Raw genomic sequence first — 288,358 nt, forward strand, 5'->3', positions numbered from 1 at the left:
ATAAAGCTTTATCTGTCTCAAAAAAATGGTAAAAATTCATTTGGGTACAGTGTTGCATGACCGTGCAATTGTCATTCAAAGTGTGATAGCGCTGAAAGCTGAAAATTGCCCTGGACAGGAAGGGGGTAAAAGTGTCCGGTCTGGAAGTGGTTAATGATGACTCACCTTTTGATATAAACAGTATGCCTTTATGGATAAAATATATGGGTCCTATTCAGGTATAAATGATATCCCCCCTAACTCTTGGATAAGGACCATAGAAAGATGTGAATATAGGTGGTTTCTCAGTTTTCTGATATGAGCTGTATTGGGAAGGCTGATTTCCTTTGGAAATATATAACTTACCCAACTCACAAACCATCTTATATTTTATAACTTCATGATCTTCAGTTGAGTGGTACGCAGTACTCAACTTTGTTGCGAGTGGGGCGTGGTTTAGGAATCATGTGACCGCCGTGACGCGTCATCACGGCGGTCACATGATCGGGAAAGGTCCCGATCGAAAGAGTAGACCGGGACCTTTCCATGAGTACCACACGTGTGCTGGGAGCGCGCAGGGCGCGCGCTCTCAGCACATATGTTTTTTTCTACATGAACATAAATGTGCGGCCGCTCGGCGTCTAGGCCCAGAGGCCGGGAGGCCGCACATTTGTGTGCGGCCGGCTCAAAGGGGTTACATTAACGGAGTCTCTTCTTATGCTGTTTTTTTTTACTTTCAAGGAAACCTGTCTTGCAGAAGACCCCCATCCATTGTTGGGTAACTAGGGCAAACAGACTGCACTGGAGTTTAACCTCAGTATTCAGTAGCTGATTGTGATAGTTCAGAGGATTTGTTTGGGGATCACACACCTTCCAAGGTTTTTGGGAGAGCTATAGACAACAAGGTCTTAGTCCCATGATTGTCAGTTATGGTGCTGTGTTTGGTCATCTGCAGAAATACAAATAGTGCTGTTTAATCTTATTGGCTGTTAAACAAGTCTCTTCCACTCATTGGTTATGGTAGCTTCCTGGAAGGTCACTGAAATCAACCATTTAACCCATGACAGTCAGCTTTTCAGATGTACTTTTCGGTAATATCATTTTCCTTAATAAATAGTACAAAAGTCATCACAGCTCTGATAGAATGATCTCAAGAAGGGCTCTGATTGGCTGATCTCACGCTGGACTCTGATTGGCTGATCTCACGCTGGGCTCTGATTGGCTGATCTCATGGAGTGCTCTGATTGGCTGATCTCACGCTGGGCACTGATTGTCAGATCTCACGCTGGGCTCTGATTGGCTGATCTCACGCTGTGCTCTGATTTGCTGATCTCACGCTGGGCACTGATTGGCAGATCTCACGCTGGGCTCTGATTGGCTGAGCTATTTCCTATACTTTCTGCATAGCGCTCATAGTGCCACCAGCGATCTCGCAGAGTGCTTTGATTGGCTGAGGGCTGCATTACACTTGGTGTATTTCCTATGATAGTCGGCTCCATCTAGTGGCTGTATTGATGTACTTTCCTGTTTCTTGTATTTCAGGAGAATTCCGCATTGTGTCCTCTAGATGGGGCTGGGGATCATAATACGCAACAAGTGTAACTCAGCCCTCAGCCAATCAGAGCTTTCTGTAATATCGCTGTTGACACAATGAGCACCATGCAGAAAGTATAGGAAATCCCTCAGCCAATCAGAGCCCAGCGTGAGATCAGCAAACTACAAAACAAGTCCCCACTGTGTAATGGAGGTGAGGAGAGGGGGTCCTAATGTGTGTGACACCGCTGCTGATCCATGGATAGAGTACAGTTCGAGTTGTCACCCGAGGACAGGAAGTGTTTTGCTGGTGGGATCACTGGGTGAAAATGGGAAAAAAAGAAAACTAATGCAGCCGCCACATCTAGGGACTGCGAAGCTGCAATGCCGGACTTCTGGGGTTTAGATAAACTTGAAACGTGTCCAGTCTGTGTATGTCCTGTGATCTCACGCTGCTCTATGATTGGCTGATCTCACGCTGTTCTATTGTTCTGCCCATATTGTTGAATTAAATGTATGTAATATACTGTAATGTTATGTGATGGTGCTGCCATCTAGTGGTTTGAGTTATTATGTCTAGTTATAGCCGGATTTCTAGGAAGTGGTAATTTTCACATACAGTAACCTTCAACCTGGAAGTTCCTGTCCTCCATTCGGTGACTACTTCTAGTTCTAACAAGCAGCATACAGTGAGCTCTGAGCTATTCCTGGACTTATGGTGGAATTGTCCGTGAGTACACTCACTGATGGGATGAAGCTGTACAATGTTTAATGTACTGACACATATGTTTTGTTTGTGCTTATGTTGTAGTTTTACAGAACAAAGAATACATCCAGATCTGATGTCTCGCGTTTCTTGACTTCTGAATTATTGTTAGACTGTCTGACTAGTGTAATACAACAGTTCAATAACACGAAACGGAACATCTCTGATTGGCTGATCTCACGCTGCGCTCTGATTGGCTGATCTCACGCTGCGCTCTGATTGGCTGATCTCACGCTGCGCTCTGATTGACTGATGTCACGCTGGTCTCTGATTGGCTGATCTCACGCTGGGCTCTGATTGGTTGATCTCACACGGGGCTCTGATTGGCTGATCTGAAGCTGAATTCTGATTGGCTGATCTCACGCTAGACTCTGGCTGATCTCATGGTGGGCTCTGATTGGCTGATCTCACGCTGGACTCTGATTGGCTGATCTCATGGTGGGCTCTGATTGGCTGATCTCACGCTGGGTTCTGATTTGCTGATCTCATAGAGTGCTCTGATTGGCTGAACTCACGCTGCGCTCTGATTGGCTGAACTCACGCTGGGCTCTGATTGGCTGAACTCACGCTGCGCTCTGATTGGCCGAACTCACGTTGCTCTATGATTGGCTGATCTCACACTGGACTCTGACTGGCTGATCTCACGCTGGGCTCTGATTGGCTGATCTGATGGAGTGTGCTGATTGGATGATCTCACGCTGCGCTCTGATTGGCTGATCTCACGCTGCTCTCTGATTTTCTGATCTCACGCTGGGCTCTGATTGGCAGATCTCACACTGGGCTCTGATTGGCTGAGGGGTTTCCTATACTTTCTACATAGCGCTTATAGTGCCACCAGCTATCTAGCGGAGTCCTCTGATTGGCTGAGGGCTGCATTACACTTGGTGTGTTTCCTATGATAGTCGGCTCCATCTAGTGGCCGTATTGATGTACTTTCCTGTTTGTTGTACTTCAAGAGAATTCTGCATTGTGTCCTCTACATGGGGCTGGCGATCACAATACACAACAAGTGTAACTCAGCCCTCAGCCAATCATAGCACTCTGCAAGATCGCTGGTGACACAATGAGCACCATGCAGAAAGTATAGGAAATCCCTCAGCCAATCAGAGCCCATTGTGAGATCAGCAAACTACAAAACAAGTCCCCACTGTGTAATGGAGGTGAGGAGAGGGGGTCCTAATCTGGGTGACACCGCTGCTGATCCATGGATAGAGTACAGTTAGAGTTTTCACCCGAGGACAGGAAGTGTGTTGCTGGCGGGATCAGTGGGTGAAAATGGAATAAAAGAAAACTAATGCAGCCGCCACATCTAGGGACTGCGAAGCTTCAATGCCGGACTTCTGGGGTTTAGATAAACTTGAAACGTGTCCAGTCTGTGTATGTCCTGTGATCTCACGCTGCGCTCTGATTGGCTGATCTCAGGCTGGGCTCTGATTGGCTGATCTCACGCTGGACTCTGATTGGCTATACTTTCTGCATGGTGCTCACTGTGTAACCAGCGATCTCGTGGAGTGCTCTGATTGGCTGAGGGCTGCGTTATACTTGGTGTTTTTCCTATGATAGTCGGCTCCATCTAGTGGCCGTATTGATGTACTTTCCTGTTTGTTGTATTTCAGGAGAATTCCGCATTGTGTCCTCTAGATGGGGCTGGCGATCACAATACACAACAAGTGTAACTCAGCCCTCAGCCAATCAGAGCTTTCTGCAAGATCACTGGTGACACAATGAGCACCATGCAGGAAGTATAGGAATTCCCTCAGCCAATCAGAGCCCAGCGTAAGCTCAGCGAACTACAAAACAAGTTCCCACTGTGTTATGGAGGTTAATAGGGGGGGGTCCTAATCTGGGTGACACCGATGCTGATGCATGGATAGAGTACAGTTAGAGTGTTCACCCGAGGACAGGAAGTGTGTTGCTGGTGGGATCACTGGGTGAAAATGGGAAAAAAAAGAAAACTAATGCAGCCGCCACATCTAGGGACTGTGAAGCTGCAATGCCGGACTTCTGGGGTTTAGATAAACTTGAAACGTGTCAGGTCTGTGTATGTCCTGTGATCTCATGCTGGGCTCTGATTGGCTGATCTCAGGCTGGGCTCTGATTGGCTGATCTCAGGCTGGGCTCTGATTGGCTGATCTCAGGCTGGGCTCTGATTGGCTGATCTCAGGCTGGGCTCTGATTGGCTGATCTCACGCTAGGCTCTGATTGGCTGATCTCACGCTGGGCTCTGATTGGCTGATCTCACGCTGGGCTCTGATTGGCTGATCTCACGCTGCGCTCTGATTGGCTGATCACACGCTGCGCTCTGATTGGCTGACCTCACACTGTGCTCTGACCGGCTGATCTGAAACTGGGCTCTGATTGGCTGATCTCACGATTGACTCTGATTGACTGATCTCACGCTGGGCTCCGTTTGGCTGATCTTACACTGGGCTCTTATTGGCTGAGGGATTTCCTTTACGTTCTGCATAGCGCTCATAGTGCCACCAGCGATCTCGTGGAGTGCTCTGAGTGCTCTGATTGGCTGAGGGCTGCGGTACACTTGGTGTGTTTCCTATGATAGTCGGCTCCATCTAGTGGCCGCATTGATGTACTTTCCTGTTTTTATTTCAGGAGAATTCCGCATTGTGTCCTCTAGATGGGGCTGGCGATCACACACAACAAGTGTAACTCAGCCCTCAGCCAATCAGAGCACTCCTCGAGATCGCTGCTGACACAATTAGCACCATGCAGAAAGTATAGAAATCCCTCAGCCAATCAGAGCCCAGTGTGAGATCAGCGAACTACAAAACAAGTCCTCCTGTGTAATGGACGTGATGAAGGGGGGTCCTAATCTGGGTGACACCGCTGCTGATCCATGGATAGAGTACAGTTAGAGTTGCCACCCGAGGACAGGAAGTGTGTTGCTGGCGGGATCACTGGGTGAAAATGGAAAAAAAAAAGAAAACTAATGCAGCCGCCACATCTAGGGACTGAGAAGCTGCAATGGCGGACTTCTGGGGTTTAGATAAACTTGAAACGTGTCCAGTCTGTGTATGTCCTGTGATCTCACGCTGCTCTATGATTGGCTGATCTCAGACTGGGCTCTGATTGGCTGAATTCATGCTGGGCTCTGATTCGCTGATATCTCACTGCGCCCTGATTAGCCACAGCGCAGCTGATGTCACGCTGAACTCTGATTAGCTGATCTCATGCTGGACTCTGATTGGCTGTTCTCACGCTGGACTCTGATTGGCTGTTCTCACACTGAACTCACTGCGCCCTGATTAGCTGATGTCATGCTGGACTCTGATTGGCTGTTCTCACGCTGGACTCTGATTGGCTGATCTCACGCTGCGCTCTGGCTGATATCAAGCTGGGCTTTGATTGGCTGATCTCATGCTGTGCTCTGATTGGCCGATATCAAGTTGGGCTCTGATTGTCTTATCTCATGAAGTGCTCCGATTGACTGATCTCACACTGGGCTCTGATTGGCAGATCTCACACTGGGCTCTGATTGGCAGATCTCACACTGGGCTCTGATTGGCTGATCTCACACTGGGCTCTGATTGGCTGCAGGTTTTCCAATACTTTCTTCCTAGCGCTTATAGTGCCATCAGCGATCTTGCGGAGTGCCAGCGTAAGATCAGCCAATCACAGCGCAGCGTGAGATCACATGACATACACAGATTTGACATGTTTCAAGTTTATCTAAACCCCAGATGTCCGGCATTGCAGCTTCACAGTCCCTAGATGTGGCGGCTGCATTTAGTTTTCTTTTTTTATCCATTTTCACCCAGTGATCCCACCATCAACACTCTTCCTGTCCTCGGGTGGCAACTCTAACTGTACTCTATCCATGGATCAGCAGAGGTCACACCCAGTTTAGGACCCCCCTTCATCACCTCCATTACACAGCGCGGACTTTTTTTGTAGTTTGCTGATTGGCTGAGGTATTTGCTCTACTTTCTGCATGGTGCTCATTGTGTCACCAGCGATCTCGCAGAGTGCTCTGATTGGCTGAGTTACACTTGTTGTGTATTATGTTCGCCAGCCCCATCTAGAGGACACAATGCGGAAATCTCTTGAAATGCAACAAACAGGAAAGTACATCAATATGGTCACTAGATGGAGCCGACTATCATAGGAAACACACCAAGTGTAACGCAGACCTCAGCCAATCAGAGCACTCCGCGAGATTGCTGGTGGGACTATGAGCGCTATGTAGAACGTATAGGAAATCCATAAGCCAATCAGAGCCCAGTGTGAGATCTGCCAATCACAGAGCAGAGTGAGATCTGCCAATCAGTGCCCAGCGTGAGATTTGCCAATAAGAGCCCAGTGTGAGATTAGCAAATCAGAGAGCAGCGTGAGATAAGCCAGTCAGCGCACTAAATGAGATCGGATAATCAATGCCCAGCGTGAGATCAGCCAATCAGAGCACTCCATGAGATCAGCCAATCAGAGCCCAGCTTTGGATCAGCCAATAAGAGCCCACCGTGAGATCAGCCAAAGTTCAGCATGAGATCAGCCAATCAGAGCGCAGTATGAGATCAGCCAATCAGAATCCAGCGTGAGATCAGCCAATCAGAGTCCAGCTTGAGATCAGCCACGCTGGACTCTGGCTGATCTCTCACTGCGCCCTGATTGGCTGATCTCACGCTGGACTCTGTTTGGCTGATCTCACGCTGGACTCTGTTTGGCTGATCTCACGCTGCGCTCTGATTGGCTGATATCAAGCTGGGTTCTGATTGGCTGATCTCACGCTCCACTCTGATTGGCTGATCTCACGCTGCTCTCTGATTTGCTGATCTCACGCTGGGCGCCAGATTGACAGATGTCACGCTGCTCTCTGATTGGCTGATCTCACGCTGGGCTCTGATTGGCCTATCTCATGGAGTCCTCTGGCTGATCTCACACTGCACTCTGATTGGCTGATCTCATGCTGCTCTCTGATTGGCAGATCTCATGCTGGGCTCTGATTGGCAGATCTCAGGTTGGGCTCTGATTGGCTGATCTCAAGTTGGGCTCTGATTGGCTGATCTGATGGTGGGAGCTGATTGGTTGATCTCACACTGGGCTCTAATTGGCTAATCTCACGGTGGACTCTGATTGGCTGATGGCACACTGGACTCTGATTGGCTGATGTCACACTGGACTCTGATTGCTTTATCTCACGCTGGGCTCTGATTGGCTGACCTCACACTGGGCTCTGATTGGCTGATATCACGCTGGACTCTGATTGGCTGTTCTTAAGCTGCGCTCTGATTGGCTGATCTCACTCTGGGCTCTAATTGGCTGATCTCAGACAGGGCTCTGACTGGCTGACCTGAAATTTGGCTCTGATTGGCTGATCTCACACTGCGCTCTAATTAGCTGATCTCTTGCTGGACTCTGGCTGTTCTCACACTGGACTCTGACTTGGCTGATCTCACGCTGCGCTCTGGCTGATATCAAGCTGGGCTTTGATTGGCTGATCTCACGCTGTGCTCTGATTGGCCGATATCAAGCTGGGCTCTGATTGGCTTATCTCATGAAGTGCTCCGATTGACTGATCTCACACTGAACTCACTGCGCCCTGATTAGCTGATGTCACGCTGAATTCTGATTGGCTGATCTCACGCTGGACTCTGATTGGCTGTTCTCACGCTGGACTCTGATTGGCTGTTCTCACGCTGGACTCTGATTGGCTGATCTCACGCTGCAGTCTGGCTGATATCAAGCTGGGCTTTGATTGGCTGATCTCACGCTGAGCTCTGATTGGCCGATATCAAGCTGGGCTCTGATTGTCTTATCTCATGAAGTGCTCCGATTGACTGATCTCACACAGGGCTCTGATTGGCAGATCTCACACTGGGCTCTGATTGGCAGATCTCACACTGGGCTCTGATTGGCTGATCTCACACTGGGCTCTGATTGGCTGCAGGTTTTCCAATACTTTCTTCCTAGCGCTTATAGTGCCATCAGCGATCTTGCGGAGTGCCAGCGTAAGATCAGCCAATCACAGCGCAGCGTGAGATCACAGGACATACACAGATTCGACATGTTTCAAGTTTATCTAAACCCCAGATGTCCGGCATTGCAGCTTCGCAGTCCCTAGATGTGGCGGCTGCATTTAGTTTTCTTTTTTTATCCATTTTCACCCAGTAATCCCACCATCAACACTCTTCCTGTCCTCGGGTGGCAACTCTAACTGTACTCTATCCATGGATCAGCAGAGGTCACACCCAGTTTAGGACCCCCCTTCATCACCTCCATTACACAGCGCGGACTTTTTTTGTAGTTTGCTGATTGGCTGAGGTATTTGCTCTACTTTCTGCATGGTGCTCATTGTGTCACCAGCGATCTCGCAGAGTGCTCTGATTGGCTGAGTTACACTTGTTGTGTATTATGATCGCCAGCCCCATCTAGAGGACACAATGCAGAAATCTCTTGAAATGCAACAAACAGGAAAGTACATCAATATGGTCACTAGATGGAGCCGACTATCATAGGAAACACACCAAGTGTAACGCAGACCTCAGCCAATCAGAGCTCTCTGCGAGATTGCTGGTGGGACTATGAGCGCTATGCAAAAAGTATAGGAAATCCATAAGCCAATCAGAACCCAGTGTGAGATCTGCCAATCACAGAGCAGAGTGAGATCTGCCAATCAGTGCCCAGCGTGAGATTTGCCAATAAGAGCCCAGTGTGAGATTAGCAAATCAGAGAGCAGCGTGAGATAAGCCAGTCAGCGCACTAAATGAGATCAGATAATCAATGCCCAGCGCGAGATCAGCCAATCAGAGCACTCCATGAGATCAGCCAATAAGAGCCCACCGTGAGATCAGCCAAAGTCCAGCATGAGATCAGCCAATCAGAGTCCAGCGTGAGATCAGCCAATCAGAGCGCAGTATGAGATCAGCCAATCAGAATCCAGCGTGAGATCAGCCAATCGGAGTCCAGCTTGAGATCAGCCACGCTGGACTCTGGCTGATCTCTCACTGCGCCCTGATTGGCTGATGTCACGCTGGATTCTGATTGGCTGATCTCACGCTGGACTCTGTTTGGCTGATCTCTCGCTGCGCTCTGATTGGCTGATACCAAGCTGGGTTCTGATTGGCTGATCTCACGCTCCGCTCTGATTGGCTGATCTCACGCTGCTCTCTGATTTGCTGATCTCACGCTGGGCGCCAGATTGACAGATCTCACGCTGCTCTCTGATTGGCTGATCTCACGCTGGGCTCTGATTGGCTGATCTCATGCTGGGCTCTGATTGGCAGAACTCACACTGGGCTCTGATTGGCTGAGTGTTTTCCTATACTTTCTTCCTAGCGCTCTTAGTGCCATCAGCGATCTCGCGGAGTGCTCTGATTGGCTGATGGCTGCATTACATTTGGTGTGTTTCCTATGATAGTCGGCTCCATCTAGTGGCCCTATTGATGTATTTTCCTCTTTGTTGTATTTCATGAGAATTCTGCATTGTGTCCTCTAGATGGGGCTGGCGATCACAATACACAATACTCTGATTGGCTAATCTCAAGCTGGTCTCTGATTGGCTTATCTCACGCTGAACTCTGATTGGCTGATCTTACGCTGCGCTCTGATTGGCTGATCTCCCGCTGGGCTCTGATTGGCTGATCTCACGCTGGACTCTGATTGGCTATTCTCAGACTGGACTCTGATTGGCTGATCTGACACTGGGCTCTGATTGGCTTAACTCACACTGCACTGTGATTGGCTGATCTCACGCTGGACTCTGATTGGCTGATCTCACAGTGGGCTCTCATTGGCTGATCTCACGCTGGGCACTGATTGGCTGACCTCACTGTGGGCTCTCATTGGCTGATCTTACGTTGCACTCTGATTGGCTGATCTCACGCTCCTCTTTGATTGGCATATCTCACGCTGCTCTCTGATTTGCTGATGTCACGCTGGGCTCTGATTGGGTGATCTAATGCTGGACTCTGATTGACTGATCTCACGCTGGGCTCTGATTGGCTGACCTCACGCTGGGCTTTGATTGGCGGACCTCATGCTTGGCACTGATTGGCTCATCTCACGAAGGGCTCTGATTGGCTGATCTCACGCTGCGCTCTGATTGGCTGATCTCACGCTGGGCTCTGATTGGCTGATCTCACAGTGGGCTCTCATTGGCTGATCTCACGCTGGGCACTGATTGGCTGATCTCACGCTGGGCTCTGATTGGCTGAGGGATCTCCTATACTTTCTGCATAGCGCTCATAGTCCCACCAGCAATCTCGCGGAGTGCTGTGATTGGCTGAGGGCTGCGTTACACTTGGTGTGTTTCCTATGATAGTCGGCTCCATCTAGTGGCCGTATTGATGTACTTTCCTGTTTGTTGTATTTCAAGAGAATTCCGCATTGTGTCCTCTAGATGGAGCAGGCGATCACAATACACAACAAGTGTAACTCAGCCCTCAGCCAATCAGAGCTTTCTGCGATATCGCTGGTGACACAATGAGCACCATGCAGAAAGTATAGCAAATACCTCAGCCAATCAGCAAACTACAAAACAAGTCTGTGTAATGGAGGTGATGGTGGGGGTCCGCTGCTGGGTGACACCGCTGCTGATCCATGGATAGCGTACAGTTAGAGTTGTCACCAGAGGACAGGAAGAGTGTTGCTGGCGGGATCACTGGGTGAAAATGGAAAAAAAAAAGAAAACTAATGCAGCCGCCACATCTAGAGAAAGCTGCAATGCCGGACTTCTGGGGTTTAGATAAACTTGAAACGTGTCGAATCTGTGTATGTCCTGTGATCTCACGCTGCACTGTGATTGGCTGATCTTACGCTGCGCTCTGATTGGCTGATCTCCCGCTGGGTTCTGATTGGCTGATCTCACGCTGGACTCTGATTGGCTATTCTCAGACTGGACTCTGATTGGCTGATCTGACACTGGGCTCTGATTGGCTTAACTCACACTGCACTGTGATTGGCTGATCTCACAGTGGGCTCTCATTGGCTGATCTCACGCTGGGCACTGATTGGCTGATCTTACTGTGGGCTCTCATTGGCTGATCTTACGTTGCACTCTGATTGGCTGATCTCACGCTCTTCTTTGATTGGCATATCTCACGCTGCTCTCTGATTTGCTGATGTCACGCTGGGCTCTGGTTGGGTGATCTCATGCTGGACTCTGATTGACTGATCTCATGCTCGGCTCTGATTGGCTGATCTCATGCTGGGCTCTGATTGGCTGATCTCACGCTGGGCTCTGATTGGCTGATCTCACGCTGGGCTCTGATTGGCTGACCTCACGCTGGGCTTCGATTGGCGGACCTCATGCTGGGCTCTGATTGGCTTATCTCACGCTGCGCTCTGATTGGCTGATCTCACGCTGCGCTCTGATTGGCTGATCTCACGCTGCGCTCTGGCTGATATCAAGCTGGATTTTGACTGGCTAATCTCACACTGGGCTCTGATTGGCTGAGGGATCTCCTATACTTTCTGCATAGCGCTCATAGTCCCACCTGCAATCTCGCGGAGTGCTGTGATTGGCTGAGGGCTGCGTTACACTTGGTGTGTTTCCTATGATAGTCGGCTCCATCTAGTGGTCGTATTGATGTACTTTCCTGTTTTTTGTATTTCTGGAGAATTCCGCATTGTGTTCTCTAGATGGGGCTGGCGATCACAATACACAACAAGTGTAACTCAGCCCTCAGCCAATCAGAGCACTCCGCGAGATCGCTGATGACAAATTGAGCACCATGTAGAAAGTATAGGAAATCCCTCAGCCAATGAGATCCCAGCGTGAGATCAGCGAACTACAGAACAAGTCCCCGCTATGTAATGGAGGTGATGAGGGGGGGGGGGTCCTAATGTGGGTGATCCATGGATAGAGTACAGTTAGAGTTATCACCCAAGGATAGGAAGTGTGTTGCTGGCGGGATCAGTGGGTGAAAATGGGGAAAAAAAGAAAACTAATGCAGCCGCCACATCTAGGGACTGCAAAGCTTCAATGCCGGACTTCTGGGGTTTAGATAAACTTGAATTGTGTCCATTCTGTGTATGTCCTGTGATCTCACGCTGCTCTATGATTGGCTGATCTCACGCTGCGCTCTGATTGGCTGATCTCACGCTGCGCTCTGATTGGCTGATCTCACGGTGGGCTCTGATTGACTGATCTCACGCTGGGCTCTGATCTCACACTGCACTCTAATTGGCTGATCTCACGCTGGACTCTGATTGGCTGATCTCACGCTGGACTCTGATTGGCTGATCTCACGGTGGGTTCTGATTGGCTGAACTCACACTGGGCTCTGATTGGCTGATCTCACACTGGGCTCTTATTGGCTGAACTCTGATTGGCTGTTATCACGCTGGGTTCTCTTTGGCTAATCTCAAGCTGTACTCTGGCTGATCATAAGCTGCGCTCTGATTGGCTGACCTTACATTTGGGTCTGATTGGCTGATCTCACACTGCGCTCTATTTGGCTTATCTCACGCTGGACTCTGATTGGCTGATCTCACGCTCGACTCTGGCTGATCTCATGGTGGGAGCTAATTGGCTGATATCACACTGCGCTCTAATTGGCTAATCTCACGGTGGACTCTGATTGGCTGATGTCACACTGGACTCTGATTGGCTGATGTCAGGTTGGGCTCTGATTGGCTGATCTCATGGTGGGAGCTGATTGGTTGATCTCACACTGGGCTCTTATTGGCTAATCTCACACTGGACTCTGATTGGCTGATGTCACACTGGACTCTGATTGCCTTATCTCACGCTGGGCTCTGATTGGCTGACCTCACACTGGGCTCTGATTGGCTGATATCACGCTGGTCTTTATTGGCTGATCTCAAGCTGGACTCTGATTGGCTGATCTCAAGCTGCGCTCTGATTGGCTGATCTCACTCTGGGCTCTAATTGGCTGATCTCAGACTGGGCTCTGACTGGCTGACCTGAAATTTGGCTATGATTGGCTGATCTCACACTGCGCTCTAATTAGCCGATCTCTCGTTGGACTCTGACTTGGCTGATCTCACGCTGCGCTCTGGCTGATATCAAGCTGGGCTTTGATTGGCTGATCTCACGCTGTGCTCTGATTGGCCGATATCAAGTTGGGCTCTGATTGGCTATTCTCAGACTGGACTCTGATTGGCTGATCTCACTGTGGGCTCTCATTGGCTGATCTTACGTTGCACTCTGATTGGCTGATCTCACGCTCCTCTTTGATTGGCATATCTCATGCTGCTCTCTGATTTGCTGATCTCACGCTGGGCTCTGATTGGGTGATCTCATGCTGGACTCTGATTGACTGATCTCACGCTGGGCTCTGATTGGGTGATCTCATGCTGGACTCTGATTGACTGATCTCACGCTGGGCTCTGATTGGCTGATCTCATGCTGGGCTCTGATTGGCTGATCTCACGCTGGGCTCTGATTGGCTGATCTCACGCTGGGCTCTGATTGGCTGACCTCACGCTGGGCTTTGATTGGCGGACCTCATGCTGGGCACTGATTGGCTCATCTCACGAAGGGCTCTTATTGGCTTATCTTACGCTGGGCTCTGATTGGCTGAGGGATCTCCTATACTTTCTGCATAGCGCTCATAGTCCCACCAGCAATCTCGCGGAGTGCTGTGATTGGCTGAGGGCTGCGTTACACTTGGTGTGTTTCCTATGATAGTCGGCTCCATCTAGTGGTCGTATTGATGTACTTTCCTGTTTTTTGTATTTCAGGAGAATTCCGCATTGTGTCCTCTAGATGGGGCTGGCGATCACAATACACAAGTGTAACTCAGCCCTCAGCCAATCAGAGCACTCCGCGAGATCGCTGATGACACATTGAGCACCATGCAGAAAGTATAGGAAATCCCTCAGCCAATCAGATCCCAGCGTGAGATCAGCGAACTACAGAACAAGTCCCCGCTATGTAATGGAGGTGATGAGGGGGGGGGGGGGTCCTAATGTGGGTGATCCATGGATAGAGTACAGTTAGAGTTATCACCCGAGGATAGGAAGTGTGTTGCTGGCGGGATCACTGGGTGAAAATGGGGAAAAAAAGAAAACTAATGCAGCCGCCACATCTAGGGACTGCAAAGCTTCAATGCCGGACTTCTGGGGTTTAGATAAACTTGAAATGTGTCCAGTCTGTGTATGTCCTGTGATCTCACGCTGCTCTATGATTGGCTGATCTCACGCTGCGCTCTGATTGGCTGATCTCACGCTGCGCTCTGATTGGCTGATCTCACGGTGGGCTCTGATTGGCTGATCTCACGCTGTGCTCTGATTGGCTGATCTCACGCTGGACTCTGATTGGCTGATCTCACGCTGGACTCTGATTGGCTGATCTCACGGTGGGCTCTGATTGGCTGAACTCACACTGGGCTCTGATTGGCTGATCTCACACTGGGCTCTTATTGGCTGAACTCTGATTGGCTGTTATCACGCTGGGTTCTGATTGGCTAATCTCAAGCTGTACTCTGGCTGATCATAAGCTACGCTCTGATTGGCTGAACTTAAATTTGGGTCTGATTGGCTGATCTCACACTGCGCTCTATTTGGCTTATCTCACGCTGTACTCTGATTGGCTGATCTCACGCTGGGAGCTAATTGGCTGATCTCACACTGCGCTCTAATTGGCTAATCTCACGGTGGACTCTGATTGGCTGATCTCAAGCTGCGCTCTGATTGGCTGACCTTAAATTTGGCTCTGATTGGCTGATCTCACACTGGACTCTGATTGGCTGATCTCAGGTTGGGCTCTGATTGGCTGATCTCATGGTGGGAGCTGATTGGTTGATCTCACACTGGGCTCTAATTGGCTAATCTCACGGTGGACTCTGATTGCCTTATCTCACGCTGGGCTCTGATTGGCTGACCTCACACTGGGCTCTGATTGGCTGATATCACGCTGGGCTTTATTGGCTGATCTCAAGCTGGACTCTGATTGGCTGATCTCAAGCTGCGCTCTGATTGGCTGATCTCACTCTGGGCTCTAATTGGCTGATCTCAGACTGGGCTCTGACTGGCTGACTTGAAATTTGGCTCTGATTGGCTGATCTCACACTGCGCTCCAATTAGCTGATCTCTCGCTAGACTCTGATTGGCTATTCTCACACTGGACTCTGATTGGCTGATCTCACGCTGCGCTCTGGCTGATATCAAGCTGGGCTTTGATTGGCTGATCTCACGCTGTGCTCTGATTGGCCGATATCAAGCTGGGCTCTGATTGGCTTATCTCATGAAGTGCTCCAATTGACTGATCTCACGCTGAACTCACTGCGCCCTGATTAGCTGATGTCACGCTGAACTCTGATTGGCTGATCTCACGCTGAACTCTGATTGGCTGTTCTCACGCTGAACTCTGATTGGCTGTTCTCACGCTGGACTCTGATTGGCTCTTCTCACGCTGGACTCTGATTGGCTGATCTCACGCTGCGCTCTGGCTGATATCAAGCTGGGCTTTAATTGGCTGATCTCATGCTGTGCTCTGATTGGCCGATATCAAGCTGGGATCTGATTGTCTTATCTCATGAAGTGCTCCGATTGACTGATCTCACACTGGGCTCTGATTGGCTGATCTCACACTGGGCTCTGATTGGCTGATATCAAGCTGGATTCTGATTGGCTGATATCAAGCTGGGTTCTGTTTGGCTGATCTCACGCTCCGCTCTGATTGGCAGATCTCATGCTGCTCTCTGATTGGCTGATCTCACGCTGGGCTCTGATTGGCAGATTTCATGCAGGGCTCTGATTGGCAGATCTCACACTGGGCTCTGATTGGCTGAGTGTTTTCCTATACTTTCTTCCTAGCGCTCATAGTGCCATCAGCGATCTCGCGGAGTGCTCTGATTGGCTGATGGCTGCATTACATTTGGTGTGTTTCCTATGATAGTCGGCTCCATCTAGTGGCCCTATTGATGTATTTTCCTCTTTGTTGTATTTCATGAGAATTCCGCATTGTGTCCTCTAGATGGGGCTGGCGATCACAATACACAATACTTTGATTGGCTGATCTCAAGCTGGTCTCTGATTGGCTTATCTCATGCTGAACTCTGATTGGCTGATCTTACGCTGCGCTCTGATTGGCTGATCTCATGCTGGACTCTGATTGACTGTTCTCATGCTGGACTTTGGCTGATCTCACGCAGGGCTCTTAATTGGCTGATCTCACGGTATGCTGATTGGCTGATCCAAAGCTGGGCTCTGATTGGCTGATCTCACGCTGGGCAATGATTGGCTGGTCTCATTTAGTGTGCTGATTGGCTGATCTCACACTGTTCTCTGATTTGCTAATCTCACGATGGACTCTGACAGACAGATCTCACGCTGGGCTCTAAATGGCAGATATCACAATGAACTCTGATTGGCTGAGGGATTTCCTATACTTTCTGCATAGCGCTCATAGTGCCACCAGCGATCTCTTGCTGCGCTCTGATTGGCTGATCTCACACTGGACTCTGATAAGCTGATCTCACAGTGGGTTCTGATTGGCAGAACTCACGCTAGGCACTGATTGGCAGATCTCACGCTGCTCTCTGATTGCAGATCTCATGCTGCTCTCTGATTTGCTGATCTCACGCTGGGCTCTGATTGGCAGATCTCACGCTATCTTCTGATTGTCAGATATCACACTGGGCTCTGATTGGTTGAATGATTTCCTATACTTTCTGCATAGCGCTCATAGTCCCACCAGCAATCTTGCGGAGTGCTCTGATTGGCTGAGGGCTGCTTTACATTTGGTGTGTTTCCTATGATAGTCGGCTCCATCTAGTGGCCGTATTGATGTATTTTCCTGTTTGTTGTATTTCAAGAGAATTCCGCATTGTGTCCTCTAGATGGAGCTGGCGATCACAATACACAACAAGTGTAACTCAGCCCTCAGCCAATCAGAGCTTTCTGCGATATCGCTGGTGACACAATGAGCACCATGCAGAAAGTATAGCAAATACCTCAGCCAATCAGCAAACTACAAAACAAGTCCCCGCTGTGTAATGGAGGTGATGGTGGGGGTCCGCTGCTGGGTGACACCGCTGCTGATCCATGGATAGCGTACAGTTAGAGTTGTCACCAGAGGACAGGAAAAGTGTTGCTGGCAGGATCACTGGGTGAAAATGGAAAAAAAAAAGAAAACTAATGCAGCCGCCACATCTAGAGAAAGCTGCAATGCCGGACGTCTGGGGTTTAGATAAACTTGAAACGTGTCGAATCTGTGTATGTCCTGTGATCTCACGCTGCACTGTGATTGGCTGATCTTACGCTGCGCTCTGATTGGCTGATCTCCCGCTGGGTTCTGATTGGCTGATCTCACGCTGGACTCTGATTGGCTATTCTCAGACTGGACTCTGATTGGCTGATCTGACACTGGGCTCTGATTGGTTTAACTCACACTGCACTGTGATTGGCTGATCTCACGCTGGACTCTGATTGGCTGATCTCACAGTGGGCTCTCATTGGCTGATGTCACGCTGGGCACTGATTGGGTGATCTAATGCTGGACTCTGATTAACTGATCTCACGCTGGGCTCTGATTGGCTGATCTCACGCTGGGCTCTGATTGGCTGATCTCACAGTGGGCTCTCATTGGCTGATCTTACGTTGCACTCTGATTGGCTGATCTCACGCTCCTCTTTGATTGACATATCTCACGCTGCTGTCTGATTTGCTGATGTCACGCTGGGCTCTGATTGGGTGATCTCACGCTGGACTCTGATTGACTGATCTCACGCTGGGCTCTGATTGGCTGATCTCTTGCTGGGCTCTGATTGGCTGATCTCACGCTGGGCTCTGATTGGCTGATCTCACGCTGGGCTCTGATTGGCTGACCTTACGCTGAGCTTTGATTGGCGGACCTCATGCTGGGCACTGATTGGCTCATCTCACGAAGGGCTCTGATTGGCTTATCTCACGCTGCGCTCTGGCTGATATCAAGCTGGATTTTGATTGGCTAATCTCACGCTGGGCTCTGATTGGCTGAGGGATCTCCTATACTTTCTGCATAGCGCTCATAGTCCCACCAGCAATCTCGCGGAGTGCTGTGATTGGCTGAGGGCTGCGTTACACTTGGTATGTTTCCTATGATAGTCGGCTCCATCTAGTGGCCGTATTGATGTACTTTCCTGTTTTTTGTATTTCAGGAGAATTCCGCATTGTGTCCTCTAGATGGAGCTGGCGATCACAATACAAAACAAGTGTAACTCAGCCCTCAGCCAATCCGAGCTTTCTGCGATATCGCTGGTGACACAATGAGCAGCATGCAGAAAGTATAGGAAATTCCTCAGCCAATCAGAGCCCAGCGTAAGATTAGCAAACTACAAAACAAGTCCCCGCTGTGTAATGGAGGTGGTGGGGAGGTCCTAATCTGGATGACACCGCTGCTGATCAATGGATAGAGTACAGTTAGAGTGTTCACCCGAGGACAGGAAGAGTGTTGCTGGTGGGATGACTGGGTGAAAATGGAAAAAAAAGAAAACTAATGCAGCCGCCACAACTAGGGACTGCGAAGCTGCAATGCTGGACTTCTGGGGTTTAGATAAACTTGAAACGTTTTGAATATGTGTATGTCCTGTGATCTCACGCTGGGCTCTGATTGGCTGATCTCACACTGGACTCTGATTGGCTGATCTCAAGCTGGGCTCTGATTGGCTGATGTCTTGCTGGGCTCTGATTGGCTGATCTCAAGCTGGACACTTTTTGGCTGATCTCACACTAGGCTGTGATTGGTTGATCTCACTCTGGACTCTGATTGGCTGATCTCACTCTGGACTCTGACTGACTGATCTCACAGTGGGCTCTTATTGGCTAATCTCACGCAGTGCTCTGATTGGCTGATCTCAGATTGGGCTCTGATTGGCTGATCTCACGCTGGACTCTGATTGGCTGATCTCACGGTGGGCTCTGATTGGCTGATCTCACGGTGGGACCTTATTGGTTGATCTCACACTGGGCACTGATTGGCAGTTCTCATGCTGGGCATTGATTGGCAGCTCTCACACTGGGCTCTGATTGGCTGAGGGATTTCCTATACTTTCTGCATAGCGCTCACAGGGCCACCAGCGATCTCGCGGAGTGCTCTAATTGGCTGAGGGCTGCTTTACACTTGGTGTGTTTCCTATGATAGTCGGCTCCATCTAGTGGCCGTATTGATGTATTTTCCTGTTTGTTGTATTTCAAGAGAATTCCACATTGTGTCCTCTAGATGGGGCTGGCAATCACAATACACAACAAGTGTAACTCAGCCCTCAGCCAATCAGAGCACACCGCAAGATCAGCGAAATACAAAACAAGTCTCCGCTGTGTAATGGAGGTGATGAGGGGGGGTTCTAATCTGGGTGACACCGCTGCTGATCCATGGATAGAGTACAGTTAGAGTTGCCACCCGAGGACAGGAAGAGTGTTGCTGGCGGGATCACTGGGTGAAAATAGAAAAAAGAAGAAAACTAATGCAGCCGCCAGATCTAGGGACTGCGAAGCTGCAATGCCGGACTTCTGGGGATTAGATAAACTGGTAACGTGTCCAGTCTGTGTATGTCCTGTGATCTCACGCTGCTCTATGATTGGCTGATCTCACGCTGCACTCTGATTGGCTGATCTCACGCTGTGCTCTGATTGGCTGATCTCACGCTGGGCTTTGATTGGCTGATCTCACGCTGTGCTCTGATTGGCTGATCTCATGGAGTTTGCTGATTGGCTGATCTCACGCTGGGCTCTGTTTGGCTGATCTCACGCTGGGCTCTGATTGGCTAATCTCACACTGCGCTCTGATTGGCTAATCTCACACTGCGCTCTGATTGGCTGATCTCACGGTGGGCTCTGATTGGCTGATCTCACTGTGGGCTTAGATTGGCTGACCTCACACTGGGCTCTGATTGGCTGTTCTCACGCTGGGATCTAATAAGCTGATCTCAGGCTGTGCTCTGATTGGCTGATCTCATGCTGGGCTTTGATTGGCTGATCTCACGCTGTGCTCTGATTGGCTGATCTCATGGATTTTGCTGATTGGCTGATCTCACGCTGGGCTCTGATTGGCTAATCTCACACTGCGCTCTCATTGGCTGATATCACGCTGGGCTCTGATTGGTTGATCTCAAGCTGGACTCTGGCTGATCTCAGACTGGGCTCTGATTGGCTGACCTGAAATTTTGCTTTGATTGGCTGACCTGAAAATTTCCTCTGATTGGCTGATCTCACACTGCGCTCTGATTGGCTGATCTCACGCTGGACTCTGATTGGTTGATCTCATGCTGGACTCTGATTGGCTTATATAATGCTGGAATCTGATTGGCTTATCTCATGTTGGGTTCTTATTGGCTGATCTCATGGAGTGCTCTGATTGGCTGATATTATGCTGCGCTCTGATTGGCTGATATTATGCTGCGCTCTGATTGGCTGATCTCACACTGGGCTCTTATTGCAGATCTCATTGAGTGCGCTGATTGGCTGTTCTAATGCTGCGCTTTGATTGGCTGATCTCACGCTGCTCTCTGATTGGTTGATCCCATGCTGCTCTCTGATTGGTTGATCTCATGCGGGGCTCTGATTGGCAGATCTCGCGCTGGGCATTGATTGGCAGATCTCACGCTGGGCTCTGATTTGCAGATCTCACACTGGGCTCTGATTAGCTTAGCGATTTCCTATATTTTCTGCATTGCGCTCATTGTGTCACCAGCGATCTCGCGGAGTGCTCTGATTGGCTGAGGGCTGCGTTACACTTGGTGTGTTTCCTATAATAGTCGGCTCCATCTAGTGGTCGTATTGATGTACTTTCCTGTTTGTTGTATTTCATGAGAATTCCGCATTGTGTCCTCTAGATGGGGCTGGCGATCACAATACACAACAAGTGTAACTCAGCCGTCAGCCAATCAGAGCTGGTGACACAAAGAGCACCATGTAGAAAGTATAGGAAATCCCTCAGCCAATCAGATCCCAGCGTGAGATCAGCAAACTACAAAACAAGTCCCCTCTGTGTAATGGAGGTGATGAGGGGGGGGGGTCCTAATCTGGATGACACCGCTGCTGATCCATGGATAGAGTACAGTTAGCGTTGCCACCCGAGGACAGGAAGTGTGTTACTGGCGAGATCACTGGGTGAAAATGGAAAAAAAAAAGGAAACTAATGCAGCCGCCACATCTAGGGACTGCAAAGCTGCAATGCCAGACTTCTGGGGTTTAGATAAACTTGAAACGTGTCCAGTCTGTGTATGTCCTGTGATCTCACGCTGCGCTCTGATTGGCTGATCTCACGGTGGGCTCTTATTGGCTGATCTCATGCTGGGCTCTGATTGGCTGATTTCAAGCTATGCTCTGATTGACTGATCTCACGCTGCGCCCTGATTGGCTGATCTCAGACTGGGTTCTGATTGGCTGATCTCACACTGGGCTCTGATTGGGTGAGCTCTGATTTGCAGATCTCATGCTAGGCTCTGATTGACAAATCTCACACTGGGCTCTGATTGGCTGAGGGATTTGCTATACTTTCTGCATTGCGCTCATAGTGCCACCAGCTATCTCGTGGAGTGCTCTAGTTGGATGAGGGCTGCGTTACACTTGGTGTATTTCCTATAATAGTCGGCTCCATCTAGTGGCCGTATTGATGTACTTTCCTGTTTGTTGTATTTCAAGAGAATTCCACATTGTGTCATCTAGATGGGGCTGGCGATCACAATACACAACAAGTGTAACTCAGCCCTCAGCCAATCACAGCACACCGCAAGATCAGCGAAATACAAAACAAGTCTCTGCTGTGTAATGGAGGTGATGAAGGGGGGTTCTAATCTGGGTGACACCGCTGCTGATCCATGGATAGAGTACAGTTAGAGTTGCCACCCGAAGACAGGAAGTGTGTTGCTGGTGGGATCACTGGGTGAAAATAGAAAAAAAAAAGAAAACTAATGCAGCCGCCACATCTAGGGACTGCGAAGCTGCAATGCCGGACTTCTGGGGATTAGATAAACTTGAAACGTGTCCAGTCTGTGTATGTCCTGTGATCTCACGCTGCGCTCTGATTGGCTGATCTCGCGGTGGGTTCTTATTGGCTGATCCCATTCTGGGCTCTGATTGGCTGATCTCAAGCTTGACTCTGGCTGATCTTAAACTACGCTCTGATTGACAGATCTCATGTTGGACACTGATTGGCTGAGCTCATGCTGGACTCTGATTGGCTGATCTCATACTGGACTCTGATTGGCTGATCTCATGGAGTGCTCTGATTGGCTGATCTCACGGAGTGCTCTGGTTGGCTGATCTAACGCTGGGCTCTGATTGGCTGATCTCACAGTGGGCTCTGATTGGCTGATCTCATGGAGTGCTCTGATTGGCTGATCTCACGGAGTGCTCTGGTTGGCTGATCTAACGTTGGGCTCTGATTGGCTGATCTCATGGAGTGCTCTGATTGGCTAATCTCAAGCTGGGCTCTGATTGGCTGATCTCACGGGGGGCTCTGATTGGCTGATCTCATGCTGGGCACTGATTGGCTGATCTCATGGAGTGCTCTGATTTGCTGAGGGCTGCGTTACACTTGGTGTGTTTCCTATAATAGTCGGCTCCATCTAGTGGTCGTATTGATGTATTTTCCTGTTTGTTGTATTTCAGGAGAATTCCACATTCTGTCCTCTAGATGGGGCTGGCGATCACAATACACAGCAAATGTAACTCAGCTCTCAGCCAATCAGAGCACTCCGTGAGATCGCTGGTGACACAATGAGCACCATGCAGAAAGTATAGGAAATCCCTCAGCCAATCAGAGCACACCGCGAGATCAGCGAAATACAAAACAAGCCCCCGCTGTGTAATGGAGGTGATGGGGGGGGGGTCCTAATCTGGGTGACACCGCTGCTGATCCATGGATAGAGTACAGTTAGAGTTGCCACCCGAGGACAGGAAGTGTGTTGCTGGCGGGATCACTGGGTGAAAATGGAAAAAAAAAGAAAAGTAATGCAGCCGCCACATCTAGGGACTGTGAAGCTGCAATGCCGGACATCTGGGGTTTAGATAAACTTGAAACGTGTCCAGTCTGTGTATGTCCTGTGATCTAACGCTGCGCTCTGATTGGCTGATCTCACGCTGCGTTCTGATTGGCTGAATCCAAGCTGGGCTCTGATTGGCTAACCTCAAACTTGGCTCTGATTGGCTGATCTCAGGCTTTGCTCTGATTGGCTGATCTCAGACTGGGCTCTGATTGGCTGATCTCACACTGCGCTCTGATTGCCTGATGTCACGCTGGGCTCTGATTGGCTGATGTCACGCTGGGCTGTGACTGGCTGATATCACGCTGGACTCTGATTGGCTGATATCACACTGGGCTCTGATTGGATGATCTCACACTGGACTCTGATTGGCTGACCTCAAACTTGGCTCTGATTTGCTGATTTCACGCTGGGATCTTATTGGCTTATCTCAGGCTGGGCTTTGATTGGCTGATCTCAGGCTTGGCTCTGATTGGCTCATCTCAGACTGGGCTCTGGCTAATCTCACACTGGACTCTTTTTGGCTGATCTCACACTGGGCTGTGATTGGTTGATCTCACACTGGGCTCTAATTGGTTGATGTGCTGCTGGTCTCTGATTGGCAGATCTCACATTGGGCTCTGATTGGTTGATCTGCTGCTGGGCTCTGATTGGCTGATGTCACGCTTGTCTCTGATTGGCAGATCTCACATTGGGCTCTGATTGGCTGAGGGATTTCCTATACTTTCTGCATAGCGCTCATAGTGCCACCAGCAATCTCGCGGAGTGCCCTGATTGGATGAGGGCTGTGTTACAATTGGTGTGTTTCCTATGATAGTCGGCTCCATCTAGTGGCCGTATTGATGTATTTTCTTTTTTGTTGTATTTCAGGAGAATTCCGCATTGTGTCCTCTAGATGGGGCTGGCGATCACAATACACAACAAGTGTAACTCAGCTCTCAGCCAATCAGAGCACTAACGTGAGATCGCTGGTGACAGAATGAGCACCATGCAGAAAGTATAGGAAATCCCTCAGCCAATCAGAGCACACCGCGAGATCAGCGAAATACAAAACAAGCCCCCGCTGTGTATTGGAGGTGATGGGGGGGGTCCTAATCTGGGTGACACCGCTGCTGATCCATGGATAGAGTACAGTTAGAGTTGCCACCCGAGGACAGGAAGTGTGTTGCTGGCGGGATCACTGGGTGAAAATGGAAAAAAAAGAAAAGTAATGCAGCCACCACATCTAGGGACTGAGAAGCTGCAATGCCGGACATCTGGGGTTTAGATAAACTTGAAACGTGTCCAGTCTGTGTATGTTCTGTGATCTAACGCTGCGCTCTGATTGGCTGATCTCACGCTGCGTTCTGATTGGCTGAATCCAAGCTGGGCTCTGATTGGCTAACCTCAAACTTGGCTCTGATTGGCTGATCTCAGGCTTTGCTCTGATTGGCTGATCTCAGACTGGGCTCTGATTGGCTGATCTCACACTGCGCTCTGATTGCCTGATGTCACGCTGGACTCTGATTGGCTGATATCACACTGGGCTCTGATTGGATGATCTCACACTGGACTCTGATTGGCTGACCTCAAACTTGGCTCTGATTTGCTGATTTCACGCTGGGATCTTATTGGCTTATCTCAGGCTGGGCTTTGATTGGCTGATCTCAGGCTTGGCTCTGATTGGCTCATCTCAGACTGGGCTCTGGCTAATCTCACACTGGACTCTTTTTGGCTGATCTCACACTGGGCTGTGATTGGCTTATCTCACACTGAACTGTGATTGGCTTATCTCACACTGGGCTGTGATTGGTTGATCTCACACTGGGCTCTGATTGGTTGATGTGCTGCTGGGCTCTGATTGGCTGATGTCACGCTGGTCTCTGATTGGCAGATCTCACATTGGGCTCTGATTGGTTGATCTGCTGCTGGGCTCTGATTGGCTGATGTCACGCTTGTCTCTGATTGGCAGATCTCACATTGGGCTCTGATTGGCTGAGGGATTTCCTATACTTTCTGCATAGCGCTCATAGTGGCACCAGCAATCTCACGGAGTGCCCTGATTGGATGAGGGCTGTGTTACAATTGGTGTGTTTCCTATGATTGTCGGCTCCATCTAGTGGCCGTATTGATGTATTTTCTTTTTTGTTGTATTTCAGGAGAATTCCGCATTGTGTCCTCTAGATGGGGCTGGCGATCACAATACACAACAAGTGTAACTCAGCCCTCAGCCAATCAGAGCACTCCGCGAGATCGCTGGTGACACAATGAGCACCATGCAGAAAGTATAGAAATCCCTCAGCCAATCAGAGCCCAGCATGTGATCAGCAAACTACAAAACAAGTCCCCACTGTGTAATGGAGGTGATGGGGGGGGGGGAGGTCCTAATCCTGGTGACACCGCTGCTGATCCATGGATAGAGTACAGTTCGAGTTGCCACCCGATGAAAGGAAGTGTGTTGCTGGCGGGATCACTGGGTGAAAATGGAGAAAAAGATAAACTTGATACGTATCCAGTCTGTGTATGTCCTGTAATCTCACGCTGCTCTATGATTTCCTGATCTCACGCTGTGTTCTGATTGGCTGAATTCACGCTGCGCTCTGATTGGTTGATCTCAGACTGGGCTCTGATTTGCTGACCTCAAACTTGGCTATGATTGGCTGATCTCAGGCTAGCCTCTGATTGGCTGATCTCACTCTGGGCTCTGATTGGCTGATCTCACGCTGGACTTTGATTGGCTGATCTCAGACTGGGCTGTGATTGGTTGATCTCACACTGGGCTCTGATTGGCTGATCTCACAATGGACTCTGATTGGCTGATCTCAGACTGGGCTCTGATTGGCTTACCTCAAACTTGGCTCTGATTGCCTGATCTCAGGCTTGGCACTGATTGGCAGATCTCTGACTGGGCTCTGATTGGCTGATCTCACGCTGGACTTTGGCTGATGTCATGCTGGATTCTGGCTGATATCATGCTGGACTCTGAATGGCTGATCTCAGACTGGGCACTGATTGGCTGACCTCAAACTTGGATTTGATTGACTGATCTCACGCTGGGCACTGATTGGCTGACCTCAAACTTGGATTTGATTGACTGATCTCACGCTGGGCTCTGATTGAATTATCTGAGGCTGGGCTTTGATTGGCTGATCTCACGGCGGGCTCTGATTTGCTGATCTCACACTGGGCTCTGATTGGCTGAGGTGTTTCCTATACCTTCTGCATAGCGCTCATAGTGCCACCAGCAATCTCGTGGCTGCGTAACACTTGGTGTGTTTCCTATGATAGTCGGCTCCATCTAGTGGCCGTATTGATGTACTTTTATGTTTGTTGTATTTCAGGAGAATTCCGCATTGTGTCCTCTAGATGGGGCTGGCGATCACAATACACAACAAGTGTAACTCAGCCCTCAGCCAATCAGAGCTTTCTGCGATATTGCTGGTGACACAATGAGCAGCATGCAGAAAGTATAGGAAATCCCTCAGCCAATCAGAGCCCAGCAAGAGATCAGCAAGCTACAAAACAAGTCCCCGCTGTGTAATGGAGGTGATGAGGGGGGGGTCCTAATCTGGGTGACACCGCTGCTGGTCCATGGATAGAGTACAGCTAGAGTTGACACCTGAGGACAGGAAGTGTGTCTGGTGGGATCACTGGGAGAAAATGGGAAAAAAAAGAAAACTAATGCAGCCGCCACATCTAGGGACTGCGAAGCTGCAATGCCGGACTTCTGGGGTTTAGATAAACTTGAAACGTGTCCAGTCTGTGTATGTCTTGTGATCTCACGCTGCGCTCTGATTGGCTGATCTCACGCTGGGCTCTGATTGGCTGAATTCACGCTGGGCTCTGATTGGCTGATCTCAGACTGGGCTCTTATTGGCTGATCTCTCGCTGGAGTCTGATTTGCTGATCTCACACTGCGCTCTGATTGGCTGATGTCATGCTGGGCTCTGATTGGCTGATGTCATGCTGGGCTCTGATTGGCTGATATCACGCTGGACTCTGATTGGCTGATCTCACGCTGAACTCTGATTGGGTGACCTCAAACTTGGTTTTGATTGGCTGATCTCAGACAGGCCTCTGAATGGCTGATCTCACGCTGGGCTCTGAATGGCAGATCTCACGCTGGGCTCTGAATGGCAGATCTCACGCTGGGCTATGATTGGCTGATCTCACGCTGGACTCTGGCTGATCTCACGCTGGGCTTTGATTTGCTGACTGCACGCTGGACTCTGATTGGATGTTGTCACGCTGGACTCTGATTGGCTGATCTCACACTGGGCTCTGATTTTCTGTTCTCACGCTGGGCTCTGAATGGCAGATCTCACGCTGGGCTCTGAATGGCAGATCTCACGCTGGGCTATGATTGGCTGATCTCACGCTGGACTCTGGCTGATCCCACGGTGGGCTCTGATTAGCTTATCTCAGACTGGGCTCTGACTGGCTGGCCTCAAACTTGGTTCTGATTGGCTGATCTCACGCTGGGCTCTGATTGACTTATCTCAGACTGGGCTCTGATTGGCTGATCTCAGCCTGGGCTCTGATTGGCTGATCTCAGCCTGGGCTCTGATTGGCTGATCTCACTCTGGTCTCAGCCTGGGCTCTGATTGGCTGATGTCACGGTGGGCTCTGATTGGCTGATCTCATGGAGAGCTCTGATTGGCTGATCTCATGCTGCGCTCTGATTGGCTAATCTCACGCTCGGCTCAGATTGGCTGATCTCGTAGTGGTCTCTGATTGGCTGATCTCGCGGTGGGCTTTGATTGGCTGATCCCACGCTGGGCTCTGATTGGCTTATCTCATAAAGTGCTCTGATTGGCTTATCTCATAAAGTGCTCTGATTGGCTGATCTCACGCTGGGCACTGTTTGTCAGATCTCATGCTGGGCACTGATTGGCTGATCTCACACTGGGCTCTGATTGGCTGAGGGATTTCCTATACTTTCTGCATAGCGATCACAGTGCCACCAGCGATCTTGCGGAGAGCTCTGATTGGCTGAGGGCTGCGTTACACTTGGTGTGTTTCCTATGATAGTCGGCTCCATCTAGTGGCCGTATTGATGTACTTTCCTGTTTGTTGTATTTCAGGAGAATTCCACATTGTGTCCTCTAGATGGGGCTGGCGATCACAATACACAACAAATGTAACTCAGCCCTCAGCCAATCAGAGCTTTCTGTGATATCGCTGGTGACACAATGAGCACTATGCAGAAAGTATAAGATATCCCTCAGCCAATCAGAGCCCAGCGTGAGATCAGCAAACTACAAAACAAGTCCCCACTGTGTAATGGAGGTGATGAGGGGGGGTCCTAATCTGGGTGACACCGCTGCTGATCCATGGATAGAGTACAGTTAGAGTGTTCACCCGAGGACAGGAAGTGTGTTGCTGGTGGGATCACTGGGTGAAAATTGAAAAAAAAAGAAAACCAATGCAGCCGCCACAACTAGGGACTGCGAAGCAGCAATGCCGGACTTCTGGGGTTTAGATAAACTTGAAACGTGTCCAGTCTGTGTATGTCCTGTGATCTCACACTGCGATCTGATTGGCTGATCTGCTGCTTGGCTCTGATTGGCTGATCTCACACTGGGCTCTGATTGGCTGATCTCAAGCTTGACTCTGATTGGCTGATCTGTAACTGCGCTCTGATTGACAGATCTCACGCTGGACTCTTATTGACTGATCTCATGCTGGACTCTGATTGGCTGATCTCATGCTGGACTCTGATTGGCTGATCTCACGCTGGGCTCTGATTTTTGATCTCATGGAGTTCTCTGATTGGCTGATCTCATGGAGTGCTCTGATTTGCTGATCTCTAGCTGGGCTCTGATTGGCTGATCTTACGGTGGGCTCTGATTGGCTGATCTCATGCTGAACTCTGATTGGCTGATCTCACGCTGTGGTTTGATTGGCTGATCTCATAGAGTGCTCTGATTGGCTTATCTCGCAGAGTGCTCTGATTGGCTGATTTCATGCTGTGCTCTAATTGGCTGATCTCATGCTGCGCTCTGATTGGCTGATCTCATGCTGGGCTCTGATTGGCTGATCTCACGCTGGGCTCTGATTGGCAGATCTCATGCTGGGCTCTGGTTGGCTGAGGGATTTCCTATACTTTCTGCATAGTTCTAACAGTGCCACGAGCGATCTCGCGGGTTGCTCTGATTGGCTGAGGGCTGCGTTACACTTTATATGTTTCCTATGATAGTCGGGTCCATCTAGTGGCCGTATTGATGTGCTTTCCTTTTTGTTGTATTTCAAGAGAATTCCGCATTGTGTCCTCTAGATGGGGGTGGCAATCACAATACACAACAAGTGTAACTCAGCCCTCAGCCAATCAGAGCACTCCGCGAGATCGCTGGTGACACAATGAGCACCATGCAGAAAGTATAGGAAATCCCTCAGCCAATCAGAGCACACCTCGAGATCAGCGAAATACAAAACAAGCCCTTGCTGTGTAATGGAGGTGATGAGGGGGGTCCTTTTTTTTTTTTAAATTTAAATATTTATTAGTTTTTCATGTTATTACAAAATTTCCATAAGAAGAGACACAATACATATAAATAATCAATACATTTCTACCTTGCCCCTTCTAATTTCCTCTTTTCTTTCCCTCCCAACCCACTTTTACCCCCCTTCCCCCCTCCCTCCCCTCTGCAAGATCTCCAGTCTCTCAAGGCCCAATAACTTTTAAATAACTTCCTAGTTTAAAATTTTTTATATTTTTCTTTCAGTCCTGATTTTTCCCATTTTTCCCATCGCAAATAGTATAGTTCCAACCTGTCTTCCTGAATATAGTAAGATTTTTCCATTCTGCTAATCTGGTTTACCCTATTGATCCAATCCTCCTCCGTCGGCACCTCTGTCTTCCACCAAAACTTGGGAATCAACCCTTTTGCAGCACTTAAGTAGTACCATACGCCTGATTCTTTATATTTATTTACTGTTGTCTCGACATTATGTAGGAGACACATGGTTGGGTCTAACCCTATGTCATTTCCAGTTATTCTTTCTATTAATTTAACTATTGTCTTCCAGAAAACCTGAATTTTTGGACATTGCCACCATATGTGTAACACCGTGCTCTCCTCTCCACATCCTCTCCAACACATTTTTGAATTCTCCCCCCTCATCCTGTGCTCAGTGCTCGGTGTAATATGCTATCGTGTCAGACATTTATAGTTAATCTCAACGTCTCTCATACTAACACTCTCGTGAACCAATCTAAATATCTTATTCTGTTGATCTTCATCTATCACCACCTCCTTATCTCTTTCCCAATTTGTTATAAAAATTAACTTTGTGTCTGTGTCTAATTCAGTGAGTATTCTATAAATTTTTGTAACACCGTGTTTCCCATCTCTACGTGTTTCTAATAGCCTTTCAAACATATTCCACTCCTTTTTTAATCTCAAGGGCTTTGGGAGATTTCCAATAAAACATTTTAATTGATGATATTTCCACTCATCTATTTTAGTAAACATATCTCCTCCCCTCTCTTTCAATTCTTTAAATGTTCTCAATTCCCCCTCTACCAATACGTCTCTCAATTGGATATCTTCCTTTTTAAACCATCTCCCTGATATCTCATCTTTTCCTGGAGGGAAAAACTCTGTGTTTGCAAGAGGCATTAATATAGAGTTGAATTCCCATTTCATGTGTTTATGTAAATTATCCCATGTCCTTAAAGCATTTAAAGTGAAAGTGCTTGTGCTTTCTTTAATTCTTCTATAATGTGCTGGAACCCATATCATCTTACTCAAACTAATTCCACTCAGTTCATTTTCTATTTTTACTCAACTTTTCCCCTTATGGTTAAAAGTCCAATCATAAATTCTTGCTAAGATTACTGCTTTGTAATATCTCTTGACATCAGGTAGTCCCATCCCCCCTTTCTCTTTAGTCCTACTTAGTGTTTCATATGATATTCTTGGTTTTTTATTCCTCCATATATATCTTAACATTCTTCTCATTATCTTAAAAACGCCTCTGGGAGTTTGATTGGGATCATTTGAAATCTATAGAGTATTTTAGGTATAATTACCATTTTAATTAGGTTTATACGTCCTAACCATGATGGGTTTCCTCCTTCTAATCTTTTTAGTTCGTCCTTAATCTCATTTATCAGAGAAATATAGTTTAATCTATACAGTTGTTTATATGAGGTAGCAAGTTTTATTCCTAGGTATTTTATATCTTTTTCTCTCCATATAAAGGGGAATTCTTTTTGTAACTTTTCTTTTTCGCTCTTTGGTATGTTGATGTTCAGAATCTCTGTTTTTGTTGGGTTAATTTTTAGATTTGATAGTTCACCATATTCCTTCAGGGTCTTCATTATACTTGGTAGTGTTATTCGGGGGTTGCCTACATAAAACAGTAGGTCGTCCGCAAAGGCCGCTACTTTATGTTCTATATTTTCTATCTGGATTCCCTTTACCGCTCCACTATTCCTTATTATTGATAACAGGGGTTCCAATGTCAAAACGTACAACAAGGGGGACAATGGGCAGCCTTGTCTTGTTCCATTGGACATCCCAATGGATTCCGACCTCTCCTCATTTACCGTGATGATTGCGGTGGGCTCCCTATATAATTTACCTATCCACTCACGCATTCTCTCTCCAATCCCCAACACTTCCAAGTTGTCCATCATAAAGCCCCAGTCCACTCTATCAAACGCCTTTTCGGCATCAATTGACAGGAGCACCACCGGGGCTTTCCCTTTTCTACTTTTCTGAATAAGCATTAAAGTTCTCAACCCATTGTCTCTACCCTCTCTCCCTGGGACAAAGCCCACCTGATCTCCATGGATCCATTCGGGCATTAGATCTTTCAGCCTATTTGCTAGGACCTTTGCGTACAACTTGGTATCAGTGTTTAATAATGAAATTGGTCTGTAGCTAGAGCACTGAGAAGGATCTTTTCCCTCCTTATGAATGAGAACGACATGGGCCTGAAGGGATTCCCTCCTCACCTCCATCCCACCTCCCAATTCATTCATATACTTCTTTAACTTTGGTAACAGTACTTCACAAAATTTTTTATAGTACTTAACTGTATAACCATCCGGGCCTGGGCTTTTCCCTCCCCCTGTACTTCTTAATGCTGCTTCTATTTCTTCCTGGGAAATTTCCGCATCCAAAGAGTTCAATTGTGTTTCACTAGCTTTGGCAATCCCGCATTTTTTAAATATATCATCCTTTTTTTGTTAATACCTTCTCTAATTTCTTTTGGTGAACCTTGGTGACTGATGTTATACAACTTTCTATAATACTCCGTGAATACTTTAATGATTTCTTTAGTTGAGTGGGTTTAGTGGAGTGGAGTTGAGAGAAGAGCCTCATTTAACCTCCATCCTAAGCCTCCCGTCCACCTTCTACCCCATCCTATTTTCATTATGACAGGGGCATGATCCGAGAAAGTTCTTGTCTCTGTTTCTATTTTAACCAGCATTTCAATGAGTTGATGATCTATTAAAATGTAATCCAGTCTCGAGTATATCTCATGTGCATTAGAGAAGAAGGTATAGTCTCTGTCTTTCATATGCATCATTCTCCAGGTGTCCACCAGGTGGTACTCGTGGATCGCCTTCTTCAAAGCTCTCAGAGACCTACCCCCCTCTCTCTGCACAAGGGAGGTTGCATCCTTTTGTGGGTCCATACAGAGATTTAAATCTCCTGCTATTATCAAACGCCCTTTTTTAAAATCTATCAATTTTTTCAGCAAACCCTTCAAAAAGATCTCCGGTTTCTTGTTGGGGCAATATATATTGGCTAGTGTACACTCAATTCCCTGTAGTTTACCTTTCAAAAACAGGAATCTCCCCTCCGGGTCAGTCTTTCTATCTTCCAACTCAAATCTCATATTCTTTGCCAATCCTATTGCCACCCCCTTTGCTCTTTTAATTGGAGAGTCAGCATAATACCATGTTGGATAATATTTGGATTTTAGTTTCACGTTTGATTCTATCTCAAAATGTGTCTCCTGTAAAAATACCACTGACGTTGCCCTGTGATGTAACTCTTTAAACAACTTAAATCTTTTCCCAGGACAATTCAACCCATTCACATTATATGTTATAAACTGTATTTCTTCCATCCTTCTTGATTCTATCTATCTCTCTTCTGATTCGTCTCCTCCTATTAGGCCCGAATATCTTGCAGAATATTTGCCCCGTATCCCCTCCTCCTCCTCCCTCCCGCCCCACCCCCACCCCCACCCCCCCTCTCTTATTTTTCCCCTACCCATTTTGTAGGCTTATAAACTGCCTACAAATCATTTGTGGAACTGTTTCCACGTCTGATTTAAAATATTGGGCGTAAGCTCCGCCCATGGACGGCTCACCTCTCCTCCGACCTCCCCAGCTCCCCTTTCTCTATCAACTGGGTACAGCAATAACCTTTACTTCCCCCCCTTAACCGGAGTTTCCAGAGGGACTTCCACTTCAACAGGGGGGATACAAGGGGGGCGAGGTAAAAAGAGAGAGAAGGAAAAAAGCATATAATTTACTTAATTCTCCCTCCCCTTTCTCCCCAACCCCAGGACCTCCCTTCCCCCCCCCCCATCGACCTGCTGCCAGTCCTCCTTTCTTATATCATCCATATCTCCTTTTTCTTCTTCTTCTTCCCACCCAACTATCTCCATTCTTTGCAAGTCCAGTCTATCACAAAAATCTCTCAATTCCTCCGGGAATCTCAGATATGCTGTAACCCCATTTCTCCAGCCAATTAGAGATGCTGAGGTACCCCATCTATATTGCACGTTCTGTTTTCTCATTTGGTCTAATAGGGGTCTCAGGGATCTCCTTCTCCATAGAGTCTCTGATGTTAAGTCCGCAAAAATTTGAATAGTCAAGTCTCCATACTTCATTAATGATCTTCCCTTGATTTTCTTCCATATCTCATCTTTGACCCCAAATTTCTGGAACTGGACAATTATATCTCTCGATCTTTCCCTCTCAGTAGCTTGTTTGAACTTTCCTATTCTGAACACTCCATCCAGTTCAATCACATCTGTTTCAGGTCTGTCTCTTATGGAGTTTAAGATTTTATTAACTAATTCATATAATGTTTCCCCTTTTGCAGACTCTGGAATTCCTCGCACCCTGAGGTTGCACCTTCTTTCTTTATTTTGCTTGAATTTCCATCCTATAGAGCAATTTTTTCTGGGTTTTCTCCAAATGGATTGTTTTTTTCCTTAAATTATCTATGGTTTGGGCCTGGGTTTTAACTTTCTCCTCTGTTTCTTCCATTCACGAAAGCAAATGTCCTAAGTCGTTTCAAATAACTGCCATTTCATGTTTTATCGTTTTCTCCAAACTTTGAAACATTTCTATCATCTCCTTCTTATTCGGTACTTGTAGTTCACCATCAAGCTCTTTTTTTCCCAAGCCATCCGCTATTTGTTGGCTACAGCTGCTGTTCATACCCAGTGATAATCTAGGACTATTTCCTGAACTAGTGTCCATTTCCCCTTTAGCACTGTCGCCTTGGGCCCTTTCTGGCGTAATATTTCCATATGATGTAAATTTCTTTATCGTGCCTGATTGAGACCCTTTAAGCCCTGCTCCCTTAGGACCTTTATTCTTCATATCCTCTAGATGTCTTTTGTCTTCTATATTCTCTAGATGGGGTTGTACCTCCCCTTTATGGTTTATGATCCAAACCGGTTTGCAGATTTTCCTTATATTTTGCTCTCCTAGGGCACCTGGGCCTCTTCTCTTCTATAGCCAGGGAATCCTCCCCTCTCCTCCTTGACCCCTTGGACCCTCAATGTCACTCAGGAGTCCACAACACAATAAACCACAATAAACCCCCCACAGCTCTCACTCACCCTTCTCTTCTCAGGACGGTGGCTCCAAGCTTGGGTGGAGGGCCTTCACAGCAGCTCTGTCCTGGGGGGGGATTCCTCTGGCTTCTGACGCTGTGCCTCGTTTTTTTCTTATCTCTCTGGGCTTTGTCCCAGGGATGCAGGGTGGGTCCCCTAACACTCCCGGGTCTCCCTGACCCAGGATCGCACAGTCAACTGGCCGGGGGCCGCAGGCAGCAGCAAACCGGGGGCTGCAAACAGTAGAGGGTAGCAGTAAGCCGGGGGTTGTGGACATCAGAGAGCCGGTGACAGTAAGCCGGCGTCTCTCTGTTTCATCATGCGGCCGGCCGGCTTTCTCTTCCCCCAGAGATCCTCCGCGGCTGGTCACATGCCCCCACTACGTCACTTCGCCTCCCAGCTGTCCCGATCTCTCTCACACAAAGCGCCGGAGGGTCCGGCGCGTCACTCCAGCCTACGTCCGGCTCCCCTCTCCGGCTCTCCGGGCTCCATTCCATGGCCCTCCGGACTCCGGTGAGTCGGTTTCTGAGGGTCACGAGGGAGGTCGGGAAGCGGGACCTAGCCGAACGCTAGTGCCTCTCGCTCCCCACAGCCGCCATGTTCAGGCTCCTCCCTTCCTGATGAGGGGGGTCCTAATCTGGGTGACACCGCTGCTGATCCATGGATAGAGTACAGTTAGAGTTATCACCCGAGGACAGGAAGTGTGTTGCTGGCGGGATCACTGGGTGAAAATGGAAATAAAAGAAAACTAATGCAGCCGTCACATCTAGGGACTGCGAAGCTGCAATGCCGGACTTCTGGGGTTTAGATAAACTTGCAACGTTTCGAATCTGTGTATGTCCTGTGATCTCACGCTGCACTCTGATTGGCTGATCTCACGCTGGGCTCTGATTGGCTGATCTCACGCTAGGCTCTGTTTGGCTGATCTCACATTGGGCTCTGATTGGCCGATCTCATGTTTGGCTCTGATTGGCTGATCTCATGGAGTGCGCTGATTGGCTAATCTCACGCTGCGCTCTGATTGGCTGATCTCACGCTGCTCTCTGATTGGCTGATCTCAAGCTGGGCTCTGATTGGCTGATCTCATGCTGGACTCTGTTTGGCTGATCTCACGCTGGACACTGATTGGCTAATCTCACAGTGGGCTCTGATTGGCTGATCTCATGCTGCGCTCTGATTGGCTGATCTCACGCTGCACTCTGATTGGCTAAAGGATTTCCTATACTTTCTGCATAGCGCTCATAGTGCCATCTGCGATTTCGCGGAGAGCTCTGATTGGCTGCATAACACTTGGTGTGTTTCCTATGATAGTCGGCTCCATCTAGTGGCCGTATTGATGTACTTTCCTGTTTTTTGTATTTCAGGAGAATTCCGCATTGTGTCCTCTAGATGGGGCTGGTGATCACAATACACAGCAAGTGTAACTCAGCTCTCAGCCAATCAAAGCTTTTTGCGATATCGCTGGTGACACAATGAGCACAATGCAGAATGTATAGGAAATCCCTCAGCCAATCAGAGCCCAGCGTGAGATCAGCAAACTAAGCAAAACAAGTCCCCGCTGTGTATTAGAGGTGATGAGGGGGGGCCCTAATCTGGGTGACACCGCTGCTGATTCATGGATAGAGTACAGTTAGAGTTATCACCCGAAGACAGGAAGTGTGTTACTGGTGGGATCACTGGGTGAAAATGGAAAAAAAAGAAAAGTAATGCAGCCGCCACATCTAGGGACTTAGAAGCTGCAATGCCGGACATCTGGGGTTTAGATAAACTTGAAACGTGTCGAATCTGTGTATATCCTCTGATCTCACGCTGGGCTCTGATTGGCTGATTTCACGCTGGGCTCTGATTGGCTGATCTCACGCTGGGCTCTGATTGGCTGATCTCACGCTGGAATCCGATTGGCTGATCTCATGCTGGACTCTGATTGGCTTATCTCATGGAGTGCTCTGATTGGCTGATCTCACGCTGGGCTCTTATTGGCAGATCTCACACTGGGCACTGATTGGCAGATTTCACGCTGAGTACTGATTGGCAGATCTCATGGTGGGCTCTGATTGGCTGATCTCACAGTGGGCTCTAATTTGCTGATCTCACATTGGGCACATTGGGGTATAGAGCAGTAGCGGTGTCACCTAGATTAGGACCCCCCCTTCACCTCCATTACACAGCGGGGACTTGTTTTGTAGTTCGCTGATCCAACGCTGGGCTCTGATTGGCTGAGGGATTTCTTATACTTTCTGCATGGTGCTCATTGTGTCATTGAGATCTTGTGGAGTGCTCTGATTGGCTGAGGGCTGAGTTACACTTGTTGTGTATTGTGATCACCAGCCCCATCTAGAGGACACAATGCGGAATTCTCCTGAAACACAACAAACAGGAAAGTACATCAATATGGCCACTAGATGGAGCCAACTATCATAGGAAACACACCAAGTGTAACACAGCCCTCAGCCAATCAGAGCCTCCGCGAGATCGCTGGAGGCACTATGAGCGCTATGCAGAAAGTATAGGAAATCCCTCAGCCAATCAGAGCCCAATGTGAGATCTGTTAATCAGAGCCAAGCGTCAGATCTGCCTATCAGAGCGCAGCATGAGATCAGCCAATCAGAGCACTCCATGAGATCAGTCAATCAGAGTCCAGAGTGAGATTAGCCAATCAGAGCGCAGCGTGACATCAGCCAATCAGAGCGCAGCGTGAGATCACATGGCATACACAGACTGGACACATTTCAAGTTCATCTAAACTCCAGAAACCGGCATTGCAGCTTCACAGTCTTTAGATGTGGGGGCTGCATTCGTTTTCTTTTTTTCTCCATTTTCAACCAGTGATCCCGCCAGCAACACACTTTCTTTGGTCACATGACATTTAAACCCACAAAGGAAATGCTGGATGACTTTTCTCTACTTGATGCTGTGATCATAGGTATAAATGGGAGCAGGTAGCTGCATAATGCACAACATGTGTCAATTGATTGCCGGCCCTGCTATAATCAATGTCCTAGCGCAGCCTTTTTCAGCTAGGGTGCCCTGGCATCCTGGGGTGCCTTCAGGTTTCTTCAGGGGTGCCTTGGCAAAACTCCTAAAAATTGCCCCAAAATTGTATACATGACATTGAGTGGATCAAGCCCAGCTCCTCTCCATCAGCAGTGGGGTCACAAGGGAAAAAACATTGCAAGGAGTAGTTACTTTGGAAGATTAAGTCACCTCCAATGTTGGGTGCCCTACATGTGTGGCTGTCGCTGCATTATGTAATACTTTTGATTTTGTTTTTTAAATTTTATAATGAAGTGCCTCAAGATTGTGCATACTTTTTACAGGGTGCCTTGACTCAAAAAAGGCTGAGAAACACTGTCCTAGTGGTAAAGTATCTCCAGTCAGGGCTATCACCTAGATCACATGGTCTCTGGCAACCAATCCTTACAACATTGCCTTGTACTGCACTGAATCTCTGTGTTGAAGAAGCCATCTTGGTAGGGGCAGGGCTTTGCTTCCACATGGCAGAGCCTCCAGCAAGGAGAACAGTGAGCACCACTGTAGTGGCATCACTTCAAATCTCTTGAGACCAGCAGAGGCAGCAGATCTCACACTGCAGATATACAGCTATAAGACCGTAGGGTCTGGAGTTCCAAGACTGGCAGGGAACTGCTTCGGCACAATTGAAATGTATAGATGTTCCCTATAACATAGCAAATCTTTACTTTTGAGTTCAGGTCTTTAATACAACATCAGTTCATCCAGCTGCATTGGAATCAGGGCCCAGCAGACTTCTTGTAGGACTTACAGATGGATATGAGATAGCAAACCAAGACCTCCTGGTTATATAGACCAAAATGGCAGTCCTAAACTGAAAAATACTGTTTGCCTTCTATGTTCCTGAAACGGGAAGGATGAGTGTTTGCACCGCACATTCTCCATTTGTTCTGTGTCCTGTAAAGACGGGAGAAATGTATACTTTATTAGAGATACTATAGCTAGTTCCATTCTACACAGATACAAATACAATGCTCTCTATAAAAGGTAACTTATGAAATATGAGTCTACCTGGAGCTCTCTACCAGTCATAGTTCCAGAACTAAAACCAAAAGCTGAAAAGGTGATTGCAATAAGGTGAGTGGCCAGACCTGATCTAGTAGCTCTCCGGTTGGTGTCTGTCTGCCCCATGTTGGTATTGTGTCCACTGTAGCATTTGAATTTTGCAGAACACGTTAGGGATTGGCCATAGAGGGATTGCTCTGATGCAGTTGGCCAACTTAAACATGTATTGCAATATATGAGAGCTATAAATCCCTGTCCTATATTGTGTAGTACCCTCCAGTGTGCTACTAGTGTTAGTGGAGGTACATTTATGGTGGTGTGACTCATGCTGTGTGAGTCTGTAATATATATATATATATTATGCTGTGTATAGCAAGTAGACTACCCTGTGACAGTACCCGGGTAGCAGCCAATCTCTGGTTCTACATGCTACATATACCTGATACTATTTCACATACCTGAGAATTTCTTCCATAGGATGAGTCCAAGAACACCAATAAATACCGCAGCAACAACAAGCCCGACAATGAGGCCAATATTAGGATAGCTGTCACCATGAGAGCCGTGATCCTTATGTACTTTGTACCCTACGGAAAATGCAAAATAACAGGACATATGATTGAAGAGTACCCGAAGGGGTTTTGCATTTTTCCAAACAAAAAGAGTGAAACATCCTTAAGCCTCTGGACGGAGGCAGGAGGAATAGAATGACATTTTCAGAATGGGGAAAATCACTTTATTAGAAATGTCTCCATCAACAGGGGTATCACAATGCACCTAAGTACTTGCATTTGTGTTTTTAAGGGCCAGTCTTCCTATAGAGCACAGGTGTCGAACACAAGGCCCGCGGGCTGAATCCGGCCCTCCAGGGCATTTCATGTGGCCCTCGTACCTCTCCTGTAGCTGTGGCATCCCCATCATTTCCACCCTCACCTTGTCTCAGTAGTCGGAGGCAGAGAGGGGTACAAAACTCCTTCTACAGAACCTGAACCTCTCTGTGCAACCACAGAACCCCCTCATCCCTGCCTCCCCTGGTCTCAGCATTTAGCAAACTCTGGCAGCTGACTCCAGTCCTCCTCTGGTCCTCCTCCAGACCCTGCATTTTCTGCTTCTCAGCTTCACCCCCAGCTTCTTCCCAGCTGCAGAAACAGGTAAGGGAGGGTGGGGACTTTTGATGGAGGGGGGGGGGTGTTCTTGACATCTGCTTATAATTATTATGAGAATACTACAACTCTATGCCTGTTGAAAAGGACGCACACCATGGGTGTCATCCACAAGAAGCTTTATTAGAGACAACTCAGACAGAACACCATAGCAGAACCATTTTCTGTCTCTGCAATCTCCAATAAACTTCCTTGTAGATGACACCAGCGGTGTGCGACCCTCCTTTTCAGACTGGCATCATCTGCTACAGGACCGGGAGTGGGAGTGGGCTCCATGCTGGTCTGCACCCGCCTCCTTCACAGCTCAAGTCTGAAGTCATTACTATAACCAATAATAATGGAATGAAGAGGAAAGTATTTATTATGGTAAAGAAGAGACACATTTATATAGTCTCATAGAAACAACCGGCCCTTTGAGGGCAACCATAATGCTGATGCGGCCGGCGATAAAAAAAATGGAGTTTGACACCCCTGCTATAAAGGAATGCGCCTGTGTATTAAACAGAGGAGCTCCATATAGACAGGAGGAATTGTCATTCCAAATATTCCACTGAATCCGCTTCAGTAAAAGTCTGGTTTACTCAGAGGACCAAGAAATGCTTAGAACAGGCTTGTCCAACCTACAGCCCAAGGGCCCCATGCGGTCCAAGATGGCTATGAATGCGGTCCAATACAAAATCATAAACTTACTTACAAATGTTGATTTTTTTTTTAAAGAATTCTTTGTAAAAATGCATTTACACTTCGTAAACACATGTGGCCGAAGAAACATTTGACAGTGTCAATCCCCCTAAAATTCTCCCAGTCCTCACAATCACGCCTCATTCATGTCATCAGTGTTCAGCAGCACCGATATTTGTGAGCAACTCTCTTCAAGGATGAAGCACACGAAGGGCAAAAGTAGAACCAAAATATCTGATGAGCACCTTGAGAATTCATTGACAATTGCCACTACATCCATCCAACCAGATATTGATGCGTTCAACATAAAACAGTGCCATATTATTGACACCCGCTTTGATAAACGTTCTTTTACTTTTATCCAGCTGCCCTCCAGAGGATTTCCCCCCTTCTTGACCAGACTATTTTTGGCGTTGCATTACTTTAATGGACAATTGCGCGGTCATGCAACGCTGCACCCAAATGAAATTTACGTCTTTTTTCCCCCCACAAATAGAGCTTTCTTTCAGTGGTATTTGATCGCCTGTGCGTTTTTTTATTTTAAAAAAAAAATTAAGACCGACAATTTTGAGGAAAAAAAAAAACAATATTTTTGATTTTTGCTATTAAACATGTCCGGTAACAAAATTTTTAAATCTAATTTCGCCATAAATTTAGGGCAAAATGTATTCTGCTCCATGTCTTTGCTAAAAAGAAAATCCCAATACATGTAAATTAATTGGTTTACTTGAAAGTTATAGCATTTACAAATGGCGGTATATATACTGGGATTTTTTTAACTTTTACTTGTAATGGCGGTGATCAGCGACTTATAGCGGGACTGCGGTGGGCATTCTGACACTGGGAGGAACTGACTTGGTGTCGCTGACAACCCCAGTGACACCAATACAGTGATCAGTGCTTAAAAAAAACACTGACACTGTACTAATGGCACTGGGCAGGAAGGGGTTAACATGTGGGTCAATCAAAGGGTTAACTGTGTGCTGGGAGTGTTTTACTAGGAAGCGGTGTGTGTTGGCTTCACTGTAATCACATTTGCATCCATGTCTTGGCCGCAAGAAGAGGCATCGGATAGTGCGGCATCGCTTCTGGGTCGTCGCCAAAAGATGAGAGGAGAGAGCAGTGCAGGCAGAGTGCGTTCCGGGAAGAAGCGGTGCTTTGGCATGGATATGTACTCCCCTTCTCCACCCTGCTGGAATCTGTTCTCTGCACAGGCGCACTGCAGCGAGAGGCGTGGCCACGGCTGGCCGATGTGATGGTCAGATAACTGGCCCGTGCCATATTAAAAAATCTAAAGATGCCAATACAATTGTGCCTCCATTCTGCAGGGCACAGGAAGACTTCAATATAGAGTCAGCGGCAGCGGACGTAGCGGCGGCGATGGCAGAAATGGAGGCGACATATGAATGTGATGATCTGGGACCTGGTCGTCCCCAATCGGTAACGGACACGCGGCACATCCCTGTGCTCGTTTCTGAGACACAGGTGACACCATGGGAACATCTGATACAGGTGAGCTACAAAATGTAACGGTCCTAATCAGGGGTGGACTGACAACTCATGGGGCCCTTGGGCAATAGGGGATCATGGGGTCCTGTGTCCTTGCCCACATTCAAACAACACCCAAAAAAGACTATGAAAAAGGTACCAGGGGCGTCTCATGGGGCCCCCTACTGACCCTGGGCCCTCAGGCACTGCCCAAGTTCCCAAATGGTCAGTCCGCCCCTGGTCCTAATGGACATTACTGCTACATTCGGTTCTTTCTCTGAATATGTGCTCGGCACGTAACGCGTAAGGAGGAGCCTACGCACGCCTTGACGTCACGCCGTCGGAGCATCGTGGAGCTCCGGCGGCCACTACATCTTACAGGACGGTTAGTCCTGTCTGTTTTTTTGTGCACTAGCTTTTGCCATTTTACTGGATACATCCTGCCTTTCTTATTGAATAAATACTTTTTAAACTCTACTTCACTATGGGCATTTTTTTGTTGATCCCTTGTGGGGAGCATCTTTTTTCTTAGATATCGTTGGTGTACAGTGGAGGAGCAGTGTTTTCTTTGGTGGAGCCGTGATCATTTTCTGCCATCTAGTGGATTTCTTCTGCCTAGCTCTGTATCATCGTGTGGACCTTCGTTGATCAAGGGTATACATCTACCCTCTGCATGCTGATGACTACTTTATGAACTCCATCCTTACTACACTGCACTATTTATGTGCACTTCTGGTCAGTGTGCATTGTTACCCTAGGTCACCATAATTGGGACTTTTTTTGATCATTTTTATTGTGTCACATTTTATTTTCTAGCGCTGCACTTTTAATTTTATTACTGCTACATTGGTTGGCTACTTCAGGGTTCAACTAAACAGTCAAATGTTAATCATGTAGATAATGCTAATAGGAATATTGCTGATACTGCTGCAGGTGTTTGGTCGCCATCTAGTGGATCTTTTGCTAATGACGGTTGTACTATTGATCACACTGCAACTGTATCAGTTTTTCCCAAACCTAATGTACCTGAATCTTGTTTAAAAGAATCTTTGCCATGATTTATTTCATTGCTTGGTTTTCATCTAACTAGTGGAGTTAAAGACAAAATATGGCAGGGTGATTTTGTTGATACCCTTTCCCTTCTTCCATGTTCTAAGGTATATCTTAAAAAATGTGAGTTAGGGACCTTAGATTGTACACCCCTTGAGGGTTAGGGACTGATGTGAATGTACAATCAATATGTAAAAGCGCTGCGTAAATTGATGGTGCTATATAAGTACCTGAAATAAATAATAAATAAATCAGAAGAGAAAAAAGAGGACAGATCAGAAGAGTACCGCAGGAGGCTGGTGGCTCATTCTTTTAACAATTGGCTTCAGGCATTTTGCATTTTTTTCTAGTGTGATGTGCGAAAAGTAATCGGATAGGAGTTCTGTTTTTTTTCACCACATTGATATTATTCTGGAAGCATGGATTGGTTTGTGTATGACAAATCTTTTTGACAGAAATTGTCGGTTCACCCTTCCTTGCAGTGTGGTACTAAAGATGTGAGTTTATGGCTTAATCTTTTTCTACCCCAACGATCAACCTTTGCGAAACCACAGCCTACAAACCCCCCGCAACCAATACCCCTTACAGAAAAGGAATTTGTTTTTCCTACAATGATGCAATATTCAAAAGGACAGCTTCATTCAAATATCGACATGAGTGTGCCTTTTGTTACAGAGCACATCCCATTGCCAAATGTTTAAAAAAAACTAGCCAATAATCCACACCAATTGGGAAGGGAAGTCTTTTGTAAAGGCAATGTCCCCGGTGAAACTGGACGCACTCACTGGGGTAGGTTGTACTTTAGTGCCAAATATAAAATCTGTGGACAGTTTGCATAATATTGTACGCAAAAAATTGTTTAAAGAATTGCACAAAGATAGGTTGGCTGGCCAGTTTTCTCCACCTTTTCACGATTTTAGAATATCTCCACTAAGTATTAGCCCAAAAAAGGAACCGAATGAATATAGGTTAATTCACCATCTGTCTTTTCCAAAAGGGTATTCCTTAAATGATCAGATTTGTTCGGAGATTGTTTCAGTGTGTTATGCTTCTTTCCAGAAAACTTTAAAGAAACTTAGGCAATTAGGTCCAGGGGCACTTTTAGCTAAAGCGGACATCAAATCTGCATTTAGATTGTTGCTGGTACACCCTAGTTGTTTTAATTCTTTAATTATTTTCTTTGAAGAATTCTTTTATTTTGATAAATGCCTCCCGATGGGTTGTTCTATCTCCTGTTTTTATTTTGAGGCTTTCTACTTTCTTGGAATGGGTCATATCTCAGGTGTTGGGTTCTGATTCATTGATCCATTAACTTGATGATTTCCTTTTTTTGGGCCCGGCTGGGACTGAAGGCTGCAGTAAATTATTAACTGATTTTCTCTATGTTTGTGACCATTTTAGAATTCCTCTTGAGCATGAAAAAATTTTTTTTTCCATCGTGTTGTTTGGATTTTCTCGGTATCACTATTGATACTTTGCATATGGAATTCAGGCTCCCAGCTGAAAAAATATGGAAAATGAAATATTTACTAATTATCTTGATTCATAAAAAGAAAGTTACCTTGAAAGAAATGCAATCTGTTCTGGGCCTCTTGGCTTTTGCCACAAGGGTTTTGCCTGTCAGGAGAATTTTCTCTCACAGACTTAATCTGGCTGTCAGACACCTCCTAGCAGTATTTCTAGCAACCCACAGCGCGGGGTTCCTCAGGGCGCTGGGTCTAAGTCCCAATCTGCTTATTCACCAGGACCCCTGATGGTGGGGATGGACTTGGAGCAGACTGAGACCTGGTCGCGACCCCTGAGTATGTCCGGCAGTGGTAGAGAGCACCGACAGAGGCGTGTGGGATATAGAGCCTAATGTGAAGAGGCTGGCAGGCCTAGCAGCATGGAATGATCCGTGCGGGACAGATGGACAGTCAGAGTAATGTAAGGTGTAGTCAGGCAGGCCGGGTCAGCAACGTGCGGGCAGCGAGGTACTAGAGGAGCAGACAGAGAATGGTCAGGGTCACGAGCCAGGTTCAACAACTAAGGGCAGGAAGGTACCGGAGGAGCAGGCAGAAGAATGGTCGGGTCAAGCAGGAGACAATCAGCAGGGTCAGGATCAAGCAGAGGTCGGCAACAGGAAGCTTCACAAATCAGATCACAGGAACAGGACAATAAGACCAAACAGCAATGCACATACCTTCTGTCCCGTTTAAATAGCACGCCCTGCGCTGTCATTGGCGCCAGGCGCGTGTCTGCGATCGCGAGTGCGCATAAGGGGCTGCCGCGATCGCCCAAGTCCCGCTGCCCGCTGGCTAGAGCGTATAGGTGTTCTGCGCATGCGCTGCCCGGTGTATCGCGGCAGAACACCCGATCACTGACAGTGGCTATGTCCAGCTTGAAATCTCGTCCTTCCATGTTAGGGTGTCCCATGACATGCGAGAAGACATGTTGGCATGGTATCAATTTTTAGACCACTTTAATGGAAGGACAGTCTGGCAACAAGATTTTGTTTTTGATGCTGACATGCAGCTTTTCACGGATGCTGCTGGGTCTCTTGGTTTTGCAGCCATTTACGCATTGGTGTGCTGAATTCTGGCATTTTACATGGAGATTGACGGGCTAAAGAATATAGTCCTTCTTGAACTTTTCCCTGTTGTTGTTGCGATCAAGTTATTGGGGTCCTTTTTTTAAGAACAGGCATATTTTTCTGAGTTCTGATAATAAGGGCGTTATGTATGCTATAAATTGTCTCTCTTCTAAATCCCCACCAGTTATCGTCTTAATGCGCTATTTAATTTTCAAGTGTCTTAGTTTGAATATTTGGTTAAACGACAAACATGTTGCGGGTAAGAGTAATGTTATGGCGGATTCTTTGTCTCACTTTCAGATGACAGAATTCTTCAAATTATTTCCAGAAGCAGATGCAGTCGGAATAGCTTATCCTCATTTGTGGGATCTCATTTAGCTGGCATTAATAACTATATTAAACATTCATTGGTTCCTTCAACAATGGCTGGATATGGGTCGGCCTGGTTCGGTTGGCTAAGTTTTCTAGATTCGGTTCATGAAAGTAGAGATGCGTTCTCTGAACCATTATTATTGTTTTTTCTTAACAATTTACTACAAAAAGGATACTTATGGACTCATGTTTATAAAACGATTGCGGGCATATTCTTTTTTCTAAAACTGCAGAATTTAACACCCTTTTTAATTTTCTTTTCAGTACGACAGGCTTTAAAAGGTTAGAAGAAACAACATTTTACTGTGGATTCCAGATGGGCTATTACTCCTCAGTTGTTGGAGAGCTTGGGTTACGCTACATCTTCTGTGTGTTTTTCCCATTTTGAATCCATCTTGTTTAAAGCGGTCTTTTCTTTAGCCTTTTTCTCAGCATTAAAAATTTCTGAATTAATTGCGGCAAATAAGAACTGTCATTCTGGGCTTCAGTTTCCAGATATGGTTTTTCACAATACATTTTTACGTATTTTTATTGGTAAATCAAAAACGGATCGGCTTGGCAAAGGTTCTTGGTTAAGGCTTAACGAGTTAAATGGTTCACCAATTTGTCCTGTAGCTCTGATGAAGGATTATTTGCAAATCCGTCTTTCCTCAGGTACTGTATTTTTTATACATGCTGATGGTTCTCCTCTCACAAAATACCAGTTTAATACGGTGTTTAAGAAATGTCTTTATATATTAGAATTGTCTCACATTAAAATATCCTCTCATTCATTCCATATAGGAGCTGCCACAGAGGCTTCTAGCTTGGGTTTAGATGAGACGGTTATTAAAAAGTTGGAAGATGGAAATCGAATTGTTTTAAATCCTATATCAGGCCTGATTTTTACCATTAAATAATTTTAGGTGTCGTTCAGGTAGTCTGGATATTGGAACATTCCTTCATCTATTGGGCGCATGCACAAGCTGCCAACAGAGTATATTCTGAAACTCTAGGCATGAACAATGACCACTTTCAGGTATTTTGGAGTGGACGGTGAGGTATGATTTGGTCAGATTTGTGTTTTGAATTAGGCAGGCTAGGTCATTTCTGGCCAACACCGGACATTTTAATAATTCACCTTGGGGGAAATGACATAGGACAAGTTAAAACATTGGACTCGATCTTTCAAATGAAGGATGATATTCAGCTGTTACACTCCTTTTATCCAAACATGGTATTTGTTTTCTCAGAAATAATTCCACGTTTGCGCTGGCTCGAGACTTCGTCTCTACAACCGTTTGAAAAAATTTGTAATAAAAAAATCAATAGGTCAATTCACGAAGTTATGGGGCTGGTTAATGGGTTCTCATATCGTCATTTGGAATTAGAAGATGGTTTAATTAATATGTATGGAGATGACGCCGTACATTTATATGATATAGCTTTAGATATATTGAATGAGGACCTCTATACTTGTATTGAATTGGCTGCAGTGCTGGTGGTTGTGTGACAGGTGGGGTTTTTGTTTACCCATCCCTCCCCACCCCCCCCCCGATTGTCTATTGGTATGGTTGATAAGTGTTGTGTTAATAAGTATAGCTTGATTCAGTTTTATCCAATTAGGCAGGCCCTTGAACTACACAGTTGAAGGTAAATCTAAAGGAAATTGGGTGAAAATTGGACAGAAAATTGTAGTGTATGGCCAGCCTAAACTGGGGTTTTTGAGTAAGATTGATTTAAGTAAAAATGTTTTACAATTATTAGTAAGCTAATATGTATAAAATAAAGTGTTATTATAAAGAAGGATATTTACACCAATAATAAAATGGCCGCGGCCAAGTAAATACCAAAACAATAAGAGTTGTGGTCTCTATTGTATAGACTAAAGAATACTGCCTGCAGTCCCATAGGAAAAAAAAGGGGGAATAAATAGCCCCCCCCCCTTTGTTATGGGACTGTGGCAGGGAAATAAGGTTTCAAGTCCCCCACTGTAAAAATACAGAGGGGGAACATTCTAGAAGGTCAGAAGGGTTTTTAGCCCCCCCCCACTGGTGTGAGGAGGAGGAGAAAAACGTTAAAGTGTCAAGTTCCCCCATGATATAATAGTATAACGGAGAAGCTTCAAGAAAAAGGGAGTTTTAAGCTCCCCCACTACACCTGTGAAGTTTTAAGCCCCCCCAGGGTATATTATATAATGGGGAAGATTTTAGAATTGGAAGTTTTTAGCCCCCCACAGGGGCGGACTGTCCATTTGGAAACTCGGGCACTGCCCGAGGGCCCGGGGTCAGTAGGGGGCCCCATGAGATGCCCCTGGTACCTTTTTCATAGGCTTTTTTGAGTTTGGGCAAGGACACAGGGGCCCCATGATCCCCTATTGCCCGGGGGCCCCATGAGTTGTCACTCAGCCCCTGGCCCCCCACTACACCTGGACATTCCTGGAAGGAAAAAGTGACCAATAGGAAGAATTGGAGAGAGGAGAGGGCTAAAAAAGGGGGGTCCGTTAACGGAAGATTCAGAAACCTGGGAGGCATCTTTGTGGTGCGACCTCCCACCCGCCCCTTTTCATCGCGGCCAATTGTTATTGGTAAGTATCATATTTGATGATGTTAAAATACATAAATATGTAAATTGAAAAAAGTTGTATTGTTAATGAGTATGGCTGATAAGTGTTGTGTTAATAAGTACAGCTTGAGTCGTAGTGACTAATATGGGGGTTTAAGATTAATTGAAGTAAAAATGTTTTACAATTATTAGTAAGCTAATACGTAAAAAATAAAGTGTTATAAAGAATGATATTTAAACCAATAATAAACCGGCCGCGGCCGAGTTAGCACCAAAACATTAAGAGTTGTGGTCTTTATTGTATAGAATAAAGAATACTGCCTACAGTCCCATAAAAACAGCTAGAAAGTGATGATACATAAACATATATATATAAAACCATATATAAGGTGCAGCGCTATAATAGTAAATGGCATATATAACATATAAAATATATATATACACTAAAGTGCAAATATCAAATCACACTGCGGTGAGGTTAAGTGAGATGAAAAAAGTCCCAAAATAAGTCAAACGTGGGGATCCAATAGATCCTAGTAGGTGCGTGGGATAAGATTCTGTGTAGCACATGGTGAATCACACTCACCAGAAGTGCGTCAAAAAAACGCATGTAAGGTTTATCCTGTGATATCAGATAGCGATCATCAGTTGCCAAGATAGGGATAGAATCCTACACCTTCCAATCGCACCTTGGGTATATACTTCAAATTTCATATGCGTGTCTCAGGCGTGTCACCATCCGGGGTCCCCTTTTAAGGTAGATTCTGCAAGTGGGGACTCTCATAGAAGAGAGCCCAATAAGGGACACCACATAGTGTGATACCGTATAAACTGAGTTTATTTAAAGGTGCAACATGAATAGTGAAGATAAAATGCAAATAAATGTAAATGAAACACTGACCAGATAATAGTTAGGATGACCACCTGCGGTGGTAAGACGTCCAGATACTGCAGCCCCCCTGACGCGTTTCGTGCGGTGCACATTATCAAAGGGTCCTGGGCCACTTGCAGAATCTACCTTAAAAGGGGACCCCGGATGGTGACACGCCTGAGACACGCATATGAAATTTGAAGTATATACCCAAGGTGCGATTGGAAGGTGTAGGATTCTATCCCTATCTTGGCAACTGATGATCGCTATCTGATATCACAGGATAAACCTTACATGCGTTTTTTTTATGCACTTCTGGTGAGTGCGCACTTTTTACCTCAGATTCACCCTGTGCTACACAGAATCTTATCCCACGCACCTACTAGGATCTATTGGATCCCCACGTTTGACTTATTTTGGGACTTTTTTCATCTCACTTAACATCACCGCAGTGTGATTTGATATTTGCACTTTAGTGTATATATATATTTTATATGTTATATATGCCATTTACTATTATAGCGCTGCACCTTATATATGGTTTTATATATATATGTTTATGTACTTTATTGGAAGGTTCTTTCTTGGTTACCTTTTGGTGTTCTAGCCGCTTTGAGATCTCCGGATAGTGCTCGCATATTATCTTTTGCAGAAAGTGATGATGTCACTGGGTCCCAAAAGCGGTGTATTTACATTTTAATTTCTTAAATGTTGATTGGGAACAGGGATAGAGGGAACAAGGGAAGGTATGCATACACTGCACTCAAGTGCAATGGTTTTCCTCTTTAAAATCTCAAATAGAAAGCCTAGAAAGTGAGTGTTCTTCTTTACAGCATCACTTTCCTTTACTGTGCACCTTAAATCTATTAGGTGCATTTTACATGAGACTTTAATTGGGCTTTAAAGCTGAACTCCAGGTATGGATAGTATAGCATAGTTACATTCCTCCACTTTGGATCAATGGACATATATGCCATACCTGTGGGATCCTTGTGGAAGCTGGAAATCTTTAGTGATCACCTTTGTCTTCCGGGTTCCATTCACAGATCTTCACATTCAAACACTGAAAGATGTTACTTGGTTGCAAAAAAAAAACAAAAAACAAACCAAACAACAACATGATTTTGCAGTAGTTTAGGTCTGGATTAAACTCACCCCAGAGAATAATGACTGTCTCCTGCAGGCTGCTGTGATCCACATGACAGGAGTAAGTGTCCGGCTCCCTGATCTGCACATCAGTGCTAACTGTGGTCTGATAGGTGCCATCAGGGTTGGGAAGGATAGGATTGGTCTGATTTCCAATCATTGTATCGATTCCATTCTTTATCCATTTTACAGTCACAGCTTGGGGATAGAATCCATACACCTGACAGTGAAGCTTGGTGACATCACCCAACTTACGTCCTGAGACCTTTACCATTGGTGGGACTGGAAGAATAGGAGAGAAAAACATTAAAACATTGGCTAAATAGTGTCAGATAGAGTGTGAGTACACAATACAGTATCTACCCGAAGTGAGTCCACCCCTCACATTTTTGTAAATATTTTATTCTATCTTTTCATGTGACAACACTGAAGAAATGACACTTTGCTACAATGTGACGTAGTCAGTGTACAGCTTGTATAACATGTAAATTTGCTGTCCCCTCAAAATAACTCAACACACAGCCATTAATGTCTAAACTGCTGGCAACAAAAGTGAGTACACCCCTAAGGCTGGCCATACAATATACAATGTTCTGGAGAATTTTGCTTTAGATTTACCAAAAAATATATGAGGTTAATCCTAAATGACACTTTCAATTGTATCCAATCAGGCAGGCCCTTGCACTACATAGTTGAAAGTAAATCTAAAGGAAATTGGACAGAAAATTGTATAGTGTATGGCCAGCCTTAGTGTCCTAGTGAAAAGGACAAAGAAATAGTAAAGCTTCCCAGTGGGGCTGCATACAGCAATAATCATTTAGCAGCCTGCTCTATCCAGAACTAAAAGATCATTCACTATAGATATTCTGCAAGTGGCAATACTTTGATATGACATCTATTATGTATGTAATGCAGTCACCTGAGCTTTTCATATAAAGTCTCCCAAGTTTGAGGAACGTCTTCAGAGTCTCAATACATTCATTCTCCAGGTATTTCTTGTTCTTGTTTCCTTGACTCTCCTCCGGACTGTTCCATCTCTGTGTAGTGATCTCAGCTGCATACCTGGCCGGGATCCAGATCCCTCTCTGTGTGTCCAGATACATGAAATCTCTGCCATCATATCCGATCTGTTCATACCCCAAGACAGTGCCGTCATCACTCAGCATGCAGCCGTGCATTGACTGGAGGATGTGGATCCCTGTGTACAGAATGGAACATGTTACGTCTTGTACAGGGATGGACTGACCATTTGGAAACTCGGGCACTGCCCAAGGGCCCGGGGTCAGTAGGGGGCCCCATGAGATGCCCTTAGTACCTTTTTCAAAGACTTTTTTGAGTTTGGGCAAGGACACAGGGGCTCCATGATCCCCTATTGCCCGGGGGCCCCAGGAGTTGTCAGTCCGCCCCTGGTCTTGTATGTTTTCTGTGTAAGAGGTTATGATAGGTTTAGCAGGCTGAATAATAGGTCTCGGTTACAAGGTGTGCCTAAAGTCATTCCACCCTGATCTGATACTTCAGTTAAGGCCGGAAGGAAGACCACTAAATCACCCATTTTACTTCTGTCTTTCTGGTCATCCGGGTGCTACATCTCCCCAGGTCTTCTTCTTCTTCGTGGACTCCCAATACCCCAGCCACATTCTTCACACCAGAAAAGGGGAGTCAAAAACAGCAGTGTGAGCTTCTTATAATATGAATAAAAAAATATTAACCAGAGGATTTCCCCCCCTTCCTGACCAGGCCATTTTGGCGATACGGCACTGCGTTACTTTAACCGACAATTGTGCGGTCATGCAACGCTGCATGCAAATTAAATTTACTTCCTTTTTTCCCCATGTATAGAACTTTTTTTTTACAGTGGTAAACAGATCGCCTGTCTGTTTTTTATTTTTTGCGCTATAAACAAAAAAATGGGCCAAAATGTATTCTGCTCCATGTCTTTGCTAAAAAAAAATCCCAATATGTGTAAATTAATTGGTGAAAGTTATAGCGTTTACAAATGGCGGTATATATACACCAGAATTTTTCTTTTCCTTTTTACTAGTAATGGTGGCAATCAGCAACTTTTAGTGGGATTGAGGCGGGCATTTTGACACTGGGGGAAACTGACTTGGTGTCACTGTCCCCAGTGACACCAATACAGTGATCAGTGCTAATAAAAAGCACTGACACTGTACTAATGGCACTGAGCAGAAAGGGGTTAACATGTGGGGAGATCAAAGGGTTAACTGTGTGCTGTTTTACTGTGGGCTGTGTGCAGGGGCGGACTGACAACTCATGGGGCCCCCGGGCAATAGGGGATCATGGGGCCCCTGTGTCCTTGCCCAAACTCAAAAAAGCCTATGAAAAAGGTACCAGGGGCATCTCATGGGGTTCCCTACTGACCCCGGGCCCTCGGGGGGTGCCTGAGTTTCCAAATGGTCAGTCCGCCCCTGGCTGTGTGCATGCTTTCCACTATAAGCACACTGCTTTGTATGGCTCTGCTATGCAGAACCATACAAAACAGTGTACACAAGCTGACAGGGGAGAGATCTGTGTTGTTTATACACAGGTCTCTCCCCCGTTGGTAACACTTGGCGATCACAGGGGAGCGGCGAGGAATCACCGGCCGGGACCTGGTGACTGACAGCCAAGGCTACAAATGGCGGCACGGGTAGGGCGCGCACGCGCCCCCTACCTGGAACTGCGAAATCACGTATATATATGGGATTTTGCGCTGCCCTGTAACAGTATTTCTGCTATAGAGCAATGCAGAAGTGGTTAAAGCAGAACTAAACCTATGGTTTAAGTCAGCTAAATACATGTCAAGTGCCTCAAAACAAAAAGGTGTTCAAAGTCTTACCTGGATTTCATTAGAAAGCAGCCACAGCCTCGGTAGAAAAGCCTGTCGCCTTCCCAGATGCCATAGAGTGGAACCCTTGCCCTTGGTGTGGAAGCAGTGGTGTCTTTGAAGAGGTCTGACACACGTCCTGCTAAGTCAGATGAGTCCCCTTCAATCAGCAGGAGGCATGAGATTTGCTGATTGGAGAGCTGTAGCTCTTATTCAACCATGTTGGACCTCTGCTGAGAGACCACTGCTTCCACACAGAGACCAATGGTCCCACATTGCTGACAGGGGACAGGCTTTTCTACTAAATATGTGCCTGCATTCCAAAGAAAGCAAATTGTAGATGTAGCACCCTTCTAGTTAGACTGCTAGGTACATTTAGTTTTTGGCTCTTTCTGTAATCAGAGGAGCAGTGATGGTTTAGTCTGGTTTGTTCAGGGCTGCACAGACTAGGAGTTTGATTGCTTCCCTCTGCCTCTAGAAGAATATTCTAGAGCAGTGGTTCTCAACCTGTGGGTCGCGATCCCTTTGGGGGTCGAACGACCCTTTCACAGAGGTCGACTAAGACCATCGGAAAACACATATTTCTGATGTGTAAAGAGCAGCTACTGTGTAGAAAGCAGCTGCTGTGTTGAAAGCAGCTACTCTGTTAAAAGCAGCTACTGTGCTGAAAGCAGCAGTGTTGGAGGTAAAACGACACTTCATGAATTATACTTAATGGGTAAACAATTTTATGGCTGGGGGTCACCACAACATGAGGAACTGTATCAAAGGGTCACGGCCTTAGGAAGGTTGAGAACCACTGTTCTAGAGTTTAGGGGAGGTAAAATTCAACTGACCAGCCTAAATGTTGAGTGGAGCCTAGCCAATCCCTGGGGAGGTGTGCCCAGATGGTGGCTGGGATGCTGGTAAATTGTCTGGAACCCTAGAGAGATGGCCTTCTTCCCCTGTGATGGAATGGAGCTTCAGAGGGCTGTTTGCCCCGGGGGCTTCTCTGGACTGGTTGCTGGACTACAAGGAACTGAACCTATGGACTCATCCTGCCTCAGGACTTGTGAGTAGAGCTTTTATTTGTGCTACAAGCTAACTTCATGGTCCCCAGCTGTGAAGCTATAGACCAGGGATGTCAAACTGGCAGCCCTCCAGTTACAAAACTACAAGTCCCATCATGCCTCTGCCTTTGGGAGTCATTCTTGTAACTGTCAATCTTGTCAATGCCTCATGGGACTTGTAGTTTAGCAACAGCTGGAGGGCCACCAGTGTGACACTTGTGCTATAGACTGTTCCAGTCTACCACTGCTTGCCTAGCTCCCTTGCTTCAGCTTCTAGAAGAATTTGCTCTTGCTCATAGGAAGTAAATAAAAAAACAAGACAAAGGAGACCCGCATTATACCATATTGGGTTTTGAATTACTACATCGTTGGCCTTCAAAAGTGAAAATAAAGCCATAGCTGACCTTCGGTCTGATTGAATCTGCTCATTGCTATCTGCACATTTTGCTTGAAGATAGGCTCCTGTTTTTGATTCAGAGTTGTGCCTCTGTCCCAATATTCAGGTTCCAGATTCTTCATCCAGTCAACTTTGGAAAGATACTGACGGGTGTCACTGTTATAATTCTCTATCTCTAGGTCATCCAAGTATCCAACCACAGAGTAAACAGGCAGTCCGGATCCCGGAGCAGAGACTCCAGTGATATAATACTTGAGTGAGTGACTTTCTGAGGGATAAAGAGAAGACATTTTATGATGTGAGATAGAAGGCTATAAAATATGACAATATTAAAAACTACAATTTCTTTGTTCACAAATATGGAGAGAAGTTAATGCTATTTAGGCTCTATGCACACTGGCTTAATAAAGCTCCCAGTGGAGTTTAGTGTTTTGCCTGTAGAAGCAACTCATGTTATCCTATGTGTCCATGCACATTAGGTAGTCTTGAGGCATTTTTTGAGCTCAGCATTTAGAGGGAGAAAAAATATCTTCTATTTTGTGTTTCTGGCAGAATGTTTACATAGGCAAAGCTGTGTTCTGTCACTCTCCTCGTAGATCAATGGGTGCCGGCGCTCATCCATTGGCTGGCACCTGTTGATCAGTTTCTGCTGTGACTAATCACAGCAGAAGCAGCATGTCGGGGGTGAGCGCGTGCCCCCCCCCCCACCAGGAAGTGCAAAATCAGGTTTATATATGTGATTTTGCACATAATGGCTGCCCTGTAGCAGTAAATCTGCTATAGGGCAGTCCTAAACTGGTTATTTATAGCTTTTTTTAATCTTTGGTCGTGAGCAACATGGGTTTTATTTTTAGTCTTTTGAACTTATTGTTTATGGGAATATATTTTGCAGTGTGTTTGCATACGGTAGTTTTGAAGAATTCCCATTTCTGTTCAGTGTTCATTGATGCCGATATTTCCTCCCAGTCTAAGTCTTGGAGAGCAGCTCTCAGCCTTGAAAAATGTGCTCTCTTAATGTTGAGTTTTTATCTTCCCATATGTGCTTGTTGTTTACAGCTAACAATGAATGAAATAATTTTATGGTCACTGCTACTCAGATGTTCTTTTATATGAACATCTTTATATTAGTAATAAGCTCTGCATTGTTTGAGATCACCAGGTCCAGCAGAGCATCATTCCTAGTTGAGGCCTCTAAGAACTGTACCATAAAATTGTCCTGTAGTAGGTTTATACATTTTTGCCCTTTAACTGTTCCTGCAGTACCATTACTCCAGTCAATTTCCAGGTAGTTAAATCCCCCATTATCATCACTGTCCCAGCCCTTGCAGCCCTTTCTATCTGTGCAAGGAGCTGAATCTCCACCTCATTAACACTGGGAGGCCTATAACAAACTCCAGTGATTACCTTTGTAGTACCATTACTCCAGTCAATTTCCGGGTAGTTAAATCCCCCATTATCATCACTGTCCCAGCCCTTGCAGCCCTTTCTATCTGTGCAAGGAGCTGAGTTTCCACCTCCTCATTAACACTGGGAGGCCTATAACAAACTCCAGTGATTACCTTTGTAGTACGCACCCCCGTGTGCAGTTCCATCCATAATGCTTCAGCCTCATCACACTCTCCATCAACTAGGTCCTCTTTCACACTCGCTCTGAGATCACTTTTCACATAGAGACAGACACCACCACCTTTCCTATTTACTCTGTCTCTCACAAAGAGAACATAGCCAGGAATATTAATGGCCCAGTCATGTGAAGAATGAAGCCAAGATTCAGTAATACCAATTAAATCATAGTTCTCTTCATGCACCAAAGCTTTCAATTCACCTATGTTGCTTGGCAGACTTCTGGCATTGGTGAACAAACACTTTAATTTACTGTCACATTTTGCATGCAAATTTTCCTTTTTTTTATTTTAGTACAAATGGTACTAATTCCAATGGTTGTTTGTAACATGGGAACCTTCTTATCACCTTCCATAGCCCTCTGCCCATCTTTCCCCATTCCACCCACCAATAAGTATTGACCCCTGTCTGATCTGTCTACCCCATTATAATCTATTTCTCCCTCCCCCCTCGATCCTAGTTTAAATACTCCTCCAGCCTCCCCATAAACCTCTCCCCCAGCACAGCAGACCCCTAGGTGCAAACCATCTCTAGTATATAGGTTGCACCCCAATGAAAGGTCAGCTCAGTGCTCTATAACCCCAAATCCTTCCCTCTTACACCAGGCCTTCAGCCATGCATTGAGTTCTCTAATTTCCCCCTGTCTTTCCTGAGTTGCGCATGGCACAGGTAATATTTCAGAGAATATCACCTTCCCTTCAACATGCAGCCTAGTTCTTTAAATTGATTCTTAAGGAGCCTCCACCTTCCATGTATTCTGTCATTAGTTCCAACATGGATCAAGACAGCTGGGTCATGCCCAGCCCCTCCCAGTAATTTATCAACCCGGTCCACCACATGCCGAAACCTGACATCAGGGAGACAGCAAACCATTCAGTTGAGGTGATCCTGGCAACAAATTATTCTATCAGTCCTTCTGCTTATAAAATCCCCTACTACCACCGGCTGTCTAGGCCTTCCTGCACTACCCTCACCACCCCTCCCAGATGGTCTGCCCTCCCGGCTGTCAGGGATAGCAGTGACATCCAGGGCTGCCACCCCTGGACTTGCCACCCCCACATCTTCACCCAACTTGGCAAATTTGTTTGGGTGCTGAAACCCAGGGCCAGCCTTCCTTTTCTGTGAGCCCCTACCACTGCCTCTTGTTACAGTAACCCATCTTCCTACCTGATAATCCTGATTAGTCCCTCCGCCCTCCACATCAATCCTATAACTATCTGCTCAGTAAGCAGAAGACCCCTTTCAAGGTTGTCGGTTCTGCCCAGTGTTGCAGCTTGCTCCTCCAGATCTCTAATGTGACCGAGCAAAAGGAGGATGAGCATGCTCAGAATGAGTTCTACAGAAAGTTATATAGTACCTGGAGCACCTGTGAACAATTACCCCCTCTGCTTAATTAGCAGACCATTGTGGTGTGGTAAAAAACACCTCTGTTTTTCCTTGGTTCTTGACAATCCTAAGCTTTCCCACTTCACCCCTTCCTGAGGCCTTCGCCCACTGCTGTGGGAAAGCTTAGGATTGTCAAGAACCAAGGAAAAACAGAGGTGTCTTTTACACTCAATGAAGAGCAGGCCAGCCTTCAGGATATAGGAATCAAACCAGCGCCATCCTTTGTTACTGTGCCAAGGGAGCATCCTTTTCAGTTACAGAGTGTAGGGGGGGGCAGACACTGACAGTATTTACTGAGAGCTTAGCAGAGCCACCAGGGAAGGTAGTTGAGAGGTGATTTAGCTTATCGGATGATCCAAAGGGAACCCCAGATGGACAGAGGTGCCCAGAGGGAAGCCCAGAGATGTTAGACAAGTCCATAAGAGGATTCCATTTGAGACCTTGAGATGTGAATAAGTCTTCTATATGCATATTGGAATTATGCATCTGGTGAGTTTATAATTTGAATATTTGATCACCGGAAGACACACGAAGGATCACTATATCATACATTTAATACATAGACTTTGGCACTTTTTTCTGACACTAACCAGTCACCCATATATGCACTTTTATTATTGTTGTCTTGTTTATCTGATATAATTTATTAAATAGGTTTATGCTCTTATTTATCTTCTTGAATATATTATTTCGGCACTATTTGCTTTTAGCGCTGCGCCTTTTTGATCTATTTGTGGACATCTGACCATCACACAACGGCTGAGTTCCCACACTTTTCTTTTGTGCGTTTTGGGGGGTTTCTGCTTGTTGCACACAGTGCAGCTCTTCTACTTGAATGGGCTGCCCTACGTGTGACAAGTTCCCCAAAGAAGCTCCAAATCTGTTGTTGGAGCAGAGTGGGATGCGTTTTCTTCACTGCACATTTTGCTGCATTTGTAGAATGAACGGCAATTTACAGATGTGAACAGGACCTCAAGCTAGACATACACTGATTGAGATTGGTCTGGTCCCTGCTGAACTGGACCCATGTCGATCGGTTTGTAGGCATCCTAAGCAGAATTCAAACATTCGATCAACCTCTGTCAAAGGGACCTGCTTGAAATCTTTTCATTGATCAGTGGCTGCCTCAGTGGTCCTTCTGTCAGAATACAATGCTCAGGCACGGGGGTTTCCTCCATCTCATTTGTGTGAATGGAGGAAACTGCCAGTTGTTTTTCACTCAGCCCACTAGCTGAACAAAACACTATCAATCTACAGTCAGGTCCATAAATATTGGGACATCGACACAATTCTAAAATTTTTGGCTCTATACACCACCACAATGGATTTGAAATGAAACAAACAAGATGTGCTTTAACTGCAGACTGTCAGCTTTAATTTGAGGGTATTTACATCCAAATCAGGTGAACATTGTAGGAATTACAATAGTTTGCATATGTGCCTCCCACTTGTTAAGGGACCAAAAGCAATGGGACAATTGGCTTCTCAGCTGTTCCATGACCAGGTGTGTGTTATTCCCTCATTATCCCAATTACAATGAGCAGATAAAAGGTCCAGAGTTCATTTCAAGTGTGCTATTTGCATTTGGAATCTGTTGCTGTCAACTCTCAAGATGAGATCCAAAGAGCTGTCACTATCAGTGAAGCAAGCCATCATTAGGCTGAAAAAACAAAACAAACCCATCAGAGAGATAGCAAAAACATTAGGCGTGGCCAAAACAACTGTTTGGAACATTCTTAAAAAGAAGGAACGCACCGGTGAGCTCAGCAACACCAAAAGACCCGGAAGACCACGGAAAACAGCTGTGGTGGATGACTGAAGAATTCTTTCCCTGGTGAAGAAAACACCCTTCACAACAGTTGGCCAGATCAAGAACACTCTCCAGGAGGTAGGTGTATACCTACCAAAGTCAACAATCAAGAGAAGACTTCACCAGAGTCAATACAGAGGGTTCACCACAAGATGTAAACCATTGGTGAGCCTCAAAAACAGGAAGGCCAGATTACAGTTTGCCAAACGACATCTAAAAAAGCCTTCACAGTTCTGGAACATCCTATGGACAGATGAGACCGAAATCAACTTGTACCAGAGTGATGGGAAGAGAAGAGTATGGAGAAGGAAAGGAACTGCTCATGATCCTAAGCATACCACCTCATCAGTGAAGCATGGTGGTGGTAGTGTCATGGCGTGGGCATGTATGGCTGCCAATGGGACTGGTTCTCTTGTATTTATTGATGATGTGACTGCTGACAAAAGCAGCAGGATGAATTCTGAAGTGTTTCGGGAATATTATCTGCTCATATTCAGCCAAATGCTTCAGAACTCATTGGACGCCCCTTCACAGTGCAGATGGACAATGACCCAAAGCATACTGCAAAAGCAACCAAAGAGTTTGTTAAGGGAAAGAAGTGGAATGTTATGCAATGGCCAAGTCAATCACCTGACCTGAATCCGACTGAGCATGCATTTCACTTGCTGAAGACAAAACTGAAGGGAAAATGCCCCAAGAACAAGCAGGAACTGAAGACAGTTGCAGTAGAGGCCTGGCAGAGCATCACCAGGGATGAAACCCAGCGTCTGGTGATGTCTATGCGTTCCAGACTTCAGGCTGTAATTGACTGCAAAGGATTTGCAACCAAGTATTAAAAAGTGAAAGTTTGATTTATGATTATTATTCTGTCCCATTACTTTTGGTCCCTTAACAAGTGGGAGGCACATATGCAAACTGTTGTAATTCCTACACCGTTCACCTGATTTGGATGTAAATACCCTCAAATTAAAGCTGACAGTCTGCAGTTAAAGCACATCTTGTTCATTTCATTTCAAATCCATTGTGGTGGTGTATAGAGCCAAAAATGTTAGAATTGTGTCGATGTCCCAATATTTATGGACCTGACTATATGTCCAGTTTTACTATATCTGGATACCCCTCCAAACTAAGGAGTTGAGTGAAGGCTGCTTGGTAGTGCTGCAGCATGCAAAGACACTATAGACAATTGTCCACTTGTTTGGAGTTCTTTCCTTCATAAGGTGATTTTATAACGTTTGCAGTATTATTATACAGGATTTATTATTATACAGGACAATATATATTATATACCAGATTTAAAGAATAATAATGATTTACACCTGTATAATTTGGTAACCATAATAGATTTTCTGTGACTCAAGTGCAGAATATTACATACAAAAGCTGTTGAGTCACCTTAGGCCCTAGAGGGAATATACACAAATTCCGTGTTGCTGGGCGGTGACCAATAATTATGTTGAATGTAAGACATTTAGCCCCACAACAACAACAAAAAAAACCATCCTAGATACAATTGGGCACTCCCTATCTTGTGACAACAGTTTGGTGGAGGTCCGTTTCTATTCCAGCATGACTATTTTTATATTTGAAGGTTTTATGATGGTATTTAATAAAGATGTATATTAACTTTTAATTTACTGGTGTCGTTAAAGTCCCTTTCTATTGGGGGGTTTCTCCATATATCGCTTTCTATTCCAGCATGAATGTATTCCTGAACTCAGCGGCTAGACTCATCCACCTCACCAACCGCTCCACCTCTGCTACCCCCCTCTGCCCATCCCTCCACTGGCTCCCGATTGCCCAACGCATCAAATTTAAACTTCTAACCCTGACCTACAAAGCCATTCACAACACTGCCCCTGACTACCTCACCAACCTGATCCCCAAGTACCGCCCTACCCATACCCTTCACTCCTCACAGGACCTCCTTCTTTCCTGCTCCCTGGTCTCCTCCTCCCACGTACGACTGCAAGACTTCTCCAGGTCCTCTCCCATCCTCTGGAACTCACTGCCCCAGTCCATCAGACTGTCACCTTCCCTCCTCACATTCAGGCGCTCCCTCAAAACCCATCTCTTCAGGGAAGCCTACCCCACCCTCACCTAACGGCTGTTCTCCCTCATTCCTCCCACCACTCCATTCCCCACAGCCACTTCCTCCTGTACCACTACCCCCTCCCTCCTAGATTGTAAGCTCGAAAGAGTAGGGCCCTGTTACCCCTCATGCGTTGTTTGTTATTGTTGTACTGTGCCATGTATTGTTCCCCCCTCTATTGTACAGCGCTGAGCAAACCCTTTGGCGCTATATAAACTCGATGTAATAATAATAATAATGCAAAACCAGCTCCATAAAGACAAGGTTTGATTACGGAGGTTTGGTATGGAGGAACTCAAGTGGTCTACATGGATCCCTGGCCTCATCCTTACTGAACACCAATGGAATGAACTGGAATATCAGTTGAAAGTCTGGTATTCTTATCCAACATCAGTACCTGATCTTACAAATGTTCTTTTGGCTGAATGGGCACACATTCCCACAGACAAACTCCAAAATCTTGTGGAAATCCTTCCCAGAAGGGAGGAGACTGTTAGGCCTCTTTCACATGAGAGGTTTGATTGGGTCCAGATTTCTGTCTTTTAACAGGACCTGATCGGATTCTCCATTCTCCTCTATGGGGAGTCGGATGTAAATGGACCCGTGTCCTCTGGGTCCAATCCAATGCAGCAAAAACAGGAAGGAGATCTGTTCCCCTCTATGTGGACCGATCGGATCAGATGGTAGTTGGATGTAAACAGACAGCCGGTCTGTTTACATCTGACTGCCCATAGAGCAGAGCGGGCTGTGTCTGTGTCCGCTTTGCATAAGGAGGATAGACAAGGACCCGTCGTCCGGCCACTCCTATCAGCTCAGCAGGGGATCAACGGACGGATCCCCTGCTGAGAAAAAAAACAGATCCGGCCCGTGTGAAAGAGGCTTTTAAGTCTCAAACAGCAACCAACTCCATATTAAAGGCTAAAATTACAATGACATAAAATAACTAACAATGAGGTTCTATAACTTCTTCAGCTACGTGATCTGTCCTTATATTGTTCTTTTTACATTTTATTGAGTTGTTAAAACATTTGAGGCACTCACCAGAACATACAGCTGTCACTTCTAAAATTAGGAGTAGAATCATCTTCATCCTTCTGCAGGGAAGTTCCTGTGTGAACCTTACACAGCGTCCTCAGTGCTTTGAAATCCCCTAATTCCAGGAGGGTCTGATGTAGATATAAAAATCCAACCAAGGCAGGCCCAGCAATACAAGAAGAGCTGTAATTTCTGTGCTTAGCCAGCAATATAACTCATGAAGTGTAAAACAGCCCGATTTTGGAAGTTATTAAAAATGTAAAATAAGCAGTCCCAGTTAATATTCCTAAATTTAAATGCATTGAGTTCTTCTTTTCCAAGATAAATAGTAGAATAATGTCCAAGAACAAATGTTCTTCTCTTTCTCAGTCCTGTCGTATGGCTCAAAAAAACGTCTTTAAAGCAGAAATAGGGAAATGTGTTTTATATTTCAGCACCATGGAACCCGTCTAACTGGAGAAGCAGGAATCAGCTTTACTCAGGGCAGTCATACAGTTCGGTTACTAATTACCTTCACACACAGAAGGGAAATTCTCTGCTGTAGACTATGGACCAATAAATAAATAAAAAGCAGGCCATCATCAGCTGCCAAGCAGGAAATATAAACACTAAGAAGTTTAGGAAAAAGGTGACAGTGACACTTTTTTCCATTAAAAAAAAAATATATCTTAGTATGAATTCACTAAAATTCAACACATACAAAATGCCATTGCTTTGTGTTATTTGTTCAACTGAAATCATTTTTAATTCCTTCCGATGCATTGATCTACATTGGGAAGATTTATTTGACACATGAATTATTATTACGTACATAAATTTAGATCCTGCTTACTGTATATCACCGAACTTGTCATCAATCAGCCCCTTCATAGTAGACTACAATCCTTGCAGCTCTATTGACGCATCCGAGGGAATGTGTAACTTGTTTTGATGCAATGGGGGAGATGTACTAAAACTGGAGAGCACGGAAGTGGGTGCAGCTGCACATCGCAACCAATCAGCTTCCAGGTTTTGTCAGAGCCTAAGGCTGGGTTCACACTGATGCTGTGCAGCACATCGCATGTGATTCGCATTGGAACCGCATCGCATTCCTGTGCAAATCACATGTGAATTCTGTACGGTGTGATTTGAATCGGGTAGAAGGGGCGTGTGCGCCCTTCCCGTGCCACCATTGACAGCCTCAGCTGTTGATCACTGGGTCCCGGCTGGCGCGCGGCGATCGCCGAGTATCACCAGTGGGGGAGAGACCTGTATGTAAACAATACAGATCTCTCCCGTCAGCTCCTGCACATTGCTTTGTATGACTCTGCATTGCAGAGCTATACAAAGCAATGTGCTGACATAGTAAAGCGCACACACAACACACTGTAAAACAGCGCACAGTTAACCCTTTGATCACCCCTCATGTTAACCCCTTCCTGCCCAGTGTCATTAGTACAGTGTCAGTGCTTTTTATTAGCACTGATCACTGTATTAGTGTCACTGGGGATGTCAGTGGCAGTTAGTTCCCCCCCCAGTGTCAGAATGCCTGCCGCAGTCCCGCCATAAGTCACTGATTGCCACCATTACTAGTATAAAAAAAATTCCAGTATATATACCGCTATTTGTAGACTCTATGCCTTTCACGGAAACCAATTAATTTACACGTATTGGAATTTGTTTTTTGCAAAGACATGGAGCCGAATACATTTTGGCCTAAATTTATGACAAAATTAGATTTTTAAAATTTTTTTACTGGACATGTTTAATAGCAAAAAGTCAAAAATATTGTTTTTTTTCTCAAAAAAACCTCACCTTCCCTAATACCATGGCAGACAAGTTCACATGAAGACTCGCAGAGATTTCACACATCGGCCCTTCCACTGCCCCACTATAGAACCCTTCTCAGCACAGACTGACTATACTGGAATGTGATTGGTGGATAGAGATTACTGCATGGCATCCTTTCTCTATGTGGTGCCTTACTGAACAAACCCAGTGAAGTCATTTGTGCCACCAGGGACCCCATCCCACAAATCAGAAAAATATAGAAACTTTGGAAAAGATTTACTGACAGTGCAAATATGTAAAAAGGACATTTGCAATCATCTAAACATATCAATGTATTAAAATACAATTTATCTTGATTACATTACAAAATTCTGTATAGATAACTACCAGATTCACAAAACAGTTTTTTTTTGTTTTTTTGTGCAGGAAAGTAACGATGTTTACAAATAAAAACGGTCAAATTATATTCTCGAAATCTGTACTTGTAACTTGTTCATGCAGATTTGGCAATATATCTGTGAAGGGTGAAATGTATCCAGGTCATGGTATATCTAGCGGGGGTTAGCCTAGGTTCCCACTATGGATCACACAGGGATGCACACTGCATTCTGGACAATTCACATGTGATTCACTGCAGTGCAAGCTGACCAATTCATTTTGAATCCGCTCAAATGGCACCCAAGTTCTGCATGCACCAAGTCTGGAAATGCACTGCAACCAGATCACATGGTCATGTTGTACTCTGCAATCTGGCGCAGGATACGCACTGCATTTGTGACCTGTGTTTGTGGTGTCATTATCATTGCACTAACCCCCCTGCAGATCACAAGGGCAGTGCAGTTAGAATGTGGTGTGGGAAACCCACATGGATCGCGGATTTCCTGCACCGCATTCTAGTGTGAACCGGACCTTAGTCACATGTAACCGGACTTGTTCTGTAATGCTTACATTTCACAGCCATCCAAGCAGCATCTTACGTTGAGCAAAATGTAACTTAAAGAAGAATTTATCACTTTTTTATACTAACGAGTTCCTGATGAGACAAAGTAAATGCAGCATTTCCCCATCTCCTTAGGTGTCCTGTAACACGAGCAGTGATGATGGAAAGGATGCCCCCCCTTGTCTAACGGGTGTCATCATAGAAGAGAAAACCTGCTGAACAATATGAGGGTTTAATATATTCAGGGCAGAAGGATGTTAGGCTGGGGGGATGTACGTCTTTATCCAATCACAATACATATAATGCTGACACATTTTAATATTTGGGGTCTCAAACACCCTGCTATCAGATATGATATAGACTGCTACTTTCAGAGTTCAGGGCAAAGTGACAGGGTCTCTTTAAAGCTCACTCCCCCAACTCATTTACACTTCCTTTTGCAGTGATACCCCACTCTGTTGAAGCCCCCCAAAAATACCTGGGTGTGGGACAGGATGTGACATCCTCCCAGAATGCAGTGCTTGGGGATGAGCGACCAGCCAGAACCCTGAAAAGTGAGAGAGGAGGGTGACATAACTAGCAGTAGGTTGGGTGGCCTTTAAATAGACTGTTACTTTGTTCTGAGCGGGCAAAGTCAGATTCTCTATATAGGGATCCTTTTGGTAATCAAAGTGCTGAAACATGTAGCAGTTCATTAAAGTGACATGTCCTCACCAAGCCTGCTGCTGGATGGATTGCAGGATCAGTACAGATTGAAAGTGGTTGTAAACCCTTCCATATACCCAGTGAAGTGACTGGTCTCAGGTGAAACACAGAGATTAAACAAATCCTCCTACATAAGTTGTACCTGTTTATCTGCAGTCTTCTCTACATCTATTCACAGTTCTGAATTTATAAAGCTTGTCTGAGAGTTCAGAAAACAGAAATTACACACTGCAGAGCTCAGTGACGAGAGTTCTGAGAGTTGAGTGGAGGAAATGGACACCCCCCCCCCCCTCCACACAGCATATAGGTACAGAGCTGAGGCTATCAATCTGATGGAGCTCCCTCCCCATCACCATTTTTCTCTTGGTGTCAGGAAAACTTGTCATGATTACAGCAGAGGAAGGAGGCAGCAGACAGAAATGACACTTAGTGCTATTAACTGAGACAAGTACACACTATAGAGGGATGTGCTTTGTACATATTTCATGTCTGAGGTTTACAACCACTTTAACTATCCACCTTGTATTTTGCAATCTGCACCCCCAGCAAATCCCCCCATACAGTCACATACTGAGCATGATCATTTCCATCTCTCCAGCTCTGGCTGTACATACTCCACTCCAGGTCATCTACATACATTTTTCTCAATTGTTAGTGTCACAGACCTGGGTTCCAAAAGTGCAGCAATGAGGGAGGTCGGCCGACATGCAAGGTATCGCCGTCCATCACACATCTCTGAAAACCAACCAATATGCTGGAAGATTGTTGCAAGAACCTCACTTTCTCCAGTCCAGACAGGAGTGATAGCTGAACAAACACAAGCATGCTCTAATATCCCTCAGCTGACACCAGATGTCAGACACAAGCCTGCTAGGACTAGTAACTGAGGGGAGAACCTTGTTTGTTGTGGGTAGGAATGAGGAATACAGATTTCACAGCCTGTAATATCTTTGGCAACCACTAGAGGAAGACTTTACCAAAATACAATTGTCTGGCTACACGGGGTAGACCCAAATCTTCCATGCAGGGCATTTTCTAACCAGCACCAGTGCTGAGCGAATGACCCCCTGAGGTTAGTACACAGAAGGGAGACACTCAGCACTGGACCCAGAAGACTGCTGATATCACTGTAGTAGCAGCAACAGCAGCTACTACAGCAATTTCCATTGTTATACAGGGAGCGGTGAGGTATGTGATATACATACATACATTGATCTAAGCCAGGCCAATGTAACTGTGCAAGAAAAAGCAAACCTAGTATTCAACTTTAATAATAAAACAGGATTTGTTCATTCTTCCCATCTACTCTGCAATACACAGATCTGATTTCACATATGGCAAGATCAGTTTAACAGAAATACTTTCATTAAACACTTTTTTTATTATAGACATGGTAGGGAAGAGTTGGGACTATAAAATTGTTATTGCTGTGTGTGGACCCTGTCAGGGAAATTTCCCTCCAATTCCTTTCTTTTGAGGAGTGTCAGACAGAACAGGAAGTATGATAAAATCGTTCAATCAGGTAATAGACACCAATAAAAATTCATCCATCCAAAATTAATACAGGAAGGGGAGGTCCTTAAACAGAATGCTAAAAATAAATTTATATCTAAAGGTGATTCTTAAATCCACAAATCTTGAACAAAGTGCTCATTATTCAATAGAAGACGGGTCCACCTGAAAGTAGAGAATAAACGCTAAAACAAGCCGGCAGATTGAAAGCAGAACGGCTCCATATCTTCAGTCTCCTTGTTGATGATCTTCAGACAATTGTCATCCTGTAAAGACAGATTTTTTTTATTTTTGGTTGTACTCCAATGTAAATGTTATAATATAAATGACAGAAGTCTTTGTACGAACCAGGACCTCTGATCTGACACCTTGTCACCTTTCTTGTGATGGGGCCCAATGTCACCAATGTAAAGGAGAATATGTGAGCTTATAGTATTAGTTATTGTAATATTTACATAAATAATTTTATATACCTTTAACATTTCACATTTTCTGTTTGCTGCACCATATTTCCAGCCCTGCAATATACTGTATATTGTACAGTAAGTCCCTGGGTGGCAGGCTTGTAGACGGTGGATACAGTATGTGTCACGTTGGGTTTTTCACCTACACATGGTGAGGGGCTCCAGGATTTGTGTGTAATATGAAGAAAACAAACTGGTTTTCTCAGATCTTAAAATAAGTTCTATTGTCACACATATTCACTCTGCCCTGTTCATAGGCACTGCTGTGTCACACATTTCACAGAGCCTGCCTTCTGAACTGGTTACTGGGAGGAGGAGTCTCAGGAGGCGGAGTCAGTACAAGAATCACTGCTTGCAGGCAGCAAGGTACCATGGGATATGTAGTCCTTAGAAATGGAAAGCAAACAGCAGGGGAGACGCTGCAAAGCATGCTGGGAATCCAGGAAATTGTAGAAATTGAGGGCCCCAGACAGGCAGCACTCATAACAAGAAAGGAGATGTTTGAAGTACACTTATATTGGATTGTGAAGAATAACAGTTGGTTGTATTATTACAATGCTGATGTTATAAAATGAACGTTGTGACTATAGAACTCATCTAGATCTGATGATTCCATTATATTATCTGACATCTTCTATTACAGTATGAGATCCCCCCAAATGGATGTTTCAGTATGAGATATGGGAAGATGTCAAACTACTAATTCCTGATCTGGTGGCATACAGTCAGAGGTGTATTTAGATTTTGTGCTGCCCTAGGCAACACAAAAATCAACAGCTACCGCCCCCCCCCCCCAATTCCCTGCCCAAGTGGTACCGCCCCCTGAAAAATGCTGCCTCGCAGTAAATACGCCCCTGCTCTCCACCAAGTATAGTCCCCCCTCAGCCCACCAATCAGATGTGGGTGGAGTGACCCTTTGGCAGCGATTGATACAATATTTTGCTCCTTCACATGAAAAATGGTATTAGACTCAAATCAAAAAACATGTAACACTAGAGCTAGATTTTATGCATTTTGCTTATTTTGATAGTATTTTGTTTAGTTTAATAGGCAATGCTACACATCACAAATCTTACCACAGACATGAAAATGTACTGAACACGGCACAATTCACTAAGCGGTATCTTACCTCATCCGAGTATGCAGTAAGATACCGCATAGCATTTAAAAAAAAAAAAAACAAAAAACACAAACAAAACCATTTGAATTCACAAAACAAAAAAGGCACTAAAAATACTGCATGAGTTATTTTATCAAGTCAGTTAATGTTTCAGCTGTCAGAGGGGTCCCTCACTAAAAGCTGAATGTAAAAGAAAGAACTGCTGGCAATTGACAAATTAATTTAAAAAACCTGTGTGGGGTCCCCCATCCATACCAAGCCCTTCGGGTCTGGTATGGATTTTGAGGGAAACCCCCGTGACATTTGTGAAAAATGGCATGGGATCCCCCCAAAATCCATACCAGACACTTATCCGAGCATGCAGCCTTGAATGTCAGAATGAAGGAGGGGGGGGGGGGATGACAAGCGAGCGCTCCCTCCCCTCCCCCCTCCTGAACCATACCAGGCCACATGCCCTCAACATGTGATGCCCCCCCAAAGCACCTTGTCACGGGGACAAGGGTCTCTCCCAACAACCCTGCCCAGTGGTTGTGGTGGTCTGCAGGCAGGGGGCTTATCGGAATCTGGAAGCCCCCTTGGGCCCCCAGATCCTGTCCCCCTCCTGCCATGTGAATGAGTATGCAGTACATGGTACCACTACCCATTCACAAAAACAAAAAAAAAAACACTAGAGTGAAAAATGACAGGAGACAGTCTTTGACAAGTCATTTATTATACAAAGAAAAATAAAAGAATGTCCCCTGAAGTAGATTCAATGTCAATCATGATGCCCATGGGAGCTCGCTTGTCCCCCCTTCCTGACCTACATGCTCTGATAACAGTCTGGTATGGGGTCTTTTTGGGGGGGTGGGGGGGGGAGAGAAAGGAGACACCGCACCATTTTTTTTATACCTTTGGCATGGGGGTTCCCCTCAAAATCTATACCTGACCGGAAGGGCTGGGTATGGATGTGGGGGGGGGGGGGGGGGGGGACCCAACTCCGTTTTTTTTAATTTATAATTATTAGTTGCTGGCAATTTTTTTTTTTACATTCAGCTGTCAATGGGGAACCTCGCTGACAGCTGATGACTCTTAGGTTGTTAAGGAATGGGTGGCCATGGAGTCCTTAACATCCCATGACAGTACTGACAGATACCAGTACATACCGCATGCCTGGACCACTACTAAATACTGCATTTAATTTATTTCCTTTTCTGAATTGACTTTAAAGGTCTTTTTATGTGGTATTTAGCGGTACATACCACATACTAGCAATAGTGATTTGACATTTTCAGTATCACATGTGATATGTGGTCATGTGACTGACTTAACTCATGCGACAAGCTTTAGTGAATTGTGCCCACACTGTTTTAAGGATTTTTATGGTATTTTGACTGTTTCATAAAGAATATCATATGGAGTTTTTTCTCCTCAAAATATCACTCAGGTTGGCAATAGATGTGAGTTTCAATGAGATGTCTACTGAGAAGAGCAGGGAGAAAATCTGTTCAAGGTGGTGATAAGGGAACATATGAAATAATATAGGGTGGTAACTAAATAAACAGGTAATGTTCAATTCATGAGGATAAAGAAAGATGTCACAGCAATGTGATAATCAGTGACATAGAATACAAACATGCGTACTACTGTACATAACTAGACAGGAGACAGACTTATAATAGTAATACAAAGCAGACAGCTGGGTAATGACATTCAGGGACTCACATTCAGTTGCTGGAGGAGTTAGAAGCATTCTCTTCATTGTCTGCAGATAGAATGTGTTGGTAACTATGGTTAGTTTCAGCCTACAGATATATGAATGCCTGCCCTCAGACAGCCTCTTGCACACAGATAGTTTGACCCATCAGTACCAATTCCCACAGGAATCCTGTGATCGGGGCATACGTTCACCCGCCACGTCATTTTACCTGCCATAGATCTGACCGGCTGCTGGCAGCAGAGCAGGATGCTGCACCTATGCCTCCCGGGAGTCCAAAAACACAGAAATGTGATACTGGTGGGCCAAAGCACTCGTGTGCATGTAGCCTGACCAAACAGAGAAAATTCTGAAGAAAGCAGGTATGTCATTGATCTCTATCACACCATGTATGTATGAACTGGCAATTAGGAAATATATATTATTTCATAACAGGTGATGGGACGGCATGAAACATTCCCTGTCTTCCCCCACAATGTCTATCTCACCCATCACTCCACCCTTTACAACAGTCATTGTCACTTAATCCGGCCATGGATGGAGTGATTTTCTTTCCCACAAAGAAAGTCGCTTGATTCTGCAGAGGGGAGGAAGGGGGATGGGGGGGTTGCGGGGGAAGCCATCCCTGCCAGAAGAACACAGTGGTTACTGCTATAACAGCCACTAGCAATAACTGCATGTAAAATCCAACAGCCGGGTTGTACTCAGGTTCATCGATCGATCAACTTGGTTACATTCAGCCCGCTCATACATGGTTCAAATCTCGTTAGCAGTTTTACAAAGGACCAGATGAGATTTGAACCGACAATGGTCAGCTTTACTCATAGTATCTTTAAAGATGTCACACCTGCAGAGAAGCCAAGGAAGGCTCGCAGTAACTCTCCTACTACCTGCAGCTTTCCCTGCTTCCTCCTGATGATCACAAACATCACTACTGTATACTGTAATGAGTAGAAGAGGTAAGTGTTCCTTTTCTTTTCTGCAGGTATGGCATTTGTAATCATACTTTGTGCAAACGAAATCCCTTTACCCCCGAGGTGATCAGTCCATCTACATGTATATACCCCCCCACTATGCCCACCCAGCTATTTCTGTACTGCAGCTTATATGAATGAAAAAGATGTATGAATGGAGGGAGCAGAGCATTCAGTCACCAGCCTGTCCTCTATTCACATATCACACTTCATTCATAGAAGCCATAATATGTCTTTTATGAATGGAGGAGGGGGGCATAAAGGATGGGCATAGTCAGCACTCTTCATTAGTATGATAAACCCCGACTGAGTCAGACCTATTAGTCTGCAATCAACAAAGCTTATGTTCCTCTGCTGATTGGAGAGCTCTGGCTGTGACTCAGCAAGTTAGATTCAAACTTACCAGTCATTTAGGTTTTAAAAACCCAACATTTCATATTCCTGATATGCACCTGCTGTACCATGTACTTGTAGGAAAAAGTATCCGGTTCTCTTTGTATTGCTTCCACTGTGTGAAATCCCTGGTGTTTCTGCCAGTCCCTCTGCTTTCCTATAAAAAACTGACCACACTAGGCGTGAGAGTACAAGCGTGGTCAGTTCTATAGCTGTGCTGGGAACTCAGCCTGCTCTCCTCCTATGATCAGACTTGTCCTGACATGCCACCCCCACTGGGAAGTTCAGCGTGTCACTGTTTCTCCTCCCCCAGCTCGCTGAGCTCCTTATGCAGCTGAGAACAGAGAGAATGTGATCACTAAGACCTCTTGCACACAGGACATTAAAAACAAACTCCCCTAGAAGCTGTCCTCCTGGCAGCGTTTTTGCAAAAAAAAAAAAAAAAACACACCTGACGCTTGTAAAAGTATCTAACACCTTTACAAACATCCAGCACTTGGGCATTAATTCATTTCATTGGCCAGAATGATAATTTATTCTGGCCACTGAAATGAATTAACGCTCAAGCGCTAAACGTGATTAGAGTTCAAATGCGTTTATTCACGTCAAGCGTTTTTTCTGCCAAAACGCTGCTGCTCCTGGATACACTGACCCTGTTTTTTTCCCCTGCTGCTAAACGCTACTGCTACTAAAAGCTTCTAAAAGTCTATGTGTGCATGGACACATAGGATAACATGGAGGGCTGTTTTGAAGAAAAATAAAATATAATATCGCCTGACACCCCTAAACGTGACTGTAAAAAAACACTCTGTGTGCATGAGGCCTTATAAAAAAAATAAAAAAATTAAAAAAAGGAAAACAACAAAGAAAAAAAGAAAGCTGTATTTATAATGGTTTTTATATCTATACACAAATGTTTTGTCTTAAATTTATATTTTAAACTCAATGGGTTGTTTTACAAGGGAGGGTTCACATTTACGTTAATGAACTGGAAAATAGATAATCACAGAATGAACCCGCAGCATGCAATCTGTTCCTAGATCATTTTCACTCCTGTCCCCAGTGCGATCTCTGTAAACAATGTTGCCTCAATATCAGATCAATATGCATCACTCTACAGCTCAGCCCCCATAATATAACACTGCAGAGGGGACAGAACACATAATAATGTTACTTACTGGGAGCCGGAACATAAATATTGCGATCAGCAGGCGTCTTTCCTAAAGTAAACCAGAATTTGATACATTAGGAACCAGAAAATTGTTTTTGAAACTCTTCATATATAATAAGTCACACACATATCTTCAATTAATTATCACATTAAAAAGTATACATCTCTATTCTGTATTTGCTGGTACTTTGTTTTTAATGAAGTGGAGACCTTCGGATGGTTTTCACTGATGCTGGTCGGTGAGATTTGATTTCCTGTTCCAAATGACATCAATGGTCTTCCAAAATTGCCCTAAACTTTTGGAGATAATCCTGAACAATATCTGTACAATATCTGTTCCAGCCGTTTGCCTGTGTTACCGGAGCCACCCTGGACTTCACTGTGAGGGACGCGGTTTATGAGGATAATAGCAAGAAGCTGTTCTTGTTGTGAACTGTTTACTGAAGTGATGATTCTCAGCCAGACTTCTAATAGAGACCATACTATACAGCCACATGTTACCATGACTGAGCCACATAGACATTGCTGGGAGGACTCCATGTTAGTGCAGCTTTCTTCATCTATTGTGTATTATTCTGCAGTGTATTCATGCTTTCCCCATTCTGGACCTGTCTTGCATTATAGATTCTAACATTGTACCTGTTTAGGCTGGCCATACATTATACAATTTTCCTTTAGATTTACCAAAACCATATCATATGAGGTCAAAGCTAAACACTTTCAATTTGTATGCAATCAGACAGGCCCTTGCACTACATAGGTGAAGGTAGATCCAAAGGAAATTGAACAAAATTGTATAATGTATGACCAGCTTTAGTGAACTGCAAGTTACAGCCACCGTCTGGCCAATTACCAATTCTGTTACAACTTTAAAATCTAACATATTGAACTAGGGACTGTAATTGGAGAGCTTGCTTTTAGAAATGTTTTATAACAGAACCATATGAAGGCCTTTAAAAGGGATACTAAAAGGTTCTTTGTTTTTTTTGTTTTTTTTATAAAATAACAAACATGTTATACTTACCTGCTGTGTGTAGTGGTTTTGCACAGAGCAACCTGGATCTTCCTCTTCTTGGGTCCCCTGCAAGGGGCTCCTCCTTTCTGTTGGGTGGCTCCATAGCAAGCAGCTTGCTCTGGGGGCACCCAAGCAGGTGTGTTCCCAAGCTGTTGCTTCGTGTGTCCATTCACACATGGAGCCCCCCTCATTGGCTGACTTGCTATGATTGACAGCAGTGGGAGCCAATGGCTCCCGTTTGCTGTCTCAGCCAATGAGGTGGTAGGGACCACGGACAGCCAAGGCTGTTGTGCACATTGATGGCTCTCGATAGGGTTCAGGTAAGCAATGAGGGCGCTGGGGGCACTGCTGCACACAGGTTTTTTCCCTTCATTCATAGAATGCATGAAGGTAAAAAAAACCTTGAGCCTTTACAACCACTATAAATATCCCTCTGTGCTGACATATCATTTTCTTCGCTGTCCATATACAAGGGCTTCCTGCTGATCAGTGTGTAGGACTCATGTCTGGTTCTCCTATATGATGAATAGAGCTCTGGTGTGTAATGTGCAGTAATCTCACCTGAAACGGAGCGTTTCCTGTATATGACGACTCCAATAACGGCCCCGATAATCAGCGCTACAGCAACGACCACAACAACCCCGATAATTATAGGAGTATTGTCCTTAGGAGGATCTGGGGAAACACAGAAGTAACATGATGTGAGATCTACTGACAGTCTTGTGTATTTAGTCCCAGAATCAGCTGATTACAGGTCATAGAAGCACATTGTTCCTGCATTGTTCCATCATATCATTACAAGTGCACATTATAATTCACTAAATGAGATATAATGGTCTATAATGAAGAAACAGACTCACACATGGATGATGTCAGTGCCAGGAGGATGGATTTGAGCACAGCCAGGTCCACAGAGATTTGGGTTTCTGGAATGTGTAGAACAGACCTGACACTTCATAAACATGTGTGCGGTGTTGGGGGGGAACATGAAGGATAACAATCACCAGTCCACCATAAATAACACAGTGCAGTCAGCAGGCATTAGTGTGATCATCGTGGAAGGAACACCACGGGAAGGGTGCAAATTCTTCCAAATCATTTACAAAGAGAAGGTGTGCTAAAAAGGTTCTACAGTGGGGATCGAAAGTTTGGGAACCACAGCTAAAAATTTGTATTAATGTGCATAAAGAAGCCAAGGAAAGATGGAAAAATCTCCAAAAGGCATCAAATTACAGATTAGACATTCTTATAATATGTCAACAAAAGTTAGATTTTATTTCCATCATTTACACTTTCAAAATAACAGAAAACAAAAAAATGGCGTCTGCAAAAGTTTGGGCACCCTGCAGAATTTATAGCATGCACTGCCCCCTTTGCAAAGCTGAGACCTGCCAGTGTCATGGATTGTTCTCAATCATCGTCTGGGAAGACCAGGTGATGTCAATCTCAAAGGTTTTAAATGCCCAGACTCATCTGACCTTGCCCCAACAATCAGCACCATGGGTTTTTCTAAGCAGTTGTCTAGAAAACTGAAACTGAAAATAGTTAACGCTCACAAAGCTGGAGAAGGCTAAAAGAAGATAGCAAAGCGTTTTCAGATGTCAATATCCTCTGTTCGGAATGTAATTAAGAAATGGCAGTCATCAGGAACAGTGGAAGTTAAAGCAAGATCTGGAAGACCAAGAAAAATATCAGACAGAACAGCTCGCAGGATTGTGAGAAAAACAATTCAAAACCCACGTTTGACTGCACGATCCCTCCAGAAAGATCTGGCAGACACTGGAGTTGTGGTACACTATTCCACTATAAAGAGATACTTGTACAAATATGGTCTTCATGGAAGAGTCATCAGAAGAAAACCTCTTCTATGTCCTCACCACAAAAATCATCGTTTGAACTTTGCAAATGAACATATAGACAAGCCTGATGCATTTTGGAAACAGGTTCTGTGGACCGATGAGGTTAAAATTGAACTTTTTGGCCGGAATGAGCAAAGGTACGTTTGGAGAAGAAGGGGCACAGAATTTAATGAAAAGAACCTCTGTCCAACTGTTAAGCATGGGGTTGGATCAATCATGCTTTGGGGTTGTGTTGCAGCCAGTGGCACAGGGAACATCTCACGAGTAGAAGGAAAAATGGATTCAATAAAATTTCAGCAAATTTTGGATGGTAACTTGATGCCATCTGTGAAAAAGCTGAAGTTAAAGAGAGGATGGCTTCTACAAATGGATAATGATCCTAAACACACCTCGAAATCCACGGGGGATTACATCAAGAGGCGTAAACTGAAGGTTTTGCCATGGCCTTCACAATCTCCTGACCTCAACATAATTGAAAATCTATGGATAGACCTTAAAAGAGCCGTGCGTGACAGACAGCCCAGAAATCTCAAAGAACTGGAAGACTTTTGTAAGGAAGAATGGGCAAAGATACCTCAAACAAGAATTGAAAGACTCTTGGCTGGCTACAAAAAGTGTTTACAAGCTGTGATACTTGCCAAAGGGGGCAGTACAAGATATTAACTCTGCAGGGTGCCCAAACGTTTGCAGACGCCATTTTTTTGTTTTCTGTTATTTTGAAAGTGTAAATGATGGAAATAAAATCTAACTTTTGTTGACATATTATAAGAATGTCTAATCTGTAATTTGATGCCTTTTGGAGATTTTTCCATCTTTCCTTGGCTTCTTTATGCACATTAATACAAATTTTTAGCTGGGGTGCCCAAACTTTCGATCCCCACTGTATATACAGAATAATGTTTGTGTACAGCGCAGTGCACTGGTATGGTACAGCAACTAATAGTAGAAGCAGATAACTGGGGCCCATCTCAGTGTAACAGAGCTTTCTGAATCGACCATCAATGCACCTCATTGCACAGAGAAAGTCCTGCCCCATTACTATAAATGTCAAATATATAGACACAGCACCAATAAATTCTATATAAAGCTGCAAACCTAACCAAAGAAAAGGTAAGTGACAAAAAATATATAAAGGAATGTGCTAAATACCAAATCACATGAAAATGCAGATAAATACATAAATAAAATAAAAAATATATTTATAAATGTCCGTAATTCATATATGAGTCCAAACACCAATATAAGTGAAAAAAATCTCTTAAACAAGAAAAAACACAGTGTAGCAAAATCCACCACCGAATGAAATGGGTAAACTCACCAGAGCTATTTGCTGATCAAATTATAAATCAGTTTATATAGCAATTGCTCTGGGAGCGATGATCTGTTGGAGTATCCAGGAGCAATAGCCTGCAGTCAGCCAAATCAGCACACATGGAACAGCCTTAACTGCAAATGGTCATCATGCCTTCATAACTTTGGAAATGCTCGGGGAATCAAAGAAGAGTATCATGCGCGATCACAGCCGACAGTCTCGAGGAGTGTCCTGACGTCCCATCCACTAAGCCCCGCCCTACACGCAAGGGGCGGCATGAAGACGACGGATGGCGAAACGCATAGGGCGGGGCTTAGTGATGGGACATCAGGACACTCCTCGAGACTGTCGGCTGTGATCGCGCATGATACTCTTCTTTGATTCCCCGAGCATTTCCAAAGTTATGAAGGCATGATGACCATTTGCAGTTAAGGCTGTTCCATGTGTGCTGATTTGGCTGACTGCAGGCTATTGCTCCTGGATACTCCAACAGATCATCGCTCCCAGAGCAATTGCTATATAAACTGATTTATAATTTGATCAGCAAATAGCTCTGGTGAGTTTACCCATTTCATTCGGTGGTGGATTTTGCTACACGGTGTTTTTTCTTGTTTAAGAGATTTTTTTCACTTATATTGGTGTTTGGACTTATATATGAATTACGGACATTTATAAATATATTTTTTATTTTATTTATGTATTTATCTGCATTTTCATGTGATTTGGTATTTAGCGCATTCCTTTGTATATTTTTTGCCCATTACTATAAAGCCCAGCTACAGGAGTTAGTCAAAATCTACCCTTGTAGTGGGAGTAGGTCTAGGGAGTAGAATCTAACAATATAATTACCCCTCACCCCCAGTCCAGTGTTGTCCTCTTCTCCACCCAAAGCTCCAGCCTATGTGTGATCCTTTCACTATTAACTCTCCATGGAGGAGGCAAGAGTGCGACCACGGCCATGAGCAGCTTAGCCACTTCTGAAGTTTTGGTGGTTGTACTGGAGTGATTCCTGCAGCTGCAGGCATCACCCCGATACCGTTTTTTTACAGCTGGAGCTCGGCTAACTAGCAGCTCTATTACTTGCACAAGCAGGAGGGGACCCCCCCCCCCATTGCCTTCCACGGATCTCTCGGGACCAGCCAGTGTGTCCGACATTTACTTGGCTGTCATGCTGACCCTCTGGTTTCATTATTTTCTATGTCATTGACCTGGAACAAATATGCAAATCAACTAAGTCAGAGTAAAATTTGGACTCTTTATTTGTATACCTGTTCTAGGTTTGTGAAGCCAAAAGGGTCAGTGTGACAAACAGGCAATTATCAACCAGTCAGCAATGGCAGCCTCTATGACCTCCTTTAAAGTGTTACTAAACCCCGGACCCTGCATTCACTATATCCACTCTCCCCGAACCCTGCATTCACTATATCTGGTCTCCCCGGACCCTGCATTCACTATATCCACTCTCCCGAACCCTGCATTCGCTATATCTTCTCTCCACAGACCCGGCATTCACTATATCTCATCTCCCCGGATCCCGCATTCACTATACCTAGTCTCCCCTGTCCCTGCATTCACTATATCTGGTCTCCCCGGACCCTGCATTCACTATATCTGGTCTCCCACAGTACACACAACATGGAAATGCAATCATTTTAGCAAATATAAACTGCTTAATACCTTTTCTCACCAGCAGTATGCAGCAGTCTTGTGACTTCTATCAGTGTCTGGCCGAGCACTGGCTACTCTTGTAGGAGGAGTTTTCATTCTCCTCTGACTATCCTACAAGGCTGCATAACCCCTGACCCTCTGTCTGGACAGCGCTGATTGGCCCTGTGCTGATCACATGCCCCCTCCCAAAAGAAAAAACAAAAATGAAAAACACACCTATCAATACACAGTAAACAGAGCATGTGTAGACGTGCCACAGTTGCTCTAAGTATGGCTGATGGATTGGGGACAGCAAAAGAAGGGCAGGATCAGAGAAGACAGGATCAAACAGCCTTTTTTACACAAGGCAGAGGATTACCCTCTTAAGTTCCACAGTGAGTATAATAAGTATGATTTACAACATATACAGACTGATTTTACTGTTGTGGGTTTAGTAACACTTTATCTGTAAATTCTCAGTTATGTATGAACTAACCCTTTAAATTCAGAGTTACTGAGGTACAAAAGGAGAACAAATCCCTCCATTGGCAATGTTACAGAACAGAACATGGGAGAAATACTTTTGCTAATGATTAACATATCAAGAACAATCTATCTTATATATGTGACAGTGATCATTGGTACAATATGAAATGATGACATGCCAATGACATGGAGATTCTGGAATTTTCTACAGATAACCATACAAAGGCAGATCTTTCATTGTAAATGGATTTCAAATCTTAACAAATCACCCACCAGCCACAGTGCAGGAAATACTACCCCAGATACTGCTGTGTAGGTCTGAATGCTATTTCTGTATTTCAGTACTTTGTTTTGTTCCTCGGTTGCACTCGTTCTCATTCATTTAGTGACACAAACACAGCCGGCTTATTACAAAGGATGTTTCCATTTTAGCATTACTTGTGATAAACACACAGGGGGAGATTTACTAAAACCGGAGCACTCAGAATCTGGTGCAGCTGTGCATGGGAGCCAATCAGCTTCTAACTTCAGCTTGTTCAGTTAAGCTTTGACAATAAAACCTGGAAGCTGATTGGTTTCTATACAGAGCTGCACCAGATTTTAGTAAATTATTATTATTATACAGTATTTATAAAGCGCCAATAGTTCGCTCAGCGCTGTACATTACAATGGGAGACAGAACATGTGACAGAACAATACCAATACAATGCAAAACATGAGGGGTTTGAGGGCCCTGCTCCTTGGAGCTTACAATCTAGGAGGGAGGGGATGGTGGCACAGGAGGAGATAGCTGTGGGGGATGGAGTGGTAGGAAGAGTGGAGGAGGTCGGCAAGTTAGCAGGGGGTGGGGTAGGCTTCCCTGAAGAGATGGGTTTTCAGGGTGCGCCTAAAGGAGAGGAGAGTAGGTGATAATCTGATGGGATGGGGCAGGGAGTTCCAGAGGATGGGTGACACCCTGGAGAAGTCCTGGAGGCGGGCGTGGGAGGAGGAGACCAGGGAACTAGAGAGAAGGAGGTCTTGTGAGGAGCGGAGTGTGCGTGCTGGGTGGTACTTGGATATTAGGTCAGTGATGTAGTTCGGGGAAGTATGGTGGACGGCTTTGTACGTCAGTGTTAGGATTTTGAATTTGATCCATTGTGCAATTGGAAGCCAGTGGAGGGATTGGCAGAGGGGGGTGGCGGAGATGGAGCGGTTGGAAAGGTGAATGAGTCTGACAGCCGTATTCAGGATTGACTGAAGCGGGGATAGCCAGCGGCGAGGCAGGCCAGTGAGGAGGGAGTTGCAGTAGTCCAGTCGTGATATGATGAGGGAGTGGATGAGCTGTTTAGTGGTTTCTGGGGTTAGGAACGTGCGGATTTTGGCGATGTTGCGGAGGTGGACTTTGCACGAGCTTGTTAAAGATTGGACTTGGGGCTGGAAGGATAGGTTGGAGTCCAGAATGACACCAAGTACTCTGGCCTGCGGGGCGGGTTTGATGGTGGCGTTGTTGGACGTGTTTGAGAAGTCAATGGGGGGTGGTGTCCGGGCTGGGGGGAGGACAAGAAACTCGGTTTTGGAGAGATTCAGTTTAAGGAAGTGGAGTGACATCCAGTCTGATATGTCGCTCAGTAGGTGTGTGATTCGGGCGGAGACCAAGGGGGTGAGGTGGGGGGTTGAGAGATTTGTGTGTCGTCGGCATAGAGGTATAACCCCGTGGTGTATGGACAGATAGCAGAAGTCCTACTCACTCACCCCATTTCACACGGAGAGTCTCATCCCCCAGGCTGCTGTGATCCACATGACAGAAGTAAGTGTCTCCCTCCTTGGTTGGCACTTCCACACTGACTCTGATCTGATAGGTGCCATCAGGATGGGGGAGAATTGGAGTCATTTCATCTGAAGGAACATGGTCCTCCCCATTCCTCATCCACTTCACATCCACAGGTCGGGGGTGAAACCCGTACACCAGGCACTGAAGTCTGGTCACACCATCTGACTGACGGCGGCCCCACACCTTCACCTCTGGACGCACTGAGAGAGAGAAAACAAGGTATGTGATCTACTGACAAATGTAATCCATGTTCTCCTATGAGATGAATGTGGACACATACAGTATGATGATCTCCAGCATAGAATTATCAGGCCACAGTCCCCACCATTCACTCTAATAGAAGGTGAGCTGTCAGTGATGTCAGTGGGGTGTAGATCCATCAACACAGAGCAGTCCTGAGGACATCCCTTCAGAAGACGATCCATCATGCATCTCATTGACAGGAAGCGGCCTGTCTGACTCCCAGGATGGCTCACACTGATCAGAACTTTTGTCTTTTAACCACTTGCCCTCCAGAAGATTTACCCCCCTTCCTGACCGGGCCGTTATTTGCGATACAGCGCTGCGTTACTTTAACTGACAATTGCGCGGTCATGCAACGCTGCATCCAATGACAATTTTGAAAGATTGACACCAATGATGGGGAACTATTCCTCCCACTGGCACCAATGATGGGGCACTATTCCTCCCACTGACACCAATGATGGGGCACTATTCCTCCCACTGACACCAATGATGGGGCACTATTCCTCCCACTGATACCAATGATGGGGCACTATTCCTCCTACTAATACCAATGATGGGCACTATTCCTCCCACTGACACCAATGATGGGGCACTATTCCTCCCACTGATACCAATGATGGGGCACTATTCCTCCCACTGACACCAACAATGGGGCACTATTCCTCCCACTGACACCAATGCTGGGGCACTATTCCTCCCACTAAAGATGTGACATTGTTTACTCCCACTGACACCAGGACATTTCCTACTTCCACTGGCCAAAGTCTGGCCCCCCTGAAGTCTAATCAATCATCTAAGGCAGGCATGTCCAAAGTCCGGCCCGCGGGCCATTTACGGCCCCGGGGGTTGGTTTAATACGGCCCTCCAACAGCCCTCCCTGCTCTGTGTAATGTGGCCCTCCCACGGCCCTCCCTTCTATGGCAGACAGTCTTCTGCTTGAGAGCAGAGGGCAGTGCGCATGCCTGACTGCGGCGCGTTCTCCCTGGTCTGTGTAAATGCGGCTGTCGCACGGCCCTCCCTTCTGTGGCAGACAGTCTTCTGCTTGAGAGCAGTGCGCATGCGTGACTGCGGTGCGCTGGGAGCAACAGAGGGCGGTGACGTCAGGGCCGGGCTTCCAGCGTGAAGTGTGTTTCTCTTCCCCTCCCGGCTGCCGAGCAGAGACTTTAGTTCCAGCTACCTTTTTCACCTTTCACATTAGTGCAGGTAAGTTTTTTTTTTTTTTTTTTTAATTTATTTTCAATACATTGTGAAAACTCAGCTGTCAGTTAATCTTAATGTTATGAAATGAAAAGTATGTCGTTTGCAATTAACTTGGCATAAAATAATTTATTTGCATTTAATTGTAATGGTTCAAAGAATGTTCGGAAAAATGTTCGGCCCTCCACCATGTTCACTTCATCCAATCTGGCCCTCTTTGAAAAAAGTTTGGACACCCCTGATCTAAGGTGATCAAAGGGTTAAGTGTGTACTTAGGTGGTGCTTTTACTAGGGGAGGTGATGGATCGTGTTCTCAGCTCTGCAGAGAGACATGATCAGAGCTGTCTTTAACCTGTTCCCGCCCAGCCAATAAAAGAATGATGGCCCAGCGGAATCTCATCGATCTGGGTGGGCATCATAATGTCGTTCCTGGATTGTGTCGTGCTGTGGCGAAATCTGTCACCGCCTGTGTACCTCCGATCCAGCCGATGACAGATCAGTGTACCAGTCCATTGCCAGTAGCATGTGACTAATCACAGCACATCACATGGATGGCTTCTTTTCATGCCATCCATTGTACACAATTGTGTCACTAGTTGTGATTGGTCACATGTACAGACTGGGCCAATCACAGCCCATCTGTGTCATGTGATTAGCCGTGGCCAATCACAGCTATTCACAACAAAAAAACCTGAATGAATCAATTTAATTCAGTTAAATGCTTGCTTATAGCAAATAAAATTCTTTGCTATAAGCAATCATGTATAAAAAAAAGAAAATACTGATCACCTCTCCAAAGGAGTACAATGATACCAATAATCTGGTTATTGTGTATTATGAAAAAAGTAAATAAATAAAAAATTGAAAAACCATTATTATTTTTTTTTTTGTACTGCCACCACTCAGTGTCCCTGATCACCACTAAACCAGTTATATGATGATGCTGTACTGCTGCATTGGTGACAGTATGTAAACCACCCCCCCCCCCTCCCAAAAAAAAAACATTTGTGAAAAATAATTTTTTCATTTTTCCATTTTCCAAAAAAAATGCCAAAAAAAATACAACTTCAAAAAACTTGCCACACTTCTTACTAAATACCTCCGACTGTCTACTTTAAAAAAAAGGGGGTCTTCTGTACTGTTGACATTTTTGGGCCTCAAGAAATTAGATTGGCCATCAGTACATCAGGATTGATTGATTTTCAGACATAGAACATAGTTTGTGGACTCATCATTTTAGCTTTCCTACAGAATAAATAATTGTAAAGGAAATTTGCAAATTCTGTATAAAAACTGTATTTTATTTTGTGTGCTTTGCCTATGTATTGTACACGGCACTCATTGTGCACACGGCACTAATAATCTTCTCATTACATGTTTGCATTCTTTCAAGCCCTGATTTGAATTTACCTGCCTATGTAATGCCCCTCGTTACTGTAAAATACCGGATTGTCTCAATATTTTGTTAACTTGTATTGTGAGAAAAGTCCAAAATAGAAAGTCCTTCCAGCTCTTGCATAATCAAGATACTGTATATATCCATATACATATGTATTCACATAGACCAGCAATGGGCAAACTACGGCCCGCGGGCCGTATACGGCCCGGCGGACCTTTTAATCCGGCCCGCGGAGCTAGGCTCCCGCTAGGCTCCTCTCACAGTCCGCCCTGAAGACCGGTGTAGCATGAAAATCTGTCTCCTATGAGGATCTGTCCCCCTCGACGTATCTGCGCATGTGCCGGAGATCGCCGATCGGCTGCTAATGCCTGAAACTGGCACATGCGCAGATACGTCGAGGGGGACAGATCCTCATAGGAGACAGATTTTCATGCTACACCGGAACGGCGCGGGAACACGGCGAGAGGAACGCAAGGAGCAAAGGTAAGTGAATTGACACAGGGGGGACTTGGGGGCTTAATATGGGGAATGAATTACTATAGAGGGGATGAATTACTATATGGGGGATGAATTACTATGGGGGATGAATTACTATATGGGGGATGAATTACTATGGGGGATGAATTACTTTGGGGGATGAATTACTATGGGGGATGAATTACTATATGGGGGATGAATTACTATATGGGGGATGAATTACTATGGGGGATGAATTACTATATGGGGGATGAATTACTATATGGGGGATAAATTACTATGGGGGATGAATTACTATATGGGGGATGAATTACTATATGGGGGATAAATTACTATGGGGGATGAATTACTATATGGGGGATTAATTACTATATGGGGGATGAATTACTATGGGGGATGAATTACTATATGGGGGATGAATTACTATAGGGGATTAATTACTATATGGGGGATGAATTACTTTGCGGGATGAATTACTATAGGGGGGATGAATTACTATGGGGGATGAATTACTATGGGGGATGAATTACTATGGGGGATGAATTACTATATGGGGGATGAATTACTATGGGGGATGAATTACTATGGGGGATGAATTACTATATGGGGGATGAATTACTATGGGGGATGAATTACTATATGGGGGATTAATTACTATGCTTACTATGGGGGAATATTACTATACTTACTATGGATGACACATACACATCATTCATCTACTCTTGGTCCGGCCCCCGGGTCCAATATATGAACTCATTGCGGCCCTCAAGTCAAAAAGTTTGCCCACCCCTGACATAGACTAACAATAGTCTGTTTATCTCACTTTTCCCAATCTAGAACAAATAAAAATCTAACAACACAATTATTCTATTAAGATCCAACACATTCATACAAATGTTAGTAATGTTAATAAGCAGATATTAGATATTAGGTTATGGAAAGCTTCTAACAGTTACCATAAAAGTACAATTGTAATATTAATGTGATCCCTACATAATCATGTGTATAAAAATACTTCAAATACAAATAAACAGAACAGTTATTTGGAAAGATGCCGAGTGTATCGTTTTGTGTCTGTTCCCCACTGCAGTATTTATTAACAACCAGCCTACCGGGCACTTTTACCCCCTTCCTGCCCAGGCCAATTTCCAGCTTTCAGTGCTAGCACACTTTGAATGACAATTGCGCGGTCATGCAACACTGTACCAATATGACATTTTTATAATTTTTTGTGACAGATAGAGCTTTCTTTTGGTGGTATTTAATCACCTCTGGGATTTTTATTTTTTCTTAAACAAACCAAAAACCACTGAAAATTTTGAAAAAAAAAAGTTTTTTCTTAGTTTTTGTTATAAAATTTTGTAAACAAGTGATTTTTCTCCTTCACTGATGTGCGCTAATGAGGCTGTGGTGATGGGCACTGACAGGCTGCACTGATGGACACTAATAGGTGGCACTGATGGACACTGATGAGGAGGCACTGGTAGGTAACACTGATGGGCATTGACAGGCATCACTGATGGGCACTGAAAGGCAGCACTCATATATGGCACTGATAGATGGCACTTATATCCGGCACTGACTGGCACTGATAGGCGGCACTGACTGGCACTGTTAGGCGGCACTGATTGGCAGCACTGATACATGACACTGACTGGCATTGATAGGTGGCACTGACTGGCACTGATGGGTGACACTGAAAGGTAGCTCAGATGGGCACTGATATGTGGCATTGATGTGCACTGGTAGGCACTGAAATGTGGCACTGGCAGGTGGCGTGGATGAGCACTGACACATGGCACTGATGGACACTGACAGGTAACACTGCTGTGGCTACACTGATCATCAGGGCACACTGATCATCAATGCCCTGATGATCAGTGTAGATGTCCCCTCTGAGGAATGCCAATTACCGGCTCTCCTCTGTCAGTGTGACAGCTCGTGAGAGGAATGCCAATAACCGGCATTTCCCTGTTTACATGCGATCAGCTGTGACTGGACACAGCTGATCACATAACCGAGCCGACATCTTCGGCTTTTTTCATAGATCGGTGATCCGCTGTGTCCGAGGGACACAGCGCATCGCTGATCGACGCGCGCTCCCAGAGCCACGCATGCGTGGTGAGAATTGGAAGACGTCATATGACGTCCTCCCAGAACGAGAGAACCGCCTCGCGCCCATCATTATACTATATGGCAGGCGGGAGGTGGTTAAATTGGAACCACTAATCAATAGGAGGTTAGGAGTTCCCTATAACATTTTCAGTATTAATGTCCAGAACAATAATAAACACTGATTTGGGTTATTTTCACCAAAAAAATGTAGCAGAATACATCTTGGCCTAAATTTAGGAACAACATTTATTTGAAAAATTTTATAACAGAAACGAAAAAAAAAAAGTTTTTTTACCAAACGTTTGTCTTTTTTAGTTTAGCAAAAAATAAAAAACAAGTGGCGAGTAAATACACCAAAAGAAAGCTCTAGTTGTGTGAACAAAATGATAAAAATTGAATTTAGGTACAGTGTTGCATGACTGCGCAATTCTCATTCATAGTGCCAGAGAGCTGAAAATTGTCCTGGGCAGGAAGGGGGTGACAGTCCCCGGTATTGAAGTGGATAAGTCTGGGCTCTGACCCGGCCATGCAAGGACTGTCACCCATTTCTCTCCCAACCACTGTGGGGTCTTTTTTGCTCTGTGCTTTGGGTCATTGCCATGTTGGACTTTCTGGCAGATGATTTTCCTCAGAATTTTGATGGCATTTTTCCTTCTATCCTGACAAGTTCTCCAGTCCCTGCTGCAGAGAACCCCCCCCATACCAGGATATTCCCCCTCCATGATTTACTGTAGGAATGGTGGGATTTGGATGGTGAGCTGGATTGGATTTCTGTCAGACATTTCATTTAGTGTTGAGGCCAAATCATTCCATTTTAGTCCCATCTGACCAGAACACCTTTTTCCATGTTGCCTCAGAATCTTCAAGGTGTGTTTTGGCAAAGCTCAGTCATGACTATATGTGGCCTTTCTTGAGGAGCGGCTTTTTTCTTGCCACCCTCCTGGTCTTTTTTCATTTACATAATAAAAAATAAATTCAGTGATGATCAAATACCACCAAAATAAAGTTCCAAAAATAAAATTTGTTTTTCATGGCACAATTGTGCAGATTGAGCTTTTCTGTGATCTTAGATTCTTAGGCCTTGTTCACATGGGTGTACTTAGAGTGGTTCTAAAGGCTCAAGGTTTTTTACCTTCATGCATTCTATGCATGAATGTAAAAAAAACCTGTGTGCAGCACCCCCCCAGCCCCCCCCCCCAATACTCACCTAAGCCCCCTCTCGCTTCAGTGATGTGCACTGGAGTCTCGGCTATCCCGGGTCTCCCTCTTCTTATTGGCTGAGACAGAAGCAGGAGCTATTAGCTCCCAATGCTGTCAATCGCAGCCAGTGAGCCAATGAGCAGAGAGGGGGCGGGGCCAAGCCACAGCTCAATGTGCGAATAGAAAAATGGAGTAGTGGGGGCCTCCATAGCAATAGGCTGCTTTCACACTCAGCAGTTTTTGCAGCACTTTTGAGTAAAGAGAGAAAAAAAAAAGGCACAAGAAAAGCTCAAGAATAAAAAAAAAAGAAAAATGCATCCCTTTAAATTCAATGTATGTCTTCACACTGGTCTGTTGCGCTTCCCTTGTGTTGTACTTGGTGTTAAATCCTGCTTGCCGCATTTTGGGCGCACCAAAAATGCACCTCCCCATTGAGGCCTGACCACCATCAATGCATTTTTTTTACGGCTTTTTTTGCAGAAATGCACTACAGTCCATTAAACATGACTTTCTATGGGACACATTCACATCTATGCTTTTTTGAGCTTTTTTGAGCAGCTGCATTTTTGGAAAGGGTCAGGGACTTTTTTTAAATGCAAAACAGTGCGGTTTTGGTGCAACAGAAATCAATAGATGCAAAAAACGCATGTAGTGCGTTTTTGACGCATTTTTACAAGTTTTGCTTTTTAATCTGCCCTGCAACAAATTGGCCAAAAAAAAATAAAAAACCGTAAACCGCATAAAAAAGGTGTCAAAAACGTGCGTGCATAAAACACAATATGAACTGCAAAAAGGACAAAACGCAAACTGCACTGGTGTGAAGCAGGCTGGAAATGCACTGAAAACAGCAAAAATGTGTCAAAAACTCATGTGTTTCGTTTTTGATGCATTTTTAATCTGCCTAGCAACAATTTGACCCCTCCCCAAAAAAAAGCTTTAAAAAGAACATCAAAAACACACCTGAAAAAAAAAATGCGCTGAAAAACAGACAAAACGCAACCTGTATTGGTATGAAACAGCGCTGAAATGCACTGCAAAAATGCATCAAAAACTCATGTGTTTAGTTTTTGATGCATTTTGCGTTTTTAATCTGCCCGGCAACATGTTGACAAAAAAAAAGAAAACAAATTTACAAAACACACAAAAAAAAAGTCAAAAAACGCACATGCAAAACAGACAAAACACAAACTGCTGGTGTGAACCAAGCCTGAAATGCATTGAAAATGCATCAAAAATGCACGTGTTGCATTTTGATGGTTTTTGAATCGCGTGACTATGAAAACCGCACCATAATCGCGGTAAAATCATGACAAAATTGCACATTTTCAGCAGCCATTATCGGCTTCTTTTTTCCTATCGGCAAAGTGCAAACGATATTTTCAGCTGATACATTTTGACCGCTGGTATATTGGTGCATCCCTGGTATACGGTGTATAGTGCGTACACAGTGTGTAAAGGGCGTAGAGTGTATGCAGGGTATATAGGGTGTAGCCTGAAATGCATTGAAAGCATGCCTTTTTTGATGTGTTGCCTTTTTGATGCGTTTTTAATCTGTCCAGCAACAAGTTGGCCAAAAAAACGAAAAAAAAAAAAAAAACACCATACATAAAACATACACCGCATCAAAAAAATGTGTAAAAAACATGCGTGTAAAACAGAAAACGCACTGCAAAAAGGACAAAACCACAAACTGCATTGGTGTGAAACAGGCCATAAATGTACTGAAAGCAGCAAAAATGGAAAACACTCATGTATTTAGTTTTTGATGCATTTTGTGTTTTTAATCTGCCCAGCAACAATTTGGTCAAAATAAATAAATTAAAAAATGCTAAACGCATTTAAAAAAAGTGTAAAAAATGCACATGCAAAACAGACAAAAAGGCAAACTGCTGGTGTGAACCAGGCCTGAAATGCATTGACAATGCACACGTGTTGTATTTTGATGCTTTTTTTGAGTCACATGACTATGCAAAACGCACCCTAATCGCTGTAAAATTGCACGTTTTCAGTGGCCATTATCAGCTCCTTTTTCCCATCAGCAAAACGCTAACAATATTTGCGGCTCATACATTCTGGCCGCTGGTATATTGGTGCATCCCTGGTATAGTGTATAGTGTGTAAATAATGTATATAGGGTGGAGCGTGTACATAGCGTGTATATAGCGTGTATACATTGCGTGTGGATAATAAACATGTATACAGTCACCTCTCCTCTCCAGATCTTCTCTCCCATACTCTATGAATTGCTTGAGCTCCTCCAGACAGATATTCTCCAGATAATTCTTGTTTCTCTCCCCCTCTCTGACCTCCGGACTGTTCCATCTCTGTGTGGTGATCTGAGCCTCATTCATGGTCGGGATCCAGATCCATCTCTGTGTGTCCAGAGAGGAGAATTCTCTCCCATCATATCCGTACTGTTCATACCCCGCAGTGGTGCCGTCATCACTCAGCTCACAGCCGTACATCTTCTGGTAGATATGGATCCCTGCAGAGAGAAGAGGGAGATGTGAGGTGGGATCAGAGGTAGTCATGTGTGTGATATGTAGGAGGTGACGGTATAGGGAGGAGATATGTACAGGGATGGAGGTGTGTGATACGTGATATGTAGGAGGTGACGGTATAGGGAGGAGATATGTACAGGGATGGAGGTGTGTGATACGTGATGATGTAGGAGGTGACAGTATAGGGAGGAGATATGTACGGGGATGGAGGTGTGTGATACGTGATGATGGAGGAGGTGACGGTATAGGGAGGAGATATGTACGGGGATGGAGGTGTGTGATACGTGATGATGGAGGAGGTGACGGTATAGGGAGGAGATATGTACGGGGATGGAGGTGTGTGATATGTGATATGTAGGAGGTGACGGTATAGGGAGGAGATATGTACACGGATGGAGGTGTGTGATATGTGATATGTAGGAGGTGACGGTATAGGGAGGAGATATGTACAGGGATGGAGGTGTGTGATACGTGATGATGTAGGAGGTGACAGTATAGGGAGGAGATATGTACGGGGATGGAGGTGTGTGATACGTGATGATGGAGGAGGTGACGGTATAGGGAGGAGATATGTACGGGGATGGAGGTGTGTGATACGTGATGATGGAGGAGGTGACGGTATAGGGAGGAGATATGTACGGGGATGGAGGTGTGTGATACGTGATGATGTTGGAGGTGACGGTATAGGGAGGAGATATGTACAGGGATGGAGGTGTGTGATACGTGATGATGTAGGAGGTGACGGTATAGGGAGGAGATATGTACGGGGATGGAGGTGTGTGATACGTGATGATGGAGGAGGTGACGGTATAGGGAGGAGATATGTACAGGGATGGAGGTGTGTGATATGTGATGATGGAGGAGGTGACGGTATAGGGAGGAGATATGTACAGGGATGGAGGTGTGTGATATGTGATATGTAGGAGGTGACGGTATAGGGAGGAGATATGTACGGGGATGGAGGTGTGTGATACGTGATGATGTTGGAGGTGACGGTATAGGGAGGAGATATGTACGGGGATGGAGGTGTGTGATACGTGATGATGGAGGAGGTGACGGTATAGGGAGGAGATATGTACGGGGATGGAGGTGTGTGATACGTGATGATGTTGGAGGTGACGGTATAGGGAGGAGATATGTACAGGGATGGAGGTGTGTGATACGTGATGATGTAGGAGGTGACGGTATAGGGAGGAGATATGCACAGGGATGGAGGTGTGTGATACGTGATGATGTAGGAGGTGACGGTATAGGGAGGAGATATGTACGGGGATGGAGGTGTGTGATATGTGATGATGGAGGAGGTGACGGTATAGGGAGGAGATATGTACAGGGATGGAGTGTGTGATACGTGAAGATATAGGAGGTGACGGTATAGGGAGGAGATATGTACAGGGATGGAGGTGTGTGATACGTGATATGGAGGAGGTGACGGTATAGGGAGGAGATATGTACAGGGATGGAGGCGTGTGATACATGATGATGGAGGAGGTGACAGTATAGGGAGGAGATATGTACGGGGATGGAGGTGTGTGATACGTGATGATGGAGGAGGTGACGGTATAGGGAGGAGATATGTACGGGGATGGAGGTGTGTGATACGTGATGATGGAGGAGGTGACGGTATAGGGAGGAGATATGTACGGGGATGGAGGTGTGTTATACGTGATGATGTAGGAGGTGACGGTATAGGGGGGAGATATGTACAGGGATGGAGGTGTGTGATGCGTGATGATGGAGGAGGTGACGGTATAGGGAGGAGATATGTACAGGGATGGAGGTGTGTGATACGTGATGTAGGAGGTGACGGTATAGGGGGGAGATATGTACAGGGATGGAGGTGTGTGATACGTGATGATGGAGGAGGTGACGGTATAGGGAGGAGATATGTACAGGGATGGAGGTGTGTGATATGTGATATGTAGGAGGTGACGGTATAGGGGGGAGATATGTACGGGGATGGAGGTGTGTGATATGTGATATGTAGGAGGTGACGGTATAGGGAGGAGATATGTACAGGGATGGAGGTGTGTGATACGTGATGATGGAGGAGGTGACGGTATAGGGGGGAGATATGTACGGGGATGGAGGTGTGTGATATGTGATATGTAGGAGGTGACGGTATAGGGAGGAGATATGTACGGGGATGGAGGCGCGTGATACGTGATGATGTAGGAGGTGACGGTATAGGGAGGAGATATGTACAGGGATGGAGGTGTGTGATACGTGATGATGTAGGAGGTGACGGTATAGGGAGGAGATATGTACAGGGATGGAGGTGTGTGATATGTGATATGTAGGAGGTGACGGTATAGGGGGGAGATATGTACGGGGATGGAGGTGTGTGATATGTGATATGTAGGAGGTGACGGTATAGGGAGGAGATATGTACGGGGATGGAGGCGCGTGATACGTGATGATGTAGGAGGTGACGGTATAGGGAGGAGATATGTACGGGGATGGAGGTGTGTGATACGTGATGATGTACGAGGTGATGGTATAGGGAGGAGATATGTACAGGGATGGAGGTGTGTGATACGTGATGATGTACGAGGTGATGGTATAGGGAGGAGATATGTACGGGGATGGAGGTGTGTGATACGTGATGATGTAGGAGGTGACGGTATAGGGAGGAGATATGTACAGGGATGGAGGTGTGTGATACGTGATGATGTAGGAGGTGACGGTATAGGGAGGAGATATGTACGGGGATGGAGGTGTGTGATACGTGATGATGTAGGAGGTGACGGTATAGGGAGGAGATATGTACGGGGATGGAGGTGTGTGATATGTGATGATGGAGGAGGTGACGGTATAGGGAGGAGATATGTGCAGGGATGGAGTGTGTGATACGTGAAGATATAGGAGGTGACGGTATAGGGAGGAGATATGTACAGGGATGGAGGTGTGTGATACGTGATATGGAGGAGGTGACGGTATAGGGAGGAGATATGTACAGGGATGGAGGCGTGTGATACATGATGATGGAGGAGGTGACAGTATAGGGGGGAGATATGTACGGGGATGGAGGTGTGTGATATGTGATATGTAGGAGGTGACGGTATAGGGAGGAGATATGTACGGGGATGGAGGCGCGTGATACGTGATGATGTAGGAGGTGACGGTATAGGGAGGAGATATGTACGGGGATGGAGGTGTGTGATACGTGATGATGTAGGAGGTGACGGTATAGGGAGGAGATATGTACAGGGATGGAGGTGTGTGATACGTGATGATGGAGGAGGTGACGGTATAGGGAGGAGATATGTACAGGGATGGAGGTGTGTGATACGTGATGATGTAGGAGGTGACGGTATAGGGAGGAGATATGTACGGGGATGGAGGTGTGTGATACGTGATGATGTAGGAGGTGACGGTATAGGGAGGAGATATGTACAGGGATGGAGGTGTGTGATACGTGATGATGGAGGAGGTGACGGTATAGGGGGGAGATATGTACGGGGATGGAGGTGTGTGATATGTGATATGTAGGAGGTGACGGTATAGGGAGGAGATATGTACGGGGATGGAGGCGCGTGATACGTGATGATGTAGGAGGTGACGGTATAGGGAGGAGATATGTACAGGGATGGAGGTGTGTGATACGTGATGATGTAGGAGGTGACGGTATAGGGAGGAGATATGTACAGGGATGGAGGTGTGTGATATGTGATATGTAGGAGGTGACGGTATAGGGGGGAGATATGTACGGGGATGGAGGTGTGTGATATGTGATATGTAGGAGGTGACGGTATAGGGAGGAGATATGTACGGGGATGGAGGCGCGTGATACGTGATGATGTAGGAGGTGACGGTATAGGGAGGAGATATGTACGGGGATGGAGGTGTGTGATACGTGATGATGTACGAGGTGATGGTATAGGGAGGAGATATGTACAGGGATGGAGGTGTGTGATACGTGATGATGTACGAGGTGATGGTATAGGGAGGAGATATGTACGGGGATGGAGGTGTGTGATACGTGATGATGTAGGAGGTGACGGTATAGGGAGGAGATATGTACAGGGATGGAGGTGTGTGATACGTGATGATGTAGGAGGTGACGGTATAGGGAGGAGATATGTACGGGGATGGAGGTGTGTGATACGTGATGATGTAGGAGGTGACGGTATAGGGAGGAGATATGTACGGGGATGGAGGTGTGTGATATGTGATGATGGAGGAGGTGACGGTATAGGGAGGAGATATGTGCAGGGATGGAGTGTGTGATACGTGAAGATATAGGAGGTGACGGTATAGGGAGGAGATATGTACAGGGATGGAGGTGTGTGATACGTGATATGGAGGAGGTGACGGTATAGGGAGGAGATATGTACAGGGATGGAGGCGTGTGATACATGATGATGGAGGAGGTGACAGTATAGGGGGGAGATATGTACGGGGATGGAGGTGTGTGATATGTGATATGTAGGAGGTGACGGTATAGGGAGGAGATATGTACGGGGATGGAGGCGCGTGATACGTGATGATGTAGGAGGTGACGGTATAGGGAGGAGATATGTACGGGGATGGAGGTGTGTGATACGTGATGATGTAGGAGGTGACGGTATAGGGAGGAGATATGTACAGGGATGGAGGTGTGTGATACGTGATGATGGAGGAGGTGACGGTATAGGGAGGAGATATGTACAGGGATGGAGGTGTGTGATACGTGATGATGTAGGAGGTGACGGTATAGGGAGGAGATATGTACGGGGATGGAGGTGTGTGATACGTGATGATGTAGGAGGTGACGGTATAGGGAGGAGATATGTACAGGGATGGAGGTGTGTGATACGTGATGATGTAGGAGGTGACGGTATAGGGAGGAGATATGTACGGGGATGGAGGTGTGTGATACGTGATGATGTAGGAGGTGACGGTATAGGGAGGAGATATGTACGGGGATGGAGGTGTGTGATACGTGATGATGTAGGAGGTGACGGTATAGGGAGGAGATATGTACGGGGATGGAGGTGTGTGATATGTGATGATGGAGGAGGTGACGGTATAGGGAGGAGATATGTGCAGGGATGGAGTGTGTGATACGTGAAGATATAGGAGGTGACGGTATAGGGAGGAGATATGTACAGGGATGGAGGTGTGTGATACGTGATATGGAGGAGGTGACGGTATAGGGAGGAGATATGTACAGGGATGGAGGTGTGTGATACATGATGATGGAGGAGGTGACAGTATAGGGAGGAGATATGTACGGGGATGGAGGTGTGTGATACGTGATGATGGAGGAGGTGATGGTATAGGGAGGAGATATGTCCAGGGATGGAGGTGTGTGATACGTGATGATGGAGGAGGTGACGGTATAGGGAGGAGATATGTACGGGGATGGAGGTGTGTGATACGTGATGATGGAGGAGGTGACGGTATAGGGAGGAGATATGTACGGGGATGGAGGTGTGTGATACGTGATGATGTAGGAGGTGACGATATAGGGGGGAGATATGTACAGGGATGGAGGTGTGTGATACGTGATGATGGAGGAGGTGACGGTATAGGGGGGAGATATGTACAGGGATGGAGGTGTGTGATACGTGATGATGGAGGAGGTGACGGTATAGGGGGGAGATATGTACAGGGATGGAGGTGTGTGATACGTGATGATGTAGGAGGTGACAGTATGGAGGGGTGGGGGATGTATACATACATATACACACACATTATATATATACATATTAGTATAAAACATGATCTCTATGTGTAATATATGACTCCTGTGCGCTCCTTTCTCTGTCCTATCACCTTCCCTGATGTCTGTCATGTGACCTCAAACCTCCTCCCAGATCAGCAAGAGAGGAAGTCCCAACACCAGCCATACTACAACATAGGACCCATAAAATCCATACAAATGATCCAACACCACATTCCCCGGACAAGCTCCTGAGAAGTGCCCATTCCACCATGACACCCATAACCCATCATCCTCCCCTCCCCCTCTATACACAGTACGCTGGTTGCAGTGTTCCTCTTTATTGTGTAGCACCCGGGGGGGGGGGGGGGGCGAGTGGTGGGTCCATCCACTAAACTGGGCAAAGTACATTTCCTGGACTGACAAAAGCTGAATTTTTCAATCTGTATTTATCAAAGAAGCCACGTGGAGAATTGTTGGCTGAACATCCGTCCATCCTGCATCCAATCAGATGAAGGCATTGTTGGTGTATATTCGGGGCCCCCAGCAGGTGATTCTGGTAGAGAAATCAACCCGAAGGCAGAACTAAAGAGATCTTCACATGTATGGCCAGCTGAGGATAGGAGCCTTGTACTGTGCTCCTCCCTGGATCAGTCCATTGTACACAACTCACCATCATCACTTATAATTGAGAGGATTTCATGGAGTAACTGGCTTTATCCTATATTTATCCACTTGTCCTCCAGAAGATTTACCCCCCCTTCCTGACCAGGCCATGGTTTGCTATTCAGCACTGCACTATTTCAACTGGTAATTGCGCAGTCATGCAACACTGTACCCAAACTAAATTTATGTCCTTTTGTTCCACACAAGCAGAGCTCTCTTTGGTGGTATTTGATCACTGGGTGATCAATGGATTATTTTTTTTGTTTTTTTTTTTAAATCACAAAAAATTACAGAATTTTGGAAGAAAAAAAACCTCACAACGTTTTCTACATTCTGATATGAAAAATATCCAAATAAACTCAAATTTAGTCATAAATTTCTGACAATATGTATTCTGCTACATGTCTTTGGTGGAAAAAAAAATCCCAGTACGTGTATAAAAAAATGGTTTTCTGTGAAAGTTAGTCTACAAACTATGGTATACAGTGGGGCAAAAAAGTCTTTAGTCAGCCACCAATTGTGCAAGTTCTCCCACTTAAAAAGATGAGAGAGGCCTGTAATTGGTATCATAGGTAGACCTCAACTATGAGAGACAAAATGAGAAAACAAATCCAGACAATCACATTGGCTGATTTGGAAAGAATTTATTTGCAAATTATGGTGGAAAATAAGTATTTGGTCACCTACAAAAAAGCAAGATTTCTGGCTCTCACAGACCTGTACCTTCTTCTTTAACAGGCTCCTCTGTCCTGCACTCATTACCTGTATCAATGGCACCTGTTTGAACTTGTTATCAGTATAAAAGACACCTGTCCACAACCTCAAACAGTCACACTCCAAACTCCACTATGGTGAAGACCAAAGAGCTGTCGAAGGACACCAGAAACAAAATTGTAGACCTGCACCAGGCTGGGAAGACTGAATCTGCAATAGGCAAGCAGCTTGGTGTGAACAAATCAACTGTGGGAGCAATAATTAGAAAATGGAAGACATACAAGACCACTGATAATCTCCTTCGATCTGGGGCTCCACGCAAGATCTCACCCCGTGGGGTCAAAACGATCACAAGAACGGTGAGCAAAAATCCCAGGACCACACGGGGGGACCTAGTGAATGACCTGCAGAGAGCTGGGACCAACATAACAAAGGCTACCATCAGTAACACACTACGCCGCCAGGGACTCAGATCCTGCAGTGCCAGACGTGTCCCCCTGCTTAAGCCAGTACATGTCCAGGCCCGTCTGAAGTTTGCTAGAGAGCATTTGGATGATCCAGAAGAGGATTGGGAGAATGTCATATGGTCAGATGAAACCAAAATAGAGCTGTTTGGTAGAAACACAACTCATCGTGTTTGGAGGAGAGAGAATGCTGAGTTGCAACCAAAGAACACCATACCTACTGTGAAGCATGGGGGTGGCAACATCATGCTTTGGGGCTGTTTCTCCGCAAAGGGACCAGGACGACTGATCCAAGTACAGGACAGAATGAATGGGGCCATGTATCGTGAGATTTTGAGTGCAAACCTCCTTCCATCAGCAAGGGCATTGAAGATGAAACGTGGCTGGGTCTTCCAACATGACAATGATCCCAAACATATGGCCCGGGCAACGAAGGAGTGGCTTCGTAAGAAGCATTTCAAGGTCCTGGAGTGGCCTAGTCAGTCTCCAGATCTCAACCCCATAGAAAACCTTTGGAGGGAGTTGAAAGTCCGTGTTGCCCAGAGACAGCCCCAAAACATCACTGCTCTAGAGGAGATCTGCATGGAGGATGGGCCAACATACCAGCAACAGTGTGTGCCAACCTTGTGAAGACTTACAGGAAACGTCTGACCTCTGTCGTTGCCAACAAAGGATATATAACAAAGTATTGAGATGAACTTTTGATATTGACCAAATACTTATTTTCCACCATAATTTGCAAATAAATTCTTTCCAAATCAGCCAATGTGATTATCTGGATTGTTTTTCTCATTTTGTCTCTCATAGTTGAGGTCTACCTATGATGCCAATTACAGGCCTCTCTCATCTTTGTAAGTGGGAGAACTTGCACAATTGGTGGCTGACTAAATACTTTTTTGCCCCACTGTATATACCGAAATTTATGCAGCTTTTACCTTCTGCGTATCACATTTCTTGGAGGTACCAGGGCAGTACAAAACCCCCACAAATGGCCCCTTTTTGGAAAGTAGACACCCCAAGGAATTGCTTGAGAGGCATGTTAAGTCCATGGAAGTTTTTTTTTTTGGTTACAAGTTTTTATATTTTTTTAAATTTGTTTTTACACACAAAGTTGTCACTTACAATGATCTATTGCTCACCTATGCCATGGCTATTTGCGGAATAACACCACAAAACACATTCTGCTACTTCTCCCGAGTTATGGGGATACCACTTCTGAGAGACTTTTTGGCAGCCTACCCACATACAGGCCCCCAAAACCCAATGACCCCCTTCAGGCTTTCAAAGGGCATATTTAATTCCTCACTACCTATCAAAGTTTGAGGCCCTAAAATGCCAGGATAGTACAAACACCACCCCCCCTACAAATGACCCCTTTTTAGAAAGCAGACACCCCAAGGAATTTGATAAGAGGCATGGTGAGTATTTTGCAGATCTCATTTTCTATCACAGGGTTTTGAAACATTTTTGTTTTCTTTCTTCATTTTCCAAAAATACTCACCATGTACCTTAGCAAATACCTTGGACTATCTACTTTTCAAAAAGGGGTCATGGGGGGGATGGCACTTCTACTATCCTGGCATTTCAGGGCCAACATAAAAGCTTATGCCACACGCCACCCACTCCTATAACTACTTGAAGAACAATTTTTTATTTTTACACTGTCCCTTTCTATTTTTTTGTTATTACAGGAAATATAAATATCCCGTTACAGGTATTCTTTTCTGAGAAATCTGGGGTCTATTCGACGTTAGATCTCTCTCACTTTCCCAATTTAAAAATGGCGCTGATAATATCCGGCAAAATGGAAATAATGAAATACTCATACTGTAGCTTCCAGTTTCTTAGACCATAGACATCATTGGAGCCATTCCGGTCTCTGATCAGCTCTATGGTCAGCAGGCAGAACAGCAAACTGAATTCTCGGATCCTCCTGTGGGACGGGAGAGCAAAAAAAAACACTCAAAGTCCAGCAATGTACCTGTACATTGCTGGTCCATGTTGGGCATATATGGAACAGCAGAGAACATGGGCATATGATGAGTGACCACAAATCATTATTTTATGTAATGCCCATGTTGAGGGTTAGGCCCAAAAAAAAGTTTTAAACTCAGAAACTGATAGGTTTCCATCCAAATTGTCTGGCAAGAGCTGAATTTGGGAGGGCGGCGATGTATTGTGCATATAAATTGCTTTAGCCCACAATCCATTGGTACAAATCTTCCATGAAAAACAGCAGAGGGGCTAAACACTAGTGCTTGAAGCGAACGGGGCTCATCCTGCTAACTCTGCGTTTCTGGGGACACTATACAAAGAAGGCACTAGTTTAGCTCTATTAGTGATCAATATATTGATCCGTACAAACACTATACTAGTAATGGCGGTGATCAGCGACCTATAGTGTAAGTGCGATAGTGTGGGGGCAATCTAATGCTAGCTGACTCTAGCTGGGTGGGGCGCTATCTGATCCTGACGCTATCTTATGTCGCTAGTGACAGTAATACAGCGATCACTGAAAAATTCTATATACTGACACTGTACTAATGGCACTGGCTGGGTGACGGGAGTGATTAAAGGGTTAATGTGCTCATCTAACTAAGTTTCCTAAAGCCATTGCAGAAGCGCAGGGAGCTGTTGGGCTTTGGTACAGCGACTCTTCAATGACATCAAGCTCAAGCATTCTTTTCACTTCTTCGGACACTACATTTCTATGGGCTTCTGGGATACAATAGGGCGTTAACCACTTGCCTACTGGGCACTTATACCCCCTTCCTGCCCAGGCCAATTTTCTGCGCTGTTGCACTTTGAATGACAATAGCGCGGTTATGCAACACTGTACCCATATGACATTTTTGTCATTTTTTTCACACAAATTAAGCTTTCTTTTGGTGGTATTTAATTCACAGCTGTTTGTGTTATTTTTTGCGCTATAAACAAAAAAACTGAGCAAAAAAATTTGAAAAAAAAAAAAGTTTGTTTCTATTATAAAATTTTGCAAACAGGTAATTCTTGTCCTTCACTGATGTGCGTTGATGAGGAGGCACTGATAGGCAGCACTGATGAGGCAACACTGATGGGCACAGGTGGGTGACACTGCTGGGCACTGATTCTTCAGGGCACTGATCATCAATGCCCTGATGATCGGTGCCGATCCGTCTTTTGACAAATGCCGGTTATCGGCAATACTTTCCTCACGCTGCGACAGCGTGAGGAAACTGCAGCCGATAACCGGCAACTGCATTGCACACAGCTGATCACGTGGTAAAAGGCTGCTGTGATTGGCCCTAGGACATAGGACACAGCGATCACGGAGATCGCTGGGTGTGCGCCCCCTGGGGCACGTAGGAGGGCGCATTCTGGAAGAACACCATATGACGCCCTCCCAGAACTGGACAACCGCGCTGTAGCCATCATTCAGCTATAGCGCGGTTGGCAAGTGGTTAAACAGATCTTTACATTGGGCTCTGTTACAATGTCATGCTCAGTGACGTTGGGGAGACAGGCAATCCTGAAAACATTTCTCTATTTTTCTGCAAAAACGCTTTTGCTTGGTGGTTTGTGGCCTACACAGGGTACCAGCTACCTCCACCCAATCAACTCCCGCAGGTTCCCCTGAATTGACACTTACACCAGCAAACACCTGTTCTCTATCTCTCCAGAGTTTTAACAAGTTTACATGATACATTTGGTTTGGCTCTCTTTTCCCTGCCGGGTGTACCTTGTAGTTCACATCACCCACATTTTCTACTACATCAAACGGCCCCTGAAAATTGGCAAAAAACTTGCTCTCCACTGTGGGTATCAGAAAAGCCACCCGGTCTCCTATTTGAAACTGTCTGACTTTAGCTGACCGTTTGTACACCCTCCTTTGGGCATCCTGAGCCTTCTGGAGATGTTCCCTCACTAACTGCATCACTCTAGCCGCTCTCTCTTGTATTTGGGGGATATGCTCTACTACTGTTTTGTGTGGTGAGATTTCACTTTCCCTCGTCTCCTTTACTAGATCAAGCAACCCCCCAGGGTCTTCGCCGTACACTGGCTCGAACAGTGAGAATCCCGTGGATGCTAGTGGAACCTCCCAAATGGCAAACAACAGGGCAGGGAGCAACATATTCCAATCCTTCCCATCCTTCTGAATCACTCTTTTTACCATTAATTTCAGGGTTTTAGGGAGCGCGCAGTGTGGCAATCGGCGGTGCGCTGTGTCCCTCGGACACCGCGGATCACCGATCACGGAAAGAGCCGAAGATGTCGGCTCGGTCATGTGATCAGCTGTGTCCAATCACAGCTGATGACATGTAAACAGGGAAATGCCGGTTATCGGCATTTCTCTCTTCTCGAGCTGTCACGCTGACAGCTCGTGAGGAGAGGAGAGCTGGTAATCGGCTTTCCGCGGAGGGGACATCTACACTGATCATCAGGGCACTGATTATCAGTGTGCCCTGATGATCAGTGTAGCCCCAGCAATGCCACCTGTCAGTGTCCATCAGTGCCTTGTATCAGTGCTCATCAATGCCACCTGCCAGTGTCCATCAGTGCCACATCAATGCCACATATCAGTGCCTACCAGTGCACATCAATGCCACATATCAGTGCCCATCTGAGATGCCTTTCAGTGTCACTCATCAGTGTCTGTCAGTGCCACCTATCAATGCCAATCAGTGCCACCTATCAGTGCTGCCAATCAGTGCCACCTATCAGTGCCAGTCAGTGCCGCCTATCAGTGTCAGTCAGTGCCGCCTTTCAGTGCCGGTCGGTGCCATCTAACAGTGCCAGTCAGTGCCGCCTATCAGTGCCATGTATCAGTGCTGCCTTTCAGTGCCCATCAGTGATGCCTGTCAATGCCCATCAGTGCCACCTACCAGTGCCTCCTCATCAGTGCCCATCAGTGCCACCTATCAGTGCCTATCACTGCAGCCTCATTAGCGCACATCAGTGAAGGAGAAAAATCACTTATGTATAAAATTTTATAACAAAAACTAAGAAAAAATGTTTTTTTTCAAACATTTTCAGTGGTTTTTGGTTTGTTTAAGAAAAAATAAAACACCCAGAGGTGATTAAAGGGACTGCTACTGGATACCTAACTGCGTAATCCAGGACTACTAATATATATTGGTATCCCCTTGCTGACTTCACTAAGGGCCCCACAAGATTCATAGCGATCCGTTCAAATGGCACCTCAATTATGGGCAAAGGTACCAGGGGGTATCTGTAGTGTGACACCGGGGCAGGATACACAGTACCTTTTCCCCGAAGTCTTCACCCCTGGCCAGTAAAACCGGTCGGTTATTCTGGCCCGTTTTTTCAGCCCCCAGGTGTCCTCCCAGTGCGTTGTTATAGGCTATATCAAGGAACATCTGCCTATAAGGGTGGGGAACCAGCAATTGCTCTAGTTTCCCCTCGACTTTCAACTACTCGATAAAGCAAGTCCCCATTCAACGCAAAATGAGGAAACCTTTGATCTGCACCAGGCACTTGTGGTACCCCATTAACCGAAATCTACTCTCGAGCATTGACCAAAGTAGGATTGTCACCTATATATAATCAGACTTTGCCACCTTCTTGAAGCTTGAAAGAGGGACGCCAGACATTTCGGCTGCAGGAGACCAGGAGGGCTCCGATCTGTCTGGGAGCTACAAATTATATCAGTAGATCAAAGGAATATGTTTCATCTCTCAGAAAAGCTAAAATATTAGTTGCAGAGAGATGAAAATACTTCCTTCTGATTGGACACTCTGTAGGCTACATCTGCATGTAAAACTGTATTTGTGGCCTATGTGGGGTCCCAGAGAAAGGCAGAAAATGGTTATATTGCACCTGATGGCGACAGCTGAACGATCGGACTGTTGCGCTGGTGTCGGTAATTCACTCCCTAACTTGGTGATTCAAACCGTTCCTGGTCCAATCGACTTTGGGCATTTCAGGACCCAGAGTGTCCTGTGGGCTGGTACAGGAACACCCCCCAGAGTCAACTGGCCAAGGACTAATGTCCAGCCTACTACCATATTCCCATAAATTGAGGACCTGGAATATGAACGTCATAATTCGCATGGAGCCCGTCCTATTGACTGACGGATTGCGGACTTTCTCTGACTTCCTCCAGTCGCAGGATAAATCTTGGTAAAAGTTTTATTTCTGTTTTTTATTCCCTTTTATTTTATAGTGAATAGTCAATTGTGTGTCTTCTTGTAACTTTTTATACTTTGTATATATTTTATGTACTGCCCACTCTCAGATTATTAAAATCATAAAATTAATCAGTGACTTCTAGGTACTTAAGCTCGGGCTCATATCTCCAGAGAGATTAGATGGTATTGTATTTTAGTTTCTTTATATGCTCGGTCTTTGCATGCAATTGCACTGCGTGTTGGCAGATTGTAAGGGTGACAGGTCTGCCAGACGGAGATCTGTGTGTGTGTGTGTGGTATCCCAGCAGACCGTTCTGCGGATTAACTGTTGGGTGGTGGCAAGCTACCGTTTGTGGTGTGTCTGGTGTGGAGGTGTGTGGACAGTGGAAGAGTGATTAACACCGGGGTTATAGCTTGTAGGACAGCTGGTGGAATCCTAGAAGGGTGTGTCGATTGCTAGGCTGCTCCTCAACCCTAATTAGTGCACCAGATTGTATGTAAGATTTGGGTCTACCTGTGTGTGTGGTCAGCTAGCTAGATTGGAGTCTCCCTCTAGTGGTGTCCAGAGGTAGCGCAGGCTGTGAAAGTATATCACAGCCGATCTTATATACATATATATATTCAAGTTAAGTCCCCCTTATTCCCTCTTATCCCAAGTCACGGCCGCACGTCCGCGCCTCGGATAGCTGTGGGCGTGTGCGTTGTATCTGTGACAGTGCTCCTTCCCCTTACTGGCCCAGGGGGTGGAGGTCTACTTATTCAGTCCTCAGTCTGTGGGCTGATTGGTCGGTGGCTGCTCTCAGGCCTTCTAGCTGGGCCACTCCTTCCCAGCTACACAGGTGGTCCTCTCTGGGGGCCGGTGAGGTCCCAAGCTTTTCTCCTTCTAAGCTTGCCTGTCAATGAGCCCCTTCCCATCTGGGCTCCCTCCCAAGCTTCTGCTCTCCAGCCTCACTTCTCCATCTTCCACCCAAACTCTCCATGCTGCGGAGTAGGCTCAAACATTCTTAAGAGCTGTCCTGGCCCCTTGCCAAGCCTCCTGTAGGGGATTAGCCAGGATCCCTTGAGAGTGCAGACCAGCCACCTCGTACTCCCACCCCCTGCTTCTAGAACTTTCTCCAAAATTCTAGAACAGATGGAAGTCACAGACAGCTAGTCTGCAGAGCCTGTCAGCCCTAACTGAAATTTGACCCCTTCTGATTATTAGGCCCCATGTCCACAGGACACGTCTGAACGATAGAAACTGACTGCTGGAAAACGTAGGTTAAAAAACGTCTGTTTAGCCACGTTTATGAGCGTTTGCGTTTAGAAGCGGTTTTTAAAGATAATCTCAAGAGACCTTCCACAATGCCCAGAATGCACTGAAAAATAGTAAAAAATTAACTGTTTCAGACATTTTGAGAGAAATAGAGAGAACAGGAGCAGAGAGAGCAGTATTTGTTGAGATTAGCTGTCTTTTTTTTTTTTTTTTTTAGTGGTGTTTGGATGTGTTCCAGCTCATTTCTGTGCAGAAATGATTGCAGCAATGTCTAACATATTTTCTTTCATGCAAAACTTTAAAGTATGGTGTGCTATGTACATTTGGGTACCGGGAAACGCTTTTCATACATTTTTCATGATGAAAAAAGGCTCAGGACAGCATCTGGAAATGGAAGAGTTAAAAAATTGTTTCAAACGCTTATAAATGCGGTTAGCTGCATTTAGCATTTGAAACGCTTATAAAATCTACTCCTGAACACAAGTTTGGTGCGTTCAAAAAAACAACTGTAAACTCAACTGCCTGTAAACGAAGATGTGTACATGGACACATAGGAAAACATTAGGGAGAGTTCAGCAGCTGCTGAAAAAAACACTGAACAGCTCCTAAACGTGAGTTTATCAGCTGCAGTGTACATGAGCCCTTACACCTGAACTGCTACTCAGTCCATATCTAAAAATAACCTTTAGCTCCCCCTAGCTATCTAGGAGGGTACTACATTAATATATGACTTTCAGTAAAATCTGTTATGCTGTTACACAGTTAATATTTATGTTAATGTACATGAGAATTCATTTAGTTTATTCTTTGTACCATTTCCTATGGATATTTCTATAGTTAGTTATATGCTGCCATCCAGTGGCCTTATTTGGTAATGCACTTGTTTTTATATTACCTCCCTGAGATCTATGACACAATTCCTTTGCATATGAAGCTCCTCCCTTCTTTATGAGTACAGTACTTCCTGAGTCATGGAGGCAGCTAACAGTCCACATGTAACAGGGACACATGTATTCTGCATACTACGCTACAGAAAAGTATCATCTTTTGCCCGCATAATACTGGAAACCATTCATTCTGCTGTATCCTGTTGTCACATGTACAGAATAAAGCAACTTCTGGATGAACACAGTATTGGTGAGTTCAAGCTATCTGATAAGGATTGCCCACAGTGATATCTGCTTATACAGACCAGGCAGAGAGGTCTCACAAGGGATAAATCGCTATCACAACAATCTGAGTCAGAATAGTCAAAAGATACATAGAATCCCTACAGCCTGCTGTGTATATGTGTGTGCCTAATCTGCAATCAAGCTCAGTGCCATCTGCCATCTTGCAAAGCACATGGTCGCACAAGCTTACTGCACTTCATGTGAATGTTGAAAACTGTTCCTCTGCATTGAACTGTGTTACCCCACCTGTCTAAGCTGCTGCTCGTCTTCTTAAAGAGACAGTACCAATTTTTGCAGAACAGTAAAAAATGTCTAGACAAGGCTCTGAACACTCCTTTATGGCCGAACCAACGCAGATACATCATTCCTCTGAACCAGCAGACGTACAGGGAGCAGATTCTGCAGACATTCCCGAACAGAGCGTAAAACCCTACGTACAATAAAACCGACACAGAAACTCAGGGAAAACTATGAAGCCACTAGAGATGAGTTCTCCAGTAATCTGTCAGACCTCTGGGACCCAACTTCACAATGCATGTCAGTTTTGTCACACTTTAATGATCAACCAGCTGAATTAAGAGACTCTATAAATCGCCTATCTGCTGCATATGAACGCTACCAGCGGCTGTCTGTAAAATACTCAGCTTTCTTGCAGGACTCTAATATAGAGGATTCTTCAGCAGAACTGACCAGGACTGATGCACTAAACCAACAAAGGGATCTTGCAGTGTAAAATGCTAAGTTTAAAGCAGAACTCTGCATTACTCAACTGCAGGAGACCAGATCTCACAGATCCACCTCAACCAAGCGCACTGCACTTTCTTCTAGATCCTCTCGCTCCAGAAGTTCGACATTAAGCGATAAGCTAATAGAGGCCCGCGCTGATGCTGAATCGAAAAAGGCGCAAAGCTCTTTTACCAGAAAGCAAGCAGAGGTAGAAGCACGCAAGATAGCTCAGCAAGCAGAGATGATAGCTCAGCAAGCAGAGATGGAAGCTAAAAGCAAAGCTCAACAAGCAGAGATGATGGCTCAGCAAGCAGAGATGATAGCTCAGCAAGCAGAGATGGAAGCTAAAAGCAAAGCTCTCCAAGCACAAATGGCTTCTCAACAAGCAGAGGCAGATTCCCAAATAAAGATTCTGCAGATGGAAGGGGAGGAAGCAGCTTCCCTAGCAAGGCTGAAAGTCCTTGAACAAGCAATGGGACAAAGTACTAATTCAGACTGCCTTATCCCAGCAGAACTGGAAGATCCAGTTGAACGCACCAGTGAATACGTATTAAAGCATAACATGTGCGAAGATACAGAGTCATCTCCTGTACCTCCTACTAACAACACTGTTCTGACTCTCAACACAGAGACCTCTCAGCTCCATATGCCTAAGCCTCTTCAAATCTACAACACAAGTACATCTATGCAGCAAACCACATCAACTCCTGCCAACAACAAGGTGACTTCCAGCGACACGCCGCAGCTCAAGCCACAGCCAGCACAAGCCTTAGAGACTACACCACAGTTAAACGCTCATGCAACATCATTTTACCCGGGTAAACCTCACCCTACATCACCAGAGAACTTTCACACCCAAGGGGTTCCACAAGTTACTTTTGCACCAAAGAGTGAGAGATCAGACTTGAATGACTTTGCCAGATATATGATTCGCCGTGAGCTCATTAACACCAGCCTCTCAAGGTTTGACGACTGTCCAGAGAGCTACAGGGCCTGGAGATCAACCTTCAAGGCTGCTATTGCTGATCTCAACCTTACTACTAAGGAAGAACTTGATTTGCTCATAAAGTGGCTGGGACCAGAATCTGCAGATCGTGTTAAAAGACTGAGAACAGTACATGTTGACCACCCAGACGCAGGTCTTGTTGCTGCATGAGCAAGACTTGAGCAAGCCTATGGTAGCTCTGAAGCCATAGAGAGCGCTCTATTCAAGAGACTGCAAAACTTCCCAAAAATAGGAAACAGAGACTATCGCAAGCTCCAAGATCTAAGTGACCTCCTCATGGAGCTAGAGTTGGCAAAGACAGACCCACGTCTATCTGGACTAAGTTTCCTGGACACCGCTCATGGGGTCAACCCAGTGGTGTCTAAACTGCCATACGGCCTGCAAGAGAAATGGGCACAACAGGGCTCAAGGTACAAAAGAGACTATAACGTATCCTTTCCTCTATTCTCATACTTTTGCAGGTTCATTAGTGATCAAGCCTGGATGAGAAACGATCCCAGCTTCAGTGAACCAAACTTGCCTGCTTCATCCTCATCATCATCAAGGTATGATAACACAGCAGCTAAACGTAGAGACTGTACTAGAGCAATATCTGTTAAAAGGACAAACATCTCACCCTCCACAACCTCACCTACTGACCAAGGCATTGTGGATGCCAGAGATAAAGACCCTAATCGTCAGTGTCCTATTCACAAGAAGCCTCACCCTCTTAAGAAATGTCGTGGGCTTAGGGCAAAGTCTTTACAAGAGTGCAGGGAGATTCTTCAGAAACTTGGAATATGCTACAAGTGCTGTGCTTCTTATAGCCACTTTGCTAAAGACTGTAAAGTTGTCATCAAGTGCACAAAATGCGGTAGCGACAGACATGTTACATCCATGCATCCTACTCCACTTCCAGACAACCCGCAGCAGCTATCTACCTCAACCCCTGTCTCAAATTATGGCGGGGAGCAACAAAGTCATGCTCTAGCCAAAAGTAATGTTTCTTCTTCATGCACAGAAGTCTGTGGAGAGGGACTGGATCACAAATGCTGTGCCAAGATATGCCTAGTCAAGATATACCCAAAGGATTATCCTGAGGAAGCTGCTAGGATGTATGCCATAATAGATGAACAGAGCAACAGATCCCTGGTTAAGCCTAAATTCTTTGACTTAGAAGGTCACGCTACACCATATACTCTCAGAACCTGTTCTGGTCGTGTAGAGACCTTTGGCAGAAGGGTAGATGGATTCATGGTCTCTCATATCAAGGATGGAGAAGGCATACCCCTCCCAACATTAGTTGAGTGTGATCAGATACCAGACGAAAGAGGAGAGATTCCTACTCCAGAAGCTGCATATCATCATCCTCACTTAAGCCACCTTGCTGATGAGATTCCTGAGATGGACAAGAGTGCTGAAATCTTGGTCCTGCTAGGAAGAGACGTTCTCAGAGTACATAAAGTACGCGACCAATGCGATGGACCCGACGATGCCCCTTATGCACAAAGACTTGACCTAGGCTGGGTAATAGTGGGCGATGTATGCCTGGACAGAACGTTATCTGAGATCCACTCCTTCAAAACCTACATGTTGGGAAATGGACGTCCATCCCACTTCAAACAGTGCCCTCACCATTATGAATTAAAGGAGAAGCCTCTTGACATCATCCAAGTACCTGATGTTACTCCTGTTCTTTGTGATGACAACCTAGGTACCATAGTGTTTTGTACTACAAGTGATGACAACAAAATAGCCTTGTCAGTCGAAGATAGAGAGTTCATCAAAATAATGGATGAAAAGATTTCTTCCAGGATGAGTCTAACAGCTGGATCGCACCATTACCTCTTCATGCTGCAAGGGCCACACTCCCAACCAATCCTGAACAGGCTCTATCCAGATTCAACTCACTTCAACGAACACTAAAGAACAGGCCTGAAATGAAGGAACATTTCATTGCTTTTATCAAAAGGATCTTTGACAATGATCACGCCGAACCAGCGCCACCACTTCAAAGACACGATGAGTGCTGGTACCTGCCTTTCTTTGGAGTGTATCATCCACGTAAGCCAAAACAAATCAGGGTAGTATTTGACTCCAGTGCCAAGCATCAAGGCGTATCCCTGAACGATGTTCTTCTCACTGGCCCGAATCTAACCAACAACCTTGTAGGTATACTTATGAGATTTAGACGAGAACCAGTTGCCATAACTGCTGATATTGAGCAAATGTTTCATTGCTTCATTGTACGTGAAGACCATAGGAACCTCCTAAGGTTTCTGTGGCACCGTAACAACAACATGGACAATGAGATCATTGAATACCGCATGAAGGTACATGTTTTTGGAAATAGTCCCTCACCCGCTGTTGCAACATATGGTTTACGAAGGACTGCCCTTGATGGAGAAAAGGAGTATGGTGTGGATGCTCGACACTTCGTTGAGAGAGACTTTTATGTTGACGACGGACTTAAGTCTTTACCTACAGACGTAGAAGCCATAGACCTGCTCTAAAGGACACAAGGTATGCTCACCGAGGCTAACCTCAGACTACACAAGATTGCCTCGAATAGTGTCGCTGTTATGAAAGCCTTTCAACCTGGCGATCATGCCACTGGGTTTAAAGATTTAAATCTTGGGATGGACATGCCACCTGTACAGAGAAGTCTGGGCCTACGGTGGGACTTATTAAAAGATACCTTCGGCTTTCAAGTCGGCTCTGCAGACAAACCATTTACCAAGCGTAGTGTTCTGTCAGTGGTGAACAGTTTATACGATCCATTGGGATTTGTGGCTCCCATCACCATACAAGGTAAAGCCTTACTTAGACAGTTCTCAGAGTCTATTAAAGATTGGGATGCTCCGCTGCCTACAGACAAGCTTCCAAAGTGGGAGTCCTGGAAACAATCTCTACATGCCTTAGATGGAATCAGTATACCACGCTGTTACACCTCAGCTTCCCTTGCTACAAGTCAGAGAAAAGAGCTTCACATCTTCTCAGATGCATCTACTGAGGCCATAGCAGCTGTTGCCTACCTCAAGGTAATAGACTCTAATCAAACCCACATAGGGTTTCTGTTTGGGAAAGCTAAGTTAGCACCTAAGCCTGAGCACACAATTCCTAGGCTTGAACTTTGTGGAACTGTGCTAGCTGTAGAAATTGCCGATTTCATACTGCGCGAGTTGGACACTCAGATAGATGACACCAAATTCTACACAGACACAAAGTTGTTCTGGGCTACATATACAACCAGACTAAACATTTTTATGTGTATGTCAGCAACCGTGTAGAAAGAATCAAGAAATCATATAAACCTGAACAATGGCATTATGTCCCATCTGAAATGAATCCTGCAGATCATGCCACCAGGCCAGTGTCTGCAAGTGTCTTTGCAAATTCTTCGTGGTTAACAGGTCCTGAATTCCTGCTGGATCATCCAGAAGAAACCTCAGCTGATATCTTCAGTGTTCTAGAACCTGACAGAGATCCAGAGATTCGTCCTGAAGTCAAAACCCTTGTCACCAGAACTGAACAAAGACTCGTCTTGGGCTGTCAACGCTTTGAACGTTTTCCTAGTGATGACGGCAAGGTACGCAAGGTGGAGGTGAAAGTTGCAAGACAAGGGACTGTAAAGACTTTCAGCAGACCTATCACTGAACTTGTTCTGCTCTTGCCCTTTGGAGAATGAACTTGCTTGCGTATGCTGCTGGATCCAACCTGTGACTTGAAGAAGGAAGTGTCTTGAACTTTAGTTGATATAACTTGAAGCTTTACGTTATAATTGTTGCACTATATGCATGTTCTCTTTTTTATGTCTTTCAGGTCTTCAAGACATCAAGCAAATTGCACTGTTGTTTATTTGCAATTGTATAACTACCGTTATGGTTTAAATAGTGACATTTACAATGCCAGACGGGGAGTATACTGTTACACAGTTAATATTTATGTTAATGTACATGAGAATTCATATAGTTTATTCTTTGTACCATTTCCTATGGATATTTCTATAGTTAGTTATATGCTGCCATCCAGTGCTTTATTTGGTAATGCACTTGTTTTCATATTACCTCCCTGAGATCTATGACACAATTCCTTTGCATATGAAGCTCCTCCCTTCTTCTTGAGTTCAGCACTTTCTGTGTCATGGATGCAGCTAACAGTCCACATGTAACAGGGACACATGTATTCTGCATAGTACGCTACAGAAAAGTATCATCTTTTGACCGCATAATACTGGAAACCATTCATTCTGCTGTATCCTGTTGTCACATGTACAGAATAAAGCAACTTCTGGATGAACACAGTATTGGTGAGTTCAGCTATCTGATAAGGATTTCCCACAGTGATTATATCCGCTTATACAGGCCAGGCAGAGAGGTCTCACAAGGGATAAATTGCTATCACAACAATCTGAGTCAGAATATCTGTCACAGGAACCAAGTGACTTTATTCAACACAGATTCAATCTTTTACATGATTAGTTCTTTATTTCCTTCTGCATGTACAATACTCTATTAGGCCTCATTCACACGGGTGTACTAAAATACTCTGATCTACGCTGGATCTTTCTGCCAGGAGCTGACAGCATGAAAAATCCTAATTTTGGTGTGTAATTTGTGCACATTTCAGGGATGTTTGATTCCTATCACTGGACACCTGGGACATTTAGTTCCGGGTGCCGCACAGGTATTTTTTTTTCCTCCTCTAGCCCTGCTACAGGCAAGCAGTGGGCTCACCTGACAGGTGAAGCAATCGGCGGCGGCACTGCTGCCAATTGCTTCACAAAGTGTCAGCCTCTCCGTGTCCCCGGCATGAGGTTTCCCGGGCTCCACTTACCTATCTACGGGCCCGGCTTGCCATCAGCTAGAGGGGAAGGAGAAGAGCGGACAAGTCCACTCCCCTCCCCTTCTTGTGCTGACCGGGAAGTGACGTTACAACATATCACTCCCGGGTCCCCGATGGGAGATTGCAATACAATCCCCGGGAAAGAATGTAATATGGTCCAATGTGCACCACATTACATTCAATGGAGCAGAGGGGAGACATGAAGGGTTGTTTAGACCGTGGATGTCTCAAAGAGAACCTGTTACCAAAAAACATCACATAGGGGACTTTGTCCCCTATGTGATGTGAAAAAAAAGATTTTTTGTTTATTTTTATTGTAAAAAATGAAAGTTACACCTAGGCACATACCATCCCCCCCCAAAAAAAAAATATTGAGGTCCTCACCTCCACATATATGTACGTACAAACATAAAAGCACATACTGGGGCACCTACACATGAAACCACTGATTGCGATACTCATGTCACATATCGCCACACACACCAGGATGAGAGCGATAATTCTAGCCCCAGACCTCCTCTGTTTACTATACTGGTGACCTATAAGGAGCCTTAAAAGTGTTCACCTATAGAAAATATAGGGTACTGAAGTTCGTCACCATTTCACGAGCGTGCAGAAATTTAAGGTTTGACAAGTTGGATATCTACTTACTCACTGCAACCTCATCTTTTATATTTAAAAAAAAAAGGGTAATTAATTGCTTGTTTGTGCCCTAAAATTAACTTGCTTGTATTTTTTACTAAATTTCTGTGGTAAAATCATGCGACATAAAAAATTGAAACTACCACTATTTTATTCTCTAGGGCAGTGATAGCGAACCTTTTTGAGCCCGAGTGCCCAAACTGCAACCCAAAACCAACTTATTTCTTTCAAAGTGCCGACACTGCAATGAAACCTGAATATCGAGCTTTTGGTTTAGAAAAAACAACTCGTACAGTAGTGCAAACTAATTAACAGTACAGGGATGACCAGAGACTGCGGACAGTACAGGGATGACCAGAGACTGCGGACACAGTACAGGGATGACCAGAGACTGCGGACAGTACAGGGATGACCAGAGACTGCGGACACAGTACAGGGATGACCAGAGACTGCAGACACAGTACAGGGATGACCAGAGACTGCGGACACAGTACAGGGATGACCAGAGACTGCGGACACAGTACAGGGATGACCAGAGACTGCGGACAGTACAGGGATGACCAGAGACTGCAGACACAGTACAGGGATGACCAGAGACTGCGGACACAGTACAGGGATGACCAGAGACTGCGGACACAGTACAGGGATGACCAGAGACTGCGGACACAGTACAGGGATGACCAGAGACTGCGGACACAGTACAGGGATGACCAGAGACTGCGGACACAGTACAGGGATGACCAGAGACTGCGGAAAGCACAGGGATGACCAGAGACTGCGGACAGTACAGATGACTGCTGACCTTTGGGGAGGGGGGGGGGAGCGGGTACCTGAATTTGACAGGTACCCGCTCTTACGTCCGCAGAGTTTTTTTTTTATCTTACCTGTTCCTTTATCCAGCCGCGCTGTCTTCCCGGATTTTGTAGTGTGGGCGCTCGTCGGACAGCCGGATGCCCAGTGCGCATGCGCGGGAAGTGCTGCGCTTTGTGATTGGTCCGGCGGCTTCTGGGATCTGTCATGTGTCCCAGGTACCGCCTTACCATTCACAAAGAGCACTGCTTCTTGCGCATGCGCACTTGGGACCCGGCTGTCACGCACACTACAGAAGCCGGGAAGACAGCGCGCCGCTGGATAGAGGGACAGGTACGGTCCTACTGCAGAGCTGAGCGGCCGGCCCGGTATTCTGACACGGCGGTGGTGGAAATACCGGACCGGCCGCTCTATATTCGTTCCATAAGACGCACTGACATTTTCCCCCCTTTTTTGGGGGAAAAAAAGTGCGTCTTATGGAGCGAAAAATACGGTATTCTCCTGGCGTGCCCACAGATAAGGCTCGGCGTGCCGGCTGTGGCACGCGTGCCACGGGTTCGCCATCACTGCTCTAGGGTCTCTGCTTTCAGAAAATATATAATATTTGGGGGTTTTATGCAAGCTTCAGGCCTAAAATGATTTTTTAAACGTGTGCAAAAAACGCAAACATGGCTCTGGCAGCGAAAACGCAAAAATTACTCTGGCAGTGAAAGAGATAAAGTATGAGCCCTGACTCCCCCTACCCTCCTGACGAGCAGCCAATTGGTGCTCATTACACTGCAAGGTGTCTCCCCTCTATGCTAATCGCAGGCGCTGTGCTGGTGACAGCTGAGGGGAGGAGGAGATAAACAGCGCAATGTTAATATTACACATTTAAATCGCAATGAAGCCCCTTTTGCTTTTAAAAGCCTAAAATCACCTCCAATTTAAATACAGTTTTGGTTAAAAAAGATTTTTTATAAGGACGAGTAGATTGTCATGAGGGACAAGTAGATTTGGGCCCAGATTTAGTCCCTGGACAAGTAGTTTTTTAAAAAATGTCCACACCCGTGACATTTACAGTCATATGAGGTTTAGAAGTATATTGACCTAAACTCATTCTATCTGCGTTTTTCTGCCCGTGTACATGAGGCCGTACGGTGCTAATAGATATCAGATACTTTTATCAAACAACTATAATAAACGGCTTCATATGTGAGGCTCAGTATTGTACAAATTGTATCTCATGTATATAAGGACAATTAGTAATTAGAGACTATTTTTAACATCTTTGATTTCAGGATACAGAATGTTTGTCCTTTATGTACAGTATTGTCCTTGTAACTTTTATACAGTTAGGTCCATATATATTTGGACACAAGCACAATTTTCATACTTTTGGCCACCTGAATAAATTAAAATGAAACAATCCAAATGAATCTGAAGTGGAGACTTTCAGCTTTAATTCAAGGGGTTGAACATAACGATCAAGTACAAATTTTAGGAACTGCAACCATTTTTATACACAGACCCTTCATTTTCAGGGGCTCAAATGTAATTGGACAAATGAATATAATCACAAATAAAATGTTCATTTTTAATATTTTGTTGAGAATCCTTTACTGGCAATGACTGCCTGAAGTCTGGAACCCATGGACATTACCAAAGACTGGGCTTCCTCCTTGCTGATGCTTTGTCAGGTTCTAACTGCAGCTGTCTTCACTTGTTCTTTGTTTGTGGGTCTTTCTGCCTTTAGTTTTGCATTCAGCAAGTGAAATCCATGCTCCATTTGGTTGAGATCAGGTGATTGACTCGGCCTTTGCAGAATATTCCACTTCTTTTCCTTCAAATGCTTCTGGGTTGCTTTTGCAGTGTGTTTTGGATCATTGTCCATCTGTACTGTGAAGCGCCATCCAATCAACTTTGCTGCATTTGGCTGAATCTGGGCTGACAGTATATCTGTAAACACTGCAGAATTCATCCGGCTGCTTCTGTCACATCATCAATAAACACCAATGACCCAGTGCCACAGGAAGCCATGCATGCCCATGCCATCACACTGCCTCCACCATGTTTTAAAGATGACGTTGTGTGTTTTGGATCATGAGCTGTTCTAAGCCTTCTCCGCACTTTTTTATTCCCGTCATTCTGATACAGATTAATCTTAGTTTCATCCGTCCAAAGAATGCTTTCCCAGAACTGGTCTGGCATTTTTAGATGTTATTTTGGCAAAGTCTAATCTGGCTTTTTTATTCCTCAGGCTTATGAATGGTTTGCACCTTGTGATGAACCCTCTGTATTTGCTCTCGTGAAGTCTTCTCTTGATTGTAGACTTTGACAATGATACCCCCACCTCCTGGAGAGTGTCCTTCACTTGTCTGGATGTTGTGAATGGGTTTTTCTTTACCATAGAGAGGATCCTGCGATCATCCACCACGTTGTCTTCCATGGACGTCCATGCCTTTTTATGTTGCGAGCTCACCAGTACGTTCTTCTTTCCTCAGAATGTAGCAAACTGTTGATTTGGCCACTTCTAATGTTGCTGCTATCTCTCTGATGGATTTGTTTCATTTTTGAAGCCTTACAAATGGCCTGTTTCACTTGCATGGACATCTCCTTTGAACGCATGATGTAGGTTCACAGCAATAGATTTCAAATGCAAATACCACAGTTAGAATCAACTCCAGACATTTTACCTGCTTAACTGATGAAGACATAATAATGGAGTAGCCCACACTTGGCCATGAAACAGCTTTAGATTCAATTGTCCAATTACTTTTTGTCCCTTGAAAACTGGGAATGGCTACTCTTAAGAGCTGCAATTGCTAAACCCTATATTAGTGTATAAAGTCCCAAAATTCTATAAAAGTCCCAAAATAAGAGTCCAAAAATCAAAGTCCAAATAAATCCCAAAGAGAATATATCTTAGTCAGTACTTTCTCAAATCTTCGTGTCTCCAAACCGCCTTTTTGGTATACTCCAAAAACAAATCTTCATATACCTCAAAGAAAAAAACTCAACATAGTGCTTTATCCAAATAATATAAAAAATATAATAAAAGTGCCACACGTGTTACATGCAAAAACACTACCGTGCCACAGCAACCGTGAGATCAGATACCTCTACCTTAAATGTTAATCCACTGCACACAGATAACAGAAGTGAATAATTACCCTCAAGGTAGTAACACAAGCATAGATGAGATTATTTCCAACCTTTTTCCTTCAGCCTTTCCAGCCACTTCCCACAGACCTCATAAACAGACCAGGGATCAGTGTATATAATAAATAATCACAGTACTTTATTATAGCAACTTACATTAAAATAAGAAGAGATCAGCTTCCACACACAAAGCAATTGATTCCACAATCGAACCTCTCCTCAGTGGTGTTGAAATATCCTCACCATACCACTTCAGAGAAGGGATAGGTAATTGGTGATAGGTTCCCCACTAACCATACACCTGTATGGAGGATTCCAGGGCATACACAGCCGCGTGTTCCAGGAACAAAAATGGCCACCACAGCACTTCCGGAAGAGCGTCAGAACGTCACCACGTCCCGTGTCCCTTTTTTATATATTGTCTGAAAGCTTGATTGAAATAGGGTATATAGTAACGTTATGTACTCTAATATAGGGATTTAGGTTTTTTAGTATATTTTATAAAATATGTGTATGTATATTTGGCTGATATTGACTTATCATGCTATTATTTTATGTTTTCTACGATAGGGGGTGGAGTAGGAGTATGGAGGATAAGTCTGATCTCCATCCCTTTTGTGAATGTTAGGGATTTTTCATAATATCTGATGCATGGGGTTACCCTCTGGGAGAAATGGCCAGTACTGAAATATATAGGATTTTGGGGGATGATTTTTTAATTAAATATGTATTGGTATAATTTGAGTGCACAAGGTGGCCAGTATGGGATTGATTTTCCCTGTGTTCTGCTGGTCCAGGTGCAGCTTGTATGTATGGGTAGGGATGTCCGGGCTTCCAGGTTGTAAAATGCCCGTGGCTGTATCCTCACCTCCTTGGTTAGTGGTATTTAAGGAAAGTGAGAAGACACGTCCGTATCCCTGTTGATAAAGTCCGGATGTGACGAAACGCGTCCGAGGCACGTGACGTGGTGACGTTCTGACGCTCTTCCGGAAGTGCTGTGGCGGCCATTTCTGTTCCTGGAACACGCGGCTGTGTATGCCCTGGAATCCTCCATACAGGTGTATGGTTAGTGGGGAACCTATCACCAATTACCTATCCCTTCTCTGAAGTGGTATGGTGAGGATATTTCAACACCACTGAAGAGAGGTTCGATTGTGGAATCAATTGCTTTGTGTGTGGAAGCTGATCTCTTCTTATTTTAATGTAAGTTGCTATAATAAGGTACTGTGATTATTTATTATATACACTGATCCCTGGTCTGTTTATGAGGTCTGTGGGAAGTGGCTGGAAAGGCTGAAGGAAAAAGGTTGGAAATAATCTCATCTATGCTTGTGTTACTACCTTGAGGGTAATTATGCACTTCTGTTATCTGTGTGCAGTGGATTAACATTTAAGGTAGAGGTATCTGATCTCACGGTTGCTGTGGCACGGTAGTGTTTTGCATGTAACACGTGTGGCACTTTTATTATATTTTTTATATTATTTGGATAAAGCACTATGTTGAGTTTTTTTCTTTGAGGTATATGAAGATTTGTTTTTGGAGTATACCAAAAAGGCGGTTTGGAGACACGAAGATTTGAGAAAGTACTGACTAAGATATATTCTCTTTGGGATTTATTTGGACTTTGATTTTTGGACTCTTATTTTGGGACTTTTATAGAGTTTTGGGACTTATTTTGGGACTTTATACACTAATATTGAGTTTTTTGTAACCAAGTGTGCTTAAAGATTGATTGATTTATGTATGTACTTCAGGGGAAGGACGGTTAAAGTGACTTGGTGGGGTATTATAATTAAAGTAGGATAGTGCTGGATATCTAAAATTGCTAAACCCTGCCTCCAATTTGGATGTACATACCCTCAAATTAAACCTGAGAGAGTGTGCACTTCCAGCCCATATCCATTATAGAACTATAGCTTGAATATGTTTTGGTAAATACATAGGCCTAACTGTATATATTTATTTATAGATTACAGATTAAAAAACATTTTTGAATAAAAAAATCCCCTTTGTCTATATCTCTATAGTGCAATTTTTGAGTTGGCGAACAATTTCTTTATTTTGCATCAAGTATTTTGTGTATTTACTATGTACCATTCTGATGCATAAAGATCTGTCTAAGATCTAGAACCCAGTATGTCTTCAGTGTCCTGTCTGAGATGGATTTCACTTTGTTATTGAGATCTTACCTGAACTGCTGGCATAAACCCCACCCCCTTACACTAAGCCCCACCCACTGGCCCTTGATCCATTAACCACTTGCTCTCCAGAGGATTTGCCCCCCTTCCTGTCCAGGCCAATTGCACGCTGCACCCAAGTTTAAATTTACATCCTTTTTTCCCACGAATAGAGCTTTATTTTGGTGGTATTTGATCGCCAGTGCGTCTTTTATTTTTTGCGCGATAAAAAAAAGACTGACAATTTTGAGAAAAATATTTTTGAAAAAGTAAAAAATTTTTAAAATCCCATTTCGTCATACATTTAGGCCAAAATATATTCTGCTAAATAAAATCCCAATATGTGTAAATTAATTTGTTTACATGAAATTTATAGTGTTTATAAATGGTGGTTTATATACACTGGGATTTTTATTAAAATTTTTTAGTAATTAATTAGTAATGGCGGCGATCAGCAACTTATAGCGGGACTGCGGCAGGCATTCTGACACTGGGGGGGGGGGGGAACTGACTTGGTGTCACTGACATCCCCAGTGACACCAATACAGTGATCAGTGCTAAAGAAAAGCAGTGACACTGTACTAATGGCTCTGGGTAGGAAGGGGTTAACATGTGGGGCAATCAAAGGGTCAACTGTCTGTGTTTTACTATGAGGCTGTGTGTTTGTGCACAGCCATGCAAAGAAGTGTGCAGGAGCTGACAGGAGAGAGAGCTGTTTTGTTTACAAACAGTTCTCCTCCACCCCCCCCCCCCCCCCCACACACACACACCCTGGCAGAGATGCTCGTCAATCATCGGGAGCAGGCGAGTAATCACTGGCCTGGACCTGGTGATTGACAGCTGTGGCTGCGAATGGCGACACGGGTAGGTTGTGCGCCCCCCTACCCGGAAATGCAAAATCAAGTATATATATGTGATTTTGCACACCCACGCCGCCCTGTAGCAGTACTTCTGCTATGGGGCAGACAGGAAGCGGTTAAAGAGGAGCTCCAGGCTTCCCCGAAAAAAATGTAAATATTTGACTTTTAATATACAGGACACTTACCTGTCCAGGGATCCAGAGATGTCCTCCCCCGAGCCGATTCTTCTTCCTGCATCTTAAGGGCTTGTTCACATGTGACTAATTTGTAACGGTTGCCAAACGCCCCTATAGCGTTTGAGAATCTTTTTAACGCTCCTCAAACGCCCTATGAGCGTTTTTGAGGCATTTGATAAGCATTAAAACCGCACTGCAAACGCCTATAATGAAGTTTAATGGTATTAATGCTCCACAACCGCCTCGCAAATGCCTGCCAGGCGTTTGAGCATCGACACCATAGACCTGAATGGGAGGCTTCAACTCCTCCTGTTTTCGCCGTGACGCGACGCTAATGCTTTAGTGTGAACAGCATTATGTGCTGCCATGTGTACAATTTTGAGGAGCGTTAAAAACACTTCTGAAATGCCTGCTAACAAAGCTAGTGTGAACTTAGCCTAAGTAAGGGCATCTGCCAGTGAAGCCTTGCACCTTCACAGCCATTTTCTTCCTGAGCTGCACTTTGTGAATGGTCCTGCAGTCTTCTGGGACCTGTGATGTGTCCCAGAAGGCTGCGGGAAAAGGAGGGGCGCAAAATTCTGGCTCAGACCCCTGCGGCACATCGGACCGGAAGTGGGAGCGGGTAATTCTCAAAACCAGGTACCTGCTCCCCCCTCTCGCCTAAAAAGGTGGGGGGGGGTGCAAACAAGCGGAACTTCCCCTTCTGGGTGAAGTTCTGCATAATAAGAGTACCATGAAGCATAGATTACGGCTGAAGTTAGAGATCCTGTTCCCATAATATTAGTATCAGCAACAATCTTCCTATAAGATCACATGTCAGATGACTTTGTTTTGTCTCCCTGTAATGATTGGTGATATTATGACACTGAACAGGCCTGGGACTGCTGCTGGTTGTTGCCATCTTGGATGAGAAGTCAGTATCCCCGGGAAGGCTCAGAGCTGTTCCTCAAATGATGATCTTTAATCCTCCATTGTTCTGATTTATATTTCCGGCTCACTGAACAGCCTCCCATTTGTGTTACGGCAGGGCAGAGTCCTGTGGATGTAGACGGAACATATTGGGGGGAGCTGACCTTTGTCTGTATAGTTGTGCTCATTTTCCATCCCTCACTCACTTCTCATCAACGTTCTGCCGCTTGCCCACAGTGGGTGCGCCTGTCCCTGACACCTCTAAATCAGCCCTTTACCCGCACCTCACTCCTATCTCCCTGACATGTCTGTGAATGATCCCTGTGCCCTGTACTGCCCTAATACCCATCAACACTCTGCTTCCCGTCCACACATTGCACACGTCTCCCCTACATAACGATGAATGAAGTCACAAAGAGGCCCGAGGCAAGGTAGCAGCTTTGTCCTTACCCAGCCCTTCAATTGGCATTGATAAGGATTTCAATAGGTGCAATGAATCCGCACTGTTTGCGTTGTACTGACATGATCCAGTTGCTTACAAGTACATCCTCCCTCAGGCCTCATTCACATGGAAATACTAAAGAGTACTTCTGTGCAGAGGGCTGTGTTTGTCCGCACAGGATACACACGTGTTCCTTCCATACGTATGCAGGCAGTCCCATTCATGAGCAGCTGCATGTCCTCACACTCCCACTGTCTGCATTAGGGGACACGCACCTGCATGGATGTCCAATTGTGAGCCGTGACGGTGTCCATACAGGCATGAACGAGACTGCCTGTATGTAGATGTACATAATACCTGTGCATCCCATGTGGGCAAAAACAGCCCTGCACACGGGTGTACTCTGAAGTCTGACCGTGTGAATGAGGCCTCACCGAGTAGCAGAGAGGTACACAGCTTTGACCATCTGCATTATCCTACTGGTGTTCTGCTGGAGCATGGAGGATGAACAGTAGCTGGGCCCCCTGGAGATACATCGGGTCCCCTGGAGATACATCGGGTCCCAGGCTTCTGCTTAGTGTGACTTGTGGATGCTGACTGGCGAAGTAACTGGGTGGAGTGTTTGGAGTGAGTAAAGATTAAACATTACACTAAACCAATTAATTGATCAAATTTAAAAAGTGCACTTGGGAAGCTTGATAGAGTGAGAACACAGTCGCAGTTTAGTAATTGCCCTTCAAATTTGAGGTGGCTAGAGTGAAGTTTCAATGAATGTCAATAGGCGGCGTGAGTTGCAAATAAATGGTCATATTGTGAAAACTGTCAGGACTATGGCTTAGCCGTGGACATTTTTAGTGGCAGCAGGGATAGCTGAACGTTTTGATATAAGATTTGTGTAGGTGGGCTTGAAAATGAGGGAGTGATGGCAGTTTAGAGCTCATGTCCTGATTTTTCAGCTCCCTCTCTAGTTTTGAACATTCCGCCATTCATTCCTATGGGACCAATTTCACCACAAAAACGCCGATATTTGGTGAACCATTCGGCGAAACGTTCCACAAAGTAATAGCACACCAATCGGGAACAATCCGCACGTTTCGGTATATTACTGTCTATGTAGTGTAAAAACTGTGGGAGGAGTTAGGGTGGTAAATTTGGCTATAATAATAAGAATATATACAGTCAGGTCCATAAATATTGGGACATCGACACAATTCTAACATTTTTGGCTCTATACACCACCACAATGGATTTGAAATGAAACAAACAAGATTTGCTTTAACCTGCAGACTGTCAGCTTTAATTTGAGGGTATTTACATCCAAATCAGGTGAACGGTGTAGGAATTACAACAGTTTGCATATGTGCCTCCCACTTATTAAGGGACCAAAAGTAATGGGACAGAATAATAATTATAAATCAAACTTTCACTTTTTAATACTTGGTTGCAAATCCTTTGCAGTCAATTACAGCCTGAAGTGTGGAACGCATAGACATCACCAGACGCTGGGTTTCATCCCTGGTGATGCTCTGCCAGGCCTCTACTGCAACTGTCTTCAGTTCCTGCTTGTTCTTGGGGCATTTTCCCTTCAGTTTTGTCTTCAGCAAGTGAAATGCATGCTCAATCGGATTCAGGTCAGGTGACTGACTTGGCCATTGCATAACATTCCACTTCTTTCCCTTAAAAAACTCTTTGGTTGCTTTTGCAGTATGTTTTGGGTCATTGTCCATCTGCACTGTGAAGTAGCGTCCAATGAGTTCTGAAGCATTTGGCTGAATATGAGCAGATAATATTCCCGAAACACTTCAGAATTCATCCTGCTTTTGTCAGCAGTCACATCATCAATAAATACAAGAGAACCAGTTCCATTGGCAGCCATACATGCCCACACCATGACACTACCACCACCATGCTTCACTGATGAGGTGGTATGCTTAGGATCATGAGCAGTTCCTTTCCTTCTCCATACTCTTCTCTTCCCATCACTCTGGTACAAGTTGATGTCGGTCTCATCTGTCCATAGGATGTTGTTCCAGAACTGTGAAGGCTTTTTTAGATGTCGTTTGTCAAACTCTAATCTGGCCTTCCTGTTTTTGAGGCTCACCAATGGTTTCCATCTTGTGGTGAACCCTCTGTATTCACTCTGGTGAAGTCTTCTCTTGATTGTTGACTTTGACACACATACACCTACCTCCTGGAGAGTGTTCTTGATCTGGCCAACTGTTGTGAAGGGTGTTTTCTTCACCAGGGAAAGAATTCTTCGGTCATCCACCACAGTTGTTTTCCGTGGTCTTCCGGGTCTTTTGGTGTTGCTGAGCTCACCGGTGCGTTCCTTCTTTTTAAGAATGTTCCAAACAGTTGTTTTGGCCACGCCTAATGTTTTTGCTATCTCTCTGATGGGTTTGTTTTCTTTTTTCAGCCTAATGATGGCTTGCTTCACTGATAGTGACAGCTCTTTGGATCTCATCTTGAGAGTTGACAGCAACAGATTCCAAATGCAATTAGCACACTTGAAATGAACTCTGGACCTTTTATCTGCTCATTGTAATTGGGATAATGAGGGAATAACACACACCTGGCCATGGAACAGCTGAGAAGCTAATTGTCCCATTACTTTTGGTCCCTAAATAAGTGGGAGGCACATATGCAAACTGTTGTAATTCCTACACCGTTCACCTGATTTGGATGTAAATACCCTCAAATTAAAGCTGACAGTCTGCAGTTAAAGCACATCTTGTTTGTTTCATTTCAAATCCATTGTGGTGGTGTATAGAGCCAAAAATTTTAGAATTGTGTCGATGTCCCAATATTTATGGACCTGACTGTATGTGAAATAACAGGAAGTGGTCGCCATGCAAGAACACTTAACAAGGCGACTGATGGCTGTCAGATGGAAGAGATCTGGTGGCTGGGCAGCTGCGTGATCGCTTCCAACCCCCCTTGTAATGGCTGCCCCCCCATGTGAGTGTCCTGGGCAAGTGCTGTCATCTTATTACTGATTACCCAGGAGCGGCGAGTATAAAGTCACTTCTTGGTCCCCCTTTCACTTTCCCTGGCCAGTATGGCTGAAGAAGAATCTAATACAGTGTGATGTGCACTTTACTGGAGGACACACGAGACATCCAGCGTCTTTTAGGCCCTTGGTATCTCATTAAAAAGAACCTACCACAAAAAAAATCACCACATAGGGGACTTTGTCCCCTATCTGATGAAAAAAGTTATGTAAAAAAAAGGTAAAAAATTAAAAAGTTACACCCAAGGATCATAAATTCCCCCTCCAATTTATGAGCCCCCCCCCCCCACATAGACGTGGGCGTTGGGCACCTATGCGCAAAAACATTGACTGCAATACATGTTACAGTACATATCGCCGTGCATGCCGGACTGAGAGAAATCATTTTAGCACTGGAGTTTCTGTTCAACTCTGAACTGATGACCTATAGTGAGTTTTTAAAGCATTGGCTACGGCAAATACAGGGTGCTATAAGGTGTGAGCTAAAATTAACTTTAGTTTTTTGTTTACTGACATTTTGTGCTAATATTGGGTAACATATGGAATTTGAACTACCACTCTTTTATTCTCTAGTGAGTCTGGTTTTAGAAAATATATAATGTTTGGGGTTTTATGCAATGTTCAGGGCTAAAATAATTATTTTAACCGCTTTAGCACCGCCCATAACAGAAATACTGCTACAGGGCGCCAGCGGTGTGCAAAATCATGTGTTTGTGTATATATATATATATATATATATACACTGAAAAAAAGAAAAAAAGGAAAAAACAGCGCAAACATAGACCTCTACATGAAATCAATATTACCAAGTGCAAACATAAGTGAAAAATTGATCAGTGGTAAAGTCCATCAAAATAAACCAAAGTTCAAAAAATATTAGTGCAAAAAAGAAAAAAATAAAAAAATATTTTCAAATTCTTCTTCTAATATAGAGGAACTTCCACCTTCCACCCGTGAAAACCAATATCAAATGCACTCACCAGATAAAGGTGAATAAAACGCCTCTTAGGAATTTTATGGGATCCTACACCCTCTTTCGTATCCACTCTATAGGAATCCTCCTCTCCACCATAGGCTCCACCATCCGACCAGGGAGAAAAAAATCTCAGATAGTGTAATATTGTAAGACACCATTCATAAGTGAAATCAAGGATTAAGGTCACTCACATTCAATTCAATTTAAAAAGGCATATTTATTAGGATCAGCTTCTTCCAGATGAACAGTAGATGCAAGGCAACCTCCCACGAAATCTCACATCACAGCTCCAGGTTACAGCAGAAGCTCTACAGAGACACCGCATATACAGATCCCAAAAGATGGCCGCTGGAACGCACCGCTCAGCGTGCGCTCCACTCACCGGAAGTGACGTCAGACGTACGGAGTACAAACCGGAAATGCGTCAACGCGTTTCGCCCCTCCCATCGGGCGTTCTCAAGACCTTTTTTACAAGCATTGCATACAAGCAATGACCCAAAGCATACAAGTAATTCAACAAAACAATGGCTGCAACAGCACAGAATACGCCTTCTGGAGTGGCCCAGTCAGAGTCCTGACCTCAACCCGATTGAAATGCTGTGGCATGACCTTAAGAGAGCGATTCACACCAGACATCCCAAGAATATTGCTACACTGAAACAGTTTTGTGAAGAGGAGTGGTCCAAAATTACTCCAGATCGTTGTGCAGGTCTGATCTGCAACTACAGGAAACGGTTGGTTGAGGTTATTGCTGCCAAAGGAGGGTCAACAGTTATTAAGTCCAAAGGTTCACATACTTTTTCCTCCCTGCACTGTGAATGTTTACATGTTATGTGCAATTAAACCATGGCAACATCTAATGTTTCTGTAGTATTATGTTCAGCAGACTGTGTTCTTCTATTGTTGTGACTTCAAAGCACATTTTATGCCCAATTCATGCAAAACTCCACGTAATCCCAAGGGGTTCACATACTTTTTGTTGCAACTGTGTATATATATATATATATATATATATATATATATATATGTATATGTATATATATACACACATACATACATACATATATATATATATATATATACAGCTCCTGCACACTGTGAAGCACAAAGTTATTAACAGCACTCAGTTAACCCTTTGATCTCCCCACATGTTAATCCATTCCTGCCCAGTGCCATTAGTACAGTGTCAGAGCTTTTTATTACCACTGATCACTATACTGGTGTCACTGAGGATGTCAGTGACACCAAGTCAGTTCCCCCTAGTGTCAGAATGTCCGCCGCAGTCCCGCTATAAGTCGTTGATCATCGCCATTACTAGTAAAAATTAAAAATAATAATAAAAAAAAAATCACAGTATCTATACCGCCATTTGTAGGTGCTATAACTTTCACATAAACCAATTAATTTACACGTATTGGGATTTTTTGTTAGCAAAGACATGTCGCAGAATACATTTTGGCCTAAATTTATGACAAAATTAGATTTTTAAAATTTTTTTACTGGACATGTTTAATAGCAAATGTCAAAAATATTTTTTTTCTCAAAATTGTAATTTTTTTTTTACAGCGAAAAAATAAAAAAAACACACAGAAGATCAAATAACACTGAAAGAAAGCTCTATTTGTGGGAAAAAAAAGGACGTAAATTTCATATGGGTGCAGCGTTGCATGACCACGCAATTGTCCGTTAAAGTGACGCAGCGCCGTAATACAAAAATGTGGTTAAAGAAGTGTGCAAAAAACAAAACATCTCAGATTGTGAAAGGGTTAAAGAGGTATCAAACCCAAAAGAAAACATTTATTATATTGTAGCATACCAATTCATAAATGTGATGACTGCATTAGTTTTCTTTTTTAGGTTTTCTTTCCTTTATTTTCACCTGGTGATCTGGCCAGTAACTCTCGTTTTTCAAAAAAACAAACTCTCCTGCAGATGTAGCAGTTTAGAGGGTTGAGACAAACCATTTACCACTGGCTGGGATGCTTACAATGATCATCTTTTATTTATGTAAAACCTTTAACCCAAAAGGTAAAAAGCTGTTGCTGTTACTGTTTGGGTATCTAAATCTGCCAGTACATCTAACACTCCCTGCTGCAAGATATTACATTTTTGATTTTGGGTTTAATATCGCTTTAACACCTCCTTTGGTGGAAGAGCGGATATGTGAACTGAACAGGTGTATTGCCTTTGAGAGGCACACTTATTATCTACACAATGCCATGCAGGAATGACAATATTTGGTCTTTTTGGGCCTTTGGGGTTCTAAATTGTTCTATTTAACCGCTTGCTGACTGGTCAGTAGTAATTTTACTGCTGACAGTCGGCTCCCCCGAGCAACACAACGTATGGGTGCGTCATGCCAAACTTTCAGGTTTACAGGTTTGTGCTCGCCTGTGCGGTGTCTCATGTTGTAGTTCATCAGCACACTTGCAGTCAATGATTTTGGCTGTGAACCTGCTCATTGCTGTGGCCAATCACAGCACAGATATGTGTGTTTTAGTAAACACAACACAGATCTGTCTGTTTTTTTTTCTCCCCGATTTCACTTACCGTTCAGAGCTAGAAGAAAAGTCAGCCAGTCTGTGATTAAAAGCATAAAAAATATATAAACATCACAAACAGCGCAAATAATTATTATATTGCTAAATCAATATATAAAAATTATATTAAAAATATAAAATATAGTCCCACTCCAAAATTTGTGAAAAAAATGGTGAGAAAGATATATATATATATAAAAAAATCACAAGTGACAAAAAATAGACAAATCCTTAAATAAACCGAAAGTCCTTGTTCCAAAGAAGTGTACTTCCACCAGAAATTAGTGCTCAAACCAAATTAAACCGCACTCACCGGATTCTGGTGAAATAAACGCCTTTGAGGTATTTTAGGGATCCGAGACCCTTGAGATAAGCCTCCAGAACTCCACTCCACCACAAGAAAACTTTCCTCCAATTTCCAACATCACCAGGCTCCTCTTCCCAGATAGACTCAGGGTATTGTAGGAGAGATAAAATCACATAGCGTAATACTGCAACACCCAGCTTAATCAAATATCAAATCACCAGGCCACTCACATTGTATAAAATATAAAACGGCATCTTTTATTGCCTCCACAGACGTCATAAACTTCAGGATAGTTACTTAGAAATCCCACAATCAGCAGCAGATGACAGTATGACTATTCACCCATGCACAAGATGGCCGCCTGGAACGCAGAGCTCCGGCGTGTGTTCCACTCACCGGAAGTGACGTAGGACGGCAGAACCGGATGAACTTCCGGTTCGGCCATCTTTCGGTTTATTTAAGGATTTTTCTATTTTGTCACTTGTGATTTATATTTCTTTCTCACCATTTTTTTCATGAATTTTGGAGTGGGACTTTATTTTATAATTTTAATATAATTTTTATATATTGATTTAGCAATATAATAATTATTTGCGCAGTTTGTAATGTTTTTATATTTTTTGGTGTAAGTTACACTTATGTACAGCAGCACTTAATTTTGTTTTAGAATTTGTGTATATTTTTTTGGCGCTGGTGATTTATGGTTACATGTGAGTAAAAGCAGCACACATAGACTTGGTAGGCACACAGTTAACCTTTTGATTGTCCTCCTGATCTCCCCTGCCAGTGTCATAAGTAGTACGGTGTTGGTGTACAGTACTATCATTGATCACTGTATTAGTGTCATTAGCAACATCAGATAGTGTCAGTTGCAGTCAATTAGCATCCCTCCCAGCCAGTGTCAGTTAGGGGCAGTCCCTGATTGCCCACCACACTATCACTAGTATAGTGCCTGTACAGATCAGCATCCTGGGCGCAGTCAGAACTATATTAGTGGCTCCAATAGTATAGTGTACCCAAAATTGCAGTGTTAGCAAGATCAGCTTTGCTTATGCCAGCACTTGTGACATGTAGCAGAATACATGTTGGCCTAAACCTATGAAGGAATTTGATTTTATTGGATAATCTTTATAACAGAAAGTAGAAAATATCTTTTTTTCCCCCAAAATCTTCAGTCTTTTTTCTTTTATAGAATACAAAAATCAAAAACCCTGTGTGAAAAAAACAATATACATTGTTGCTTGACCAAGCAACTGCCAGTTAAAGTAGCGCAAAGCTGAATTGCAAAACATGCCCTGGTCATGAAGGGGGCAAAACCTTCCAAAGTGGTTAAAAAACTTCGTAATGACTGATCCGATCTCTAATATCTGAGAGAAATTGTACTTATATTATCAAAACAAGAAGCTCTACCGCTATATTTTCTCTGTTCTTGTTAATAAGGTAATCCTAACCATGCGAGTTTCTGTTTTGTGTGTATGACAAAATGTTTGGAACATGACAAAAATATCTGATTAACACACACAAATAAACAAAAAAATAACAAAAGTTAATGTGAACAAAATTTTTTCACATCAGCCTTTATTAAATAAACATATATATATATTTAGTAAAACTCTACTCTAAAGTGTACCAGATAAAAGGCATACATGTGCTTTACAAATATATAATAAATATTAAGGTAAGCAACGAAGTCACAGAATTATTTCCAGTTACAGACACATAGGGGTTGATGTACTAAAACTGGAGAGTGTAAAATCTGGTGCAGATCTGCACAGAAACCAATCAGCTTCCAGGATTTATTGTCAAAGCTTAACAGAACAAGCTGAAGTTAGACGCCGATTGGTTTCTATGCAGAGCTGCACCAGATTTTGCACTCTCTGGTTTTAGTAAATCACCCCATACTGACACTTATCATGTCTGCCAGAACATCCACACATCAATGATTTCTGGTTACAAACATTTTAAAGCCTAACTGCCACTTTTGTTTTCTCTCTTGAATTTAGCTGAACAGAGAAAGTTCGTACAAACCCAGCAGACACATTGGTGGTTCCCTGTACCCCCCCCCTCCTATACACATCACTTCCCAGCATCCATCCCGGTAGTGAGATGGTCCCCACAGCACACAGACCTCACTGATTGGCTGTAATATCAGTGGTCTCTGTACATTTACCCCTCAGTGAGAAGTCCCGAGCAAATGTGAATTAAAGAACTACATACAAAGCTCTCCTGGCTGTACTCCTCATGTGGATCACAGAAGTGCAGTACGTTCCGCACTCCTGTGACCCGTTTTCAGCTGACAGTGGACTGAAGCCTGTTGTTGGCTGACGTCACTCAGCCGGTCCAGACTGGGGAAAGATGGTGACTTCACAGTCAGGATCCACCCCAGAATCTGGAGCAGCACCTACCTCAGCCTCTCAGCGAAACGCCACGAGCCTCAGCAAGTCACTCCCTCCCCCTCCACAGCACCGCCCTCCAATGAACACTGGGGGGGGGCTGAGCAGAGAGCGGTGACTGACAGTCCAGCTCTCTGCTCAAAGCAGAGAGGAGCTCTCAGTGACAGTGATCATGTGATCGCTGAGTTCTCACCGTTAGAGCCGGCAGAGGACAGATGAAGCATCGGACTGATACTGCATCCACCTAGGTAAGTATAATGGGGGGAAAAATAGCCCCATACTTCTCTTTTCAGCTTTTAGATTTAGTTCACACTTTTGCGCTGGGGTATCACACGCATTGCCACAACTAGTGGACAAACATTTTGCACATTGGAGATCTGTTCTTAAAAGAGAAGTATGTGTCTAGAAAAAAATAAACATTTATACTCACTGGGACTGTCAGTCTCCGGCTCTCTGCTCTCCCCTCCAGCGCTCACTGGAGTGCTGGACTGTGGAGAGGGAGGGAACGGCTGGCTCAGATTCTCAGCAGATCACAGAGAGGCTGAGCTAGCTGCCGGTCCAGGCTTCTGGGCAGATCCTGTCCATATGGTTGAGATCTTTTCAGAGCCAGGACCAGCTCTATGACGTCAGCTGACAGCGGGCTTCAGTCCGGATCACATAAGTGTAGAACTATCTGCACTCCTCTGGTCCACAGAAGTCCAGTCAAAAAAGCTTTGGTTATACTTCTCCTTTAATGGCATCTCAATGCAGTTTGCCAAAGAAGTGCATCAGAACACAACTAATGCACCACCATGCACTGTGCTGTGCTACAAAATCTATGTTACATATAATGTCATAATACAGAACATAAAATAACATGTACACATCTTTGCCATTTGATGCAGAAAGTAGTTGTAACTGAATCGGCTGCTTTCATGTAATGCAGAATAACTCCCAGAATAAGGCACATCAATGATTACTGCAGCACAGCAGCGTGAACCTAGACTCAGTGAGCTGTCCCAAGTGGGCCATTAACTCTGTGTTGTTACGTTTCCACATTGTAGAGTTATAATTATACAGTCAATTGCCATTAAAGCAGAATTAAAATCTCTCAATCAACATTAACTATTTGTAATCTTTATGCTGCTGACATTAGTAAATAGACAGGAAGGTACATTTAAGTTTACTTTTTTAAAGTTAAAGCTTTTTTTTTTTACATTTCATCAGTTGCTTCCTGATTTCTAGCCTAGGTCAAAATGATATCATACATCCAAGGAGTCTTCATGGACTTTTTTTTTATCTGGAGGAGGGGCTCTCTCAGCTAAGCACATTCCTGCCTGCATGTCTAAACTAAGGGCAGACGGATATCAGGAAGTAAATGCTACATGAATCATCTGAGCTTTTTAAGTGACAAAGTGCATAGCGCAGCCTATTCAACTGAATGGGCTACCCTATGCAACACTCAAAATCGCGTGATAATTGCCTGTCAAAATCACATTTCTGCTACACGATGTGAAGAGGGCCTCATACTCTGAGTTCTCTCTAGAATTTCTTAGGTAAGAATGTTTGTCAATAAGGTGTAAATTCTGGAGGATTGGGCCCCATCTGACCCTAGGTTCACACCTAAGCGTTTTTTGCAACATTGTGCAGAAACACAGTACAGTCCATTTAACATGAATTCCTGTGGGACATGTTCACATCTCTGCATTTTCTGGAAAGGGCCGGGGACTTTTTTGAAAGCAAAAAGTTGCGTTTTTTGTTCTATAGACTTCAATCGAAACACTGCAGAAAAGCATGTATTGCGTTTTTAAAATCTGCTTAGCAACAAGAAAATTGAAAAAAAAAACAAAAACGCAAAACGCATAAAAAACACAGGTGCAAAAATACAAAATACAACACAGAAATGGGTCATACACAACCTGCATAGGTGTGAACGTAGCCTTACAAAGGTTCTGCACACTTTCTGTACAGTAGTAATCTTTGTAGTATCCTCTGATTTCATGATCTGAGGTCACATGGAATGTCGGTGTACATACAGAGTACTAGACATGTCCCTGGTAATCCTATAAATACAGGACCAGACTAATCTAGTTTTTGGGGGCCACATACAGGACTCTGGGGGTAACTACTTATCTAGTGACGTTCTCTGACTTCAGATCATTACTGTCTTTATAAAAATAATAAAACGGTGGTGGGTCACAGCTCTCCAGCCCCGAGACAGACAGCATTGCTACAAGACATTTCTCTGGGATCGCTGTTCATGTCATCTCTCCAACTTTAGCTGTTTTGTGAAGTCACAGCAATGGGGTTCATCTACTAAAGGAAAAGACAGATCACAATGCAAAGGGAACATTCACTGAGCTTAGTAATAGGACAGAGCTCTGTTCATTGTATATACCCAATCATGTACAAGGGAGAGGAAAGACAGGATTGTTTGTTTTCACATTGGATTTGATAATTGGAATGAACACAACTTCACCATGTATACCGGGGGGAAGGGGGGGGGTTACTAGGTGGCGTCCTTAAAAAAAACAAAAACCATTACCCTCCCCACAGTGTCCTCTGTCCCCTTTTTACATCCCCCCACTGTAGTGCCCTTTTCCCTCCTTCCCCCACAGTAGTGTTTTGTACCCCCAATGCTGTGTCCTTTGCCCCCCGCAGTAGTGTCCTGTACCCCCCCCCCAATGTAGTGCCCTCTACCCCCTTTACATCACCACCCCCATTGTAGTGCCCTATGCACCCCTCCCCCCACAGTAGTGTTTTGTACCCCACAATGCTGTGTCCTTTGCCCCCCACAGTAGTATCCTGTACCCCCCAAAGCAGTGTCCCCTGCCCCCCTTCACACCACATCCCCCCACCCCACTGTCGTACCCTCTGTCCCCTTCCCCCCAGTAGTGTTCTGTACCTCCCCCCAAACCAGTGTCCTCTGTCCTCCTTCACATCACCCCCCTATACTGTGTAGTGTCCTCTACCCTGCCCCATAGCAGTACCCCCCCCCCCCCCACACACACACATACACACAAAGTGTCCTCTGCAACCACATCCCCCAAAGCAGTGTCCCCTGTCCTTTTCTCATCAAAATTTCCCCCACTGAAGTTTACTGTGTCCCCCCTTCTCACTGTGTCTCTTAAGCCCTCCTACCACAGTATCTCCTGTGTCCCCCCTCCCATAGTGTCTAAGAGCCCCCCCCACAGAGTCTCCTGTGTCCCCCCCTCCCACAGTGTCTCCTGCCCCCTCCCACAGTGTCTCCTAAAAGCCCCCCCAGAGAGTCTCCTGTCCCCCCCCCTCCCACAGTATCTCCTGTGTTCCCCCCTCCCACAGTGTCTCCTGTGTCCCCCCTCCCACAGTGTCTCCTGTGTCCCCCCCTCCCACAGTGTCTCCTAAGCCCCTCCCCCCCCCCAGTGTCTCCTAAGAGCCCTCCCACAGTGTCTCCTGTGCCCCCCCCCCCATCCCACAGTGTCTCCTGTGCTCCCCCTCCCACAGTGTCTCCTGTGTCCCCCCCCCCCAGTGTCTCCTGTGCCCCCCCCCCTCCACAGTGCCTCCTGTGTCCCCCCCTCCCACGGTGCCTCCTGTGCCCCCCCTCCCACGGTGCCTCCTGTGCCCCCCCCCACAGTGTCTCCTGTGCCCCCCCACCCACAGTGTCTCCTGTGCCCCCCCCCACCCACAGTGTCTCCTGTGCCCCCCCCCCACAGTGTCTTCTGTGTCCCCCCCCCTCCCACAGTGTCTCCTGTGCCTCCCCCCTCCCACAGAGTCTCCTAAACCCCCCTTCCTCACACAGTGTCTCCTCTGCCCCCCCACAGAATCTCCTGTGTCTCCCCCACATCACACACGGGTAGCACTGCCTACCTGTCAGCGTGTGTAGAGCAGAGCGAAGATCAGAAGACAACACAGTGCTGGGTGGAAGGCGGGAGCAGGAGCTGCCGGACTTGATAATACCAAGCTGGTGATTGGTTCCTAGGACAGCCTAGCAACCAATCACTGAGCACCTTCTGCTTCTGACCCCGCCTTCTATCCAGCACTATGCTGCCTCCTGCTCTACGCTCTGCTGATAATATGAGAGCGGCGGAGGCTGGGGGGAGGCAGAACTGCGGTCACAATCGACCCTTTGGCTCCCCGTGGTCGATCACAATTGACGGGTTGCGGCCCCGATGTATACCATACTCACTGAGCATTCAGTAAACGGCCCCCAATCTTTTCATACATCAGACACATTTCTGGCACATTTGTATACATTTTATTCCATGTTTGTATTTGGTGTAATAAAGAAATAGAAATGTAAGAATTGTCTCACCTCCAGTCTGGTTGAATCGGTTCATCAAATTCTGTACACTGCGCTTAAACACAGCCTCATTGCCCCGACCTATTTGTGTCTCTCTCTCCCAGTAGTCAGGTTCCAGTTTCTTCATCCATTCAGTCTTGGGAAGGAACTGCCGAGTGTCGCTGTTATAATCCTCTATCTCCTTATCATCCACATATCCGATTTCAGAGTACACAGGGAGCCCGGATCCCGGAGAGGAGACTCCAGTGGCATAAAACTGCATAGAGTGACTGTCTGATAGAGAGACATGGAGGGTATTCAGTAACACAAATATCCAAGTTCTGAATGTAACAATCCATAGTAACCAATCAGATCTCCTCTCAGTCACCTGACAGCTGTAAAGTGAAATCAGATTGGTTGCCATGGGTTACTGCACTTAGCAATAATAAAAGGAATAGACAACTTTCCATTACACAGCACTGTATATATTCAGCCTAGACCGACGTCATCATGGGAGAGGAAATACAAATCCCAACACACATTTCCAAGACATCACCTGCAGGAGTGCTATGAGGATCCGTGTGATCACCCAGCAAACTATCAGACTGAGAAGATTTCCAAACATATGCTGACTGCACTACCTGTACAGCCAATGAATTACAATCAGGGTGGCCCTATACAACCGATCTGACAGGGGCCCTCTTGGGTACTCAGAGGAGAAGAAAAAGGCAGCAAGCATAGTGACAACCAGGTGCCATCCATAGTGCAGGGGTCAGGAGTGTGTCATGTACACAGAGCACACCATGGGATCTAGGCTGCCCAGGCTTTGGGTAAAACAAGGGAGAAGTTTTTTTATTCACAGCTATTTTTTTTGTCACTTCCGTTATAATCCCACCAATGATTGTGATTGTTAAGTTGGGTAACGAGTCTGGAATGATGACAGATGGGAGGTTTTATTTCACAATTTACAATCCTGCTGAGTCCTTATTGGAGAGATTTCTCTGCATCTGTGAAGGTAAAACTCTCCGGACCCGTTCACACCATAGAAACGCAATCCAGATGTGTTCCGGATGCGTTTCTGCCTGCGCATTTTTGATGCATTCCGGCTCATTTTATCCCCTCTTTTTCTTCAATTCAAATAGGGACATGTGTTCCAGTGTGTTTTTGGTGCGCTTCGGTGCGTTTTAGTTCTGTACAGAAAAAATGCAGCCTGTTCTACTTTTTTTTTTTTTTCCTGCAACCAGAACGCACTGGAACTGCAAGCACTGATGTGAACTATGACATCGAAAGCCATATAACCTACTTTCTGCGCATTTTGGATGCAGGAAAAAAAGCAACTGAAATGCATGGAGTGTGAACTGGCCCTCCAACAGGGACCCAGGAAGCAGCAGAGGTCTGACAGATGATCGAACCATTAAAGTGACACTAAACTATCTTTTTCTCCAAAAATAATCCATTTACATCCACTACTTACAAGTCCTGTAATCTATTTGTCATGATTTTTTTTCTGTTATTTTTCCTCCTCTGTATAATGTCCTCTGTGAGCTCCCACACCTCTCCTTTTCCTCCTCACTTCCATTTCATGTTTGGAATGAGCAGTGCATGTTAGTGGCAGTCATGTACACTGCTCTCTGCACACTACAACTTCCATTGTCCATAGTCCCTAGTTCATCTTAGTGCAAGCAAGGATGGGTAGTCCCTACATCCAGTGGGACCATAGATAATAAACATGGCTACCCTCTAACGGGAAGTTGGATCACAGCAGCAAAAAAAGGAATCTGGAGATTTGGAGGAGGCTGAGAGCAAAAGAATGGACTTTTCTGAGGGCCGGTTCACACTATAGAAACACAGTCCAGATGCGTTTCCGCGCATTTTTGATGCTTTCTGGTAAATTTTTTTCCCTTTTTCCCTCTTTTTCTTCAATCTACATAGGGACATGTGCATTCCAGTGCGTTTTTCGTGGGTACAGCATTCTGTCTGTACCTATATGCTGGAGAGTCATGCCCCCCCCCCCCCCGGATACATGCCCAGTGTACATGAGGCCTAAACTGCCCCCTGCCAGGCAGAATAGTCTATGTAAGTGTCGGCAGCAAAGACCTTCCCCGCAGTAACTGTGAGGTCAATGAGGGGGGGCAGCCTAGGCTCAGGATTATTCTTGGCACACCCCTAGAACATTGCCACGTCACAGATCAATATTCTGTATACAAGACAAAGCTGGAGTTCCTGCTATTCACTGCTGGGTGCAAGTAAGATGATGACAAGTCCGAGCTTTACTTGCTGCACTCTTCTGATCACTCAGCCAGCAATGAAGCCTGTGGATGTACATGACAGCCAAGCAACTAGAGTTCTCAGAAGAAATGCCAGTAATGGCAAAGATGCAATTCGTACTGAGTACACGGTGGGGGGGGGATTTACTAAAACTGGAGCACTCAGAATCCGGTGCAGCTGAGCATAGGAGCCAATCAGCTTCTAACTTTAGCTTGTTTAACCCCTCGCCTACTGGCCACTTATACCCCCTTCCTGCCAAGACCAATTTTCAGCTTTCAGCACTGCTGCACCTGACAATTGCGCGGTCATGCAACATTGTACCCATATGAAATTTTTATAATTTTTTTCACACAAATAGAGCTTTCTTTTGGTGGTATTTACCGTATTTTTCGCTGCATAAGACGCACTTTTTTCCCCCCAAAAAGGGGGGGGGAAATGTCAGTGCGTCTTATGGAGTGAATATGGAGCGTCCAGTCCGGTATTTCCGCTGCCGCCACCGTGTCAGAATACTGGGCCGGCAGCTTAGCTCTTCTCTGCAGCAGAACCTTACCTGTTCCTCGGTCTGGCGCTGTACAGTCTTCTCGCGCCGACATCTTTAGTGTGACAGCCGGGTGCCCACTGCGCGTGTGCAAGAAGCGCTGCACCTTGTGAATGGCTTGGCGTCTTCTGGGACACGACAGGTCCCAGAAGACGCAGGGCTATTCACAAAGCGTAGCGCTTCTCACACATGCGCAGTACTGTATAAAAATAATATATTAAGTACTTTGATGTAAAAGTTTTAAAGATATATATCTATGGCAAAAGGGCAATAATAAAAAAAACAGCCAAATAAAATGATAATAATAAAATCAGCAATACCATGATGTGAAAATGAATCATAAAAATCAATAATATATATGAACCCATAAATACTGAATAAGATACTAGAAGCTCTTATAAAAGTGCGGCTAACATTCATATAAAGGACCAAAGGAGAATAATAGACAAGTATTAAAAGTCCATATGACATAAACATAAAATATCCATAAATTGTATATAAAAAATTATATATAAAATTGAATTGTATAATATGGGAAAAATGACTAAAATAAGACAAGCAAGACACATAATCTCATATATGCTGTCATATCAAAGGTGGAGTCAGTATTAGTAAATGAGGGATATATGATGTGCATAAATAATCTCCTATTTCTAGCTGTTTGCGATAAACAGTTTACGTCAATCTCGATATTGTGACCTAGAGGGTGTAGGGTACAAAGATCATATACCCTTCTGGTTTCTGCTTGAGAAACCGCCTGTGTTTTATTCATACCTCTCCAGTGGGGAGTAACAATATCGATTGCTGTGAATTTAAGTGAGGTAGGGTCTTTGTTATGGTGAATTCTGTAGTGGTTCGATAAAGAATGCTCCCTATATCCCTTTTTGATGTTGGAGACATGCTCATGTAGACGATCCCGTAATCTCCTGGTGGTTCGCCCTACATACTGTTTCTGGCAAGGGCATTGAAGTACACAACGTACTTGCTGTAACAGGAAATTAAGCTTTTTATGATGTATGTTTTGCCAGTCACATGCGAAGTAAATGAATCAATCCTGCGTTTCCTGATGTTGTTACATTTGCATATGACACAATTGTTACAGGGATTAAAACCTTTCCGGTCAGGAAACAGTGTAATGTGTTGGGGGGGATCGACTACGTTAGGTGCAAGACTATGTCTCATAGAAGTGGCTCTCCGGAAAACAATTTCTGGTTTATCCGGTAAGATCTTACATAAGACAGGATCGGTTAACAGGATATCCCAATTCTTTTTGATTATTCTACTGATGGATCTATGTTGTAATGAGTAGGTGGTAATAAACGGACAAACTTTTATTCATGTTGGTCTACGATTGTCCTGCAGCATTGTATTTCTGTCTATCTGGGCGACATTATCTATAGTCTTCATTAAAGTAGTGTCATCATATCCTTTTTCTAGGAATCTATTTTTCAGAATCGTAGCTTGAGAGTAATACATATCCAAATCAGTGCAGTTACGTCTAATTCTTGTGAATTGGCCCTTTGGTATATTGGCCAGCCAAGATGGGTGATGACAGCTGTTGATGGGGATGTAACTATTACGATCAGTAACTTTGAAAAATGATTTGGTGATAATCCTTCCATCTATATTCATGAGTGTCAGATCCAGAAAATTGATTTCTAATTTACTGTAAGAATATGTTAAGCTGATATTAAGTGTACTGTTATTTAAAGTACCAAAAAAGTTGACAAGTGATTCCTCATTACCATTCCATAGTAGGAGGACATCATCTACATATCTCTTGTAGAGTAACAATTCCGGCCAGTCTCTGGCATAGATGATGTCCTCCTCCCATCTCGCCATAAAAAGATTAGTGAGGCTGGGGGAAAATTTAGCCCCCATAGCCACTCCCTTGACTTGCAAATAGTAGGTCTTGTTGAACCAGAAGTAATTATATTCCATGGCAAATTCTAATAGGTTCAGAATAAAATCTTTCTGTGCTGAGGGCAGATTACTATAATGTGTCAAGTAAATATTTGCGGCTTCCATGCCATCAGAATGATTGACGTTTGTGTACAGCGAGGCAACATCTGCTGTCACCAGGTAGGTATCTGAAGATATTCTGATATCATTGACCAGGTTCAATACCTGTTTGGTATCTTTAAAATCGATATATTCTCCGATTTTCGAACATAGAGATCCAATTCCACTTATTATTGGACGGCCTGGAAGTCTAACCGGGTCTTTGTGAATTTTTGGTAAAATGTATAAAATAGGGGGTTTAGGTGCAGTTGGGATCAGGAAGGCTTTCTCTTTTTTGTTCAGGATTTTGTTCTCAAAACCACAATTGATAATGTTCTTAAGAGAGCATTTATAACTCACAAGAGGGTCCTTGGTTAATGGGGTGTATGTGTTTCGGTTTACTTAAAATATTTTCAACTTCTGTTATATAATCAGTTTTGTTGAGGACCACTACCCCACCCCCTTTGTCCGCTGGTCTGATCACCAGATCTCTCTTTTCTAGGAGTGATTTCATAGCCATAATATCCCCTGATCCGTCATATGGCCGTTTGATAGATAGATTACCCAATTCTTTGAGAACTTTGTCCTTAAATACATTTACATATGAGTGTGTTTGTGGAGGTGGGTTGTAAGTAGAGGCGTTGCGTAGATTGGAATGCATGTAATTGTCATGTGCCATATTGCTGGCGGTTGGTTTGTTGGCAAGAAATCTTTTAAGGGACAATTGCCTAGCAAATTTATGTATATCTACATAAACTTGAAATTTATTTAATTTGTTGGCAGGGGCATATTAACCTCCCTAGCGGTATTCCCGAGTGTAGCTCGGGGTAAAGTTTCAGTACCAAAAGCGATAACCCCGAGCTACACTCGGGCTTACCATGCAGCGCTGCATAGAGAGTCCCTGCAGAGCTTACCTTGTCCTTCACTCCCACGATGTGTCCCCTGCAGCGTCCCTGGCCATCTCCTCCACCCGATGCCGGCATCCGGCTTCTGTGTTCCTGTCCCTGTGACATTGGGATGTACGGGCGCCGCCGCCGGCGGGAAATTTGAAAATTTTAAAAAATGTCATTTTTTTCCAAACAAATTTTACATAGTAAAACATTGCTGTTTCAACCCATTTCACATACATTTTGTCCCTAGTGCTTTGTCCTGTGCCCTGCCTGCATTTTGTCTGTTCTTTCTGCCTGGAAACTGAGAAACGTCCATGGCGTCCAAAAAGTGTCCCTTTAGGTCAAAAGCGGGTTTAGATCAGCTAGAGAACAGCGATAGTAAATCAGAACCACTTGCAGAATTAAGTGATAATGATTCGTGGGGAAATTCATCATCAGACACTGAAAACGATTCTGCGACTTTGCTCAGCAATGTGCGAACTTGGCGCTCTATTTCAAATTTCAGTGTTTTTGGTTTGATTATATTATTGAATTAAATGTATTATTATTATATTATTATTTTTTATGATTATTTGTTAAATTATAATTTCGTGTTTCAAATTTTATCATACCTGGGATGTTTAATAGACTCTTGTTCGACAGATTTCAGTGAGTTATTTCTAAAAATTACAGCCTACAATAAAAAAACTACATATTTCCATGCAAAATAATTGTACCGCTTTCAGCACCAAAAATCTGAAATAATCATACCGCTAGGGAGGTGAAGTCCCTTATCCAATAATCGTAGTTCCTCTTTAGTCAGATCTACATTACTGAGGTTAAATAACCCTTTTCCCACTATGTCCTCCTTTCTTGTTTGCGTCTGTGTATCCTCCTCCCTCCTCTCTTTCCTCTGTGGTGTTTCAGTTTTCTTACCCTGCCTTCCCCTAAAAAAGGCTGTCGTGAATTAATATCATGATGATAGTTATTCCTTCTAGGGGTAACTGGAGCCGTATCTCGGACATGAGGTTGATAACCTCTTTGTGGCCCCTGCCAATGTTGCCTGTTCCGAGATCGGTATGGCCGTTTGTTGTAATGACGTGGAGATGCATAATTATTATAATAAGCTATTGTATCACCCCGAGGAGTATTGTGGTGCTGAGGTCCATTTTGGAAATTTCTGTGAGGAGTGTTATTGTTAGGGTAGATATTTGAAGCTGCTGGTGCCTCTGGAGTCCCACGGACATCAAGGTGTAGAGTCCCCCAGAGTCTTGCAACTGTGCATAAACCTTCTTTTCGGCCACCTCTAACCAATGCTCACAAGCAGAAACGGCTGCATTGGGCAGAAAAATACATGAAGACTAATTTTCAAACAGTCCTGTTCACTGATGAGTGCCGTGCAACCCTGGATGGTCCAGATGGATGGAGTAGTGGATGGCTGGTGGACGGCCACCCTGTTCCAACAAGGCTGCGACATCAGCAAGGCGGTGGTGGAGTAATGTTTTGGGTCGGAATCATGGGAACAGAGCTGCTCGGCCCCTTTAGGGTCCCTGAAGGTGTAACGATGACCTCTGCAAAGTATGTGGACTTTATGACTGACCACTTTCTTCCCTGGTACAGAAGGAAGAATTATGCTTTCCGTAATAAAATCATCTTCATGCATGACAATGCACCATCTCATGCTGCAAAGAATACCTCTGCATCAATGGCTGCTATGGGGATAAAAGGAGAGAAAGTCATGGTGTGGCCTCCATCCTCCCCTGACCTCAATCCTATTGAGAACCTTTGGAGCATCCTCAAGCAAAAGATCTGAGGGTGGGAGGCAGTTTACATCCAAACAGCAGCTCTAGGAGGCTATTCTGACATCTTGCAAACAAATTCAAGCAGAAACTGTCCAAAAACTCACAAGTTCAATGGATGCAAGACTTGTGAAGCTGCTATCAAATAAGGGGTCCTGTTACAATGTAACGTGACCGGTTCAAATGTTGAAAAAGTTAAAATGTTGTTAAAAGTTTGATTGAAATAGCTTTTGATTTCAGTAAATATGCTGCAAACACAACAAATGACAATTTTCAGTTCTTTACAACCTATAAAGTGTTTTGAAACTTACTGTGTGTAATAATTTGGAACAGTCATTGGAAGTGTTTTATGTTTAAAAAAAATCCTGTTATCATTACGAGGTTTGTTCAATAAAATGTGAATTGTACTCTTAATAGTTGATAACATGAGAATCATGCTGACTGTTATTTACATCAATTATTCAGGCAAATGAGAAAAACATAATTTGCATAATAATTTGGAACACGATGTAAAGGGAGTACATCTCTGCGAAAGTGGGAGCGGGTACCTGTCCAATTCAGGTACCTGCTCCCCCTCCCTCCACAAAGGTCCGCAGTCTCTTGGTCATCCCCTGCACTGTGTCCGCAGTCTCTGGTCATCCCCTGCACTGTGTCCGCAGTCTCTGGTCATCCCCTGTACTATGTCCGCAGTCTCTGGTCATCCCCTGCACTGTGTCCGCAGTCTCTGGTCATCTGTATTGTGTCTGCAGTCTCTGGTCATCCCCTGTACTGTGTCCGCAGTCTCTGGTCATCCCCTGTACTGTGTCTGCAGTCTCTCGTCATCCCCTGTACTGTGTCCGCAGTCTCTGGTCATCTCCTGTACTGTGTCCGCAGTCTCTCGTCATCCCCTGCACTGTGTCCGCAGTCTCTGGTCATCCCCTGTACTGTGTCTGCAGTCTCTCGTCATCCCCTGTACTGTGTCCGCAGTCTCTGGTCATCTCCTGTACTGTGTCCGCAGTCTCTCGTCATCCCCTGTACTGTGTCCGCAGTCTCTGGTCATCCCCTGTACTGTGTCCGCAGTCTCTGGTCATCCCCTGTACTGTGACCGCAGTCTCTGGTCATCCCCTGTACTGTGTCCGCAGTCTCTGGTCATCCCCTGTACTGTGTCCGCAGTCTCTGGTCATCCCCTGTACTGTGTCCGCAGTCTCTGGTCATCCCCTGCACTGTGTCCGCAGTCTCTGGTCATCCCCTGCACTGTGTCCGCAGTCTCTGGTCATCCCCTGCACTGTGTCCGCAGTCTCTGGTCATCCCCTGCACTGTGTCCGCAGTCTCTGGTCATCCCCTGCACTGTGTCCGCAGTCTCTGGTCATCCCCTGCACTGTGTCCGCAGTCTCTGGTCATCCCCTGCACTGTGTCCGCAGTCTCTGGTCATCCCCTGCACTGTGTCCGCAGTCTCTGGTCATCCCCTGCACTGTGTCCGCAGTCTCTGGTCATCCCCTGCACTGTGTCCGCAGTCTCTGGTCATCTGTATTGTGTCTGCAGTCTCTGGTCATCCCCTGTACTGTGTCCGCAGTCTCTGGTCATCCCCTGTACTGTGTCCGCAGTCTCTGGTCATCCCCTGTACTGTGTCCGCAGTCTCTGGTCATCTGTATTGTGTCTGCAGTCTCTGGTCATCCCCTGTACTGTGTCCGCAGTCTCTGGTCATCCCCTGTACTGTGTCCGCAGTCTCTGGTCATCCCCTGTACTGTGTCCGCAGTCTCTGGTCATCCCCTGTACTGTCAAACTAAAAAAATCCCAGCGCCAATCAAAGAAAGTATACAATTATGCAGCTGTGCACCAGTGAAAAACACCAATAATAAATAACACAAAAAACAGCGCAAAAATTAAATAAATAAAAATAATCACAAATAAATAAATGTCCGTGCAAAAATATATATATAATATTTCAAACATAAGTCCTTATTTTCCCAAAAGGATTTTCAAAACAATGTTCCAAAATGTGCTTCCACCTAATCACCACGTGAAAAATAATATTGACCGCACTCACCAGATGGAGGTGAGTAATAAGCCTCACAGGATATAAGGGATCCTATAGCCCCTCAGGAGGAACTCAAATCGCCTTCTTCACCCTGCTTAGATACAGCAATCGACTCCACTCTCCTTCTCCATGGAATCCTCAATAGTGTGCAAGGAAAGAAAGGCTACATAGTGTAATACTGCCACTCAATACCATATAAATCCATAGAATAAGGACACTCACATGTTTCAATAAAATAACAGGCCTTGTTTAATAGCCTCAAAGGCTTCAAAGGAACAAGTTTCCAAATTGTAAATATAGGGATCTCACGCTTTTAGGATCACTGTAGAGGATGACCAGCTTTCCACCTCAAAAATGGCTGCTTGAACCGCAAAAATCGGCGTGCGTTCCAAATACCGGAAGTGACGTAGGCCAAGAAGACAGCAGACCAGAAATGCATCAATGCATTTCGCCCCACCCACAGGGCGTTTTCAAGACACCACCTTCAGTATCTGGCCGTCTTTTATACCCTATAGGGAGAGCTCTCATCCATCTCCTATGCAAATTGATAGAAACTACCTCCCACTACCACACCTGATCATTAAACCATTATAATTACCATACAAAGTACCCACCCTCTGATCTTACCTCATCCTCTATATACTCAGCGTGAGAACCCTTCACAACTTAAATACAAGACAATGATCCGCAATTAAAACAATGAAACAAAATTCCTCATAAATATAAATACAAATCACCATATATTCCAATTATCTTTAATACTCTCTGGGAAATAAAGAATAAAAATGTATTAAAAATTAAAAAAAAAATAGAAAAATAAAAAAATAAAAATAAAGCAAATATAAATAAATATAAAAAAAATAATAATAATATAAAATAAAAAAATATAAAATATAAAATAATAGAAAATAAAAAATAATAAAAAAAGTAAAACAATGAAAAAAATATAAAGCAAATATAAATAAATAAAAAAAACACACAAAAAACAAATGTACATATGTAGATCACAATTCCTTAAAAATCTCTAAAATATTTTGAAGCTATAGCACCACAAAACTCTATTGGATACAACCATTAACTTTCCACTAAGTAGAGTGTCTGAAACCACCCACAACTACACTATTAATGGTCTCAGTCAATCCACTCACCAATTGGATAAGAAACAATTAATGTCAATCTCTGCATTTAAACCTTTGGGGGCCAATGTCCCCATATTATAAATCCACTTAGTTTCATTTTGTGAGATGCCCATCAACATATCTCCCCCTCTCCATGGCGTTTCCACTCTATCTATACCACAGAATTTTAGACAAGTTGGGTCCCTATTGTGACAAACCCTAAAGTGATGTGATAAACTGTGATACTTAAATCCTTTTTTGATGTTTCTGATATGCTCACCTAATCTCACAGATAATTTTCTAGTAGTTCTTCCTATATATTGAAGGTTACAAGAACATTCAAGCACATAAGTAACATGGTTAGTGTCACATGAAATAAACTTCTTAATTTTATAGGATGAACCCTTAGAGCTAGATTTGAAGCTATCAAAATATTTTTTATTATTATCCCCTTTTAAAATTCTACATGCTGAACACCTTCGGCATTTAAAAAAACCCACTCTATCCAAAAAAGTGGTTAATTTCCTCGGTTTATCAGGAACATTTTTTACCAATTTATCCCTTAATACAGGCGGTTTTCTGTAAATGAAACTAGGCCTCTCCGGAAGTAATTTACTCAAAATCTCATCTCTTTTTAGAATCGGCCAGTGCTTCCTTATAATCCTTTCTACTAATTTAAATTGGCGAGAATAACTCGTTATAAAAGCCATTTCTCCTGTGCATCTATCTTTAGATTGTTTGACCAGCAAATCTTCCCTATTCATTCCCTTGACCTGTTCTAGAGCACATTGCAAGGACTGTTCTTTATAACCTTTTTCCCTAAATCTATTCAATAACATATCAGATTGATTTTGAAATACTTTATTATCATCACAGTTGCGTTTTAACCTAATAAGTTGACCTTTCGGAATGGCCTTAAGCCAGTTTCTGTGATGGCAGCTATGGTTCGGAATATACCCATTCCTGACAACATCTTTAAAATGGGTCCTTGTAAGAAACCTGTTACCTTGCCTGTACACCGTCAGGTCCAAAAAATCAATAGCTGTCTCACTCAGGTTATAAGTGAATGATAAGTTAACATCATTATTCCCCATCTTATCAATAAAGTCAACCAGTCCTTCTTTATCTCCTTTCCATATAATGATGATGTCATCTATGAACCTCCTATAAAGTAGCAGTTCTTTCTTCCTATTTTCAAAGATTGCCTTACTTTCCCACCCACTCATGAATAAATTAGCTACTGACGGTGCATACTTAGCACCCATCGCTACACCCATAATCTGTTTATAAAATCTTTTAGAATGCCAGAAATAAATATGTGTCATAGCCAGATCCAGACATTTCATAATAAATTGTATTTGGTCAGAATCAACTCCTGACTTAGTTCCCATTGCTCCTTTAACCGCTGCTAGGGCGTCATGATGTTTTATATTAGTGTATAGCGAATTTACATCTACACTGGCCATGACACAATCCTCACCTTCACTAATAGCTTTGAGTGAGCTAATCAAATCCCCACTATCTCTTAGGTAAGTGGGAAAGGAAGATACCAAGGGTTGCAAAAACGTATCAACATATTCTCCCAGTCTGGAGAACAATGAATCAATCCCATTTATGATCGGTCTTCCTGGAGGTTTTGTCAGATTTTTATGAATTTTAGGTAATTGGTAAATCACTGGTATATTAGGAGCCTTAGGCACTAGATATCTTGTTTCCTTACTATTCAATATTCCCAATTTTTCTCCTTCTTTGACTAGTTTAATTAATTTTGATCTATATTTCCTTGTGGGGTTATTTTTCAATAATTCATATGTGTTAACATCATCCACCAGTCTATTCAGCTCTATATAATAATCTGATTTATTTAAAACCACTACCCCCCCTCCCTTATCTGCTGATCTAATTACAATATTTTCATTCTTTTCTAACTTCCGAATTCCTGAAATTATATCCTGTTTAGATCTCAACTTGGGGATAGATAAATGCTCCAAATCATGCTCTACCATTTTTCTAAAAGTTTCCACACAGTGATTATTTGCTATTTTAGGATTAAAGACTGATTTATTCCTTAATTTAGTATGCAAATAAGGGCCTATAATATCCTTTTGCAAATTCCCAATAGGATATAGACTTGATTTATCACTAACAACACCCTTCTCAATATCATTATTACCACTTTGTTTCTTACTCCAAAATTTCTTTAGATTAATTTTTCTAATATATTTCTGTAAATCTATGTATGCATCCAATTTGTTAAGATCTCTATCTGGTGCAAATTTCAGACCCAAAGATAGCACTTTCAATTCTTCTTCAGTTAAAACATAATCACTTAAGTTAAAAATTCCTTGATTTAGGTCGTCCTTTTTCTTTTTTTCTTGCCCTCCTCTACACCCCCTCCTTCTCCTCCTCCCCAATAGGGATACTGATCCATCCTGGGTGGCCCCCAGGATGGATCAAATACAGGAACCAAATACAATTTATCATGAAATGTCTGGATCTGGCTATGACACATAATTATTTCTGGCATTCTAAAAGATTTTATAAACAGATTATGGGTGTAGCGATGGGTGCTAAGTATGCACCGTCAGTAGCTAATTTATTCATGAGTGGGTGGGAAAGTAAGGCAATCTTTGAAAATAGGAAGAAAGAACTGCTACTTTATAGGAGGTTCATAGATGACATCATCATTATATGGAAAGGAGATAAAGAAGGACTGGTTGACTTTATTGATAAGATGGGGAATAACGATGTGAACTTATCATTCACTTATAACCTGAGTGAGACAGCTATTGATTTTTTGGACCTGACGGTGTATAGGCAAGGTAACAGGTTTCTTACAAAGACCCATTTTAAAGATGTTGACAGGAATGGGTATATTCCGAACCATAGCTGCCATCACAGAAACTGGCTTAAGGCCATTCCGAAAGGTCAACTTATTAGGTTAAAACGCAACTGTGATGATAATAAAGTATTTCAAAATCAATCTGATATGTTATTGAATAGATTTAGGGAAAAAGGTTATAAAGAACAGTCCTTGCAATGTGCTCTAGAACAGGTTAAGGGAATGAATAGGGAAGATCTGCTGGTCAAACAATCTAAAGATAGATGAACAGGAGAAATGGCTTTTATAACGAGTTATTCTCGCCAAATTAAATTAGTAGAAAGGATTATAAGGAAGCACTGGCTGATTCTAAAAAGAGATGAGATTTTGAGTAAATTACTTCCGGAGAGGCCTACCGTATATACTCGAGTATAAGCCGACCCGAATATAAGCCGAGGTACCTAATTTTACCACAAAAAACTGGGAAAAACTATTGACTCGAGTATAAGCCGAGGGTGGGAAATGAGGCACCTACTAGTCAATGTAAAAAATAAAGTGGGAGGACGAGTGCCCCATCATTAGTATCAGTGGGAGGAATAGTGCCCCATCATTGGTATCAGTGGGAGGAATAGTGCCCCATCATTAGTATCAGTGGGAGGAATAGTGTCCCATCATTAGTATCAGTGGGAGGAATAGTGCCCCATCATTGGTATCAGTGGGAGGAATAGTGCCCCATCATTGGTATCAGTGGAGGAATAGTGCCCCATCATTGGTATCAGTGGAGGAATAGTGCCCCATCATTGATATCAGTGGGAGGAATAGTGCCCCATCATTGGTATCAGTGGAGGAATAGTGCCCCATCATTGGTATCAGTGGGAGGAATAGTGTCCCATCATTGGTATCAGTGGGAGGAATAGTGCCCCATCATTGGTGTCAGTGGGAGGAACAGTGCCCCATCGTTGGTGTCAGTGGGAGGAATAGTGCCCCATCATTGGTATCACTGGGAGGAATAGTGCCCCATCGTTGGTGTCAGTGGGAGGAATAATGCCCCATCATTAGTATCAGTAGGAGGAAAAGTGCCCCATCATTGGTGTCAGTGGGAGGAATAGTGCCCCATCGTTGGTGTCAGTGGGAGGAATAATGCCCCATCATTAGTATCAGTGACACCAATGATGCGGCACTATTCCTCCCACTGACACCAATGACACTTGCTGACCCCTGTTGCAGTATGGTGCTGCTGCAGCCAGCATATGTGGTTGCAGCAGCACCTCTGCACTGCACACTTACCGGCTTTTCCCTCACTCGATTTTTGCGGGTCCGCTCGGCTCCGCCTCCTCGCCCGTGATTGGCCGCCTGTGTACCTTTCCTGAGCTACAGTTCTGGCGGCCAATCACCGGTGAGGAGGTGGAGCCGAGCGGCAGGAGTGAGGGAGTGGCCGGAGTAACGGAAGGAGCAGCGCTTCCTGGATGGATCATCGTGGGAGCCAGGTAAGAGACAGCAGCCCTCTGCCCACCCCTGTACGCGCCCCCCTTGACGGAGCCTCGCGCCCCCCTTGGCAGACGTTGACTCGAGTATAAGCCGAGGGGGCTGTTTTTCAGCACAAAAAATGTGCTGAAAAACTCGGCTTATACTAGAGTATATACGGTAGTTTCATTTACAGAAAACCGCCTGTATTAAGGGATAAATTGGTAAAGAATGTTCCTGATAAACCGAGGAAATTAACCACTTTTTTGGATAGAGTGGGTTTTTTTAAATGCGGAAGGTGTTCAGCATGTAGAATTTTAAAAGGGGATAATAATAAAAAATATTTTGATAGCTTCAAATCTAGCTCTAAGGGTTCATCCTATAAAATTAAGAAGTTTATTTCATGTGACACTAACCATGTTACCTATGTGCTTGAATGTTCTTGTAACCTTCAATATATAGGAAGAACTACTAGAAAATTATCTGTGAGATTAGGTGAGCATATCAGAAACAACAAAAAAGGATTTAAGTATCACAGTTTATCACATCACTTTAGGGTTTGTCACAATAGGGACCCAACTTGTCTAAAATTCTGTGGTATAGATAGAGTGGAAACGCCATGGAGAGGGGGAGATATGTTGATAGGCATCTCACAAAATGAAACTAAGTGGATTTATAATATAGGGGCTCCCAAAGGTTTAAATGCAGAGATTGGCATTAATTGTTTCTTATCCAATTGGTGAGTGGATTGACTGAGACCATTAATAGTGTAGTTGTGGGTGGTTTCAGACACTCTACTTAGTGGAAAGTTAATGGTTGTATCCAATACAGTTTTGTGGTACCATAGCTTCAAAATATTTCAGAGATTTTTAAGGAATTGTAATCTACATATGTACATTTGTTTTTTTTTTTTTTTTTTATATATATATATTTTTTTTTTTAATTTATATTTGCTTTATATTTTTTTCATTGTTTTACTTTTCTTATTATTTTTTATTTTATTTTTTATTTATTTATTTTTTTATTTAATATTATTATATATATACAGTTGCAAGAAAAAGTATGTGAACCCCTTGGGATTACGTGGAGTTTTGCATGAATTGGGCATAAAATGTGCTCTGAACATCATCTAAGTCACAACAATAGAAGAACACAGTCTGCTGAACATAATACTACACAAACATTAGATGTTGCCAAGGTTTAATTGCACATAACATGTAAACATTCACAGTGCAGGGAGGAAAAAGTATGTGAGGCCCTAGCTTAATGACTTCTCCCAGAGCTAATTGGAGCCAGGAGTGAGCCAACCTTGACTCCAATCAGTGTGATGATATTGGATGTGTTGCTGACAGCCGTCCTGCCCTTAAAAAACACACACCTGTTTTGGGTTTACTGGTTTCAAGAAGCACTGTCTGATGTGAACCATGCCTCGCAGAAAAGAGCTCTCAGAAGACCTACGATCAAGAATTGTTGACTTGCATGAAGCTGGAAAGGGTTACAAAAGTATCTCCAAAAGCCTTGATGTTCATGTGTCCACGGTAAGACAGACTGTCTACAAATGGAGAAAGTTTAGCACTGTTGCTACTCTCCCTAGGCGTGGTCGTCCTGTAAAAATGACTGCAAGAGCACAGCGCAGAATGCTGCATGAGGTAAAGAAGAATCCCAGAGTGTCAGCTAAAGACCTACAGAAATCTCTGGCACATGCTAACATTTTTGTTGACACATCTACAATAAAGAAAACATTAAACAGGAATGGAGTACATGGGAGGACACCACGGAGGAAGCCATTGCTGTCCAAAAAGAATATTGCAGCACGTTTGAAGTTTGCAAAAGAGCACCTGGATGTTCCACAGCACTACTGGCAAAATATACTGTGGACAGATGAAACCAAGATTGAGTTGTTTGGGAAGAACACACAACACTATGTGTGGAGAAAAAAAGGTACAGCACACCAACATCAAAACCTCATCCCCATTGTAAAACATGGCGGAGGGAGCATCATGGTTTGGGGCTGCTTTGCTGCCTCAGGGCCTGGACGGATTGTTGTCATTGATGGGAAAATGAATTCCAGAGTTTATCAAGACATTTTGCAGGAAAACGTACGGCCATCTGTCCGCCAACTGAAGCTCCGCAGAGGATGGGTGATGCAACAGGACAATGACCCAAAGCATACAAGTCATTCAACAAAACAATGGCTGCAACAGCACAGAATACGCCTTCTGGAGTGGCCCAGTCAGAGTCCTGACCTCAACCCGACTGAAATGCTGTGGCATGACCTTAAGAGAGCGATTCACACCAGACATCCCAAGAATATTGCTACACTGAAACATTTTTGTGAAGAGGAGTGCTCCAAAATGACTCCAGATCGTTGTGCAGGTCTGATCTGCAACTACAGGAAATGTTGGGTTGAGGTTATTGCTGCCAAAGGAGGGTCAACCAGTTATTAAGTCCAAAGGTTCACATACTTTTTCCTCCCTGCACTGTGTATGTTTACATGTTATGTGCAATTAAACCATGGCAACATCTAATGTTTGTGTAGTATTATGTTCAGCAGACTGTATTCTTCTATTGTTGTGACTTATATGACGTTCAGAGCACATTTTATGCCAAATTCATGCAAAAGTCCACGGAATCCCAAGGGGTTCACATACTTTTTCTTGCAACTGTATATATATTTTTTTTTATAATACATTTTTATTTTTATTCTTTCATTATTTCCCAGGGAGTATCAAAGATAATTGGAATATATGGTGATTTGTATTTATATTTATGAGGAATTTTGTTTCATTGTTTTAATTGCGGATCATTGTCTTGTATTTAAGTTGTGAAGGGTTCTCACGCTGAGTATATAGAGGATGAGGTAAGATCAGAGGGTGGGTACTTTGTATGGTAATTATAATGGTTTAATGATCAGGTGTGGTAGTGGGAGGTAGTTTCTATTAATTTGCATAGGAGATGGATGAGAGCTCTCCCTAAGGGGTATAAAAGACGGCCAGATACTGAAGGTGGTGTCTTGAAAACGCCCTGTGGGTGGGGCGAAACGCGTTGACGCACTTCCGGTCTGCCGTCTTCTTGGCCTACGTCACTTCCGGTATTTGGAACGCACGCCGATTTTTGCGGTTCAAGCAGCCATTTTTGAGGTGGAAAGCTGGTCATCCTCTACAGTGATCCTAAAAGCGCGAGATCCCTATATTTACAATTTGGAAACTTGTTCCTTTGAAGCCTTTGAGGCTATTAAACAAGGCCTGTTATTTTATTGAAACATGTGAGTGTCCTTATTCTATGGATTTATATGGTATTGAGTGGCAGTATTACACTATGTAGCCTTTCTTTCCTTGCACATTATTGAGGATTCCATGGAGAAGTAGAGTGGAGTCGATTGCTGTATCTAAGCAGGGTGAAGAAGGCGATTTGAGTTCCTCCTGAGGGGCTATAGGATCCCTTATATCCTATGAGGCTTATTACTCACCTCCATCTGGTGAGTGCGGTCAATATTATTTTTCACGTGGTGATTAGGTGGAAGCACATTTTGGAACATTGTTTTGAAAATCCTTTTGGGAAAATAAGGGCTTATGTTTGAAATATTATATACATATTTTTGCACGGACATTTATTTATTTGTGATTATTTTTATTTATTTAATTTTTGCGCTGTTTTTTTTGTGTTATATACAACCTGGAAGCTGATTGGTTTCTATGCAGAGATGCACCAGATTTTGCACGTTCCAGTTTTAGTAAATCCCCCACATTGTACTCAGCATTCCTAACCTTCTGCACATGCAGCCCTGCTGCCTAACTCACCCCCTCCAGAGAGGAGACTCTTTAACCCCTTGCCCTCCAGAGGATTTCCCCCCCTTCCTGACCAGGTCATTTCTTGCGATATGGCGCTGCGTTACTTTAACTGACTTTAATGGTCATATAATAAATCAAAATCCACACAAATACTCCAACCGAATTATGTACAAAGCAGCAAACACACCAAGAGGATATCCTCTCTAAATCACAAACACAAATAAATCTCTAGTGTTGCGCTAAATAAAAAACAAAAATGAAATAATACAGAAATAGTGTACAATTATTACATAACCAATGATAAACAGGGAAAAAAGTGCTCAATGGTGAACCAATGCCAGAAGTTGTGGTGTGAATAGGGCTGACATATGTGTAACAGTCCCTAGAGGGTCTATAGAACAGTCCCCTTGTTTTGTGATGAATAGCCAAAAATCTTCATTCCAATATAACCACCAATGTGAGTCCTGCACCACCGTGATGACAAATTGGGGGCTTACCAGATCCTCTGACCCTTAACTATAGGGGGGTCAACAAACACCTGTTCTGAATACTTCCATCCAGACTCATATAACTCAAGTCAGACCGCATACATCATCAAAGACTCCTCAGACCGTCCCGATCTCGTAGGGCTGACATGAACTCATGTAAAAATAAAAAAGGTGCCTCTCATAGTGCAAATAACTTAAAAGACCATTTATTGAACAAAAAGAACCGAACTTACAACCATCATGAACTTTACAGCGATCATAAAATCCTCAAACTGCAAGGAATCGTAAAAATTTCAATTCTTACACGATGACATCACAAGGGAGCCTCTCTCTGACGCATTTCTAAAAACTAATCTAAATATTTTTGGGCATTGGCATAACAGGTGGATAAGGTCACTTGGGGGAAGTCCACATTTAGAGCAATTAGGGGAGTCATGTATACCTATCCTGTGAGCAAGAAGTCAGATTGCCGTCCTAATGGATTTCAGACATTTCCCAATATGGCTGTGAAAAGGTGGAGAACCCCTAAATTCTCCAGGAGTGAAACCCTGAAATTTGGTTAATTCTGTAAGGAAGTCATGAGTCCAAATGGTGGTAAACCTTGTATTAAAGAGGATCTTCACTCTCTCAATCAACCAGGGTGGATAAAAATCAATGATGTTTTTAAAAAAAACTGATTTTTTTGATTTAAATCGGATTTTTTTTTATTTAAATCGGATTTTTTTAAATAAAATGCTTTTTGAGGAAAATATATTACCATCCAAAGGTTATTCCATCATGAAATAAAGATTAGTTTTTTAATTATGTAGAATAAGGCTGTATATGTTTAATTGTTTTGGTAAATAAATTCCATGAATCCATTCACAATGTCATGCTCTTCCAGAGGTTTTTGTAGGATTATTGGGCAGTTTCTCTGCCTACAAGATATTATTACAGATGTTGGTTTACTTTTGCAGTTCTCAAAACTGAATTTGACTCAGCGGAGATCACATGCCTCTTCTTCACAGCAAAAATGTTATAACATGAACAGAGTTAAGAAAAAGACCTTAATCCTAACTTCTACAAACCTATGAATACAGAATCAACCCCTTCAGTGCTAAGCTTCAAGAAGTTCAGTGAATAGAATAGAAACAATATTTTTCTGATTGTTTGGAGTGGAATAGATCTGCACAAGAAGAAAGTGAAACTAAGTGTGAGGGGGAGGGGCTGACAGTCTAAGTTTCTTAAAATATATATATTTTGTTTAGCCAAATTAGTTAACAAACATGGATGTTTAAGCAAATCACATATGCTGGAATGTTATTGTTTCAGTTGAATAAATCTATTTAAATTGTTATTATGAAGGTAATGATTATTTTTCTCCTTCCTAAGTACAACAGAAAAGTTGTCCAAATATGAATGATTAACCTATTAAACTGGGGATAAAAAAACTAATATGAAAAGTTGTTATTCTAAAAGTCTTCATCTACTTGTATATTAAAGTTATACCAGCAAGAATTAGTCTTTATGTAGAAAACTAAGATGTATATCAAGCCTTACTGACTAGTGATTTAAATCAAATCCACCCTGCAATCAACATTGATTATATTTCATCCTTACGCTGCCAGCATTAGTAAATAGATAGGAAGGTATATCATATGTACTCCTTGTAAAATTTTTTTTTTTTTTATTTCTTCCGGTACTTCCTGGTTTCCATGCCTAGGCAAATGATGTCATACATCCCAGAAGTCTTCAGGAAGGGAGGAGAGGAGGAGTTTCCTCAGCAAATCACCCTATGCATGCCTGAGTTAAGAGCAGATGGATTTCAGGAAGTATATGCTACATAATTATTTGCCCTTAATCAAAATGGCCACTGGGTTCTAAGTGATTCCTCAGCATATAAAACATGAAGCCATGGAGGGATGGGGGAGCTTGCTCTGAATAATAAAAATGAAGGAAATATTGTGTTTGGTTTGGGTGCTCAGATGCCGTGCAGATCCACTATTGTCACCATCCAATCCAACAACATTACCTCTTTATTAGCAAGAAAACCTGACAGGGGTTCTAATCCTTCACCACTGTATCCATCCCCCTGGATATCACGTCCTGAGATAAATGCCGCACGCCGTGTTTTAGTATTAGGGGGTTTTGTGAATTGCAAAAAAATGAGAAAAACTCTACGAGGTTTTTTATATTAAATTGTAAAGCAGAAAATACGGCTTTGTGAGGATTCCGGCTGAGCGGTAGAATGCTGAGCGAGCGTGTGATATGTCTAGAGGAAAACTGCAGCATTTCCTGGTACAGCATACAGCTGGTCATAGAGGGGGGGCTGTACACCCCTGTACATTTATATCTGTGTGTGACATCACCACTCTCCATATACAGGAGATATCCGTACAGGTGTGACATCACCACTCTCCATATACAGGAGATATCAGTACAGGTGTGACATCACCACTCCCCATATACAGGAGATATCCGTACAGGTGTGACATCACCGCTCCCCATATACAGAAGATATCCGTACAGGTGTGACATCACCGCTCTCCATATACAGGAGATATCCGTACAGGTGTGACATCACCACTCTCCATATACAGGAGATATCAGTACAGGTGTGACATCACCACTCCCCATATACAGGAGATATCCGTACAGGTGTGACATCACCACTCCCCATATACAGGAGATATCTCTACAGGTGTGACATCACCACTCCCCATATACAGGAGATATCCGTACAGGTGTGACATCACCACTCCCCATATACAGGAGATATCTCTACAGGTGTGACATCACCACTCCCCATATACAGGAGATATCTCTACAGGTGTGACATCACCGCTCCCCATATACAGGAGATATCCGTACAGGTGTGACATCACCACTCCCCATATACAGGAGATATCCGTACAGGTGTGACATCACCACTCCCCATATACAGGGGATATCCGTACAGGTGTGACATCACCACTCTCCATATACAGGGGATATCCGTACAGGTGTGACATCACCACTCTCCATATACGGATGATATCCGTACAGGTGTGACATCACCACTCTCCATATACAGGGGATATCCGTACAGGTGTGACATCACCGCTCCCCATATACAGGAGATATCCGTACAGGTGTGACATCACCACTCCCCATATACAGGAGATATCTGTACAGGTGTGACATCACCACTCCCCATATACAGGAGATATCCGTACAGGTGTGACATCACCACTCCCCATATACAGGAGATATCCGTACAGGTGTGACATCACCACTCCCCATATACAGGAGATATCTGTACAGGTGTGACATCACCACTCCCCATATACAGGAGATATCCGTACAGGTGTGACATCACTAATATATAACATTGTCTCTCCTAATATCAGGAAATATATGACATCATATTTATAAATAACAGCCCCTCCCCCCCAGACTCACCTCCATACACCCCGGACACCCCGATAATAATCAGGATGAGGGGGATCATCTTCTTCCTCCTCACAGAGACCCCAAAACTCAGCTCCGTCCACCTCACACAGCCCGGGGAGAGTCACACGATGAGTCAGGACTCTGTGTACAGGAGGGCGGAACTGTGTGCTGATTGGATGATTTTGGCTCTCTGACCAATAGGAAAATTTATTCAGGGCTGATCACCAGTTGCTGGGTAGAGAGAGTGTGCTCAGATTGGCTCAATGCAAAGTATAGAAGGGGAAAGTGAAAGAGAAATGTGATGTACACAAATGTCCAATCTCCTCCCACCAGAGGGCCACCGCCCCGCCCACTGACAGCGCAACCTCACTCAGATGGGCACTGATGAGAAGGCACTGATATGCAGCACTGATGGGCACTGATAGGTGGCACTGACAGGCATCACTGAGGAGGCACTGAAAACCAGCACAGATGGGCACTGAAAGAAGACCACTGCACCATCGCTCTAATGATGCTGCACTGATGGGCACTAATGAGGCGGCACTGATGGGCACTAATGAGGCAGCACTTATGGGCACTGATAGGCTGCACTGATGGGCACTGATAGGCTGCACTGATGGGCACTAATAGGCTGCACTGATGGCATAGTTGTCAACATTTCCAAAACATTTTTAGGGACACTTTTTGTCCCTGTATGTCCAGAAAGGTGGTGTGGGAGGAGTATAATTTAAATTGGGGGTGGGGTATTCAATTGTGGGTGTGGCTCAACATCAATTGTGAAAAATGCGGCGTGCGATGCGATGGATGATGGCGTCAGCAAGCACTGACTGGGACACATTGGGTTTACAATGACACTGTAATTTCTGGCAGTCAGGACAATGCCACATGAATACAGAGACGCCATCTTTGTCGGCACACAGCACTTTGTTCTAACATTGTAGATAGAAGTAGAAGTGTCTCCATTTTCATTGGCCGTGTCCTGACTGGGAGACATTGGACAGTGTAGATCTCACAGTCAGTGCTGCAAGAAATCCGGAGAGATGTGCCCATTGCAGACTTTATTCCCTTCTATAATAGCCCAGCAGGTGTGGAAATTCCCGGCCCCAGCACAGCGCTCACCTCCATTGCTGACACTTCACTAGTAGAATGAAGGGGGGCTGAGGCTGGCTGCACCCCCTCCCCCCAACTGCCACTGCCTGGGGGGTGCTGGAGATGTCGGAGTCCTCACTGTCATCTCCTGGACCCAGCTTCTGGGGAAGAGGTAGGGGGAGGGATGGGTCTCCAACCCCGTTCTGTGTCTCCTCCTGCAGGCAGCTTAGGCAATCCAGTGACAGGTCCTGGCCTCTTCTACATTTCTCCGGCGGAGTGATACAAAAGTAGCCGGGAGTTTATTATTAAAGTGGAGCTCCACGCAAAAGGGGAAATTCCACTTTAAGCCTTTGTCCCCCACTCCCCATTAAGGATTGGCACTTTTGGGGAGTGGGGGGGAGGGGGTACCCGAATATGACAGGTACCAGCTCCCACTTCCGCTGTGATCACCTAGGCGATCGGAAGTGGAAGTTGTCCCCCCCCCCTATAGTCTTTTGGGACACATGACAATTCCTAGAAGACCACAAAGCGCAGCGCTTCTTGCACATGTGCAGTGGGTACCCGGCTGTGAAGCCACAAGCTGTCACAGCCGGGTGCCCACACTGAAGATGCCGGGGAGAGAAGATGGCCAGTGAAACCAGCCATGGTGAGGACACCACCAGACCGAGGAACAGGTAAGTGACTGTATTTTAAGAGTCAGCAGCACAGTTTTTGTAGCTGCTGACTTTTATTTTTCAGCTGGAACTCCGTGTGCAGAGACTGTGCGGGGGGAACCTGCGTGGTGAGCAGCCCATGTTGTCAAGGCAGAAGTCTGTACACCATACTGGCCTGTCATCCTCATTGCTCTGCAATAGACTGAGTGCGGGTTCACATAAATGTGGATTGGATGCGGCTTGAATTGGAGGAGGGCCAAAGGCTTCCCAAACAAGTTCAATTAAAAGGTACATACCCTCACAAGAGTAACAGACCCCAAAGAGACAGCAGGGAATGAATATATATATGTATATATAAATTTTTTTCCCTTTTTCTCCCCCCGCCTCCTCCCCCGCACCTATTTTGTGCGGGAGGGGGAAATGTATTTCAATTTTATTTAATAATGTGTATGTATTTTTTGATTTTTGTTCTTTTCTTCCTCCTTTTTTTGTTGTTCTTTCTCTCTCCCTCTTCATTGAAAGGCAGGACATGGGGGACGGGATAAGTGAATTGGAGAGGCATGCATGGCCAGAGTCCCTCCCTATGGTGAGATTGATGGACCAAAAAAGATTTGTAGGCAAATTAAAAGCCTAAGAGGGGTTAGAGAGGGTCATGGGTGGGGGGAGGGGAGGCGGATGGGTAGGGGGTAGGGGCAAGCTCCACGTTCGGTGAGAAAGATGGTGGTACTCTAGCAAGGAAGACTCCTGGGGAGGAAGTGGAAAAATGTATAAGAAATGGAGGAGGTTAATTTTGTGACCTACAATGTTAAGAGGTTAAACAGTCCAGGGAAAAGGTATAAGATCTTTAGAGGATTACAACAATGATTTATTGCTGTGGCATTTATACAAGAAACCCACTTATTGCAGGAAACAAATGTTAAGCTTTTCTCCAGGTATTATCCAACCTGGTTTTATGCAGATTCACTGATCAAGCGAGCTAAAGAAATGGCAATTGGTATAGCTAAAAATGTAAGGTTTATGAGGAAGAAAAGATGGAGGACCCTGAGGGGTGCTTCCTGTTTTTAAGAGGGAAACTACAGGAAATAGAATGTACATTGGCAAACATTTATTGTCCTAATAGAAAACCTGAGGTTTATTTAAAAAATATCCATAGAAAGCTCCTGGATTTTAAAAAAGGCAAACTAATTGTGGCAGGAGATTTTAATTTTTGTATGGACCCTCAGATTGACATGACATCGCTTGTGCAGAGAGTGGCGAATAAGCCCTTGAAATCTATACGGAGTTTGCTGCATCGATGTCAACTAGTGGATGCTTGGAGAATCAAATATCCGAGAGCCAGGGATTATATATTCTACTCTCATGCACACGAGACCTATTCGAGGTTAGATTATATAATGTTGGACCATAGACTCGTGGGATCCTTAGTTAAAGTAAATATAGAAGTTGTAACAATATCAGACCACGCAGCTGTCACAATGACATTATGGGGAAGAGAGCAAAATAAGTTAAATATGTGGAAATTAAATGAGACACTCCTTCAGGATCATAGTTCGGAACAGAGGATAAAAAAAGAAATAGAGTACTTTGAAAGGAATGAGACTGAAGTAGTTTCAGTGGCAACGGTGTGGGAACCCATAATGCCTATATGTCAGGAATCCTGGCGCACGCGCACTTGCGACAGCTCACGCCGGGACACAGGCACTAGGTCCCGGCGGGCTGCGGCTGACAGGACGCCGTGCATGCGCAGTAGGAGCCGCGGGCGCGCCTAGGGCGACCAATGACAGCCCGGGGGCGCGTCCTGGCCGGCCAATGACAGTGCAGGGCGCACTATTTAAAGATGCCCTGCACTGTCATAAATTGCCGCAAGGTCTCTGTGATCCTGAAGTTCCTGTACCTGATTAGTGACCCTGATTGCCCTGACTACGCTGCCTTCTCCTGTGATTTGACCCGGATTGCCCTGACTACTCTGCCTTCTCCCTTCCTGACCCCCGGCTTGTTTGACCATTCTGCGGACTGACTTATCCTGTTGACCCTGCGTGTGACCTCACTACTCTTCGCCTGCCGATTCGGTACCTCGCTACCCCGCGGGACCACGGCTCGTGACCATCCTGCTAGGTCCGCCGTCCTTCTCACATCTGGCTCTCCCGGTACCTGCATACATCCCCGGAGGCTCCCTCTGCCACTGGTGGGCCTGCTCGGAGGTCGTGACCTGGCCCTGGTCTGTTACAAGTCCATCCCCACCATCAGGGGCCCTGGTGAAAGCACAGACCAGGGCTTAGACTCCATGCTCTGGGTGGGTCTGTCAAGTGGGCAGCCTGAGGCACCACCTGGTGGATCATAACAGTACCTTGCGGCCATGACAGAGCCAGGAAGAGGACCGGCGTCCCTGGAGGATATATGCCAGCACCTGGCAACTCTGACCCAGGCTGTTCAGAATTTCCACAGCCGCTGCACCCGACTTGAGGACCGCATGGAGTCTTTAGCCACCCTGACTCCCCCTGCTCAAAGTCCTCCAACTGCGGAATCACCCGCTACCCCGGCATCCGGATCATTTGCTGCGCCCCTAGCTCCCGAACCCCGCGTTCCCCTGCCGGAACGATTCCGTGGAGACCGAAGCCGCTTCCGAGCCTTCCGGAACGCCTGCACCCTGTTTTTTGACTTGCAGCCCCGCACGTTCACCACCGAGACCGTCAAGGTGGGGTTTATAGTCTCTCTCCTTCAGGATGAGCCCCAGGATTGGGCTCACCGTCTGATGGAGAAGCACGACCCCATCTTGATTCCATGACTGAGTTTTTTCAGGCCATGGCCGTGTTATATGACGACCCTCAGCGGGCTGCTTCCGCAGAGGCTACCCTATACTCTCTACGGCAAGGCCGCCGGGCAGCCGAAGAATACGCGTCCGATTTTAGGCGTTGGATGGGAGATACCAGATGGAACGATGCGGAATTATGTCACCAGTTCCGCATCAGGCTGTCTGAGTCACTCAAAGATGAGTTGGCACGAGTAGGCCTACCTGACTCCCTTGAGAAACTGATAGAGTTGGCCATTCAAATTGACCGCAGACTGAGGGAACGTCAATTGGAAAGGAGCAGCCAGGGTCAAAGGGTGGCATGGATTCCACCAAGGGAAACTGCTCCAACCCCAGGGAACCATAACCGAAGCACGGAACCAGGGGACACGTCGGAACCCATGCAACTGGGACTGACCCGTTCCACTTTATCGGTCGAGGAACGTCAGAGGAGACGATCGCAGAAGCTATGTCTGTACTGCGGTCACCAGGTGCGCGCCTGTCCTGCAAAAATGAGTAAGTCCGCTTCCTTTTCTTTTCCCTTACCTGCAGAAGGGGGTGATCAGTCTAGTTACCTGGCGATACCTGTGTCTTTACAGCTCCCCGGAGGAACCTTGTCGGTGACCGCAATCATTGACTCGGGAGCATGTAGTTGTTTCATCGATCTTACTTTTGCTCACCGGCAAAAGATCCCTCTTCAGACCAAAGAAAGGGGGTTTAACATCTTCTTGGCAGATGGGTCTACCATAAAATCAGGGGTGGTGGACCAGGAGACACCTCCTATTTTTACCACGATGGCAGACCATCACCAAGAGTTCCTCCGTCTGGATGCCATCGCATCCCCCCTTTTTCCAATCATTCTGGGGCTCCCTTGGCTGCGGGCCCATAACCCCCAGATTGATTGGGAGAAGGGAACAGTTCAATTTCGGTCACCATACTGTCTGAGTCACTGCTACGTCACAGGGTCTGTGGCTCCCCGGTTTCTTCTGTGCTTGGATGGTGATAACGATCTATCTCAGGTTATTCCTCCGGCCTACCATGACTTCTTAGACGTATTCAGTAAGCGAGGAGCAGACATTCTTCCCCCGCACCATTCATACGATTGCCCCATAGACCTCCTGCCCGGATCTGAAATCTCGTTCGGCCGTATCTTTCCTTTATCGGAACTGGAGTCGAGAGTACTGAGGGAGTATATTGACGAAAACCTTCGGAAAGGATTTATTCGCCCGTCCACATCCCCAGCCGGGGCCGGGTTGTTCTTTGTAGAAAAAAAGGACAAATCATTGCGGCCCTGCATAGACTACCGTGATCTGAATAAGATCACGGTAAAGAATCGCTATCCATTACCCCTAGTCCCCGAGCTCCTCCAGAGATTGAGGTCAGCGATGATTTTTACTAAATTAGACCTGCGGGGGGCATATAACCTTGTTCGTATCAGGGAGGGGGATGAATGGAAAACGGCTTTTCTTACGAGATACGGTCACTTTGAATATTTGGTGATGCCGTTCGGGCTCTGTAACGCCCCGGCAACCTTCCAACATTTTATCAACAACGTTTTTCGTGACTTCCTGGATGTTTTCGTGGTTGTCTATTTGGATGACATCCTAATTTTCTCTCCCTCACTGGAGGTTCATCGAAGTCACGTGTTACGGGTGTTGGAACGGTTATGTCAACACGGACTATACGCCAAGGCAGAAAAATGCTGTTTTGAACAGCGCAAAATCACTTTCTTGGGACTGGTCCTCTCTCCCGCGGGGGTCGCGATGGATCCCCAGAAAGTCACGGCGATCCTAGATTGGCCAATACCCGCCGATAAGAAGGGGGTACAGCGTTTCATCGGGTTCTCTACTTTTATAGAAAGTTTGTTAGGAACTTCTCCGGTCTGGTCTCCCCAATCACGCAACTGACTAAACAAGGGATTCGCTTTAAGTGGACTCCCGAAGCTCAGACGGCGTTCGAAACGCTCAAGAAATTGTTCACCTCTGCTCCCATTCTCTGCCATCCGGATTCTTCTCTCCCATATGTTTTGGAAGTGGATGCCTCCGAAAACGCGGTAGGAGCGGTTCTGTCCCAAAGGAATGGTACCAAGGAGCTACTGCATCCTGTGGCGTTCTTCTCCAGGAAGTTGACGCCGGCGGAACGAAATTACGATACTGGAAATCGGGAGCTCCTGGCTATTAAATCCGCTCTAGAAGAATGGAGGTATTTACTGGAAGGAGCCACACACCCAATCTTAATATTCACGGATCATAAGAACCTTGAGTATTTAAGAACGGCAAAACAACTGAGACCTCGCCAGGCGAGATGGGCTCTTTTCTTTTCTCGGTTTGTATTCCATATAACGTACCGACCCGGTTCTAAGAATACAAAACCAGACGCTCTGTCCCGCATGTTTGAGGACCCCGACGATGCAGTGTTACCTGACACAATCTTACCTTCCAGAAGCTTCCTCGCTCTGCAAACGGAACTTCGCTCCAGACTTATCGATGCTTCCGTAGGACTGCCTGTCCCGTCTGGGTCGCCTCTCCAGAACCGCGAGGGTCTGTTTTGGAAGGAAGATCGGATCGTGGTCCCAGAAGGAGTTCGAACCTTGGTCCCGGGGCACTGCCACGACCATCCAATGGCGGGTCACTTCGGGGTTACGAAAACTCAGGAACTACTGCAGCGCTCGTTCTGGTGGCCAAACATGATTAAGGACTGCGAACGCTACGTCCAAACCTGCCCCACCTGCCAAAGGAACAAGCCCTCCAGGAGCAGGGCATGGGGATTGTTGCGTCCGTTTCCAATACCCAAACGAGCCTGGCAAATGATAGCCATGGATTTCATGGTCGAACTCCCACCATCTCAAGGCTACACTGCAATAATGGTGATCGTCGATCGCTTCTCGAAGATGGCTCATTTCGTGCCCCTGGAAAAGACACCATCGGTGCCGGAGACAGCACGGATCTTCATTAAAGAAGTAGTGAGGCTTCATGGGGTTCCCGAAGATATAGTGTCGGATCAGGGAGTCCAGTTCACATCAAGGTTCTGGAACGCCTTATGTAAAGCGCTGGGAATCAAGCTGTCACTTTCATCCGCTTACCATCCTCAGACCAACGGGCAAACGGAAAGGACCAACCAGACGCTAGAACAGTACCTAAGATGCTACACATCCTACCTTCAGGATAACTGGCTGACGCTGTTGCCTTCCACAGAATTTGCCTACAACAACTTGAATTACTCAGCCACGGGACAATCCCCGTTCTTCACCAATTACGGATATCACCCCACATTCCTCCCTGATCTGATGCCCGAAAATCCGGTACCTGCGTCTCAAGATGTCTTGAATTTCTTCTCTGTCAATAACGAAACAATTCAGGGGGCCATCGCAAAAGCCCAAGAAGACAGTAAAAAGGCGTTCGACAGGAAAAGAAGAGGAGAGTTACTGCTCCAACCGGGGGATCAGGTTTGGCTGGCCACGACCAACTTGAAGATGCTGTGTCCTTCAAGGAAGCTAGGACCAAAGTACATTGGCCCGTTTCCAGTTAAACGGGTAATCAACGAGGTGGCCTACGAACTCGAGCTTCCGCGAACCTTCAAAATACACCCGGTGTTCCATGTGTCTCTCCTGAAACCATCCAGACCGGATTCCTTCCCGGACCGTGAATCCAGACCTCCCGAGGCGGTCACCATAGGTAAACAGGAAGAATATGAAGTGGAAACTATCCTCAGTTGCCGAAAGAGGGGGGGCCAGACGCAGTTCCTGATGAAATGGAAGGGTTATGGCCCTGAGGAGAACTCATGGGAACCCACCCAGAATATTCACGCACCCAGGCTCATCCGGGAATTCTTTCGTAGTCACCCGTGCTGGAGAGATCAGTGGGGCTCCCGGAGGGTGCCCATAGGGGGGGTCAATGTCAGGAATCGCGGCGCCTCTCCCGGCGCACTTGCGACAGCTCACGCCGGGACACAGGCACTAGGTCCCGGCAGGCTGCGGCTGACAGGACGCTGCGCATGCGCAGTAGGAGCCGCGGGTGCGCCTCGGGCGACCCATGACAGCCCGGGGGCGCGTCCTGGCCGGCCAATGACAGTGCAGGGCGCACTATTTAAAGATGCCCTGCACTGTCATAAATTGCCGCAAGGTCTATCTGTGATCCTGAAGTTCCTGTACCTGATTAGTGACCCTGATTGCCCTGACTACGCTGCCTTCTCCTGTGATTTGACCCGGATTGCCCTGACTACTCTGCCTTCTCCCTTCCTGACCCCCGGCTTGTTTGACCATTCTGCGGACTGACTTATCCTGCTGACCCTGCGTGTGACCTGACTACTCTTCGCCTGCCGATTCGGTACCTCGCTACCCCACGGGACCACGGCTCGTGACCATCCTGCTAGGTCTGCAGTCCTTCTCACATCTGGCTCTCCCGGTACCTGCATACATCCCCGGAAGCTCCCTCTGCCACTGGTGGGCCTGCTCGGAGGTCGTGACCTGGCCCTGGTCTGTTACAAGTCCATCCCCACCATCAGGGGCCCTGGTGAAAGCACAGACCGGGGCTTAGACTCCACGCTCTGGGTGGGTCTGTCAAGTGGGCAGCCTGAGGCACCACCTGGCGGATCATAACACTATATTAGAAGAGTCTTAATAGCGATTGGGGTAAGGAAAAAAAAGGAAAGAAAAGAGAGAATAAACACGCTTCTCAGGGATTGTTAGGAATGGACTGGCCAGCAATGGTGGGACGCACCTGCCTTTTGATCTGCAGTACCAGGGCTGGCCAGCGGGTGCTCCCAGCAATCAGAGACTCAACCTTTCAGCCAGCTAACACCTGGAACTGATGATACTGATGTATTTAAGGGATGGCCAGACTTGCAGACTCTGCCTTGGTGTTGTGTTTGTCCTGGGCCCTGTATCTGTCCTGCATCCTGTTTCTGTTCCTTTGCTGACTTCTCCTGCTCTGATCCTGGCTTGTGACCCTGACCATCCCTCTGTCTGACCCTCTGTACTACGCTGCTTGCTACCTGTTCTGATCCCTGGCTTGTGACCCGGACCATCCCTCTGCCTGACCCTCTGTACTATGCTGCTTGCTACCTGCTGAACCTGGCCTGTGACCCCGACCATTCTCCGCTTGCTCCCCCTGTACCTACCTGCCCAATTGATATTGACCCGGCCTGCCTGACGACGCTTGCTTGTATATACTGTTATCTGTGGGTGGTTTGTTTGCACTGTATTATGTTTAGTATTGCACTGCGTTTATGTTTGTACTGTTAGTGTTAATAAATTATATTGTTTATAACATATCTGAGGTCTGCGTTTCCCTGCTTCAGTCACACACCTCTGGTCATACCTGGGAGCCCTGACATTACACCAAGGCCAATCCTGACCAGAAGTGGCTGCACAGGGAAGCCATCTTGGCTTGTTGATGGGAAGGATGGATCTTGATGAGGTTGAGTATTTATATCTGCTAGTGTTTGATGACAGGGAGTATGCTTATCAAACTCTGAAGGAGTATACCCGGGATGAATTGCTAGAATGTATACGGCTCGCTCATGTTCTAGTAGATCAGGGCACAGTGTTCTCTGAGGTGCAGCCTTTGATTGAGGTTTGTGCAGAGTTGGTTTCATCTGACTCCCCCGAATGCAGGGATGAATTTTTGCCACCATTTAGTGCAGACCAGGTAGAGTCCCTGGTGTGGTTATTAGAGGATGATGTGGATTACTTTCTGGAGCGTTATTCCACATGTTCACCACAGACACTGAGAGATTGTATAAACGCAGTGCAGTCATTGACCAGACAGACTTTGTGTAAGCTCAGCTTTGTTCAACCCCTACTGCAGACATGGACAGATTTGTTGCACCCAGCCTCAGTCAGCTTACAAAGACCCAGTCCTGCTTCTAACTCTACTCCTGTATTCCCACCAGCTCCTCCAGTTACAGCCCAGTATACTTGGCTATCTACCGCATGTCAGTCCCCTGTTCCCACTCGCTGCACCTATCCTGCCTTTAACCCTGTAAAAAAGCCCTCTGTAGCAACTGCTCCCTCTCCTGTTCCATCCTCCAGTTCTTCTCTGTCTCCAGCTGCTCCATTCGTTTGCAGACCTGCGTTTACTTGCAGTGCTCCAGTAGTTAAAACCAGAAAAAAGCGAAAATTCTTTCCAACCAATACCATCCTGCCAGTATCCAAACCGGTGAGCCTGCCTTCCGTGGTTCAGACTGATGCCTGTACGCTGCCTGATGCCTCTACTCGGCCTGAAGCCTCTACGCGGCCTGAAGCCTCTACGCGGCCTGAAGCCTCTACGCGGCCTGAAGCCTCTACTCGGCCTGATGCCTGTCTTCAGCCTGAAGCCTCTACGCGGCCTGAAGCCTCTCCTCAGCCTGAAGCCTCTACTCGGCCTGATGCCTCTACTCGGCCTGATGCCTCTACTCGGCCTGATGCCTCTACCCAGCATGATGAACTGATCCAGCCTGACGATCCTATTAGGCCAGTTGACTCGATGCCCGCTGTTGATCCAGATGATCCGGTACCTGATCCGGTGCCCGCTGTCGTGCCAATTGACTCAGAGCCCGCTGTCGTACCTGGTGACTCGGTGCCCACTGCCTTGCCAGATGACGCGGTGCCCGCTGGCAAGCCAAATGACCTGATGCCTGGTGACCTAGTGTCCGCTGTCATACCTGATGACCCGATGCCCGCTGTCGAGCCAGACAATCCGGTACCTGATGACCCGGTGCCCACTGTCGTGCCTGTTGACTCGGAGACCACTGCCTTGCCAGATGACGCGGTGCCCGCTGTCGAGCCAAATGACCTGATGCCTGGTGACCCGATGCCCGCTGTCCAGCCAGACGATTCAATGTCTGCCCCGGTGCCCGCGGTCATGCCAGTTGACTCGGAGCCCACTGCCTTGCCAGATGACGCGGTGCTCGCTGTCGAGCCAAATGACTTGATGCCTGGTGACCCGTTGCCCGCTGTCCAGTCAGACGATCCAATGTCTGACCCAGTGCCCGCGGTCATACCAGTTGACTCGGAGCCCACTGCCTTGCCAGATGACGCGGTGCCCGCGGTCGAGCCAAATGACCTGATGCCTGGTGACCCGATGCCCGCTGTCCGGTCAGACGATCCAATGTCTGACCCAGTGCCCGCGGTCATACCAGTTGACTCGGAGCCCACTGCCTTGCCAGATGACGCGGTGCCCGCTGTCGAGCCAAATGACCTGATGCCTGGTGACCCGATGCCCGCTGTCCAGCCAGACCATCCAATGTCTGACCCAGTGCCTGCGGTCATACCAGTTGACTCGGAGCCCACTGTCGTGCCTGGTGTCTCGGTGCCCGCCGCTCCGCTTGGGGGCCCGAGACCTGTCGCTCCATCTGGAGGTCCGGCGCCCGCCGCTCCGCCTGAGGGCCCAAGACCTGTCGCTCCGCCTGGGGGTCCGGCGCCCGCCGCTCCGCCTGGGGGCACGATGCCTGTCGCCCCTCCTGGGGGCCCGATGCCTGTCGCCCCGCCTGGGGGCCCGATGCCTGTCGCCCCGCCTGGGGGCCCGGTGCCTGCTGCTCCGCCCGGGGGCCCGGTGCCTGCTGCTCCGCCCGGGGGCCCGGTGCCTGCTGCCCCGCCCGGGGGCCCGGTGCCTGCTGCCCCGCCCGGGGGCCCGGTGCCTGCTGCCCCGCCCGGGGGCCCGGTGCCTGCTGCCCCGCCCGGGGGCCCGGTGCCTGCTGCTCCGCCTGGTGGCCCGCTGCCTGCTGCTTCGCCTGGTAATCCGATGTGCCTCTGCCCGGAGTCCTGCCCGATGTGCCTCTGCCCGGAATCCTGCCCGATGTGCCTCTGCCCGGAGTCCTGCCCGATGTGCCTCTGCCCGGAGTCCTGCCCGATGTGCCTCTGCCCGGAGTCCTGCCCGATGTGCCTCTGCCCGGAGTCCTGCCCGATGTGCCTCTGCCCGGTGTGCCTCTGCCCGGAGTCCTGCCCGATGTGCCTCTGCCCGATGTGCCTCTGCCCGGAGTCCTGCCCGATGTGCCTCTGCCTGGTGTGCCTCTGCCCGGTGTGCCTCTGCCCGGTGTGCCTCTGCTCGGAGTCCAGCCCGGTGTGCCAGTCTTTGATATCCCGCCAGTTGCCAGACCCGGGCGGTGGAACATTTTGCCCAGCTAGGACTGTTTGGAGCGTCCTGAGGCCGCTCCTTGAGGGGGGGGGGTACTGTTAGGAATGGACTGGCCAGCAATGGTGGGACGCACCTGCCTTTTGATCTGCAGTACCAGGGCTGGCCAGCGGGTGCTCCCAGCAATCAGAGACTCAACCTTTCAGCCAGCTAACACCTGGAACTGATGATACTGATGTATTTAAGGGATGGCCAGACTTGCAGACTCTGCCTTGGTGTTGTGTTTGTCCTGGGCCCTGTATCTGTCCTGCATCCTGTTTCTGTTCCTTTGCTGACTTCTCCTGCTCTGATCCTGGCTTGTGACCCTGACCATCCCTCTGTCTGACCCTCTGTACTACGCTGCTTGCTACCTGTTCTGATCCCTGGCTTGTGACCCGGACCATCCCTCTGCCTGACCCTCTGTACTATGCTGCTTGCTACCTGCTGAACCTGGCCTGTGACCCCGACCATTCTCCGCTTGCTCCCCCTGTACCTACCTGCCCAATTGATATTGACCCGGCCTGCCTGACGACGCTTGCTTGTATATACTGTTATCTGTGGGTGGTTTGGTTTGTTTGCACTGTATTATGTTTAGTATTGCACTGCGTTTATGTTTGTACTGTTAGTGTTAATAAATTATATTGTTTATAACATATCTGAGGTCTGCGTTTCCCTGCTTCAGTCACACACCTCTGGTCATACCTGGGAGCCCTGACAGGGATCTATGTGAATTAGAACAGCTTCATAAAAAGTGAATAACAAGAGACTCAGCAGAGTATGATAGACAAGCGAGCGGAATTAAGTAATGTACTAGAGCAGCGGTTCTCAACCCGGGGGTCGAACGACCATTTCCCAGGGGTCGCCTAAGACCATTGGAAAACACATATTTCCGATGGTCTTAGGAACCGAGACACCGCTCCTCCGTCTCAGGCGATGTGTGGGCGGGATGATACGCTGTCCTGTCACCTGGCCACACCTCCGGGATCGCTCAGCAGCTCCGCCTCCTCGCCGCTGATTGGCCACCGGAACTGTAGCTCAGGAGAGGCACACAGGCGGCCAATCACCGGCGAGGAGGTGGAGCTTGAAGAGGAGGAGCCGAGCGGCAGCGCGTACATCAAAGAAGATCAAGGGAGCTGCCGGAGCGAGTGAAGAGGCGAGCGGCCAGAGAAGGAAGACAGCTGACAGGTAAGTGAGAGAGCGAGCCCAGGCTGGAGCAGGTGTCAGCAAAGTAAGTATCATTGGTGTCAGTGGGAGGAATAGTGCCCCATCATTTGTGTCACTAATACCAACGATGGGGCACTATTCCTCCCCCCACTGACACCAACGATGGGGCACTATTCCTCCCCCCACTGACACCAACGATGGGGCACTATTCCTCCCCCCACTGACACCAACGATGGGGCACTATTCCTCCCCCCACTGACACCAACGATGGGGCACTATTCCCCCCCCCCCCCGACCCCAATGATGGGGTACTATTCTCCCCTCCACCACACTGACATCAATGATGGGGCACTATTCCTCCCACTGACACCAATGATGGGGCACTATTCCTCCCCCCACTGACACCAACGATGGGACACTATTTCCCCCCCCCCTGACCCCAATGATGGGGCACTACTCTCCCCTCCACCACACTGACATCAATGACTGGGCACTATTCCTCCCACTGACACCAATGATGTGGCACTATTCCTCCCACTGACACCAGTGATGGGGCACTACTCCCACTGACACCAGTGATGGGGCACTACTCCCCCCACTGACACCAGTGATGGGGCACTATTCCTCCCACTGACACCAATGATGGGGCACTATTCCTCCCACTGACACCAATGATGGGGCACTACTCCCCCCACTGACACCAATGATGGGGCACTACTCCCCCCACTGACACCAATGATGGGGCACTACTCCCCCCACTGACACCAATGATGGGGCACTATTCCTCTCACTGACACCAGTGATGGAGCACTACTCCTCCCACTGACACCAGTGATGGAGCACTATTCCTCCCACTGACACCAATGATGGGGCACTACTCCCCCCACTGACACCAATGATGGGGCACTATTCCTCCCACTGACACCAATGATGGGGCACTATTCCTCCCACTGACTCCAACGATGGGGCACTATTCCTCCCACTGACACCAACGATGGGGCACTATTCCTCCCACTGACACCAACGATGGGGCACTATTCCTCCCACTGACACCAACGATGGGGCACTATTCCTCCCACTGACACCAACGATGGGGCACTATTCCTCCCACTGACACCAACGATGGGGCACTATTCCTCCCACTGACACCAACGATGGGGCACTATTCCTCCCACTGACACCAACGATGGGGCACTATTCCTCCCACTGATACCAACGATGGGGCACTATTCCTCCCACTGATACCAACGATGGGGCACTATTCCTCCCACTGATACCAACGATGGGGCACTATTCCTCCCACTGACACCAACGATGGGGCACTATTCCTCCCACTGACACCAACGATGGGGCACTATTCCTCCCACTGACACCAACGATGGGGCACTATTCCTCCCACTGACACCAACGATGGGGCACTATTCCTCCCACTGACACCAGTGATGGGGCACTATTCCTCCCACTGACACCAGTGATGGGGCACTATTCCTCCCACTGACACCAGTGATGGGGCACTATTCCTCCCACTGACACCAGTGATGGGGCACTATTCATCCCACTGACATCAGTGATGGGGCACTATTCCTCCCACTGATACCAACGATGGGGCACTATTCCTCCCACTGATACCAATGATGGGGCACTATTCATCCCACTGACATCAGTGATGGGGCACTATTCCTCCCACTGATACCAATGATGGGGCATTATTCATCCCACTGACATCAGTGATGGCGCAATACTCCTTCCACTGACACCAATGACGTGGCACTACTCCTCCCACTGCAAAATTACAGTTATGAAGTAGCAACGAAAATAATTTTATGGTTGGGGGTCACCACAACATGAGGAACTGTATTAAGGGGTCGCGGCATTAGAAAGGTTGAGAACCACTGTACTAGAGGAAGAAATGAGGAGAGCTTTTAATAGGATGGCAAGCGAGAGATATCGTTGGGGAGATAAACCAGGGAAATATTCAATGAGAGCTCAGAGGAAAAAGAAATCTAGGAACTATATAGAGAAAATTAGAGACTATAATGGAGATCTTGTGTATTCAACTAAGGATATCGCTGAGGTATTTAAAAAATACTATAGTAAGTTATATAATATTATCTCTCAAGGGCCCATAAGAGAAGAGGAAGAAAGAGTTTAAAAAAGACAAATATATTTAAAAGAGGCAGGATTACTGAGGTTAAAACGAACAGTTAATAGCCCTTGAAAAATCAATAACAGAGGAAGAAATTCAGGTGGCACTAAAGAGTACAACAGCAGGGAAAAGCTCGGGAGTGGATGGGTATACAGTGAGATACTATAAAAAAAATGTAAAGATCAATTAATTCCCAAGTTGAGGTTATATATGAATGCACTGGGGGAAAGGATGGAAATGAGGGAGGAGTTCTTGCAAGCACATATTACAATCATACAGAAAGAAAGAAAAGATGGAACCCAATGTTCTAGTTATAGACCTATATCCCTATTAAACACAGACACTAAACTATTTGCAAAAGTATTGGCAAATAGGTTGAAAGCCCTAATGCCGGAATGGATTCATATGGATCAGGTGGGGTTTGTCCCAGGGAGGGAGGATAGGTAGGGACAACGGATTAAGATCATTGCTTCTTATTTAAAAGTTCTGGCCCTGCTATTGTCTGTGGATGCAGAGAAGGCATTTGATAGGCTTGACTGGGGTATATGCTAGATATGTTGGAAGTCGTGGTTTATATGTTTTAGAATGAGAGAATAGAAAAGGAAGCTATATAGCCAACCCTCTGCTGCAATAAAGGTTAATGGAGAGTTATCAGAGTTTTTTAGGATGTATAATTGGACAAGACAGGGATGCCCATTGTCACCTCTGCTGTTTGTTTTATCTCTGGAATCTCTCCTAGCAATGATAAAGAAAAGTATAGACATAAAAAGGATCCGAATAGGAGAGGTGGAGCACAAGGTGGCAGCATATGCTGATGACATGTTGTTCTATGTGCTTAACCCCAGGATAACATTGCCTAATCTAATGAAAATAATGAAAGAGTATGGTGAGTTATCAAATTTAAAAATTAATCCAACTAAAACTGAGATTGTAAACGTTAATCTCCCGAATAGCGAGAAGAAAATCTTACAAAGAGAATTTCCCTTTTCATGGAAGGAAAGGGAATTAAAATATCTGGGAATAAATTTAACCGCATCCTCAAAAAAATCTATACAAAGCAAACTATATCCCATTAATAAATGAGATCAAGGATGAATTAAGGAAAGTAATGTCAGGAGCTTTATCTTGGATAGGACGAATACATTTGATAATGGTAATTGTTCCAAAAATTTTGCATAAATTCCACATGCTGCCTGTACAGCTCCCAGAAATGTATTTTAAAATAATTAAAAAAAATTATAACAAGGTATATCTGGGGAAAAAAAACTAGAATAAGCTATGCAGCGCTATGTAGAGATAAGGAAAATGGGGGATTGGGGGTGACAGATTTTAAGAGATACCATCATTCAGTAGTACTATCACATATTTTTGACTGGACACTCAACGCACGTGCGAAAAGTTGGATAGATATAGAAAATACACTAAGCGAGATACAATTGGATAGGATGGTGTGGTTGTTACCGCAATATCGTAGCTTGACAGAAAGCACAAGCACTTATACACGTAATGTATTAAAAATTTGGGATATAGTTCACAAACAAATGGGGTGGGAATTTAACTCTATGCTGATGCCTATAGTGGATACAGATTTCTTTCCACCTGGGAATGAAAGCATTGCGAGGAATTGCATGAGAAAGGGAGATGCACAATTAAAGGATATAATGAATGGGGAGGAGATTTGTTCCTTTCAGGAATTGAAAAATAAGAATGAGTTGTCTTTTAGATTTGATGAGTATTTTCAATTAAAACATTTTGTGGAAAAGCTCCCTAGGCCCCTAAGGACAAAAGCTGAGTGGAATCCTTTTGAACAATTACTGAGTACACGCAGGGACGGGAAGCATGGGACTTCCCGAATTTATAAAATTCTCATGAGAATGATAGAAGATGCTGCCACTTTATATATGGAGAAATGGGGAAAGGAATTAGGAATATTATTAGTTGAGGAATAAAAAAGTAAGATTTATAGATTAGCACATGGGACTGTAAATATGAAGGTGGTGGAAATTAATTTTAAATGTTTAGTGAGGTGGTATATTACACCGAGTGTACCACACAAGCAATATGGACATAATTCACCTTTGTGTTGGTGTGGATGTGGTGAAAAAGGCACAATGGCACATATTTGGTGGGGATATCCTAAAATTCAGGAGTATTGGGAGGGAATAATCCACCAGATTCAGGAGATAACTGGGGTTAAAATTCCAAAAGACCCAGGGGTCTGCTTACTTCATGGAACTGAGCTTACAGTGGAAAAATATAAAAACTCGGGGTTATTCTATCTCATAAGTTCTGGAGGGAACAAGAGGTATCGAAAATAAAGGATTGGATAGGAAGGGTGGATTATATGTATAGAATGGAGGAACTTTATCATATGGATGAAGATAAGATGAATAGGTTCCGTAAAAGGTGGGAAATATGGGAAGAGTTTAGGAGATCAAATAAATATGTTAAATTGAAGGATGTGGATAATTAAAAAGGTATAAATTGGATAAAAATGGGAGATGACAAGCCCGAGGATTCCTATGAGCTGTGAAGAACGTGGAGCTAGGAGAAAAAGGTGGGGGGGGGGGGGGGAGTCTGGGGGGGGGGGGAGGGGTGTGGTTTTGAGTGGGGAAGGTAAAAACTGGGATTTAGTATATGTATTTTTATATTTTGATGTAATGATATGATAGTTGATCATTAATATATGAAATATGTTAAAATTTGAAAATTAATAAAATATTAAAAATAAAAAAAGTCCCCTGACTCTCCGTCTGGACAGTGCTGATTGGCCCTGTGCTGATCACATGCACCCTTCCAAAGAAATAAAAAAAGCTCTCTAGCAATACCTACTAAATGGAGCATGTGCAGACTGACTCCTAGAGTTCTGTATTATCAGTAGATGGATTGGGGACAGTAGAAGGGAAGGATCAAAGAAGACAGGATCAAGCAGCCTTTTTACACAATGGGGATTAACCCCTTAGGTTCCACAGTGAGTATAACAAGCATGCATTACTGCATATACAGACTGATTTTACTGATGTGAGTTTAGTAGCACTTTATGTCTTCATCCATGATGCTGCATATATGTGTAACCTGTGTTTGTGCTGGAAGCGCACTGCACATCGTTCTCCCAGCACAGAGACCGAGCTCTCACCAATAGCCCAGGGTCCTGTCTGAGCAATCAGGAACTAGGAGGCCCAGTTTCCAATCACCTGATTGCTGTGATAGCCTCTGATTGATCACTTTACAGCTCACACCTGTGTTATTTTCTCCTTTTGAATGGAGAAAAAGATACACTGGGTTTGATTTACTAAAGGCAAATAGACTGTGCACTTTGCAAGTGCAGTTGTGTTGTGCAAGGGAATTTGCTCCAGAGCTTAGTAAATGAGGGGAAGTAGAGCTTCTGCCATCATCTAATCTCAAGCAAGCAAAAATGTTTTTTGTTTTTACATTTTCCTCACATATGATTAGGTATTCTTTGCACAAGGCTTACAGTTAGAATTAAGGGGTCATGATCAGATTCAAAGCTACAAAAATAAATATTAAAAAAAAGCATTTTTTAAATAATTTCTGTGTCCGTTAGTATCAGTGTGTTTAACCATTAGCCGCCCGGCCAATGGCCATTTAGCGGCTTCAGATGTGCTCCTCCATTTCGGGTGCACGCCATTTGGTGTGCTCCCGCACATGCGCCGTTTGCGGTAATGCAGAGCGGCGCAGCAGTGCGATCTGTCGGCGGCCATGCACCTCGGACACAGCCGATGACAGATCCGAGTACCAGCTCCCGTTGCTGGTACCATGTGACCTGCTGTGACCAATCACAGCAGGTCACATGACAGTTGTATACATGGATGGCTTCATTCATGATGCCATCCATTGTATACTAGTGCCTAGCTGTGAATGGTCACAGCTATTCACATGCACATGTCATGTGATTAGCTGTGACCAAATCACAGCTAAGCACAAAAAAAAAAAAAAAAAAAAAGCTGAATGAATCGATTTCATTCAGGTAAATGCTTGCTTATAGCAAAGTAATTCTTTGCTATAAGCAAATTGTGTAAAAAAAAAAAATACTGATCACTTCCCCAAAGTAGTACAATGTTACTATGGTAACATTGTACTATTTTGGTCATAGTAAAATATGAAAAAAAATCTTTAAAAAAATAAAAAAAAATGTAATAAAAAATTAAATATAATAAAAAAAAAAAAAAATATATATATATATATATATATATATATATATATATATATATTTTTTTTTTTTCATACTGTCACCAGTCAGTGTCCCTGTTCACCGCCATGCCAGTTATATGATGACGCTGTACTGCACTGGTGACAGTATGTAAAAAAAAAAAATAGTGAAATTTTTTCATTTTTTCATTTTCGGAAAAATTATGACAAAAAAATACAACTTCAAAAAACTCGCCATGCCTCTTATGAAGTACGTCGGACTGTCTACTCTGCAAAAAGGGGTCATTTGGGGATATCTGTACTATTCTGACATTCTTGGACCTCAAGAAATTAGATTGGCCATCAGTACTTCAGGATTGATCAATATTCAGATCTATACCATAGTTTGTGAACTCTATAACTTTCCTACAAACTAAATAATACATCCTAATTTGGGTTATTTTCACCAAAAGACATGTAGCAGAATACATCTCGGCCTAAATTTATGAAGAACAATTATTTGTAAACTTTTATAACAGAAACAAAGAAAAATGTGTTTTTTTTTCAAAATTTTTGACTCTTTTTTTGTTAGCAAAAAATAAAAACCCCAGCGGTGATTAAATACCACCAAAAGAAAGCTCTAGCTGTGTGAAGAAAATGATAAAATTTTAGTTTGGGTACAGTGTTGTATGACTGCGCAATTGTCATTCAAAGTGTGAGAGCGCTGAAACCTGAAAAATGGCCTGGGCAGGAAGGGGGAAAATTGCACGGTATTGAAATGGTTAAAGTAGAGTAAAAAAAAAAGCAAAATGTGCGCTATTGTTTCCAGGTCCTACCGCGGGTACAAAACAATAAATAACATACACGTTGTATGGACGCAATCGTCAGGAGCAGGAGAATTTATTTTGGATTGTTCTTTGGAGGTAAGATATGGTGATAGCAAGGAAGATATAGCTAATGTCAGATTTTCTTTGATAATAAAATCAGGATATATCCATTCATTTACCACCAAATGAGAGTCCATCTTGTCCTGAAAAAAAATCGCAGTCTGAGTGGTTTGCACCGCATCCAATCTGCACGACATGTGAAATAACATTGCTTCCTATGGTGTCTGTCCACATATGTCCGGTGCACTGGACTGAAAAAGAGTCCTGTCCCATTTCTGAGCAGTGCAGAAGAAGGTGCGGATTACAGGCTCATAGACTTCTATGGGAACTGCTTCTGAATTGCACATGTCATGAGTTTGTGAACACGGTTTCAAGACGGTTTCCTCTCTTCAAACCCGAACCTGAACTGGACCTGAACCGCTGATCGACTGCTTTTCAATTTGCACTGAAACCGGAGTTACCAAGCCACAGTGCACATATATATGTGAATCGGGATGCACTTTTCACACGGGTGGCTTGCTTGCTTCATCAGTTTTTGCTGCATCAGTTCAGTCATGTTTTTTCAAAGAACAAATTCAGTTTACATCGGCTTAGATCAGTTTAGTTTTTACATCAGTTTGTTTTACATCCACTAGCTGGAGTCCTTCGCCACTTGAGCCTGGAGCATTTTGTTCGGGTTTTTTTGCATTTTTTGTTTACATGATTAAAAAATAATTTTAGGCCTGAAGATTACCTAACCCCCCCAAACATTATATGTTTTCTGAAAGCAGACACCTTATAGAATACATTTGTGGTAGTTAAAATTTTTAGCACATGATATTAGTCCAATGGGTTATGAAATGCTAAATTTCAGTAAAAAAATACACCAAAGTTAATTCTAGGGCACACAATCACAATAAAGTACCCAATTTTTTGCAATATAGAAAATATGAAGTTGCAGCGAGTAAATAGATACCCAACATGTCAAGCATTAAAATGCATGTGAACAGCAAAAAAAAATTAAACAGCTTACGTGATGCTTTAAAAGTCCCTAAAGGTTATCAGTTTTGGGTTACCCAGGCGCTCTGTTGCTACAATTATTGATCTCACTCTGGCGTGTGCGGTGATATATAACATGTGTAGCGCAATCGTTTTGTAGGTAGGCGCTCCAACGCATGAGTTTTTGTGTATATATACGCACATGGGTATGTGGGGCGGGGGCTCAAACTTTTTTTTTAAATGTATTTGTGTTTTTATTTGATTTTTGTTAACATGTTTTTTTGCTATCACATATGGGACCAATAGCCCCCTACATGATAGCATATAGGTGACACGTCCTCTATTCTGACTCAGATTGTTGTGATAGCGATTTATCCCTTGTGAGACCTCTCTGCCTAGCCTGTATAAGCAGATATAATCACTGTGGACAATCCTTATCAGATAGCTGAACTCACCAATACTGTGTTCATCCAGAAGTTGCTTGATTCTGTACATGTGACAACAGGATACAGCAGAATGAATGGTTTCCAGTATTATGCGGTCAAAAGATGATACTTTCTGTAGCGTACTATGCAGAATACATGTGTCCCTGTTACATGTGGTCTGTTAGCTGCCTCCATGACACAGGAAGTGCTGAACTCAAGAAGAAGGGAGGAGCTTCATATACAAAGGAATTGTGTCATAGATCTCAGGGAGGCAATATAAAACAAATGCATTACCAAATAAGACCACTGGATGGCAGCATTACTAACTATAGAAATGTCCATAGGAAATGGTACAAAGAATAAACTATATGAATTCTCATGTACATTAACATAAATATTAACTGTGTAACAGCATACAGACCGTCTGGCATTGTAAATGTCACTATTTAAACCATAACGGTAGTTATACAATTGCAAATAAACAACAGTGCAATTTGCTTGATGTCTTGAAGACCTGAAAGACATAAAAAAGGGAACATGCATATAGTGCAACAATTATAATGTAAGGCTTCAAGTTGTATCAATTAAAGTTCAAGACACTTCCTTCTTGAAGTCACAGGTTGGATCCAGCAGCATACGCAAGCAAGTTCATTCTCCAAAGGGTAAGAGCAGAACAAGTTCCGTGATAGGTCTGCTGAAAGTCTTTACAGTCCCTTGTCTTGCAACTTTCACCTCCACCTTGCGTACCTTGCCGTCATCGCTAGGAATGCTCTTTACAATGAGTCCCATAGGCCACTCAATTCTTTCAGCTTGCTGGTCCTTCAGCAGAACGAGATCTCCAACTTTAATGTTAGGGTTCAGGCGTTGCCATTTTCTGCGTCCTTGCAGAGTAGAAATATACTCCATTCTCCAACGATTCCAGAAGCGGTTGGAGAGGTGTTGTACTCGCTTCCACTGGTCATAGCACAGATTTCCTGCTTTAAAGTTTCCAGGTGGAACAGGAACGGACCCAAGCTTCTGGGTAAGTAGAGTAGCTGGGGTAAGGATAGTTGGGGTCTCTGGATCTGTAGAAACTGGAACAAGTGGTCTTGAATTGATTATGGCAGATGCTTCTGAGAAGATGTGAAGCTCTTTTCTCTGACTTGTAGCAAGGGAAGCTGAGGTGTAACAGCGTGGTATACTGATTCCATCTAAGGCATGTAGAGATTGTTTCCAGGACTCCCACTTTGGAAGCTTGTCTGTAGGCACCGGAGCATCCCAATCTTTAATAGACTCTGAGAACCGTCTAAGTAAGGCTTTACCTTGTATGGTGATGGGAGCCACAAATCCCAATGGATCGTATAAGCTGTTCACCTCTGACAGAACACCACGCTTGGTAAATGGTTTGTCTGCAGAGCCGACTTGAAAGCCGAAGGTATCTTTTAATAAGTCCCACCGTAGGCCCAGACTTCTCTGTACAGGTGGCATGTCCATCCCAAGATTTAAATCTTTAAACCCAGTGGCATGATCGCCAGGTTGAAAGGCTTTCATAACAGCGACACTATTCGAGGCAATCTTGTGTAGTCTGAGGTTAGCCTCGGAAAGCATACCTTGTGTCCTTTGGAGCAGGTCTATGGCTTCTTCGTCTGTAGGTAAAGACTTAAGTCCATCGTCAACATAAAAGTCTCTCTCAACGAAGTGTCGAGCATCCGCACCATACTCCTTTTCTCCATCAAGGGCAGTCCTTCGTAAACCGTATGTTGCAACAGCGGGTGAGGGACTATTTCCAAAAACATGTACCTTCATGCGGTATTCAATTATCTCATTGTCCATGTTGTTGTTACAGTGCCACAGAAACCTTAGGAAGTTCCTATGGTCTTCACGTACAATGAAGCAATGAAACATTTGCTCAATATCAGCAGTTATTGCAACTGGTTCTCTTCTAAATCTCATAAGTATACCTACAAGGTTGTTGGTTAGATTCGGGCCAGTGAGAAGAACATCGTTCAGGGATACGCCTTGATGCTTGGCACTGGAGTCAAATACTACCCTGATTTGTTTTGGCTTACGTGGATGATACACTCCAAAGAAAGGCAGGTACCAGCACTCATCGTGTCTTTGAAGTGGTGGCGCTGGTTCGGCGTGATCATTGTCAAAGATCCTTTTCATAAAAGCGATGAAATGTTCCTTCATTTCAGGCCTGTTCTTTAGTGTTCATTGAAGTGAGTTGAATCTGGATAGAGCCTGTTCACGATTGGTTGGGAGTGTGGCCCTTGCAGCACGAAGAGGTAATGGTGTTAGACTCATCCTGGAAGAATTCTTCGTCCATTATTTTGATGAACTCTCTATCTTCGACTGACAAGGCTATTTTGTTGTCATCACTTATAGTACAAAACACTGTGTACCTAGGTTGTCATCACAAAGAACAGGAGTAACATCAGGTACTTGGATGATGTCAAGAGGCTTCTCCTTTACTTCATAATGGTGAGGGCACTGTTTGAAGTGGGATGCACGTCCATTTCCCAACATGTAAGTTTTGAAGGAGTGGATCTCAGATGACGTTCTGTCCAGGAATACATCGCCCACTGTTACCCAGCCTAGGTCAAGTCTTTGTGCATAAGGGGCATCGTTAGGTCCATCGCATTGGTCACGTACTTTATGTACTCTGAGAATGTCTCTTCCTAGCAGGACCAAGATTTCAGCACTCTTGTCCATCGCAGGAATCTCATCAGCAAGGTGCCTTAAGTGAGAAATGATGATATGCAGCTTCTGGAGTAGGAATCTCTCCTCTTTCGTCTGGTATCTGATCACACTCAACTAATGTTGGGAGGGGTATGCCTTCTCCATCCTTGATATGAGAGACCATGAATCCATCGACCCTTCTGCCAAAGGTCTCTACACGACCAGAACAGGTTCTGAGAGTATACGGTGTGGCGTGACCTTCTAAGCCAAAGATCTCAAAGAATTTAGGCTTAACCAGGGATCTGTTGCTCTGTTCGTCTATTATAGCATACATCCTAGCAGCTTCCTCAGGATGATCCTTTGGGTATATCTTAACTAGGCATATCTTGGCACAGCATTTGTGATCCAGTCCCTCTTCACAGACTTCTGTGCATGAAGAAGAAACATTACTTTTGGCTAAAGCATGACTTTGTTGCTCCCCGCCATAATTTGAGACAGGGGTTGAGGTAGGTAGCTGCTGCGGGTTGTCTGGAAGTGGAGTAGGATGCATGGCTGTGACATGTCCGTCGCTATCGCACACTGTGCACTGGATGACAACTTTACAGTCTTTAGCAAAGTGGTTATAAGAAGCACAGCACTTGTAGCATATTCCAAGTTTCTGGAGAATCTCCCTGCGCTCTTGTAAAGTCTTTGCCCTAAGCCCACGACATTTCTTAAGAGGGTGAGGCTTCTTGTGAATAGGACACTGACGATTAGGATCTTTATCTCTGGCATCCACAATGCCTTGGTCAGTAGGCGAGGTTGTGGAGGGTGAGATGTCTGTCCTTTTAACAGATATTGCTCTAGTACAGTCTCTACGTTTAGCTGCTGTGTTATCATACCTTGATGATGAGGATGAAGCAGGCAAGTTTGGTTCACTGAAGCTGAAATCGTTTCTCATCCAGGCTTGATCACTAATGAACCTGCAAAAGTATGAGAATGGAGGAAAGGATACGTTAGTCTCTTTTGTACCTTGAGCCCTGTTGTGCCCATTTCTCTTGCAGGCCGTATGTCAGTTTAGACACCATGAGCGGTTGACACCATGAGCGGTGTCCAGGAAGCTTAGTCCAAATAGACGTGGGTCTTTCTTTGCCAACTCTAGCTCCATGAGGAGGTCACTTAGATCTTGGAGCTTGCGATAGTCTTTGTTTCCTATTTTTGGGAAGTTTTGCAGTCTCTTGAATAGAGCGCTCTCTATGGCTTCAGAGCTACCATAGGCTTGCTCAAGTCTTGCCCATGCAGCAACAAGACCTGCGTCTGGGTGGTCAACATGTACTGTTCTCAGTCTTTTAACACGATCTGCAGATTCTGGTCCGAGCCACTTTATGAGCAAATCAAGTTCTTCTTTAGTAGTAAGGTTGAGATCAGCAATAGCAGCCTTGAAGGTTGATCTCCAGGCCCTGTAGCTCTCTGGACAGTCGTCAAACCTTGAGAGGCTGGTGTTAATGAGCTCACGGCGAATCATATATCTGGCAAAGTCATTCAAGTCTGATCTTTCACTCTTTGGTGCCAAAGTAACTTGTGGAACCCCTTGGGTGTGAAAGTTCTCTGGTGATGTAGGGTGAGGTTTACCAGGGTAAAATGATGTTGCATGAGCGTTTAACTGTGGTGTAGTCTCTAAGGCTTGTGCTGGCTGTGGCTTGAGCTGCGACTTGTCACTAGAAGTCACCTTGTTGGCAGGAGTTGATGTGGTTTGCTGCATAGATGTACTTGTGTTGTAGATTTGAAGAGGCTTAGGCATATGGAGCTGAGAGGTCTCTGTGTTGAGTGTCAGAACAGTGTTGTTAGTAGGAGGTACAGAAGATAACTCTGTATCTTCACAAATGTTATGCTTTAATACGTATTCACTGGTGCGTTCAACTGGATCTTCCAGTTCTCCTGGGATAAGGCAATCTGAATTTGTACTTTGTCCCATTGCTTGTTTAAGAACTTTCAGCCTTGCTAGGGAAGCTGCTTCCTCCCCTTCCATCTGCAGAATCTTTATTTGGGAATCTCCCTCTGCTTGCTGAGCTACCTTGCATGCTTCCATCTCTGCTTGTTGAGCTACCTTGTGTGCTTCTATCTCTGCTTGCTGAGAAGCCATTTGTGCTTGGAGAGCTTTGCTTTGAGCTTCCATCTCTGCTTGCTGAGCTACCTTGCGTGCTTCTATCTCAGCTTGCTTTCTGGTAAAAGAGCTTTGCGCCTTTTTCGATTCAGCATCAGTGCGGGCCTCTAATAGCTTATCGCTTAACATCGAACTTCTGGAGCGAGAGGATCTAGAAGAAAGTGCAGTGCGCTTGGTTGAGGTGGATCTGTGAGATCTGGTCTCCTGCAGTTGAGTAATGCGGAGTTCTGCTATAAACTTAGCATTTTTCACTGCAAGATCCCTTTGTTGGTTTAGTGCATCAGTCCTGGTCAGTTCTGCTGAAGAATCCTCTATATTAGAGTCCTGCAAGAAAGCTGAGTATTTTACAGACAGCCGCTGGTAGCGTTCATACGCAGCAGATAGGCGATTTATAGAGTCTCTTAATTCAGCTGGTTGATCATTAAAGTGTGACAAAACTGACATGCATTGTGAAGTTCGGTCCCAGAGGTCTGACAGATTACTGGAGAACTCATCTCTAGTGGCTTCATAGTTTTCCCTGAGTTTCTGTGTCGGTTTTATTGTACGTAGGGTTTTACGCTCTGTTCGGGAATGTCTGCAGAATCTGCTCCCTGTACGTCTGCTGGTTCAGAGGAATGATGTATCTGCGTTGGTTCGGCCATAAAGGAGTGTTCAGAGCCTTATCTAGACATGTTTTACTGTTCTGCAAAAATTGGTACTGTCTCTTTAAGAAGACTAACAGCAGCTTAGACAGGTGGGGTAACACAGTTCAATGCAGAGAAACCGTATTCAACATTCACATGAAGTGCAGTAAGCTTGTGCGACCATGTGCTTTGCAAGATGGAGGATGGCACTGAGCGTGATTGCAGATTAGGCACACACATATACACAGCAGGCTGTAGGGATTCTATGTATCTTTTGACTATTCTGACTCAGATTGTTGTGATAGCGATTTATCCCTTGTGAGACCTCTCTGCCTAGCCTGTATAAGCAGATATAATCACTGTGGGCAATCCTTATCAGATAGCTTGAACTCACCAATACTGTGTTCATCCAGAATGTGACAACAGGATACAGCAGAATGAATGGTTTCCAGTATTATGCGGTCAAAAGATGATACTTTCTGTAGCGTACTATGCAGAATACATGTGTCCCTGTTACATGTGGTCTGTTAGCTGCCTCCATGACACAGGAAGTGCTGAACTCAAGAAGAAGGGAGGAGCTTCATATACAAAGGAATTGTGTCATAGATCTCAGGGAGGTAATATAAAACAAATGCATTACCAAATAAGACCACTGGATGGCAGCATATAACTAACTATAGAAATGTCCATAGGAAATGGTACAAAGAATAAACTATATGAATTCTCATGTACATTAACATAAATATTAACTGTGTAACAGCATACAGACCGTCCAATCACAGAGCGACACAGACCGTCCAATCACAGAGCGACACAGACCGTCCAATCACAGAGCAGACCATACCGTCCAATCACGGCTAGACACAGACCGTCTAATCACAGAGTTGCCCAGACCGTCCAATCACAGAGTTGCCCAGACCGTCCAATCACAAAGCGACAGAGACTGTCCAATCACAGGTCGGCACAGACCGTCCAATCATAGAGTGGAACAGACCGTCCAATCACAGAGCTGTTCTCCGGGACTTTCAATGGACTGAGGATAGTGCTGGGCCACTGAGAGGGCCCCAACCTCGCCGACTGTTTACAATTAATGGATCCACCTCACCTCAACCTCCACATCTCCTCCTCCCCACCTCTCCTCCATTCCACGTCCACCTCTCTTCCTCCTCCTCTCCACTCCACCTCTCCTCCACCTCTCGGTATTTAGCAGTTTATATGTAATAAAATAATGTAATTTCCATGTTTTGTGTACTGTGGGAGACCAGATATAGTGAATGCCGGGTCCGGGGAGACCAGATATAGTGAATGCCGGGTCCGGGGAGACCAGATATAGTGAATGCAGGGTCCTGGGAGACCGGATATAGTGAATGCCGGGTCCTGGGAGACCGGATATAGTAAATGTCGGGTCCGGGGAGACCAGATATAGTGAATGCTGGGTCCGGGGAGCCCAGATATAGTGAATGCCGGGTCCGGGGTTTAGTAGCACATTATTGCATACTCTGCATTAAGGTAAAAGACCGTCCAATCACAGAGAGACACAGACCGTCCAATCACAGAGCGGACCATACGGTCCAATCACAGAATGGCACAGACCATCCAATCACAGGGCATCTCAAACTGTCCAATCACAGAACAGCACAAACCGTCCAATCACAAAGCGGCACAGACCATCCAATCGTGGAGAGGCAAAGACCGTCCAATCGCAAAGCGGCCCAAACCGTCCAATCACAGAGCGACACAAACCGTACAATCTCGGAGCAGCCCAGACCGTCCAACAACAAGAGACACAGACCGTCCAATCACAGAGCGGAACAGACCGTCCAATCACAGAGAGAAACAGACCTTTCAATTAAAGAGTGGCCCAGACCGTCTAATCAGAGAGTGGACCATACCGTCCAATCACAGAGCAGCCCAGACCGTCCAATCAGAGCGGCACAGACCCTCCAATCACAGGTCGGCACAGACCGTCCAATCACAGAGCGGCCCAGACCGTCCAATCACAGGTCAGCACAGACCGTCCAATCACAGAGTGGACCATATGGTCCAATCACAGAGCAGTACAAACCGTCCAATCACAGAGCAGCTCAAACTGTCCAATCACAAAGCGGCACAGACCGTCTAATCGTGGAGAGGCAAAGACCGTCCAATCGCAGAGCGATCCAAACCGTCCAATCACAGAGCAACCCAGAACGTCCTATCACAGAGAGACACAGACCATCCAATCACAAAGCGGCCCAGACCATCCAATCACAGAATGGCACAGAGTCTCCAATCGCAGAGTGGCACAGACCGTCCAATCACAAAATTACAAAGACCGTCCAATCACAGGTCAACACAGACCGTCCAATCACAGAGCTCCACAGAACGTCCAATCACAAGGCGGCACAGACTGTCCAATCACAGAGTGCCACAGACCGTCCAATCACAGGGCGGCACAGACCGTCCAATCAAAGGACCGCACAGACCGTCCAATCAAAGAGCAGTACAGACCGTCCAATTACAGAGCGGTACAGACCATCCAATCACAGAGCGGCCCAGAACGCCCTTTCACAAAGTGACAGAGACCGTCCTATTGCTGGTCAGAACAGACCGTCCAATCAGGACGGCACAGACTGTGCAATCACAGAGCTGTTCTCCGGGATATTCAATGGACAGAGGATAGTGTTGGGCCACTCAGATGGCCCCAACCTCGATGACTGTTTACAATCAATGGATCCACCTCATCTCCACCTCACCTCACCTCCACATCTCCTCCTCCCCACCTCACCTCCACCTCTCGGTATTTAGCAGTTTATATGTACTAAAATAATGTCATTTCCATGTTCTGTGTACTGTGGGAGAGCAGATATAGTGAATGCAGGGTCCGGGAGACCAGATATAGCGAATGCAGGGTCCGGGGAGACCAGATATAGTGAATGCATGGTCCGGGGAGATCAGATATAGTGAATGCAGGGTCCGGGGAGACCAGATATAGTGAATGCAGGGTCCGGGGAGACCGGATATAGTGAATGCGGGGTCCGGGGAGACCGGATATAGTGAATGCAGGGTCCGGGGAGACCGGATATAGTGAATGCAGGGTCCGGGGAAACCAGATATAGTGAATCCAGGGACCCGGGAAACCAGATATAGTGAATGCCGGGTCCGGGGAGACCAGATATAGTGAATGCCGGGTCCGGGGAGACCGGATATAGTGAATTCGGGGTCCGGGGAGACCGGATATAGTGAATGCAGGGTCCGGGGAGACCGGATATAGTGAATGCAGGGTCCGGGGAAACCAGATATAGTGAATCCAGGGACCTGGGAAACCAGATATAGTGAATGCCGGGTCCGGGGAGACCAGATATAGTGAATGCCGGGTCCGGGGAGACCGGATATAGTGAATGCAGGGTCCGGGGAGACCGGATATAGTCAATGCAGGGTCCGGGGAGACCGGATATAGTGAATGCCGAGTCCAGGGAGACCAGATATAGTGAATGCAGGGTCCATAGAGACCAGATATAGTGAATGCCGGGTCCGCGGTTTAGTAACACTTTATTGCATACTCTGCATTAAGGTAAAAGACCCTCCAATCACAGAGAGACACAGACCATCCAATCACAGAGCAACAAAGACCATCCAATCACAGAGCAACCAAGACCATCCTTTCACAGAGGGGCCCAGACCGTCCAACCACAGAGCGACACAGACCGTCCAACCACAGAGCGGCACAGACCGTCCAACCACAGAGCGGACCATACCGTCCAACCACAGAGCGGACCATACCGTCCAATCACAGAGCGGCACAGACCGTCCAACCACAGAGCTGCACAGACCGTCCAATCACAGAGCTGCACAGACCGTCCAATCACAGAGCGGCACAGACCGTCCAATCACAGAGCTGCACAGACCGTCCAATCACAGAGAGACACAGACCGTCCATCCACAGAGCGGCACAGACCGTCCAACCACAGAGCGGCACAGACCGTCCAATCACAAACTGGCACAGACCGTCCAACCACAGAGCGGCACAGACCGTCCAACCACAGAGCGGCACAGACCGTCCAATCACAGAGCGGCACAGACCGTCCAATCACAGAGCGGCACAGACCGTTAAATCACAAGAGACACAGACTGTCCAATCACACAGCTGCACAGATCGTCTAACCACAGAGCTGCACAGACCGTCCAACCACAGAGCGGCCCAGACCGTCCAATCACAGATTGACACAGACCATCTAATCACAGATCGACACAGACCGTCCAATCACAGAGCAGTACAAACCGTCCAATTACAGTGCAGCACAAGACGTCCAATCACAAAACGGCACGGATCGTCCAATCACAGAGCGGCACAGACCATCCAATCACAGAGCTGCACAGACCGTCCAATCACAGAGCGGCACAGACCGTCCAATCACAGAGAGACACAGACCGTCCATCCACAGAGCGGCACAGACCGTCAAACCACAGAGCGGCACAGACCGTCCAATCACAAACTGGCACAGACCGTCCAACCACAGAGCGGCACAGATCGTCCAACCACAGAGCGGCACAGACCGTCCAATCACAGAGCAGCACAGACCGTCCAATCACAGAGCGGCACAGACCGTTAAATCACAAGAGACACAGACTGTCCAATCACACAGCTGCACAGACCGTCCAACCACAGAGCTGCACAGACCGTCCAACCACAGAGCGGCCCAGACCGTCCAATCACAGATTGACACAGACCATCTAATCACAGATCGACACAGACCGTCCAATCACAGAGCAGTACAAACCGTCCAATTACAGTGCAGCACAAGCTGTCCAATCACAAAACGGCACGGATAGTCCAATCGCAGAGCGGCAAAGACCGTCCAATCGCAGAGCGGCACAGAACGTCCAATCATAGAGCGGCAGAAACCGTCCAATCACAGAGCAGCCCAGACCGTCCAATCACAGAGCTGTTCTCCGGGATATTCAATGGACTGAGGATAGTGCTGGGCCACTCAGAGGGCCCCAACCTCACCGACTGTTTACAATGAATGGATCCACCTCATCTCAACTCGGTATTTAGCAGTTTATATGTACTAAAATAATGTCATTTCCATGTACTGTGGGAGACCAGATATAGTGAATGCAGGGTCCGGGGAGACCGGATATAGTGAATGCAGGGTCTGGGGAGACCGGATATAGTGAATGCCGGGTCCGGGGAGACCAGATATAGTGAATGCCGGGTCCGGGGAGACCAGATATATTGAATGCCGGGTCCGGGGAAACCAGATATAGTGAATGCAGGGTCCGGGGAAACCAGATATAGTGAATCCAGGGACCTGGGAAACCAGATACAGTGAATGCCGGGTCCGGGGAGACCAGATATAGTGAATGCCGGGTCCGGGGAGACCAGATATAGTGAATGCCGGGTCAGGGGAGACCAGATATAGTGAATGCCGGGTCCGGGGAGACCAGATATAGTGAATGCAGGGTCCGGGGAGACCAGATATAGTGAATGCAGGGACCTGGGAAACCAGATATAGTGAATGCCGGGTCCGGGGAGACCAGATATAGTGAATGCCGGGTCCGGGGAGACCAGATATAGTGAATGCAGGGTCCTGGGAGACCAGTTATAGTGAATGCCGGGTCCGGGGAGACCAGATATAGTGAATGCCGGGTCTGGGGAGACCAGATATAGTGAATGCAGGGTCCGGGGAGACCAGATATAGTGAATGCCGGGTCCGAGGAGACCACATATAGTGAATGCCGGGTCCGGGGAAACCAGATATAGTGAATACCGGGTCCGGGGAGACCAGATATAGTGAATGCAGGGTCAGGAGAGACCGGATATAGTGAATGCCGGGTCCGGGGAGAGCGGATATAGTGAATGCAGGTTCCGGGGAGACCGGATATAGTGAATGCAGGGTCAGGAGAGACCGGATATAGTGAATGCAGGGTCCGGGGAGACTGGATATAGTGATTGCAGGTTCCGGGGAGACCGGATATAGTGAATGCAGGGTCAGGAGAGACCGGATATAGTGAATGCAGGGTCCGGGGAGACTGGATATAGTGAATGCAGGGTCCGGGGAGACCGGATAGAGTGAATGCCGGGTCCGGGGAGACCGGATATAGTGAATGCAGGGTCCGGGGAGACCGGATATAGTGAATGCCGGGTCCGGGGAGACCGGATATAGTGAATGCCGGGTCCGGGGAGACCAGATATAGTGAATGCCGGGTCCGGGGTTTAGTAACACTTCATTGCATACTCTGCATTAAGGTAAAAGACCCTCCATTCACAGAGATACAAAGACCGTCCAATCTCATAGCGGCCCATACCGTCCAATCACAGATAGACATTGACCGTCCAATCACAGAGCGACACCGACCGTCCAATCACAGAGCGACACAGACCGTCCAATCACAGAGAGACACAGACTGTCCAATCACAGAGAGACACAGACCGTCCAATCACAGAGAGACACAGACCGTCCAATCACAGAGAGACACAGACCGTCCAATCACAGAGAGATACAGACCCTCCAATCACAGAGAGACACAGACCATCCAATAACAGAGCGGACCATACTGTCCAATCACAATAAAATACGGTGTACCCTTCCCTTGTTCACAAACTTCAACAAACAAGAAATCAGCCCAACCAGACCTCCAGAAATCCTCAGCAGATCCTCTCCTCGAGTGGCCATTTTGGATCCTGGAAATCTCTGATCCACAGGAGAGGATCTACTGAGGATTTCCGGAGGTCTGGCTGGGCTGATTTCTTGTTTGATGGCAATTTTAAAGATGAAGATATATGTAAGCACATGAATAAAGTATATTCTGTTTACGTTTTACAGAATTACACTATTGTGGTTCCATTTATGGGGGGCATCGCTTGGAGACTGATGTGGGGAGGAGTATAATACTGCGGCTGTGAAGATCCCTCTGGAGGAACTCATTATATATCAGTACCCGGCCTGGAGGATTACCAAGCTGGGGTTTATATATATTTTTGGTAAAGGTGTTTAATTTGCACACTCTAGAAGTGGACACGTTTATCACAGTTTTTATCACTAGATTGTTTCACAGGCACGTGTTTACACAGCTATTCTCCTTCCCATATAGTGATCACCAGTGTTTTTGTGTGAATCACATGCGTTATGGAATGAATAATTCAAGTTGTTACGGATAATACACGATGTGCGTTTTTCCTTTCTTTTTTTTTTTAGGTTTTTTGGTTTCAGAAATCACTTTGGAGGCGGTCTTCACCTGGAAGTTGATTTTGAGACTTTTGAATGATTTGATATTTTGAAGGACTATTTTATTATTTTGGGAATTGTGTGTTTTTTGTTTTTGTTTAGAGCACTTATTATATTTTGTATTTATATACTTAGGATACTAAGCATACTTCATACTGTCCAATCACAGATAGACACGGACCGTCCAATCAAAGAGCAGCACAGACCAGCCAATCACAGAGCAGCACAAACAGTCCAATCACAGAGCGGCACATAGTGTCCAATCACAGAGCAGCACATAGTGTCCAATCACAGAGCGACGCAGACCGTCCAATCACAGAGCGACACAGACCTCCCAATCACAGAGAGATGCATACCGTCCAATCACAGAGCGACACAGACCTCCCAATCACAGAGAGACGCAGACCGCCCAATCACAGAGAGACGCAGACCGTCCAATCACAGAGCGGCACAGACCCTCCAATCACAGAGCGGCACAGACCCTCCAATCACAGAGCGGTGCAGACCGTCCAACTCGAAACATAGCGGCACTTTTTTTTACAGGGCTGGTTTACTGTCCCAGCACCCAACCTTCCTCTTTTCGCAGCTCGGGCTGAGGACCGGCCATGGCAGAGTTAAAAAAATGGAGAGCTAACAAATTGAAGATATTTTCCCAATTCCAACGCTGTGACGGCTGAATGATGTTTCTTTTTTGAGCGGCAGGAGCGGCGTCCTCTGGCTGGTATTCTGACCTTCATCCAAGCTGTGTCAGCATTGGTGGGTGAGATCATGGCGTACGGTAAACTATAGGCGTATATAACTATATATACTATATCATATCATGATAAGTCTCGTTCCCATGTTACCCTGTTAAACCTTCTGCTAGCCACACTTGTCCAGTCCCAGGTGCAGTGAACGTCTTCCTTTCACTCGAAACATAGCGGCACTTTTTTTTACAGGGCTGGTTTACTGTCCCAGCACCCAACCTTCCTCTTTTCGCAGCTCGGGCTGAGGACCGGCCATGGCAGAGTTAAAAAAAGGGAGAGCTAACAAATTGAAGATATATTCCCAATTCCAACGCTGTGACGGCTGAATGATGTTTCTTTTTTGAGCGGCAGGAGCGGCGTCCTCTGGCTGGTATTCTGACCTTCATCCAAGCTGTGTCAGCATTGGTGGGTGAGATCATGGCGTACGGTAAACTATAGGCGTATATAACTATATATACTATATCATATCATGATAAGTCTCGTTCCCATGTTACCCTGTTAAACCTTCTGCTAGCCACACTTGTCCAGTCCCAGGTGCAGTGAACATCTTCCTTTCACTCGAAACATAGCGGCACTTTTTTTTACAGGGCTGGTTTACTGTCCCAGCACCCAACCTTCCTCTTTTCGCAGCTCGGGCTGAGGACCGGCCATGGCAGAGTTAAAAAAATGGAGAGCTAACAAATTGAAGATATTTTCCCAATTCCAACGCTGTGACGGCTGAATGATGTTTCTTTTTTGAGCGGCAGGAGCGGCGTCCTCTGGCTGGTATTCTGACCTTCATCCAAGCTGTGTCAGCATTGGTGGGTGAGATCATGGCGTACGGTAAACTATAGGCGTATATAACTATATATACTATATCATATCATGATAAGTCTCGTTCCCATGTTACCCTGTTAAACCTTCTGCTAGCCACACTTGTCCAGTCCCAGGTGCAGTGAACGTCTTCCTTTCACTCGAAACATAGCGACACTTTTTTTTACAGGGCTGGTTTACTGTCCCAGCACCCAACCTTCCTCTTTTCGCAGCTCGGGCTGAGGACCGGCCATGGCAGAGTTAAAAAAATGGAGAGCTAACAAATTGAAGATATTTTCCCAATTCCAACGCTGTGACGGCTGAATGATGTTTCTTTTTTGAGCGGCAGGAGCGGCGTCCTCTGGCTGGTATTCTGACCTTCATCCAAGCTGTGTCAGCATTGGTGGGTGAGATCATGGCGTACGGTAAACTATAGGCGTATATAACTATATATACTATATCATATCATGATAAGTCTCGTTCCCATGTTACCCTGTTAAACCTTCTGCTAGCCACACTTGTCCAGTCCCAGGTGCAGTGAACGTCTTCCTTTCACTCGAAACATAGCGGCACTTTTTTTTACAGGGCTGGTTTACTGTCCCAGCACCCAACCTTCCTCTTTTCGCAGCTCGGGCTGAGGACCGGCCATGGCAGAGTTAAAAAAATGGAGAGCTAACAAATTGAAGATATTTTCCCAATTCCAACGCTGTGACGGCTGAATGATGTTTCTTTTTTGAGCGGCAGGAGCGGCGTCCTCTGGCTGGTATTCTGACCTTCATCCAAGCTGTGTCAGCATTGGTGGGTGAGATCATGGCGTACGGTAAACTATAGGCGTATATAACTATATATACTATCTCATATCATGATAAGTCTCGTTCCCATGTTACCCTGTTAAACCTTCTGCTAGCCACACTTGTCCAGTCCCAGGTGCAGTGAACGTCTTCCTTTCACTCGAAACATAGCGGCACTTTTTTTTACAGGGCTGGTTTACTGTCCCAGCACCCAACCTTCCTCTTTTCGCAGCTCGGGCTGAGGACCGGCCATGGCAGAGTTAAAAAAATGGAGAGCTAACAAATTGAAGATATTTTCCCAATTCCAACGCTGTGACGGCTGAATGATGTTTCTTTTTTGAGCGGCAGGAGCGGCGTCCTCTGGCTGGTATTCTGACCTTCATCCAAGCTGTGTCAGCATTGGTGGGTGAGATCATGGCGTACGGTAAACTATAGGCGTATATAACTATATATACTATATCATATCATGATAAGTCTCGTTCCCATGTTACCCTGTTAAACCTTCTGCTAGCCACACTTGTCCAGTCCCAGGTGCAGTGAACGTCTTCCTTTCACTCGAAACATAGCGGCACTTTTTTTTACAGGGCTGGTTTACTGTCCCAGCACCCAACCTTCCTCTTTTCGCAGCTCGGGCTGAGGACCGGCCATGGCAGAGTTAAAAAAATGGAGAGCTAACAAATTGAAGATATTTTCCCAATTCCAACGCTGTGACGGCTGAATGATGTTTCTTTTTTGAGCGGCAGGAGCGGCGTCCTCTGGCTGGTATTCTGACCTTCATCCAAGCTGTGTCAGCATTGGTGGGTGAGATCATGGCGTACGGTAAACTATAGGCGTATATAACTATATATACTATATCATATCATGATAAGTCTCGTTCCCATGTTACCCTGTTAAACCTTCTGCTAGCCACACTTGTCCAGTCCCAGGTGCAGTGAACGTCTTCCTTTCACTCGAAACATAGCGGCACTTTTTTTTACAGGGCTGGTTTACTGTCCCAGCACCCAACCTTCCTCTTTTCGCAGCTCGGGCTGAGGACCGGCCATGGCAGAGTTAAAAAAATGGAGAGCTAACAAATTGAAGATATTTTCCCAATTCCAACACTGTGACGGCTGAATGATGTTTCTTTTTTGAGCGGCAGGAGCGGCGTCCTCTGGCTGGTATTCTGACCTTCATCCAAGCTGTGTCAGCATTGGTGGGTGAGATCATGGCGTACGGTAAACTATAGGCGTATATAACTATATATACTATATCATATCATGATAAGTCTCGTTCCCATGTTACCCTGTTAAACCTTCTGCTAGCCATACTTGTCCAGTCCCAGGTGCAGTGAACGTCCTCCTTTCACTCGAAACATAGCGGCACTTTTTTTTACAGGGCTGGTTTACTGTCCCAGCACCCAACCTTCCTCTTTTCGCAGCTCGGGCTGAGGACCGGCCATGGCAGAGTTAAAAAAAGGGAGAGCTAACAAATTGAAGATATTTTCCCAATTCCAACGCTGTGACGGCTGAATGATGTTTCTTTTTTGAGCGGCAGGAGCGGCGTCCTCTGGCTGGTATTCTGACCTTCATCCAAGCTGTGTCAGCATTGGTGGGTGAGATCATGGCGTTCGGTAAACTATAGGCGTATATAACTATATATACTATATCATATGATAAGTCTCGTTCCCATGTTACCCTGTTAAACTTTCTGCTAGCCACACTTGTCCAGTCCCAGGTGCAGTGAACGTCTTCCTTTCACTCGAAACATAGCGGCACTTTTTTTTACAGGGCTGGTTTACTGTCCCAGCACCCAACCTTCCTCTTTTCGCAGCTCGGGCTGAGGACCGGCCATGGCAGAGTTAAAAAAATGGAGAGCTAACAAATTGAAGATATTTTCCCAATTCCAACGCTGTGACAGCTGAATGATGTTTCTTTTTTGAGCGGCAGGAGCGGCGTCCTCTGGCTGGTATTCTGACCTTCATCCAAGCTGTGTCAGCATTGGTGGGTGAGATCATGGCGTACGGTAAACTATAGGCGTATATAACTATATATACTATATCATATGATAAGTCTCGTTCCCATGTTACCCTGTTAAACTTTCTGCTAGCCACACTTGTCCAGTCCCAGGTGCAGTGAACGTCTTCCTTTCACTCGAAACATAGCGGCACTTTTTTTTACAGGGCTGGTTTACTGTCCCAGCACCCAACCTTCCTCTTTTCGCAGCTCGGGCTGAGGACCGGCCATGGCAGAGTTAAAAAAATGGAGAGCTAACAAATTGAAGATATTTTCCCAATTCCAACGCTGTGACAGCTGAATGATGTTTCTTTTTTGAGCGGCAGGAGCGGCGTCCTCTGGCTGGTATTCTGACCTTCATCCAAGCTGTGTCAGCATTGGTGGGTGAGATCATGGCGTACGGTAAACTATAGGCGTATATAACTATATATACTATATCATATGATAAGTCTCGTTCCCATGTTACCCTGTTAAACCTTCTGCTAGCCACACTTGTCCAGTCCCAGGTGCAGTGAACGTCTTCCTTTCACTCGAAACATAGCGGCACTTTTTTTTACAGGGCTGGTTTACTGTCCCAGCACCCAACCTTCCTCTTTTCGCAGCTCGGGCTGAGGACCGGCCATGGCAGAGTTAAAAAAATGGAGAGCTAACAAATTGAAGATATTTTCCCAATTCCAACGCTGTGACGGCTGAATGATGTTTCTTTTTTGAGCGGCAAGAGCGGCGTCCTCTGGCTGGTATTCTGACCTTCATCCAAGCTGTGTCAGCATTGGTGGGTGAGATCATGGCGTACGGTAAACTATAGGCGTATATAACTATATATACTATATCATATCATGATAAGTCTCGTTCCCATGTTACCCTGTTAAACCTTCTGCTAGCCACACTTGTCCAGTCCCAGGTGCAGTGAACGTCTTCCTTTCACTCGAAACATAGCGGCACTTTTTTTTACAGGGCTGGTTTACTGTCCCAGCACCCAACCTTCCTCTTTTCGCAGCTCGGGCTGAGGACCGGCCATGGCAGAGTTAAAAAAATGGAGAGCTAACAAATTGAAGATATTTTCCCAATTCCAACGCTGTGACGGCTGAATGATGTTTCTTTTTGGAGCGGCAGGAGCGGCGTCCTCTGGCTGGTATTCTGACCTTCATCCAAGCTGTGTCAGCATTGGTGGGTGAGATCATGGCGTACGGTAAACTATAGGCGTATATAACTATATATACTATATCATATCATGATAAGTCTCGTTCCCATGTTACCCTGTTAAACCTTCTGCTAGCCACACTTGTCCAGTCCCAGGTGCAGTGAACGTCTTCCTTTCACTCGAAACATAGCGGCACCTTTTTTTACAGGGCTGGTTTACTGTCCCAGCACCCAACCTTCCTCTTTTCGCAGCACGGGCTTAGGACCGGCCATGGCAGAGTTAAAAAATTGGAGAGCTAACACATTGAAGATATTTTCCCAATTCCAACGCTGTGACGGCTGAATGATGTTTCTTTTTGGAGCGGCAGGAGCGGCGTCCTCTGGCTGGTATTCTGACCTTCATCCAAGCTGTGTCAGCATTGGTGGGTGAGATCATGGCGTACGGTAAACTATAGGCGTATATAACTATATATACTATATCATATCATGATAAGTCTCGTTCCCATGTTACCCTGTTAAACCTTCTGCTAGCCACACTTGTCCAGTCCCAGGTGCAGTGAACGTCTTCCTTTCACTCGAAACATAGCGGCACTTTTTTTTACAGGGCTGGTTTACTGTCCCAGCACCCAACCTTCCTCTTTTCGCAGCACGGGCTTAGGACCGGCCATGGCAGAGTTAAAAAAATGGAGAGCTAACACATTGAAGATATTTTCCCAATTTCAACGCTGTGACGGCTGAATGATGTTTCTTTTTGGAGCGGCAGGAGCGGCGTCCTCTGGCTGGTATTCTGACCTTCATCCAAGCTGTGTCAGCATTGGTGGGTGAGATCATGGCGTACGGTAAACTATAGGCGTATATAACTATATATACTATATCATATCATGATAAGTCTCGTTCCCATGTTACCCTGTTAAACCTTCTGCTAGCCACACTTGTCCAGTCCCAGGTGCAGTGAACGTCTTCCTTTCACTCGAAACATAGCGGCACTTTTTTTTACAGGGCTGGTTTACTGTCCCATCACCCAACCTTCCTCTTTTCGCAGCACGGGCTTAGGACCGGCCATGGCAGAGTTAAAAAAAATGGAGAGCTAACACATTGAAGATATTTTCCCAATTCCAACGCTGTGACGGCTGAATGATGTTTCTTTTTGGAGCGGCAGGAGCGGCGTCCTCTGGCTGGTATTCTGACCTTCATCCAAGCTGTGTCAGCATTGGTGGGTGAGATCATGGCGTACGGTAAACTATAGGCGTATATACCTATATATACTATATCATATCATGATAAGTCTCGTTCCCATGTTACCCTGTTAAACCTTCTGCTAGCCACACTTGTCCAGTCCCAGGTGCAGTGAACGTCTTCCTTTCACTCGAAACATAGCGGCACTTTTTTTTACAGGGCTGGTTTACTGTCCCAGCACCCAACCTTCCTCTTTTCGCAGCTCGGGCTGAGGACCGGCCATGGCAGAGTTAAAAAAATGGAGAGCTAACAAATTGAAGATATTTTCCCAATTCCAACACTGTGACGGCTGAATGATGTTTCTTTTTTGAGCGGCAGGAGCGGCGTCCTCTGGCTGGTATTCTGACCTTCATCCAAGCTGTGTCAGCATTGGTGGGTGAGATCATGGCGTACGGTAAACTATAGGCGTATATAACTATATATACTATATCATATCATGATAAGTCTCGTTCCCATGTTACCCTGTTAAACCTTCTGCTAGCCACACTTGTCCAGTCCCAGGTGCAGTGAACGTCTTCCTTTCACTCGAAACATAGCGGCACTTTTTTTTACAGGGCTGGTTTACTGTCCCAGCACCCAACCTTCCTCTTTTCGCAGCTCGGGCTGAGGACCGGCCATGGCAGAGTTAAAAAAAGGGAGAGCTAACAAATTGAAGATATTTTCCCAATTCCAACGCTGTGACGGCTGAATGATGTTTCTTTTTTGAGCGGCAGGAGCGGCGTCCTCTGGCTGGTATTCTGACCTTCATCCAAGCTGTGTCAGCATTGGTGGGTGAGATCATGGCGTACGGTAAACTATAGGCGTATATAACTATATATACTATATCATATGATAAGTCTCGTTCCCATGTTACCCTGTTAAACTTTCTGCTAGCCACACTTGTCCAGTCCCAGGTGCAGTGAACGTCTTCCTTTCACTCGAAACATAGCGGCACTTTTTTTTACAGGGCTGGTTTACTGTCCCAGCACCCAACCTTCCTCTTTTCGCAGCTCGGGCTGAGGACCGGCCATGGCAGAGTTAAAAAAATGGAGAGCTAACAAATTGAAGATATTTTCCCAATTCCAACGCTGTGACAGCTGAATGATGTTTCTTTTTTGAGCGGCAGGAGCGGCGTCCTCTGGCTGGTATTCTGACCTTCATCCAAGCTGTGTCAGCATTGGTGGGTGAGATCATGGCGTACGGTAAACTATAGGCGTATATAACTATATATACTATATCATATGATAAGTCTCGTTCCCATGTTACCCTGTTAAACTTTCTGCTAGCCACACTTGTCCAGTCCCAGGTGCAGTGAACGTCTTCCTTTCACTCGAAACATAGCGGCACTTTTTTTTACAGGGCTGGTTTACTGTCCCAGAACCCAACCTTCCTCTTTTCGCAGCTCGGGCTGAGGACCGGCCATGGCAGAGTTAAAAAAATGGAGAGCTAACAAATTGAAGATATTTTCCCAATTCCAACGCTGTGACAGCTGAATGATGTTTCTTTTTTGAGCGGCAGGAGCGGCGTCCTCTGGCTGGTATTCTGACCTTCATCCAAGCTGTGTCAGCATTGGTGGGTGAGATCATGGCGTACGGTAAACTATAGGCGTATATAACTATATATACTATATCATATGATAAGTCTCGTTCCCATGTTACCCTGTTAAACCTTCTGCTAGCCACACTTGTCCAGTCCCAGGTGCAGTGAACGTCTTCCTTTCACTCGAAACATAGCGGCACTTTTTTTTACAGGGCTGGTTTACTGTCCCAGCACCCAACCTTCCTCTTTTCGCAGCTCGGGCTGAGGACCGGCCATGGCAGAGTTAAAAAAATGGAGAGCTAACAAATTGAAGATATTTTCCCAATTCCAACGCTGTGACGGCTGAATGATGTTTCTTTTTTGAGCGGCAAGAGCGGCGTCCTCTGGCTGGTATTCTGACCTTCATCCAAGCTGTGTCAGCATTGGTGGGTGAGATCATGGCGTACGGTAAACTATAGGCGTATATAACTATATATACTATATCATATCATGATAAGTCTCGTTCCCATGTTACCCTGTTAAACCTTCTGCTAGCCACACTTGTCCAGTCCCAGGTGCAGTGAACGTCTTCCTTTCACTCGAAACATAGCGGCACTTTTTTTTACAGGGCTGGTTTACTGTCCCAGCACCCAACCTTCCTCTTTTCGCACCTCGGGCTGAGGACCGGCCATGGCAGAGTTAAAAAAATGGAGAGCTAACAAATTGAAGATATTTTCCCAATTCCAACGCTGTGACGGCTGAATGATGTTTCTTTTTTGAGCGGCAGGAGCGGCGTCCTCTGGCTGGTATTCTGACCTTCATCCAAGCTGTGTCAGCATTGGTGGGTGAGATCATGGCGTACGGTAAACTATAGGCGTATATAACTATATATACTATATCATATCATGATAAGTCTCGTTCCCATGTAACCCTGTTAAACCTTCTGCTAGCCACACTTGTCCAGTCCCAGGTGCAGTGAACGTCTTCCTTTCACTCGAAACATAGCGGCACCTTTTTTTACAGGGCTGGTTTACTGTCCCAGCTCCCAACCTTCCTCTTTTCGCAGCACGGGCTTAGGACCGGCCATGGCAGAGTTAAAAAATTGGAGAGCTAACACATTGAAGATATTTTCCCAATTCCAACGCTGTGACGGCTGAATGATGTTTCTTTTTGGAGCGGCAGGAGCGGCGTCCTCTGGCTGGTATTCTGACCTTCATCCAAGCTGTGTCAGCATTGGTGGGTGAGATCATGGCGTACGGTAAACTATAGGCGTATATAACTATATATACTATATCATATCATGATAAGTCTCGTTCCCATGTTACCCTGTTAAACCTTCTGCTAGCCACACTTGTCCAGTCCCAGGTGCAGTGAACGTCTTCCTTTCACTCGAAACATAGCGGCACTTTTTTTTACAGGGCTGGATTACTGTCCCAGCACCCAACCTTCCTCTTTTCGCAGCACGGGCTTAGGACCGGCCATGGCAGAGTTAAAAAAATGGAGAGCTAACACATTGAAGATATTTTCCCAATTTCAACGCTGTGACGGCTGAATGATGTTTCTTTTTGGAGCGGCAGGAGCGGCGTCCTCTGGCTGGTATTCTGACCTTCATCCAAGCTGTGTCAGCATTGGTGGGTGAGATCATGGCGTACGGTAAACTATAGGCGTATATAACTATATATACTATATCATATCATGATAAGTCTCGTTCCCATGTTACCCTGTTAAACCTTCTGCTAGCCACACTTGTCCAGTCCCAGGTGCAGTGAACGTCTTCCTTTCACTCGAAACATAGCGGCACTTTTTTTTACAGGGCTGGTTTACTGTCCCAGCACCTAACCTTCCTCTTTTCGCAGCACGGGCTTAGGACCGGCCATGGCAGAGTTAAAAAAAATGGAGAGCTAACACATTGAAGATATTTTCCCAATTCCAACGCTGTGACGGCTGAATGATGTTTCTTTTTGGAGCGGCAGGAGCGGCGTCCTCTGGCTGGTATTCTGACCTTCATCCAAGCTGTGTCAGCATTGGTGGGTGAGATCATGGCGTACGGTAAACTATAGGCGTATATACCTATATATACTATATCATATCATGATAAGTCTCGTTCCCATGTTACCCTGTTAAACCTTCTGCTAGCCACACTTGTCCAGTCCCAGGTGCAGTGAACGTCTTCCTTTCACTCGAAACATAGCGGCACTTTTTTTTACAGGGCTGGATTACTGTCCCAGCACCCAACCTTCCTCTTTTCGCAGCACGGGCTTAGGACCGGCCATGGCAGAGTTAAAAAAATGGAGAGCTAACACATTGAAGATATTTTCCCAATTTCAACGCTGTGACGGCTGAATGATGTTTCTTTTTTGAGCGGCAGGAGCGGCGTCCTCTGGCTGGTATTCTGACCTTCATCCAAGCTGTGTCAGCATTGGTGGGTGAGATCATGGCGTACGGTAAACTATAGGCGTATATAACTATATATACTATATCATATCATGATAAGTCTCGTTCCCATGTTACCCTGTTAAACCTTCTGCTAGCCACACTTGTCCAGTCCCAGGTGCAGTGAACGTCTTCCTTTCACTCGAAACATAGCGGCACTTTTTTTTACAGGGCTGGTTTACTGTCCCAGCACCTAACCTTCCTCTTTTCGCAGCACGGGCTTAGGACCGGCCATGGCAGAGTTAAAAAAAATGGAGAGCTAACACATTGAAGATATTTTCCCAATTCCAACGCTGTGACGGCTGAATGATGTTTCTTTTTGGAGCGGCAGGAGCGGCGTCCTCTGGCTGGTATTCTGACCTTCATCCAAGCTGTGTCAGCATTGGTGGGTGAGATCATGGCGTACGGTAAACTATAGGCGTATATACCTATATATACTATATCATATCATGATAAGTCTCGTTCCCATGTTACCCTGTTAAACCTTCTGCTAGCCACACTTGTCCAGTCCCAGGTGCAGTGAACGTCTTCCTTTCACTCGAAACATAGCGGCACTTTTTTTTACAGGGCTGGTTTACTGTCCCAGCACCCAACCTTCCTCTTTTCGCAGCACGGGCTTAGGACCGGCCATGGCAGAGTTAAAAAAATGGAGAGCTAACACATTGAAGATATTTTCCCAATTCCAACGCTGTGACGGCTGAATGATGTTTCTTTTTGGAGCGGCAGGAGCGGCGTCCTCTGGCTGGTATTCTGACCTTCATCCAAGCTGTGTCAGCATTGGTGGGTGAGATCATGGCGTACGGTAAACTATAGGCGTATATAACTATATATACTATATCATATCATGATAAGTCTCGTTCCCATGTTACCCTGTTAAACCTTCTGCTAGCCACACTTGTCCAGTCCCAGGTGCAGTGAACGTCTTCCTTTCACTCGAAACATAGCGGCACTTTTTTTTACAGGGCTGGTTTACTGTCCCAGCACCCAACCTTCCTCTTTTCGCAGCACGGGCTTAGGACCGGCCATGGCAGAGTTAAAAAAATGGAGAGCTAACACATTGAAGATATTTTCCCAATTCCAACGCTGTGACGGCTGAATGGTGTTTCTTTTTGGAGCGGCAGGAGCGGCGTCCTCTGGCTGGTATTCTGACCTTCATCCAAGCTGTGTCAGCATTGGTGGGTGAGATCATGGCGTACGGTAAACTATAGGCGTATATAACTATATATACTATATCATATCATGATAAGTCTCGTTCCCATGTTACCCTGTTAAACCTTCTGCTAGCCACACTTGTCCAGTCCCAGGTGCAGTGAACGTCTTCCTTTCACTCGAAACATAGCGGCACTTTTTTTTTACAGGGCTGGTTTACTGTCCCAGCACCCAACCTTCCTCTTTTCGCAGCACGGGCTTAGGACCGGCCATGGCAGAGTTAAAAAAATGGAGAGCTAACACATTGAAGATATTTTCCCAATTCCAACGCTGTGACGGCTGAATGATGTTTCTTTTTGGAGCGGCAGGAGCGGCGTCCTCTGGCTGGTATTCTGACCTTCATCCAAGCTGTGTCAGCATTGGTGGGTGAGATCATGGCGTACGGTAAACTATAGGCGTATAAAACTATATATACTATATCATATCATGATAAGTCTCGTTCCCATGTTACCCTGTTAAACCTTCTGCTAGCCACACTTGTCCAGTCCCAGGTGCAGTGAACGTTTTCCTTTCACTTGAAACATAGCGGCACTTTTTTTTACAGGGCTGGTTTACTGTCCCAGCACCCAACCTTCCTCTTTTCGCAGCACGGGCTTAGGACCGGCCATGGCAGAGTTAAAAAAATGGAGAGCTAACACATTGAAGATATTTTCCCAATTCCAACGCTGTGACGGCTGAATGATGTTTCTTTTTGGAGCGGCAGGAGCGGCGTCCTCTGGCTGGTATTCTGACCTTCATCCAAGCTGTGTCAGCATTGGTGGGTGAGATCATGGCGTACGGTAAACTATAGGCGTATATAACTATATATACTATATCATATCATGATAAGTCTCGTTCCCATGTTACCCTGTTAAACCTTCTGCTAGCCACACTTGTCCAGTCCCAGGTGCAGTGAACGTCTTCCTTTCACTCGAAACATAGCGGCACTTTTTTTTACAGGGCTGGTTTACTGTCCCAGCACCCAACCTTCCTCTTTTCGCAGCACGGGCTTAGGACCGGCCATGGCAGAGTTAAAAAAATGGAGAGCTAACACATTGAAGATATTTTCCCAATTCCAACGCTGTGACGGCTGAATGGTGTTTCTTTTTGGAGCGGCAGGAGCGGCGTCCTCTGGCTGGTATTCTGACCTTCATCCAAGCTGTGTCAGCATTGGTGGGTGAGATCATGGCGTACGGTAAACTATAGGCGTATATAACTATATATACTATATCATATCATGATAAGTCTCGTTCCCATGTTACCCTGTTAAACCTTCTGCTAGCCACACTTGTCCAGTCCCAGGTGCAGTGAACGTCTTCCTTTCACTCGAAACATAGCGGCACTTTTTTTTTACAGGGCTGGTTTACTGTCCCAGCACCCAACCTTCCTCTTTTCGCAGCACGGGCTTAGGACCGGCCATGGCAGAGTTAAAAAAATGGAGAGCTAACACATTGAAGATATTTTCCCAATTCCAACGCTGTGACGGCTGAATGATGTTTCTTTTTGGAGCGGCAGGAGCGGCGTCCTCTGGCTGGTATTCTGACCTTCATCCAAGCTGTGTCAGCATTGGTGGGTGAGATCATGGCGTACGGTAAACTATAGGCGTATATAACTATATATACTATATCATATCATGATAAGTCTCGTTCCCATGTTACCCTGTTAAACCTTCTGCTAGCCACACTTGTCCAGTCCCAGGTGCAGTGAACGTCTTCCTTTCACTCGAAACATAGCGGCACTTTTTTTTACAGGGCTGGTTTACTGTCCCAGCACCCAACCTTCCTCTTTTCGCAGCACGGGCTTAGGACCGGCCATGGCAGAGTTAAAAAAATGGAGAGCTAACACATTGAAGATATTTTCCCAATTCCAACGCTGTGACGGCTGAATGATGTTTCTTTTTGGAGCGGCAGGAGCGGCGTCCTCTGGCTGGTATTCTGACCTTCATCCAAGCTGTGTCAGCATTGGTGGGTGAGATCATGGCGTACGGTAAACTATAGGCGTATATAACTATATATACTATATCATATCATGATAAGTCTCGTTCCCATGTTACCCTGTTAAACCTTCTGCTAGCCACACTTGTCCAGTCCCAGGTGCAGTGAACGTCTTCCTTTCACTCGAAACATAGCGGCACTTTTTTTTACAGGGCTGGTTTACTGTCCCAGCACCCAACCTTCCTCTTTTCGCAGCACGGGCTTAGGACCGGCCATGGCAGAGTTAAAAAAATGGAGAGCTAACACATTGAAGATATTTTCCCAATTCCAACGCTGTGACGGCTGAATGATGTTTCTTTTTGGAGCGGCAGGAGCAGCGTCCTCTGGCTGGTATTCTGACCTTCATCCAAGCTGTGTCAGCATTGGTGGGTGAGATCATGGCGTACGGTAAACTATAGGCGTATATAACTATATATACTATATCATATCATGATAAGTCTCGTTCCCATGTTACCCTGTTAAACCTTCTGCTAGCCACACTTGTCCAGTCCCAGGTGCAGTGAACGTCTTCCTTTCACTCGAAACATAGCGGCACTTTTTTTTACAGGGCTGGTTTACTGTCCCAGCACCCAACCTTCCTCTTTTCGCAGCACGGGCTTAGGACCGGCCATGGCAGAGTTAAAAAAATGGAGAGCTAACACATTGAAGATATTTTCCCAATTCCAACGCTGTGACGGCTGAATGATGTTTCTTTTTGGAGCGGCAGGAGCGGCGTCCTCTGGCTGGTATTCTGACCTTCATCCAAGCTGTGTCAGCATTGGTGGGTGAGATCATGGCGTACGGTAAACTATAGGCGTATATAACTATATATACTATATCATATCATGATAAGTCTCGTTCCCATGTTACCCTGTTAAACCTTCTGCTAGCCACACTTGTCCAGTCCCAGGTGCAGTGAACGTCTTCCTTTCACTCGAAACATAGCGGCACTTTTCTTTACAGGGCTGGTTTACTGTCCCAGCACCCAACCTTCCTCTTTTCGCAGCACAGGCTTAGGACCAGCCATGGCAGAGTTAAAAAAATGGAGAGCTAACACATTGAAGATATTTTCCCAATTCCAATGCTGTGACGGCTGAATGATGTTTCTTTTTGGAGCGGCAGGAGCGGCGTCCTCTGGTTGGTATTCTGACCTTCATCCAAGCTGTGTCAGCATTGGTGGGTGAGATCATGGCGTACGGTAAACTATAGGCGTATATAACTATATATACTATATCATATCATGATAAGTCTCGTTCCCATGTTACCCTGTTAAACCTTCTGCTAGCCACACTTGTCCAGTCCCAGGTGCAGTGAACGTCCTCCTTTCACTCGAAACATAGCGGCACTTTTTTTTACAGGGCTGGTTTACTGTCCCAGCACCCAACCTTCCTCTTTTCGCAGCACGGGCTTAGGACCGGCCATGGCAGAGTTAAAAAAATGGAGAGCTAACACATTGAAGATATTTTCCCAATTCCAACGCTGTGACGGCTGAATGATGTTTCTTTTTGGAGCGGCAGGAGCGGCGTCCTCTGGCTGGTATTCTGACCTTCATCCAAGCTGTGTCAGCATTGGTGGGTGAGATCATGGCGTACGGTAAACTATAGGCGTATATAACTATATATACTATATCATATCATGATAAGTCTCGTTCCCATGTTACCCTGTTAAACCTTCTGCTAGCCACACTTGTCCAGTCCCAGGTGCAGTGAACGTCTTCCTTTCACTCGAAACATAGCGGCACTTTTTTTTACAGGGCTGGTTTACTGTCCCAGCACCCAACCTTCCTCTTTTCGCAGCACGGGCTTAGGACCGGCCATGGCAGAGTTAAAAAAATGGAGAGCTAACACATTGAAGATATTTTCCCAATTCCAACGCTGTGACGGCTGAATGATGTTTCTTTTTGGAGCGGCAGGAGCGGCGTCCTCTGGCTGGTATTCTGACCTTCATCCAAGCTGTGTCAGCATTGGTGGGTGAGATCATGGCGTACGGTAAACTATAGGCGTATATAACTATATATACTATATCATATCATGATAAGTCTCGTTCCCATGTTACCCTGTTAAACCTTCTGCTAGCCACACTTGTCCAGTCCCAGGTGCAGTGAACGTCTTCCTTTCACTCGAAACATAGCGGCACTTTTTTTTACAGGGCTGGTTTACTGTCCCAGCACCCAACCTTCCTCTTTTCGCAGCACGGGCTTAGGACCGGCCATGGCAGAGTTAAAAAAAAATGGAGAGCTAACACATTGAAGATATTTTCCCAATTCCAACGCTGTGACGGCTGAATGATGTTTCTTTTTGGAGCGGCAGGAGCGGCGTCCTCTGGCTGGTATTCTGACCTTCAAGCTGTGTCAGCATTTGTGGGTGAGATCATGGCGTACGGTAAACTATAGGCGTATATAACTATATATACTATATCATATCATGATAAGTCTCGTTCCCATGTTACCCTGTTAAACCTTCTGCTAGCCACACTTGTCCAGTCCCAGGTGCAGTGAACGTCTTCCTTTCACTCGAAACATAGCGGCACTTTTTTTTACAGGGCTGGTTTACTGTCCCAGCACCCAACCTTCCTCTTTTCGCAGCACGGGCTTAGGACCGGCCATGGCAGAGTTAAAAAAAATGGAGAGCTAACACATTGAAGATATTTTCCCAATTCCAACGCTGTGACGGCTGAATGATGTTTCTTTTTGGAGCGGCAGGAGCGGCGTCCTCTGGCTGGTATTCTGACCTTCATCCAAGCTGTGTCAGCATTGGTGGGTGAGATCATGGCGTACGGTAAACTATAGGCGTATATAACTATAAATACTATATCATATCATGATAAGTCTCGTTCCCATGTTACCCTGTTAAACCTTCTGCTAGCCACACTTGTCCAGTCCCAGGTGCAGTGAACGTCTTCCTTTCACTCGAAACATAGCGGCACTTTTTTTTACAGGGCTGGTTTACTGTCCCAGCACCCAACCTTCCTCTTTTCGCAGCACGGGCTTAGGACCGGCCATGGCAGAGTTAAAAAAATGGAGAGCTAACACATTGAAGATATTTTCCCAATTCCAACGCTGTGACGGCTGAATGATGTTTCTTTTTGGAGCGGCAGGAGCGGCGTCCTCTGGCTGGTATTCTGACCTTCATCCAAGCTGTGTCAGCATTGGTGGGTGAGATCATGGCGTACGGTAAACTATAGGCGTATATAACTATATATACTATTTCATATCATGATAAGTCTCGTTCCCATGTTACCCTGTTAAACCTTCTGCTAGCCACACTTGTCCAGTCCCAGGTGCAGTGAACGTCTTCCTTTCACTCGAAACATAGCGGCACTTTTTTTTACAGGGCTGGTTTACTGTCCCAGCACCCAACCTTCCTCTTTTCGCAGCACGGGCTTAGGACCGGCCATGGCAGAGTTAAAAAAATGGAGAGCTAACACATTGAAGATATTTTCCCAATTCCAACGCTGTGACGGCTGAATGATGTTTCTTTTTGGAGCGGCAGGAGCGGCGTCCTCTGGCTGGTATTCTGACCTTCATCCAAGCTGTGTCAGCATTGGTGGGTGAGATCATGGCGTACGGTAAACTATAGGCGTATATAACTATATATACTATATCATATCATGATAAGTCTCGTTCCCATGTTACCCTGTTAAACCTTCTGCTAGCCACACTTGTCCAGTCCCAGGTGCAGTGAACGTCTTCCTTTCACTCGAAACATAGCGGCACTTTTTTTTACAGGGCTGGTTTACTGTCCCAGCACTCAACCTTCCTCTTTTCGCAGCACGGGCTTAGGAACGGCCATGGCAGAGTTAAAAAAATGGAGAGCTAACACATTGAAGATATTTTCCCAATTCCAACGCTGTGACGGCTGAATGATGTTTCTTTTTGGAGCGGCAGGAGCGGCGTCCTCTGGCTGGTATTCTGACCTTCATCCAAGCTGTGTCAGCATTGGTGGGTGAGATCATGGCGTACGGTAAACTATAGGCGTATATAACTATATATACTATATCATATCATGATTAGTCTCGTTCCCATGTTACCCTGTTAAACCTTCTGCTAGCCACACTTGTCCAGTCCCAGGTGCAGTGAACGTCTTCCTTTCACTCGAAACATAGCGGCACTTTTTTTTACAGGGCTGGTTTACTGTCCCAGCACCCAACCTTCCTCTTTTCGCAGCACGGGCTTAGGACCAGCCATGGCAGAGTTAAAAAAATGGAGAGCTAACACATTGAAGATATTTTCCCAATTCCAACGCTGTGACGGCTGAATGATGTTTCTTTTTGGAGCGGCAGGAGCGGCGTCCTCTGGCTGGTATTCTGACCTTCATCCAAGCTGTGTCAGCATTGGTGGGTGAGATCATGGCGTACGGTAAACTATAGGCGTATATAACTATATATACTATATCATATCATGATTAGTCTCGTTCCCATGTTACCCTGTTAAACCTTCTGCTAGCCACACTTGTCCAGTCCCAGGTGCAGTGAACGTCTTCCTTTCACTCGAAACATAGCGGCACTTTTTTTTACAGGGCTGGTTTACTGTCCCAGCACCCAACCTTCCTCTTTTCGCAGCACGGGCTTAGGACCGGCCATGGCAGAGTTAAAAAAATGGAGAGCTAACACATTGAAGATATTTTCCCAATTCCAACGCTGTGACGGCTGAATGATGTTTCTTTTTGGAGCGGCAGGAGCGGCGTCCTCTGGCTGGTATTCTGACCTTCATCCAAGCTGTGTCAGCATTGGTGGGTGAGATCATGGCGTACGGTAAACTATAGGCGTATATAACTATATATACTATATCATATCATGATAAGTCTCGTTCCCATGTTACCCTGTTAAACCTTCTGCTAGCCACACTTGTCCAGTCCCAGGTGCAGTGAACGTCTTCCTTTCACTCGAAACATAGCGGCACTTTTTTTTACAGGGCTGGTTTACTGTCCCAGCACCCAACCTTCCTCTTTTCGCAGCACGGGCTTAGGACCCGCCATGGCAGAGTTAAAAAAATGGAGAGCTAACACATTGAAGATATTTTCCCAATTCCAACGCTGTGACGGCTGAATGATGTTTATTTTGGAGCGGCAGGAGCGGCGTCCTCTGGCTGGTATTCTGACCTTCAGCCAAGCTGTGTCAGCATTGGTGGGTGAGATCATGGCGTACGGTAAACTATAGGCGTATATAACTATATATACTATATCATATCATGATAAGTTTCGTTCCCATGTTACCCTGTTAAACCTTCTGCTAGCCACACTTGTCCAGTCCCAGGTGCAGTGAACGTCTTCCTTTCACTCGAAACATAGCGGCACTTTTCTTTACAGGGCTGGTTTACTGTCCCAGCACCCAACCTTCCTCTTTTCACAGCACGGGCTTAGGACCGGCCATGGCAGAGTTAAAAAAATGGAGAGCTAACACATTGAAGATATTTTCCCAATTCCAACGCTGTGACGGCTGAATGATGTTTCTTTTTGGAGCGGCAGGAGCGGCGTCCTCTGGCTGGTATTCTGACCTTCATCCAAGCTGTGTCAGCATTGGTGGGTGAGATCATGGCGTACGGTAAACTATAGGCGTATATAACTATATATACTATATCATATCATGATAAGTCTCGTTCCCATGTTACCCTGTTAAACCTTCTGCTAGCCACACTTGTCCAGTCCCAGGTGCAGTGAACGTCTTCCTTTAACTCGAAAGATAGCGGCACTTTTTTTACAGGGCTGGTTTAATGTCCCAGCACCCAACCTTCCTCTTTTCGCACCACGGGCTTAGGACCGGCCATGGTAGAGTTAAAAAAATGGAGAGCTAACACATTGAAGATATTTTCCCAATTCCAACGCTGTGACGGCTGAATGATGTTTCTTTTTGGAGTGGCAGGAGCGGCGTCCTCTGGCTGGTATTCTGACCTTCATCCAAGCTGTGTCAGCATTGGTGGGTGAGATCATGGCGTACGGTAAACTATAGGCGTATATAACTATATATACTATATCATATCATGATAAGTCTCGTTCCCATGTTACCCTGTTAAACCTTCTGCTAGCCACACTTGTCCAGTCCCAGGTGCAGTGAACGTCTTCCTTTCACTCGAAACATAGCGGCACTTTTCTTTACAGGGCTGGTTTACTGTCCCAGCACCCAACCTTCCTCTTTTCACAGCACGGGCTTAGGACCGGCCATGGCAGAGTTAAAAAAATGGAGAGCTAACACATTGAAGATATTTTCCCAATTCCAACGCTGTGACGGCTGAATGATGTTTCTTTTTGGAGCGGCAGGAGCGGCGTCCTCTGGCTGGTATTCTGACCTTCATCCAAGCTGTGTCAGCATTGGTGGGTGAGATCATGGCGTACGTTAAACTATAGGCGTATATAACTATATATACTATATCATATCATGATAAGTCTCGTTCCCATGTTACCCTGTTAAACCTTCTGCTAGCCACACTTGTCCAGTCCCAGGTGCAGTGGACGTCTTCCTTTCACTCGAAACATAGCGGCACTTTTTTTTACAGGGCTGGTTTACTGTCCCAGCACCCAACCTTCCTCTTTTCGCAGCACGGGCTTAGGACCGGCCATGGCAGAGTTAAAAAAAAATGGAGAGCTAACACATTGAAGATATTTTCCCAATTCCAACGCTGTGACGGCTGAATGATGTTTCTTTTTGGAGCGGCAGGAGCGGCGTCCTCTGGCTGGTATTCTGACCTTCATCCAAGCTGTGTCAGCATTGGTGGGTGAGATCATGGCGTACGGTAAACTATAGGCGTATATAACTATATATACTATATCATATCATGATAAGTCTCGTTCCCATGTTACCCTGTTAAACCTTCTGCTAGCCACACTTGTCCAGTCCCAGGTGCAGTGAACGTCTTCCTTTCACTCGAAACATAGCGGCACTTTTTTTTACAGGGCTGGTTTACTGTCCCAGCACCCAACCTTCCTCTTTTCGCAGCACGGGCTTAGGACCGGCCATGGCAGAGTTAAAAAAATGGAGAGCTAACACATTGAAGATATTTTCCCAATTCCAACGCTGTGACGGCTGAATGATGTTTATTTTGGAGCGGCAGGAGCGGCGTCCTCTGGCTGGTATTCTGACCTTCATCCAAGCTGTGTCAGCATTGGTGGGTGAGATCATGGCGTACGGTAAACTATAGGCGTATATAACTATATATACTATATCATATCATGATAAGTTTCGTTCCCATGTTACCCTGTTAAACCTTCTGCTAGCCACACTTGTCCAGTCCCAGGTGCAGTGAACGTCTTCCTTTCACTCGAAACATAGCGGCACTTTTCTTTACAGGGCTGGTTTACTGTCCCAGCACCCAACCTTCCTCTTTTCACAGCACGGGCTTAGGGCCGGCCATGGCAGAGTTAAAAAAATGGAGAGCTAACACATTGAAGATATTTTCCCAATTCCAACGCTGTGAAGGCTGAATGATGTTTCTTTTTGGAGCGGCAGGAGCGGCGTCCTCTGGCTGGTATTCTGACCTTCATTCAAGCTGTGTCAGCATTGGTGGGTGAGATCATGGCGTACGGTAAACTATAGGCGTATATAACTATATATACTATATCATATCATGATAAGTCTCGTTCCCATGTTACCCTGTTAAACCTTCTGCTAGCCACACTTGTCCAGTCCCAGGTGCAGTGAACGTCTTCCTTTAACTCGAAAGATAGCGGCACTTTTTTTTACAGGGCTGGTTTAATGTCCCAGCACCCAACCTTCCTCTTTTCGCACCACGGGCTTAGGACCGGCCATGGTAGAGTTAAAAAAATGGAGAGCTAACACATTGAAGATATTTTCCCAATTCCAACGCTGTGACGGCTGAATGATGTTTCTTTTTGGAGCGGCAGGAGCGGCGTCCTCTGGCTGGTATTCTGACCTTCATCCAAGCTGTGTCAGCATTGGTGGGTGAGATCATGGCGTACGGTAAACTATAGGCGTATATAACTATATATACTATATCATATCATGATAAGTCTCGTTCCCATGTTACCCTGTTAAACCTTCTGCTAAGCACACTTGTCCAGTCCCAGGTGCAGTGAACGTCTTCCTTTCACTCGAAACATAGCGGCACTTTTCTTTACAGGGCTGGTTTACTGTCCCAGCACCCAACCTTCCTCTTTTCGCAGCACGGGCTTAGGACCGGCCATGGCAGAGTTAAAAAAATGGAGAGCTAACACATTGAAGATATTTTCCCAATTCCAACGCTGTGACGGCTGAATGATGTTTCTTTTTGGAGCGGCAGGAGCGGCGTCCTCTGGCTGGTATTCTGACCTTCATCCAAGCTGTGTCAGCATTGGTGGGTGAGATCATGGCGTACGTTAAACTATAGGCGTATATAACTATATATACTATATCATATCATGATAAGTCTCGTTCCCATGTTACCCTGTTAAACCTTCTGCTAGCCACACTTGTCCAGTCCCAGGTGCAGTGGACGTCTTCCTTTCACTCGAAACATAGCGGCACTTTTTTTTACAGGGCTGGTTTACTGTCCCAGCACCCAACCTTCCTCTTTTCGCAGCACGGGCTTAGGACCGGCCATGGCAGAGTTAAAAAAAAATGGAGAGCTAACACATTGAAGATATTTTCCCAATTCCAACGCTGTGACGGCTGAATGATGTTTCTTTTTGGAGCGGCAGGAGCGGCGTCCTCTGGCTGGTATTCTGACCTTCATCCAAGCTGTGTCAGCATTGGTGGGTGAGATCATGGCGTACGGTAAACTATAGGCGTATATAACTATATATACTATATCATATCATGATAAGTCTCGTTCCCATGTTACCCTGTTAAACCTTCTGCTAGCCACACTTGTCCAGTCCCAGGTGCAGTGAACGTCTTCCTTTCACTCGAAACATAGCGGCACTTTTTTTTACAGGGCTGGTTTACTGTCCCAGCACCCAACCTTCCTCTTTTCGCAGCACGGGCTTAGGACCGGCCATGGCAGAGTTAAAAAAATGGAGAGCTAACACATTGAAGATATTTTCCCAATTCCAACGCTGTGACGGCTGAATGATGTTTCTTTTTGGAGCGGCAGGAGCGGCGTCCTCTGGCTGGTATTCTGACCTTCATCCAAGCTGTGTCAGCATTGGTGGGTGAGATCATGGCGTACGGTAAACTATAGGCGTATATAACTATATATACTATATCATATCATGATAAGTCTCGTTCCCATGTTACCCTGTTAAACCTTCTGCTAGCCACACTTGTCCAGTCCCAGGTGCAGTGAACGTCTTCCTTTCACTCGAAACATAGCGGCACTTTTTTTTACAGGGCTGGTTTACTGTCCCAGCACCCAACCTTCCTCTTTCGCAGCACGGGCTTAGGACCGGCCATGGCAGAGTTAAAAAAATGGAGAGCTAACACATTGAAGATATTTTCCCAATTCCAACGCTGTGACGGCTGAATGATGTTTCTTTTTGGAGCGGCAGGAGCGGCGTCCTCTGGCTGGTATTCTGACCTTCATCCAAGCTGTGTCAGCATTGGTGGGTGAGATCATGGCGTACGGTAAACTATAGGCGTATATAACTATATATACTATATCATATCATGATAAGTCTCGTTCCCATGTTACCCTGTTAAACCTTCTGCTAGCCACACTTGTCCAGTCCCAGGTGCAGTGAACGTCTTCCTTTCACTCGAAACATAGCGGCACTTTTTTTTACAGGGCTGGTTTACTGTCCCAGCACTCAACCTTCCTCTTTTCGCAGCACGGGCTTAGGAACGGCCATGGCAGAGTTAAAAAAAATGGAGAGCTAACACATTGAAGATATTTTCCCAATTCCAACGCTGTGACGGCTGAATGATGTTTCTTTTTGGAGCGGCAGGAGCGGCGTCCTCTGGCTGGTATTCTGACCTTCATCCAAGCTGTGTCAGCATTGGTGGGTGAGATCATGGCGTACGGTAAACTATAGGCGTATATAACTATATATACTATATCATATCATGATTAGTCTCGTTCCCATGTTACCCTGTTAAACCTTCTGCTAGCCACACTTGTCCAGTCCCAGGTGCAGTGAACGTCTTCCTTTCACTCGAAACATAGCGGCACTTTTTTTTACAGGGCTGGTTTACTGTCCCAGCACCCAACCTTCCTCTTTTCGCAGCACGGGCTTAGGACCAGCCATGGCAGAGTTAAAAAAATGGAGAGCTAACACATTGAAGATATTTTCCCAATTCCAACGCTGTGACGGCTGAATGATGTTTCTTTTTGGAGCGGCAGGAGCGGCGTCCTCTGGCTGGTATTCTGACCTTCATCCAAGCTGTGTCAGCATTGGTGGGTGAGATCATGGCGTACGGTAAACTATAGGCGTATATAACTATATATACTATATCATATCATGATTAGTCTCGTTCCCATGTTACCCTGTTAAACCTTCTGCTAGCCACACTTGTCCAGTCCCAGGTGCAGTGAACGTCTTCCTTTCACTCGAAACATAGCGGCACTTTTTTTTACAGGGCTGGTTTACTGTCCCAGCACCCAACCTTCCTCTTTTCGCAGCACGGGCTTAGGACCGGCCATGGCAGAGTTAAAAAAATGGAGAGCTAACACATTGAAGATATTTTCCCAATTCCAACGCTGTGACGGCTGAATGATGTTTCTTTTTGGAGCGGCAGGAGCGGCGTCCTCTGGCTGGTATTCTGACCTTCATCCAAGCTGTGTCAGCATTGGTGGGTGAGATCATGGCGTACGGTAAACTATAGGCGTATATAACTATATATACTATATCATATCATGATAAGTCTCGTTCCCATGTTACCCTGTTAAACCTTCTGCTAGCCACACTTGTCCAGTCCCAGGTGCAGTGAACGTCTTCCTTTCACTCGAAACATAGCGGCACTTTTTTTTACAGGGCTGGTTTACTGTCCCAGCACCCAACCTTCCTCTTTTCGCAGCACGGGCTTAGGACCCGCCATGGCAGAGTTAAAAAAATGGAGAGCTAACACATTGAAGATATTTTCCCAATTCCAACGCTGTGACGGCTGAATGGTGTTTCTTTTTGGAGCGGCAGGAGCGGCGTCCTCTGGCTGGTATTCTGACCTTCATCCAAGCTGTGTCAGCATTGGTGGGTGAGATCATGGCGTACGGTAAACTATAGGCGTATATAACTATATATACTATATCATATCATGATAAGTCTCGTTCCCATGTTACCCTGTTAAACCTTCTGCTAGCCACACTTGTGCAGTCCCAGGTGCAATGAACGTCTTCCTTTCACTCGAAACATAGCGGCACTTTTTTTTACAGGGCTGGTTTACTGTCCCAGCACCCAACCTTCCTCTTTTCGCAGCACGGGCTTAGGACCGGCCATGGCAGAGTTAAAAAAATGGAGAGCTAACACATTGAAGATATTTTCCCAATTCCAACGCTGTGACGGCTGAATGATGTTTATTTTGGAGCGGCAGGAGTGGCGTCCTCTGGCTGGTATTCTGACCTTCATCCAAGCTGTGTCAGCATTGGTGGGTGAGATCATGGCGTACGGTAAACTATAGGCGTATATAACTATATATACTATATCATATCATGATAAGTTTCGTTCCCATGTTACCCTGTTAAACCTTCTGCTAGCCACACTTGTCCAGTCCCAGGTGCAGTGAACGTCTTCCTTTCACTCGAAACATAGCGGCACTTTTCTTTACAGGGCTGGTTTACTGTCCCAGCACCCAACCTTCCTCTTTTCACAGCACGGGCTTAGGACCGGCCATGGCAGAGTTAAAAAAATGGAGAGCTAACACATTGAAGATATTTTCCCAATTCCAACGCTGTGACGGCTGAATGATGTTTCTTTTTGGAGCGGCAGGAGCGGCGTCCTCTGGCTGGTATTCTGACCTTCATCCAAGCTGTGTCAGCATTGGTGGGTGAGATCATGGCGTACGGTAAACTATAGGCGTATATAACTATATATACTATATCATATCATGATAAGTCTCGTTCCCATGTTACCCTGTTAAACCTTCTGCTAGCCACACTTGTCCAGTCCCAGGTGCAGTGAACGTCTTCCTTTAACTCGAAAGATAGCGGCACTTTTTTTACAGGGCTGGTTTAATGTCCCAGCACCCAACCTTCCTCTTTTCGCACCACGGGCTTAGGACCGGCCATGGTAGAGTTAAAAAAATGGAGAGCTAACACATTGAAGATATTTTCCCAATTCCAACGCTGTGACGGCTGAATGATGTTTCTTTTTGGAGCGGCAGGAGCGGCGTCCTCTGGCTGGTATTCTGACCTTCATCCAAGCTGTGTCAGCATTGGTGGGTGAGATCATGGCGTACGGTAAACTATAGGCGTATATAACTATATATACTATATCATATCATGATAAGTCTCGTTCCCATGTTACCCTGTTAAACCTTCTGCTAGCCACACTTGTCCAGTCCCAGGTGCAGTGAACGTCTTCCTTTCACTCGAAACATAGCGGCACTTTTCTTTACAGGGCTAGTTTACTGTCCCAGCACCCAACCTTCCTCTTTTCACAGCACGGGCTTAGGACCGGCCATGGCAGAGTTAAAAAAATGGAGAGCTAACACATTGAAGATATTTTCCCAATTCCAACGCTGTGACGGCTGAATGATGTTTCTTTTTGGAGCGGCAGGAGCGGCGTCCTCTGGCTGGTATTCTGACCTTCATCCAAGCTGTGTCAGCATTGGTGGGTGAGATCATGGCGTACGTTAAACTATAGGCGTATATAACTATATATACTATATCATATCATGATAAGTCTCGTTCCCATGTTACCCTGTTAAACCTTCTGCTAGCCACACTTGTCCAGTCCCAGGTGCAGTGGACGTCTTCCTTTCACTCGAAACATAGCGGCACTTTTTTTTACAGGGCTGGTTTACTGTCCCAGCACCCAACCTTCCTCTTTTCGCAGCACGGGCTTAGGACCGGCCATGGCAGAGTTAAAAAAAAATGGAGAGCTAACACATTGAAGATATTTTCCCAATTCCAACGCTGTGACGGCTGAATGATGTTTCTTTTTGGAGCGGCAGGAGCGGCGTCCTCTGGCTGGTATTCTGACCTTCATCCAAGCTGTGTCAGCATTGGTGGGTGAGATCATGGCGTACGGTAAACTATAGGCGTATATAACTATATATACTATATCATATCATGATAAGTTTCGTTCCCATGTTACCCTGTTAAACCTTCTGCTAGCCACACTTGTCCAGTCCCAGGTGCAGTGAACGTCTTCCTTTCACTCGAAACATAGCGGCACTTTTCTTTACAGGGCTGGTTTACTGTCCCATCACCCAACCTTCCTCTTTTCACAGCACGGGCTTAGGACCGGCCATGGCAGAGTTAAAAAAATGGAGAGCTAACACATTGAAGATATTTTCCCAATTCCAACGCTGTGACGGCTGAATGATGTTTCTTTTTGGAGCGGCAGGAGCGGCGTCCTCTGGCTGGTATTCTGACCTTCATCCAAGCTGTGTCAGCATTGGTGGGTGAGATCATGGCGTACGGTAAACTATAGGCGTATATAACTATATATACTATATCATATCATGATAAGTCTCGTTCCCATGTTACCCTGTTAAACCTTCTGCTAGCCACACTTGTCCAGTCCCAGGTGCAGTGAACGTCTTCCTTTAACTCGAAAGATAGCGGCACTTTTTTTTACAGGGCTGGTTTAATGTCCCAGCACCCAACCTTCCTCTTTTCGCACCACGGGCTTAGGACCGGCCATGGTAGAGTTAAAAAAATGGAGAGCTAACACATTGAAGATATTTTCCCAATTCCAACGCTGTGACGGCTGAATGATGTTTCTTTTTGGAGCGGCAGGAGCGGCGTCCTCTGGCTGGTATTCTGACCTTCATCCAAGCTGTGTCAGCATTGGTGGGTGAGATCATGGCGTACGGTAAACTATAGGCGTATATAACTATATATACTATATCATATCATGATAAGTCTCGTTCCCATGTTACCCTGTTAAACCTTCTGCTAGCCACACTTGTCCAGTCCCAGGTGCAGTGAACGTCTTCCTTTCACTCGAAACATAGCGGCACTTTTCTTTACAGGGCTGGTTTACTGTCCCAGCACCCAACCTTCCTCTTTTCGCAGCACGGGCTTAGGACCGGCCATGGCAGAGTTAAAAAAATGGAGAGCTAACACATTGAAGATATTTTCCCAATTCCAACGCTGTGACGGCTGAATGATGTTTCTTTTTGGAGCGGCAGGAGCGGCGTCCTCTGGCTGGTATTCTGACCTTCATCCAAGCTGTGTCAGCATTGGTGGGTGAGATCATGGCGTACGTTAAACTATAGGCGTATATAACTATATATACTATATCATATCATGATAAGTCTCGTTCCCATGTTACCCTGTTAAACCTTCTGCTAGCCACACTTGTCCAGTCCCAGGTGCAGTGGACGTCTTCCTTTCACTCGAAACATAGCGGCACTTTTTTTTACAGGGCTGGTTTACTGTCCCAGCACCCAACCTTCCTCTTTTCGCAGCACGGGCTTAGGACCGGCCATGGCAGAGTTAAAAAAAAATGGAGAGCTAACACATTGAAGATATTTTCCCAATTCCAACGCTGTGACGGCTGAATGATGTTTCTTTTTGGAGCGGCAGGAGCGGCGTCCTCTGGCTGGTATTCTGACCTTCATCCAAGCTGTGTCAGCATTGGTGGGTGAGATCATGGCGTACGGTAAACTATAGGCGTATATAACTATATATACTATATCATATCATGATAAGTCTCGTTCCCATGTTACCCTGTTAAACCTTCTGCTAGCCACACTTGTCCAGTCCCAGGTGCAGTGAACGTCTTCCTTTCACTCGAAACATAGCGGCACTTTTTTTTACAGGGCTGGTTTACTGTACCAGCACCCAACCTTCCTCTTTTCGCAGCACGGGCTTAGGACCGGCCATGGCAGAGTTAAAAAAATGGAGAGCTAACACATTGAAGATATTTTCCCAATTCCAACGCTGTGACGGCTGAATGATGTTTCTTTTTGGAGCGGCAGGAGCGGCGTCCTCTGGCTGGTATTCTGACCTTCATCCAAGCTGTGTCAGCATTGGTGGGTGAGATCATGGCGTACGGTAAACTATAGGCGTATATAACTATATATACTATATCATATCATGATAAGTCTCGTTCCCATGTTACCCTGTTAAACCTTCTGCTAGCCACACTTGTCCAGTCCCAGGTGCAGTGAACGTCTTCCTTTCACTCGAAACATAGCGGCACTTTTTTTTACAGGGCTGGTTTACTGTCCCAGCACCCAACCTTCCTCTTTTCGCAGCACGGGCTTAGGACCAGCCATGGCAGAGTTAAAAAAATGGAGAGCTAACACATTGAAGATATTTTCCCAATTCCAACGCTGTGACGGCTGAATGATGTTTCTTTTTGGAGCGGCAGGAGCGGCGTCCTCTGGCTGGTATTCTGACCTTCATCCAAGCAGTGTCAGCATTGGTGGGTGAGATCATGGTGTACGGTAAACTATAGGCGTATATAACTATATATACTATATCATATCATGATTAGTCTCGTTCCCATGTTACCCTGTTAAACCTTCTGCTAGCCACACTTGTCCAGTCCCAGGTGCAGTGAACGTCTTCCTTTCACTCGAAACATAGCGGCACTTTTTTTTACAGGGCTGGTTTACTGTCCCAGCACCCAACCTTCCTCTTTTCGCAGTACGGGCTTAGGACCGGCCATGGCAGAGTTAAAAAAATGGAGAGCTAACAAATTGAAGATATTTTCCCAATTCCAACGCTGTGACGGCTGAATGATGTTTCTTTTTTGAGCGGCAAGAGCGGCGTCCTCTGGCTGGTATTCTGACCTTCATCCAAGCTGTGTCAGCATTGGTGGGTGAGATCATGGCGTACGGTAAACTATAGGCGTATATAACTATATATACTATATCATATCATGATAAGTCTCGTTCCCATGTTACCCTGTTAAACCTTCTGCTAGCCACACTTGTCCAGTCCCAGGTGCAGTGAACGTCTTCCTTTCACTCGAAACATAGCGGCACTTTTTTTTACAGGGCTGGTTTACTGTCCCAGCACCCAACCTTCCTCTTTTCGCAGCTCGGGCTGAGGACCGGCCATGGCAGAGTTAAAAAAATGGAGAGCTAACAAATTGAAGATATTTTCCCATTTCCAACGCTGTGACGGCTGAATGATGTTTCTTTTTTGAGCGGCAGGAGCGGCGTCCTCTGGCTGGTATTCTGACCTTCATCCAAGCTGTGTCAGCATTGGTGGGTGAGATCATGGCGTACGGTAAACTATAGGCGTATATAACTATATATACTATATCATATCATGATAAGTCTCGTTCCCATGTTACCCTGTTAAACCTTCTGCTAGCCACACTTGTCCAGTCCCAGGTGCAGTGAACGTCTTCCTTTCACTCGAAACATAGCGGCACTTTTTTTTACAGGGCTGGTTTAATGTCCCAGCACCCAACCTTCCTCTTTTCGCAGCACGGGCTTAGGACCGGCCATGGCAGAGTTAAAAAAATGGAGAGCTAACACATTGAAGATATTTTCCCAATTCCAACGCTGTGACGGCTGAATGGTGTTTCTTTTTGGAGCGGCAGGAGCGGCGTCCTCTGGCTGGTATTCTGACCTTCATCCAAGCTGTGTCAGCATTGGTGGGTGAGATCATGGCGTACGGTAAACTATAGGCGTATATAACTATATATACTATATCATATCATGATAAGTCTCGTTCCCATGTTACCCTGTTAAACCTTCTGCTAGCCACACTTGTCCAGTCCCAGGTGCAGTGAACGTCTTCCTTTCACTCGAAACATAGCGGCACTTTTTTTTACAGGGCTGGTTTACTGTCCCAGCACCCAACCTTCCTCTTTTCGCAGCACGGGCTTAGGACCGGCCATGGCAGAGTTAAAAAAATGGAGAGCTAACACATTGAAGATATTTTCCCAATTCCAACGCTGTGACGGCTGAATGGTGTTTCTTTTTGGAGCGGCAGGAGCGGCGTCCTCTGGCTGGTATTCTGACCTTCATCCAAGCTGTGTCAGCATTGGTGGGTGAGATCATGGCGTACGGTAAACTATAGGCGTATATAACTATATATACTATATCATATCATGATAAGTCTCGTTCCCATGTTACCCTGTTAAACCTTCTGCTAGCCACACTTGTCCAGTCCCAGGTGCAGTGAACGTCTTCCTTTCACTCGAAACATAGCGGCACTTTTTTTTACAGGGCTGGTTTACTGTCCCAGCACCCAACCTTCCTCTTTTCGCAGCACGGGCTGAGGACCCGCCATGGCAGAGTTAAAAAAATGGAGAGCTAACACATTGAAGATATTTTCCCAATTCCAACGCTGTGACGGCTGAATGGTGTTTCTTTTTGGAGCGGCAGGAGCGGCGTCCTCTGGCTGGTATTCTGACCTTCATCCAAGCTGTGTCAGCATTGGTGGGTGAGATCATGGCGTACGGTAAACTATAGGCGTATATAACTATATATACTATATCATATCATGATAAGTCTCGTTCCCATGTTACCCTGTTAAACCTTCTGCTACCCACACTTGTGCAGTCCCAGGTGCAATGAACGTCTTCCTTTCACTCGAAACATAGCGGCACTTTTTTTTACAGGGCTGGTTTACTGTCCCAGCACCCAACCTTCCTCTTTTCGCAGCACGGGCTTAGGACCGGCCATGGCAGAGTTAAAAAAATGGAGAGCTAACACATTGAAGATATTTTCCCAATTCCAACGCTGTGACGGCTGAATGATGTTTATTTTGGAGCGGCAGGAGCGGCGTCCTCTGGCTGGTATTCTGACCTTCATCCAAGCTGTGTCAGCATTGGTGGGTGAGATCATGGCGTACGGTAAACTATAGGCGTATATAACTATATATACTATATCATATCATGATAAGTTTCGTTCCCATGTTACCCTGTTAAACCTTCTGCTAGCCACACTTGTCCAGTCCCAGGTGCAGTGAACGTCTTCCTTTCACTCGAAACATAGCGGCACTTTTCTTTACAGGGCTGGTTTACTGTCCCAGCACCCAACCTTCCTCTTTTCACAGCACGGGCTTAGGACCGGCCATGGCAGAGTTAAAAAAATGGAGAGCTAACACATTGAAGATATTTTCCCAATTCCAACGCTGTGACGGCTGAATGATGTTTCTTTTTGGAGCGGCAGGAGCGGCGTCCTCTGGCTGGTATTCTGACCTTCATCCAAGCTGTGTCAGCATTGGTGGGTGAGATCATGGCGTACGGTAAACTATAGGCGTATATAACTATATATACTATATCATATCATGATAAGTCTCGTTCCCATGTTACCCTGTTAAACCTTCTGCTAGCCACACTTGTCCAGTCCCAGGTGCAGTGAACGTCTTCCTTTAACTCGAAAGATAGCGGCACTTTTTTTTACAGGGCTGGTTTAATGTCCCAGCACCCAACCTTCCTCTTTTCGCACCACGGGCTTAGGACCGGCCATGGTAGAGTTAAAAAAATGGAGAGCTAACACATTGAAGATATTTTCCCAATTCCAACGCTGTGACGGCTGAATGATGTTTCTTTTTGGAGCGGCAGGAGCGGCGTCCTCTGGCTGGTATTCTGACCTTCATCCAAGCTGTGTCAGCATTGGTGGGTGAGATCATGGCGTACGGTAAACTATAGGCGTATATAACTATATATACTATATCATATCATGATAAGTCTCGTTCCCATGTTACCCTGTTAAACCTTCTGCTAGCCACACTTGTCCAGTCCCAGGTGCAGTGAACGTCTTCCTTTAACTCGAAAGATAGCGGCACTTTTTTTACAGGGCTGGTTTAATGTCCCAGCACCCAACCTTCCTCTTTTCGCACCACGGGCTTAGGACCGGCCATGGTAGAGTTAAAAAAATGGAGAGCTAACACATTGAAGATATTTTCCCAATTCCAACGCTGTGACGGCTGAATGATGTTTCTTTTTGGAGCGGCAGGAGCGGCGTCCTCTGGCTGGTATTCTGACCTTCATCCAAGCTGTGTCAGCATTGGTGGGTGAGATCATGGCGTACGGTAAACTATAGGCGTATATAACTATATATACTATATCATATCATGATAAGTCTCGTTCCCATGTTACCCTGTTAAACCTTCTGCTAGCCACACTTGTCCAGTCCCAGGTGCAGTGAACGTCTTCCTTTCACTCGAAACATAGCGGCACTTTTCTTTACAGGGCTGGTTTACTGTCCCAGCACCCAACCTTCCTCTTTTCACAGCACGGGCTTAGGACCGGCCATGGCAGAGTTAAAAAAATGGAGAGCTAACACATTGAAGATATTTTCCCAATTCCAACGCTGTGACGGCTGAATGATGTTTCTTTTTGGAGCGGCAGGAGCGGCGTCCTCTGGCTGGTATTCTGACCTTCATCCAAGCTGTGTCAGCATTGGTGGGTGAGATCATGGCGTACGTTAAACTATAGGCGTATATAACTATATATACTATATCATATCATGATAAGTCTCGTTCCCATGTTACCCTGTTAAACCTTCTGCTAGCCACACTTGTCCAGTCCCAGGTGCAGTGGACGTCTTCCTTTCACTCGAAACATAGCGGCACTTTTTTTTACAGGGCTGGTTTACTGTCCCAGCACCCAACCTTCCTCTTTTCGCAGCACGGGCTTAGGACCGGCCATGGCAGAGTTAAAAAAAAATGGAGAGCTAACACATTGAAGATATTTTCCCAATTCCAACGCTGTGACGGCTGAATGATGTTTCTTTTTGGAGCGGCAGGAGCGGCGTCCTCTGGCTGGTATTCTGACCTTCATCCAAGCTGTGTCAGCATTGGTGGGTGAGATCATGGCGTACGGTAAACTATAGGCGTATATAACTATATATACTATATCATATCATGATAAGTCTCGTTCCCATGTTACCCTGTTAAACCTTCTGCTAGCCACACTTGTCCAGTCCCAGGTGCAGTGAACGTCTTCCTTTCACTCGAAACATAGCGGCACTTTTCTTTACAGGGCTGGTTTACTGTCCCAGCACCCAACCTTCCTCTTTTCACAGCACGGGCTTAGGACCGGCCATGGCAGAGTTAAAAAAATGGAGAGCTAACACATTGAAGATATTTTCCCAATTCCAACGCTGTGACGGCTGAATGATGTTTCTTTTTGGAGCGGCAGGAGCGGCGTCCTCTGGCTGGTATTCTGACCTTCATCCAAGCTGTGTCAGCATTGGTGGGTGAGATCATGGCGTACGTTAAACTATAGGCGTATATAACTATATATACTATATCATATCATGATAAGTCTCGTTCCCATGTTACCCTGTTAAACCTTCTGCTAGCCACACTTGTCCAGTCCCAGGTGCAGTGGACGTCTTCCTTTCACTCGAAACATAGCGGCACTTTTTTTTACAGGGCTGGTTTACTGTCCCAGCACCCAACCTTCCTCTTTTCGCAGCACGGGCTTAGGACCGGCCATGGCAGAGTTAAAAAAAAATGGAGAGCTAACACATTGAAGATATTTTCCCAATTCCAACGCTGTGACGGCTGAATGATGTTTCTTTTTGGAGCGGCAGGAGCGGCGTCCTCTGGCTGGTATTCTGACCTTCATCCAAGCTGTGTCAGCATTGGTGGGTGAGATCATGGCGTACGGTAAACTATAGGCGTATATAACTATATATACTATATCATATCATGATAAGTTTCGTTCCCATGTTACCCTGTTAAACCTTCTGCTAGCCACACTTGTCCAGTCCCAGGTGCAGTGAACGTCTTCCTTTCACTCGAAACATAGCGGCACTTTTCTTTACAGGGCTGGTTTACTGTCCCATCACCCAACCTTCCTCTTTTCACAGCACGGGCTTAGGACCGGCCATGGCAGAGTTAAAAAAATGGAGAGCTAACACATTGAAGATATTTTCCCAATTCCAACGCTGTGACGGCTGAATGATGTTTCTTTTTGGAGCGGCAGGAGCGGCGTCCTCTGGCTGGTATTCTGACCTTCATCCAAGCTGTGTCAGCATTGGTGGGTGAGATCATGGCGTACGGTAAACTATAGGCGTATATAACTATATATACTATATCATATCATGATAAGTCTCGTTCCCATGTTACCCTGTTAAACCTTCTGCTAGCCACACTTGTCCAGTCCCAGGTGCAGTGAACGTCTTCCTTTAACTCGAAAGATAGCGGCACTTTTTTTTACAGGGCTGGTTTAATGTCCCAGCACCCAACCTTCCTCTTTTCGCACCACGGGCTTAGGACCGGCCATGGTAGAGTTAAAAAAATGGAGAGCTAACACATTGAAGATATTTTCCCAATTCCAACGCTGTGACGGCTGAATGATGTTTCTTTTTGGAGCGGCAGGAGCGGCGTCCTCTGGCTGGTATTCTGACCTTCATCCAAGCTGTGTCAGCATTGGTGGGTGAGATCATGGCGTACGGTAAACTATAGGCGTATATAACTATATATACTATATCATATCATGATAAGTCTCGTTCCCATGTTACCCTGTTAAACCTTCTGCTAGCCACACTTGTCCAGTCCCAGGTGCAGTGAACGTCTTCCTTTCACTCGAAACATAGCGGCACTTTTCTTTACAGGGCTGGTTTACTGTCCCAGCACCCAACCTTCCTCTTTTCGCAGCACGGGCTTAGGACCGGCCATGGCAGAGTTAAAAAAATGGAGAGCTAACACATTGAAGATATTTTCCCAATTCCAACGCTGTGACGGCTGAATGATGTTTCTTTTTGGAGCGGCAGGAGCGGCGTCCTCTGGCTGGTATTCTGACCTTCATCCAAGCTGTGTCAGCATTGGTGGGTGAGATCATGGCGTACGTTAAACTATAGGCGTATATAACTATATATACTATATCATATCATGATAAGTCTCGTTCCCATGTTACCCTGTTAAACCTTCTGCTAGCCACACTTGTCCAGTCCCAGGTGCAGTGGACGTCTTCCTTTCACTCGAAACATAGCGGCACTTTTTTTTACAGGGCTGGTTTACTGTCCCAGCACCCAACCTTCCTCTTTTCGCAGCACGGGCTTAGGACCGGCCATGGCAGAGTTAAAAAAAAATGGAGAGCTAACACATTGAAGATATTTTCCCAATTCCAACGCTGTGACGGCTGAATGATGTTTCTTTTTGGAGCGGCAGGAGCGGCGTCCTCTGGCTGGTATTCTGACCTTCATCCAAGCTGTGTCAGCATTGGTGGGTGAGATCATGGCGTACGGTAAACTATAGGCGTATATAACTATATATACTATATCATATCATGATAAGTCTCGTTCCCATGTTACCCTGTTAAACCTTCTGCTAGCCACACTTGTCCAGTCCCAGGTGCAGTGAACGTCTTCCTTTCACTCGAAACATAGCGGCACTTTTTTTTACAGGGCTGGTTTACTGTACCAGCACCCAACCTTCCTCTTTTCGCAGCACGGGCTTAGGACCGGCCATGGCAGAGTTAAAAAAATGGAGAGCTAACACATTGAAGATATTTTCCCAATTCCAACGCTGTGACGGCTGAATGATGTTTCTTTTTGGAGCGGCAGGAGCGGCGTCCTCTGGCTGGTATTCTGACCTTCATCCAAGCTGTGTCAGCATTGGTGGGTGAGATCATGGCGTACGGTAAACTATAGGCGTATATAACTATATATACTATATCATATCATGATAAGTCTCGTTCCCATGTTACCCTGTTAAACCTTCTGCTAGCCACACTTGTCCAGTCCCAGGTGCAGTGAACGTCTTCCTTTCACTCGAAACATAGCGGCACTTTTTTTTACAGGGCTGGTTTACTGTCCCAGCACCCAACCTTCCTCTTTTCGCAGCACGGGCTTAGGACCAGCCATGGCAGAGTTAAAAAAATGGAGAGCTAACACATTGAAGATATTTTCCCAATTCCAACGCTGTGACGGCTGAATGATGTTTCTTTTTGGAGCGGCAGGAGCGGCGTCCTCTGGCTGGTATTCTGACCTTCATCCAAGCAGTGTCAGCATTGGTGGGTGAGATCATGGTGTACGGTAAACTATAGGCGTATATAACTATATATACTATATCATATCATGATTAGTCTCGTTCCCATGTTACCCTGTTAAACCTTCTGCTAGCCACACTTGTCCAGTCCCAGGTGCAGTGAACGTCTTCCTTTCACTCGAAACATAGCGGCACTTTTTTTTACAGGGCTGGTTTACTGTCCCAGCACCCAACCTTCCTCTTTTCGCAGTACGGGCTTAGGACCGGCCATGGCAGAGTTAAAAAAATGGAGAGCTAACAAATTGAAGATATTTTCCCAATTCCAACGCTGTGACGGCTGAATGATGTTTCTTTTTTGAGCGGCAAGAGCGGCGTCCTCTGGCTGGTATTCTGACCTTCATCCAAGCTGTGTCAGCATTGGTGGGTGAGATCATGGCGTACGGTAAACTATAGGCGTATATAACTATATATACTATATCATATCATGATAAGTCTCGTTCCCATGTTACCCTGTTAAACCTTCTGCTAGCCACACTTGTCCAGTCCCAGGTGCAGTGAACGTCTTCCTTTCACTCGAAACATAGCGGCACTTTTTTTTACAGGGCTGGTTTACTGTCCCAGCACCCAACCTTCCTCTTTTCGCAGCTCGGGCTGAGGACCGGCCATGGCAGAGTTAAAAAAATGGAGAGCTAACAAATTGAAGATATTTTCCCATTTCCAACGCTGTGACGGCTGAATGATGTTTCTTTTTTGAGCGGCAGGAGCGGCGTCCTCTGGCTGGTATTCTGACCTTCATCCAAGCTGTGTCAGCATTGGTGGGTGAGATCATGGCGTACGGTAAACTATAGGCGTATATAACTATATATACTATATCATATCATGATAAGTCTCGTTCCCATGTTACCCTGTTAAACCTTCTGCTAGCCACACTTGTCCAGTCCCAGGTGCAGTGAACGTCTTCCTTTCACTCGAAACATAGCGGCACTTTTTTTTACAGGGCTGGTTTAATGTCCCAGCACCCAACCTTCCTCTTTTCGCAGCACGGGCTTAGGACCGGCCATGGCAGAGTTAAAAAAATGGAGAGCTAACACATTGAAGATATTTTCCCAATTCCAACGCTGTGACGGCTGAATGGTGTTTCTTTTTGGAGCGGCAGGAGCGGCGTCCTCTGGCTGGTATTCTGACCTTCATCCAAGCTGTGTCAGCATTGGTGGGTGAGATCATGGCGTACGGTAAACTATAGGCGTATATAACTATATATACTATATCATATCATGATAAGTCTCGTTCCCATGTTACCCTGTTAAACCTTCTGCTAGCCACACTTGTCCAGTCCCAGGTGCAGTTAACGTCTTCCTTTCACTCGAAACATAGCGGCACTTTTTTTTACAGGGCTGGTTTACTGTCCCAGCACCCAACCTTCCTCTTTTCGCAGCACGGGCTTAGGACCGGCCATGGCAGAGTTAAAAAAATGGAGAGCTAACACATTGAAGATATTTTCCCAATTCCAACGCTGTGACGGCTGAATGGTGTTTCTTTTTGGAGCGGCAGGAGCGGCGTCCTCTGGCTGGTATTCTGACCTTCATCCAAGCTGTGTCAGCATTGGTGGGTGAGATCATGGCGTACGGTAAACTATAGGCGTATATAACTATATATACTATATCATATCATGATAAGTCTCGTTCCCATGTTACCCTGTTAAACCTTCTGCTAGCCACACTTGTCCAGTCCCAGGTGCAGTGAACGTCTTCCTTTCACTCGAAACATAGCGGCACTTTTTTTTACAGGGCTGGTTTACTGTCCCAGCACCCAACCTTCCTCTTTTCGCAGCACGGGCTGAGGACCCGCCATGGCAGAGTTAAAAAAATGGAGAGCTAACACATTGAAGATATTTTCCCAATTCCAACGCTGTGACGGCTGAATGGTGTTTCTTTTTGGAGCGGCAGGAGCGGCGTCCTCTGGCTGGTATTCTGACCTTCATCCAAGCTGTGTCAGCATTGGTGGGTGAGATCATGGCGTACGGTAAACTATAGGCGTATATAACTATATATACTATATCATATCATGATAAGTCTCGTTCCCATGTTACCCTGTTAAACCTTCTGCTACCCACACTTGTGCAGTCCCAGGTGCAATGAACGTCTTCCTTTCACTCGAAACATAGCGGCACTTTTTTTTACAGGGCTGGTTTACTGTCCCAGCACCCAACCTTCCTCTTTTCGCAGCACGGGCTTAGGACCGGCCATGGCAGAGTTAAAAAAATGGAGAGCTAACACATTGAAGATATTTTCCCAATTCCAACGCTGTGACGGCTGAATGATGTTTATTTTGGAGCGGCAGGAGCGGCGTCCTCTGGCTGGTATTCTGACCTTCATCCAAGCTGTGTCAGCATTGGTGGGTGAGATCATGGCGTACGGTAAACTATAGGCGTATATAACTATATATACTATATCATATCATGATAAGTTTCGTTCCCATGTTACCCTGTTAAACCTTCTGCTAGCCACACTTGTCCAGTCCCAGGTGCAGTGAACGTCTTCCTTTCACTCGAAACATAGCGGCACTTTTCTTTACAGGGCTGGTTTACTGTCCCAGCACCCAACCTTCCTCTTTTCACAGCACGGGCTTAGGACCGGCCATGGCAGAGTTAAAAAAATGGAGAGCTAACACATTGAAGATATTTTCCCAATTCCAACGCTGTGACGGCTGAATGATGTTTCTTTTTGGAGCGGCAGGAGCGGCGTCCTCTGGCTGGTATTCTGACCTTCATCCAAGCTGTGTCAGCATTGGTGGGTGAGATCATGGCGTACGGTAAACTATAGGCGTATATAACTATATATACTATATCATATCATGATAAGTCTCGTTCCCATGTTACCCTGTTAAACCTTCTGCTAGCCACACTTGTCCAGTCCCAGGTGCAGTGAACGTCTTCCTTTAACTCGAAAGATAGCGGCACTTTTTTTTACAGGGCTGGTTTAATGTCCCAGCACCCAACCTTCCTCTTTTCGCACCACGGGCTTAGGACCGGCCATGGTAGAGTTAAAAAAATGGAGAGCTAACACATTGAAGATATTTTCCCAATTCCAACGCTGTGACGGCTGAATGATGTTTCTTTTTGGAGCGGCAGGAGCGGCGTCCTCTGGCTGGTATTCTGACCTTCATCCAAGCTGTGTCAGCATTGGTGGGTGAGATCATGGCGTACGGTAAACTATAGGCGTATATAACTATATATACTATATCATATCATGATAAGTCTCGTTCCCATGTTACCCTGTTAAACCTTCTGCTAGCCACACTTGTCCAGTCCCAGGTGCAGTGAACGTCTTCCTTTCACTCGAAACATAGCGGCACTTTTCTTTACAGGGCTGGTTTACTGTCCCAGCACCCAACCTTCCTCTTTTCGCAGCACGGGCTTAGGACCGGCCATGGCAGAGTTAAAAAAATGGAGAGCTAACACATTGAAGATATTTTCCCAATTCCAATGCTGTGACGGCTGAATGATGTTTCTTTTTGGAGCGGCAGGAGTGGCGTCCTCTGGCTGGTATTCTGACCTTCATCCAAGCTGTGTCAGCATTGGTGGGTGAGATCATGGCGTACGTTAAACTATAGGCGTATATAACTATATATACTATATCATATCATGATAAGTCTCGTTCCCATGTTACCCTGTTAAACCTTCTGCTAGCCACACTTGTCCAGTCCCAGGTGCAGTGGACGTCTTCCTTTCACTCGAAACATAGCGGCACTTTTTTTTACAGGGCTGGTTTACTGTCCCAGCACCCAACCTTCCTCTTTTCGCAGCACGGGCTTAGGACCGGCCATGGCAGAGTTAAAAAAAAATGGAGAGCTAACACATTGAAGATATTTTCCCAATTCCAACGCTGTGACGGCTGAATGATGTTTCTTTTTGGAGCGGCAGGAGCGGCGTCCTCTGGCTGGTATTCTGACCTTCATCCAAGCTGTGTCAGCATTGGTGGGTGAGATCATGGCGTACGGTAAACTATAGGCGTATATAACTATATATACTATATTATATCATGATAAGTCTCGTTCCCATGTTACCCTGTTAAACCTTCTGCTAGCCACACTTGTCCAGTCCCAGGTGCAGTGAACGTCTTCCTTTCACTCGAAACATAGCGGCACTTTTTTTTACAGGGCTGGTTTACTGTCCCAGCACCCAACCTTCCTCTTTTCGCAGCACGGGCATAGGACCAGCCATGGCAGAGTTAAAAAAATGGAGAGCTAACACATTGAAGATATTTTCCCAATTCCAACGCTGTGACGGCTGAATGATGTTTCTTTTTGGAGCGGCAGGAGCGGCGTCCTCTGGCTGGTATTCTGACCTTCATCCAAGCAGTGTCAGCATTGGTGGGTGAGATCATGGTGTACGGTAAACTATAGGCGTATATAACTATATATACTATATCATATCATGATTAGTCTCGTTCCCATGTTACCCTGTTAAACCTTCTGCTAGCCACACTTGTCCAGTCCCAGGTGCAGTGAACGTCTTCCTTTCACTCGAAACATAGCGGCACTTTTTTTTACAGGGCTGGTTTACTGTCCCAGCACCCAACCTTCCTCTTTTCGCAGTACGGGCTTAGGACCGGCCATGGCAGAGTTAAAAAAATGGAGAGCTAACAAATTGAAGATATTTTCCCAATTCCAACGCTGTGACGGCTGAATGATGTTTCTTTTTTGAGCGGCAAGAGCGGCGTCCTCTGGCTGGTATTCTGACCTTCATCCAAGCTGTGTCAGCATTGGTGGGTGAGATCATGGCGTACGGTAAACTATAGGCGTATATAACTATATATACTATATCATATCATGATAAGTCTCGTTCCCATGTTACCCTGTTAAACCTTCTGCTAGCCACACTTGTCCAGTCCCAGGTGCAGTGAACGTCTTCCTTTCACTCGAAACATAGCGGCACTTTTTTTTACAGGGCTGGTTTACTGTCCCAGCACCCAACCTTCCTCTTTTCGCAGCTCGGGCTGAGGACCGGCCATGGCAGAGTTAAAAAAATGGAGAGCTAACAAATTGAAGATATTTTCCCAATTCCAACGCTGTGACGGCTGAATGATGTTTCTTTTTGGAGCGGCAGGAGCGGCGTCCTCTGGCTGGTATTCTGACCTTCATCCAAGCTGTGTCAGCATTGGTGGGTGAGATCATGGCGTACGGTAAACTATAGGCGTATATAACTATATATACTATATCATATCATGATAAGTCTCGTTCCCATGTTACCCTGTTAAACCCTCTGCTAGCCACACTTGTCCAGTCCCAGGTGCAGTGAACGTCTTCCTTTCACTCGAAACATAGCGGCACCTTTTTTTACAGGGCTGGTTTACTGTCCCAGCACCCAACCTTCCTCTTTTCGCAGCACGGGCTTAGGACCGGCCATGGCAGAGTTAAAAAATTGGAGAGCTAACACATTGAAGATATTTTCCCAATTCCAACGCTGTGACGGCTGAATGATGTTTCTTTTTGGAGCGGCAGGAGCGGCGTCCTCTGGCTGGTATTCTGACCTTCATCCAAGCTGTGTCAGCATTGGTGGGTGAGATCATGGCGTACGGTAAACTATAGGCGTATATAACTATATATACTATATCATATCATGATAAGTCTCGTTCCCATGTTACCCTGTTAAACCTTCTGCTAGCCACACTTGTCCAGTCCCAGGTGCAGTGAACGTCTTCCTTTCACTCGAAACATAGCGGCACTTTTTTTTACAGGGCTGGTTTACTGTCCCAGCACCCAACCTTCCTCTTTTCGCAGCACGGGCTTAGGACCGGCCATGGCAGAGTTAAAAAAATGGAGAGCTAACACATTGAAGATATTTTCCCAATTTCAACGCTGTGACGGCTGAATGATGTTTCTTTTTGGAGCGGCAGGAGCGGCGTCCTCTGGCTGGTATTCTGACCTTCATCCAAGCTGTGTCAGCATTGGTGGGTGAGATCATGGCGTACGGTAAACTATAGGCGTATATAACTATATATACTATATCATATCATGATAAGTCTCGTTCCCATGTTACCCTGTTAAACCTTCTGCTAGCCACACTTGTCCAGTCCCAGGTGCAGTGAACGTCTTCCTTTCACTCGAAACATAGCGGCACTTTTTTTTACAGGGCTGGTTTACTGTCCCAGCACCCAACCTTCCTCTTTTCGCAGCACGGGCTTAGGACCGGCCATGGCAGAGTTAAAAAAAATGGAGAGCTAACACATTGAAGATATTTTCCCAATTCCAACGCTGTGACGGCTGAATGATGTTTCTTTTTGGAGCGGCAGGAGCGGCGTCCTCTGGCTGGTATTCTGACCTTCATCCAAGCTGTGTCAGCATTGGTGGGTGAGATCATGGCGTACGGTAAACTATAGGCGTATATACCTATATATACTATATCATATCATGATAAGTCTCGTTCCCATGTTACCCTGTTAAACCTTCTGCTAGCCACACTTGTCCAGTCCCAGGTGCAGTGAACGTCTTCCTTTCACTCGAAACATAGCGGCACTTTTTTTTACAGGGCTGGTTTACTGTCCCAGCACCCAACCTTCCTCTTTTCACAGCACGGGCTTAGGACCGGCCATGGCAGAGTTAAAAAAATGGAGAGCTAACACATTGAAGATATTTTCCCAATTCCAACGCTGTGACGGCTGAATGATGTTTCTTTTTGGAGCGGCAGGAGCGGCGTCCTCTGGCTGGTATTCTGACCTTCATCCAAGCTGTGTCAGCATTGGTGGGTGAGATCATGGCGTACGGTAAACTATAGGCGTATATAACTATATATACTATATCATATCATGATAAGTCTCGTTCCCATGTTACCCTGTTAAACCTTCTGCTAGCCACACTTGTCCAGTCCCAGGTGCAGTGAACGTCTTCCTTTCACTCGAAACATAGCGGCACTTTTTTTTACAGGGCTGGTTTACTGTCCCAGCACCCAACCTTCCTCTTTTCGCAGCACGGGCTTAGGACCGGCCATGGCAGAGTTAAAAAAATGGAGAGCTAACACATTGAAGATATTTTCCCAATTCCAACGCTGTGACGGCTGAATGGTGTTTCTTTTTGGAGCGGCAGGAGCGGCGTCCTCTGGCTGGTATTCTGACCTTCATCCAAGCTGTGTCAGCATTGGTGGGTGAGATCATGGCGTACGGTAAACTATAGGCGTATATAACTATATATACTATATCATATCATGATAAGTCTCGTTCCCATGTTACCCTGTTAAACCTTCTGCTAGCCACACTTGTCCAGTCCCAGGTGCAGTGAACGTCTTCCTTTCACTCGAAACATAGCGGCACTTTTTTTTTACAGGGCTGGTTTACTGTCCCAGCACCCAACCTTCCTCTTTTCGCAGCACGGGCTTAGGACCGGCCATGGCAGAGTTAAAAAAATGGAGAGCTAACACATTGAAGATATTTTCCCAATTCCAACGCTGTGACGGCTGAATGATGTTTCTTTTTGGAGCGGCAGGAGCGGCGTCCTCTGGCTGGTATTCTGACCTTCATCCAAGCTGTGTCAGCATTGGTGGGTGAGATCATGGCGTACGGTAAACTATAGGCGTATAAAACTATATATACTATATCATATCATGATAAGTCTCGTTCCCATGTTACCCTGTTAAACCTTCTGCTAGCCACACTTGTCCAGTCCCAGGTGCAGTGAACGTCTTCCTTTCACTTGAAACATAGCGGCACTTTTTTTTACAGGGCTGGTTTACTGTCCCAGCACCCAACCTTCCTCTTTTCGCAGCACGGGCTTAGGAACGGCCATGGCAGAGTTAAAAAAATGGAGAGCTAACACATTGAAGATATTTTCCCAATTCCAACGCTGTGACGGCTGAATGATGTTTCTTTTTGGAGCGGCAGGAGCGGCGTCCTCTGGCTGGTATTCTGACCTTCATCCAAGCTGTGTCAGCATTGGTGGGTGAGATCATGGCGTACGGTAAACTATAGGCGTATATAACTATATATACTATATCATATCATGATAAGTCTCGTTCCCATGTTACCCTGTTAAACCTTCTGCTAGCCACACTTGTCCAGTCCCAGGTGCAGTGAACGTCTTCCTTTCACTCGAAACATAGCGGCACTTTTTTTTACAGGGCTGGTTTACTGTCCCAGCACCCAACCTTCCTCTTTTCGCAGCACGGGCTTAGGACCGGCCATGGCAGAGTTAAAAAAATGGAGAGCTAACACATTGAAGATATTTTCCCAATTCCAACGCTGTGACGGCTGAATGGTGTTTCTTTTTGGAGCGGCAGGAGCGGCGTCCTCTGGCTGGTATTCTGACCTTCATCCAAGCTGTGTCAGCATTGGTGGGTGAGATCATGGCGTACGGTAAACTATAGGCGTATATAACTATATATACTATATCATATCATGATAAGTCTCGTTCCCATGTTACCCTGTTAAACCTTCTGCTAGCCACACTTGTCCAGTCCCAGGTGCAGTGAACGTCTTCCTTTCACTCGAAACATAGCGGCACTTTTTTTTTACAGGGCTGGTTTACTGTCCCAGCACCCAACCTTCCTCTTTTCGCAGCACGGGCTTAGGACCGGCCATGGCAGAGTTAAAAAAATGGAGAGCTAACACATTGAAGATATTTTCCCAATTCCAACGCTGTGACGGCTGAATGATGTTTCTTTTTGGAGCGGCAGGAGCGGCGTCCTCTGGCTGGTATTCTGACCTTCATCCAAGCTGTGTCAGCATTGGTGGGTGAGATCATGGCGTACGGTAAACTATAGGCGTATATAACTATATATACTATATCATATCATGATAAGTCTCGTTCCCATGTTACCCTGTTAAACCTTCTGCTAGCCACACTTGTCCAGTCCCAGGTGCAGTGAACGTCTTCCTTTCACTCGAAACATAGCGGCACTTTTTTTTACAGGGCTGGTTTACTGTCCCAGCACCCAACCTTCCTCTTTTCGCAGCACGGGCTTAGGACCGGCCATGGCAGAGTTAAAAAAATGGAGAGCTAACACATTGAAGATATTTTCCCAATTCCAACGCTGTGACGGCTGAATGATGTTTCTTTTTGGAGCGGCAGGAGCGGCGTCCTCTGGCTGGTATTCTGACCTTCATCCAAGCTGTGTCAGCATTGGTGGGTGAGATCATGGCGTACGGTAAACTATAGGCGTATATAACTATATATACTATATCATATCATGATAAGTCTCGTTCCCATGTTACCCTGTTAAACCTTCTGCTAGCCACACTTGTCCAGTCCCAGGTGCAGTGAACGTCTTCCTTTCACTCGAAACATAGCGGCACTTTTTTTTACAGGGCTGGTTTACTGTCCCAGCACCCAACCTTCCTCTTTTCGCAGCACGGGCTTAGGACCGGCCATGGCAGAGTTAAAAAAATGGAGAGCTAACACATTGAAGATATTTTCCCAATTCCAACGCTGTGACGGCTGAATGATGTTTCTTTTTGGAGCGGCAGGAGCGGCGTCCTCTGGCTGGTATTCTGACCTTCATCCAAGCTGTGTCAGCATTGGTGGGTGAGATCATGGCGTACGGTAAACTATAGGCGTATATAACTATATATACTATATCATATCATGATTAGTCTCGTTCCCATGTTACCCTGTTAAACCTTCTGCTAGCCACACTTGTCCAGTCCCAGGTGCAGTGAACGTCTTCCTTTCACTCGAAACATAGCGGCACTTTTTTTTACAGGGCTGGTTTACTGTCCCAGCACCCAACCTTCCTCTTTTCGCAGCACGGGCTTAGGACCGGCCATGGCAGAGTTAAAAAAATGGAGAGCTAACACATTGAAGATATTTTCCCAATTCCAACGCTGTGACGGCTGAATGATGTTTCTTTTTGGAGCGGCAGGAGCGGCGTCCTCTGGCTGGTATTCTGACCTTCATCCAAGCTGTGTCAGCATTGGTGGGTGAGATCATGGCGTACGGTAAACTATAGGCGTATATAACTATATATACTATATCATATCATGATTAGTCTCGTTCCCATGTTACCCTGTTAAACCTTCTGCTAGCCACACTTGTCCAGTCCCAGGTGCAGTGAACGTCTTCCTTTCACTCGAAACATAGCGGCACTTTTTTTTACAGGGCTGGTTTACTGTCCCAGCACCCAACCTTCCTCTTTTCGCAGCACGGGCTTAGGACCGGCCATGGCAGAGTTAAAAAAATGGAGAGCTAACACATTGAAGATATTTTCCCAATTCCAACGCTGTGACGGCTGAATGGTGTTTCTTTTTGGAGCGGCAGGAGCGGCGTCCTCTGGCTGGTATTCTGACCTTCATCCAAGCTGTGTCAGCATTGGTGGGTGAGATCATGGCGTACGGTAAACTATAGGCGTATATAACTATATATACTATATCATATCATGATAAGTCTCGTTCCCATGTTACCCTGTTAAACCTTCTGCTAACCACACTTGTGCAGTCCCAGGTGCAATGAACGTCTTCCTTTCACTCGAAACATAGCGGCACTTTTTTTTACAGGGCTGGTTTACTGTCCCAGCACCCAACCTTCCTCTTTTCGCAGCACGGGCTTAGGACCGGCCATGGCAGAGTTAAAAAAATGGAGAGCTAACACATTGAAGATATTTTCCCAATTCCAACGCTGTGACGGCTGAATGATGTTTCTTTTTGGAGCGGCAGGAGCGGCGTCCTCTGGCTGGTATTCTGACCTTCATCCAAGCTGTGTCAGCATTGGTGGGTGAGATCATGGCGTACGGTAAACTATAGGCGTATATAACTATATATACTATATCATATCATGATAAGTCTCGTTCCCATGTTACCCTGTTAAACCTTCTGCTAGCCACACTTGTCCAGTCCCAGGTGCAGTGAACGTCTTCCTTTAACTCGAAAGAGAGCGGCACTTTTTTTTACAGGGCTGGTTTAATGTCCCAGCACCCAACCTTCCTCTTTTCGCACCACGGGCTTAGGACCGGCCATGGTAGAGTTAAAAAAATGGAGAGCTAACACATTGAAGATATTTTCCCAATTCCAACGCTGTGACGGCTGAATGATGTTTCTTTTTGGAGCGGCAGGAGCGGCGTCCTCTGGCTGGTATTCTGACCTTCATCCAAGCTGTGTCAGCATTGGTGGGTGAGATCATGGCGTACGGTAAACTATAGGCGTATATAACTATATATACTATATCATATCATGATAAGTCTCGTTCCCATGTTACCCTGTTAAACCTTCTGCTAGCCACACTTGTCCAGTCCCAGGTGCAGTGAACGTCTTCCTTTAACTCGAAAGATAGCGGCACTTTTTTTTACAGGGCTGGTTTAATGTCCCAGCACCCAACCTTCCTCTTTTCGCACCACGGGCTTAGGACCGGCCATGGTAGAGTTAAAAAAATGGAGAGCTAACACATTGAAGATATTTTCCCAATTCCAACGCTGTGACGGCTGAATGATGTTTCTTTTTGGAGCGGCAGGAGCGGCGTCCTCTGGCTGGTATTCTGACCTTCATCCAAGCTGTGTCAGCATTGGTGGGTGAGATCATGGCGTACGGTAAACTATAGGCGTATATAACTATATATACTATATCATATCATGATAAGTCTCGTTCCCATGTTACCCTGTTAAACCTTCTGCTAGCCACACTTGTCCAGTCCCAGGTGCAGTGAACGTCTTCCTTTCACTCGAAACATAGCGGCACTTTTTTTTTACAGGGCTGGTTTACTGTCCCAGCACCCAACCTTCCTCTTTTCACAGCACGGGCTTAGGACCGGCCATGGCAGAGTTAAAAAAATGGAGAGCTAACACATTGAAGATATTTTCCCAATTCCAACGCTGTGACGGCTGAATGATGTTTCTTTTTGGAGCGGCAGGAGCGGCGTCCTCTGGCTGGTATTCTGACCTTCATCCAAGCTGTGTCAGCATTGGTGGGTGAGATCATGGCGTACGGTAAACTATAGGCGTATATAACTATATATACTATATCATATCATGATAAGTCTCGTTCCCATGTTACCCTGTTAAACCTTCTGCTAGCCACACTTGTCCAGTCCCAGGTGCAGTGAACGTCTTCCTTTCACTCGAAACATAGCGGCACTTTTTTTTACAGGGCTGGTTTACTGTCCCAGCACCCAACCTTCCTCTTTTCGCAGCACGGGCTTAGGACCGGCCATGGCAGAGTTAAAAAAATGGAGAGCTAACACATTGAAGATATTTTCCCAATTCCAACGCTGTGACGGCTGAATGGTGTTTCTTTTTGGAGCGGCAGGAGCGGCGTCCTCTGGCTGGTATTCTGACCTTCATCCAAGCTGTGTCAGCATTGGTGGGTGAGATCATGGCGTACGGTAAACTATAGGCGTATATAACTATATATACTATATCATATCATGATAAGTCTCGTTCCCATGTTACCCTGTTAAACCTTCTGCTAGCCACACTTGTCCAGTCCCAGGTGCAGTGAACGTCTTCCTTTCACTCGAAACATAGCGGCACTTTTTTTTTACAGGGCTGGTTTACTGTCCCAGCACCCAACCTTCCTCTTTTCGCAGCACGGGCTTAGGACCGGCCATGGCAGAGTTAAAAAAATGGAGAGCTAACACATTGAAGATATTTTCCCAATTCCAACGCTGTGACGGCTGAATGATGTTTCTTTTTGGAGCGGCAGGAGCGGCGTCCTCTGGCTGGTATTCTGACCTTCATCCAAGCTGTGTCAGCATTGGTGGGTGAGATCATGGCGTACGGTAAACTATAGGCGTATAAAACTATATATACTATATCATATCATGATAAGTCTCGTTCCCATGTTACCCTGTTAAACCTTCTGCTAGCCACACTTGTCCAGTCCCAGGTGCAGTGAACGTCTTCCTTTCACTTGAAACATAGCGGCACTTTTTTTTACAGGGCTGGTTTACTGTCCCAGCACCCAACCTTCCTCTTTTCGCAGCACGGGCTTAGGACCGGCCATGGCAGAGTTAAAAAAATGGAGAGCTAACACATTGAAGATATTTTCCCAATTCCAACGCTGTGACGGCTGAATGATGTTTCTTTTTGGAGCGGCAGGAGCGGCGTCCTCTGGCTGGTATTCTGACCTTCATCCAAGCTGTGTCAGCATTGGTGGGTGAGATCATGGCGTACGGTAAACTATAGGCGTATATAACTATATATACTATATCATATCATGATAAGTCTCGTTCCCATGTTACCCTGTTAAACCTTCTGCTAGCCACACTTGTCCAGTCCCAGGTGCAGTGAACGTCTTCCTTTCACTCGAAACATAGCGGCACTTTTTTTTACAGGGCTGGTTTACTGTCCCAGCACCCAACCTTCCTCTTTTCGCAGCACGGGCTTAGGACCGGCCATGGCAGAGTTAAAAAAATGGAGAGCTAACACATTGAAGATATTTTCCCAATTCCAACGCTGTGACGGCTGAATGGTGTTTCTTTTTGGAGCGGCAGGAGCGGCGTCCTCTGGCTGGTATTCTGACCTTCATCCAAGCTGTGTCAGCATTGGTGGGTGAGATCATGGCGTACGGTAAACTATAGGCGTATATAAGTATATATACTATATCATATCATGATAAGTCTCGTTCCCATGTTACCCTGTTAAACCTTCTGCTAGCCACACTTGTCCAGTCCCAGGTGCAGTGAACGTCTTCCTTTCACTCGAAACATAGCGGCACTTTTTTTTTACAGGGCTGGTTTACTGTCCCAGCACCCAACCTTCCTCTTTTCGCAGCACGGGCTTAGGACCGGCCATGGCAGAGTTAAAAAAATGGAGAGCTAACACATTGAAGATATTTTCCCAATTCCAACGCTGTGACGGCTGAATGATGTTTCTTTTTGGAGCGGCAGGAGCGGCGTCCTCTGGCTGGTATTCTGACCTTCATCCAAGCTGTGTCAGCATTGGTGGGTGAGATCATGGCGTACGGTAAACTATAGGCGTATATAACTATATATACTATATCATATCATGATAAGTCTCGTTCCCATGTTACCCTGTTAAACCTTCTGCTAGCCACACTTGTCCAGTCCCAGGTGCAGTGAACGTCTTCCTTTCACTCGAAACATAGCGGCACTTTTTTTTACAGGGCTGGTTTACTGTCCCAGCACCCAACCTTCCTCTTTTCGCAGCACGGGCTTAGGACCGGCCATGGCAGAGTTAAAAAAATGGAGAGCTAACACATTGAAGATATTTTCCCAATTCCAACGCTGTGACGGCTGAATGATGTTTCTTTTTGGAGCGGCAGGAGCGGCGTCCTCTGGCTGGTATTCTGACCTTCATCCAAGCTGTGTCAGCATTGGTGGGTGAGATCATGGCGTACGGTAAACTATAGGCGTATATAACTATATATACTATATCATATCATGATAAGTCTCGTTCCCATGTTACCCTGTTAAACCTTCTGCTAGCCACACTTGTCCAGTCCCAGGTGCAGTGAACGTCTTCCTTTCACTCGAAACATAGCGGCACTTTTTTTTACAGGGCTGGTTTACTGTCCCAGCACCCAACCTTCCTCTTTTCGCAGCACGGGCTTAGGACCGGCCATGGCAGAGTTAAAAAAATGGAGAGCTAACACATTGAAGATATTTTCCCAATTCCAACGCTGTGACGGCTGAATGATGTTTCTTTTTGGAGCGGCAGGAGCGGCGTCCTCTGGCTGGTATTCTGACCTTCATCCAAGCTGTGTCAGCATTGGTGGGTGAGATCATGGCGTACGGTAAACTATAGGCGTATATAACTATATATACTATATCATATCATGATTAGTCTCGTTCCCATGTTACCCTGTTAAACCTTCTGCTAGCCACACTTGTCCAGTCCCAGGTGCAGTGAACGTCTTCCTTTCACTCGAAACATAGCGGCACTTTTTTTTACAGGGCTGGTTTACTGTCCCAGCACCCAACCTTCCTCTTTTCGCAGCACGGGCTTAGGACCGGCCATGGCAGAGTTAAAAAAATGGAGAGCTAACACATTGAAGATATTTTCCCAATTCCAACGCTGTGACGGCTGAATGATGTTTCTTTTTGGAGCGGCAGGAGCGGCGTCCTCTGGCTGGTATTCTGACCTTCATCCAAGCTGTGTCAGCATTGGTGGGTGAGATCATGGCGTACGGTAAACTATAGGCGTATATAACTATATATACTATATCATATCATGATTAGTCTCGTTCCCATGTTACCCTGTTAAACCTTCTGCTAGCCACACTTGTCCAGTCCCAGGTGCAGTGAACGTCTTCCTTTCACTCGAAACATAGCGGCACTTTTTTTTACAGGGCTGGTTTACTGTCCCAGCACCCAACCTTCCTCTTTTCGCAGCACGGGCTTAGGACCGGCCATGGCAGAGTTAAAAAAATGGAGAGCTAACACATTGAAGATATTTTCCCAATTCCAACGCTGTGACGGCTGAATGGTGTTTCTTTTTGGAGCGGCAGGAGCGGCGTCCTCTGGCTGGTATTCTGACCTTCATCCAAGCTGTGTCAGCATTGGTGGGTGAGATCATGGCGTACGGTAAACTATAGGCGTATATAACTATATATACTATATCATATCATGATAAGTCTCGTTCCCATGTTACCCTGTTAAACCTTCTGCTAACCACACTTGTGCAGTCCCAGGTGCAATGAACGTCTTCCTTTCACTCGAAACATAGCGGCACTTTTTTTTACAGGGCTGGTTTACTGTCCCAGCACCCAACCTTCCTCTTTTCGCAGCACGGGCTTAGGACCGGCCATGGCAGAGTTAAAAAAATGGAGAGCTAACACATTGAAGATATTTTCCCAATTCCAACGCTGTGACGGCTGAATGATGTTTCTTTTTGGAGCGGCAGGAGCGGCGTCCTCTGGCTGGTATTCTGACCTTCATCCAAGCTGTGTCAGCATTGGTGGGTGAGATCATGGCGTACGGTAAACTATAGGCGTATATAACTATATATACTATATCATATCATGATAAGTCTCGTTCCCATGTTACCCTGTTAAACCTTCTGCTAGCCACACTTGTCCAGTCCCAGGTGCAGTGAACGTCTTCCTTTAACTCGAAAGAGAGCGGCACTTTTTTTTACAGGGCTGGTTTAATGTCCCAGCACCCAACCTTCCTCTTTTCGCACCACGGGCTTAGGACCGGCCATGGTAGAGTTAAAAAAATGGAGAGCTAACACATTGAAGATATTTTCCCAATTCCAACGCTGTGACGGCTGAATGATGTTTCTTTTTGGAGCGGCAGGAGCGGCGTCCTCTGGCTGGTATTCTGACCTTCATCCAAGCTGTGTCAGCATTGGTGGGTGAGATCATGGCGTACGGTAAACTATAGGCGTATATAACTATATATACTATATCATATCATGATAAGTCTCGTTCCCATGTTACCCTGTTAAACCTTCTGCTAGCCACACTTGTCCAGTCCCAGGTGCAGTGAACGTCTTCCTTTAACTCGAAAGATAGCGGCACTTTTTTTTACAGGGCTGGTTTAATGTCCCAGCACCCAACCTTCCTCTTTTCGCACCACGGGCTTAGGACCGGCCATGGTAGAGTTAAAAAAATGGAGAGCTAACACATTGAAGATATTTTCCCAATTCCAACGCTGTGACGGCTGAATGATGTTTCTTTTTGGAGCGGCAGGAGCGGCGTCCTCTGGCTGGTATTCTGACCTTCATCCAAGCTGTGTCAGCATTGGTGGGTGAGATCATGGCGTACGGTAAACTATAGGCGTATATAACTATATATACTATATCATATCATGATAAGTCTCGTTCCCATGTTACCCTGTTAAACCTTCTGCTAGCCACACTTGTCCAGTCCCAGGTGCAGTGAACGTCTTCCTTTCACTCGAAACATAGCGGCACTTTTCTTTACAGGGCTGGTTTACTGTCCCAGCACCCAACCTTCCTCTTTTCGCAGCACGGGCTTAGGACCGGCCATGGCAGAGTTAAAAAAATGGAGAGCTAACACATTGAAGATATTTTCCCAATTCCAACGCTGTGACGGCTGAATGATGTTTCTTTTTGGAGCGGCAGGAGCGGCGTCCTCTGGCTGGTATTCTGACCTTCATCCAAGCTGTGTCAGCATTGGTGGGTGAGATCATGGCGTACGTTAAACTATAGGCGTATATAACTATATATACTATATCATATCATGATAAGTCTCGTTCCCATGTTACCCTGTTAAACCTTCTGCTAGCCACACTTGTCCAGTCCCAGGTGCAGTGGACGTCTTCCTTTCACTCGAAACATAGCGGCACTTTTTTTTACAGGGCTGGTTTACTGTCCCAGCACCCAACCTTCCTCTTTTCGCAGCACGGGCTTAGGACCGGCCATGGCAGAGTTAAAAAAAAATGGAGAGCTAACACATTGAAGATATTTTCCCAATTCCAACGCTGTGACAGCTGAATGATGTTTCTTTTTGGAGCGGCAGGAGCGGCGTCCTCTGGCTGGTATTCTGACCTTCATCCAAGCTGTGTCAGCATTGGTGGGTGAGATCATGGCGTACGGTAAACTATAGGCGTATATAACTATATATACTATATCATATCATGATTAGTCTCGTTCCCATGTTACCCTGTTAAACCTTCTGCTAGCCACACTTGTCCAGTCCCAGGTGCAGTGAACGTCTTCCTTTCACTCGAAACATAGCGGCACTTTTTTTTACAGGGCTGGTTTACTGTCCCAGCACCCAACCTTCCTCTTTTCGCAGCACGGGCTTAGGACCGGCCATGGCAGAGTTAAAAAAATGGAGAGCTAACACATTGAAGATATTTTCCCAATTCCAACGCTGTGACGGCTGAATGATGTTTCTTTTTGGAGCGGCAGGAGCGGCGTCCTCTGGCTGGTATTCTGACCTTCATCCAAGCTGTGTCAGCATTGGTGGGTGAGATCATGGCGTACGGTAAACTATAGGCGTATATAACTATATATACTATATCATATCATGATAAGTCTCGTTCCCATGTTACCCTGTTAAACCTTCTGCTAGCCACACTTGTCCAGTCCCAGGTGCAGTGAACGTCTTCCTTTCACTCGAAACATAGCGGCACTTTTTTTTACAGGGCTGGTTTACTGTCCCAGCACCCAACCTTCCTCTTTTCGCAGCACGGGCTTAGGACCGGCCATGGCAGAGTTAAAAAAATGGAGAGCTAACACATTGAAGATATTTTCCCAATTCCAACGCTGTGACGGCTGAATGATGTTTCTTTTTGGAGCGGCAGGAGCGGCGTCCTCTGGCTGGTATTCTGACCTTCATCCAAGCTGTGTCAGCATTGGTGGGTGAGATCATGGCGTACGGTAAACTATAGGCGTATATAACTATATATACTATATCATATCATGATTAGTCTCGTTCCCATGTTACCCTGTTAAACCTTCTGCTAGCCACACTTGTCCAGTCCCAGGTGCAGTGAACGTCTTCCTTTCACTCGAAACATAGCGGCACTTTTTTTTACAGGGCTGGTTTACTGTCCCAGCACCCAACCTTCCTCTTTTCGCAGCACGGGCTTAGGACCGGCCATGGCAGAGTTAAAAAAATGGAGAGCTAACACATTGAAGATATTTTCCCAATTCCAACGCTGTGACGGCTGAATGATGTTTCTTTTTGGAGCGGCAGGAGCGGCGTCCTCTGGCTGGTATTCTGACCTTCATCCAAGCTGTGTCAGCATTGGTGGGTGAGATCATGGCGTACGGTAAACTATAGGCGTATATAACTATATATACTATATCATATCATGATAAGTCTCGTTCCCATGTTACCCTGTTAAACCTTCTGCTAGCCACACTTGTCCAGTCCCAGGTGCAGTGAACGTCTTCCTTTCACTCGAAACATAGCGGCACTTTTTTTTACAGGGCTGGTTTACTGTCCCAGCACCCAACCTTCCTCTTTTCGCAGCACGGGCTTAGGACCAGCCATGGCAGAGTTAAAAAAATGGAGAGCTAACACATTGAAGATATTTTCCCAATTCCAACGCTGTGACGGCTGAATGATGTTTCTTTTTGGAGCGGCAGGAGCGGCGTCCTCTGGCTGGTATTCTGACCTTCATCCAAGCAGTGTCAGCATTGGTGGGTGAGATCATGGTGTACGGTAAACTATAGGCGTATATAACTATATATACTATATCATATCATGATTAGTCTCGTTCCCATGTTACCCTGTTAAACCTTCTGCTAGCCACACTTGTCCAGTCCCAGGTGCAGTGAACGTCTTCCTTTCACTCGAAACATAGCGGCACTTTTTTTTACAGGGCTGGTTTACTGTCCCAGCACCCAACCTTCCTCTTTTCGCAGCACGGGCTTAGGACCAGCCATGGCAGAGTTAAAAAAATGGAGAGCTAACACATTGAAGATATTTTCCCAATTCCAACGCTGTGACGGCTGAATGATGTTTCTTTTTGGAGCGGCAGGAGCGGCGTCCTCTGGCTGGTATTCTGACCTTCATCCAAGCAGTGTCAGCATTGGTGGGTGAGATCATGGTGTACGGTAAACTATAGGCGTATATAACTATATATACTATATCATATCATGATTAGTCTCGTTCCCATGTTACCCTGTTAAACCTTCTGCTAGCCACACTTGTCCAGTCCCAGGTGCAGTGAACGTCTTCCTTTCACTCGAAACATAGCGGCACTTTTTTTTACAGGGCTGGTTTACTGTCCCAGCACCCAACCTTCCTCTTTTTGCAGTACGGGCTTAGGACCGGCCATGGCAGAGTTAAAAAAATGGAGAGCTAACACATTGAAGATATTTTCCCAATTCCAACGCTGTGACGGCTGAATGATGTTTCTTTTTGGAGCGGCAGGAGCGGCGTCCTCTGGCTGGTATTCTGACCTTCATCCAAGCTGTGTCAGCATTGGTGGGTGAGATCATGGCGTACGGTAAACTATAGGCGTATATAACTATATATACTATATCATATCATGATTAGTCTCGTTCCCATGTTACCCTGTTAAACCTTCTGCTAGCCACACTTGTCCAGTCCCAGGTGCAGTGAACGTCTTCCTTTCACTCGAAACATAGCGGCACTTTTTTTTACAGGGCTGGTTTACTGTCCCAGCACCCAACCTTCCTCTTTTCGCAGCACGGGCTTAGGACCGGCCATGGCAGAGTTAAAAAAATGGAGAGCTAACACATTGAAGATATTTTCCCAATTCCAACGCTGTGACGGCTGAATGATGTTTCTTTTTGGAGCGGCAGGAGCGGCGTCCTCTGGCTGGTATTCTGACCTTCATCCAAGCTGTGTCAGCATTGGTGGGTGAGATCATGGCGTACGGTAAACTATAGGCGTATATAACTATATATACTATATCATATCATGATAAGTCTCGTTCCCATGTTACCCTGTTAAACCTTCTGCTAGCCACACTTGTCCAGTCCCAGGTGCAGTGAACGTCTTCCTTTCACTCGAAACATAGCGGCACTTTTTTTTACAGGGCTGGTTTACTGTCCCAGCACCCAACCTTCCTCTTTTCGCAGCACGGGCTTAGGACCGGCCATGGCAGAGTTAAAAAAATGGAGAGCTAACACATTGAAGATATTTTCCCAATTCCAACGCTGTGACGGCTGAATGATGTTTCTTTTTGGAGCGGCAGGAGCGGCGTCCTCTGGCTGGTATTCTGACCTTCATCCAAGCTGTGTCAGCATTGGTGGGTGAGATCATGGCGTACGGTAAACTATAGGCGTATATAACTATATATACTATATCATATCATGATTAGTCTCGTTCCCATGTTACCCTGTTAAACCTTCTGCTAGCCACACTTGTCCAGTCCCAGGTGCAGTGAACGTCTTCCTTTCACTCGAAACATAGCGGCACTTTTTTTTACAGGGCTGGTTTACTGTCCCAGCACCCAACCTTCCTCTTTTCGCAGCACGGGCTTAGGACCGGCCATGGCAGAGTTAAAAAAATGGAGAGCTAACACATTGAAGATATTTTCCCAATTCCAACGCTGTGACGGCTGAATGATGTTTCTTTTTGGAGCGGCAGGAGCGGCGTCCTCTGGCTGGTATTCTGACCTTCATCCAAGCAGTGTCAGCATTGGTGGGTGAGATCATGGTGTACGGTAAACTATAGGCGTATATAACTATATATACTATATCATATCATGATTAGTCTCGTTCCCATGTTACCCTGTTAAACCTTCTGCTAGCCACACTTGTCCAGTCCCAGGTGCAGTGAACGTCTTCCTTTCACTCGAAACATAGCGGCACTTTTTTTTACAGGGCTGGTTTACTGTCCCAGCACCCAACCTTCCTCTTTTTGCAGTACGGGCTTAGGACCGGCCATGGCAGAGTTAAAAAAATGGAGAGCTAACACATTGAAGATATTTTCCCAATTCCAACGCTGTGACGGCTGAATGATGTTTCTTTTTGGAGCGGCAGGAGCGGCGTCCTCTGGCTGGTATTCTGACCTTCATCCAAGCTGTGTCAGCATTGGTGGGTGAGATCATGGCGTACGGTAAACTATAGGCGTATATAACTATATATACTATATCATATCATGATTAGTCTCGTTCCCATGTTACCCTGTTAAACCTTCTGCTAGCCACACTTGTCCAGTCCCAGGTGCAGTGAACGTCTTCCTTTCACTCGAAACATAGCGGCACTTTTTTTTACAGGGCTGGTTTACTGTCCCAGCACCCAACCTTCCTCTTTTCGCAGCACGGGCTTAGGACCGGCCATGGCAGAGTTAAAAAAATGGAGAGCTAACACATTGAAGATATTTTCCCAATTCCAACGCTGTGACGGCTGAATGATGTTTCTTTTTGGAGCGGCAGGAGCGGCGTCCTCTGGCTGGTATTCTGACCTTCATCCAAGCTGTGTCAGCATTGGTGGGTGAGATCATGGCGTACGGTAAACTATAGGCGTATATAACTATATATACTATATCATATCATGATAAGTCTCGTTCCCATGTTACCCTGTTAAACCTTCTGCTAGCCACACTTGTCCAGTCCCAGGTGCAGTGAACGTCTTCCTTTCACTCGAAACATAGCGGCACTTTTTTTTACAGGGCTGGTTTACTGTCCCAGCACCCAACCTTCCTCTTTTCGCAGCACGGGCTTAGGACCGGCCATGGCAGAGTTAAAAAAATGGAGAGCTAACACATTGAAGATATTTTCCCAATTCCAACGCTGTGACGGCTGAATGATGTTTCTTTTTGGAGCGGCAGGAGCGGCGTCCTCTGGCTGGTATTCTGACCTTCATCCAAGCTGTGTCAGCATTGGTGGGTGAGATCATGGCGTACGGTAAACTATAGGCGTATATAACTATATATACTATATCATATCATGATTAGTCTCGTTCCCATGTTACCCTGTTAAACCTTCTGCTAGCCACACTTGTCCAGTCCCAGGTGCAGTGAACGTCTTCCTTTCACTCGAAACATAGCGGCACTTTTTTTTACAGGGCTGGTTTACTGTCCCAGCACCCAACCTTCCTCTTTTCGCAGCACGGGCTTAGGACCGGCCATGGCAGAGTTAAAAAAATGGAGAGCTAACACATTGAAGATATTTTCCCAATTCCAACGCTGTGACGGCTGAATGATGTTTCTTTTTGGAGCGGCAGGAGCGGCGTCCTCTGGCTGGTATTCTGACCTTCATCCAAGCTGTGTCAGCATTGGTGGGTGAGATCATGGCGTACGGTAAACTATAGGCGTATATAACTATATATACTATATCATATCATGATAAGTCTCGTTCCCATGTTACCCTGTTAAACCTTCTGCTAGCCACACTTGTCCAGTCCCAGGTGCAGTGAACGTCTTCCTTTCACTCGAAACATAGCGGCACTTTTTTTTACAGGGCTGGTTTACTGTCCCAGCACCCAACCTTCCTCTTTTCGCAGCACGGGCTTAGGACCGGCCATGGCAGAGTTAAAAAAATGGAGAGCTAACACATTGAAGATATTTTCCCAATTCCAACGCTGTGACGGCTGAATGATGTTTCTTTTTGGAGCGGCAGGAGCGGCGTCCTCTGGCTGGTATTCTGACCTTCATCCAAGCTGTGTCAGCATTGGTGGGTGAGTTCATGGCGTACGGTAAACTATAGGCGTATATAACTATATATACTATATCATATCATGATAAGTCTCGTTCCCATGTTACCCTGTTAAACCTTCTGCTAGCCACACTTGTCCAGTCCCAGGTGCAGTGAACGTCTTCCTTTCACTCGAAACATAGCGGCACTTTTTTTTACAGGGCTGGTTTACTGTCCCAGCACCCAACCTTCCTCTTTTCGCAGCACGGGCTTAGGACCGGCCATGGCAGAGTTAAAAAAAATGGAGAGCTAACACATTGAAGATATTTTCCCAATTCCAACGCTGTGACGGCTGAATGATGTTTCTTTTTGGAGCGGCAGGAGCGGCGTCCTCTGGCTGGTATTCTGACCTTCATCCAAGCTGTGTCAGCATTGGTGGGTGAGATCATGGCGTACGGTAAACTATAGGCGTATATAACTATATATACTATATCATATCATGATAAGTCTCGTTCCCATGTTACCCTGTTAAACCTTCTGCTAGCCACACTTGTCCAGTCCCAGGTGCAGTGAACGTCTTCCTTTCACTCGAAACATAGCGGCACTTTTTTTTACAGGGCTGGTTTACTGTCCCAGCACCCAACCTTCCTCTTTTCGCAGCACGGGCTTAGGACCGGCCATGGCAGAGTTAAAAAAATGGAGAGCTAACACATTGAAGATATTTTCCCAATTCCAACGCTGTGACGGCTGAATGATGTTTCTTTTTGGAGCGGCAGGAGCGGCGTCCTCTGGCTGGTATTCTGACCTTCATCCAAGCTGTGTCAGCATTGGTGGGTGAGTTCATGGCGTACGGTAAACTATAGGCGTATATAACTATATATACTATATCATATCATGATAAGTCTCGTTCCCATGTTACCCTGTTAAACCTTCTGCTAGCCACACTTGTCCAGTCCCAGGTGCAGTGAACGTCTTCCTTTCACTCGAAACATAGCGGCACTTTTTTTTACAGGGCTGGTTTACTGTCCCAGCACCCAACCTTCCTCTTTTCGCAGCACGGGCTTAGGACCGGCCATGGCAGAGTTAAAAAAAATGGAGAGCTAACACATTGAAGATATTTTCCCAATTCCAACGCTGTGACGGCTGAATGATGTTTCTTTTTGGAGCGGCAGGAGCGGCGTCCTCTGGCTGGTATTCTGACCTTCATCCAAGCTGTGTCAGCATTGGTGGGTGAGATCATGGCGTACGGTAAACTATAGGCGTATATAACTATATATACTATATCATATCATGATAAGTCTCGTTCCCATGTTACCCTGTTAAACCTTCTGCTAGCCACACTTGTCCAGTCCCAGGTGCAGTGAACGTCTTCCTTTCACTCGAAACATAGCGGCACTTTTTTTTACAGGGCTGGTTTACTGTCCCAGCACCCAACCTTCCTCTTTTCGCAGCACGGGCTTAGGACCCGCCATGGCAGAGTTAAAAAAATGGAGAGCTAACACATTGAAGATATTTTCCCAATTCCAACGCTGTGACGGCTGAATGATGTTTCTTTTTGGAGCGGCAGGAGCGGCGTCCTCTGGCTGGTATTCTGACCTTCATCCAAGCTGTGTCAGCATTGGTGGGTGAGATCATGGCGTACGGTAAACTATAGGCGTATATAACTATATATACTATATCATATCATGATAAGTCTCGTTCCCATGTTACCCTGTTAAACCTTCTGCTAGCCACACTTGTCCAGTCCCAGGTGCAGTGAACGTCTTCCTTTCACTCGAAACATAGCGGCACTTTTTTTTACAGGGCTGGTTTACTGTCCCAGCACCCAACCTTCCTCTTTTCGCAGCACGGGCTTAGGACCGGCCATGGCAGAGTTAAAAAAATGGAGAGCTAACACATTGAAGATATTTTCCCAATTCCAACGCTGTGACGGCTGAATGATGTTTCTTTTTGGAGCGGCAGGAGCAGCATCCTCTGGCTGGTATTCTGACCTTCATCCAAGCTGTGTCAGCATTAGTGGGTGAGATCATGGCGTACGGTAAACTATAGGCGTATATAACTGTATATACTATATCATATCATGATAAGTCTCGTTCCCATGTTACCCTGTTAAACCTTCTGCTAGCCACACTTGTCCAGTCCCAGGTGCAGAGAACGTCTTCCTTTCACTCGAAACATAGCGGCACTTTTTTTACAGGGCTGGTTTACTGTCCCAGCACCCAACCTTCCTCTTTTTGCAGCACGGGCTTAGGACCGGCCATGGCAGAGTTAAAAAAAATGGAAAGCTAACAAATTGAAGATATTTTCCCAATTCCAACGTTGTGACGGCTGAATAGTGTTTCCTTTTGGAGCGGCAGGTGCGGCGTCCTCTGGCTGGTATTCTGACCTTCATCCAAGCTGTGTCAGCATTGGTGGGTGAGATGATGGCGTAAGGTAAACTATAGGCGTATATAACTATATATACTATATCATATCATGATAAGTCTCGTTCCCATGTTACCCTGTTAAACCTTCTGCTAGCCACACTTGTCCAGTCCCAGGTGCAGTGAACGTCTTCCTTTCACTCGAAACATAGCGGCACTTTTTTTTACAGGGCTGGTTTACTGTCCCAGCACCCAACCTTCCTCTTTTCGCAGCACGGGCTTAGGACCGGCCATGGCAGAGTTAAAAAAATGGAGAGCTAACACATTGAAGATATTTTCCCAATTCCAACGCTGTGACGGCTGAATGATGTTTCTTTTTGGAGCGGCAGGAGCGGCGTCCTCTGGCTGGTATTCTGACCTTCATCCAAGCTGTGTCAGCATTGGTGGGTGAGATCATGGCGTACGGTAAACTATAGGCGTATATAACTATATATACTATATCATATCATGATAAGTCTCGTTCCCATGTTACCCTGTTAAACCTTCTGCTAGCCACACTTGTCCAGTCCCAGGTGCAGTGAACGTCTTCCTTTCACTCGAAACATAGCGGCACTTTTTTTTACAGGGCTGGTTTACTGTCCCAGCACCCAACCTTCCTCTTTTCGCAGCACGGGCTTAGGACCGGCCATGGCAGAGTTAAAAAAATGGAGAGCTAACACATTGAAGATATTTTCCCAATTCCAACGCTGTGACGGCTGAATGATGTTTCTTTTTAGAGCGGCAGGAGCGGCGTCCTCTGGCTGGTATTCTGACCTTCATCCAAGCTGTGTCAGCATTGGTGGGTGAGATCATGGCGTACGGTAAACTATAGGCGTATATAACTATATATACTATATCATATCATGATAAGTCTCGTTCCCATGTTACCCTGTTAAACCTTCTGCTAGCCACACTTGTCCAGTCCCAGGTGCAGTGAACGTCTTCCTTTCACTCGAAACATAGCGGCACTTTTTTTTACAGGGCTGGTTTACTGTCCCAGCACCCAACCTTCCTCTTTTCGCAGCACGGGCTTAGGACCGGCCATGGCAGAGTTAAAAAAAAATGGAGAGCTAACACATTGAAGATATTTTCCCAATTCCAACGCTGTGACGGCTGAATGATGTTTCTTTTTGGAGCGGCAGGAGCGGCGTCCTCTGGCTGGTATTCTGACCTTCAACCAAGCTGTGTCAGCATTTGTGGGTGAGATCATGGCGTACGGTAAACTATAGGCGTATATAACTATATATACTATATCATATCATGATAAGTCTCGTTCCCATGTTACCCTGTTAAACCTTCTGCTAGCCACACTTGTCCAGTCCCAGGTGCAGTGAACGTCTTCCTTTCACTCGAAACATAGCGGCACTTTTTTTTACAGGGCTGGTTTACTGTCCCAGCACCCAACCTTCCTCTTTTCGCAGCACGGGCTTAGGACCGGCCATGGCAGAGTTAAAAAAAATGGAGAGCTAACACATTGAAGATATTTTCCCAATTCCAACGCTGTGACGGCTGAATGATGTTTCTTTTTGGAGCGGCAGGAGCGGCGTCCTCTGGCTGGTATTCTGACCTTCATCCAAGCTGTGTCAGCATTGGTGGGTGAGATCATGGCGTACGGTAAACTATAGGCGTATATAACTATAAATACTATATCATATCATGATAAGTCTCGTTCCCATGTTACCCTGTTAAACCTTCTGCTAGCCACACTTGTCCAGTCCCAGGTGCAGTGAACGTCTTCCTTTCACTCGAAACATAGCGGCACTTTTTTTTACAGGGCTGGTTTACTGTCCCAGCACCCAACCTTCCTCTTTTCGCAGCACGGGCTTAGGACTGGCCATGGCAGAGTTAAAAAAATGGAGAGCTAACACATTGAAGATATTTTCCCAATTCCAACGCTGTGACGGCTGAATGATGTTTCTTTTTGGAGCGGCAGGAGCGGCGTCCTCTGGCTGGTATTCTGACCTTCATCCAAGCTGTGTCAGCATTGGTGGGTGAGATCATGGCGTACGGTAAACTATAGGCGTATATAACTATATATACTATTTCATATGATAAGTCTCGTTCCCATGTTACCCTGTTAAACCTTCTGCTAGCCACACTTGTCCAGTCCCAGGTGCAGTGAACGTCTTCCTTTCACTCGAAACATAGCGGCACTTTTTTTTACAGGGCTGGTTTACTGTCCCAGCACCCAACCTTCCTCTTTTCGCAGCACGGGCTTAGGACCCGCCATGGCAGAGTTAAAAAAATGGAGAGCTAACACATTGAAGATATTTTCCCAATTCCAACGCTGTGACGGCTGAATGGTGTTTCTTTTTGGAGCGGCAGGAGCGGCGTCCTCTGGCTGGTATTCTGACCTTCATCCAAGCTGTGTCAGCATTGGTGGGTGAGATCATGGCGTACGGTAAACTATAGGCGTATATAACTGTATATACTATATCATATCATGATAAGTCTCGTTCCCATGTTACCCTGTTAAACCTTCTGCTAGCCACACTTGTGCAGTCCCAGGTGCAATGAACGTCTTCCTTTCACTCGAAACATAGCGGCACTTTTTTTTACAGGGCTGGTTTACTGTCCCAGCACCCAACCTTCCTCTTTTCGCAGCACGGGCTTAGGACCGGCCATGGCAGAGTTAAAAAAATGGAGAGCTAACACATTGAAGATATTTTCCCAATTCCAACGCTGTGACGACTGAATGATGTTTATTTTGGAGCGGCAGGAGCGGCGTCCTCTGGCTGGTATTCTGACCTTCATCCAAGCTGTGTCAGCATTGGTGGGTGAGATCATGGCGTACGGTAAACTATAGGCGTATATAACTATATATACTATATCATATCATGATAAGTTTCGTTCCCATGTTACCCTGTTAAACCTTCTGCTAGCCACACTTGTCCAGTCCCAGGTGCAGTGAACGTCTTCCTTTCACTCGAAACATAGCGGCACTTTTCTTTACAGGGCTGGTTTACTGTCCCAGCACCCAACCTTCCTCTTTTCACAGCACGGGCTTAGGACCGGCCATGGCAGAGTTAAAAAAATGGAGAGCTAACACATTGAAGATATTTTCCCAATTCCAACGCTGTGACGGCTGAATGATGTTTCTTTTTGGAGCGGCAGGAGCGGCGTCCTCTGGCTGGTATTCTGACCTTCATCCAAGCTGTGTCAGCATTGGTGGGTGAGATCATGGCGTACGGTAAACTATAGGCGTATATAACTATATATACTATATCATATCATGATAAGTCTCGTTCCCATGTTACCCTGTTAAACCTTCTGCTAGCCACACTTGTCCAGTCCCAGGTGCAGTGAACGTCTTCCTTTCACTCGAAAGATAGCGGCACTTTTTTTTACAGGGCTGGTTTAATGTCCCAGCACCCAACCTTCCTCTTTTCGCACCACGGGCTTAGGACCGGCCATGGTAGAGTTAAAAAAATGGAGAGCTAACACATTGAAGATATTTTCCCAATTCCAACGCTGTGACGGCTGAATGATGTTTCTTTTTGGAGCGGCAGGAGCGGCGTCCTCTGGCTGGTATTCTGACCTTCATCCAAGCTGTGTCAGCATTGGTGGGTGAGATCATGGCGTACGGTAAACTATAGGCGTATATAACTATATATACTATATCATATCATGATAAGTCTCGTTCCCATGTTACCCTGTTAAACCTTCTGCTAGCCACACTTGTCCAGTCCCAGGTGCAGTGAACGTCTTCCTTTCACTCGAAACATAGCGGCACTTTTCTTTACAGGGCTGGTTTACTGTCCCAGCACCCAACCTTCCTCTTTTCGCAGCACGGGCTTAGGACCGGCCATGGCAGAGTTAAAAAAATGGAGAGCTAACACATTGAAGATATTTTCCCAATTCCAACGCTGTGACGGCTGAATGATGTTTCTTTTTGGAGCGGCAGGAGCGGCGTCCTCTGGCTGGTATTCTGACCTTCATCCAAGCTGTGTCAGCATTGGTGGGTGAGATCATGGCGTACGTTAAACTATAGGCGTATATAACTATATATACTATATCATATCATGATAAGTCTCGTTCCCATGTTACCCTGTTAAACCTTCTGCTAGCCACACTTGTCCAGTCCCAGGTGCAGTGGACGTCTTCCTTTCACTCGAAACATAGCGGCACTTTTTTTTACAGGGCTGGTTTACTGTCCCAGCACCCAACCTTCCTCTTTTCGCAGCACGGGCTTAGGACCGGCCATGGCCGAGTTAAAAAAAAATGGAGAGCTAACACATTGAAGATATTTTCCCAATTCCAACGCTGTGACGGCTGAATGATGTTTCTTTTTGGAGCGGCAGGAGCGGCGTCCTCTGGCTGGTATTCTGACCTTCATCCAAGCTGTGTCAGCATTGGTGGGTGAGATCATGGCGTACGGTAAACTATAGGCGTATATAACTATATATACTATATCATATCATGATAAGTCTCGTTCCCATGTTACCCTGTTAAACCTTCTGCTAGCCACACTTGTCCAGTCCCAGGTGCAGTGAACGTCTTCCTTTCACTCGAAACATAGCGGCACTTTTTTTTACAGGGCTGGTTTACTGTCCCAGCACCCAACCTTCCTCTTTTCGCAGCACGGGCTTAGGACCAGCCATGGCAGAGTTAAAAAAATGGAGAGCTAACACATTGAAGATATTTTCCCAATTCCAACGCTGTGACGGCTGAATGATGTTTCTTTTTGGAGCGGCAGGAGCGGCGTCCTCTGGCTGGTATTCTGACCTTCATCCAAGCTGTGTCAGCATTGGTGGGTGAGATCATGGCGTACGGTAAACTATAGGCGTATATAACTATATATACTATATCATATCATGATAAGTCTCGTTCCCATGTTACCCTGTTAAACCTTCTGCTAGCCACACTTGTCCAGTCCCAGGTGCAGTGAACGTCTTCCTTTCACTCGAAACATAGCGGCACTTTTCTTTACAGGGCTGGTTTACTGTCCCAGCACCCAACCTTCCTCTTTTCGCAGCACGGGCTTAGGACCGGCCATGGCAGAGTTAAAAAAATGGAGAGCTAACACATTGAAGATATTTTCCCAATTCCAACGCTGTGACGGCTGAATGATGTTTCTTTTTGGAGCGGCAGGAGCGGCGTCCTCTGGCTGGTATTCTGACCTTCATCCAAGCTGTGTCAGCATTGGTGGGTGAGATCATGGCGTACGTTAAACTATAGGCGTATATAACTATATATACTATATCATATCATGATAAGTCTCGTTCCCATGTTACCCTGTTAAACCTTCTGCTAGCCACACTTGTCCAGTCCCAGGTGCAGTGGACGTCTTCCTTTCACTCGAAACATAGCGGCACTTTTTTTTACAGGGCTGGTTTACTGTCCCAGCACCCAATCTTCCTCTTTTCGCAGCACGGGCTTAGGACCGGCCATGGCAGAGTTAAAAAAAATGGAAAGCTAACAAATTGAAGATATTTTCCCAATTCCAAAGTTGTGACGGCTGAATAGTGTTTCCTTTTGGAGCGGCAGGTGCGGCGTCCTCTGGCTGGTATTCTGACCTTCATCCAAGCTGTGTCAGCATTGGTGGGTGAGATGATGGCGTAAGGTAAACTATAAGCGTATATAACTATATATACTATATCATATCATGATAAGTCTCGTTCCCTTGTTACCCTGTTAAACCTTCTGCTAGCCACACTTGTCCAGTCCCAGGTGCAGTGAACGTCTTCCTGTGTCAGCATTGGTGGGTTAGGTCAACGGCAGTTCAGATTAAACAAAGCAGTTAAGCTCAACGGCACTTCAGCTTAAACAAAGCAGTTTAGGGATCATGTGACCGCCGTGACTTGTCATCATGGCGGTCACATGATCGGGAAAGTTCCTGATCGAAAGAGCGGACCGGGACCTTTCCGTGAGTACCACGCGTGTGCTGGGAGCGTGCAGGGTGCGCGCTCTCAGCACATATGTTTTTTGTTACTTGAACGCAAATGTGTGGCTGCTCGGCGTCTAGGTCAAGACACCCGGAGGCCGCACATTTGTGTGTCGCCAGCGCAAATGGGGTTAAATGAGGCAGTTCACATTAAACAAGGCAGTTCAGGTCAACGGCAGTTCACATTAAACAAGGCAGTTCATATTAAACAAGGCAGTTCACATTAAATCAAGGCAGTTCATTTCAACGGCAGTTTAGATTAAATCAAGGCAGTTCAGCTCAACGGCAGTTTAGATTAAGCTAGGCAGTTCAGTTGAACGGCAGTTCAGATTTAACAAGGCAGATCACATTAAACAAGGCAGATCACATTAAACAAGGCAGTTCAGCTCAAAAGGCAGTTCAGCTCAACGGCAGTTCAGATTAAACAAGGCAGTTTAGATTAAACAACGCAGTTCACATTAAACATGGCAGTTCACATTAAACATGGCAGTTCACATTAAACATGGCAGTTCACATTAAACATGGCAGTTCAGCTCAGAAGGAGTTCAGATTAAACAATGCAGTTCGGATTTAACAAGGCAGTTAAGCTCAAAGGCAGTTCATATTAAATAAGGCAGTTTAGCTCAACGCAAATTCAGATTAAACAAGGCAGCTCAAATTAAACAAGGCAGTTCAGCTCAAATTAAACAAGGCAGTTCAGCTCAAATTAAACAAGGCGGTTCAGCTCAAATTAAACAAGGCAGTTCAGCTCAAATTAAACAACGCAGTTCAGCTCAAATTAAACAAGGCAGTTCAGCTCAAATTAAACAAGGCAGTTCAGCTCAAACAAGGCAGTTCAGCTCAAACAAGGCAGTTCAGCTCAAACAAGGCAGTTCAACTCAAACAAGGCAGTTCAGCTCAAACAAGGCAGTTCAGCTCAAACAAGACAATTCAGCTCAAACAAGGCAGTACAGCTCAAACAAGGCAGTTCAGCTCAAACAAGGAAGTTCAGCTCAAACAAGGAAGTTCAGCTCAGATTAAACAAGGCAGCTCACATTAAACAAGGCAGTTCACATTAAACAAGGCAGTTCACATTAAACAAGGCATTTCACATTAAACAAGTCAATTCAGATTAAACAGACCCCACGGCCAGGACCCTGCTGAGCCCCTGCAAGCCTGCCGTGTCCCTACCTGAGAGCTGTGGTTGATCGCTGGTTGTCCCTGTTTGCTGATCGCTTGTCGTCCCTGGATCGCTGAGTACCATGAGGTTCCCTGTCTGCAGATCGCTGGTCATCCGTGTCTGCTGATCGCTGGTCATCCCTGGAAAACCAAGTGCTGTGAGGTTGAGAAGGCATGGCTTATATTTTATTGTAAAAACAGCCTCAGAGTCCCCACCCCGTCCCCTACGCTGCAGCTGATGGGGAGGAATTTCTGTATGATCATCCAAACACTACCGCTATATAGTTGGCCAATCGCAGATTGAGCCTCAAGAGCTCCGCTTTCACGCCACGCACCTGATTTGCTGACTCTCAAGCGGAGTAGGCATGGCTTATGTTTTCTTGCCTTAACAGCATTGGAGTCCTCGCCCCTCCCCCACGCTGTAGCAGTTGGGGAGGAATTGTCCAGTCCCAGGTGCAGTGAACGTCTTCCTTTCACTCAAGAGATAGCGACACTTTTTTTTACAGGGCTGGTTTACTGTCCTAGCACCCAACCTTCCTCTTTTCGCAGCACGGGCTTAGGACCGGCCATGGCAGAGTTAAAAAAAATGGAAAGCTAACAAATTGAAGACATTTTCCCAAGTCCAACGCTGTGACTGCTGAATAATGTTTCTTTTTGGAGCGGCAGGAGCGGCGTCCTCTGGCTGGTATTCTGACCTTCATCCAAGCTGTGTCAGCATTGGTGGGTGAGATCATGGCGTACGGTAAACTATAGGCGTATATAACTATATATACTATATCATATCATGATAAGTCTCGTTCCCATGTTACCCTGTTAAACCTTCTGCTAGCCACACTTGTCCAGTCCCAGGTGCAGTAAACATCTTCCTTTCACTCGAAACATAGCGGCACTTTTTTTTACAGGGCTGGTTTACTGTGCCAGCACCCAACCTTCCTCTTTTCACAGCACGGGCTTAGGACCGGCCATGGCAGAGTTAAAAAAAATGGAGAGCTAACACATTGAAGATATTTTCCCAATTCCAACGCTGTGACGGCTGAATGATGTTTCTTTTTGGAGCGGCAGGAGCGGCGTCCTCTGGCTGGTATTCTGACCTTCATCCAAGCTGTGTCAGCATTGGTGGGTGAGATCATGGCGTACGGTAAACTATAGGCGTATATAACTATATATACTATATCATATCATGATTAGTCTCGTTCCCATGTTACCCTGTTAAACCTTCTGCTAGCCACACTTGTCCAGTCCCAGGTGCAGTGAACGTCTTCCTTTCACTCGAAACATAGCGGCACTTTTTTTTACAGGGCTGGTTTACTGTCCCAGCACCCAACCTTCCTCTTTTCGCAGTACGGGCTTAGGACCGGCCATGGCAGAGTTAAAAAAATGGAGAGCTAACACATTGAAGATATTTTCCCAATTCCAACGCTGTGACGGCTGAATGATGTTTCTTTTTGGAGCGGCAGGAGCGGCGTCCTCTGGCTGGTATTCTGACCTTCATCCAAGCTGTGTCAGCATTGGTGGGTGAGTTCATGGCGTACGGTAAACTATAGGCGTATATAACTATATATACTATATCATATCATGATAAGTCTCGTTCCCATGTTACCCTGTTAAACCTTCTGCTAGCCACACTTGTCCAGTCCCAGGTGCAGTGAACGTCTTCCTTTCACTCGAAACATAGCGGCACTTTTTTTTACAGGGCTGGTTTACTGTCCCAGCACCCAACCTTCCTCTTTTCGCAGCACGGGCTTAGGACCGGCCATGGCAGAGTTAAAAAAAATGGAGAGCTAACACATTGAAGATATTTTCCCAATTCCAACGCTGTGACGGCTGAATGATGTTTCTTTTTGGAGCGGCAGGAGCGGCGTCCTCTGGCTGGTATTCTGACCTTCATCCAAGCTGTGTCAGCATTGGTGGGTGAGATCATGGCGTACGGTAAACTATAGGCGTATATAACTATATATACTATATCATATCATGATAAGTCTCGTTCCCATGTTACCCTGTTAAACCTTCTGCTAGCCACACTTGTCCAGTCCCAGGTGCAGTGAACGTCTTCCTTTCACTCGAAACATAGCGGCACTTTTTTTTACAGGGCTGGTTTACTGTCCCAGCACCCAACCTTCCTCTTTTCGCAGCACGGGCTTAGGACCGGCCATGGCAGAGTTAAAAAAATGGAGAGCTAACACATTGAAGATATTTTCCCAATTCCAACGCTGTGACGGCTGAATGATGTTTCTTTTTGGAGCGGCAGGAGCGGCGTCCTCTGGCTGGTATTCTGACCTTCATCCAAGCTGTGTCAGCATTGGTGGGTGAGATCATGGCGTACGGTAAACTATAGGCGTATATAACTATATATACTATATCATATCATGATAAGTCTCGTTCCCATGTTACCCTGTTAAACCTTCTGCTAGCCACACTTGTCCAGTCTCAGGTGCAGTGAACGTCTTCCTTTCACTCGAAACATAGCGGCACTTTTTTTTACAGGGCTGGTTTACTGTCCCAGCACCCAACCTTCCTCTTTTCGCAGCACGGGCTTAGGACCGGCCATGGCAGAGTTAAAAAAATGGAGAGCTAACACATTGAAGATATTTTCCCAATTCCAACGCTGTGACGGCTGAATGATGTTTCTTTTTGGAGCGGCAGGAGCAGCATCCTCTGGCTGGTATTCTGACCTTCATCCAAGCTGTGTCAGCATTAGTGGGTGAGATCATGGCGTACGGTAAACTATAGGCGTATATAACTGTATATACTATATCATATCATGATAAGTCTCGTTCCCATGTTACCCTGTTAAACCTTCTGCTAGCCACACTTGTCCAGTCCCAGGTGCAGAGAACGTCTTCCTTTCACTCGAAACATAGCGGCACTTTTTTTACAGGGCTGGTTTACTGTCCCAGCACCCAACCTTCCTCTTTTTGCAGCACGGGCTTAGGACCGGCCATGGCAGAGTTAAAAAAAATGGAAAGCTAACAAATTGAAGATATTTTCCCAATTCCAACGTGACGGCTGAATAGTGTTTCCTTTTGGAGCGGCAGGTGCGGCGTCCTCTGGCTGGTATTCTGACCTTCATCCAAGCTGTGTCAGCATTGGTGGGTGAGATGATGGCGTAAGGTAAACTATAGGCGTATATAACTATATATACTATATCATATCATGATAAGTCTCGTTCCCATGTTACCCTGTTAAACCTTCTGCTAGCCACACTTGTCCAGTCCCAGGTGCAGTGAACGTCTTCCTTTCACTCGAAACATAGCGGCACTTTTTTTTACAGGGCTGGTTTACTGTCCCAGCACCCAACCTTCCTCTTTTCGCAGCACGGGCTTAGGACCGGCCATGGCAGAGTTAAAAAAATGGAGAGCTAACACATTGAAGATATTTTCCCAATTCCAACGCTGTGACGGCTGAATGATGTTTCTTTTTGGAGCGGCAGGAGCGGCGTCCTCTGGCTGGTATTCTGACCTTCATCCAAGCTGTGTCAGCATTGGTGGGTGAGATCATGGCGTACGGTAAACTATAGGCGTATATAACTATATATACTATATCATATCATGATAAGTCTCGTTCCCATGTTACCCTGTTAAACCTTCTGCTAGCCACACTTGTCCAGTCCCAGGTGCAGTGAACGTCTTCCTTTCACTCGAAACATAGCGGCACTTTTTTTTACAGGGCTGGTTTACTGTCCCAGCACCCAACCTTCCTCTTTTCGCAGCACGGGCTTAGGACCGGCCATGGCAGAGTTAAAAAAATGGAGAGCTAACACATTGAAGATATTTTCCCAATTCCAACGCTGTGACGGCTGAATGATGTTTCTTTTTAGAGCGGCAGGAGCGGCGTCCTCTGGCTGGTATTCTGACCTTCATCCAAGCTGTGTCAGCATTGGTGGGTGAGATCATGGCGTACGGTAAACTATAGGCGTATATAACTATATATACTATATCATATCATGATAAGTCTCGTTCCCATGTTACCCTGTTAAACCTTCTGCTAGCCACACTTGTCCAGTCCCAGGTGCAGTGAACGTCTTCCTTTCACTCGAAACATAGCGGCACTTTTTTTTACAGGGCTGGTTTACTGTCCCAGCACCCAACCTTCCTCTTTTCGCAGCACGGGCTTAGGACCGGCCATGGCAGAGTTAAAAAAAAATGGAGAGCTAACACATTGAAGATATTTTCCCAATTCCAACGCTGTGACGGCTGAATGATGTTTCTTTTTGGAGCGGCAGGAGCGGCGTCCTCTGGCTGGTATTCTGACCTTCAACCAAGCTGTGTCAGCATTTGTGGGTGAGATCATGGCGTACGGTAAACTATAGGCGTATATAACTATATATACTATATCATATCATGATAAGTCTCGTTCCCATGTTACCCTGTTAAACCTTCTGCTAGCCACACTTGTCCAGTCCCAGGTGCAGTGAACGTCTTCCTTTCACTCGAAACATAGCGGCACTTTTTTTTACAGGGCTGGTTTACTGTCCCAGCACCCAACCTTCCTCTTTTCGCAGCACGGGCTTAGGACCGGCCATGGCAGAGTTAAAAAAAATGGAGAGCTAACACATTGAAGATATTTTCCCAATTCCAACGCTGTGACGGCTGAATGATGTTTCTTTTTGGAGCGGCAGGAGCGGCGTCCTCTGGCTGGTATTCTGACCTTCATCCAAGCTGTGTCAGCATTGGTGGGTGAGATCATGGCGTACGGTAAACTATAGGCGTATATAACTATATATACTATTTCATATGATAAGTCTCGTTCCCATGTTACCCTGTTAAACCTTCTGCTAGCCACACTTGTCCAGTCCCAGGTGCAGTGAACGTCTTCCTTTCACTCGAAACATAGCGGCACTTTTTTTTACAGGGCTGGTTTACTGTCCCAGCACCCAACCTTCCTCTTTTCGCAGCACGGGCTTAGGACCCGCCATGGCAGAGTTAAAAAAATGGAGAGCTAACACATTGAAGATATTTTCCCAATTCCAACGCTGTGACGGCTGAATGGTGTTTCTTTTTGGAGCGGCAGGAGCGGCGTCCTCTGGCTGGTATTCTGACCTTCATCCAAGCTGTGTCAGCATTGGTGGGTGAGATCATGGCGTACGGTAAACTATAGGCGTATATAACTATATATACTATATCATATCATGATAAGTCTCGTTCCCATGTTACCCTGTTAAACCTTCTGCTAGCCACACTTGTGCAGTCCCAGGTGCAATGAACGTCTTCCTTTCACTCGAAACATAGCGGCACTTTTTTTTACAGGGCTGGTTTACTGTCCCAGCACCCAACCTTCCTCTTTTCGCAGCACGGGCTTAGGACCGGCCATGGCAGAGTTAAAAAAATGGAGAGCTAACACATTGAAGATATTTTCCCAATTCCAACGCTGTGACGACTGAATGATGTTTATTTTGGAGCGGCAGGAGCGGCGTCCTCTGGCTGGTATTCTGACCTTCATCCAAGCTGTGTCAGCATTGGTGGGTGAGATCATGGCGTACGGTAAACTATAGGCGTATATAACTATATATACTATATCATATCATGATAAGTCTCGTTCCCATGTTACCCTGTTAAACCTTCTGCTAGCCACACTTGTCCAGTCCCAGGTGCAGTGAACGTCTTCCTTTCACTCGAAAGATAGCGGCACTTTTTTTTACAGGGCTGGTTTAATGTCCCAGCACCCAACCTTCCTCTTTTCGCACCACGGGCTTAGGACCGGCCATGGTAGAGTTAAAAAAATGGAGAGCTAACACATTGAAGATATTTTCCCAATTCCAACGCTGTGACGGCTGAATGATGTTTCTTTTTGGAGCGGCAGGAGCGGCGTCCTCTGGCTGGTATTCTGACCTTCATCCAAGCTGTGTCAGCATTGGTGGGTGAGATCATGGCGTACGGTAAACTATAGGCGTATATAACTATATATACTATATCATATCATGATAAGTCTCGTTCCCATGTTACCCTGTTAAACCTTCTGCTAGCCACACTTGTCCAGTCCCAGGTGCAGTGAACGTCTTCCTTTCACTCGAAAGATAGCGGCACTTTTCTTTACAGGGCTGGTTTACTGTCCCAGCACCCAACCTTCCTCTTTTCGCAGCACGGGCTTAGGACCGGCCATGGCAGAGTTAAAAAAATGGAGAGCTAACACATTGAAGATATTTTCCCAATTCCAACGCTGTGACGGCTGAATGATGTTTCTTTTTGGAGCGGCAGGAGCGGCGTCCTCTGGCTGGTATTCTGACCTTCATCCAAGCTGTGTCAGCATTGGTGGGTGAGATCATGGCGTACGTTAAACTATAGGCGTATATAACTATATATACTATATCATATCATGATAAGTCTCGTTCCCATGTTACCCTGTTAAACCTTCTGCTAGCCACACTTGTCCAGTCCCAGGTGCAGTGGACGTCTTCCTTTCACTCGAAACATAGCGGCACTTTTTTTTACAGGGCTGGTTTACTGTCCCAGCACCCAACCTTCCTCTTTTCGCAGCACGGGCTTAGGACCGGCCATGGCCGAGTTAAAAAAAAATGGAGAGCTAACACATTGAAGATATTTTCCCAATTCCAACGCTGTGACGGCTGAATGATGTTTCTTTTTGGAGCGGCAGGAGCGGAGTCCTCTGGCTGGTATTCTGACCTTCATCCAAGCTGTGTCAGCATTGGTGGGTGAGATCATGGCGTACGGTAAACTATAGGCGTATATAACTATATATACTATATCATATCATGATAAGTCTCGTTCCCATGTTACCCTGTTAAACCTTCTGCTAGCCACACTTGTCCAGTCCCAGGTGCAGTGAACGTCTTCCTTTCACTCGAAACATAGCGGCACTTTTTTTTACAGGGCTGGTTTACTGTCCCAGCACCCAACCTTCCTCTTTTCGCAGCACGGGCTTAGGACCAGCCATGGCAGAGTTAAAAAAATGGAGAGCTAACACATTGAAGATATTTTCCCAATTCCAACGCTGTGACGGCTGAATGATGTTTCTTTTTGGAGCGGCAGGAGCGGCGTCCTCTGGCTGGTATTCTGACCTTCATCCAAGCTGTGTCAGCATTGGTGGGTGAGATCATGGCGTACGGTAAACTATAGGCGTATATAACTATATATACTATATCATATCATGATAAGTCTCGTTCCCATGTTACCCTGTTAAACCTTCTGCTAGCCACACTTGTCCAGTCCCAGGTGCAGTGAACGTCTTCCTTTCACTCGAAACATAGCGGCACTTTTCTTTACAGGGCTGGTTTACTGTCCCAGCACCCAACCTTCCTCTTTTCGCAGCACGGGCTTAGGACCGGCCATGGCAGAGTTAAAAAAATGGAGAGCTAACACATTGAAGATATTTTCCCAATTCCAACGCTGTGACGGCTGAATGATGTTTCTTTTTGGAGCGGCAGGAGCGGCGTCCTCTGGCTGGTATTCTGACCTTCATCCAAGCTGTGTCAGCATTGGTGGGTGAGATCATGGCGTACGGTAAACTATAGGCGTATATAACTATATATACTATATCATATCATGATAAGTCTCGTTCCCATGTTACCCTGTTAAACCTTCTGCTAGCCACACTTGTCCAGTCCCAGGTGCAGTGAACGTCTTCCTTTCACTCGAAACATAGCGGCACTTTTCTTTACAGGGCTGGTTTACTGTCCCAGCACCCAACCTTCCTCTTTTCGCAGCACGGGCTTAGGACCGGCCATGGCAGAGTTAAAAAAATGGAGAGCTAACACATTGAAGATATTTTCCCAATTCCAACGCTGTGACGGCTGAATGATGTTTCTTTTTGGAGCGGCAGGAGCGGCGTCCTCTGGCTGGTATTCTGACCTTCATCCAAGCTGTGTCAGCATTGGTGGGTGAGATCATGGCGTACGTTAAACTATAGGCGTATATAACTATATATACTATATCATATCATGATAAGTCTCGTTCCCATGTTACCCTGTTAAACCTTCTGCTAGCCACACTTGTCCAGTCCCAGGTGCAGTGGACGTCTTCCTTTCACTCGAAACATAGCGGCACTTTTTTTTACAGGGCTGGTTTACTGTCCCAGCACCCAACCTTCCTCTTTTCGCAGCACGGGCTTAGGACCGGCCATGGCAGAGTTAAAAAAAAATGGAGAGCTAACACATTGAAGATATTTTCCCAATTCCAACGCTGTGACGGCTGAATGATGTTTCTTTTTGGAGCGGCAGGAGCGGCGTCCTCTGGCTGGTATTCTGACCTTCATCCAAGCTGTGTCAGCATTGGTGGGTGAGATCATGGCGTACGGTAAACTATAGGCGTATATAACTATATATACTATATCATATCATGATAAGTCTCGTTCCCATGTTACCCTGTTAAACCTTCTGCTAGCCACACTTGTCCAGTCCCAGGTGCAGTGAACGTCTTCCTTTCACTCGAAACATAGCGGCACTTTTTTTTACAGGGCTGGTTTACTGTCCCAGCACCCAACCTTCCTCTTTTCGCAGCACGGGCTTAGGACCGGCCATGGCAGAGTTAAAAAAATGGAGAGCTAACACATTGAAGATATTTTCCCAATTCCAACGCTGTGACGGCTGAATGATGTTTCTTTTTGGAGCGGCAGGAGCGGCGTCCTCTGGCTGGTATTCTGACCTTCATCCAAGCAGTGTCAGCATTGGTGGGTGAGATCATGGTGTACGGTAAACTATAGGCGTATATAACTATATATACTATATCATATCATGATTAGTCTCGTTCCCATGTTACCCTGTTAAACCTTCTGCTAGCCACACTTGTCCAGTCCCAGGTGCAGTGAACGTCTTCCTTTCACTCGAAACATAGCGGCACTTTTTTTTACAGGGCTGGTTTACTGTCCCAGCACCCAACCTTCCTCTTTTCGCAGTACGGGCTTAGGACCGGCCATGGCAGAGTTAAAAAAATGGAGAGCTAACACATTGAAGATATTTTCCCAATTCCAACGCTGTGACGGCTGAATGATGTTTCTTTTTGGAGCGGCAGGAGCGGCGTCCTCTGGCTGGTATTCTGACCTTCATCCAAGCTGTGTCAGCATTGGTGGGTGAGATCATGGCGTACGGTAAACTATAGGCGTATATAACTATATATACTATATCATATCATGATTAGTCTCGTTCCCATGTTACCCTGTTAAACCTTCTGCTAGCCACACTTGTCCAGTCCCAGGTGCAGTGAACGTCTTCCTTTCACTCGAAACATAGCGGCACTTTTTTTTACAGGGCTGGTTTACTGTCCCCCCACCCAACCTTCCTCTTTTCGCAGCACGGGCTTAGGACCGGCCATGGCAGAGTTAAAAAAATGGAGAGCTAACACATTGAAGATATTTTCCCAATTCCAACGCTGTGACGGCTGAATGATGTTTCTTTTTGGAGCGGCAGGAGCGGCGTCCTCTGGCTGGTATTCTGACCTTCATCCAAGCTGTGTCAGCATTGGTGGGTGAGATCATGGCGTACGGTAAACTATAGGCGTATATAACTATATATACTATATCATATCATGATAAGTCTCGTTCCCATGTTACCCTGTTAAACCTTCTGCTAGCCACACTTGTCCAGTCCCAGGTGCAGTGAACGTCTTCCTTTCACTCGAAACATAGCGGCACTATTTTTTACAGGGCTGGTTTACTGTCCCAGCACCCAACCTTCCTCTTTTCGCAGCACGGGCTTAGGACCGGCCATGGCAGAGTTAAAAAAAATGGAGAGCTAACACATTGAAGATATTTTCCCAATTCCAACGCTGTGACGGCTGAATGATGTTTCTTTTTGGAGCGGCAGGAGCGGCGTCCTCTGGCTGGTATTCTGACCTTCATCCAAGCTGTGTCAGCATTGGTGGGTGAGATCATGGCGTACGGTAAACTATAGGCGTATATAACTATATATACTATATCATATCATGATAAGTCTCGTTCCCATGTTACCCTGTTAAACCTTCTGCTAGCCACACTTGTCCAGTCCCAGGTGCAGAGAACGTCTTCCTTTCACTCGAAACATAGCGGCACTTTTTTTACAGGGCTGGTTTACTGTCCCAGAACCCAACCTTCCTCTTTTTGCAGCACGGGCTTAGGACCGGCCATGGCAGAGTTAAAAAAAATGGAAAGCTAACAAATTGAAGATATTTTCCCAATTCCAAAGTTGTGACGGCTGAATAGTGTTTCCTTTTGGAGCGGCAGGTGCGGCGTCCTCTGGCTGGTATTCTGACCTTCATCCAAGCTGTGTCAGCATTGGTGGGTGAGATGATGGCGTAAGGTAAACTATAAGCGTATATAACTATATATACTATATCATATCATGATAAGTCTCGTTCCCTTGTTACCCTGTTAAACCTTCTGCTAGCCACACTTGTCCAGTCCCAGGTGCAGTGAACGTCTTCCTGTGTCAGCATTGGTGGGTTAGGTCAACGGCAGTTCAGATTAAACAAAGCAGTTAAGCTCAACGGCACTTCAGCTTAAACAAAGCAGTTTAGGGATCATGTGACCGCCGTGACTTGTCATCATGGCGGTCACATGATCGGGAAAGTTCCTGATCGAAAGAGCGGACCGGGACCTTTCCGTGAGTACCACGCGTGTGCTGGGAGCGTGCAGGGTGCGCGCTCTCAGCACATATGTTTTTTGTTACTTGAACGCAAATGTGTGGCTGCTCGGCGTCTAGGTCAAGACACCCGGAGGCCGCACATTTGTGTGTCGCCAGCGCAAATGGGGTTAAATGAGGCAGTTCACATTAAACAAGGCAGTTCAGGTCAACGGCAGTTCACATTAAACAAGGCAGTTCATATTAAACAAGGCAGTTCACATTAAATCAAGGCAGTTCATTTCAACGGCAGTTTAGATTAAATCAAGGCAGTTCAGCTCAACGGCAGTTTAGATTAAGCTAGGCAGTTCAGTTGAACGGCAGTTCAGATTTAACAAGGCAGATCACATTAAACAAGGCAGATCACATTAAACAAGGCAGTTCAGCTCAAAAGGCAGTTCAGCTCAACGGCAGTTCAGATTAAACAAGGCAGTTTAGATTAAACAACGCAGTTCACATTAAACATGGCAGTTCACATTAAACATGGCAGTTCACATTAAACATGGCAGTTCACATTAAACATGGCAGTTCAGCTCAGAAGGAGTTCAGATTAAACAATGCAGTTCGGATTTAACAAGGCAGTTAAGCTCAAAGGCAGTTCATATTAAATAAGGCAGTTTAGCTCAACGCAAATTCAGATTAAACAAGGCAGCTCAAATTAAACAAGGCAGTTCAGCTCAAATTAAACAAGGCAGTTCAGCTCAAATTAAACAAGGCGGTTCAGCTCAAATTAAACAAGGCAGTTCAGCTCAAATTAAACAACGCAGTTCAGCTCAAATTAAACAAGGCAGTTCAGCTCAAATTAAACAAGGCAGTTCAGCTCAAACAAGGCAGTTCAGCTCAAACAAGGCAGTTCAGCTCAAACAAGGCAGTTCAACTCAAACAAGGCAGTTCAGCTCAAACAAGGCAGTTCAGCTCAAACAAGACAATTCAGCTCAAACAAGGCAGTACAGCTCAAACAAGGCAGTTCAGCTCAAACAAGGAAGTTCAGCTCAAACAAGGAAGTTCAGCTCAGATTAAACAAGGCAGCTCACATTAAACAAGGCAGTTCACATTAAACAAGGCAGTTCACATTAAACAAGGCATTTCACATTAAACAAGTCAATTCAGATTAAACAGACCCCACGGCCAGGACCCTGCTGAGCCCCTGCAAGCCTGCCGTGTCCCTACCTGAGAGCTGTGGTTGATCGCTGGTTGTCCCTGTTTGCTGATCGCTTGTCGTCCCTGGATCGCTGAGTACCATGAGGTTCCCTGTCTGCAGATCGCTGGTCATCCGTGTCTGCTGATCGCTGGTCATCCCTGGAAAACCAAGTGCTGTGAGGTTGAGAAGGCATGGCTTATATTTTCTTGTATAAACAGCCTCAGAGTCCCCACCCCGTCCCCTACGCTGCAGCTGATGGGGAGGAATTTCTGTATGATCATCCAAACACTACCGCTATATAGTTGGCCAATCGCAGATTGAGCCTCAAGAGCTCCGCTTTCACGCCACGCACCTGATTTGCTGACTCTCAAGCGGAGTAGGCATGGCTTATGTTTTCTTGCCTTAACAGCATTGGAGTCCTCGCCCCTCCCCCACGCTGTAGCAGTTGGGGAGGAATTGTCCAGTCCCAGGTGCAGTGAACGTCTTCCTTTCACTCAAGAGATAGCGACACTTTTTTTTACAGGGCTGGTTTACTGTCCTAGCACCCAACCTTCCTCTTTTCGCAGCACGGGCTTAGGACCGGCCATGGCAGAGTTAAAAAAAATGGAAAGCTAACAAATTGAAGACATTTTCCCAAGTCCAACGCTGTGACTGCTGAATAATGTTTCTTTTTGGAGCGGCAGGAGCGGCGTCCTCTGGCTGGTATTCTGACCTTCATCCAAGCTGTGTCAGCATTGGTGGGTGAGATCATGGCGTACGGTAAACTATAGGCGTATATAACTATATATACTATATCATATCATGATAAGTCTCGTTCCCATGTTACCCTGTTAAACCTTCTGCTAGCCACACTTGTCCAGTCCCAGGTGCAGTAAACATCTTCCTTTCACTCGAAACATAGCGGCACTTTTTTTTACAGGGCTGGTTTACTGTGCCAGCACCCAACCTTCCTCTTTTCACAGCACGGGCTTAGGACCGGCCATGGCAGAGTTAAAAAAAATGGAGAGCTAACACATTGAAGATATTTTCCCAATTCCAACGCTGTGACGGCTGAATGATGTTTCTTTTTGGAGCGGCAGGAGCGGCGTCCTCTGACTGGTATTCTGACCTTCATCCAAGCTGTGTCAGCATTGGTGGGTGAGATCATGGCGTACGGTAAACTATAGGCGTATATAACTATATATACTATATCATATCATGATTAGTCTCGTTCCCATGTTACCCTGTTAAACCTTCTGCTAGCCACACTTGTCCAGTCCCAGGTGCAGTGAACGTCTTCCTTTCACTCGAAACATAGCGGCACTTTTTTTTACAGGGCTGGTTTACTGTCCCAGCACCCAACCTTCCTCTTTTCGCAGTACGGGCTTAGGACCGGCCATGGCAGAGTTAAAAAAATGGAGAGCTAACACATTGAAGATATTTTCCCAATTCCAACGCTGTGACGGCTGAATGATGTTTCTTTTTGGAGCGGCAGGAGCGGCGTCCTCTGGCTGCTATTCTGACCTTCATCCAAGCTGTGTCAGCATTGGTGGGTGAGATCATGGCGTACGGTAAACTATAGGCGTATATAACTATATATACTATATCATATCATGATTAGTCTCGTTCCCATGTTACCCTGTTAAACCTTCTGCTAGCCACACTTGTCCAGTCCCAGGTGCAGTGAACGTCTTCCTTTCACTCGAAACATAGCGGCACTTTTTTTTACAGGGCTGGTTTACTGTCCCAGCACCCAACCTTCCTCTTTTCGCAGCACGGGCTTAGGACCGGCCATGGCAGAGTTAAAAAAATGGAGAGCTAACACATTGAAGATATTTTCCCAATTCCAACGCTGTGACGGCTGAATGATGTTTCTTTTTGGAGCGGCAGGAGCGGCGTCCTCTGGCTGGTATTCTGACCTTCATCCAAGCTGTGTCAGCATTGGTGGGTGAGATCATGGCGTACGGTAAACTATAGGCGTATATAACTATATATACTATATCATATCATGATTAGTCTCGTTCCCATGTTACCCTGTTAAACCTTCTGCTAGCCACACTTGTCCAGTCCCAGGTGCAGTGAACGTCTTCCTTTCACTCGAAACATAGCGGCACTTTTTTTTACAGGGCTGGTTTACTGTCCCAGCACCCAACCTTCCTCTTTTCGCAGCACGGGCTTAGGACCGGCCATGGCAGAGTTAAAAAAATGGAGAGCTAACACATTGAAGATATTTTCCCAATTCCAACGCTGTGACGGCTGAATGATGTTTCTTTTTGGAGCGGCAGGAGCGGCGTCCTCTGGCTGGTATTCTGACCTTCATCCAAGCTGTGTCAGCATTGGTGGGTGAGATCATGGCGTACGGTAAACTATAGGCGTATATAACTATATATACTATATCATATCATGATAAGTCTCGTTCCCATGTTACCCTGTTAAACCTTCTGCTAGCCACACTTGTCCAGTCCCAGGTGCAGTGAACGTCTTCCTTTCACTCGAAACATAGCGGCACTTTTTTTTACAGGGCTGGTTTACTGTCCCAGCACCCAACCTTCCTCTTTTCGCAGCACGGGCTTAGGACCGGCCATGGCAGAGTTAAAAAAATGGAGAGCTAACACATTGAAGATATTTTCCCAATTCCAATGCTGTGACGGCTGAATGATGTTTCTTTTTGGAGCGGCAGGAGCGGCGTCCTCTGGCTGGTATTCTGACCTTCATCCAAGCTGTGTCAGCATTGGTGGGTGAGATCATGGCGTACGGTAAACTATAGGCGTATATAACTATATATACTATATCATATCATGATTAGTCTCGTTCCCATGTTACCCTGTTAAACCTTCTGCTAGCCACACTTGTCCAGTCCCAGGTGCAGTGAACGTCTTCCTTTCACTCGAAACATAGCGGCACTTTTTTTTACAGGGCTGGTTTACTGTCCCAGCACCCAACCTTCCTCTTTTCGCAGCACGGGCTTAGGACCGGCCATGGCAGAGTTAAAAAAATGGAGAGCTAACACATTGAAGATATTTTCCCAATTCCAACGCTGTGACGGCTGAATGATGTTTCTTTTTGGAGCGGCAGGAGCGGCGTCCTCTGGCTGGTATTCTGACCTTCATCCAAGCTGTGTCAGCATTGGTGGGTGAGTTCATGGCGTACGGTAAACTATAGGCGTATATAACTATATATACTATATCATATCATGATAAGTCTCGTTCCCATGTTACCCTGTTAAACCTTCTGCTAGCCACACTTGTCCAGTCCCAGGTGCAGTGAACGTCTTCCTTTCACTCGAAACATAGCGGCACTTTTTTTTACAGGGCTGGTTTACTGTCCCAGCACCCAACCTTCCTCTTTTCGCAGCACGGGCTTAGGACCGGCCATGGCAGAGTTAAAAAAAATGGAGAGCTAACACATTGAAGATATTTTCCCAATTCCAACGCTGTGACGGCTGAATGATGTTTCTTTTTGGAGCGGCAGGAGCGGCGTCCTCTGGCTGGTATTCTGACCTTCATCCAAGCTGTGTCAGCATTGGTGGGTGAGATCATGGCGTACGGTAAACTATAGGCGTATATAACTATATATACTATATCATATCATGATAAGTCTCGTTCCCATGTTACCCTGTTAAACCTTCTGCTAGCCACACTTGTCCAGTCCCAGGTGCAGTGAACGTCTTCCTTTCACTCGAAACATAGCGGCACTTTTTTTTACAGGGCTGGTTTACTGTCCCAGCACCCAACCTTCCTCTTTTCGCAGCACGGGCTTAGGACCGGCCATGGCAGAGTTAAAAAAATGGAGAGCTAACACATTGAAGATATTTTCCCAATTCCAACGCTGTGACGGCTGAATGATGTTTCTTTTTGGAGCGGCAGGAGCGGCGTCCTCTGGCTGGTATTCTGACCTTCATCCAAGCTGTGTCAGCATTGGTGGGTGAGATCATGGCGTACGGTAAACTATAGGCGTATATAACTATATATACTATATCATATCATGATAAGTCTCGTTCCCATGTTACCCTGTTAAACCTTCTGCTAGCCACACTTGTCCAGTCCCAGGTGCAGTGAACGTCTTCCTTTCACTCGAAACATAGCGGCACTTTTTTTTACAGGGCTGGTTTACTGTCCCAGCACCCAACCTTCCTCTTTTCGCAGCACGGGCTTAGGACCGGCCATGGCAGAGTTAAAAAAATGGAGAGCTAACACATTGAAGATATTTTCCCAATTCCAACGCTGTGACGGCTGAATGATGTTTCTTTTTGGAGCGGCAGGAGCAGCATCCTCTGGCTGGTATTCTGACCTTCATCCAAGCTGTGTCAGCATTAGTGGGTGAGATCATGGCGTACGGTAAACTATAGGCGTATATAACTGTATATACTATATCATATCATGATAAGTCTCGTTCCCATGTTACCCTGTTAAACCTTCTGCTAGCCACACTTGTCCAGTCCCAGGTGCAGAGAACGTCTTCCTTTCACTCGAAACATAGCGGCACTTTTTTTACAGGGCTGGTTTACTGTCCCAGCACCCAACCTTCCTCTTTTTGCAGCACGGGCTTAGGACCGGCCATGGCAGAGTTAAAAAAAATGGAAAGCTAACAAATTGAAGATATTTTCCCAATTCCAACGTTGTGACGGCTGAATAGTGTTTCCTTTTGGAGCGGCAGGTGCGGCGTCCTCTGGCTGGTATTCTGACCTTCATCCAAGCTGTGTCAGCATTGGTGGGTGAGATGATGGCGTAAGGTAAACTATAGGCGTATATAACTATATATACTATATCATATCATGATAAGTCTCGTTCCCATGTTACCCTGTTAAACCTTCTGCTAGCCACACTTGTCCAGTCCCAGGTGCAGTGAACGTCTTCCTTTCACTCGAAACATAGCGGCACTTTTTTTTACAGGGCTGGTTTACTGTCCCAGCACCCAACCTTCCTCTTTTCGCAGCACGGGCTTAGGACCGGCCATGGCAGAGTTAAAAAAATGGAGAGCTAACACATTGAAGATATTTTCCCAATTCCAACGCTGTGACGGCTGAATGATGTTTCTTTTTGGAGCGGCAGGAGCGGCGTCCTCTGGCTGGTATTCTGACCTTCATCCAAGCTGTGTCAGCATTGGTGGGTGAGATCATGGCGTACGGTAAACTATAGGCGTATATAACTATATATACTATATCATATCATGATAAGTCTCGTTCCCATGTTACCCTGTTAAACCTTCTGCTAGCCACACTTGTCCAGTCCCAGGTGCAGTGAACGTCTTCCTTTCACTCGAAACATAGCGGCACTTTTTTTTACAGGGCTGGTTTACTGTCCCAGCACCCAACCTTCCTCTTTTCGCAGCACGGGCTTAGGACCGGCCATGGCAGAGTTAAAAAAATGGAGAGCTAACACATTGAAGATATTTTCCCAATTCCAACGCTGTGACGGCTGAATGATGTTTCTTTTTAGAGCGGCAGGAGCGGCGTCCTCTGGCTGGTATTCTGACCTTCATCCAAGCTGTGTCAGCATTGGTGGGTGAGATCATGGCGTACGGTAAACTATAGGCGTATATAACTATATATACTATATCATATCATGATAAGTCTCGTTCCCATGTTACCCTGTTAAACCTTCTGCTAGCCACACTTGTCCAGTCCCAGGTGCAGTGAACGTCTTCCTTTCACTCGAAACATAGCGGCACTTTTTTTTACAGGGCTGGTTTACTGTCCCAGCACCCAACCTTCCTCTTTTCGCAGCACGGGCTTAGGACCGGCCATGGCAGAGTTAAAAAAAAATGGAGAGCTAACACATTGAAGATATTTTCCCAATTCCAACGCTGTGACGGCTGAATGATGTTTCTTTTTGGAGCGGCAGGAGCGGCGTCCTCTGGCTGGTATTCTGACCTTCAACCAAGCTGTGTCAGCATTTGTGGGTGAGATCATGGCGTACGGTAAACTATAGGCGTATATAACTATATATACTATATCATATCATGATAAGTCTCGTTCCCATGTTACCCTGTTAAACCTTCTGCTAGCCACACTTGTCCAGTCCCAGGTGCAGTGAACGTCTTCCTTTCACTCGAAACATAGCGGCACTTTTTTTTACAGGGCTGGTTTACTGTCCCAGCACCCAACCTTCCTCTTTTCGCAGCACGGGCTTAGGACCGGCCATGGCAGAGTTAAAAAAAATGGAGAGCTAACACATTGAAGATATTTTCCCAATTCCAACGCTGTGACGGCTGAATGATGTTTCTTTTTGGAGCGGCAGGAGCGGCGTCCTCTGGCTGGTATTCTGACCTTCATCCAAGCTGTGTCAGCATTGGTGGGTGAGATCATGGCGTACGGTAAACTATAGGCGTATATAACTATATATACTATATCATATCATGATAAGTCTCGTTCCCATGTTACCCTGTTAAACCTTCTGCTAGCCACACTTGTCCAGTCCCAGGTGCAGTGAACGTCTTCCTTTCACTCGAAACATAGCGGCACTTTTTTTTACAGGGCTGGTTTACTGTCCCAGCACCCAACCTTCCTCTTTTCGCAGCACGGGCTTAGGACTGGCCATGGCAGAGTTAAAAAAATGGAGAGCTAACACATTGAAGATATTTTCCCAATTCCAACGCTGTGACGGCTGAATGATGTTTCTTTTTGGAGCGGCAGGAGCGGCGTCCTCTGGCTGGTATTCTGACCTTCATCCAAGCTGTGTCAGCATTGGTGGGTGAGATCATGGCGTACGGTAAACTATAGGCGTATATAACTATATATACTATTTCATATGATAAGTCTCGTTCCCATGTTACCCTGTTAAACCTTCTGCTAGCCACACTTGTCCAGTCCCAGGTGCAGTGAACGTCTTCCTTTCACTCGAAACATAGCGGCACTTTTTTTTACAGGGCTGGTTTACTGTCCCAGCACCCAACCTTCCTCTTTTCGCAGCACGGGCTTAGGACCCGCCATGGCAGAGTTAAAAAAATGGAGAGCTAACACATTGAAGATATTTTCCCAATTCCAACGCTGTGACGGCTGAATGGTGTTTCTTTTTGGAGCGGCAGGAGCGGCGTCCTCTGGCTGGTATTCTGACCTTCATCCAAGCTGTGTCAGCATTGGTGGGTGAGATCATGGCGTACGGTAAACTATAGGCGTATATAACTATATATACTATATCATATCATGATAAGTCTCGTTCCCATGTTACCCTGTTAAACCTTCTGCTAGCCACACTTGTGCAGTCCCAGGTGCAATGAACGTCTTCCTTTCACTCGAAACATAGCGGCACTTTTTTTTACAGGGCTGGTTTACTGTCCCAGCACCCAACCTTCCTCTTTTCGCAGCACGGGCTTAGGACCGGCCATGGCAGAGTTAAAAAAATGGAGAGCTAACACATTGAAGATATTTTCCCAATTCCAACGCTGTGACGACTGAATGATGTTTATTTTGGAGCGGCAGGAGCGGCGTCCTCTGGCTGGTATTCTGACCTTCATCCAAGCTGTGTCAGCATTGGTGGGTGAGATCATGGCGTACGGTAAACTATAGGCGTATATAACTATATATACTATATCATATCATGATAAGTTTCGTTCCCATGTTACCCTGTTAAACCTTCTGCTAGCCACACTTGTCCAGTCCCAGGTGCAGTGAACGTCTTCCTTTCACTCGAAACATAGCGGCACTTTTCTTTACAGGGCTGGTTTACTGTCCCAGCACCCAACCTTCCTCTTTTCACAGCACGGGCTTAGGACCGGCCATGGCAGAGTTAAAAAAATGGAGAGCTAACACATTGAAGATATTTTCCCAATTCCAACGCTGTGACGGCTGAATGATGTTTCTTTTTGGAGCGGCAGGAGCGGCGTCCTCTGGCTGGTATTCTGACCTTCATCCAAGCTGTGTCAGCATTGGTGGGTGAGATCATGGCGTACGGTAAACTATAGGCGTATATAACTATATATACTATATCATATCATGATAAGTCTCGTTCCCATGTTACCCTGTTAAACCTTCTGCTAGCCACACTTGTCCAGTCCCAGGTGCAGTGAACGTCTTCCTTTCACTCGAAACATAGCGGCACTTTTTTTTACAGGGCTGGTTTACTGTCCCAGCACCCAACCTTCCTCTTTTCGCAGCACGGGCTTAGGACCGGCCATGGCAGAGTTAAAAAAATGGAGAGCTAACACATTGAAGATATTTTCCCAATTCCAACGCTGTGACGGCTGAATGATGTTTCTTTTTGGAGCGGCAGGAGCGGCGTCCTCTGGCTGGTATTCTGACCTTCATCCAAGCTGTGTCAGCATTGGTGGGTGAGATCATGGCGTACGGTAAACTATAGGCGTATATAACTATATATACTATATCATATCATGATAAGTATCGTTCCCATGTTACCCTGTTAAACCTTCTGCTAGCCCCACTTGTCCAGTCCCAGGTGCAGTGAACGTCTTCCTTTCACTCGAAACATAGCGGCACTTTTTTTTACAGGGCTGGTTTACTGTCCCAGCACCCAACCTTCCTCTTTTCGCAGCACGGGCTTAGGACCGGCCATGGCAGAGTTAAAAAAATGGAGAGCTAACACATTGAAGATATTTTCCCAATTCCAACGCTGTGACGGCTGAATGATGTTTCTTTTTGGAGCGGCAGGAGCGGCGTCCTCTGGCTGGTATTCTGACCTTCATCCAAGCTGTGTCAGCATTGGTGGGTGAGATCATGGCGTACGGTAAACTATAGGCGTATATAACTATATATACTATATCATATCATGATAAGTCTCGTTCCCATGTTACCCTGTTAAACCTTCTGCTAGCCACACTTGTCCAGTCCCAGGTGCAGTGAACGTCTTCCTTTCACTCGAAACATAGCGGCACTTTTTTTTACAGGGCTGGTTTACTGTCCCAGCACCCAACCTTCCTCTTTTCGCAGCACGGGCTTAGGACCGGCCATGGCAGAGTTAAAAAAATGGAGAGCTAACACATTGAAGATATTTTCCCAATTCCAACGCTGTGACGGCTGAATGATGTTTCTTTTTGGAGCGGCAGGAGCGGCGTCCTCTGGCTAGTATTCTGACCTTCATCCAAGCTGTGTCAGCATTGGTGGGTGAGATCATGGCGTACGGTAAACTATAGGCGTATATAACTATATATACTATATCATATCATGATAAGTCTCGTTCCCATGTTACCCTGTTAAACCTTCTGCTAGCCACACTTGTCCAGTCCCAGGTGCAGTGAACGTCTTCCTTTCACTCGAAACATAGCGGCACTTTTTTTTACAGGGCTGGTTTACTGTCCCAGCACCCAACCTTCCTCTTTTCGCAGCACGGGCTTAGGACCGGCCATGGCAGAGTTAAAAAAATGGAGAGCTAACACATTGAAGATATTTTCCCAATTCCAACGCTGTGACGGCTGAATGATGTTTCTTTTTGGAGCGGCAGGAGCGGCGTCCTCTGGCTGGTATTCTGACCTTCATCCAAGCTGTGTCAGCATTGGTGGGTGAGATCATGGCGTACGGTAAACTATAGGCGTATATAACTATATATACTATATCATATCATGATAAGTATCGTTCCCATGTTACCCTGTTAAACCTTCTGCTAGCCCCACTTGTCCAGTCCCAGGTGCAGTGAACGTCTTCCTTTCACTCGAAACATAGCGGCACTTTTTTTTACAGGGCTGGTTTACTGTCCCAGCACCCAACCTTCCTCTTTTCGCAGCACGGGCTTAGGACCGGCCATGGCAGAGTTAAAAAAATGGAGAGCTAACACATTGAAGATATTTTCCCAATTCCAACGCTGTGACGGCTGAATGATGTTTCTTTTTGGAGCGGCAGGAGCGGCGTCCTCTGGCTGGTATTCTGACCTTCATCCAAGCTGTGTCAGCATTGGTGGGTGAGATCATGGCGTACGGTAAACTATAGGCGTATATAACTATATATACTATATCATATCATGATAAGTCTCGTTCCCATGTTACCCTGTTAAACCTTCTGCTAGCCACACTTGTCCAGTCCCAGGTGCAGTGAACGTCTTCCTTTCACTCGAAACATAGCGGCACTTTTTTTTACAGGGCTGGTTTACTGTCCCAGCACCCAACCTTCCTCTTTTCGCAGCACGGGCTTAGGACCGGCCATGGCAGAGTTAAAAAAATGGAGAGCTAACACATTGAAGATATTTTCCCAATTCCAACGCTGTGACGGCTGAATGATGTTTCTTTTTGGAGCGGCAGGAGCGGCGTCCTCTGGCTAGTATTCTGACCTTCATCCAAGCTGTGTCAGCATTGGTGGGTGAGATCATGGCGTACGGTAAACTATAGGCGTATATAACTATATATACTATATCATATCATGATAAGTCTCGTTCCCATGTTACCCTGTTAAACCTTCTGCTAGCCACACTTGTCCAGTCCCAGGTGCAGTGAACGTCTTCCTTTCACTCGAAACATAGCGGCACTTTTTTTTACAGGGCTGGTTTACTGTCCCAGCACCCAACCTTCCTCTTTTCGCAGCACGGGCTTAGGACCGGCCATGGCAGAGTTAAAAAAATGGAGAGCTAACACATTGAAGATATTTTCCCAATTCCAACGCTGTGACGGCTGAATGATGTTTCTTTTTGGAGCGGCAGGAGCGGCATCCTCTGGCTGGTATTCTGACCTTCATCCAAGCTGTGTCAGCATTAGTGGGTGAGATCATGGCGTACGGTAAACTATAGGCGTATATAACTGTATATACTATATCATATCATGATAAGTCTCGTTCCCATGTTACCCTGTTAAACCTTCTGCTAGCCACACTTGTCCAGTCCCAGGTGCAGAGAACGTCTTTCTTTCACTCGAAACATAGCGGCACTTTTTTTACAGGGCTGGTTTACTGTCCCAGCACCCAACCTTCCTCTTTTTGCAGCACGGGCTTAGGACCGGCCATGGCAGAGTTAAAAAAAATGGAAAGCTAACAAATTGAAGATATTTTCCCAATTCCAACGTTGTGACGGCTGAATAGTGTTTCCTTTTGGAGCGGCAGGTGCGGCGTCCTCTGGCTGGTATTCTGACCTTCATCCAAGCTGTGTCAGCATTGGTGGGTGAGATCATGGCGTACGGTAAACTATAGGCGTATATAACTATATATACTATATCATATCATGATAAGTCTCGTTCCCATGTTACCCTGTTAAACCTTCTGCTAGCCACACTTGTCCAGTCCCAGGTGCAGTGAACGTCTTCCTTTCACTCGAAACATAGCGGCACTTTTCTTTACAGGGCTGGTTTACTGTCCCAGCACCCAACCTTCCTCTTTTCACAGCACGGGCTTAGGACCGGCCATGGCAGAGTTAAAAAAATGGAGAGCTAACACATTGAAGATATTTTCCCAATTCCAACGCTGTGACGGCTGAATGATGTTTCTTTTTGGAGCGGCAGGAGCGGCGTCCTCTGGCTGGTATTCTGACCTTCATCCAAGCTGTGTCAGCATTGGTGGGTGAGATCATGGCGTACGGTAAACTATAGGCGTATATAACTATATATACTATATCATATCATGATAAGTCTCGTTCCCATGTTACCCTGTTAAACCTTCTGCTAGCCACACTTGTCCAGTCCCAGGTGCAGTGAACGTCTTCCTTTCACTCGAAAGATAGCGGCACTTTTTTTTACAGGGCTGGTTTAATGTCCCAGCACCCAACCTTCCTCTTTTCGCACCACGGGCTTAGGACCGGCCATGGTAGAGTTAAAAAAATGGAGAGCTAACACATTGAAGATATTTTCCCAATTCCAACGCTGTGACGGCTGAATGATGTTTCTTTTTGGAGCGGCAGGAGCGGCGTCCTCTGGCTGGTATTCTGACCTTCATCCAAGCTGTGTCAGCATTGGTGGGTGAGATCATGGCGTACGGTAAACTATAGGCGTATATAACTATATATACTATATCATATCATGATAAGTCTCGTTCCCATGTTACCCTGTTAAACCTTCTGCTAGCCACACTTGTCCAGTCCCAGGTGCAGTGAACGTCTTCCTTTCACTCGAAACATAGCGGCACTTTTCTTTACAGGGCTGGTTTACTGTCCCAGCACCCAACCTTCCTCTTTTCGCAGCACGGGCTTAGGACCGGCCATGGCAGAGTTAAAAAAATGGAGAGCTAACACATTGAAGATATTTTCCCAATTCCAACGCTGTGACGGCTGAATGATGTTTCTTTTTGGAGCGGCAGGAGCGGCGTCCTCTGGCTGGTATTCTGACCTTCATCCAAGCTGTGTCAGCATTGGTGGGTGAGATCATGGCGTACGTTAAACTATAGGCGTATATAACTATATATACTATATCATATCATGATAAGTCTCGTTCCCATGTTACCCTGTTAAACCTTCTGCTAGCCACACTTGTCCAGTCCCAGGTGCAGTGGACGTCTTCCTTTCACTCGAAACATAGCGGCACTTTTTTTTACAGGGCTGGTTTACTGTCCCAGCACCCAACCTTCCTCTTTTCGCAGCACGGGCTTAGGACCGGCCATGGCAGAGTTAAAAAAAAATGGAGAGCTAACACATTGAAGATATTTTCCCAATTCCAACGCTGTGACGGCTGAATGATGTTTCTTTTTGGAGCGGCAGGAGCGGCGTCCTCTGGCTGGTATTCTGACCTTCATCCAAGCTGTGTCAGCATTGGTGGGTGAGATCATGGCGTACGGTAAACTATAGGCGTATATAACTATATATACTATATCATATCATGATAAGTCTCGTTCCCATGTTACCCTGTTAAACCTTCTGCTAGCCACACTTGTCCAGTCCCAGGTGCAGTGAACGTCTTCCTTTCACTCGAAACATAGCGGCACTTTTTTTTACAGGGCTGGTTTACTGTCCCAGCACCCAACCTTCCTCTTTTCGCAGCACGGGCTTAGGACCGGCCATGGCAGAGTTAAAAAAATGGAGAGCTAACACATTGAAGATATTTTCCCAATTCCAACGCTGTGACGGCTGAATGATGTTTCTTTTTGGAGCGGCAGGAGCGGCGTCCTCTGGCTGGTATTCTGACCTTCATCCAAGCAGTGTCAGCATTGGTGGGTGAGATCATGGTGTACGGTAAACTATAGGCGTATATAACTATATATACTATATCATATCATGATTAGTCTCGTTCCCATGTTACCCTGTTAAACCTTCTGCTAGCCACACTTGTCCAGTCCCAGGTGCAGTGAACGTCTTCCTTTCACTCGAAACATAGCGGCACTTTTTTTTACAGGGCTGGTTTACTGTCCCAGCACCCAACCTTCCTCTTTTCGCAGCACGGGCTTAGGACCGGCCATGGCAGAGTTAAAAAAATGGAGAGCTAACACATTGAAGATATTTTCCCAATTCCAACGCTGTGACGGCTGAATGATGTTTCTTTTTGGAGCGGCAGGAGCGGCGTCCTCTGGCTGGTATTCTGACCTTCATCCAAGCTGTGTCAGCATTGGTGGGTGAGTTCATGGCGTACGGTAAACTATAGGCGTATATAACTATATATACTATATCATATCATGATAAGTCTCGTTCCCATGTTACCCTGTTAAACCTTCTGCTAGCCACACTTGTCCAGTCCCAGGTGCAGTGAACGTCTTCCTTTCACTCGAAACATAGCGGCACTTTTTTTTACAGGGCTGGTTTACTGTCCCAGCACCCAACCTTCCTCTTTTCGCAGCACGGGCTTAGGACCGGCCATGGCAGAGTTAAAAAAATGGAGAGCTAACACATTGAAGATATTTTCCCAATTCCAACGCTGTGACGGCTGAATGATGTTTCTTTTTGGAGCGGCAGGAGCG

General features: G+C 45.6%; 2 protein-coding genes across 4 annotated transcripts; both read right to left on the reverse strand.

Moving 5' to 3' along the window:
- Positions 1–38,634: 38,634 nt before the first annotated feature.
- On the reverse strand, positions 38,635–64,988 carry LOC149440798 (class I histocompatibility antigen, F10 alpha chain-like). The gene is made up of 6 exons (XM_089658136.1): positions 63,110–64,988; positions 55,165–55,425; positions 51,804–52,082; positions 50,894–51,166; positions 39,456–39,584; positions 38,635–38,889 (listed from the first exon to the last, which is right to left on the reverse strand). Exons 1-6 carry the CDS (start codon positions 63,156–63,158, stop codon positions 38,828–38,830), a joined length of 1,053 nt encoding a protein of 350 aa, XP_089514262.1. The 5' UTR covers positions 63,159–64,988; the 3' UTR covers positions 38,635–38,827.
- Positions 64,989–65,132: 144 nt separating this feature from the next.
- LOC149440799 (class I histocompatibility antigen, F10 alpha chain-like) lies at positions 65,133–159,078 on the reverse strand. Of its 3 annotated transcripts, XM_089658133.1 has the most exons (8): positions 158,930–159,078; positions 136,369–136,629; positions 90,818–91,096; positions 81,899–82,177; positions 75,425–75,538; positions 73,856–73,897; positions 71,319–71,358; positions 65,133–68,296 (listed from the first exon to the last, which is right to left on the reverse strand). In XM_089658133.1, exons 1-7 carry the CDS (start codon positions 158,976–158,978, stop codon positions 71,321–71,323), a joined length of 1,062 nt encoding a protein of 353 aa, XP_089514259.1. In that variant the 5' UTR covers positions 158,979–159,078; the 3' UTR covers positions 65,133–68,296; positions 71,319–71,320. The 3 variants fall into 3 exon arrangements, with proteins under 3 accessions (XP_089514259.1, XP_089514261.1, XP_089514260.1); XM_089658135.1 differs by lacking the exon at positions 71,319–71,358; XM_089658134.1 differs by lacking the exons at positions 65,133–68,296; positions 71,319–71,358 and having other exon boundaries at positions 73,848–73,897.
- Between the last annotated feature and the right edge of the window lie 129,280 nt (positions 159,079–288,358).

The sequence above is a fragment of the Staurois parvus genome, unplaced genomic scaffold (assembly GCF_062004578.1).
Source record: "Staurois parvus isolate SC_StPar_1 unplaced genomic scaffold, SC_StPar_1.0 ptg001052l, whole genome shotgun sequence".
NCBI classification, from domain to species: domain Eukaryota; kingdom Metazoa; phylum Chordata; class Amphibia; order Anura; family Ranidae; genus Staurois; species Staurois parvus.

Coding starts and splice junctions, on each gene's coding strand:
- LOC149440798 (XM_089658136.1), bottom strand. CDS start 63,158: ATGAAGATGATTCTACTCCTAATTTTAGAAGTGACAGCTGTATGTTCT. Junction 52,083..55,164: donor CAGATTCAATCAGACCGAAG/GTCAGCTATGGC, acceptor TTCTGTACACAG/GGATCCACATCCTCCAGTCA. Junction 39,585..50,893: donor GACAGTCATTATTCTCTGGG/GTGAGTTTAATC, acceptor CATTTTCCGTAG/GGTACAAAGTACATAAGGAT.
- LOC149440799 (XM_089658133.1), bottom strand. CDS start 158,978: ATGATCCCCCTCATCCTGATTATTATCGGGGTGTCCGGGGTGTATGGA. Junction 136,630..158,929: donor GGTGTCCGGGGTGTATGGAG/GTGAGTCTGGGG, acceptor TCTCTCTATCAG/ACAGTCACTCTATGCAGTTT. Junction 75,539..81,898: donor GACTCTCCGTGTGAAATGGG/GTGAGTGAGTAG, acceptor GTGTTTCCCCAG/ATCCTCCTAAGGACAATACT.